Here is a 288,358-nt window from a genome sequence, read left to right as displayed (position 1 = left end):
GATTAAGATAACATAGATAAGCGAGGAATAACAATGGCGTTTACAGGCAAGAATGCGAGGCCTATTAACTCTCCCTCCCAGAAAATCATTAAGGGACGTTTCCCTATAATGTATGGACACTGTTGCAATTTCTATTATTATTTTGAAACAATAATAATAAAAAAATAATAAAATCAAATCGAGCCACATTTGTTAAAATAACACAAGCTCAGGCTTTATTTGTGGAGTTACATCATCGATTCTGCTTAAAGTGAAAAATAATTCCTTTCTTTGCTTAGATGCTCTTCAAGTCTGTTTTAAAATCCGGACATGCTTCAAATGTAACTGAAAAAGAGAGAACTTTCACTGAATTAGAAAAGGGCGAACTCTTCAATAACCTTTAAACGCGCAATTACACTCGACAAAAATCATTTGACTCAGGCGTTCGGGTGTGAAGTTTATTTTCCATCTTATGTTTTCAGTTCTTATGCGATCCCGCGCTGCCAATACAGATCAGAGATCAGACCCTCTGACATCTATACAATGAGCTTAAGTAGCCCAGCTGCTGGGAGTACGATCTTCTATCACGTCTATCAGTGGGCGTTTCCTCCCAGTGTGTTAAATAAGAACCAAAATAAACACCGCTGATCCCTGCTCACTAGACGCACTAACACACACGCACCTAAGGCTACTTTATCTGCAGCTCTCACTCTTTTCCATACAGACTTAATTTTAATGGAGACACTGTATAGGCTTTGTTGTATCCCGGTTCGTTGCATTAAAGCTATGACAGATACCCTGTTAAATCTATAACTCCCAACTTTGACCCAGAACCACCGACACCCGATTAACTTCTAGCAGAGCTGATAACGAGTCTGCGCGTGTCATGTTGCCACAGTGCAACTAGATGCTGTTGGAGGGAGTGACACGATGTCATTAATGATTAAGAGGAGGAGTCCATTTAAAGGTGTGATGTAATTCTCTAATTGGTGGAGGGGTGGGCGTAATTAGATCAGGAGAGAAGTAGCAGTGCCGCCCTCCTCAAGACGCATCTTTCACGAGTGGATCACTTATTTATTTATTTGATTTTTTTTTCGACAAGTTTTTGTTCTGTTTTCTAGAGAAAAACAAGAAATGCACAAGGAAATAACAATGGCTTGTTTTAGATTTCCACATCCGCTTTTGCATTCGTTCCCCCCCCCAAACAACAACTGTAGCTAATATTCAAAATGGCACTTTATATGATTTAATAGAACGCGTCAGATATTTATGGACCTTTATCACTTTATGATTTTTATTTATTCTTATTAATGATCCTTAATTGCAGTTAAATTTTAACGTTTTCTAGGTATTGCTACGGGACTATTTTATCTTGAGCTCTTTAGGCCCCATGAAGTCATTTCCTCATGAAATTGCTGCTTTCTTTCTTACTTTTTTCTTGCTTGGTAATTTTTAATAATAATCTACAATAATCCTGTACTGAACACGAACACATTCATAATACACATTCGCGTTCATCAAACGTAGCAGTTTGCCGTTTACTAAATTTGATATTACATCTGATAAAGCTAAAATAATAACATAGAGAAATAAAGACACTCCGAACTCGTTTTTCCTTTTCTTTTTTTTCTTTTGATGAATTTTGGGTAATCAGTGGTTAAAGTGAAGCTATCCAACTATTTAGACACATAGACAAAAATGGGACACAGTAAAGAGATTAATGTACTTTGTGTCGATCTGACTTGCATAAGTAATTTAAAAAAATGTAGAACTGTCATATTATGTGAACCGAACCACCCACTTAATCTAACAGCCTTGCCATTGGTAGACCACAAATTATTATTATTATTATTATTAGTATTATTATTATTAAACTTACATCCTCATGTTGACCTTCATCAAGACAGTTTATATTCTGCTTTTAGAAAGGTTGAATTTCGTACGGATAGAAAAACAAAAAGAAAAAAAGTGAACGACAGAAAACTGCTTTTAGAAAAAAAAAAGTGAGCTCATACTGTTCAATTAGCATTACTACATAGTCGAAATTTTGTAAAAGTGGCGTGTGCATGATTTCTGTGAAGTCTGCGAAAGTTTCGACTCTTGAGTTCCACTGTGACCTTGGTGTAGCTTTGGGGGCCACCAGCAGAGGAACAGCCGGGACGAACTTCAAGTCCAAAACTCTCAAGGGAAGCTTTCTGACAAACTGACTTAATGCAGAGACAGATCTGGACGTTTTGTTCTATTTTAAAAGAGAGAGAGAGAGAGAGAGAGAGAAACAAGACAAAAGGGGGCTCAGTGTGGCGGGGTAAGAGAACACGTTTGGAAACAATGAGTTGACTGGGGGTCTCAGTAGATTTATTAAAATTAAATAATTTAATATGACAAAGATGTGAAGCAAAGTCTACTTATTTTGGCATTCTGTCTAACTAACTAGGAAGCAAACCTAGAAATGAATTACTCCTTTAAAAAATTATTGATTCCTATGAAATAAAAAAATCTTTATTTGTCTTATTTGTTCTAATGTGAAACAGTCAGAAAAAACAAGCATTGCCCTCAGTATGAAATTCAATGCATCTTATTCTGTATTTACACGTTTTCTCCACCTCTGGCAAGGTGTTAAATGGGAAATTTAAGGACCAATTTATCTTAGATGGGTAATAGCCAATTTAACATCTGGTGACAAGAATTTAATCATCTGTACTCTTAGGTTACAGTGATGATGAAAGGATAGTGTCAACATCTGTGTGTATTACCTTGCATCTTGTGCACTATTGATCCTGGAGAATAAATGCTGCTTTTACGGGAAAATGACACAATGAGTAAATATCCACATATTATCCTGTAAACATTTAAAATCCCTGAGGTGTGATGAGATATTTTAGAATGCTGAATTTAAAAAAAATTGTCCCTTTATGTGCTGTGACCTATTTTGACCAACATGTTTTATTTTTAAGGCCAATTTTCTATCTCAATTTAAATGAGTTAAAACTGCAAAAGGAGGGAACTTTGCATGCAGCAAAGTTTCTTTCTTATATTCTATGGTACTTTAGGTGAATCTGTTGGGAAAGACATTGCAACAGTAGCAACTTGCATTACACCACAAAAGCCATATGTATGTGCACTGAAGCATGCATGCTCTCATCCGTGCATGCAAAAGTTTCTGGGCGTGTTGTGTGCGTGAGCAGGGATGGTGAGCAGACCTCAGGCTTACCTGGAACACACACAGAGAGCCACAATCAGCCTCTCTGGTATCGCTCCTGAAACAGTGTCAGATCTCTGTAAATCACAGCGCCCCACCCACACATAAATCTACTGCAAAAACAACACACCAACACCTATTAGGAGGAGAGAGAAAGGCTGGAGCCGCCCCGCTTTACAATGACTTGCTATAAAACACAATGAGGGTTCACCTGTACTTGCCACCTCCCTTTGAGAAGGAAAACTGTCATTAGCCGAACAAAAAGGACAAACAAGTGTCACTGGAAGCAAACAATGAGGCAGTGAGCGTGAGTCACTTAAGATGAGAAACGGCATCAAAAGGTTTGAGGGAGACACACTGGCGTTCGTGAGGGTCATATCAGTGTCAGTTCAGGAGTTCAAGAATGTTTTCAGGAAGTCTTTGTGTTTTAGATTTAGGACTAAAGCTCAATTAACCTCCTGACTCATGAGTTAAAATTTGGAAAGAAATAACCTTTAATTATAGCATTCAGAGCAGAAAATGAAATGTAAATGCCGCTGAAATACTGTTCCTGTCAGCTTCAAATGCAGTGACTCATCTTTTCATGAAAGAGGGAAATTAAGTTCAAGTTTATATTGATCTTTTCATCCAAGGGAGGCCGTAGTTTGTCAAAAACACATATATATGCACTCACTCAAGTATACGTAATTTTCTATATGTGTGCTATACATCTATTTGCATCTGTTGGATGTGGAAATATTTTTAAATATCAATGCAAAATCTTTCCTAAAAAACAGGAGTTAGGTCCACCTTTTCATCAGTGCCACAGCAGCAGCAGCAGCAGCAGCAGCCTGGAAACGCCCACATACTGTGACCAGCTTAAGAAATGGTCCTCGGCACTGAGGACACACAAGGAGCAGCACAAATGGTCCTGAGTCAGTGAGAGATAAAGAGAACAAAATGAAAAAAAGGGGGGAAGAGGGTACAAAAAGGGAGGGGAGGGCTCTGTATGCCAACTGCTGTGATCCCCTCGTCCCAAGACAGTCCTGCCACTTTAAGAAATGAAGCAATATCATTAATGGAGGCCTCTGAGGGCTGACATCTTGCTCCAATTCACCAGTCCCCCGTCCATCACACTATTACGGTAGGCCCAGCAGTATTAAAATCCAATCACTCCTCTGGCTAGTTTGATTAAGGAGGGCATCTGCACAAAGGAGGGGCTCTGACCCATTGTTGCCTTTGCCAGGGAGTCCCCAGAGGCTGGAACAGGTTTTGGCCACAGACAGGGCACAGTCACAACCCTTTAGACTGATGCAGAGTCAGTCCAAAATGTTGAAATTTTTTGTTTTGTTTTCTCTTAGACTTGTCAGCATGGGCAGAGGCTCATGTCAAACAATGGTCAGACATAGCCTGCAGAAATGACTCATGCTGGATGAAGCGTGTTTATTTGGGAAAAGGAAACTGAATTTTTCAAATTCACTGTGGGTTATGTGAGGCCAACATCCAAGAGTTATATTTAAAAAGAAAATACAGCGCCACACACACTTAGGATATCAAATAATACAGAAAGACAGCTACTTAAAAATGCATATGCTGTTTTTATTTTTATTTATTTATTTATGTTTACATCAACACAGCGGGTCTTTCAAGTGTAAGAATATGGTTGTTTGCAACTTTGATCCAGACTCATATATCTTCATGTCTATTTGATAAGCAGACATTCATGATTCCCAGAGCATAAATCCAACAACTTTCGGGTTTCCTCATTCTTCCACCAGTGACACTGATATTTCACAACAGTGGTTGAATAAATAACTGGGAAACATTTTCTAGTGCTCAGAGGATGTAGTGGCTTTGACTTGGTGATACTGTTATATTACTACGCTATCAGCACACTACACAAGTCAAGTTTTCATTTATTCTGTCAATTATAGCATCATAGCCTTTAGATTTAATGGACTGACACAAAGTCTTTTACAAATATTTAAAGGATGAGTCCCATTAACTTAGGTGATGATGGGATTTTTACTCAAACAACATCACCATGATGTACGCACAACACTTCTAATTCAAATTAATTCTCAAACCACCTCTGTATTCTTAAACACTTCATTCTCATACAGGTGCTAGTACTGTGGACTTATTTGTTACTGTTTTTGTTTTCATTAGAAGTTTCTGGATTCCCTGTCTGCATCATTATATTCAACATCCCTGTTTTTTCTCATTTTGTATTCGAGTGTCTCAGTATTCCAGTACTGGTGAGAACTGTGACATTTAAAAAACTAAATATTGAAAGCATCTTCATAATAAATCATCATCACCAATATAGATGCAGATTCCCAAAATAGAGAAGAAAACACTGTGAATAAAAAGACTGATGTCCTTTCACAAATCTTTTTGACCTTTTTTCCTTGTGTTGTTATTTGTTATGGAAAAGTGATTAATTGTTTTTTTAGTCAGTAAATTGCTATTTTTGTTTATTTATTTATTTATTTTTATACAAGGCCACTGCTGCTCTGCTTGGGGGCCATTCCATCGGTCAGATTGTGTCTGGGAAAAAAGGCAGCATCACAGGTACAGACCCTAGAGCAAATTAAAACCAGAAGGCCAGGGCGAGCCTCTTCGACCACAGTGACATAAATTACTGGGATTTACAAGATTTTTAAAACACTTTTAACAATACTCCCCTTTTAATGTGCTCTCTGTTTAATAATGCACTTTAGGTTTTAAGAGCATTATAAACAAACCAATAATTCACTTTTTTATCATCTGAGGGTGAAGCCCTTCAGGACTGCCTTCTACAGCAGTGTTCAAAGGGTCCACAAACAGATGAAATGAATTGCTGTCGCAAGATGTTTTGGGCAACAGTTGAGACGTAACTGGTGATCACTTTTCTTTCTTGAGGATTAAAGTACACTAGGGTTCATTTTCCCAAGAACTGGGCAACATTTAAAAGGGACACCGATACTGAAACGAATAAACAAAAGTACTTGTAACAGAAGTTACTGGCTTGTGTCATGAGATGGGGCAGGAAGACTCTTCTTCGGTCATGTGCATGGTCCTCTGGATATTCAACATTAAAAGGCGAGGCAAGTTTTTAATGTAAGAAAAGAACCTATCACTGTGCGTCTGTTTAAGTGGTAAAAAAAAGGCAGCAAAGAGCTAGAGAACTATAGATTTACATCCTGCTCCCCCTGTAAAAAACGGCATTTTTTTTAGACTCATGTTAAGTCAACATGGCTCCGTTGTGCTATACACTCATTTAAGTGTGTGTGTGTGTGTGTGTGTCAGTAAGTAAGTGAGATCTGGGAAAGCTCACGGTAGCGTTTGGCTGGACTTTTCAGTGTGCAAAGCCTCACAGGATAAGTTAATGATTCTCCTGACTGCCAAGACATATAAAGAGGACTCAGCAAGGCTTTCATAAATCTTGAAACAATGAAATTCAAAGATTAGTCATCTTTCAGCAAGCAAAGAATGTTATAGTGTGAAAAAAGGATAAACATAGAACAAATGTCTTCCTATGGGAACTGAGACGCTATTGTCATAAATGTAAGCGTAAGCAGTGCAAGACCTAGTCTGTGCTAGAGCGAGGAACTGGAACTGAACGCACACCCACACTGACACACTCACAAAGACTGATGCGCATGTATGCTTTATGGACCTACGCTCTCCCCTTGCACTAACACACATTACCCAACCCACTACCAGCCACCACAAATCACTGGGCCATCTCATATAATCCTACGCCAGGCAGTGCCACAGCATTAAACATCCAAACAAATTGTCCTTCGTCAAGTGCTCGCTGCAGGGGAAGACATAAAGCAAAACCAGATAGCTGGGCAGAACTATGGGCTTGGATCTAGAGCAGTGGCAGTCTCTTCGTAGCTTTAGGAAACAGAACGATAAAGTCTTTGCGACTCTCAGCCTGTCAGCCTACATTAAACTGCTCTTTGCAACTTTTTGTGAAAGAGATTGCAGGGATAACAGAGGCACTGAAGGACCACTCGATAAGACAAATGGGCATATGTGCTCTTCTCTCATCTTATTCCTGCAATGGTTTATCAGAGTCAAATAAAGTAAACTCCTTCAGTTCTTTAGAGTCACAAAACTACAGTTTCACAAATAACTCCTTTTTAGACTAGATTAAAAATAAAACATGCATGTATAAGCGAGCAAATCCTTTGAATGCCTGCTTTCAAGTAGATTTATAGATTTTTATCTGCTCTTGTTCTGTGGCTCTGGAGATGGAGATCCACTAGTGGATTATTATGAATTTTTAATACAGATAGCCATGGTGCCCAGATGGTGACTCCAAAGGATGATTGTAGCTTCTGACTATTCAACTAGCACCAACTTTATTAAAAAAGTATTTCTGGGAGTTGGGTGTTATGTGAAATTGTTACCTGTATTAAATAAAGAACTATGAACAATTTATCTAAGATAGATCTAAATCTACACATATTTAAGCTGGTTGTTGTTAGCTAGTATACTTTATTCACCTTTAACGTTAAGCATCAATAGCTGTACAACATTTGATTCTTCTGATTTTTACTTTATTCATGTTTTTTTTTTTATTTCAACCGTAACTCATAAAGGAAATGGTCATCCCCTTGCTTTATTTGGTAATGTGCTGTTTTTTGCAACAATAACAAGAAGCACAAACAATAACGCACAAAGAACAAAAGAGATACATGTTTGTTCCTAGTGTAGACATCCTGGACATCCTTTACTGGGAGATCTGAGATATGCATTGGTCTAATAGGAGCTGGAAGTGGGCATGGTCAGGTTTCTGATAAGAGTGAGGGCACGGCTGTATCTGGGAGATCTGAGAAATGCCGAAGGCTCTTGTAAAAAGGAAGCTAGACTTAAGCTGCTGAAGAGACTTATCTTTACAGTTTCCTATACCACCTGCTGACAGATCCCAAGACTGTGTAAATTCCTCTGCCCCTTGAAATGACTCCGACCAGACAATGAGACGACACTTTGTGTACTGATGTTTACTATAACACAGAGAACAGAAGAGATTTTACAAGGTATGTGGGACACAAAGACAAACACAAGTTACATGTGTTGCAAATTGTGTTTGAAAATGGACAATCTTTGAAGTAAACTAATGGAGCGTGCTTTATACCCTGTCTGCATATACTCACTCTGTGATTTAGCACAAAACTCCTGCAGGATACATCAGTATATTAAGTAAGTATATTCATTTACTGTATTTATCAGAAGCTTTGCTTTGATGGCTGAGTAGCATGAGTAGATTTTACTTAAAAAATCTCCTCTAAATAGTCATACAGTTTTGTTCAAATTTGTAGATGACAAGAGGATGATTCAATGTGTGAAGAACTCCAGGGTTGGAAACATGGCTCAGTGTTATTGTAAAATGACGGTGTATAAGTCACTCCTGAGATGGCTTTTGTACTATTGGAAAGAGTTATTTACATCCGAGGAGCTGGGGGAATTTATCATCCGGGGATAGTGGCTCCCCTTCAAAGTTTTCCTTTTTATGACGTGCATTATTTCTCGTGCACACACATAAACAAAGCCAGGGCTGCCGGCACTGAATCAGCAGACTGTGTCACCGAGTGGCCTCTGGGTCAGGCCAGCTTTCTTGTGCCGCCAGTGCTTACATTAGCATGTGAAAGGCTAAAGCTGTTCCAAATATTCCCTCTAAACATTTATCCTGCCTGAACCCCGCATGGAAAAATTCCAGGGAGAGGGATGGATGTAGGATGCAACTACTAATTAGCTTTTGTCATGACAAATCAATTAACAAGGTGACAAAATGCATGTTCAACCAATAAACAGAGAAAAAAGGATTCTAACTGACTGAAAAAAATCAGTTACTTACTCTTGGGTTTGATTAGGAAATAAGTTTGCATAGTTGGGATTTAGGAGTTTATATATTTGCATTTTATTTCCATTTTCACATGGGTTTAAAACATGTTCCACATGTCTCTTCCTTCATCAGAAAAGTCCAGCCTGTCTATAGTATGGCAGGCAGGCAGGCACCGGGAGTCTGTGTTTACACTGGAAGTGCCTGGAAATGAATTTCCCCACACTAGTCTCATTTGTCTTATCAATCTGTAAATGTGCTGCCTTGATGATGGAGAGGCACATTTAAAACATTCAAAAAGGTGTTTCTCATATGCTCGAAACTGGCTTCATTCCTCTTTATGCAAAGCAATAAGCACCAAGGAGCAGCTAGAAGTGAAAAAACAACATCCTGTTACTTGGAAGCACCCAATTTTTGCTGCTGCACTGCTGCACATTTTTTAAATTAGCAGAGTGCGTCTGCTGGGGGAGGACCTTGGTGGGGGGTATAAATATTCAAAAGGTACATGTCGTATTCCCAGTCTGCTCATTCTGTTAACTTTTCCACACTGCGAGCTGAATCATCTGTCATTCACCCTAATTTAATCATCAGCCACTCTCATTCAATTATCCAATATAATATGCAAATGAGGTGAACAATGGCCAGCTCATGCTAATTATGTACATCAGAATAATTAAATTGGATAGAAGTGGTGGAGGGGAACTGGACAATCATAAAATGGGGAGCAGATTCTTTAATTAAGGCTGCAAAAATTTTATTAGAATCTGTAATCTGCCCGTAAATTGTTGAATGGTGGCCATGCACAAGGGGGACATTACTCTTATTGGAAAGCGCTCCCTGAAGACTGGTTCACGGAAGCACAGTGGCTCATATCAAGGGCAAATCCATTCTAAAACAGGATTCCTATTTATTATAGCAGTGATCCTGGAATGTGAGCATAAACAACTTCCCTCAAAAGACTGCAAACCGTAAAACTGTTATCATACTAAAAAATTTTTTACAAAGAGAAGCGATGACTATTGTTGGCACTGTGACAAAATAAAGCAAATAAAATGTCAATACAACTTCGTGAGCAAAATGTTCTCTTTTCTTCTTGGTTGTTGCCCCACCTTAATGAACAATCAGAACTCTATTTAAACTGGATCTTCAGTCAGCAATAAGCAGAACTAAATGATGTAAATTGTGCATTCTGTGCCAAGTCAGCAGAGCATGCCTGGCAGCCAGTTAGCACAGAGAAACACCACCACTAATCCTCTCCTCTGCTACTGCATGCATGCAGGCACTGCTGCCTTCCTACAACAGCGCAGCCATGTCCAGCAGCACAACACAAAACAGTTTGCCATGGGACACACAATGGCTCAGTCCGAGGACCAGCAGACAGCGAGCAGCAGGGCTCTGGACGAGGTGCTGAAGCCACTGAAATATTTACAGAGGAGTGTTTTGTTGCTTTTGTGCTGAGTGATTGAAGGGAGCTGTTCAGGCAGTCTGTGTGGTGCTGCTGCTGCTGTCACTGGATTAAATACAGGAAAGGGCAATACATAGATCACTTTTTGTCTTTTAAAATTAAAAATATTTGTATTTCAAAGATTTATCTGTTATTCTGCCTTGAAGAAAAGAGCAGGGGCGTTTGAAGTTTGAAGAAGTTAGAATCCTGCATAATCCATCACCCTCTGTGGCGACAGACAACAACACCTCGGTAACACCGTGGTCTATCCCGCCTGAACCAGACAGTATTTGTTAAACATGTCAGGGTGACAGAACAGCAGCAGGTCAGGAGCTCAGTAGATTAAAGTGGGAGTGAGTTTGAGTGAGGATGTAGAGACATGTAAACTGACACATGACAAAATACACTGCAGTGATAGCTTGTCCACTATCTCCCGCTCTGCCAATATATCCACAGTAGATGTGCACATAGAGAAATACGATTGTTTACACTGCACATCCTCTTTGTAGTGCATAATCTTTATGTTAAACTAACATAAAATACTAGTAGATTCTCTTTTTCAATCAGTGAACTTTTTTCCTTGTTTAGGAAATTTGCAACATTGACAGTGTTAGGTGTGCAAATAGCTTAAAGACAGACATTTTCTGAATATTTTTTTCATTTTGGATCATAAATGCTGCCCTTAAACTTTGTTTCAGTGTTTAGTGACTATGTTGCATATATTCTAGGATAACCAGCTAACAGTCAGTTGACGTGACAATAAGAAATCACAGTTTTGCGTCCCAGTAAACTTCAAAAAATAAATCTTAAATTCATCTTTTTTTTCTACGTTTGGAAGAAATTTAAAGTATATTGCCTGCAAGCACATATTTAGCATCTAATTTTTAAAGTCAGCTGATTTCATTTCGTCACCATTGTCGCTGACTGAGTGAATGCTGTGCTCCTCCTTTTAACATTTTTTCCCCAAACCTTGTGGGGATTAGGTGTGCCTCAGTGTCACTACATATTGAAATAAAGTGTAGTACCTTTAAGATCTTAAATTGAGTTAGTTTAGCCTGCATATTTTTGTAAAACTACTCCAAAAAGCCATCACTACCATCTGAATAAATATTTTCATTCAGATGGCACCGCATTTAGTAATCTCGCATGAGTCATTCCACTCGTGTCTGTCACACAGCTTATTGTCCAGCCAGCTGTACAAACTTGGAAATATTTACTCTTCTCATCGTGACTGGTTCTGTTGTAATAAAGTTAAAGAAACTGTATATATTATAGACAACTGCAATCTGACTTTTGGATTTCTTTAAACCTGAATCACTGACCACACATTCAACCTTTGCGTCACGTCTTTGACTGGCTCTGAGTCTGTGCTGTCTAACAGATTTTTTTTAGGAGGAAATATTTCACAAGTAAGCTCTGAGTTACAGCAGGGGCAAGGGAGGAAATCACATTAGAATAATTCAAAGTAATCACACTGAAACTCTGATATATGGACTCTTTCTCAGCTCTTGTTCCTCCTGTTTGTTTGTTTATGGCTTAGTGCCTGTCTTTCTCAACAGAACAGTTTGCAGATGATCTTAAAAAGCAAACTTATTTATAGACACTTCTCCTAAAACACCCAAGGCAAATAACAGAAAAAATGTGTTCTCTGCCTTCTCATATTACTCAGGTTGCAAGCTTGAAAAACAGCAGGTTTGCTGAGTTTGGCTGACGCAATAAACAACACTATCTCATAGCTCTGTCTTATCCACCCTGAAGATGGATGGGCAGGGGCCAAAGGTCACACTTGTTCATTCTTGCAGAGGAAACATCTTATCCTAATGACAGTTTAGAGGTAAAATGAGAATACTTTTCCCTGAGTACTGGCACATTAGGATGGACTTGTGGCAAACAAGACTTGGTCCCTCACATATGTATTAATATTAAGGCAACAAAAAAGCGATCATTTGGTAGTGATTTAAAGCGATATACTGAAGAAGTCATAGACTGTGTTTTTTGTCCTAAAGTCTGTTAAGTAATGAGAATAAAACGTAGTTTACACATTGGGTAAAGCATAAATATGTAAAGTAAGTAGAATTGAGTGACTCAAGTAGAGTAACATCTCAGTGACGTATTGAAATGTGCTTTCAAATAAATATAAGGTATTTATTATTTTGACAGCAGAAAATCTGCTCATTGTTCTAAACATTTTTCCAAGATACTCCCTTTGTGAGAATATTACTTGTGCAAATCATCAGGGGTGTAACTGACTTACATTCAGCATAAAAAAAACCGTTTGCAGTCTGTCGGCAAAGAAGGAGACGTTAAATGTTGAGGTTTAGCTGTCAAAGTCTACATCCTGAAAAGAAATCACTGTGCTGAGATGAAAGGATGGAAAGCAACAGGCTGGACAAGCGATTACTTGATTTCACCTAATTATCCAAGTTATCTAAACTAATCATGTAATTAGTGTCCAGGTCCAACCCAATAAATGTTAAACTTGTTCACAGCAAGTACACAAACAAACACCAACATGTCTGATCTCTCAGAGTGCTGTGACTTAAACCCCTTTCAGGATTTATAATGAGTCAGCAAACATTTTCATAGCACATTTGCACCACTTTCCACCCTAAATCAGAGAGACAGACTTCCTCCTATAAATACCATGGACAGGTATCTCTTACTCAGTGGCATGCTTAGCACAGGATGGAGACCTGTATGCCAATACCTCCACAGTGTAAGGGACTGATTGTGTGTGGGGTTGCCTGGTCACACTTAATGCTGCACTAAGACATTTGAGTATGGAGCACATCTATTGTACCTCAGCCAATGGTGCTCTGTGGCACTCTTGTCCTCTGAAAACCAAGGCAGGAAAGAGGAAGAGAGAAGAAGCGCTCATTTCCACCTCCTCTGCCTAAAATCAATGCATCTCTTGGACACCACAGGGTCAGGGCTGTCAAATGGCACTAAAGAGACATCATTAGGTCTCCTAGATGCCACGGGGTACTTCTTGACGGACTCTTCTGAGACACTATCAAAGACAAGTGAGCCTCTCTGCAAAAGGTAACGTTTTAAAGATAGATACACACCAGGGTATGAGGACCAAATCTTGGATAAATGCATAGTGAAGTGAAGCCTCTTTTCTCCTTCTCACCCGGCCATGCTGCTGCAAGTAACACAGCTCCAGAATTCCCAGACAATAACTCTCTCATATCCATGACTATAAGTTACATTTACTGGCTACTGTGAAAACTGCTGTTATGATGTGACTGTGGAATGAACAAGGGAACAAGGGGCAGGTTTCTCACACATATTCAGTGACAGGAGCACAGCCGATCAAACAGCTGGCTGTCATTAGAGCATGGCAGCTGGGGCTGACATGGTAGCTGGCAGGAGCAGACAGTGAGGGCCGACGCTGACACAGACAGGAATCAGTAACGTAGATGTAAGATATGTCATACTGCTGGTACAATTTCTTTTGAAGAACTGGAATAAACATCAGGCAAAAAAGAAAAGTGACATTAATCATGTTTATTAGTAACGCACTCTGCAGTGAGTGAGAGGCAGAGTACATCCTGAACAGGCTGCCAGTCCACTGCTTTGCCAAACAACAGACTTAGCATAATATCTCAATGGACTACGACTAAAATGCAAACCATGACCATCAAAATCCAAGGAAATAAGGGGATGTACTTCTATTTCTCCTAAATAAACTTAAAAAACCCTTCCTCACACTTACATTTGTACCTGAATGAAAAATTGGCAACTTTTTCATTCAACCTTTAACTGCTACAATGAAAAAGCAAAACAAAACAAAAAACCCCAAAAATAAAAATAATGAATGATGCAGACAGTAAATGAAAGGCACCTTTTGCTGGATGGCAGTGGAAAGTGACAAAGGAAAATTTGATAGTCGAAGAGGAAATAGAGGAAGTTCTGTGCCAAAACGACTGCTTCTGAAGCAATGCCAGCAAGCTGTAGTGGAAAGAGACAAGACAGATCCTGGAAAAGTGGATATTCTTGGGGAAAACAATTAGACATACATTAAATAAAAATAAACCTTATATCCTATTTCTTCTCTGTTTATTTATTTATTTTACCTTTTTAAAAAAGTATTTATTTTTTGTTCATATGAATTGTCCATCTGGCATATAGCAGCAAAGTACAGAGGAGCAGGGAATGACAAAACATTCTCCAACAATGGGAAAATCCACCAACAAAGGGAAGCTGAAACTCAGTACTCTAACCTTTAGAAAGAGTCCACCATGACAAAGCACTATTGGGATATCACAAATTTGTCTGGCAGTGACAGTTCCAGAGAACTTTCTCTCTCCGCCCACTGTAGGACAAATCACTGGTAATTGGCCTATTACTCTGTCGCCAGGTCTGCTTCTGTAGTCAGGCTCTATGAGCCCTGTGACGAGCCAGTGGAGGGATCTGTCTCACCTTGTCTGAGTGGCTCAGGTATGTCTGCCCCCAAGGGACTGCAGTCCACTTCTCTTAAAGGTATACCCTGCAGAGAGAGCTGTCCATCACCAGACCTCCCAGTGTGTCAGAATACATCAAGTCAGCTCTGCAGGCTGCGCCGCGTTCGATCATTGCTGCTAAGAGCCCCTTTTCAGCTTTCCCCTTCTCCAAGACAATTCCGCTCATTCACATCGTTGTTAGAGCTGTCAGTCACTGCGGACTTTACATGCAGCAGTAATTACAATTTCAAACTACTCACAGTCTCCCTACTCTGTGTGTCACATGTCACGATGGACTTAAGCTTGTTGTTATGACAATCTTTACCTAAAAGGGTTTGCTAAAGCATCTATTGTCAGTTTGTCAGCCTTTGGACATGAAAATTTATTGTGCTTTACCTCAAATTACAGACTTCTCTGTGATCTTTTAAGAGGTAGGTTATGTTAAAATGCACACCTTTATGATGCTATGTCACTCATTTTATGTAATGTGGCTCTAATTTCAAATTTTGAACCTAAAAGATATCTTTTGCATATAATCACAATGGTAATTTGTATATCATTTGTATATATTTACAAATTACTATTGTGGAGTGACATTTACAATAATCATGAAGATTTGAAAGTCTTAAGCATCTTAAAATAACATGTTTATATTTCTCTTGCTTTTAAGCAGAAGGAATATGGCTCTTGCAATCATATCATCATAAACAATGAAAAAACTACATGAAATGTGAATAGCACAAAAGTATTTACAATAACTGATGCTGAAATGTAAACAAGCTGAAATGTTTACAGGCAGCAAGCTGAGAAGAATAATCCTTCAAGCACTGTCATGTAAGACAGTGCTTGAAGGATTTGAGTCATTTACTGACTGACCAGTACTTCACACTTGCTCTCAATTCAGCCGCATTTTGTTTATCCATCCATCCATTCGCTACCGCTTATCCTTTTCAGGGTCGCGGGGGGTGCTGGAGCCAATCCCAGCTGTCATAGGGCGAAAGGCGGGGTACACCCTGGACAGGTCGCCAGTCTGTCGCAGGGCCAACACACAAGGACAGACAACCATTCACACTCACATGCACTCGCACATTCACACCTAGTGGCAATTTGGATTATCCAATTAACCTATCCCCACACACTGCATGTCTTTGGACGGTGGGAGGAAGCCGGAGTACCCGGAGGGAACCCACGCAGACACGGGGAGAACATGCAAACTCCACACAGAAAGACCCCGGCCTGATGGTGGAATTGAACTCAGGACCTTCTTGCTGTGCGGCAACAGTGCTAACCACCGTGCTGCATTTTGTTTATTGTGGATTAAAACCCCTTTTCCTCGGCCTCTCCAACAATGGATGGCTGGCCTTTCCTCATTCCATTAACTCAAGCATAATTTGATCTCTGAATAAATTTTAATGAACACAAATTTCACTGCGAGCAGACAGTTGGTTAATTGTAGCATTTTAAGAGCGACAGTATCTGTGCGTTACCTAATTGTATCTCAGTGACTGGCCATGACCATTTACGCCACAAGGCATCACTAGAAGACTCTGCCAGCACCCAGGGAAAAGTGGGCTCAATTAAAAACTCTTCATAAATATTAAACACTATCTATCAGCAAGTTATTCATATAAATGATGTATCCACTTGTAAGCACAGACGATCAACATCTGAATGTCCTCTGTAAATACAGCTCAGTCATGGAATCCTTGCTCTGTTCTAATTCCAGAGCTGGCCAGTTTTAAACAGGCACCGTGCCAGGCCAGCACTTCGCCATGCTAGCTAACAGAGAGGTGGTAGTACTAATGTTTGGCTCATGTTCATACGGTAAGTGATCGGCTTCGTCAAAGCAGGGAAACCCTGCACAGGGCTGATTCGTCTGTCACCATGATGAAGGAGGCCTGCTGAAAGACAGAGAAAGCTTGGAGGGAAAAATAAGACTGGTGAATTTATTCATAGTTACAATAAAGCATGTAATATTTCACAGCTGAAACTCATAATAATGCAGGCTATCTAACAGTCTACCTGCAAATATGTTAATAACAATTTGCTGGAGTTGTTTCCCCACAAATGTGCAAATGTCAGATTACTAAATATGAAAAAAAAAAATTCTACTAAAAAGCATGAGATGATACTTTGATAAATTAAAAAAAATGGCACCATTTTAAATTTAAATTACTTACATTTTCATTGCATAAAATTTCAAAGCGCATTGTATCTTCTCATAGATGATTAGTCTTGGTGAGAATCCCACAGCATTGTAGCATGAATAATAGCACATGTCTCTATATTATTAATAAGCTCAGGGCTGAAGCTGGTTAGTAGAAGTCACGGTGACAGATGCTTTCTGGTTGGGTGCCAAAAGAAAGGCAAGTGAGAAGTCTCGGAAGTGTTTGCAGCAGGGTATAACAGAGCCCTGCAGGTCATGTTAGCCCTGTTCAGAAAACCACGGCTAAACACTGAGCCAAACTAGGGAAGCTTTACAGAGCCAACCTTCCAATCCCAGAATTAACACTTCAGAAGGACATTATAGTCCGAGCTCAAAGGAAGCTTGTTAGATAGAAAGAATGTAAAGCACAGACAGAAAAGGACAGAAGCACGGAGGAATAAAGAGGAAGAAAACCAGACAGTACAAGTAACAGTGGAAAATAGGGAAGTCATCTTTTAAACTTGATATCAACTGGAGTTTTTGGAACTGTGACACACTTACTGTAAATGTATAGGAGTCTAGTTAACAGAAATAGCGAGTAATGTCAAATGAAGAACTGTGCACCACACTTTGTGATAATTAGGAAATAGGATTAAAAAAAAAGAACATAACAAACTTTTAATAATATGACATCCTATCATGTTCCCTCGATTCTAGCTTAGATATTTTTAATACCTGATGATACATTATAATAATAATTACAATAATAATTATTTTGCATAATAAATCACATAATCTCTAATGCTATCTTTATACAATGTGTAATTTGTGTTTTATAGTTTTATGGTATTTGGAAACACTTCTTAGAATCAACTTGCTGTTAGACTCTCAATTCAGTGGCCTCACAGACCACAAATGCAACAGTCAAAGCCATTTGATTTGGGTGTTTTCTAATATGAGCCATGTGTGTTTCATTCTTTTGAATGATTCTGACAAGTCCACATTGTTTAGTCTGCCTCGTTCCGTTTACATGAAAATGTGACAAATTCAACATCGCTGCCGTCTTTTGATTAAAAGATAGGCTTTAAAAATAACACATTATTGCACCGTGAAACAAATTAAATTACCAGAGAAAACAGAGAATTTCTTATATAACCAATAAGGATTCTTTCAGGGAGGTATTTATGTGAACGCTACTATTGTGTGGCTCTAATTATTTAGCTTGAAAAGCTATAGATGAGCTTTGAGCCGTTGATATTTAATTTTAAGAAATCCACGCAAACAGAGGTGACTCTATCTTGCATTTATACTGTTGCCGGATTCATTTGTAACTCTGAATGCAGTGCTAATTCCTCAGACACTGTATTCAATTATTCATGCCAAGTACATAACTTTTCAATTAACTAATTGCCAGGCTCTGGAGAGCTCTGTGTACATGGTGCCCCGGGCAGGTCATCAGCAGCTATGAAGGCAAATTCTTCACCTGCATCCTTAATACACACCGACTTTAAGAGAAAATAATTTCATAAATATTTAAGAGAACAAAGTGAGCTTTTAAAATTATATACCCACAGAATGAAGTAAAACCTTCATCAGTCAAAGATTTTATAATTTTGCAGACATGCCATTCAACCACCTGCACATCACCTATGTTATCTTTATCTGAAAAAAACAAAAACATAGCCAGAAATATTTAATGTTTTTTTTTTAAAATATGCTATGTATCCTATTTTAATTATAGTAGCATTCAAAGATTTCAATAAGCACCAACGAAATGGGTTGGAGCAGTGATGGGTGAGGAAGTAGCAGACAGCTGTAAGGAAACTGTTTGACTCACTTCCCAAATTCTGCCATGTTCCTCACAATCTAATCTCTCTGACCTGCTGACCTGTCCACAGAGATAAGTAGCAAGAACAAAAGGGGGTTCCCATGACCAAGCGAGCCTGCGGTTCTACATTGACAGCTATGATGGATTTGCATGGATTCTGTAGTTTCTCATCTTCAAAGACTTGCAACACCAGCACATCAAATAAAACCCTTTTTTAAATCTTAATGTTTATGAAACATTACTAATATATCAAAACAAGACACATATAATATCTAAAATCCAAGGGCCAGATAAAAAAAAAGAAGCCAGGGTGGAAGTGGCAAAAACTGCAGTAACTCCCAAGACTTGTAACATTTCAAACTTTACAGCAATAAAAAAGCATGTATAGAGCCTGGTACAGAATATAGTTTTGGACATATGGATAGCTTACCCCATCATAACTGCTCTTCATGGTATTTTATTATTATTATTATTGGATAAGTGAGTTAGGGATGTGGCCTTGCTGACAGACAGGTGTCCAGATATAGGCTGCAGGGTGTGTGCTAGGCCTCATTCATTGCTCTGAGTCTTTAAATAGTACCTCTTTACCTTGTTGATATGCTGTTTGTACTTTATGGATTTTATAGGGTTCTATGGCTAATATTATGAATTACTTTGTGGTACAGGCCATTCCAAAAGTTTGTGCTTCAGTATTTGTAAGTGAAATTCTAGTGTTCAATAATTTGTTAAGTTGCTGATACTAATTAGCTGATATGTGTGTCTGCTCATTTCCCATAGAGTGTTTGAATATAGCTTGCTAACCCAGCTATTTAAAGATCACTAAAAATGTAGCACATTACCCTTTAGTTCATACAAGGCAACTTCTGGCTCAGAAAAATTTAAAAATCAGCTTGGTAGAAAAATGGTCACACAAAATAAGTTGGAAAAAAAAAACAGTGGCTATGTCTAACTTTTGCAAATCCTAATTATAGATAACTTCATTTTGCAGTATATAAATGCTGGAAGTTGTGAAAAGCAGAAACTTTTTTCATCTGTTTTTCTGCAACCATTTAAGATTTCAACATGAGCGAGACCTCACTCGGTACAAAAAAATGTGTCCAACATTTCAACCAGAAATAGAAGTCAAGGGGAGAGGCTGAGATTTGTGATATTTTAAAGCAAGCTCCTGTTTATTCCTTGTCATAAACATCTCAGTGTCCACGATAACTTTCTCCATCTGGTCCTCATTCTCAAACCAATACTCACTGGAATAACAGCAGACATTATAAACCACAAAATATATCAGCCTAAAGAAGCTAGGCACGGAGCTGTGGCCATTCCAGATCGAGCAGATTTGAATATGGTTACAGTACGACTGCTTCCTCCTCCAGGCAGGTAAACAATGTAATAGGAAACTGTCACAACTGATTTGAGGGGCATACAGCCAATGAGGGGGGACGATATGACATGTCTCCTCAGATCACAGCTTTCTGATGGCAATCTGTTTAGCTGGAGAGTGTGTAAAGAGTAGCAGATCATGCGAGGGGAGGGAGAAGTGGAGAATGCAGGCAAGGGCAAAAAAGAGAAATGATGATGGTAGAAGCGTAGAATGGGACCAAGATGACGAGACGAGAAAGAGCATGAGGAGGAAGCAGAGGAAAAAAGAAAGGGGAGGTGACAGGGTGAGTGCTGGATAGTGATAATACTGGCTCCTTTCAGTCCATGCACAGGGGTAAGGTGAGACTCCCTCCAAACTGTGCTTTCTGGGCAGTGGCCCAAACCTGGGGCTGCCTGATTGATTTGCCCAGTAAAAAGCCCACTTGTGCAGCTGTGCCATAGCTGATTTCTCCCAACCAGCCTTATGCAGCTCCCACTGCGGAGAAACCACATTAACCAACATGTAGAAAAGGCTGCTGAGAGCAAATGAAGGTGACAGCACTTTTCTTGACAGCCAGAAGATTTAGAAACAGTTTTTACTACATAAAATACAGTGTAATCAGAATAAATAAGACATGTTTGACCTGCTTCTAGGTATGTAATATGTTGGATCTATTTTATTATTAAATGTATAATGTTACTTAATGAGACAAAGGATAAAATGCAGAAATATTTATTTACCATTGTTTTTATTGCTGTATTAACAGGTACAGTTTAAAGCACAGTGGAAAACAGCTGAGTATAGGGGGATTCTACAGGAAGCTTCTTCTCAGTTTCTGACAGGTGGGCAACGTATTCCCTAGATGTACATCTCTCTAGATGTACTGGTAAATCATAACTTCAACCAAAATTGATCTGATATCCATTATTGTTCCTTGTTGTTCCCTCCTTTGCCACTAATACAAAAACATAAACATGGTTAAAATATGTCTAATGTCAGTTTATACACAATATTAACAATGTCTTCATTTGGCTGAATAATTATCCATGAGTTTTTACATTGAGATCTGTGTGCAGAGATGTGCTCTTCCTGTTCCTGTGTGAATCAAACCTTCCCCGATTAGACATTTAGAGTGGATGGGATAAGGCGGGCCCCAGGTGGCCCCCTCTGTTAAATGGCAGATTAAAGAGTGCACAACTAATTTCTTTAGGCTAATCTTATTAAAGGAAAAACAGCTGTCAACTGTCACCATGTGAATACAAACGGTCTGCAACAAGCTCAGAAGTGCGTCTGCGCCATGTTGGTGGGATGCACATACAAACACTATTTCATGTATGTTTGTTGCCTGCAAATTTTAATATAACACATATTGTTTATTCAAAACCAAGGGCATCCTGAAAGCTGAAACACAATATTGCAACCTCTTTGTCTTCCATTATATTCGCCCCTAATCATAGTTTCTAGACTACGCTAAACTACATCAAGCAATACATACAGCCTTTTTTTCTTTTTTTCTTTTTTAAATCTGTAAATATAGGCAAGGATTAAAACTGGCTCTTTGTAAAGCAGTAACTCATTGTGAAGCTAAGGTATATTTAAACTGTGATTTTACTACACTGCAATTAATCAAAGCTATATTTCCATTGGAAAGAATGAAACCTTTTACAAGATCAGCATCTTTTCATGGTCATCACTCGCTCACATTCACTGTAGTCGGAATTTTGGCCCTGTGCCCTCTGACATGAGCTGACACCAGGTGCTCAGTACCCCAGGGTATTTTGAAGACCCCCCAGTTTAAAGCCTCATCACCTCTGAATCCCCACCCACATAATCCCACCACTCAGATACACACAAACCGACAGGATCCCTTTTTAACACTACGTTTCTTTCAACATTTTGCATAGGACCATTATTATATTCTTTTCATCATTTGAAAAAAAGGTTCGTTTGACTAGCAGTGGCTTATGACACCCAAGTACCGCAGCCCACACACTTCAGCGCTGCACCATCATGGCCTTTTGATTGCTCCACCTCTCTGTAATTGCTGGTGATTAACCCTGGCATGGGAGTCGGCCAGAAAGAGTTCCTCTCCCTTCTCTGCTGACAGTTCTTGTCAGTGGGTTTGAGGGGCAATTTGGCTGCTGACATGCCTTCCCCAGTCTCTTGTTACTGGGGAACTATGCTGTGCTTGACCCAGCACTGCGAGACTATCTGCTGAATTTCTTCCCCTCCTTCTTTCTCTTCTCTGCATTTCTCCTTTTTGCTCTCAGTTTGTTCGTCTCTTTTGTGTCATTACGTCTCTTATCCTTGCTCTAACCTTATTCTTTTTCTTCCACTTTTGCTTCAACGCTCCTTCGATCTCTCTTTCCCTCTTTCTTTTTTATATTTGTCTGTCTTTCTGCTAGAGTTCACATCGGACAACCCGACTCCGTGACTTTAGTGCCTGGGCTGCCTGTGCCTGCCTGCTTGCAGGACTGCAAGGGGGCAACAAACAATGGGCATATTGTTAATCTGTCCGTAAGAAAGCCTTATCTTGTTGTAGACATGGTATTAAATTTCGGAGTGGCCCCATGCGGCCAGGCTGGGGGAGGGACGTGTGAGGGGGGAGAGAGAGAGAGAGATGGGGGGGGGGGGGGACGATGTGAATAATAAGCTGTGTAATCTCTTCACCTACTCCAAACAGCTTAACCCTGTCAGTAGTTGCTGGTCCAGTGGCATTCTGGACCCAGGTTAATATTTACTGTATGCAACCCAAGCATGTATGACAACACTGGTTACAGTTTAATGAGTGAATGTAGACGTTATCCAATAATTCAAGTGTTTTTGTTTTTGATTTTGTCAGGCAGATTGTAAAACTGTTTGTTTGCTTGTATATTACAATACTGTAATTTTGATCCTTTGGGTAACTATCATGATATCATTTCAGCCTCAAAATCCCTAAAAATAATCTACAATAATAAGCAAACAATAAATATTGATATTTTCATTGTGCTGGAATGATCTTAAAATTGTGGGATATTGTCTGTTTAGCTCATCTTTCTTAACTCTGCATAAGATCCAATCCAAATTCCAGAACAGATGCTTTATCTGGGTGAGGGAAAGAGGATTAGAGTAGCTACAAATTACATTTTTTAGTTTGGGGACAGTACCCATTCTTCACTGAAAAATCTTTACTTGTCATTTGTTCACTCACACAATGTCATAAGGAAGACGTAACTATTTAGTTTGAGATGCTTACAATGGTTTCAACATTTTTAAACTAAAAAGACTAAAGATCCCACCTGTGGTGAGGGATCATTCAAGATGAGCTTACTCGGGGGTGTGCACCCAAAGTCCGGATCCCAGAGTTCAAAGTGGACCCCCTGTGATTACAGGAAATAAGAAGGTGGATCAGGAGATCAGAAAAGTGTGGAACACATGCACACATTGCCATCCTTTTTACATCCAGGACCACAGCGCATTGTTGAGTGAGATGAAAACCATGATTATGCTACTTTAACAAGCAAAACAGATGTTGTACAGCAAAGATTTTCCAAGCTGCAGATGAGAAATTAAAAATGACATTACAGCAGTGTTGCAGAGTTATAAATTTGTTATTTATTTCATTAAGTAAATGAAATAAGTAACATCACAAATCAGCAACTATGTCAAGTAATATTGGCGCTACTTGTACCCTCTGTCAGGTGTCTGGCAAACAGCAATGATAAAGTTGATTTTTTGTTTTTTTGAGACAATAAAAAAAAAGCTGACATTAAATTGACACATCCGCTGTGACAAAACACCATTTTTGACTTGTTCTCCTCTTATACCACTGCTGATGAGGAGGTATTGAAGCCTATCATCCGCGAGAATGCTGCACTGAGTACCTGGTACCTGATTATGGTTAAAAAGCCTTTTTCAAAGCCCTCTGTGAAGCAACTGTTGCTACTTGTGAGAAGGCACATTATGAAACAAACACATCAGTAAAATAACAGAAAGCTTAATAATAACAAGCTTGTCTTTATTTGCATGCAATTTCCAGGTATAAGACTGTACTGTGAACTTCCTGTGTGGCATAGTGTAGAGGGAAATTTGCAGGACTTACTTAACCTGTAAGGAATACCAGACTAACCAATTACACTGACTGGCTTGACTATAATTTCACAACTTTCCTCACCATGAAATAAACTGCCTTTATTGATTTGTTATGAACATATGAAAGAGGTTTATGTTTATGACATGCATGCAAAAATGAGAATCTTTTATTGCTTTTATTTCTATCTGATGCAACAAATCGCACAAACTATATATTGTAATAAAAGCATGATAAAGTGTAATTTGCAATTACTGTCTCAGGTGTGAAGTGGCACTCAGTGTTGCTGCAGCGTTTTCTATCAGTGTCTCCCTGGTGATTCGTGGTCTTTTCTGCTGACAGGAGGTTGGTGGAGGTTGGTGGCGAGCCCAGACAGCAGAGACAGAAACACCACTGTCAACTCAAGCTGCTCTCCAGCAGCACCTACTGGAGTATGCATGAACCTACAGACTAAATACAGAGTCTATGTAGAAACACAGCCCTTGCCACCTATTGCACTGTTTTTTCATCTTGTTATTTAGAATATAAGACGTCCTTAAGGCAATCAACTAATGTGTACTGACAGCAAAACTATCTATACCTAAATGTGTTTTCATGTCAGAATCGTGCAGTGACCTGTTGCAAAATCGTTTGGCGTTATTAGTTAAATAAAGACTGAACATTATCACAATTATAAAGGAAAGAGGCGGTGGACACTGTGTGTGTGACCGTGAAACCCTGGTGAGAGACAGTACAATAGGGAGAAGCTGCTGTTCCAGGCTGGAAGGAAGAGGATTATTGTAAAGAGTGGATACTTGAGCTGTATAAACTGTGCTTCATCATGTCTTACCATTCACATGAATAATCACTACGGAACACACAATAAAGCTTTGATACACAACAGAACATAGCAGAAGTGAGAATTTAGCAAATTCAATTTGAAACTGGAAATAAAAATGATAAAAAACATACACAAAAGTACAATGATTATATATGAGTCATGCACATCTTTTTATCATACTAAATGCATGTGGGTAATAAAAAGTCCAAATTTATACAATTAATATCATAGTTTTCCTAAAGTCCAGTCTTTGCTCATCAGTGTATAAATATGGCAAGTAGTTATTATCTCGCTCCCAAATGATTTACAGCAATAATGGGAAGGCCAGTCTGCTGGGTCAGTTCAAGGAAACCTGTGGGGGTGCAACATTACCAAAATAAAAATCAGTCATTGTCCATTTCAGGCTTACAAAGAATCAGGAAGAGAATATTTGTGTGTGTGTGTGTGTGTGTGTGTGTGTGTGTGTGTGTGTGTGTGTGTGTGTGTGCGTGTGTGTGTCTAAGAGGGAAAGACAGACAGACAGAAAAGCAAGCGAGAGGATGGATGGGCACATCCCTAGAAATGGCAAATGCTACTAATGTGTTGTGTGTGAGCTTGTCTTTATTTATTAGGGACGTTTAGGGTCAATGTCTTGGAGACTGTCCATGTACATTACATGCATATTCTGGCTGCAAGTTCAGGAGCTGGTTATTTATGTGGACGAGAGCAGCTGCTTCTCCCTTTGAGAACTACAGTCATCACTCTTTGCAGGGAGAGAGAGGTGTATTTTATTTGCAGTTACTCAAAAAACTGAAGGCTCTCATACAGATGCGCAGTAGCTACTGATACAAAATCTAAGGAACTGCCTCTCATTGTCTTTATAGCTGCAGAATAAGGCTAATGCAACAAGAAAAAAAATCATGATGAGCAATAATAATAAAGAAAATATACATAAAATGTTGTACAGGCCACAGGTTTAATATAAACTGATATGTATTTATATTTTTCCCTGAGTCGGTCTGTATTTTCTGCTGGACTCGTGTTATTTGTTGGATCAGTATAAGTCGATCACAAAACACTCCAAGCTTCAGTAAAGATTTTGAATCAGCTTACTGAACAATGTTCAAGAATCCAACAGAAATAAAAAAAACATGAGAACTATGCTATTCTTTTTCCTTTTTTAGCCTCTATTTTGGACATACTGAGGATGATGACTTTTTGTGCCTATTGCATGTATTCTGTTTGGCAATGATATCTACCTATGAGGTGCATGACTGGAAATTAGAAATCAGAAATTACAAGTCTGGCTTTCTTTACCTTTGTCTGAAATCTGAAACAGAACAGTTGCTTCAAAAGTTACTCTGAATATTAAGTTTTGCTTTCTAAGTGAAGAGAAAGCAACTATAAGCATGATAGGTGCAGCTTAATGAACTCTCAGTTATGTCTGTCTACTCTCAGTCCTGGCACTGAAGACAAAATTCTCCAGGTTGCATCTTTAGAGAATAAGCAGATTAACAAATCCCAGAGGTTCTTTGAAAGGCAGTTGTTGTGATCTAGGTATCTTTTTTGCCTCTGTAGTCTTTTTAGTTAATGACTTGAGTTACTTAAGTGGTGCTGATCAATATGCACCGGAGGTAAACTTGCTGAAGTTACTGTCTGGGCTGCCATCAGCACACTTCACACCAGTAGGAAGTAAAAACACAGGATTAGGAGGGGAGAATGTGTTGATCCAAATGTATCATTCATATGAGTCTGACCTTGGTGACGGAGAACACGTAATAAAGACAGCAGTCTTTGGTGGTGCATTTAGCAAAAAAAGAAAAGTTTGAAGTGAGTGTGAGGGTATGAGAGAGACAGGGAGGCAGACTGAAACATTAACAAAATACGAAGGGAACAGAAAAACAAGTTTTACAAAAACATTAACCAACACTAAATAAAATAAAAGAGCGCACGAATCAAGACAATAAATGACTGAGGATAGTTGTTGTGTGCATGCAAATAGAAAGAAAGAATGAACGATGTTAAAACAATATGTGTGAGAATGATGTGGCTTTTGTGTCCTTCCTGTGGTCCATTACTGTAAAGACAAACCCCGAACGAAACAGATCCCAGTGGACCACCATGGCTGTTGTGGGTTTTTACAGCTTCCTGGTTTGTCTCAGTGTGAATGTGTGTGTGAGTTTCTGTGCTCCAGGTATTGCTCATATTGTGGGGACCTACAGTGGCAATAGGGGGATGTGTCATCCCTACAAAAAAAACAAAACAAAAAAACAACAACCAACAACCAAAAAACAGAAAAACCCCAAACAAATTCCTATTATATAAATATGTAAAGTTTAAAGTTTTTAGGTGAGGGTTTGGTTAAAGTTTGGGTATCTGTTGGGTAAATTAATGTAATTGCATATAAGTTATCATGTGTAAGTGTGTGTGGGTGCCCCTGCTATTTTATATGCACTCATAAACTGGTCAAAATGCATAAAAGTATTTTTTGAGGTCTTAGAAAATTATTTGTAGTCGATGGCAAATACCAAAGATACAAGTATGTGTGTTATTGTTTACCCCAGAGTGTTAGCACCATATCTTTATGAGGAATAGCTAGCAACTAAAGATGGGATCCCTCACTAGCGTCACAGTCCTCTCTGGCTCACACTACTCAACATTAGCGATAAGGCAAGAAGACTAATCTCTCTCACACCACATAAGCACACACAAACACTTCACACATGGGAAAGAAAGGTTCAGGGGAAGCCCACTTTAGATGAGAACCGTACCCACTTGCTTATCTTACACATGCTCTTCACACAAGAAGATTTACAGGAAACTGTTTTCAAGAGCCAAAAAAACACAATAAAGTCAACTAACTTTTGTAACGCTCGACAGCCTATAACTTTGGCTAATGTTTGCAAAATGTGCAGTGTGTCAGCCTTCCTGACACACTGATCAAATTTTAAGTGGTATTCATCCATTTTGGGTAGTCTGCATTTTCTGTTTTGGTTTTAAAAAATGAATTAGTAATTGCTTGGAGAGCTCAAAAGTTCCAAGATTCGATAGAGCAAACTTTCGAGCCATTAATAAGTTTTTCAGTAGCATAAACAGAATCTCTTTATTGTTCTACCTATTGCATTAGGATTCATATATCCCCTTTAAACAACAACCACACCCATATCAAAGTGTTTTCTTGTTTTGCAGCTCAAACCAATACTTTCTCCCTAATGCACACAAAAACCTTACTTCATATTCCACAATCGTGTAGATTATGATATTGATCGCCCTTCTCTGTAAAAGCATTATAAATATAAAGAGCATTTCTCCATTAACGGAGAGTAGGAAGCTGGCTAATGCTAATGAGCCTCAGAGTGGCCATTCCAGTCCATTAAGGGCTCTTAGCGCTGGGAAATGATTGTGTTTTTGTAGGGAGAAAAACTAACACAGTCACGCGGACTCACAACTTACACACAGGGAGGTTAATGATAAATGGTACTAATGGACTTTCTGTACATTTAAGGGGAGAAAAAATAGGAGATTGGAAAATGAGAAAATGTATTTGTTGCTGTAAACTTGAAAGACTCAATTCATTTGAGGATCTAATTTGATTTCTAATGCATGACATGGAAGTGAAGGAGTTTTATGAAGCTCAGGAAAGTTACACTGCTGATGTTACGTCATGGATTTTAAGAAGTTGTAATAAGATTAACTTTGTATGGCAAGGGTGCTTCAGTAGTTACTGATGTAATAATAATGCAAAGTTATATACTAGGATACAAGGGTAAGAACACCTTGAATAATGATGCATACAGTCATGTCATAAAGAAAATTTCCACAGGACTCTAAGCAAGCTAATGAATCTTGGAGTGTACAAGTACACCCAATAAATTTAACTTGAATCATTAGCTTGAACCAGCTTTAGCAGCAATAACTTAAAAAACAAAACATTTTCTCTATTACTTCATCAGTCTCTCACATTGTTGTGAAGGAATTTTGGCCCATTTGCCACATTGCTTCATTTCATTGAGGTTTGTGGGCATTTGTTTTTGCATGGCTCTCTTTAGGTTTCACCACAGCATTTTAAACAGGTAGAGGTCTGGACTTTGACTGGGACAGTGAAACATCTTCATTCTTTCCATTTTGTTGGAGATTTGCTGCTGTGCTTTGGATCATTGTCCTGTTGTATGAGCAAATATCAGCCAAGCTTTAGCTGTTAGATAGATGTTTTCACATTTGACTCTAGAATACTTTGGTATACTTTGGTTTTATGGTTGACCCAATAACAGTAAGGTGTCCAGGTCCTGTGTTTGCAAAACAAGCAAAATCATTACCCCTACACCACAGTGCCTCAAAGTTTGCATGAGGTTTTTGTGGTGGTAAACTGTGTTTGCAGACTGGCCATAATGTGGTACTGTGCATTATGGCTAAACATCTCCCCTTTGGTCATTGTTCCAGAAGTCTTGTGGTTTGTTCAGATACAACTTTTTCTCCTGACAATCCTTCTAAACAAGCTATATGCATTTTTACAACTGTATTGTAATGAACTTAAAAATGTAAAACGTTAACTAAGTTAACTGACTCTGAGGCCTTTAGACTGTGAATGCTCCAGACCTGCAATCTCTAAAACGTATGGTTTTATAGAGGCGCTTAAAAGTGCATTTCTTCTAGATCACATCTTGATTCTTGTAGTGAAAAGGACATATTAAATACAAAGTGTGGATTTTGGGGAGTTTACACAAACATGGCAATAAGGACCCTTATTGTGAAAAGGTCTGGTAAAGGTCAGGACATTAAACAAAGGGCAAACAGTGTGTGCCTGTGCTTTATTCTGAAACCCAGCAGAGGAATGCACATAGGACTGTGTTAAGGATTGGTGGTGGAGGTGCAGTTGGGGTCTGACTAAACGGTCCATCTATTGAAACAACAGGAGACTGAGGGGGTGAGAAAGGGAGAGAAATACAATGAGAAAATAAGAATCAGGGGGAAAAATGGGAAGAAAGATCATCCAGGGGTGAGAGCAAGCATGTGAGAAAAAGAGTTGGAGGTAGTGTGTAGCTGAGTGTGAGAGACACAGGAATAAATGGTGGATGCAGGGAGGAGGAGGGAGGGGCAGTGACTACCTGTCTGGAGAATCAGTGTTCCCTTCCGACCTGTAACGCTACTCCATCTGCATTGTTCAGTGACGGACAGAACAAGACACAGTCAAGAACGGCTAGCCAAGCTGGGGTATCAAATTATTCTAAGGGAGGAAAGATTTACCCTGCACCCCCGCCCCAGCCAGCCCACCCTCATCTACCCACATTATCCTTCCTTCATTTTTCTCCCTCTCTCTTTCTCTCTCCCCCTTCTCTCTCTCTCTCAGTCTCCCCCTTTTTGATCCCTAGCCATTCCTGCTTAATCTCAAAAGGCAACGCATGCGCTTAGCCTCCACCTACACACACAAATGTGCATGGACAAACGCAACAGAAACACATAACATACCAGCACACAATTACACACACGCTGAAACATGCTCACGCACTACAATGCATGTGTGAATGCAGACTCACAGACACACACAAAGGGGTTAGAATGGAGAATGAAAAGTTGAGAAGAAGCAGGTCTGTGTGAGACCAGCAGCAGGGAGGTCTCTTCTAATCCTGGGAGTCCAGAAAGAGAAGGAGCAGAAGGAGGAGGAGGAGAACACGCAAGCAAACTGTCAGAAGGAAGGCGTTAGTCAGCCACCTGGGAGAAAAGAATACATACATAGAATTATTTTTGTAGACTTTAATAAATGAAGGAGGGGATCAGGAAAGTGTCCACAATGAGCCTTCATATTTGATTACCAGGCTCTTATTCTTTGGAGCTGCTTCATTTAAACACAGCTGTTGTTTTTGAGCATTAAATGCTCCTTGCTGATAGGAAGTCTGTAGTAATGAGTTTATTAATAAAAAAAAAATCAATATGTTCCATGAGAAATCATTCAGCTCCAAGGTTTTTGTTTGAGAAGGAGTTTAAAGTGAAAACAAACTCTTTAGCTAACCCTAGAAGTTAGATCATCAGATTGATGCGAATTCATCAAATCTGTGAATGTAATGCTGCAGATGAAACTTTCTTCAGATATGATATGCAGCTTATAACATAATGCCAACCTGACAGATTTTCAGGGTGTCCTATAGCCTTTGTGGAAGACCTGTGTGGAAATGGTGAACCCGCTAAAACTGCTGGAAAAATGTATAATGTGTGAGTTATAAACACCTCTCACTTCAAAGGGCTAAGAGGTAGAAAAAAAGAAAAGAAATATATGCTCAAGGCTTAAAAAATCCAAACTGATAAATTATTCAATTAAATGTTTAGATATAAATGAAGGCATCGAAAACACTGTATGTATCCAAATGAGTATATTTTATCCTTCTTGCTTTAATAAAAATCAGATTTAAAAAAAGTATACATGACACAAAAAATAAAAACGCTTAAAGTTTGTCACATCTAAAGCCAAAATCTCATATATCTCCATGATTTTCTGTGCCAGAGTTTGTTTCGCAACACCTGGACTTTGGCAAAGTTGGCAATGATAAGCAAGCTTTGTCTTAAACGGATCTGAAAGTTCAAAGATGTACAATATAATTTTAACCTGCCCTGCCAACTTCAAACAGACACTATGACAGTCTCACAGTGTGGGTGCTTTGTTTCCGACATATTGCAAGTCCCAACGCGTTACAGATGGAAACATGGCAAACGTTCCCCTCAATTGCATCTGTGCAGCTTCCTGTCTGTAACTTCAGCAAGCCAGCGGTTTCATCATTCTGAAGTCACCAGCAAAATGACATGTTGGCATGCAGCAAAACGCTAAGGTTTCAGCTGGCTGGATTCCACTTATTCTGTCGACTACCGTCTGAATGGTGATTTCCTGACAGGACATGTATCTTTGAGAACAATCATGAAAGTGTTTACTTAACAAAACCCTGTGGACGTGTGTTTCTGTGGGTGATTACCACAACGGCAGACTCATCCCAGCACAGGCGAGGGCAGGAGAAAGACAGGATTCAGAGTTCTTCCATCACGCTCATCAATCAATACTCATCACAAAGTTTGCTGTAAAAGCAACCATCACAATGCCGTACACCGTAGCAAATGAAGCCAGCTTACTCTTCTCAGTCAATTCACTTTAGGTACTGGTGTCACATTATAACACTATCAGCTTTATTTTTAATATCATTAGTGTAATAAACCTTACCATTAAAGAAGACTGTTAGCAAAATAAAGGATTTGCTTTAAAAGGCTGCCACAGAGAAGACCTTATGAATAAATATAATCCTAACTAAGGTGCCACTACATTGCCTTAGAAATGCTTTGGAAATCCCCTTGCTACACACCTGTCTGCTGTTAGAATTCCTGAGGTTTGACAATTTCTGTGACTTTCTTTAGAAACATGCATTAGCTTTTCACTGTAATTGCCTAGCTCTTTTCAGGTTTTTGAAAACACATCTAGGAAAAGATGTCCCTTACTATGGTGGAGAAATAAAGTGTTCTTTTCCCCTTTTTAGACTTCTCAAAAAGACTTGACCCCAGAATGGTTGTGTTGTGAGGTAACATGGTATATCACTGCCTTACGCATATCTTTGTCCTGTCTTCTTCCCCTAACCCCAACCAGTTGTGGCAAAGGCTACCCCTGCTCGAGCCTGGCTCTGCTGGAGGCTTTTCTTGCTGTTAAAAGGGAGTTTTTTGTTCCCACTATTGCTGTTGTCAGTAAATTGAATTGAATTGAATTACAATGCTGCACTACAGGTTTTGACTGTCCAAAAAAGTTTACCATATAAAAGACATTTAAATACACATGTAGGGAAATCAATGGTATAAAGATGTTTTTATGTTTAAAAAGCTGTTCCCAGTAATACTGGTCTGTGTAGCTAGAGTGGCCATTGTGTGGCCATCTGATCAGTTGTAGATTTTAAGAGACATACTGTAGTTTTTAAGGTCATCAAAGCATTGTCCATATACATCTGGTGTTTTCCAGGAGGAATCCTCTAAAATATGCTGTTATCCTCTTATTTAAATGCTTGTCATGTCTCTGTCTTTGCAATGTCAGTTGTCTTTGTTGTACAGTTGTCTTGGTAGTTTATGTGCATTAAGAAAGAGCATGTAATCAGAGGACATATAACCATAGGGCTGGCAAGAAAAACAATATCTCTTTCAATGACAGACAAAGCACAGAGACAGAGACAAAATGTTTCCTTCACTGACCAGCGATTAGATTAGAGGCTCAGTTCTTGAGCAGCAGACCAAAGATAAGCAAGAGAGGTGGACGGGGTGGGATGGGAAGAACGCTGTCCCAAAGGTAAGTGACACAACTCAGCCTGTTGTACCCTATGATTAGCCCTTTGTGTCCAGTCATTTTTGGCTGTAATAAAAACACTAAGGCAGGGCTAATAATTAGAGAACTTATGCCTCGGAAAAGGTGGAACAGGGTCAGCGGATGGTCCAGACAAAGTCTTTGTACTGCCTATTCCTCACCCCCCACTAATTAGTTGGAGGGTAGAGGAGGGTGGAGAAAGAGAAATACAGGGGATGGGAAGAAGTGGGAGAACTCAAAAGGATGGCTGGAGAAAGAAGTGGAAAAGATGACTATTCAGTAAGATCTCGGGCAACAGATGGAGAACAGCTAGGAATGAAGTTGATCAGACAGCAGTGGGAGTGGTGAAAGGGGCCAGGCCTGCTACTGTTACAGTACAAGACACGGGAACACACAGTGTGATGGAAGTTGACACGCCATCACACACATTTTAACATAGCTAAACAAATCCTTAGTCAAGTACCAATGAATGCCCTTAGGTATTCCATTCAGCTGTGCCAGAGTCCTGCTGTTTAATTTACAGTAACATCAATTATAAATGTACTGCAGCGACTACATCAAAATGTTTACAAAAGCTAAATGCTCTGAAAGGTTTATGGATTCATGAAGAATGAATTCAATGTACGAGGTGGGGGGTACTAATTTTAAAGTTGTTGTCATTGTATATAACAGGACATAGACCTTTCACTTTTATTATCCATTCTTTTTTTCAAAATAAAACCTTATCGTGACTATAATCAATATTGCCATAGCAGTGAATTTAAAAAAAAATGTGCACCTAAGAAAGCTATTCCTAAATATGCATATGCAGCAGCCACTGGCTTAATGCTCTTGGTTACTTTTCAGTACTCTCAGGACATATTGTTTACGTCTGTTTTCAGTGAGAAAGTTCCCGAATGTCAGTACAAAGACATTATTTGGAACCAGATACTGAACATAAATGAGCATTTATGAACTAAAGTTGTACATGTTAAACTGCAGAGTTGTAAAAGACTAAAAACCAACCAAATAACAGAAAAAAAAAAAAACAAACAAAAAAGGGGGACTGCTTTTGGTTGACTTGCAAGTAACCAACTTCTTTATTAAACGATGATATTGTTGGTCAGTGTTGTGTATGTAACTTGTCTCTGCTGAAGAATCTAGGAAACTCCTACCGTTTAATATGCACAAATATCACTAACTGATAACCCGTCTGTCATGTGACTTTGGCATACATTTCCTTGCACTGTCTATACCATACCAAACCAATCTCCAATGCCTTTCAAGTAGAAAGTAAATGAAACATGAAAAACATTTTTCTACCTTTTTGCAGATGTAATATTCTTTTGGCTTCTGGAGACCCTCTACTAAACTTGTGTTTTGTCAGAGTGAGGCCATTTTTCTTATCATATTGTTCAATAATAGTCAGGTAGCTGAGGAGCCAGGAAAATCTGCACGGCTGTGTTGAAAGTCAACAAACTTAATGAGAACAGATGAGAGACTTGGCTGACATTCAACATCCAAAAAGATTATCACTGGGTTTATATTCCTTCGCTTTAATGATTATAGGTTCAGGCAGTAAGAGCACCACTGCATAATGCACAGGGAAGTTTTTTTTTTTACTTTGTGCTACTTGAAACATGTTGAGAGTCTGAACTGTGGCTGCCTGAATGGGGTCCTGAGTCGATTTGACAAGGGAAGCCTATAATCATCTGTTTAATAATAGTATTTATAAAATAGAATAAGGGACAAGGGTCAATGCAAACATGCCAGAAGCAATAAATTAACACTTCCTGTTTTTCATGAAGTCATGGTACTGAGGAGTACAAAGCAAATGGCCATAATCTATTAAACCACTGTTTACACCACTATAACTTACATGCCATGAAAGTGACCATGAAGTGTCAAGACAGGCATCTCTTTGCTGCACAAGGGAGGTACGGGAAAGCTCAACAATCATCAAATTAGCCTCTAACCACCCTCCCAGTGGACAAAGCTGCCAGCTGTTGTGCCCAGCAGCCCCCAGCAGCTCCTGGTATCCTGTAAACACTGTCTATCTTGGCTACCTTTTATTTGAAAGGTGTGACAAACAATGGCAGCCCTGCATTGTAAACATGTGAGCTCATGACTGGTTTGAATTGCACAACTGCTGAATTTGTGCTGCAAATTTGAGCAGAGTGGAACCAAAATGCACTTTGACACAAAATAAACCATTACCGGCCACTGAGGGAGCTGCACTTGGAGGGCACGGGCTTTGCCAAACAAGTATATGGGTGGAAGGAGATAGGGGCAGACTGTAGGGATCGTGTCTGCATTTTCTTCTCCCATTGCTTTTAAGCAGAACTGGAGCACAAGATCAGATAATCCAGAAAAAAAATAAACTTGATGTAAAGGTGGCTCCAGGATATAAGAGATGGTAGTTAAGTTTAAAAAAAAAAAAAAAAGACTTACATGAGTTGTCATGAGAAATGTGCACAAAAATGGTCAATGTTTCCTGGAGCATAGATGGTTGATTCAACTTCCTTTCCTGCGCACAACTTGAACTACCACAAGAAGAATGAAAACTGTGATGCCAGATTAGCATCAGCACATCCTTTTTTTGCTCTGTTAGGATTAGAACTTGAAGTGCTGTTCACTTGGTCCCCTGATTGCCAAAGACATGAGTCGGTAGTAGCTCAGAAGTAAACTAATAAAGTTTCAGTCAGCCAAAATGAACAGAAGTAACTAAGGCAGGCACATTTTAACACCACGTCATGGCATCAGCTCAAATATCAAACAATATTCTTATACATATTTGAAACTTAGAATGCAAACTATGTCATTTATATAGAAAAATGCTATAGTAAACTAAGTAAGAATTAATAAATGTACAGTAAATCACGGCAACAGATATCCAAAGACAGTGAGTCTTTAGAAAAAGGAACAGTATTGTTGGTGTCTGTAACAGTGACAGCAGCCAGTTTATTGACTGAAGTTGATATATGATCTGAGTGTTCTGCAGGGGGATACCGTGACCTTTGACTTTGTAGCCCTCCGGCATTGCCCTTGTGCTCAATGGCAGATGTGACTGCAGCAGACTTTTCTGCTGTGTGACAGCTTGTTAGCCCCCTACTCCTCTCCCCACCCCATTCTGCACTCACACTCACAGTTTTAAGCATAAAACCATCACCAGTGCCTGTGCTCTTATTGCAGGTCTTCTTCTTACATTGAACCCACACAACTTCTGCACCCCCCGCCCCAACCTCCATCCCATCCCAGGAGATTAACTAGAAGGTCCAGCTCCTGTGCTCTTAGCAGTGATGGTTACTGTCTACCACCTATGCACTAATCTCCACATACAGGATCAGTCCTAGGCTCTATGACCGAGCTTGATAAAAGGTATCCAAATAAGAATGGTTATGTTTCTAGTAATAAATACAATAGTTATCTACCTTGTCTAGCCTTTTTGACCGAGCACAAAGGGGTGGGAATAAAAATAATAAGGTTTTACATCATGATATTGTTTACTAGCCTGGCTGGTGCTTTGTTCTCTAATTTAATTATCTGTCTTTTCACATGAATGCCAATGACATCTTATATATTTGTTTCTCATTACACTATGGTTCTAATAAAAAATAAGAAATACAGTTTGCACATATAATAGTTGTGTTTTTTCTTTACATTTGTCATTTTAAATACCATCTTTTATCATTCTAGATACTGTAACAAGCCTTTGTATAATCAGCCGTACAATATTGCACTATAGTCTCCACGTGCATATCTTGTGCTACTCTGCTGTGGCTAAGTGGAAAGAAAACAGTCAGTGCTTGCCAGAGAGAGGTGTCACTTGTTCTCAGTATTAGCAGTAGAGTAGATAAGAAAACAGATGGGACAAGGGAGGTCAGAGGGCTATGCTACGGCTGACAGGTTTGTTTATTTGGCCTGTCTCTGATATCCTGCTTTCCCCCTCCACACCCTGAGCTGACTCTGCCTACAGTCTGACCTGGAAGTGACCACGCAGAGATGGATCAAGGCCACTTTTCACCAAGAAAGTCAACACTAACTGCCCCACTCACCACTCAAGCCAACTCAAAACACATGGGGCAAGTGTGGGCCTATTACCCCTTCTCTGACAAGAATAACAATTGACTAATTTGTAGTTGCATAGCTGAGCTAAGTGTAAAAACTGTAGGGGGGATTTTAGCCAAAATAAATATGGCTGACTCCAACAGCAAATACACATATCAAGTTAAATGATGGAAACTGGTTGAAAAAAGTCTCTTGACATTTTGCAACATACTGTTACTATTACATGGATATATGTTACTTAAGAACTTTCTGCAAGGAATAACTGGCTAAATTCCAATATCCAGTGTCTGTGTGAGGTCTGAGGTCCTTATTCCTGAGGTAGGCCAGAAGTGATAACCCTGCCTGGGCACCAAGATAAGACCATTTACCAAGATCCCACTAACACCAAGCCTAAGAGGCTCTGTAGGCAAAAGGAAGATAAACTGGATCCAAATTCCCGAAGACTTCTAGAGTTGACATGACTCATTTCCATTAATGACAGATGGCACTAAACAGATGGCTGAAGTCGGAAAAAATTTATAAAATTTCTAGGGAAACCTTTGAGTCTTATCTTAATACACACTATTTTCCACTAAAGGTTTATTATAAGTATAGTCTCATCTTAGTTACAATCAGATCCATTCCAGACTCATTCAGTGAAATCCCCTCCTTACATTTATTCTCCAATCATCTGTAGTCTTGGTTGTGTATTTAAGAAAATAATCATCAGTCGTCACAGAGTAGTGCAGGAATGACTAACACTCAGCAACTGGAATTTTACTGTGATGTAAGATGAAAATCCCAAAATTGAGTAATCTCAGTGTGTTACCATGGAGTGTATAAGGATTAAAACAAAGACTGTGTTTTGTAGTATAAGCCTTTTTCAAAGTGTACGTTATATGTAGGCAGCATCAAGTGCTGTATAAACACAGGCAAATAATTTTCTAGTCAAACTTGAGCTCTGCTGAAAAGCTGGTGCAACCTTTCTAGAATAAAAATAAAAGGTCAAATGAAGTGTTTAAGACGTGTTTAACATACTATGCCATGCTTAATGTACTCCAAAGAAGGATAACAACTGAGAAAGCTCTTCTTTTCATCTGGCTTAACCTTGTAAATCCATGTTTGAATGATGCCAAGATAACCGGATGGCACAGACAGGGTTTAACTAGCACCTTCAAACGTCCCTCAGTAGATGGGAATGGGATGTAATCCCTCCAGTTCTAAACAGACGAAGGAAAATCAAAAACAATGTAGAGCTAAAAACAACCAAAACATCTGCAGGGCAGCCACACGGAGGCAGAGGGGACAGCAAGAACATGATTTAGCCAGACAGATGGTTTTGCTCCACCACTTTTACTCACATAGCCTACTCTCTCTCTCTCTCTCTCTCTCTCTCTCTCTCTCTCTCACACACACACACACACACACACACACACACACACACACACACACACACACACACACACACACATTAGGGCAGGGCAGGAGTGAGAAGCGGAGCCTGGGAGTGTTATGCTGCAGTCCAACCCACCATTCAGCAAGAGGTGGGAATGTACTGCACAAAACACCAGTTGGTTTACATTTATCAGTCGAGTTGTTCAGTTTACAAAATTACACTCATCATGTTGTGCAATAGAAGTTGAACAAACACCAAATTATATCTGCACTGCACATGTGAAATAAACACATATGACTTCAGAAACATAGAGTTACTTACTTTATTCTGTACAAGTGTCCTCAAGGTCATCATACTCATTGCGACAGTAAGAACATTGCGTTAATAGTCTCCACTTACTAACAAACAAATAGCATGTGCATGCAGGAGGAGATATGTGTGTAAAACATGGGGAAGATCTGAATCTTGATTTCTCTCTCACTCCTTGGTATATGCTCACTGTGAATCAGACCTGCTCAGACAGCCAGCAATGACTCCTGTTTAGACTGGTCCGGCGCCAGCCATCCCCGCACTTCGCCTCAACAGCGACAGGTGAGAGCTTTCGGCTGACTATCATCACACTCACCACTGACAACACCATTGCACATCACAGTCAATCCATCATTCTTGTCATACAACAAACTTGTACTTCTACTGGTGTTAAGGAATTAAGCAGGAATAGTCTCCAGGAATAGTTTCTCCCACTCTAAAGGGTTTTTCTTTGGAAAACAGTGGATGTAGCAAAGGAAAAATTGAGAAAAAAACCCAGCTACACAATAAAGGACAAACATGTAGGAATTCTTATGGTTAATTTTTTAAATGTTATTTTATTTAGAAATATGTGGATTGCAGTCATGAGATGAAAACACCAGAAATACAATTTTTGAATTTAAGAAAAATAATTAGCACATAAACCTGTGTAAAACTGGGCAAGACAGGCACTCTTGTCTCTTTCAACATTTAAGAAAAACGTGTCAGTATATTGTAGTATGCAAGGCAGTTTAAAAGTCAGACCACACAGTGGTCATGAGAACAAAATGAAAGGTGAGGTACAGTATGTCAAAAAGATGAGCAGCTGCAGCCAGTTCAAACACAAGCTTTAAACACGGCTGGCTTAAAAATAGCATCTGTATTGATAGATGAAGTTCATTAGAGACCTGTGTGCATAGCTTGGAGAATTGTTTTGGGTTAGTTATTAATAGTCATGTGATTTCACGTGCATAGATGGTTTAGATTTTCCAGATCTATGGTGGTGCAGTATTGTGTGTAAAAAGAATAAAAGTGACACATAAGTACAGACAAGCACACTGAAACAGAACAAAGATTAGAAATGCATTTATTTCTGGCCCTGGATCAACTGTGTTCTATTTCCGTATGACTAACTTTTTGAGGAGGAAGTGACCGATTAATAAGTGGATTAAAAATATATCAAGAAATCTCACTGCCATAAAATCAGATCAATTTCAATTTAACAACAGAAAACTAAACCCAAGAGTTGGATAATATAGGAATTACTGAGCAGCATTCTGTGTTGTAGCTGCATAGTTTTCTTAGTAACGTTTTTATGTTATTTTCTTAAGACCAGACAACTGAAAAAAGTCTAGAGTTATATAATCCACCTTGTCAATACAGCCTGAAAGTATAAACCAAAGTTTTAGTCTTTAGTCACCCACAGTGACCTTTATAAAGGTGAATATTACACTATTCCTTCATGACAGCTTTACAGTCTTCTAGGTGAAAATGAAGACCAAGTGTGAAGTAATATATTGTAGCTAGTCTGGACTCAGTTAAATGGCTGGTGGTTATAAATATTAGCAATCAGCTGGGGCAAAGAGGGGGAAATATGCAACTTCAAAGCTGAGCTAATAATCAATTAATCAAAGTGTCCCTGCATTCACCCCTTTGTGGGACCGATGCAGACAATCCTCGTCATAAAAAGAGATCAGTGAGGAATTTGGGTTTAAAGGCTGCTTATCAAGCAAGTCAGTAGACATCTGTTTCCAAGGCTTTGTCAGTGCATGCATCCATCGTGTTACATTTTCATAATGTGTAGTCACCCAGTCATGTGTGAGAAACTGTGTAAGTTTTATTTTGTAATGTGACAATTAATATTTTCACTTGGTAACATGTGTGGGGATTTGAATCAGTCTACATGTGAAATGTCACACAGCTATCATAGTGATTCCAGATGACAAACACAGACATTTATTACCATAAGATGATGAAAAAAACAAAACAAATATTTTTAAAATTTCTTTTGCTGATAATAAATTGTTGTAGAAATAAGTGCAGATTGAAGAATCTGCACTTATTTCTATTTTTAGCTTAAAACTGGTCGTTAGTGTTAAAGACAGGATAAAAACAGTAATGTTACAAAGGCACAGCAGTGTTTCATGTACTACAGAAAAAATGAAAATAGTCACAGAATCACCTTTTGTGACATTTGAGTTAACCTGTCTTGCCAAATCCCTGCTTTACATACTTCCTAGGTGTGCAATGTACATGCACAGACTCACATAAAGTTGTGTCTATGATTTCAGACCACCACTAAACTGACTCACAATTATTGTTCTAACCAAAGCTATTATTAATACCTGTGAAATGCAAACTCTTACTGTACTGTATGCCAAAATGGAAACATTATAACTTAGAACATGTGCATACTGTACACTATGTCTAAGCATGACACATACACAAACATGAATGAGACACACAATGTGCACAAACATGAAAACGGACTTTCTATTTCTCTCTCGGTCTCACACACACACACACACACACACACACACACACACACACACACACACACACACACACACACACACACTAACACACACACACTGAATTGTCTGCTGTGACCCACCTCCCTCGCTCCTTCCGCTCCCCATTTACAGCCTCTAAAAGCCTTTTCCATTTAACAGTGGGCCTGGGGCTGTGAGTGACAGGGAACAGAATGGACCTTATGTTGTCACTTTCGCAGCGCTGTGGCCTGCAGGGAGGCCTGGCACAGCGGTCTGCTCCTGGTGGCAAAGTGGGTGGTGGGTGAGAAAGGCTGTGGGGGAGTGGAGGAGGGCAATGCTACACAGACCTGCAAGGGCACAAACAAAAACTTTGCTAGTTTCAAATTTATGTAGAAAGTGTAGCCTGAAGGGAGGCATGGTATGGCTTTCTGTAGTTTTTTTTATATATATGAAAGGAATGAAGGTGCCATTGATTGACATTTGACCAGAATTAAGTGATCGTAATGGGAAACCATTGGTAGCACCTGCAGAGAATTATTGTCCAAACAATATTTGATTGATTCTTGAGTTCAGAGCAACCCCAGTCAGGAAACACGCTGTAGAGTAAAAGCTTTTAGAATGTTTCTCTGCTGCTCGAGAGTTTGACCAGGACATATTCTCACTTTTGAGCTCAAACCATGTCCTGAAGTTGCTTTGAATTCCAAGTACAGTGTTAAATGAGTTAGAGGTTGAACACAGTTTCATTCAGAGGAACATAATATGCTGAAATGTCTCTCAGCCTGACAACTTTTGGATAATTTTACATTTGTTCTTTGTTCCTTCAAACCAGACACTTTCTGTAAAGTATGCCTTTCATTTTTTTGAATCCCAGTTTTTTTTTTTGTTTTTTTTTTAACTTTTGCCATTATTTAACACTCACCACACATCCAGATAAGAAATGTAGAAAAACATATGCACAACTCTACAGTACTACAGTGCTGTTAAGCTTCATGATGACCAGCTTCCTAAAACCCCCAAACTGAATTTTATTGTGAAAAAGAAAAGTTTTCTTAAAAAGTATATCCCTCCATGGAAACTGTGAGGATCAATGAAAAAAAAAAAAACAACAACCCTGGATGAATCATCTCAAAAAGATGCTGGTCAATTGTTTGGCACCCATGTGTGTCTGCCTTGATCTCAATGATATAAATCAGTCATTTAGGGTTTGGTTACAATTTTCTTTTACTATGGGTCCAAGATTGGCTCAACAGTCAGGCATGCAGCGAGAAACGGGACATGTGACATATGACTAGGTGTTGACAGTGAGTGGCAGGTAGACTACCTGTTTCACAGTTCACTTGGAGATTCATTAAGCATTTTGGACAGGATTCTTTGGAAAGAGTCTCTTTGTTGAAATCTGATCTCTGGCCTAAGGGATACTGTAATGTTTTTACATGAATTGCCCCAAACTATGGGTGAAGGCTCTGTTGCAGGCCAGAGGAGCAGAGGAATAGTGAAGCGAAGCGGAAAAGGAAGGAGGTGGATAGGTTTGTGAAGGGTAAGCCCTACATCCCTGTCTCTTTATCTCTCTTCCTCTCTCATGACAAATGGCTCATCCTGCAATTTACTTTCTATTCAAACAGGTTCTCAACTTTTTTTTTTATGTCTCCCCTTCGTCCCCATGTTGTGACAGGCATCTAAATTGATTAAGCTGTGCCCCAGGATCTGACACTACAGCGTGTTGCCTTCTATTTGTTGATTACTATTGATTTTCTTTGATACTTCATTTAAAAATCAATGGTCAGAGCAGAAGAAAAATAGGCACAGTTTACACATACTTTAACATACTATTGTGCAGCAGAGAAGGCCGCAGTTTTGGCAGTCGCTGTGATGGCAGCAGCCAATTACGAGGAAAGCTCTTAACAGGTGAAAGAGAGAGGGCCCCAGATCGATTCTAAGCTTTCTTCTCCAATCACAGAAAGTGGCCATAAATTAAAGCGCATCTGTTTTGTTCTGAAGACAGCCATGAAGCATGGCGGCAACTTTTTATTTATTTATTTTTTATTTCTTGATATCCCTGGCTCTTTATACAACCACCACTGAAATAGTGGCTCTATCCTCCATCATTACATGACAGACAGAAAGGACAAGTGTCAAATAACAGGCAAACAGTGTGCCTACAGCTTGATATATCAGTGAAATTTGACCTGTCCCACCACATTTGAATTTACAATGGCAGCATAAAGTAATTTACAGTAAGTTATGCTATTTCACTCTTGAGATCAGCCACTCTAGCTGTATTACTTCAGAGTCAGTAAGTATGAGGTTTCTGTGTGTTTTCCATAAAGCTCTGGTCTGTAACTCTTCACTTAAGTTCATGGATATATTCAACAGTTACTGTTTTTGTTAGCAACAACAGAAATAGTAGTGGTTGACATAGCATGAGATCCTTTGAGGGCAGTAAAGATGAAATCGACTGACAGATGCATGCAACAAAACTGAAATGCACTCAGTTGTTGGATGCAGTTAAAGCTCACTTAACTTCTAACTTCTTCAGTAACACACAAACACATGCTCATACGAACACACACATACAGATGCACTCTAAATGGCTTTTAACTAGAGCTGCTAAGCTGACCTATGCTAAACAATTAATGTTAATTATTAAGGTTCTTTACTGAAATACAACAGAGGTTATTCTGATCTAATGTGAATTTTAACAGAAATTCTAAGATCTAGATGTATTTTGTATCTAGTATGGGCCAAAGCATACTTGCAAGTTAATTTTTTAGTTTATTTTAGAAACCATTATAGTGATAAACTAAGTAAAATTTGTGCACTTGTGTTGATTATGTATGTTGCTGGAAATTATGCTCTTGATGTCAGAAAACATAATAGTTTTGAAGAAATCTGCCTAGAGCCAAGGGGAACTGGAAAGCCAAGGGGAACTGGAAATTGTCTGCAGATTCACTACTTTGATGCACAGTCAATGATCCACTGCTACTATACAAATATTACAAATGTGTTGGAGATGACTTTAATTGAATTAAACTATGTTTTCAGTGTTTATAGCATCTTCAGTTGTTCAACAGTTCAACTGACTACTAAAGAGGCTCACATCTTATCACTGCTGGTGCTATTTTTTTCACATGTGTAACTCCCACTTTATCTCTCTTTTTTTTCTCCCTGCCCATGGCATTCGATGTCTGTCATTTCTCCTCAAATCCCTTTCTCTCACCTATTCTTCTCTCTCTACCCTTGTGTCACCCCTTTCCCAAACTCAAGCAAGCAGAACGGAGCACGCAGGTCTTCTCCAGTGGACCAGAACACTCTGTTCTCAGAGTTCTCACCTTTCACCCTGGGTGAACGTGAGGCGACACTCAGGCCCCCAAGCCCCGCGGAGACTAGAACACAACACCTACCTGACTAGCTGGGCTGTATGGAGAATCGGCAGTACAGTGAAAGACACAGGCTTGTAGGGAGAAATGAAGTAGAGCTAACAAGTGACCGACATTATAGAAGAGTGTAGGTGATGTACAGACATCAAAAGCTGGTTTTAATGCAAAAGTTTTCTGTTAAAGTCCCGGTTCTAGTGAGATGTTGAGATCTTCAGTCTGGAGACAACATTGCAGAGTGGTATGAATATGCAGTATGTAGTTGTCCTGTTCACCTGCTGTCCAAGAATAGAGTGAAAAAATAAGTTGTCAGAAAGACAGTTAATGGCATATCAGAACTGTGAATCTATGAATGCCTGTTTGCTATATAAAGTGATTGATTGTGTGTGAGTGTTGGGCTGCTGGTTTCACATTGAACCAACATAAGATTTTAGCTAATTACACTCACTGCTAACACTCAAGCAAACTGTGCTAAAGCGTCATACAACACACACTATACATTTTTATCACACTGCCATAATAATTCTAAAAAATCTGTGTGCATGATGGCCTGTTGGCCTGTATACGGTGTGACTGTGCAACTGTGTGCCAGCAGTAGCGACCTTGTCCCTGCCCCCTCCAGCAGGAGTGCCAGATGCTCAGTAATCTGTGTGAAAGGCGATCCACCACTTAATGGGATTGTTTCTGTTGCACCTTAAAGAAGAGGCGAACAGCAGACCAGAGCTGAGCAGTCATCCTCCATAACTGCTGTCCTGGGACCTCAGGTGGACACAGTGGGTGAAGATACACCACAAGAGTGCTGGGGAGAAAGGAGGGGGAGCTTCACACCTCGGAATCATAAAACAGAACTGAGCTCCTCTTCCCTGCAGAGCGCATTGTCTTAAAACAGATGGCTGACATATTGACAAGGCGGAGAGAGATGATATGGTTGCAAGTGTGAAAACCCTCGAACATATGGAGGCCTGATTATCTCAGTTAAATATGTTTTGAGGCTATGTCAAACAGGTGTCTTTTTATGCTAATCAATAGGTAAACTGCTCGTTATAGAAGGCAGCAACAATAACCTGATCTAATTAACACCTCAAGAACTGTTCATATCTTATTGATCATGGCTGGACTAGCAGTTTAGCAAAATGAGCAATTGTCATCAAGGGTCCAGTTTTTAATTAATTTTATTTCTGCAAATTGATTAAGTGATTTGTTACCAATTGCTTTGGTAATTTGTGCTACTAAAAGCACAGCAGCAACCTGATTTGTCCACTGAGTCTCAACAATGAGTTTTGTAGAAGGCACAGTTTGAGTTTTTGAATATAGCTTTGAGCGCCAGTTGTTCTAAAGAAGAAAAATCCAGCTGCTGAAAATTATGATCTCACTTTAGCAACACGCGGGATTATTTGGGCCATATCCAAAATAATCCCGGACGAGCCCCCACTTATGTTACGCCCCACTTAAAAGTGAAGTGTTGACTGGGGTGAGGGGTAACAGAAAGTGAAAGAGAACACATGAACTACTGGAGAATAGATGTCATTAAACATGATTTATTAAGGGCACACCTTTGCTTACAATAAAAGAAAGAAAACCAAAAAATGGGGGAAGTGGCAGGGGTGTGGCAGTTTAGGATGGCAGACTATATGCCGTGGCTGACGAGCTGGAACACACCTCAGCTGTGGCTCATGAGGCAGACCTGCAACACAAGAAAAAGGAGAAAAAAAACTCTTCCACAGAGGGACAGCCACTAGAGGTCAGCGACCGTAACAATGCCACTATTGAATATCATCAGTGCTTTTCAACGTTCTTCACTTTCTTATTTGTGATCGATCAGCGATTCCGCTCTCTGAGCCCAATTCTGCTTCCTGTTAAAAGGGAATTCTTCTTCCCCATCATCACCAAGAAGTTTTGATAGAGATTGTCTAATTGTTTGGGTCCTTGCTCTTCATTTTTCGCTTTTGCTTTTTGGGTAGTTTTAGAAAATCTGAAATTATTATGTATATAGGAAAAACCCACAACTAAATAAGACCCTTAATGGATTAACTATGCTTGTTAAAATGGGACTTACTCATCGAGCTCAATTAAAATGCCAAGAGACTGTCTTTTTAATGTTCAAACTGGGCACATCATGGCAGAAATCCAGGACACTTTGTCCATAATCTGAATACATCAGTGACTTTGGCAAAACACCACTATTTAACACCCTGGAAAAAAGAACAGGTTGGTTTTACGCAGATAAGCTTATCTGGTATTATTTACTAGGTTCTGTTGGGCTGTATCTGGCCTATGTTTATTGTACAATTTAGGTCCACATGTCAAATTTAGGACATATTTAGCAGTTAGGCCTACTACACTTTCTTCACCATGAAGCCCAGTTCTGTGCAAAGTACAATATCTGCATTATACGGTAACCTATTTATGACATCAGACGCGTTAAAAAGCTGTAAATTCCTTTTTATCTCTTACGCACAAAACAGTATCAGTTTTCATCCTGTATTGCCATATAAATATGGGACCAATCAGATCCTTTCCTAATGGTAATTTGTGATCAATAAATTGTGGCTAAAAGGCACAGTTTGAAACCAGTGGGGTCAGCAGGGGCCAAACACCAACTGTTTGCCCCGGGGCTGCCTTATTAATTATTCAGGTCTGGTCATTATATACAAAGTTTATTATTATTCTGCTTAATAGATGTGGGGGTGAAAATGACTTTGATAAACACAATAAAACTTTACTGAAATACATCTTTTAATCATTATTGTCACCAAAGACGCACGGCCTGGGACAGAGACATGAACAGCAAAGAGAAGACAGAGAGAGACCGGATCAAAGAAAAGAGCAGATAGATAAAAAATAGAGAACGAGGCAACATCATATTTATCTGTATGTGAGTAACATGAGAAGTGGTTTCCTTCCTTCCACCTCTGGCAGCAGTAAAACTGTCCGTGTCATAACGCCCAGCGTGTCAAAATGATATGTTTAACCATCTCCTACCTATTATGCAGGACAATAGTTGCTCAGGATGGATTTCCTCCCAGTGTGAAATGACAGATTCTTCTTCTTTCTTGCCGAATGCCCACTCGGCTCACCGCTTCTCTTCAAAAGACCGCGACTATGTGTCACCTGTGTAGAATGCAAAGACACGTTAGATAGAATTTCACAGCAGACCTCTATTCATGCTTATGATTGCTTTGTTTGGTGGAGAGATTTCAGTATCCATAGGGGATGAGAAGGTGGGACCTTTGCTTTATAAATGAGCCGTTGCTTTGTCAACAGAGGAGTGGGGTTATCTCAAGCAGCAGCTGAAAGAGTGATAGAGGGAGATGATTATCTGGGAGACACCGGTATGGCTATTGGGCCATAAGGATACTGTATGCATGGAAGATAAAAGAATAAAGAATTACAACTCAGTAATTCTATCACTTTTCCAGTGCTCCAGTGAGGACGGAATAAATTCAAATCAGAGCTCCAATCAGTTACTAGTTGATAGTTTCTCAACTGAAAATTAATCTGCAGCTATTCTGATAATTAAATTGAAACAAAGTTTGCAAAATGCAACATTTAGAGGGTTCATGCTTCTTTTCATTTCTTTTGACATGTATGCTGCGGACTGAATAATGTGTGGTTTGTGAATGTGGGAATCGGATATGTTGGCTAATTACTTTATGCTAATGACATCCATTACTGACTCATTCATGAGTAGGCAACAGGTCAAGGGGATAAAAACTGCTTGTGAGTATGCTTTAAAACTGTATTGAATTTATTTAATTTTGTCATACATGTTGTGTTCAGACGTTAGTTTTTCCCTTGTTTAAGCCCGTTGTTACTTTTTTTTAACAGTTACTATCCATTAACTACAACCACTGACTTAAATAACACTGCTCTATGTTTACGTCACTATTTTTTCTGTACATTTTGTATAAAAGAGAAAGATATTAACAATTATGTATTTTACTGAAATGTAAAAATTCATCTGAATTTCTTCTTGAATTGTATATCTTGATGAAGAGATCAATTGTGATATGAATGAACAGGAGAGGGAAAATGGAAAACAATAAAGCATTTTAATTTTAGTTAATTTTATTGATTACAAGTTAATTCGGGTTATTTTAAATTAAAATGTTATTTATAAACTAAATATACCAGTTTATGTTTTCTTCACAACTGATAGTTAGAATTTTGAATAAAAGCAACACCAATACAGCAGATCCAGATCAATCCAAATAACTGCAATGAGACCTGTCCACTCTACAGAAGCTATCATTAAGATGCATTTATAATGTTTCAAATGACAAACAAATAACAGGAATATAAACACACATCAGAAGACTGCAGATACTTCAAAGTATTTTTAATGTCTGAATCCTCATTTAAACTTAGTCTTTATTCTGAAAGACAGAAAGAGACACATGCACAGTTGAATGAGTGAAGACCGGGGGGTCACAAGGGAGGGGTTGGGGGCTACAGATCAGGGGTCCTGTTCCTTTTCCAGCCTTTTCAATTAAGCCCCAGCACACTGGTAACAATTTATGAACATGACCTTCCAACTTTCCAGCTCCCACACTCAGCTCTGGGAGCCAACCTCTCCAACCCCCCAACAACATCAAACCAGCCCCCAGTGCACCTCTGACACTCTGACCCACTACACATAGCCCATCTTGACAGGAAAAACCTACTGCTACATGCAAAAGCATATGTGCATTATGTATGTATTCAATGCAGGCGCAAAACCACACACTTGCGCACAAGACTGGGCCCCCTGCGTTCACTTTGAGGGGTCAGTGCTTATTCTTTAGCACAGGCTCAAAGGTGAGTAATAAAAAAATCCAATACAGTAAATGAAGAGGGTCACCGGCATATCAATATATAATACAGAAAAGGGACAGATGACAACCCATAAGCCGATGGAAAGCAATTGAATTCTCTGTTTCTCCCTATCTCGCTATCTCTGGATGCATCAATCTGCAGCTGTTGATAATTAAATTAAGAAGGAGATGTGATTAACAAGTTCTTCAAAAAAGCTGGAATTGCCTGCAATCTGATGCTTGAAGGTCTTGATGGGCTTCCTCGGGTGCAGAAACTATTTGTGACATCTCCACAGTTCAGCCAGCTGTCTTCATTTTAATTAAAAATCTTTCACGGGTATAAGAGTTATGGAAGGTGCAGTGAGGGCTGCTGGCAGCCGCCTGAATGAAATACCACATAACAAATTGTGTGTGTGAATATAGTAAGCAACAGCTACATCAATCGAATGAGACGGAGGATGCGATTTCCCAAAAAGGGGCCATATCCGAGGCAGCCAGTGTCCAGTGATGCTAGACAACTTTATTGAAACTATGAAACTTTATATGATATTATAGGACCTGCTGTCATTAACCTGAGCACATTGCATTACCGATAACTTTACTGCAGCGCTGTTTGACTTTGGCAGGACTATAATAGATGCCTGTTTCATATCTTGACTTTTATTCAACCTGATACATGTAGTCAAATATCTATTAGAAGTATTACCTTAAAAAGCGACTAAGTTTTGGTGCCAGCACTAAAAGCCTGTGAATTTTTATGAAGCTGCATTAAATAAATGTTTCTGATGTTACAGTGTTTTCATGTCTTTCATTCTTCTTTCTTTTTCATGTACTTTGAAGTTGCAAACTTAAATGTTATGAATAGAGAGGCTATGTCGGTCAGAATTTCAGTTAAAATAATTCATTTTAGATATTTATTTTATTCATCATACCTCTCGTTAACATTAGAGGTAATTGTACACGTTTACTTACTTATATTTGATTTTTAACTGTGATTTTTAACCAGAGAGGACATAAGCATAATGAAAACGTGCAAACATAAATCTTGTTTTAAAAAGTTATTTTTTATGCTAAATGGAAAAAAAGACAGAGTACACTCTACTGGGCTTATGAATAAGATGTCAAACAGATACTGGATTATAGGAACAACTTTGCTGTCAAAGTAATAATAATAACAAATACAATTAACACTGCTGGCATAGCAGACACATGACATTGTTCATCACAAAACAAATTAGTTCTGATCTCATTGCTTATTATGTCATGTCTGTGCAAACCAATGAATATAAAAAAGACTACATGCTATAGCTACAATATATTGACTGTGGCAGTAATCCGAGACACCTGTGTTTAATGACTATGTATGTGGGGGCCACATTTGCAAATCATTTTAAATACCAATGAATGAGACATAACTCACTGACCCTATGAGTCTTCTAACAATTACACCTTAAAATGTGTCTCTTCTGCATGAGAATGTAAAAAGGAAGGTCATTTTTTATAGTTGGTTATTATCCGATTTTTATTATGCAAAACAAATTTCACTCTCCACAATTCCACAGTCTGTCATCTTTATTCAAGTTCACTCTCGAAAGACCTCCATCCAACTCGCCACTACTCCTTAATAGACTCGGGTCCTCTCAGTGACACCATAACTCACACACACATCTCTCCTGAAGCTATTGTTCTCTTCGCTATATCACTACAGCAGGACTTCTGCTGCAGGGATAAAGAGTCAAAAGTCTGTCATGTGTAAGTTTACATTTCTGATCGCATAAATTTTTACTTACATTAATACAGTATGTTTCTTCAGTCGTGAATACACTGTCTCAGTTCTGCCTTCATAAAAACAAATATCAGATATCAGAGAGATGCACTAAAAATCAAACAGGCCCCAGCCATAACAGGGTCCAGTGTTGTGCATGTTATTAACCCTTTAATGTCATGACCCTTGCAGGGCAGTGGAAAAGGAAGTAATGAATTAGAGTGGAGCTGGGAAGGCATTAGAGATTAGGTAGTAGAGAGGGCTCAAGTGAGGAGCAACTGCAGGGTCAAGGGTTAGGTATATGCCAAGATTTGTCAAACAATCCCAGCATGTGTCGTAGGTCGAGTTATTGTGCTATTAAGTAAACAGACTGTTGTACCGCAATGCAAGAAAGATTTCAAGTTGTGAAGCTCAGTCTCAAAGTAAGATCAGTAACAGTGAAAAATTAATACATTATTTGCCTGTAAAAATGGAAAAATTTAAAGTCATGTATTATTTGCTGAGGCCAATAAGAAAGATTTGGCAATAAAACTGCCTGACATCTCACAAGTTTATTGCTTTTTATTGTGCCCCAGCATGGCTACTTTTAATCGGGTTTTTGAATTGAACGTTTAATTTTCTTGGTAACTTTTAATTTAATTTCATTTACTTTTTTTCCAGAAAGTGCCAGTGGTTCCTTTCTTTTCCATATTCCATAAGACTAGGCATCCTAATTGTTTTGGGGTTTTTACTTATAATTTATTTTTTTATTGTTATTTTTTAATTTATTTTATTTCTATTACTTTTAATGTAGCAATACTGTAAATAGTATTTTTTTTAAAATTTCATATGCACATCTAACTCTAGCTCAACCTTTGAAAGTAAATTAATGCAGGATTCATTGCTTTGTACAGCTGATCCTTCCCCTTTCGAATGTAAAGAAGCACTCTGAAAACCCTGATGAGGTATAAATTGTGCAATGCTCTGTGAGAAAAGACCTAATTCTCTTTCCCTGCATGCCTGCCATCATAGGTGCCATAAGTAAAGCATCCCAATAAATCTGGTGGTCATCAAAGAAGTTCTGCTTCCAAGACTCGTAACCACAGACTCTGATCTGAGAGACAGAGGGGTCAGTCACCAAGCCTGACTCACACAGAGATCGTCAATAACAAACTCTGATACATCATTTTGTTATTCTTATGGTGAAACATTACACACAGAACAGGCAGACATACTGACGATGTCATAAATGACGACAAGCCCCAGATGTGGGAATCTAAGTAATCTTCAAAGGTCAGTAGATCTTGTTGTTGTGTCTTTCCTGGCGGCAATGACGAGAAGTCATGTTATGTTTTCTGCTCATCATTTGACATATCTGACAGTTATTTACAATGGTGGCGTGGTAAAAGGCAAACCCTGTTTAGGAAAAATGTAAGTACACAAAGCAACAGTGTATAAACTGCTTTGATACGTCTGCGGATGATACAGTTTTTCTCACTGGTGTTTAAGTTAGATACTAAACTGGGAATGGCCTGTTTCTTATAAGAGTTTACATATCGGCACTGCAGCCATCTTTGCCGGGATCAGCTGACTGTGGGGATACAAGCACTTTCTCTTAATATTTCGTAAGGCATGGTATTTATTATAGCTATCCATTTTGTGACATCTAAATGCTATACATAAATAATTATGAAATATGAAAAACTATCAGTTAATGGTATTCAATTTGATCATATATGGACATTTTTATGAAATTTGAACCCTGAAAAATCTTCACTGCCTGATTCATGTCAAATGACACATGCATCCATTCTGCAAGCAAAATGAATCTTGGTGAAGAGCAGCAAGCCATATCCTGAAAATGTCTTTTAAACACAAAGGAAGGAGGAAAAAAGGGGAACGAAAATAGCCAAGCTACAAAAAATTTGTTTTAAACTAGTAAAAATAAACTAAATTCCTGATCTGTTTGTGTTGTTTATACACACCCATCTTCTTTGTCAATAGAGCTCAAAAAGTCTTATACACGGGCCTCTGAAGACAGTAACCTGATCTGTCTTTTGAATATGTTTTTTAAATGAATCTTTTTTCTCTTTAGTGATTTTAAATGAGTAAACGATTAACATCTCATGACAATAGAACTAAAAACGAAGACACAAAAAACATCATATATCACTAAGCAATTATTGAGCTAACCTGCTATTCTTTAAATAATGATAAATAAGTGATTAGTAGTTGCACATGTTAACTTTGCTTTTTTGCTTGTAACGCTGTAAAATTCTGACTAATACGTTTAATAACTGCTAGAATAATCGGTTCATTGTCATTTTACTGGTAAAACTAATGGTCGGCATCACCATGAGAGAAGCATGAATTGTGTAGGTTCTCCCTGAATCCCTGTGAAACCATGCCTAATGTCAATTAAACAGAGTGGCTTAGTGACTATGACCTAAAGATGATCGCTGGTGTCAGCTGCTGGCCAAGGTCACGCCACAGCGTTAACAAGATTTGATCCTCTGTGCACTTTCCTCGCTTCGTTCATTTTATCCTTTCTACTTGTCCTGTCTCCAGTAACAATATTTCACTGTCAGCTTTTGTTGCTCTTGGTTTTTACTATACACACACTTGGACTCTTTTCTGTCCAGTTTATGTCTCCAGTCCAGTCCAGTCTTTGTCTCCCCTCTTGCTCCTCTGTCTACATGATCATTTTAATCAACAAGATGCTGGGTGACATTCATTGTCTCACCCCCCATTTCATTTTGTCCATTTGCAGATAAACGTTCAGCATGTTTTGATTTATGGCTTGCTGTCTCTCTTTTATAAGCATAAACATAAAAGATCATTTATCACCATGGACACTTCATGTTCAATGTAAGTAGTTAAATGATCATTTAAATATGTTCTCAGCAATAATGAGAGAACCTTATATGACAGTAAGCATGCTGAAAGAAATGGAAGAGTAGCATCTAATATCTAATAAGTCTCACAAGTCTCAAATTTCTTGGTAAATGGTAAATAACTGTGTTATTTGAATTTAAATGTTTAATTTTTCCCTTATTAAAACCTTAATTTTTATAGTCGTTATTTACAAGTAGGAAACTGATAAAATTAAAAACTTTAAAGGCTTCACATTACTGACATTTAACTGCACTTTCAGAGAGAAAACAGTAAAATATTAAAACGGCATTTTTGTGCTTCCGTTAAAGCGTTTTTTAAAAAAACCTGTTATAATGAAATGCTTTTTGGCATTTGTTAAAAACTGAATTTTGAAATCCTGTTCAAACATACTTTGAACTTTAACTAGTCTGTATGCATTTGAAATTTATTCTATATTAAACTTGTGATAAATTTAACGGTACTTGACCACCACCTTATGTTTTACTGATTTTTGGCTGTGTGATTTTAAATTGGTTGTAATGGAGCAGAATGCTTATTTCTGAGTGGGTGAATCAGCGGTGACTCTAGCATTTAGATTGTTTTACTTTTTAAAATTTTTGCTGACCTTAGCTCTTGTTATGCCCACAACTTTTACTAAAGACAGCTCAAACATCAAAATAAAGACAAATGTGTTCTCTTGCTCAGAGTTTAACTTCCAAAGCATAGTGACACACAAAACATGGGCAAGTGTCCTTCATCTTTTCCAGTTCTTTCCAAAGTTAAACTTATTATACTTTTTTCTCTATGAGTTTTATTTTCATTCTTTTGGTGGGAAAAAAATGATTTGACTGGCAAATGTCCATTTCAACCATCCATCAGTTCATTGGTTGAACAGGCCCATTATGGCTGTATCCTTGGGGCTGTGTAACATATTAACTGTGTCCTGTTTTTGCACAACAGATCATAACATACTTTCAAAGCAAATCAATAAAGCTCTTACCAATTATATTAGCTATAAATAGCTTTTTAAGATTTAACTAACAGTTCAAAACTACTGTCGTTCACATGCACACATACTGGTGCATATCTCCATCTTCAAACTAAAAGCCTTTACTAGATAACAGAACCTTGATGAGGAGGAAATTCCTAAAATAACTTGATTTTCAAAATACTTATTCCAATAAAAGCCCATACATGTTAAAAGTAGAATAGCATGGGTTAGTGCACCAAAACAAATGGGTTAGTGAAGCACTGTGCAGTAGTAGTGTTTTTTGGTTTTTTTCCAGAATAAAGTCATTCATTAGAGGGAATGACTACATACTTTGAAATGTGCTAGACTGTCAAAATAAAAGCTTCCAGATGGTAAATGCAAGGGGAAACCAGCAGAGCTGGAAAAAAAACGAAACCAAAAACAACAAAAACTGCATTTCCTCTGAATGTCAGGCTGGCAGCAAAAGAAAGTCAGTCCCCACAGATTCCCTTGTTAATTGTAATTTAACAGCACAGAAAATTATGTTTAAAGCCTGGTACAAAAAATTAAAAAAAATTTTCAGGTCTTGTCAGGTCTTGTCCACTACATTCAATTATACCTGTTTTGGAGCTTTTTGAAGTATTTACAATGAATTATCTAACTAATATTGTGCCTTTAACTTTGGTAAAGGCCATCCAAGAAGTCTGCACTTTTGTTTTGGTGAGTGAAATTCTAGTATTTTCTTATTCTGTTACATGTTGCATGATTCGCGTGTCTCTGCATTGCACTGTTCGTGAATGCAGCTTGGTGACCAAGATTCATAGATTAGCTGCTAACATAGTTCTTTTCCTCCATATAGTAGTTTTAAGGAAACTTCTGGCTACAAAATATTAACACTGAAGCTAGAAAATGCAGAGCCCAAAACCAATTGATCACATCTTTTATACTGACTGTGTAAAAGGAGCTCTTAACTCTGTTGGCTTTTAAAAATAAAACATACTTTATCACAAAAAACAACTTACCCTTGTTTACCATGTTATAATATAAAAGCTCTGGCTGGTAACAGAATCATATAAGTGAGTGAGGTCAAGCTATTTAAAAATAATCATAAGAAGAACTGAGAGCCAGTGAAACTCTAAGAATAACAATATCTGTACATATCCAAAGCCGTTTCATTTCTCACTTTGAACACAAGATTTGAAAAGATGAGGCGCACTCATAAAGCCTATAAGATTTTTTCTAAGTAGATATGTGCTACAGTTACTGAGTCATCATCAGAAAATCAATTCATTTTTACCAGACATACAAAAAGCCATACATTCATCTCCGGTAAGTAATGCTTAGCTCATCACTCAGGCTCAGTAAAAATGATTACTCTGCTCAATAAAGACATTTTTATTAAAAGAAAAAAATCCCAATAAAACATGGTTTCAACAAACAAATGGCACAAGGAAAACCACTTAAACACAGGTACACACAACAACACGAACACATTCACTGTGGACTCAATCATGTATGTGACTTGAAATCATCATGTTACATTGAAAACGCACTGCTCAACAGAGGTTCAGACACACAAGGATGTGCACACACAAAGCTCACAATCCAGAGTCTTTTTTGGGGCCTGAAGCAACACAAGTATTATCTTTAACATCATCATTATCATCAGCAGCAGCATTAGAAGCCTCGCCAGGCTTTACAGGTCTGACTCAGATGATGTGATTATCTGCTCCACTGGTCACTGTCTCCTGGCTGGTTAGAACATATTAGCAAGTGGGATGTTTCTGCCTGGCAGAGCCACCACCCTGTGTTTTATATATATGGTTGCACTGGCCCGATGAAACATATTACCCAATGCCTAACCCTACCCACCAGTAAAATCCTGCCCAGGAGGGTCAATACGCCATACTGCTTTGTTTCAGCTGTAAGAAGAGATATGTGCAACAAAGGAGAGGGGAGCAGAGCTTATGTGTGCATGTGTATTATTTTACACTTGCGAGGAACATTTCTGATATAGGGTTAGTGTAAGGGGTTAAAAAGTGGCAGGATTTTCTTTCTGGGTAAAGACGTCATGGGTGATGATTGGATGATTTCATGTCTTTGCTGCAAACACAGATGTGCATCATGCATTCATACATGCAGCATCTACTATGAGGCCCCCTACTATGGACAAAGCAACCAGACCAATATTCTCTCAGTCAGAGAGGCAGTGAGATGAGACAAGGATCAGTCAGACATAATGGCTGAAACCTGTCGGAGCGCCGGGCTGGCCCACCAGAGATTTACTCCCAGACACAGCAGCACTGTACAAGAGCCTTTAGCACACCTGCATGCTTCACTGAAGCCATGACAAGTGTGAATATCTCAGCCCAGGTTCAGTAAAAGTGAATACCCCAGTGGAAACATGATAAAGGTTTCACAGTACTAAGAGTCTAAAATGGATAATCATGATGAAACCACCTGTATAGAACTATATTTGCCCTTTTGGGAATTTCCAGGTGTTTATTTAATTAGACACGAGGCAGATTTTCTACCAAATTTACTGGGAAGGCATGCTATTGAGCAATAAATAGGAAAGATTTTGATTTTGTGTTTCCAGAATGTAAATTAAAATCCACTCTTAGCTTTGTTCAAACCTTTAAGTAAATACTACCACTGATTTCAATACTTCATAGGTATGCCACTGTCAGATTTTTCCTGTGTTTGTTTCAAGAGATTTCAGGTGGAAGACATCAGAAACTTAAAAATTGATGTTTCCACATATGAGCTACTGCGTAGACAGTAATAAATGCAGGCGTGAAATCTATCCAAACATTCCTTGTGAAGATTTAAGCATTATTTTATGAAACTAAAATGAGACTACATGAAATAACTGATAGGTCTACTGGGTGCTTTGTATCCTAACAGCCACCTTAGCCAACTTACTGTGAATGAGCTCTCTGTTAAGTCCTGCAGTAAATTTCTCACCAGTTAATAGCTTCTGGAGGGCTTTCACTTAACCGCTTTCACACTTCTCACTGTGGCTGTTACTTGGCTGCTGCTGATGCCAATGTAGCCATCACCCATCTCTCAGCTGCTTTCCATCTATGGATGCCTACACTGTTAACTTTATGTCAGCGAGGGCGGTACTACCACAGCTCTGTCAACATATTGCCAAGAAACCTGTTGCCTGAGGTAAAAAGTGGACACACTCGTCTTTTTGTCTATTGACGTTCTTTCACACAGCTCTGTGCCTTAAATAAATTGCCTCCAGCCTTTGGTTTGTGTCTACTGCATACCCACATGTAAGACCGTCAGGCAGCATACACAGGCCAACACATACAAGATAATAAAACCCTCTACTGCAGACATCAAACTACCCTGTACTACCGCAGGGATCGAGGAAGTGTTTCACATCAGATGGTATGAATTATTTGCTGGAGTCTCATTTGAGGCTTCTTGACATCTTGGGGTTTTTGAAGGTGAAATATTTATGGGGCCAGTGTTAGCCAGTGCAGATGGGCACCTCAGTGTTCTCTTGTTGTGTTTTTGTGAGGAAATGAAGGTAAACCACAAACAGGGCGTTGGTCCATGTGCTAGATGATTTCTGACTGCTCTCTCATGTGTTATCAGCACTGACTTGTCAGCTATGGTTATGTTAGCTGTCAGATAAGTTTAGATCAGGCTATGAGGAGAAGCCTTTCATGAACACAAATGGTAAGAGATAGGCCATCTCACTGTGCTTCAATCTGCCAAGACTAATATCATCTATGATATGAAAGAAACCTCATCTCTCCAGAATAGAGGCTCAAAGTAGCATAAATAATTTCGACATACAAGCTGAAATTACAGTTAATAATATTATTATAATGCATTTGGCATTTTTTCCAAAGCAATATTAAAATATGTGTATCATGAGAATGGATAAGGTTTGATTTATTGCTTTATTGCAGATAATTTGGCTGAAAGATATCAGTCACTTTACCATACAACAAAGTTAAGTGTATGATAATTTAGTTCTTTTTTTTCATGCATCCTTGTTAAAACAATAACAATTCTAAAGCCAACATAAAATATTTCCATATTTGTTTCTTTGTTAAGAGAAAACTTAAGCATAAAGAACGGTCCCACCGTGTTTCTATCTGGGTACATGTTTCTTTTTAGACAGTGAGTGCAGAGGGTTTTCACCCACCACAGATTTTCATCCAGCCAAGAAGTGCTTCTATGCAGTCCCCCAAAAGTGGCCATCACTGAAAGTGGGTGACATATCTGCCAAATGCTGATTATTGGACAAGTAGGGTGGAATAGGAAAGGAAGTGAAAGTGGAGTTCACTAGGACAGACAAGCGCAAAAAACTTTATAGATCAAAAAAATACAGCATGAAAAGCACAGACAGTGGCTGCAGGGGACACGTTACATTGTTTTTAACACTTATTTTCAGTTCAGCTCATTGCATGTTATAACTTTGCTTTTTGTGGATGGCTGACAGACCATCAACAGTACAAGCAAGAGTGGCCCACAGACTGGTTGCATCACATACTTTCTACATTGCCTCCACGACAACAGAACTCTCTGCAGGTAGATGGGCCTTCCTGAAATTGGCAGCAGACTGCAAACACAAAATCTTGTATAGTAGCATAATTCTTTATAACTCTTCGCTTTCCAGGTGATATCGCATGATGCATAAAAATACTTTTCTGTGTTTGTAATTCAATCAATTTTACCAAGATCCCCAAAACCACTGGCTGAAGTGCAGCCAGTGGTTCTTGACAGCTACACATCCACTGAGACCATTTCTGATGAAATGCCAGTGAATGGACCAGCTGAAGGACCTAATTTAAGGTCATGACTTAAATCAGGTATCAGGACACCAGCTATGTCACATCTTTGACTAATAGCTCTTTATTTTATGCCAGTCAAACTGAGCTATCATTTAAATTTTTGCAGGTCAGTGGTTCAAAAATTGATGAGATACAATGACTGCACTGACGATGAGTATCAAGGCAGCCAGTGCCCAAAACTTTGTAAGACTTTCATAAAGCCTGAAGAACTATACAAGAAAGTCTGACTACTTGTAAGCAAAATATAAAGACTTTAGATTACTTTTGCACAGCACTGTATATTGTATGCTTTTGGTCTTTGGTGCCAAAAGCCACATCTCCTCCTCTTAGAAACTTGGTTGTCTGGTACAGTGGGTCAATGCATTTTCCTGTATTGTATCAATTTACAAGGCCACTAATTTAACATTGTTGCAGTTCATTAGGTTAAAATATACAACTGACCTCAAATTAAAGATGCAGATAAGACCAATAAATAAAGCTAAGTGAGGAGACTTTGCAGCAAATATCTTACTGAAATTTCTGGTTTACTTTAACCCTCTGAGGCTCAAATTAAACTTTTTGTTGCTAATGCACAACCAAGTCCTGCAGTGGTACGTCTGAGTAAAAAAAAACAACTCATAAAACATGTATGTGGGGTAATCAGGTTGTTAGTTTTTAACTGTTGCAAATCGGCAACGCCTGCCTTGAGAGGGTTAAGGAGAAACCTCAGTTGAATATGACTCTGGCATAAGGCTAGCTTGTTGTGCATGTCTATTAACAACAAGTTGTATTTTGTGCATTTATGTCTCAGCTTTCATATATATTAACTTTCAGACCTCTAAACAATGTTTTAGTGAACCATATATAAGTTGTTATGGAGGCAAGCTGTCTGAGCCTCATGCATTTAGTTTTGAAACACTTATCCTGCTGTTGACAGATAAGACTAGAGTTTTTCCATGACAACCCCAGATTCAGACCACCTAACAATAGAATTTTGCTGAGACTTGATTATTTTGAAAATTAAGAATATATAAAAGTGCTTAGGCTGATGCTGATGTCTGTAGAATTGAAAAGATACAATCACTCGCAAAACATTTAATTGAAAACCCAGTTTTGTTAAATGCAAGAGAAAAATGTGTATTTTAATTATTTGAATCAAGTGCAAAATTTTACTTTGTTATAGATACGTAGCAGTGTGTGGTCTTTCATGTCTACTGCAACTCTCTGTATAATTTTACACCATGGATGTAAGCTGGGCAGGAAATAGTCCTTGTTTAACTCCTTTCTTTGAGTAATGAGTGGATATTGTTTGGGTGGCATTCCTGAAATGTGCTGGAGAGTTTCAGAATTGCTGGACTGTCTGTCCTTGTTGCCACCTAATCTGGAGTTATAGCCCACACTGAGAGAAAGAGCTTGACCAGCTTCCTTAGATTAGTATCAATCCCAGAAGGCTATTAAAAAGCCATTTGTCTCAATACAAATGGCAGGCAGTCATATGTGACCCAAGTGTTGCTTGTTTTATTTTAACCCTATAGAGTGTCTGTCTGCCACAACACTGCTTGTGTTACAGCAGAGTTGCTAATTTAAAAAGGCAAAGGGGGCCGTTTTACTGACCTATATTGGATGTGCATGTGGCAAGTCCATGTGAACTCCTCTTGTCTAATTATACGGATGAAGCATAGACTAAATAGGCTAAATTGGGAAACCAGAAAATGAGTAACTGAGTTTGAAATAATAAAGCTGTTCTGTTATGACAAGTCAAACAATTCCCATTAGACCTTAACTGGGTAAAGCTAACCTATATAGAATATATGGATTGTGTGAAGGAACCTTTGATTATCCTAGCCAAACAATGCACGACACAAGAGTCAGCTATGCTACAGTTGGTAGTGTGTATGTTTTCAAAGCTAACTTTAAAGAAAGTAAGCAATTTCCCCCAGTAGATGTTAGGCTACATTTTAAGCATTAAATTAAAGGCATTTTCCAAGATACTCTACACCCTGAATGTTTTTAAAGGTCTTTTTGACATCTGATTGCTACGATTTTTGCCGCATAAGAACACTAATTCTAACAGTCGGATAAATTCACTGCTAGCAAGTGATCATTCTGTATCCTGCCCCCTGCATGCTTATACACAGGTAGCAGTCTTGCCTAAACCAAAGCCGATGCAAAATTTCGGACAAAGTCCCACTATGATTCACCTGACATTTTCCAGAGTGAAGTAGTGTGCTGCAGTTACCTTGGTGAAAAATTTGTTATGTCTGGGGTGGCAAGGTTGCTCATGTAACAAACCAATACCCAGGGATCTTTAAAGCGGTAGAGGAGCAGCGCTGTAGAGAAAGAGAGAGAGACAGATGACAAAAGCAAGAGAAAAGAAAAAAGAGATAAGGATAGAGACAAAAAGAGGGCACGAGTGAGAGTTGTAGAGAGCAGGCAGGTTGGAGTGTGCTGGCAAGGCCCCAGTGGAGCCATCGATCCAGGCTGGCCTTACATCAGAGACAGGAAACCTGAGCTGCATGCTTCATCACCTTCCCCACGGAGTCCTCCCTCACTTCTCTCTTCTCTTCTAAATCTCTCCCCACAACCATCTTCTCTCCTCAGCTCTCCTACACAGCTTACTAGTGAGTACGCAGCTCCATTTTTACAGCCTCTTTTCTCCTCTCGTCTCCTCCCGCCTGATCTAGAGCCTGTCAACTTCTACATGCTTCTGTCAATTCATCATCTACGGTTGAGACTAGCTGCACCAGGCACTAAGTGCACATAGCTATCCATCCACAACCACTCATTCATTATACTCCATGTGTATGCGTGCACTTGTGTCATTCATTGTGCGCACACGCATGCACATCAGTGTGTAAATAATGCACAGCTTGTCTCTCCTGTGTGCTGAAGCTATTCTTTTGAAAGCGGAGGGGTATTATGGGGGCCAGCGCAATGCAACTTGGGGGTAACAAGGTTAGGTTATCGAATTTGTTTAGGCGTCACAGTCTCCTGAGGGAGCAAACCCAATCCCCACACCACCTCAATCTCATCTCTCACCCTGCTCAGTCTAAAATATCTCACCAGCACAGTGCTAAGGGGTCCGCTGAGTGGCAACTTGGGAGTTTGCTTATATATGTTTCATGACACTGTAAGACTCCATTTACCATACAGTTTAAAAGATGTTATCATTTAAACTCTGTAATTAGCCACACCAAATTAAAAGCGGAGTGTTATAGAGTTTCTTAAGTTTCCTTGGTGATTATGGTAACAGTGACTATTGTAGAGCCAAAGTGGCTCTACAGTGTGCGTAAAGCACTTGTTTTCATCCTGTTTTTTTATATCACCAGTGTTCCAAAAACTTTGCTGTAACTAGTAGCCTGCATTGCCGTCACAGTGAAAGCAAAGCTGCTAGTTTAGCAGTTCACCAGTAAAAGTGTGTTAAATACCGTCAGAGTTGCTGAAAATAGGAAATATCAGGATAATTAAAATGATTTCATACACTGAATGTAAAAGAACAGCCACTGAAGTATTTACACTAAATTAAGATTTAGATCAATTTGGATTAAAAAGAAAAACAAGAACAGGTTTATAATGCTTAGAAATATTTATTTACCATTTTACCAAAGCTTCTTTATCAATGAAAGAAAAATATTTGTTGCCAGTGTGTCTCATATGGTGAATGAGACAGTTGTGATTTGGCCACTAGAGGAGAAGCCCACTCTTGCATTAGTCATGCGAGCTTTTTCAACTTAACAGAGCTGTAAGCATATAGCTTCAGTTATTATATATTAGCAATGATAGCTGTGCATTCTGCAAATGAACTCTAAATTTAAATGTCCCACTAAACATCTATCCATTGTTATTCTTGAGTTAAACATCATCTTTCAGGCCACACATTCTACACAGCACACTGTGAGGAACTCTCATCTTTCACAAGGAGACATGAGAATAATGAACAACCCAAACAGGACAAACACACGTTTTCTTATTTCTTATACTGTATTGATCTTTTCTATTGATATCATCCCCTTCCTCTCTCTGTGTATCTTGAAAGACACGCAGACACACATGCACACACATTTTCCATCTTTCCTCACACACCACTCTCCATCAAGGCTATATTTCTTACAGTTTATAGTAGTATTATAGTATAGTATTCCCTCCCTGTAAATTCCCTGCCTTCTTCATCATATTCCCATCCTGTGCAGCCTGTTCATCTGCCGTCCAAATCAATGCTGATGGAATTCCCCGGACGAGACTGTTGGAAATATACCATAAATATACTGTATATACAGTATCTGTCTCAACTAAATGTGATTACATGTATCTCTATAGGGTATCTGCCTAAAATATATATATCTTGGTGAATGTTGCTGACTGAACTTCAAAGAAGGGCTGCCAGGATTGCAGGTGGTAGACTCAAGGAATGAAACACCTTCTATGCAAAAATGTAGAAGTAACAGAGGAGAGCCTTCATGAAACATTACCCCCAGGAAACCAGTCTGGCTGTTATCATGGCTACTCTAAAAGGGCATTAGCCTGTTCTTTTTACATGCATGACTAGTTGGTGCATTTGGCCCCTCCAATGAATTTTTCAACATCACAGGTATGTTCAGCATCCCGATAAAGAAAAAATGCAGACACTAACAGAAACTGAAAGGCACGGTTTTAGATTTTGGGGATCTGAATAATATAAAACCAGAAGAGAGAAGATTCATAAATAGCTCAGAGAAGAAGAGGATATGGCTACATCACGTGTTGATGGCATGTAACAGAAAAATAGCTTTTTTGTTAGTTATGCCATTAATATAAAAAATGTTATTCATTTTAAAGTGACACCTAATGTTTGCTGAATTTGTTTGGGGTTTTTTTCCCCAAATTTATCTGTTCAGCCTGGTCTTAATTAGGGACTTGTGAAATAGTGATGAAACGTGTAAAAAGGGGATTTGTCTATCTGAACAGACATGAATTTAATATGTGTAGTGTCTTGCATTAAACTTGAACAAAATTGTCTGAGAAGAAGCAAGACAACCTAGAAACTGAAGCTTTCATGCTTGTGGACACACCATCTGTTTCTTAACCTAGCAAAGAATCTTTGGTTAAACTAATTTTTAGTCTTTGTTTTTCCTGTGCTCTCGTTTCTCTTCTCTTCCCCTCACCCCCAACTGCTCATGGCAGATGGCTCCCCCTTAATGGTTCTGCTGGAGGTTTCTTCCTGTTAAAAGGTAGTTTTTCCTTTTCCCTGTCGTCTAGTGTTTGATAATAGAGATTGTTTTGATTGTTCGTGTTTTTCTCTCTGATTCATTACCTTTACCACAAGCTGACTGTTGTGATTGCGTGCTGTTTAAATAAACTTGAATTGAACTTGAACTGAACTGAATAGTTTTATGGACTGAATGCCAAATTCTAAATTTTTTAAAAGTGGTCTTGGGCAATAGTTCTTCAGGGTTTCTAAAGTACTCTTTGTACACTCTTTGTACTTGACCATTTTCAAAGTAATGGTTTATCTACAGACCTACAGATCATTCAAGCACAAAAGAAGGATAAACATAACAGACAACTTAGGGAATAACCGATTTTAAACTGAATCTTTAGGGATTTTTTTACTATTCAGTTCAATTCATTTGAATTTTATTTATAGAGACAAGTCACAACAAAAGTTGCCTCAAGACAATTTATATTGTAAAGTAAACAGAGACTGTTAGACTTGGCAGACTGCAAGTAAAAAGTAAAACAAATACTTTTCTTTACTTTAGGCTTTGGACACAGATTAGAATTGTAGGCAGTTTTTTTTCATTGTTTGTTTGAGTCTTTTTATGTTTTCTCTTATCATTGGATTTAATTATTAAAGACACACTTGTCTCTTTGAGAACTAAGAGTTAATGGTGCCATCTTTACTAACATCTTGGTGGGCCTTGCTTTGCCTCTCATGCAGCCACACAGTGAGTAAATGGTAATCATGATCAATATCTATTTCCTGTGGTGTCAAGTTTCAGAATAATGTCCATATTGAACCAATGTTTCAGCAGACTCCAACCACAGTTTTTCTCTCCCAGCCATCCACCGTTTCCGTTGCTGAAGGAGAGAAAATCCCTACAAATCAGATTAAACAAATGATTTTCAGACAAGGCATTGATCATCCATCTTGTTTCACTGGCCTAACTAGGAGATCCTAACAGTGCAGACTGGGCATCTGAGAAGGGAATGTGCCTCTAATAAGGTTTGCGATTCCTGTTTATCCTGCACAGATCAGCAGTGTTAACTTAATCTGTGGAAACTCTTGATCTCACTCCTGCTCTGAGAAATTCCACCCTAAAACTGAACTCAGCTGTTATGCTCTGAGCACAAGTGTTTGATGTGAGAACACAAGTCTTTACAAGCCAGAAACTCTAGCATGTGATCTCAGTAAAACCAGCTTACGTTCATGACATTTCTGTGGACACTAATTTTGGAAAATTTAGGGTAGGTCAGGTCACATTTTCTTGTGTTGCTGAACGCTGTAAATCAAGGGATTCGTGATCTAGCATGATTTTGGGTTTTTAACGGTGGGAAAGAGTTAAATTCACAGACATCTCAAGATCAAAGATCCAAAGGCCATATATCCTGCCCAATATAGATCTTTGCTTTTAAGGGCAGTTAATATTAATAGAAATCTTTGTTGAAATGTATGAATGGCATCTATGATGGTGAGTAGAGCTCTCAGTTACTAACTCACCCCATTGGGAATCTTTGTAATACTGCAAAACAGCTCATGTAAAATGCATTTCTACATCAGTAAACTGAGTTATTACTCTTGGGGGAAACAAAAAGACTAGAACCCATGCTAAGGACTAGTAAGGTAATCAATGTACAGTCTGTGCTGAAAGCACAAATTGGGGGAGGGGATACCTACTTAAAAGCTTGCACTTTTATGTCTTAATCAATTTATGGGTGTACTGGTCATTCTGTTTAAGCCAATAAACTGGTGGATTACTTTGAAATACTGCTTAGTCCATTGACCACCTGTGTTTATGACAGAAGTTACAGAGGTCGTGTGTGTGTGTGTGTGTGTGTGTGTGTGTGTGTGTGTGTGTGTGTGTGTGTGTGTGTGTGTGTGTGTGTGTGTTGCGAGTATGTTTTTGTCTTTTTTTCTAGTTAGTTTAACTCCTAACATGGTGACTGGTACCGAGACTTCAGTGTCTTGTTTGATTGTTTATCACATAATAAAAGAATTGAGGTGAAGAAGCAAAAAGCTGATGTAGTAATTCTACACCTACCAGATAAGAAGGCTGACATACATTTTTAATTATGTGTGAAAATGCCATTTAGCTATTGGAGAAAATAGACACAATCAAATTCAGGTGACACACTAATCCACCATTTTCTGCAAAACTTAGAAGTCCTGTGTTATATAACACTTATCTATAGCTGCTCAAGACTAACTTCTAAAATAATTACAATTTATTGTGACTAACTAACTGTTGTTAGCTGCCATTAACCTCCACGAGTTAGCAGCAGGCACGAAATGTCATGAATGTTTTTCTTTTTTCAAATATCTGTTTGTTTAACCTACATCAGACCCACAGGGTAACAATATAATTTTATGATCACTTGGGTGTATGGAGGCTGTGGACCTGTGAAACCAAGTCAACGCCACCGTTGGAGGAAGCCTAAACTGTTGCTGCATGAGGATTTGTTGTGTTCACCTATGTGGGAATATTTATGTTGATGAGGGTAATAATGAAATAATGATAACTACTGGTATCTTAAATTTCACCAGTCAGAGTTGAGCCACAACCATCTGTTTTAAAAATGCTGCCAAGATGTAACTGAGTTGCCATTTTCCTGCAGTTGAAACTGCCCCATAACCTTATAGGGTTATGTGGATGAAAACTGAGCATTATCTATAAAATTAATGTAAAATAAGGTAAAACATTAATATATTTACCAAGAACTTCATCTTGACTCCATGAAAGATGTGTACTATGGACAATAATTTACAAATATCTTAAACCTTCTCATAAATGTTATTTTATATTTGTTTCAGTGTAGCCATTTTTCTTAAATTTCAGCATTTAAGAAAATCCGCACAGGAGCAGACTGTATATTTTTATTCCAGTGACTCCCTTATAATACCGACTCACTTGTTCCATTTTACAGACAGGTCCAGGGCTCCTTCCACTCTCCTCCTTTCAGTTTCATTTTTCATCCTTCACACTTTCCCTTTTGCATCCTGCACTCCCACTCCTTTTTCGTTTTCTCATGCTCAGGCACACAGGAAGTGTCAGGCCAGGCCAGGTTATTTCAGGCCTAATTGGGAGATTGATGTTCTTCCAGAAACCTGGCACCTTGACATGCCTTTCATCCTCCCTCGTGCACTTCCTCCCAAATGGCAAGAGCCAGACATGTTGACGGCTGACTGAAACACAGACAACTGTCCTTTTTGGGGACTTTGCTCAGTCAATCAAAGGCAGGACTGACATTTGAGTGAGAAATGACGTCACCAGGAGAAAACCACAAGCACCGATGCACTATTTTAAGAAATTACAATTTGTCTTGAACAACTTTATCTTAGACGATTTCATAGCACCATTTATACCTATTACTAAGGCTATAGAAAGACGATAAAATAGGATACACTTTATTTATCTCAGAGTTAGGAAATTCTTGAATGGGCCAGAAGGACTGGGGCATCCATTCCAGCTAATGGGCTTATTTGTGGGGAATGTCGAGATGGGATCAGTAGGAGCAGTAGCTCTATCATGCCCTATCATTAGGCCACGTCGGAGTGGGCTGTAACCTGAAGCTCGTGTCGACCACTTCTACAACACAAGCAACAAGAAGCTGGGGCAGGCAAGGGCCACTGGAGCATGTCCTGACTGGTGCTGTCTGCCTAAATAAGATGTGACTTTGAGAGGTCTGGACCAATTTGAAATGGTTAGTTCACCCAATTACAAAAAACACATTTTGTCACAAAGGGGCCAGTATGACTGACAGTGTGTCTCAATGCCAACACGTTGCCAACCCTTCCAAATTCAGGCTTTAACTGTATGGAAAATTTAATCTGACACCAATTTTATTCTAGAGTTGGCTGGACATGCAGAGGTAAGACAAGTCTCTCCAAAGTTTGGAAAAAAGATTTTTAATGTGTTCCAATAATATTTTTGTTAGAAACAGTGAGACCCTCTGATGCTTTTGAAAGAGAAATATCCAAAAGAAGGACTAGTAGTTGTCATTTGAACCATGTCAGTATGTCCTTGTCAGTGTAGCTGTTGGTTCTTATTTTGAGATATTGATTTGGGCTGTGTGAATCAAATTTAATGTATTATTATTATTGTAATTATTAGAAAATATGCATGTCTTTACCAAAAATATACAAAAAATGTTTCTGACAACCACACCCTTCACATAAAAAATGCTAACAGGCAGAAAAGTGAACCATGAGTGAACCGAAGCTGTCATCAGTTATTTCTGTAACACTCTAACAACTGAGCTTTTGGCTTGGCCTAAAGCTAAAAGGTTTGCTTTGTGTGGGACAGACTACAAAAGTCCATCTGAAGGGTTTCCACCGAGAACACCAGCACCAATGGCCACAGCTAGATGCCCATCCATGGCTAGATGGGCAGCTGAAATTACCAATTAGTTTACCAATTGGCTGCAGCAGATTCGATTGGTTTGTAATTAATTCTAGTTACTGGCCCGTAGAGCAGGACGGATGGCGCCATGCCTTTGTCCTACTGACACACTATCCCACAGAGCTGGGCCTCGGGGGGGAAGCAGCGGACATCAATACAGGGCCCTGCAGCTACTGAGCCCTCCACCTCCTCCTCAACACACACACACATAGACAGACACACACATACAGGGACACAATATACCTTACAGACTCTGCTACGCAAACACACATAGATGGACCCCCTTGCAGCGCACGACTGATTCCGGAGAAGGCGAAACCTCAACCGCCTGAGAAGGTGCTGACGACAAACAAAGACAACAGAAATCTTGTGTTTCGAGACCCTGACCCTATCCATGTGTGTTATTGTGTGTATGTGCTTGCTTGTGTGATTAGGTAGGTAGGTAGTTAGGTAGGTAGGTAGGTAGGTAGGTAGGTAGATAGATAGATAGATAGATAGATAGATAGATAGATAGATAGATAGATAGATAGATAGATAGATAGATAGATAGATAGATAGATAGATAGATAGATAGATAGATAGATAGATAGATAGATAGATAGATAGATAGAGCTGGAATGTGCAGGCGGAGATGAAAAAGAATATCATATTTTCAACATTTTACCAAATTTTTTCTGTTATTTCATCCACAACACTCAAGTAATTTTGCATGTGCAAGCAGGTGTGTGTGAGATTCTGTGTGTATTAGCAAATTGTGGCGTAGCACTGGCCCAGAGCGGAGGTCACATGGCTCACTGATACCTCCCACACTGAAGGTCAAGGCTTCTACACCCAGAAGGAGAGGGGGGAGGTTGAAACAGATCGATGATCCAGATAAAAATACACTGCACCTCAGCTAGTCTGCTTTATAAACACAAAGGCACACACACATCCACAAACATATTCACACACCCCCAACAAATGACTTCAGTGCCACTACAAATGATCCTGGCCTCTTCTTAATGAAAGTGATATCAAAGTGAGACGCCACAGCAGTGACTGGTGGCTTTTAGCATAACGATACAGTAATAGAAGACCATTAAAAGATCATAACAGCTTAAATGATGAGAGGTCTCTGTTGTTGCTCTGGCCTAAACCTCCTGCAATCAAAGCACTGTTTGCACTCAATATAAAGGAGAACAAGTTGAGAGGTAAAGTTACACCTCATAATGATGGTGCATGAACCTCCTCAGAGCATGCAGGTGAACAAAGTCCGACACAGAGCGGAAAGAGCGACTGTGGGGGCCTGGAGAGAGACCAGAGAAAACCAGACAAGACTGTAGCTCATGAAAGACGACAACGCGTGATTTATGTAAGCTGTGAGAGGAGTGGTAATTGGAAGTAAAGCTCCACAATGCTTTTAGTTAATGACAAGTCGACTAGTGAAAGATGTCTGTGCCACCACCGCCCATTATTAAGGATGCTGGTTAACAGAAGAAAAAGGGCCGAACCGGTGAGCACTCATCATGTAATAAATGAAGAGCAATGCTGACAAGGAATAGAGACCTTGGCAGCTACAGTCCCAAACAAAATGCGACCAATCCGACTTTCCTTCTTAATGTCATGCCCAGCATAGAACACTAATGGCCAGCTGGTATTCTTGCTTTGGCTTTTAAAATATGAAAAAATATTGCAAATTTTAGTCTGCTCTCTTCTGGTGCTCTACATAATTGCTGTAAGTCCCAAACTTTTCAAATTTGAAAAATAACCCACAGAATTAAACACAGGAAGCCCCGAATGACTAATAGCTCTCAAGACATCTGTGTAAAGAAATGACCACTTCATCCTAGAAAATGAATGAGCAACACATCTGATCTCACCGCACTCCTCATCATTAGTATGAGCCGCAGAGACAGATGAGTAAAATCACCAAAGAGAGTTAAAATCAATATTGTTACTATCTTTCAGCGTGAGACGACTGCTGGCATGACAGTATTTATTAGTACTATAACTAAAACCTATGTTGTTTATTAGCTCATCTGTACAATCAAAGGAAACAAAATTGTTCTGAATTTGAATTTTAATGAGTTTGCTGCATGAGGTGCTGATGATGAGATGATGGAGAGCTTTCATTTGCAAGACAGTGAGAAGTGCCTCTTGTCCTGTAATGTATGAAGTGACATAAATCAAGACAAGGCAGGAGAGAGCATTTGATAAAAACTAATTAGGCATTCAAGCTCTGGGTTAAAGGGGTCCTGGTGTTATTCAAACAAATTCATTAATCACAATGTGCATGTCAGTAGACAATATACAGACAGAGGCATAACTGAGCTTTAGCTAATTCATTTGCTGATGTTAATAAAATATAGATGAATTGGGTTTTTCTCTGTATCTATGAAGCGCCTTGAGGCGACTTTTGTTGTGATTTGGCGCTATATAAATAAAATTGAATTGAATTGAATTGAATTGAATTAAAACTACAGGCTCATGATATATTAGTTTATATCTTGATAACAATACTAAGCACAGCTTTACATGCAGGCGTGAACAAGGTTTTGTCTACAGACATATAGAGTACTATACAATTACAATTTACAACCACAATTCCAAAAAATTCTGGATGCTGTGTAAAATGTCAATAAAGACAGAAAGCAATGATTTCCAAATCTCATAAACCTGTATTATATTCACAATAGAAATTAAAAAGCATATCCAGTGAATTTTTTTTTTTTATAATTTTAAAGAAAAATATTGACTAACTTTGGGTAACAGGAACATGTTTACCACATCTTCTTTAAGATGTTTATGGACTAAAAATCCATAAATATCTGGGAACTGAAGAGACCAGTGACTGAAATTTTGGGAGACCTGGAGTTTTGTGGTGTGAGGTTTGTGATAGAGGATTTCAAGTGCTAAGCAGTACTCGGTCTTCTTTGTCATTTTTCTTTTTATGATATTCAATTCAATTCAATTCAATTCAATTTTATTTATATAGCGCCAAATCACAACAAAAGTCGCCTCAAGGCGCTTCATAGATAGAGAGAAAAACCCAACAATCATATGACCCCCTATGAGCAAGCACTTTGGCGACAGTGGGAAGGAAAAACTCCCTTTTAACAGGAAGAAACCTCCGGCAGAACCAGGCTCAGGGAGGGGCGGGGCCATCTGCTGCGACCGGTTGGGGTGAGAGAAGAAAGACAGGAAGAGAGACAGAGATTAACAGATATGATTCAATGCAGAGAGGTCTATTAACACATACTGAGTGAGGAAGGTGACTGGAAAGGAAAAACTCAATGCATCATGGGAATCCCCGGCAGCCTACGTCTATTGCAGCATAACTAAGGGAGGATTCAGGGTCACCTGGTCCAGCCCTAACTATATGCTTTAGCAAAAAGGAAAGTTTTAAGCCTAATCTTGAAAGTAGAGATAGTGTCTGTCTCCCGAATCCAAACTGGAAGCTGGTTCCACAGAAGAGGGGCCTGAAAACTGAAGGCTCTTCCTCCCATTCTACTTTTAAATACTATAGGAACAACAAGTAGTTCTGCAGAGCGAGAGCGAAGTGCTCTAATAGGGTGATATGGTACTACAAGGTCATTAAGATAAGATGGGGCCTGATTATTTAAGACCTTGTATGTGAGGAGCAGGATTTTGAATTCAATTCTGGATTTAACAGGAAGCCAATGAAGGGAAGCCAAAACAGGAGAAATATGCCAAATGTTTTCAGTTGGTCAAAGATCTGGACTCAAGGTAGGTCAGTTCAGCAACCATGCTGCTATAATAGATGTAGTATGTTATTTAGCATTGCCTTGCTGAAATATGCAAAGGCTTCCCTGTAAAAAGTTGTCATGTGGATTGGATCTTATGTTGTTTTAATATATAACCATAAGCAGTGACGGTGCCAATCCAGATTTGCAAGCTGTCCATTCCATAGGCACTATTGCAGCCTCCTACCATCAGAATTGCAATCTTTTGACCTGAGTGTTGAAAGCAAGCTGGAGGATGCTGCATTCAGGAATTTATATTTCAGTTCGTCTGACCACAGAACAGTTTTGTCTGTGAAGGTTCTCAGTCATCCAGGTCATCGTAGTCAAAGGAGCTTGCAAAGAAAAGCGTCTGGACTTCTTTAAGTTACTTGAAGACGTTTCACCTCTCATCCGAGAAGCTTCTTCAGTTCTAAGGTCAAATGGTGGAGAGTCCCAGATATAAACCTAGTGGGAGTATCCCCCCACAGAGGGACAAAAGGACCCCCTGATGATCCTCTAATCGCCTGAGCCAAGGTGTGAAAGCGGGTGTGGGTCCCAATCAGCCAGAGTTTCGGGTGTGTTCATTGTGAAACCTGGCCCCACCTTATCATGCGAATTCCTGAGGTCAGATGGCCCAGGATGTGAGTGGGCGTTAAGGCGTCTGGGAAGGGATCTCAAAACTGGATTATAGATGGCAGAGAGTTGGTGTCGTAAACCCCCGCCTCTGTTCAAAGATGGTCGCTCACAGTGGACATAGATGGCTTCTTTCACTCCTCTTTCAAACCATCTGTCCTCTCTGTCCAAAATGTGAACATTGGCATCCTCGAAAGAGTGTCCTTTATCCTTAAGATGCAGATGGACTGCTGAGTCTTGTCCTGTGGAGGTGGCTCTTCTGTGTTGTGCCATGCGCTTGTGAAGTGGCTGTTTGGTCTCTCCAATGTAGAGGTCTGGGCATTTCTCGCTGCACTGTACAGCATACACCACATTGTTAAGTCTGTGTTTTGGCGTTCAATGTGGTGTATGCTGTACAGTGCAGCGAGAAATGCCCAGACCTCTACATTGGAGAGACCAAACAGCCACTTCACAAGCGCATGGCACAACACAGAAGAGCCACCTCCACAGGACAAGACTCAGCAGTCCATCTGCATCTTAAGGATAAAGGACACTCTTTCGAGGATGCCAATGTTCACATTTTGGACAGAGAGGACAGATGGTTTGAAAGAGGAGTGAAAGAAGCCATCTATGTCCACTGTGAGCGACCATCTTTGAACAGAGGCGGGGGTTTACGACACCAACTCTCTGCCATCTATAATCCAGTTTTGAGATCCCTTCCCAGACGCCTTAACGCCCACTCACATCCTGGGCCATCTGACCTCAGGAATTCGCATGATAAGGTGGGGCCAGGTTTCACAATGAACACACCCGAAACTCTGGCTGATTGGGACCCACACCCGCTTTCACACCTTGGCTCAGGCGATTAGAGGATCATCAGGGGGTCCTTTTGTCCCTCTGTGGGGGGATACTCCCACTAGGTTTATATCTGGGACTCTCCACCATTTGACCTTAGAACTGAAGAAGCTTCTCGGATGAGAGGTGAAACGTCTTCAAGTAACTTAAAGAAGTCCAGACGCTTTTCTTTGCAAGCTCCTTTGACTACGATGACCTGGATGACTGAGAACCTTCACAGACAAAACTGTTCTGTGGTCAGACGAACTGAAATATAAATTCCTGAATGCAGCATCCTCCAGCTTGCTTTCAACACTCAGGTCAAAAGATTGCAATTCTGATGGTAGGAGGCTGCAATAGTGCCTATGGAATGGACAGCTTGCAAATCTGGATTGGCTCCTTTGACAGAACAGTTTTCCACTTTCTCTAAGTTCTTTTTAAGTGTGCTTTGCATGATAGACCTTTAACCTGCATTTGTGGATGGCACAGCAAACAATGACTTCTGGAAAGTTACAGAGCCCATGCAATGATTTCTATGACAGAATCATCCCTAATTTTATTCAATTCAATTCAATTTTATTTATATAGCGCCAAATGACAACAAAAGTCGCCTCAAGGCGCTTGTGTGACATATTACAGTGCCACCTGATGGGATGAAGATCCACTGAATTCAAAATGGTCCAATATTTTCCCGGGAAAAGTACATTTTCTCAGTCTAAACATTCAGATTGTTTACTGTTTTCTATTGTTGACAAAATATGGGTTTATGAGATTTGCTAATCATTGCATTCTGTCTTTATTCACATTTTACACAGCTTCACAACTTTTTTGGAATTGTGTTTGTAGAAACCAGGTCACCAGATTGTTCTTAGGTCATGCGTTCGGAAGTACGTGATGATTAACTAATGTTTGGCCAATAAAATGCTTGAACAGAAATGTTTTGTGTAAATGTATTTATACAGTCAATTTCCATGGTTACCAAAAACAGATGACTCTAGCCTCCATCCATTCAGGCCAGAATAAAGCCTTCTAGTTTCAATTGTGTTGTGAAAATTTGTGCAAAAGTGCATTAACTACACTATAATCAATAGCACAATGTGTCATGACAAGAATCAGGCAAAGTAAACGTTAAATACATCACATCGGACAATCGACTTGATGTTGAATAAGATGTCCCCGTTCCACCACGGATGTATCGAAGCCACTCAAGCTTGCGAAACATACTGAGGGAGGACAGAGAAAGGATGTTTAGGGTGCTTGGAGCATGCCCGTGGCAAACCTCCGTCAGATATTGTTTGTGTTTAGTGCTTGGCCCCATGAAGAATTTATGAAGCTCTCTGGAACAGTGGTATCATCGGGACAGGGGAGAATCAGAGCATAGCAAAAACTCCATCTCTGCCTCTCCTGTGCAAAGCTCTTGGCATTTATGAGAGCCATCCATTAGCATCAGCCAGAGGGCCCAAATCTTGCACATGTATGCGGTCAGTGTGGAATGTATATGTTGTGTATGTGCAGAGAGGAGGGACAAAAAAGAGAATGGGATTAACAAATATTACTATAAGTAAGACAAACAAAGGAAGGAGGAGGAGGAAGAAGAAGAACATGCTCAATTGACATATTTTACAGTTTTTTTCTATGACAACTCAGTTAGTCAAGCTGTAAGATGATTGGATAGAATGTTTATTGCATATTAAATTATACGCTCTGGTACGGGCATAGACTCTCGGGCAGCAAGGCCATTAGTACTGGTGGCTTGTTTGAAGCCTTAGGCAATTCCCAAATGCTCAACAGTGAAAGTGCATGTGTATTTTAAGAATCTGTGCAAATGATGTGGCAGGAAATTGAACAATTGCACAAAGATTAAAAAAAAATAAAAACAAAGAGACAGAAGTAAGTCAAGCAGTAGAAAAATTAGCTTGGAGTGGAAGGAACAAAACATGAAGACAATAGACAAAGAGTCTAGCGCAGTAGAAGAAAAACACACACTCATTCGCTCACACAGATGATCTTCTTACACAGCCTTGGCTGTCTGTAGGCTAACCACAATCCTGCTCCCTGCAGTACTGACCGCAAAGCAGTCAACAGAGGCACACTGGGCCTTATCCTGCATGACACGCTGGTCGATAATCATGCACACCACCGCATAGCACAACACCACTGTAACTGCGATACCTGGGCCTGCCTGCCTGCTTGCATAAACAAACACGCCTGGATGGAGCCACACTCCATCACTATTTTGTTGTGAGAAAATAAAGATATATGTATTGAATATTTGACATTTTCCACCCACAGTACATTTTTTGTAGGTAATTTTATTTGAAAAGGGACCATTTACAATATTAACATAAGTGTTGCCATTCAATGCATTGTACCAGAGCTAGCTTAAGCTAAATTGCATCAGTAGTCCTATGCAGAAGATCATAAAAGAACATGCGAGAGAATGGTTTGCAGAAAAAAACACAACAACTCTGAGCCTCTTGAATTTGAGTGTATGGAAAATTAAACAGGACCCAATTTAAACTCCTACTTATTACATTAAAAATAATAAAACATTTATATCTGTAGTACAAAATCTACAGTTTAGAGGTACTTTTAAGTAGTGGTTTCACTGGTACCTCTGCTGAGGCCTTCCACCACCAGTGGTTTCTGTGTGGATTTGTTTCAGTTCTAGTTTGTATGAATGTTTACATCTCAGCAAGATTACACACAAACCACCTGAAGGAATATCATGAATGGAGTAGGCAAAAGATGAAAAAATATGTGGCTCCATACCAGATTAAAACCTAAAACACGGACAAATCTCTCACCACCGCACCTAGAAAAACTGAATGAAAAGCACAAGAAATTTTCCACAACTCAAGTCGGGGTATCTTTTACTTTGATAAGAATGAAATAAAATATAATACAATTACTATAAAAAATGCTACAATCCCAAACAGTAAATGTAAAATGTCTCAATCTTAAAAAAAGTAAAGAGAGAAACAGCAATAATTTGCTGATACGCCACCATTTAGATAAAGACCACAGAAGGATGAAGTTGGGGTTTAAGCATTTAATAATTAATTTTGAAATCTCTTTTCTGTGAGCAGCACAGTCTTCCCTGTCTTCTCCATTTATGGTGGATGAGTAGAAGAGGAAACCTTGCTTTCACTGCTAAAACTGAATGGAAAACAAAAGGAATATGGATGGGCAGATGGCAAGAAATCCTTTATACTACAAACCTAAAAAAAAAACCTCAACAGCCCCACCTGCTGTTCCACATGTGCACTGCCCATAATAATATAACATAACATATAACATGTTGTCATTTTCATGTAACACTGGAGTACAAACAACAATTGAGGACTAAAATAATTTAATTTAATTAAAAATCAGGCTACTATTCAAAAATATTTTTGGAATAATTTTTGGATTCCATAATCACCGAGAGCAGAAATCTAACAAAAAAACTTCAGGTAGTCGAAAATGTATTGGCAGAAGAACCATAGCCATGAAACAAGTGTACGTAAAATGTTAGTGTTTTATTCTTCACAAGATGAAACTGATAGAGCAGCACCCACAACTGAAATAAAAATGCCACAATTTTTATCCACTCTACACTTAACACATAAATCACACAACCATTTCTTATGGCTTCAATCACCTCACAACATCAAGTCATTTTGCATTTATAAAGGTTTATGCTGCTAGCATATAGTTCTCTCATTTAAGTCCTCTGAGATCAGTTTGTTATGTTTGTGTGTGTGTTTGTGTGTATGTGTGTTTTAAAACACCTTTTTGAACTGTACATCTTTAGCTGTGTGTTAAAAATCACTTAGTGCCTTACAATTTTTTCAACAGGTTCTTCTTCTTTTTTTCTTTAATAAAATTAATACTGCTATAATTGGGTTAGGCTGCGTTGGTAAAGATCATTTCATTTCATATATTGAAGCTACAACTTTGAAAACCCTAACTACTAGAAGAGAATGAATGAATAAATGAATGAATGAATGAATGAATGAACGTGGGAGTGAAACCCTAGCACAATGCTGGCTATAAATGTTGACTTTCTGTTTTTTAAAGGGTTATTTAAGGACCGTGTGTATTTTTAGATTAGACAAATTAGTAAAGCTGTGTTAGTTATGTGGCAAAAAGCAGCTGTACTGTAGATGAGACAAACAATAACATTATGCACAACTCTCTGAGTTACCCACATACCACATAACACATTGTCAAAATGCTATAGCTCAACTTAAGAAGATATAATAGCCTAAAAATGTAACTTGGATATTAGACTTGGGTGACAAAACACTTGCTAATTTCCATTCTTTCTGCTGATGGTATCTCAGCTCTTATTGTCTAATCCACTTTTAGTAACCTGAAGATATTCATTAAAACATAGTTCTGGGATTTGCAGTCTTCTAGCAGTACATCCAACTACACTGCAGCTTTTCAGACATTTGTCATCATTTTACTAACAGACTGAATAAACAAAGACACACCTTCGCATAATGGAAGTGTTTCTGCCATTAAAAGAAAAAGAAATACTCAGTTTGAGACAGTAAAATAAAAATTTAAGATGCCTTACTTAACAACAACCTGAAATTTTAAGAGATAACACAATATTTCGAGTTAGACTTGGCTGAAATAAAGTCACGATAAAAAATAAACTATAAGAAATAAAGTTCTTGCAATGAATTCCCCCTTCCCCCAGTGAAGCTAATTTAATTTATTTGAAATGTCGTATTGAAGTAGGACAGCAACTGACAGCATCAGGTTGAATGTACTCAGTCCATGTCAAAGAAAACAAACTTGATACCTTTAATCAGTTTGTCAAATAACAGGGTGCTTTTCACTTTATGGCCCTTTAAACCTTTCGAACAAATGCAAACAAAGGATAAGTGCAGGTATGCACACGCGCACACATGCAGCTATTTTCTTCCACTAAAACGACACAGTCCTACATGCATGCAAACACACATAGCTACACTCTAAAAAACATTTTTTAGTCTCTTTGAACAGCAACAACAAAGCAAAGGTGGGACCTGGTCAAAACAGAGTGGCCACCTGTCTTCACCTCCATCAGACTTTGACTTGCCTTAACTAGGGCAGTGAAGCCAAGCATAATCTCTGTCCTATGTCAGTAGATGAAACCACTTAGCAAATTAGCAGCCTTCTCTTTCTAGATTCACAACACACACGTGGACAGATGTGGATGCATAGTATAAACACATACTGTAAAAGCAAAAGTACAGGAATGTGCGAGTACATACACCTGCATGCACAAACAAGCACCATGGGTTATTAAAAGGTCTGGAGAAACTATAGCACCAGGAACATGTAGAGGCTGGATGAAGAAAAAACGTAAGAGGAATGGAGTGAGAAAGAAGAGGAGAGCATGAGGGAGGTGAGAGAAGAAGGGAGGACGATGACATCGGGAGTGGAGGTGGAAGAACTGAGGCGAGAGGAATGGAGAGGAAACAAAGGCAAACAAAAAGTAGTAAAAAAAACTGGGACTGGGAGGCAGGTGAGAGGGACATGGTGTGTTGTAGCGGAAAAAATGGCCACTGGTAACACCACAGTCCAGTCTGCTGAAGGGACCATGTGGGGGGAAGAAAGGAGAGGAATAAGGTGGAGGGGGAATTGCTTATGGCACGCAACCCTCATGCAAGGGTCAACACCAGTACACATCAGCTTAAATGGACAGCTACATCCATACAAGTCCTCGTGCACCTTTTCTTTTTTACTAATATGGTATCCATGTATAGAAATTCACTCAATCCACTGAAAAACAGATGTCAATGCTAATCAAATATTTTTGCAAACAAACAAACAAACATATGTGCATTTATACATGTGTGCACTTGCTGCGTTCATCTCAGTGTCCAGGGAAGCACACCGGGGAATAAAGAACACACGAGGATCAAATTGATTAAAGCTGGAGTTCTTAGCAGTAATACTGAGGATTAGGACAGCTAATAAATGTTTCATTCAAAGCCAGACATAGATCAAACGTGAGAAAGGTCTCAGCTCACTCTCTGGGGTTGGTGTGACTCTGCTCCTTTTCGCTCCTCTTCCTCCCACTTCTCATTCTCCTCCTTCAGCTGTTAGTTTTCAGCTGTATTATGACAGCCACTACAGATCATCTCACTAGCAACTACAGGCCCTGCCCTTGCGCCTACACATCATTAGCCCTCCATCTGTCAGCTTCCTAACAGGTTCCCACTAATGTGGCCAAGGACTCACTTCATTCCATTCTTAGCCAACAGGCAGAAGAAATTAACTTTCAACTTTACTTTGTCCTGTTCAATCCAAACCTGCTTTTTTTTCTCTGACTTTTACTCCTCTCTCATTTACCTTCTGATTCTGCTTCCTCTTTCATCTTTACATCATCCCCTTCCTCACATTACCTTTGCTTATCCTTTTCCATCTTTCTCTGCACTCCTCATCCACTTTTAACCTTTCTACTGAACAACTCTCACACCCTCCCCCGTTTTCGTTCACTATACCTGTTCTGTATCTGGTGAGATTTAGGGCTGGTGCCAATGGTCAGCCGGGGATTAACAAGATGGAGGATAGAGAATGTGTGAAAACCAGTTAAGTCACACACCACTCTGCCTGTGAGAGGCTAAAATGCACAGAGAGAAGCGCAGATAAGTTACATATATGTCCAAATCCAAGCAACCAGGCAGAAGCAGTTTCTGACATCACTCTCAGCCCGTGCACACTGTTTGGACCACTATTAAGTGCGGAATAGACACACAAAATCAATATAAAATTATTGCAAGTCTTGTTGCAGAATTGATCTAGAAAATCAAAAAATAAAAATGTACTGAAATTTGATACAAAAAATTAATTTTGTGTAGAATGCGCGGTAGGATGTAATGGTTCATGGTAGCGCTGGTGACACTGGTCTTGGCAAATGGGCTGTGTGGCTATGTGTGTAACTCTATCTGTGGAGGGGGAATACAGCAGTGGTTGGGTAATGGAAAGGTCATTTAGCCAATCCCCCAGGTAGGGGGGCTGGTCTGACACGGCTCGTTTGTCACAGTTCAATAACTGCCACTCCGGAGAGTGTGAGGGAGAGAGAGAAAACATGTGAGAGAAGGGTAGGAAGTGTGTGTGTGTGTGTGTGTGTGGGCTTGTGTTCAGCCCCTGGAAGCACAGCTGATTCCCAGGGCTTGTCCCTCCATTTGAGGCCTCAAACGGGGTCACAACGAAGGCCAAGCATGATGGACTCAGACATCATGATGTGAAAACTTGTGAGCCTTGGCCTGGAAGAATTATTTTCGCTCTAACTGGTAGGTGTTTTGGCTTTCCAAGTGGGAAAACTGAATTATTATTCTACTCTTGAACCCAGCAATGGCCACTCTACTGATAGCTAGCTTTAATCTAAAGCATTTGGTAAATAATCAGAATGAAAACCAAAACAGCATTTCCTGAATACAAATTTTCTGTGGTTGGGAACTGATGAAAAAAAAAGTTATTGTAAATACTGACGTAATTTCCTACTATTTTATGTCAATTTATTGGATGCTTTTTTGTTCGTTATCTATGTCAGTATTGGTATCTGATATTCCACCATTTCAAATCTGAAGGAGTACCAGAAATTACTTTGAGAAATAACAAACACTGATTAACTGTTACTCAGTGAGTTGATGGGATTTTAATGCATCATACACTAAATAACCTATTTAAAAACTAACACTAATTGGATAAAGAAAAAAAGAGTAATTATAGAACAAAATGCATATGCAATGCAAATAAAAAAACAATAAAATAAATAAAGCCCCATTATTCTGAGTTAGATGTATTGATTTGCACAGTCCCTTTAGCATGTTGTTCAGTGTGTGACAAAATGATTTTCCAGCTTTGTGAGAGAGTCAAAGATTTTCACACATCTCACTGAGCGACTGGTGAGAGACGCCACAGCCTGTCCTTCTTCTCACTTTGAAAATCAATATTAACCTTCTATGTGTTCATTCACGTGTCTCTGTGGCTTCCCTTAGAGATGCCCGAGGCACAGATTTGTATTCATCTCAACTGGGTTGAGAGATTTGGGATTTTATGTCAGACATACCATACAGATTTAGGAACTGTTGATTCAGGTGGGTTTGATTCCCATAAAGTAGACTTCTTATATTTAGTCAGTATAATATTACAAGCCTTGATGTTTTACAAAGATTTTTGGCTCCCTCTTGTGGTAATCTCTGGAATGTACATGGCAACAACAGTTTCTGGAGCTCTAATGACAGAAGGTTAATATGCTGATGATGACATGTTATTAAAAATAATATTATATAATTTTGCAGCACTTCATAATGTCATCTTGTAAAACAACAGGGTAAATGATGTAAGGAAGAAAAGAGAGAAGCAAAGTAGTCTAACACCACCTTAAAGCACATTTAATTGTATAATATTAATGTCTTAAAATACTGATAAAACGTCACTGCAACATAATTAAAATAAGACAATTGACAATGACAATGATTTACCACTAATGCTACTTGCAACAAGTAAACCATCAACTTTTGGTTACAGTATGTGACACTTAAACATATTGCCTGTCTCTGTGTAAGTGTTGATTACGTCAGCAATGCAACATATAACACATAACACATAACAATGCATAACAATACAAAGACATACTGACACCTTTACCTAGCAGGCACATGTAACTGCTGTGCTCTGACACAACCGTTAGACCAAACATAAAGTGAAAGAGTTGCCGTTTCACAAATGGGCTGAGCTGTCTGTGGTCAGTGACATCACGGGACAAAAGCTCTTCCTCATTCAAAATGACTCACTGACGTTTCAGCCATACAAGGTTGTTGGTAAGCTTTTAAGTTTGGAGAAATGTCCTGTAAGTGAGGTCGGCACTAAGAGTTGTGCTTAGTTCAAGGAGTAAAAAATACAATGGCTCCTTTGATGTTTAAGGATGCTTTCTGGGTAAGTATATTTTTGTGGTATTGTTGTTTACTTGCTTTGTTATAGTTTCTAAACTATAGTATGTATTAATTATGTTGAACAGACTGTTTTAGGAACCCGAGAAACACCACGAGAAACACCACGCTACAGTCAGCTATCGCTTGTTAAAACATTATATATTTTAAACCCTAACTGTCATCTGTAAGTTAAAATTTGCCAAATCAGGTAAACCACAAATGATTATAGTTTATACTAGTATAGACACACAGCAGTATGGGGTGGGAGTGGGGGGGTTAAGGTAAGCTTTACAACTTAAAAAAATACTTAATATGCACAATCATGAACATCATACATGTAAAGACACTGTTGAATCACCACTGCGTGCACTTGAAGCGATCTAGAGGGTTGGTTTACCAAGTGTATTAACTCTACGCTGCCATGCCACATACAAATATCTTTGCAGTACACAAGTGCTAGTTCTGCATTTTACCACAAAATGAGTCTAGAACATGTTGCAACACCTTTTTCAGAAATGCTGTTTATTGCAGCAGTTTTCGTTTTTTGTGTTTCGTCAATGCAGGGGTCTGACTTCACTTGCCACGCTGGGTATGAAGCCGTGACCCAAAGGTTACGAGATGGAAGGCAAATGTGCAAAGATGTGGAAGAGCTATTGAAGATGAGGTTGGATCAGCTTGTATTTGTGCAATCAAAATAAACTTAAAATCATGGGTTCTGTGATTTTAATCATAGCTGCGCTTCTCTTTCCATGATCTTTACTTTACATGACTTCATACATGGAATCAACTTCCAGCTTGATCATAACATTAAGAAAAAAAATAGCTATCTAGTTGTCATTTCACTCATTAAACACCACATGTGGTTAGTCACGTATGAAAGATAGCAGGCCCATGACTCATTTAGGTCACAAGATGTGAGAATTTAGCTATTTCTTTTTTTAATTCTGTGTCTTGAAATATGAAAATATTCTGCATTAACACTCATTTGTGATTGCTATATTAATTGATAATGACAAGTAATTCAAGATAAACCTTAAGATGTCACCAAAATCATCTTTGTGATGTTATGGCCTGAATAGAATGACGTAACATAAAGTCAGTGATCCTTTAGGTAAAAGAGCAACAAGAGTTTAAGTAGCAACAAAATTTCAGGTAAAAATGTTGGTATATGCATGTCAAGGCAAATGTTGGACTGTTATAACAGACTTTATATAAGCTAATTCAGTTTTACAAATAAATACTAAAATATACATTCTGGGTTCTAATGATTTGTCTGCCTATTTATCCCCCACAGGGCACTGGCAGAGGAAAAGTATGGAAAGGAACTGGTGACTATTGCTCGCAAAGGTGGAGGACACATAGAGATAAGGTGAAAAACTTGTTTTGAGGTCAGCATTATGTATTGTATAGACTGCCCAACTAGTACATGAATATAGCAATTTGGACAAAAACTTTTATTTGGAAGGGCTTTGGTAAGGGATGGACATGTTAAGGGTCACTGGCACTGACCAGGAAGACTACATATAAAACTACAGTCAGGGCACATCATCGTCACATTCTTTAAGAGGAAACACATTTGTGCGTGATACAGAAAGTGAGACACAGAAAAAAAGAGACTAAAGTGTAAGTATGTGTGTGTGCATGTGTGTGTGTGTGTGTGTGTGTGTGTGTGTGTGTGTGTGTGTGTGTGTGTGTGGTAAGCCCCTCGCTCAGTGTACAGTAGGTCATAACTTGTCAGTTTCCTGTTCCCTGCTATCTCAGACATCTGTACTGAACTCAATATATTCTAAGAGCCGCAAAAAGGAAACAACGAGCCTCCAATAAAAGAATTATCTAAGTGCAGTAAAACCAAATAATTTTTTTTCTTTTTTCTTTTCTTTTCTTCTTTAAAAAACAAAACAAAAAACAAAAAAAAACTAGGGCACAAAGTCTGCATGTTAAGGTTTGGGTGTCCTCGCGGTCTTGGCAGCTGGTTAAACAATAAAACACAGTGCAGAGTTCTAGCAATGAAATTGTACTCAGCTGCTATTTTGCTTAAAATTTTGCTTTAAAAATGTTAATCTGCCTCTTTGTGAAAGAAACACAAAGTGCAAGCATGGTGAATAATTTTGATTATGAATGTGTGTTGTTTTTCCAGCACTTTGAGGGCATCATTCGAACAACTAAAAACTCGTAAGTCCATGTGCTGTGTAAAGTTACACCCATATATGTGTTTGTATGTCAAATGGTTCACTGTGCCATTTCGATGTTTTTTGTTGCAGAAATTGAGAACATTGGAAACTTTCACATCCAACTATCTGATATATTGAAAGAGGAGGTGAAAAAGATTGAGAGTTTCAGAGAACGTCAGAAAGAGCAGAGGAAGAAGGTATTTGGGAAATGTATGTTGCTTAACAACTGACTTATTAAACAACCCCCCCCAATGGTTAAGGTGCCTTTTAGTATTGCACAAGTCATTAGACTAATATTGTAACTAATGGCTGTTTCCTGTTTGGGAAACACTGTGTTACGTAAGTGTTGACTTAATCCTGCAACCATTTAAATCACTTTACAGACACTGAGTGCAATGCTGTGATAGCAGCTGATAAGGGGAAACCTATAGTTTCAAAAATCAAACGATTCAAGACTTGAGTAAAGAATAATTCAGTCTTTATCAAAGTGACATCAAGACTTTTATCACATTAACAGTAAAAATCCAGGTCTTTTATTCATCAATGAACAATAACTGCAAGTATCAGGTTTGCATTGAAGCAACATATGCAAGTAATTTCAACCTTTTATCTTTAGTTTGAAAGCATCATGGAGAAGGTTCAAAAGAAAAAAGTTTCATTCTTCAAGAAGACCATGGAGGTAGGAGACACTTCCACTGCTATCATTCATCACTAACACATGGAATCAGCGTGATTTAGAAAGAAACATGAAAACTTAACCACATAAAAGTTGTTTAATTTATGTTCGAGCAAGCACAAAAAATAGAAGTCAGATTTTTAAAAAAATAAAAAAAATTTGCATCACTTACAAAAAGTGTTCTTCCTGTTGCTTTGTTGGAAATAGGACTTCTAATTTTTGTTTCCCTTTTTCTTAGTCTAAGAAGAACTATGAGGTGAAGTGCAAAGAGGCCGATGAGGCAGAGCAGGGGGCTGAGAAAACAAATGCTACGTCCAAAAACCCTGAAAAGGTAAAATAAGTGCATGAGCTACCTCGCTAAAAGACAAATGTTTTTATAAGCAACAAAATACAAACTTTTAGATTCCTTGAGAAATGCACCACAAAATGTGCAAATGCCCACTGTCAGTTCTATTTATGAATTACAAGTTTCCAGCTGTCAGCGGTGCAGTCTTTATGATGGGACTTTTCTGCAGTTGTGCAACAGTTTGCAAGGCGGAACTAAAGTGTGTTTGTGTGCTGGTGTGAGATGTTTTCTTTTCTTCTTTTATCTCTTTCAAGACCATTCCCTATACAACCTATTTATATATCAGCCTCTCTGACTGGTGTTAAAATGGTTACATAACTCACTGAACGTGGCTTCCTGTGCACCGATTTCATTCACAGGTACGTCACAAGATAAAGCAATGCAGGCAGGCGGCCAATGATGCTGGTATGCCTTCACATTTTATTTTTAACTTGCATGCATTTTTAGTATATTGCATTCATTGTCCACTTTTTTTTTTTTTGAGAATATTTCATGGAAAAATAAATTAAGAGAGTGGAAAACAGTGCGGCGGTCATGTTTGTGTTCTTTACCAGTGTTTCATTTGTTAACTGTAACTATTAACTATGCTCTATTCTCACAGAGAAGGTGTATTTTAACAACATTGTTCAACTAGAAGCTGTTCGCCAGGACTGGGAGGGGACACACAAAAGTACATGCGAGGTACTGCAGAATATTTTCTCGTTAACTGCTTTCTAATCATGTCTCTATTCAAAATAATGGCTTTTAACCACAGAAATAGCTTCACACCACAACCCCTATAACTGTGAAAACCTTCCTGGCAGCGACCATTTGCGGAAGTACATTTCATCTTGCACTGAGAGAGCCACAAATGGAAAAACATACAACCATGCAGAAACACACTTAATCACACAAAAGTTCTGCTTTTTTTTTCGAACGACAGCTTCTTTGTGTTGACTTTGCTGTCACTAGTGGACACACACACACACACACACATGCACACACACACCTACACACACGCACACACACACACACACACACACACACACACACACACACACACACACACACACACACACGGCACCTCTTGGTGGCGCCCCTGTAAGTAAGAAGAGAAAAAAGAAACTAAAATGTATATGTATATGTTAAGGCAATTCAACCCTATGTCACGGCAAATATCACGTTTTGCTGTGATACTGAGTTGATCATTACCCAACAGGGTATCATTTCAAAATGCGTAACAAACACACAGGTTCACTGTGCCCATTTTGTCTCTCCGAAACGTGAAATTTGCACGCATGCAGAAGTTGCATTACTGCAACCCAGTATCATGGCAAATCTTGTAATAGTACATAGTACAATAATACATTGTTGGTAATAACACAGAATTCATTTGAAAATTATAGGTGTTCCAACAGTTGGAGGGAAATCGCATCAGCATGCTCAGGTGTGCTCTCTGGGACCACTGCAATCATTTCTCCATGCAATGTGTCAAAGATGATGAGGTGAGGTAGTTTTCCCTTTATTTAATATGTAAACAGAATAAAAATGTCAAGAAGAATAAAAATGCAAATTTCTATTCTTAAATCAAGTATAAGTACATTGTCTTGCTGGATAAACCTAAAAAAAAAAAAGTTTTCTTAAAAAACAAAATGAAACAAAGAGCATCTCTTTTAGTGTTACAAAAAAACTGATTTTAAAATTTTATTCCCAAATGTTCTTTTAATGAGAATTTATCAACCAGAATTGTAATAATATTGCAGTTTTCACTCTTTGTCGTTCTTCTGATCACATTTTAGTTCAATGAGGCTTTAATTTTCAAATCTTAAGTGTGCTTAAGTTGCATGTCAGACCACCGCTATGGCCTGCTACTGGATAAACTAATGGATTGCGACTTGAAGCATGTTAGTAGGCTCATGTAGCCTTGACTTCTTCTTGAAAGTTATTACAATCACTTGGCCGATAATTTTATGGGCTCTGTACTTGCCACTTTCTTAACCATTCTAAATATAAATAACTGGCAGACAGAAAAAGTGTCTTCCAGGATTTACGAATCTAAGATTTTGTAAGAGCTGGTGAGCAGCATTGGTTGATTGTATATAAACCCAAATTGGAATCTTTTCATAAACCTAATTAACTATCAATTATGCATAAACCTAAATGAAAAGTGAAAGTAATATAATAGTAATATAAAATGTACTGAATTCCTCCTTTTTAAAACCAGTCTTACGAGGAGGTGAGGAAATTTCTGGAACAGTGTGACATTACCAAAGACAACAACTCTTTCATAGAAATGAAAGGCACCGGATTGAAGCCACCAGGTGAGCTTTCACAATTTGTATTTACTGGAAAGATGGTTGTTTTGTTTCCTTTACTTATAAGTACAAAGTTGAAGTGAGAAAAGTTCCACTACAAAATAACAGGATATAAAGAGTGCAGCTCAGCTTCTTGACTTTCTCTTTCAATTGACAGACAGGCAAAAAGTATCACTTGGCCTCATTTCTCAAATGAGCAGGTTCTTTTTTCTTCTTGCAGAGCCCATAGTGTTTGAAAGCTATTACAAGACGGGGACAGTCAGGGACAACAATGGCCAAGCTCATTTTGCAGGAGGAGAAGAAGACCCCTCAAAGAGGTGAGACAGAATTAAAATCTTCTTCTTCCTAGCAGTTCATATCCCGCGATGCAGGGTCCGATGTTTTGCATGCCTTCCTCCAATTCTCCCTATCCAGGGCGTCTTCTGGTGTAACATTTGCAGCCTTCATATCATTTTTGTTTCGGTCCATCCAGCGCTTTTTTGGTCTTCCTCGTGGCCTGTTGCCACCTAGATCTAATTGCTGGGCTGTCTTTGCATGGAGTTCTTATCGCTACGGGCAACATGGCCGTACCATCAGAGCCTCACCTCTCGCATCTTGTCCGTGATCGGTGAGGCCCCCACTTATATCACTGAGCTTCTGCAACCCTACTCTCCAAACCGGATCCTTAGATTCACTGATAGTGGTCTTCTAACCATTCCACAGACCCATTTGAAAACAAAGGGGGATCGCGCTTTTCAAACCTTGGCTCCAATATTGTGGAACAGTTTACATCCCCCGCTATGCAACATCAACCCTTTAGCTACTTTTAAAACAAAGCTCAAAACACATCTGTTTAGACAGGCATTTAGGTAATATTCATGTGTAGCAAACTGTTTTATTGGATGTGCTATTATACTGTGTTTTACTGTTTCAATTGATATGCTTTTATACCTTTTTTATACCATTTTTATTGTTTCGTTTGATATGCTTTTATTCCAATGTGAAGTACTTTGAAATAACTTCCTGTTTTAAAAAGCGCTATATAAATACATTTTACTTACTTACTTACTAATTCCAGAGGAGACCTCAACAGTATTTATAACATACTATATACTATACTATAGTGTATATAATATACTATATAATATACTTTAGTTCATATAATGTATATAATATACTTTGTACTCTGCAAACTAAACACAAACCATGTCCTGAAAATATTCTCTTTGTTAATCATCATCTTTATCTTCACCGTTTGTTGTTATTTTTTAATGTTAGAAATTTGGACCTTTGCTCGGTGAATTCACAAAAGTAAACATTTGTATCTTAAATATCTCTCTTGATCTAAAGGTGTTCTGATCCCCTGCTTGGAAGTTCTCTGAACATTGGCATGGACAGTCCACTCAGCCCACGATCTACACTGTCATCCATTGGAGAATGTAAGTACTGCAACCGCTCACTCAGTTATATTGCTAAACTGTAGGAAAGACCTAAATCTTCAATATTTTGTTGGTTCTGCTATATTTTATGAATTACATATATAGAGAGTTGGTCTTTCTATTCATATATTGGAGGCTAGAGCAGTCAATTAATTTTAAACATTTCACTATATGAATCAGAGATAAAAATAATATTCTAATATTATATCAAGAAAGTACACTTCAAAAGTAAGAAAGAACTTTAAATTTGCTATAGTGGACTTGATGAGAGGCCAATCTCTTCTCCAATGAGTCACGTATGTGCCAAATGTGTAAAACTGTATAGACTGTTGGTTTTGAACAGTAACACATCACAGGCCCTGTTGGTCTCTTAATGTATTTGCATACATACCACAGAAATGGTGGAAATGTGTCCTTTCACGCATTCATACACAATGGCTGTTGTCATTTACGAACATACTGCACGTGAAACACACTGCAATTATAAAACATGGGGCTAGAAAAAGTATTATATGTAGTCATGGGTCAAACACATAGTTGCGTGAATTTGTTGGTTTGACTTTTTGTGCTATTTAAAGTTGGACTCTATGAGTGGATATGGGTGGCTACCTTTGCCCTTAGTGTGAGAAGCTGCACTTTGAAACTCTTTGTTGTACTTTTGTTGGTCACATTTGTTTAATCTCCTAAGACCCGAACTCTTTCATTGCATGCATTTTTAGTTTCTCTTTGATATTTGGACCCGATGAATGTAAAAACAAAGAATTACCAGATTTTTATTTATTTATTTTTTTTACCTGATTTTTGTTTCTGAGAAAAATTAGAGCCACATATGAGGATATTCGTCTAAAATTTCAATAGAACAGTGGCAGTATAATATCCTCGTATGTGGATATCAGGCCCTTGTAGAGCAAAATTTACTATTTTCGTCTAAACAACCTAAAATGTGATGTCCACATATGTGGATGCCAGGTCCTAGGAGGTTAAAATACATAACAGATTAATAAATCCATTTATTTATTTATTTTTATATTTTGTGTTTGCAATTTCTGACATTTAATTCTGCTTTAGTTCAGCTTTCAGATGACGGATATGCACCCCTTCCATGCATTCACCAAGAAGTGCCACTGTCCACGGGTCCACCTGATGAAATCTTCTATGTTGTGCTTTATCAATACACTGCAAAGGTGATTTGCATGATTATCTGAAAACCTACAGCAAGAAAGTGAACATTGAGCAAGATGATCGAGAAAGAAAAGAAGAAAGTAGACGATATTAGCGGTACTGTATTTAAGGGATATTTGCCTGTAATTAAGATGTGCTTTCTTTACATCGACTGATCAGGAAGAAGATGAGCTATCTGTGAGCCGAGGAGATGTAGTTCGAGTGCTGGACCAAGAACAAAATGGGTGGTGGACGGTGGAGAGGAATGGGTTTAGTGGACTGGTGCCAGGAAACTATCTAGGCAAAATTTAAACATGTACGCAAATATAGTAATTTTCTTTATATCTCTGGAGAAATTCAATTTATTTATAGTAATTTCATGAAAAAGAACCGTAAATCCAATTCTTACTTGCCTGCCCCTGTACCTTAAAACAGTGGTTCACAAAATGTGGGCGGGCTATTTCACTGATAATATGTAACTTTATTTAAGTAAAATGCTATGTGCATCATTTTTTATCGTTAATATAATTAATCAAATTAAATACTGTGGGGGGTGGGGGGGGTTTATAGCTTATGATATAGAGCATGCAAAAAAAAAAAAAAACTTTGAGAACCACTGCCTTACAATGAGTTTTATCATAAAATGCAATAATTTATGTTATTGGTATCTGATTTTTGCCCCCAGAATGACTGGTTTTGGGGGACAAACACACTGTGATTGTGTAAACAAAATTGTGCCCCCACAACATGCGTGGTATACACAGAACAACAGTTGCAAATACAAGAAAGTAGACACAAAGAATGTCAACACATCAAAACAGATGTCTCATATGCTTAAAAACTTGCACGCTTGCAAAGACACACACCAAAGCGAACACATGCCACACACAATACAGCCTACAAACACACACATTTTTGCCAGGCTTTTTTCCCCCAAGTGCTCTTACAATACTGGCTAACATGAAAAACTAACCAAAAACCTGAACTAAAAAGGATAATTTAGTAAGCAGTAGACTACCTAAGCAATTAATGCAAGTTAAAGGAAATGCATTCACCAGCTTATATCAGCCTCATTGTTTAAACTGGTTTGGATAATCAGTATAGCTATACTGTTTATCTCATCTTTAGTTCCTATACTTGTAATATATGACCAAAGAATGGTTAGCCATCTACTTTAGAAAGCCAATGAAGAATTTTAAAATTCCCTTCATTCAGTCAAGTTACCATGTTTTCAACATGAATCTGTATGTTACTAATAGTAGCAAACTAGTACTGCACCAGTACATTCTAAGCACTGTAACATCACATACTTTTTTCATTAAAATTTGAACTTAAATGACTTGTGATAAGATGAATCATCTTATTCATCTCAAATGACAAGAAAACAGAATGAGTACCACATGTAAACCACCAGTGACTGCTAAGTTTAACAGCATTAAGCAGCCACATATATATAGCGGAAATGTATATGCTTCTGGCTGTCAATCCTTCTTTGTTTAGAAATGCAGTTTCTGACTAAACTATGACAGTCTTTTAAATCATCCATTTATTTGGTGCACATGTGAGCTGGTGAAAATAGAGGGCTGTATTTCTAATTATGTGAAAAGGAAGGTTTTCATAGAACTCTATGCTGTCCTTAACAACTGAGTACAAATTATGATTCACTACCTTGTAGAATCACCTTTAGCAGCAATAACATGAAGTAATCATTTTCATACTTCATCCGTTTCTCGCGCTGTTGTTGAAGACTTTTGCCCCACTCATCGTTACAACATTGCTTCAGTTCATTTAGGTTTGAGAGCATTTGCTCACACACAGCTCTCTTAAGGTCCGGCCACAGCATTTCAGTCATGTTGAGGTCTGGACTTTGCAACATATTTTCTATTTCAGCCATCTTGCTTATGTGTTTGGGATCATTATCCTATTGCATAGCCTAGTTTTGTCCAAGATTTTGCTGTCGGACAGATGGCCTCACTCTTGACTCTGGTGTTCTTTGAAATACAAAGGCTGCAAAATGAGCCCAAATTATCAGCCCTCCAAAACCATGTTTAACAGTGGTATGGGGTGTTTGCGCTGATGCGCAGTTGGCTTCCAATAAATGTGCCCCTTTGCATTATGACTAGGCATCTCTCTTTGGTCTTGTTCTGGAGGTCTTTTGGTTTGCTCAAATACAACTTTGCAAACCTAAACTATTATTCCATCTTCTCCCTACAATTCTTCCAAACAAGCCATACTCGTTCAGGAATTGTACTGTCAGGAACTTAGATATAACACCCTAAATGAGGAATGTAGCTCTTGGCCTTTTGCAATTTCTCGGGAATTTACTACTGGGAAGTAGATGTGGTCTTGTAGCGTTAACATAACAAAATGCTCCAAATTAGTAATCTGCCAAAACTTCTTCTTTTACAGAGGTGGTCACACTTGCTGATGATCAGTTGCATTTGATTTGCAGCACCAGGCTGATAATTACCCACTTAATTCCCATAGAAGACATAACTGTGTAATGTGTTTTTCACAGGACTGCATAAAATCCTGCAAAAACGTTCCTTTTCATATGACTGTAGTAATCATCATTTATATCTGCTCTACATAAAAAAAATTTCTGTAAACCTTCCACAGACCATCGGCTACAAAAGTAGCACATACAGATGAACAAACTACTAGAATAAACTATTTTTATGCTTGTCAAGTGACGGCACATTTAATGTTTAATATATTTCCATGCGCCTGATGATATAGCCAACCACTGCTTGTTTAAGTACTTCGTGTCGGTTTGGTTTTTTTTTGGTAGCATATTTACTGTCACGTGAAAAAAAAAATTAAAAGAATCCAGTTGAGGTGTATGAGTTTATTTGTCTCCTTTTATCGCTTATATTTTTCTGTGGAACTTGCTAAATATGGGATCAACTTAACAGCTTAAAAATATTAAAAGGGTACACGCTTTCACTACAAGGTACAAAGAATGTGTATTTTTTTAAAAATCAGGTTTATACTTAACAAATCAAACTAAACAAGTAAATGTGTGACTGTAACAGATTAAATCTACATATATAAATCTTTAGGTAACACTGATAATACTCCTACTGATGGCACTGGAGACCAAATAGTTAATTCACAATTTATATCTTAGCAATGCCTTGTTAGTGAAGCCTGATTTGGAAATTTACAATCGGAATATTTGTGAACATAAACAACTCTTTCACCAAACATGGCTTTGAGAATGAGATGCTGCTCCAACACCTAAAAAAACCAAACATTCATTATTCTTATTCTGCAAATCTTAAAAACTAGACTGCATTCATGGAACAGCTAAGATTAAAACGTCAGATCTGTACTATGCTAAAAAGATTTGTCTGGTCAAACCAAGGCCTTGGTAACAGAGTACATGTTATTTTTAACACAGCTTATGCATTTGGACAACCATCTCCAGAGTTCCAGCCATGGTGCAAAATAGCACGCCAAGAAAAAGCTTTCATACAACACGACCAGTCTTATTTTCACATTTAAGCTTCTCGTCATCCTTATTGGGCATATACACAAATTTTATGAAGCCACAATTTAAAGAAAAAAATTGCACATCAATAATCAGAAATCAATTAGCCATATACAACTTTGGCTTTTGCAAATATTTCAGTATTTGTAACAAAAGGATAAACATTTAAAAGTAACAGGAACTTGGAAAGCATGTCAATAAATAAATGGTTTTCCCTTGAAGCCCCCACCCAAAACGTCAGTGTTCGCTACTTTATCATGAATTGTGCAAGGTGTGCTTGAGCTTATATAACTATAGCTGATAACTAGTGTGAACATGTCCTGTGACGCTCCTGTTGATTTTCTTAGTGTTTTGTTGGCCGGCTGCATTCTTCACGCATAGCTGTTGGTTGTGACCAGCAGCTCATACGCTGGGTCGTGGCTCCTCCTGCACAGCACCACGCAAGCACAGAGCATGCCCAGCATCTGCAGGCAGACAGCACAGGGATCTAAACTGTGAAGTCAATTTTTTCCCTTCAGCAACCTCCATGTAAATTTCATTAAACAGCACAACTCAACAGTTTAAAATTTTAACAGGAATATTGGGACACACTATAGAACATACTCTGTAATGTATAAGAACTATACTTGTATTTATCACTATATGCACTCTGGCTGTAAAGTTGGATGTTATGCTGACAACAACCACAGCATAGATGCTTTGTTAAACATAGATGCTTTGTTAAACATAGAGTCTTTGACCACATTTACTTTGTCTCAATTAGGTCAGAGCTACTTTCAGTTCACTTGTTACCAAGACAACTGCAGTTTCAATAATACACCCTACTCACCTGAGTCTATTGCAAGACTCTTTAAATATAGTTCTGATTATATGCTTTAGCTGAGTGATGATGCGGCATATAAATATGTAAAATCTCACTCTAACTATCTGCAAGACAAAATATAGGTGTCAACATTTTAAGACCCTTTGTGTTTGCAGCTTATATTCCTTACCTGTATAGATGCAAAAGTCAACGCAGCCCATATGACATACATCATAATCTCCTTTAATTTCTTCACAACAAGAGCTTCACATCCCTAAAGACGAAAAATAAAAAAGTTTTCCAGCTATAAACATACTTGTAACGTGCTGGAAAATACTTACAGTCTCTGGAAACGATTTAATTACAGACGCCAAACTAGTGGTGTGTACCTCTTGGTAAAGATCTGCTGGTCGAGTGAGCGTGCCTGTACAGTTGCTGATGTTGGGCTGACAGCAACTGACGGGGACGCTGTTGTTCTTGGATTCTTTAAACCAGTGGGTGTTCTTCCAGTCAGAGTAGTTGTGAATGCCACAGCAGTGAAGCTAGGACAAACGGTGGATGAAAATGTTTAATTACAATTTTAAAATTCATCATCTAATATATGACTACCAGGAAAGCATAAAAAGTAACGTAATTAAAAACTGCACGCACTCACTTTTTCCAGTTTTAGATGACAAAATCATTTGTCACAATAGAAGTTTTTTTTCTCACCTGCCTCTGCACATAATCAATCGCCCGGCTAGGAGCATCAGTGTTGGTGCCGCTGTATTCATTGTAAACTTTTTGAATGGAGTGATTCACCTCATCTTCTACCTATAAAAACAAAGAAAACAAAAAATAACACAACTGTCACTATTCACCACTCATTGCTCACTCAAAGTAATTTGCTGACTTAGTCTTATAACATTGTCAAAAAACTAATTATAGAAGCACTTTAACCCAAACAGATTAAGGATAAATGAGAGCGGCTAAATTAATTACATTTATTCTTCACAGCAGAAGGAGCTGTTTTACACACAGTAATAAACCATTTATTTGTAAATTACATAAAAACTCCCTTGTTCACAAGGGGTTGCCACAGTGGGTAATTTATCCTGAAACAGGAGACAAATTAAGATTTAGCAGCAGCATTACATTGTCGCCTTTAACAGAAGAGAACGCGACCAGCAAAACAGTGTTTACCTTTGCTCTGTATATGTAGCCGAGCACCACCACCACACACTCCGTTACAAATACCAGCAGGAGTATGGCAGCAAACTGAAAAACAGGGACAGAAAGCTGATGGTAAAATTGATCTAAAATTAAAGAAAATATTGAACGTAAGACATTTCCTCTCTGTCTTAAAGCCTATATTAAAACTCTTAAATCAATAGGCAGTTGGCCACTGAATGCATTAGTAATTAATAATAATAATAATAATAATTGTCCCCATTTATAAAAAGTGTCTTTTCTAATGTAATTTCAATGCAATGTGAGGTTTTATCAATCAAAATTGCCAAAACAAGTGAAAATGTCAAATTATTGGGATTTTATTTTTAAAATCCCTCCCTGCATTTTTACCACATTTTAAGTATTTTCTTCCACTACTGCAATTTAATTCATTAAATTCCCATTAAAACCCATATTGCATTATTATTGCTTTAGCAAAGCCATGTATGTACATTCCCAGCAAGAGTCGGTTGTCAGCATCCCCCAGTAGTAACTTAAAAAGGGAGTTTCTTCACCAACTTTCAACAAAGCAAAAAGTTCTCAAAATGTGCAACAAACTGTTCTCACTAAAGACATAAACTTCTTTCAGCACTTGAGGCAAAAACACAACCAGGCTATGAAGGTAATATAAAGGCTATGAGATACTAGCAGCTGCTGATGTCTGACTGAAATGTAAACAAACGACTCCCCCAAGCGCAGCATTTGCAAGTTATGCTCAACACCACCATTAGTGATGGTCGAAAGGAAGGGCTTTAAAATGCTAGTTAAGAAGCTCAAACCAATATACAGCATCCCAGGTAGAAATGAGGTTTTAGTGCCAATATTGTGAAAATGCCCTTCCTTTACTTACAATATTAATGGTGCTGCCTGCAAACTGCAAGCATGAAAAACACCATTCAGTATTTTTTACTTTATCATCAGAAATATTGATATTGCAAATTTTCTTGATATATATCACCCACCTTCCTTGGCACTTTTTAACGTGTTTCCTACAGATTCCTACCATAGGCATAAAACCACTTTTTTTTTGGCATACTCACCGTTGCCAAGCCACAGGAGCTTTCACGTATTGTTGCGCAGCAGCCAATCAAACCGATGATGAAGAGAAGAGTTCCGACAGCTATGATTACAACAGCTGGAATCAACGTGTACACATCTTCAAAGAAGTGGTCATAGTCATCATATGTGATAAACACATAAGCTCCTATGTAGCATAAAATTCCAGCTGCAGCCTGCAGAGAGAAACAGGAAAAAAATAACCTGCTTTTCCAATGCTTCAATTTATGTGAGTGCAAATCATTTAATAACACATTTTCGGTCTAAAAGAATTTAACTGACACTTCTTGCAGTTGCACCACCTGACTTAAGCCATCTTTGCAACTTTTGTAATTATTTTCAATTCAGAGAGGCTTTTACTTAATCGTCTGTGTTAACGTTTTCATTTGGTAGCAAAAGCATACACTTCTTCCCTATTATTAGTTTTTTGATTTCATAATTAAACTATAGTTTTTGTATGGTTGTACCACCCTGACATTTGAGAACATGCAAACCATTGAACAATTATTTTAATGAGCCGAACAGCTTTAAAATGATTGTTATATCAGATTTTGAATGTATAATAATTTAAACCCCAGCTTTAAAAGTGTTCTTAGTCTTCTCTTTTTTCACTACTTTTATTTAACCAAGAGAGTCCTGGACAAGATAGCAGCCTTATAAACTCAAAACATTTTTTCAAAATGCTACAAACACAACATTATATATAAGATCTACAACATGATATCCAATAGAGAAATATTCCTTATGCTGCTTTTATACTCACATACAAATATAGGCATGTTTACCAAAACGGAAAAATTGTAAATCATATATATTTTTTGAATAAACTCAAAATATAAATATATTATTTATTTATCAAATAAAAACCTACAAGTAATTCATTTAATAAATGATTTTAAATAGAAATCATGAACTTCGACACAAAAACATGACATTTCAATCATCCACATGTGCTATAACGACATCATAGCTTCACATGAATAATGGTAATTCAGGCTCACAGACAAAGCACGCATAAACAGTGTGGACTGGGCCTCACGTCTCTATATTATTCAGTCATCCTGCTTGATCGTGTATTTTGAATTTTGCTCATCTATACATGCTTTAATTTAGCTCTGCTGTTCTTTTAATATACTAGCATGATGCAGCTCAAACAGCGCTGGAGGTTAACTCAGCTGCTGCTGCATAACGTCATAGCTATAAGTTGTGGGCGGCAGCTAAAGAACACGCTACAGCTACAGCTACTGCTAACCAGTCAAATGGGTTTCCAGTTAACGTCCGTGCATCTTACAGTGAATACTAACGTCAGAGTGAGTCTGTACACATAATTACCGCCACACAATGCATCTGTTTTATCGCCTAACTGCAGCGCATCTCTGGCGCAGTTTGCTAACAGTCTCCATCCTTGGCCTTACCAGGATGCTGCACATTGTTCAAGCATCTGCCGTTTCCTTACCCAAAATATTAGATTGAGGAAAACCAAGACGGTTTTAGATGACGTAATCCCACACTGGCCCATCGTATCGAGAGAGCTTAAATGGAAAGACTTAGTATATATGTATATTTAAAAAATAAAATACTGATGCACCTGCACCTTTGCTGTTAAAATAATAAAATGGCTTCGTCCTGCCCCACTGTGCAGATTCTTCTAGGTTTGACCAATAAAATAGCCGCAAGGAAGCGCTGCTCGGTCACGTGCTCTGGTGACGTCACCATTCAAAACAAACAAACTGGGGGTAATGCTGGGACGTTTGTCTACAACATTGTACTACATTTGAGCTAATGATCTGTGAGTCTGTAAATCTATCGTGCGGTATTATTTGAAACAGCATCTATTTTATAAAGTTCTGACACAGCACCAGAGTTAAAGTGAGTTTGAACAGTCTTTTAGAAGTAACTCAACAAGTTTGATATTTAGAATTTGCATGTGGGGTGTTTCTTTCTTCTCCCTACATGCTGCTCTCCACAGCTGCAAGCTTCCCTCATGCCAACTACCAGCTGTGCTACTCCTATTTTACTGCAGCATTCCAATATTGTAGGCAGGAGATTTATGAGAAACATAAACTGGCATGAATAGACTAATGCATGTATGTATTTTTTAATTTTATTTAATGTCTTATTAACTTGATGACTGCACTCATTAAACAGTTTTTCTTTATCTATGTCCTTTGAGTTTGTTAACAAAGCTAGCAAAGTAAAATAGCTTCATGGTGTCAAGCTCAACCCTGTCTTTAAACTATACTTTATTTGGCTTAATCTCATGTCTATGACAACAGAACTTACCTTATCACTTAACTCATTAATGACTGAAAACTTTGGGAGTCTTTTTTTAAAACATGTTAGCACCGATATACAATGAAACTACCTAACATGAACTGAGACTGAATGCCTTGTTTTTTATTTTGACCTATCAGATTATATTATAAAACTCAAGTGTGAACAGATTAACATTTGGTATTTTGCTGTTTGTAATCTCTTAAATATACAGCTTAGACAATAGCAAACACACTGAAACTTCCTAAAATCAAAAACACTTAAGTGGGTGAAACTGAAATGGTCACAACTAGTATTTAGGCATCATTATAGACCAGAATTTGTCCTTTAAAACTCATGTTGAAAAGCTTGTGTCCAAACTGAACCTTTGCAAACAGAACTGAAATTGAAAATTAAGTTTATTTTATACAAATAAATAAATTCCTCCAGGTGAGGAATTTTTATTAGATTATGATGATCTCGTTATGAATGCACCTGGCCTAGCACCTGTACCTAAAGAGGTTAGATAACGTCTACCATTGTGCTTTACATGTTATTACTGGTTGATGAAATTGTGTGTGCTGCTGCTGAGTCTGTCCGCAGACTTCCCTTTGGTTGTTTTTTCATATATAAATCTCAGCTTGGGCTCTTTCCTTCTTATTTGTCTGTTTTTATGTGTAAAACCTGCTGCCAGTATGCCCTATCCTCTCATAATATTTTACAAGTGTTTATCTCTAGAGTCAGAACAGAATTAGAAAAAATGCTTTTAGATGCCCTGCACTTTTTCTTTGAATAATCTACACAAGGACCTGAAATTGTCAGAACTGGTTACGATGTGGGAGTAGTAGTAGTAGAGAATAGTTCTCTTGTGACTGCTTTTGATCCAAGTATTGTAACAATCTGCTGTTGCATATGATTCAGGTTCAACTGTGTTCACTCGCCTGTATCGAATGTCAGTTTTATATGTTTATTTACTTACATATAGACTCTCATAAAGACAAATATTGATTTACGTGTTTTTTGTTTTATTTTTTATACTTTCATCAGCACCTTCCTTTGAACCTCTTAAAAATCCAACAGGGAAATTCCACACTGAGATGTCAGTGATGTGTAATGAGTGGTTTTATGCCAGAGGGTGGCAGTGTATCATTGCTAGTTTTACAAAGGCACACAAGTTGTGAGACAGAGATTTATCAAGAATGAGCAGTTGGCAAGAACAGCCTACAACCATATAATAATCTGTTTTTCAACTCCATGAATTTTTTAGGCATTCAGTATCAGGCTTGAATAAATAATAACAAGCACAGCGTGCCCACACAGTCCCCTGGCAAAAATAAACAAATGTAAGAAACACATGTCACCTATGAGGCTCGCATGTTTCTTAAGAGTGCAAGATGGATTACACAGGAGAAAATTAGATGCAACACTCTATCAGTAATGACCTAAAGTGGTGCCCAAAGCCATGGCTTTATTGCAAGAACACTGGATAAATTCGTCTCTGTGAGCTTTTGGTGTTCAAACTAACAACAATGGAATTTACAAATTTCACTAGCAGAGATTGCCTGTTTTGACACAACATATATTGACTATGTGAATTATGCATCAGGTTTGCCTGTGGCAATCACTTAATTCATGATTAAAATAGCACAATATAAAATATAGAAAGAAAAGAAAAGAAAAGACAAAAAATGGAATACCAAATGTTCCAATGGCAGAAGCATACATAACTGTAACTTTGGGCCATATTCTTAAAACTAATTACCCCTCAGTAAAATCATGAAATTCTATATTTTTATCTACATATGTGCAAATTTTATTTATGGGTGGCACGGTGGCACATTGGTTAGCACTCAGGACCTCACGGCAAGAAGGTCCTGTGTTCAATTCCGCCACCAGGCTAAGGTCTTTCTGCTTGGAGCTTGCATGTTCCCCCGTGTTGGTGTGGGTTTTCTCCGGGTACTCCAGCTTCCTCCCACAGTCCAGGGACATACAGTTAGTGGGGTTAGATTAATTGGTAACTCTAAATTACCCATAGGGGTGAATGTGAGTGCAAATGGTTGTCTGTCTCTATGTCTTAGCCCTGCGACAGACTGGCGACCTGTCCAGGGTGTACCCTGCCTCTCGCCCTAAAACAGATAGGATAAGCTCCAGCCACCCTGTGACCATGAAAATGATAAGTGGAAGAGAATGGGAGGTACAAATTTAAAAAGAGGACCACACTGGGACTTGAAATTGACTTGAGATGCAGACTAAGTTGCTTAGTGGGGATGTTTTTTTGGACAAAGCTTTAATAACAGAATGATTTCATAGTTTTGCATTATTAGGTTTGGTTTAAGTAATTTCCTGTTTTATTCAGTAATGACTGGTCCTTGTGCATTTCTATTGTTTGCACTTCCTCTAGATGTTAATTTTCCCTCCTTGGTGTTTCGATGTGGTCAAGTAGTCAAATTTGCTCCAGTGTGAAATGTCCAAGAAGTATGTATGTGGCAGTCATAACACAATCTGGTCAAAATCTCTAACTACTAAGGAAATGTGCTTCCTTTAGCATAAGATATACTGGACCATTCTATATGAAAGAAAGAGAGATAAGGTCAGAACTCATAAATATAAAATAATCAACAAAAATAACAAGTGATGGACCACTCTTGTTCTTCTTCTTGTTTCAGTTGGTCCCTCTTGCATCGCCACAGCAGATCTGTCAACATATCCATATCCCTAGCATCCTCTTCTGTCACACCAATGCTCTTGATGTCCTTGTTTGCTACATCCATACACCTTTTCTGTGTTCTTCCTCTTGTCTTCCTGCCTGGCAGCTGCATTTTCAACACTCTTTGCCAGTATATCCACCATACCTCCTCTGCACGTCTCAAAAATGCTCAACTTGACCTGCTCCTGACAGTGTGTTTTCCATTTGATGCCATAAACTTGTGACACAGTTCAAATTATCTCCAAGAAAGTTCTGGCCTACTCCTACTGATACATCTCTGTATCTTTCTGACACAAGCTTTTTCTGACACATTGGCTCAGAGATCCTTCTCTATCACTCTCTAGTTCTATCCCATCTATAATCAGATAAATCAGCATTCTTTCCTCAGTTAAATGAGCAATGGAACAAGTGCAAAGTAAACAGAGAATAGAGGAACAGTGTTTCTCACTTTCCTAGTAGTAAATAAGCACATGCTCAGATTTTATTAAAACATCACCTTTCTCAATAGTTAAACATGCAACATGTTTGGACTTTACTAGTTATTTTACAACTACATCAAACTGCAACAGTCACTTGCCTCACATTTAAAACAAATAAATAAATAAAATAAATAAGAAAAATACCAAAATTCTCATAACAATCAAATGCTTGTACATTTTGCATATCTATGTGATGACTACAAAGTTCCAGGACACATGTTCCCACTTTTAAAGGAACGAGAATGTTTTTTTTTATCGATTTTCCTTTTGTCATTTTTAAAAGCATGTTTTAGTGCTTTTCATTCTCCTTTAAATTATTGTGCAGGCTTATTTTCCTGTAAAAATTGTGGCCAATTTTCTAGCCTACTAACCCAGTTGGACACAGCATCCTGTACCTGAACATTCCAGGATCTAAAAGCTGTTGTTTACTGGACAAAGACTTAATTATAAATGTGTGTGCTCCAGATTCTAATGTGAAATACAAAAATCGGAAGTTACAAACTTAAGGGTCAATTTTGATAACCCAGTTTCTAACAATAATAGACAAAATGTTAACAACCTACAGCAGTCTAGAATTTACCACTCAATAGAATATGGCACAGTTACAATTGTAGCCAGGTAACAACACTTTGTTATTTGCAGTACTGTGATTTGTGGTTGAATTGTGCATGTCAGTGGGACTCCCACACTACTAAGAAGCAGACACATCTCCACATGTAACTTTAGCAAGGAAGGAGCTCTATCCAGAAGTAAAGTAATTCATTTTCAACTCCTTTTTATCTATAGTGACCCTTCCGTGGAGTTAATTGTAAATGAAAATGTATTAGAATTAATTATTCATTCATCTGTTTATTGGAATAGCATTTCAGCAGTTTCTGAAATACTCAGACCACCCTGTCCAGCATCAACAATCACGCTATATTCAAAATCACTTAGATTTCCTTGTGTTTTGCTAAACACTCGTTACTCTTTTTTTTTTTAATGAAGAGAATTGATTAACTGCAAAATAATTCAGTGTTGATTTGGTGTCATGAAAAGAGGGTTTTGAGAGCGTGAGCAAAAGTTTTGAGGATTATGATTTTCTGATCAGCACTAGACATGAAGCAGCCATTGAGACAGAGAATCATTAGGTTGTAGGCATTTTCGTGAATTACATGTTTATCTGAGTTTGGCACTAGTTCTTTTTTCGTGTAACAAACTCAGTGAGCCAAGTGCCCAACAAAAGAAAATTATGGATTTTTCTTTTTCAAGAAAGCTTCCCACTTTGCACAGGGCTCAAAATAGTTAAAATATCTGGTTCTTACCCATCTTCAAATGTACATATTCAGCAGAAACTGGCAATAACTATCATGGATACAGAATTATGTTTTTTATGTTGTGTTTTTGCATGACTATGGTTTTAAAAGTTTTGAACAAATGGTGTATCATAGGTAATAGGGTTCATATCGTACTGATATCGAGATAACAGTTCTTGACTCTCTCAAAAACATTGCCAGAAAGGTGTATTAGAGCTTATAAAGACTTCCTCTACTCACACCTCTCACCACGTTGGATTTGATGCACAATCCACACCTTGAAATGACACAAAGCAGACAAGGCATTGTGGGAGAGATATTGAAATAGCCTATCCATTTCAAATACAACAGAATAGCTCAAGGCAAAGAAGTTGCATGGGCCATCTCACTGCGCTCCACCAATATTGATCGAGAGAACAGATCATCCCTTTATGCAAAGGACAAAAAAAGTACAAAGATTATATTGATTTCATGTCAAAATATTCAGGAAACTAAGAAGTGTGATTTATGTAAGCTTCCTACATTTATATTTATATAAGTGTTATTTTTGTAAGGAAAAAAAAGGTTGACGCAAATGTTAATGAAAGGTGTATAAATAAGACCTTTATCCATATCTGTAATACTGTGTTTTAGGCCACAAGTGTTACCAAAGTATGAATTAAACTCATCTCAATGAAGGGTGCCCAGACATTATAGCATTATCAATCTGCATCTTTTCTGTGTTGCTCATTCTTGTGCAAGTGGACACCAGCGGTGTATATATAATAAAATCAGTGTTTAGGTTCACTAATGCATTGTTTGGGAGGGGCTTTTGCAATCAGAAAGAACAAATCGATCTATAATTTATCACACATCAAAGTCAAAGCAGTGCAAATCATTATTTTTATTTAATACAAATAACTAAACAAATGACAAGAACATGTAAAATAGATCCATCAAAATAACTGGAAAAAAAGATGTATTGCAAATGAGCAAGCCAGTTACAGTAAATTACAATCATGATGAGCATGAGACTGTACACGATTCTTATTTATTTTAACTCATAAGCCCAGGTGACCTTCGATCCATGTTAATGCGTGCCAGGTTTCTATCCTTTACATCACTTTCTGGTTCGGATGTAGTTTTCTAAAATCTTCATCAACAAGTCCGCCTCCTGAAAGAGAGAGCATGACATTGCGAGTTAGTATATTATAACGCAGAAATAGCCTTTTGACATCTTATATCAAAAACGTAGGAAAGTTTTCTCGCCTGATTTTTCGAACGACTTTCTTGTGTATCCATCTGCGCTTGCAGCGCCACCCGCAGAAACTCTTGGAAAAGCTCCCCGAGCGCACTCTGCTCTGCAGGAAGGGTGACTTCCAGCGCATCGGCACCTTGGTCCTCATTTGAAGGCAGCATAGGAGTATCCACGACACTCTTCTTGCCCATGAAATGTCCTTCCAAATCGAAGAAACACACATTAATTATTGCTTAAACTAAGCGAAAATTGGAAGACATAAGACATAATAACTTTTCAAAAAAACATAACACAATAAAAATGTTTTTTAAAAAAAGAAAAAAGAAAATAAAAACAAGGAAACATGCTATCTATTAAAATACATACAAAGATGAGATGGAACCCAACATAAATACGAGCCATGTGTCTACAGTGTAACTTCAGATATTCTTACCTGTAGCCCAAAGATTGCCTCTTGGATTCACTTTGATTTTTGCAACTTTATTCCTGAGCTCAGTCAGGTCGAAACTCACTGCAGCGGTGAAAGAAAATAAAACAAGATATGTAAACAAGCCACACTGGCAGACATTATTCAGTGTAAACCCTCTCATTTCAGCGTGGACTAGTGAAGTGTCCTCCAGCGCGCAAATTTCCAAGTGTCTCCTGTTGGTTGTAGATTGCTCCGATGTATCCAGCTTTTATATGCTCTCCTGACCGGGGTGGGCTCTTTGTATGATGCGTATATTTTTCAGTCAGCTTGCTGCATAAATTGAAATGAAGACAGTTGAGTCATTCTCAAGGTTTTGTTGGTCTGCGCGTCGGGCTGTGCGTATTTCACGCGCCACGCGGTTATTCTTACTCAGAGCAGACAGGAACCTTTGCTGAAAAATACTCCTCTGACCTACCAAGCTATGAACAGCAACATACCGGTACACATATGTGTGCTGATTAACTGAAATGAAATTCTGTATTTGGAATTGTTTTCAGAAGTTCCGGAAAATGAAAAAGGTATATGCGTGGATGCATATGGCATTTCTTTTAAGAGAATTCAATCAAATGCGTCATCATGACCTTTCAGTTTATTTTTAATCTGTATGATTCTATATAGCATCGCAGTAGACTATATTTTAACTATTAGTATAAAAGTGTCATAGGTGAGCAAAAACTAATGATTTTTTAAATGTTGTACACTGTTGGTGCAAATTGCTGGTTAGAGCCACAAAATTACACAGGGGGTAGCTAATGCTTTCCTCTCCAGCACATATAATCACACATATAATCATTTCCTGCTAAGGTCCCTACACCCCTTCTCTCTCCCATGGCCATGCCTAGCCCCTTACAATGAGCAACATGACATTTGGCCAGTTGCAACATGCCACTGTGATCACCGTCAGTCCTCCGTGGACAAGAGAACCTGCTGATTCTCACTGCTAATTTAGAGCTGAAAAGACAGATGGCCTCTCTGTCACTTCAGGGTGCTAAAGTTGCAAGTATAGTGAAAGAGCTGCAGTTTTAAATCTTGCTCTTTTATAACCTTTCACATTAGCACACAATCTTGTGATTTCATAAATTGTGCACAGCTGAATGTCAGTTTAATTAGGAAACCACCTCACCATCAAGACAAACCTATGTTCACAGATTAAATGGTAAGAGACAGCCACTGCTGCCTTACGATATGTGAGCATCTAAGGGTCAAAATAATAGATTTAGACACGAAAGTCTACAATTATCTTCATGGATTGACTAATGCTTTGGGTTACTTGGATTTGCTTTGTTCATTGAAGGCCAAACCAAAATTAATTAACAAAGCTTGGTTCAAAAATCAGGGTTTGAGAAAATACTTCTTTAACACTAACTCATATGAAAGTTTAGTGTCTGAAGTCAAGACTGCGTCATATTTATGCAATATTGGTTTATAAATATACATGGCTTCAAATGGAAGTGGCAATCCACACCTAACAAGGTCGTCTCTCAGGTCAAAGGAAAACTGCAAATGCAATCAATTTCAATCCGAGTTCAGGTGCCTTAACACAATTTCAAGTGGATCCATAGTAAAATTATAGTTTACACCTCCCACTATATGATTACATATTAAAGCTGGATATCCAAGATTTGATTGCAAGTGTGCTGATGTCATCAACAACCATTTCTGCAGTCATTAAAGCTCAGCCCATAGAAATAAAACACTGGACCCCACTCCACTGACCTTTAAATAGAAATTTACCAAACAAGCCATTACACCATTTAATTTGCAACAAAATGTGCAAGCAGCAAATTATCTCTGGCACAGCTCACCTGAATTAAACTGTGGTCAGCTCCAGTTTCTCTCTCACACACACACAAGAATCAGATGGTGAATTTATGGGGGGTGGGGACACACAAACAAACCCCAAAACCAGAAAGAACTAATTTAATTATTTACCATCAAAACTCTAACTTTCTTTACCAATTCCACATGAAGAAATACATGAATTCTACAGCATTACTAACAATGCTTGAAACGTTTAATGACAACCAGCAACAGAAATACAAAAACTCATTTTTCAAATATTTGAAGAACTCCAAACAAATAGCAAATAAACTGTATAATTTCTTTTTTACGAGAAGGTATAAGATGTTTGACATTGATTTCAACAGGCAGAGGAAAAAAGACATCGGACACAGAGTAAAATAATTCATAGTGGATGGTAACCAGATTTCATATTTAATTTTCATTCATATTCAGTTTTCATAAAATACTTCACATATTGGTCACATAAGACAATGAATTTAACAGGAAAGAAACGACTGAATTAGTCATTAAGAACGCCGTTTCACTTTCCAAAGATTACAAATAAAGAGCGACTACATGCTAGTTTTAGCCTAATTCCCTCACAAAAATATTTTTAAAGCTTGGATATTTCAAATGTAAACACCCTATCCACATTTCTACAAAATGTTCAAACAAATGGTACAAAAAGCCAGTTGGGTTTGACAAAGTCTAACTTAATTCTGTTCTGAAAGGCATGACTGAGGTTTCCTGGACGTAGTTTATCCTTCTCAAGTGCTGAAGCTTGGGCACCTCACTCCCGATGGACCAACACAAATAGACCCAGCATGAAGAGCACAGCGTACTGCAGAATTATAGCAGAGGAAGAAGAAATCAGAACACATTCTACATTTTTAAGCCTAAAAACCAGAGATTGTTTGCAGCCAACATACTTTAAACTTGGGGTAATCATTCATGAGGATGGTGACAATTCCAATGTATGGCACAAACCTGGAAATGATTAAAAAGAAAATGCTGTTAAATGTTATTGACACATACTGTAACACAATGTAATCCACATAAACAAAACGTCTAAAACTTCCTTCAATGAATTTTAGAATGAGCAATGTAAGTATGAATGTTACACTGGATTTAAAATGCTGTTTTAAGCACTTACATTTACTTGTTGTAGCTATTAAGTGCATAAGCTTCAAAGTCAACAGAATAAACTTCTATATTCAAGCGAGTGGCCTGTTATTCAGTATCAAGACCAACCTAACATTAAAGCTTCCTTAGATGCATTTGTTTTTTAAACCTACATGGACTGTTTTCCTGCTTGTACTGTTCTGGACTGCTCGCTATGTAGTATGTGTGTGTAAACTATGCATATTCTTGTTCTTCTGGCTAAATTTAGATAAGGAAATGTGTTAATTAGCTGTCACACAACAGTTTCCTTTTGGATCTTGGCTTTAACCTGGTTCACAAACAGAGAAACACCTAAACTTTTCATTCGTTTCCATGTCCAGCAAGAAGTTTTTCAATATTCCAGGATAAGCAGAAAAAATGCAGCTTCGCAATGGGACTTCACCAACCAATAGTGGCTGTTATATTAGTTACATATATTTATAAATATACAGTCTAAGTGTGGAACACCCAATCATCGCAATATAACACAAAGTTGGTGAAAAGCAAACGATACTGATGTCATATGAAGCATAAACCCTTGTGAATTCATTTATCCTGCTTTGATCCAAATGAACGCGACAACAGTTGCACTCGAGAGCCAATAACAAAGCAGGCCACAAAAACATTTAAAGGTTATGGCCACAGTACATTGCTTTCTCCTTATGGTGTTTTTATGCTCACCGTGCACCCCCATCATGGGTAGTCACATACCGATTTTGATCTCACATCACAATGCCTGTGGCACTTCTGCCAAACATGCACCTCGATTTTGTAACCTGGCACATTGTGCCACAGCTGCTGCAGCAGGATTTAGACAACAAGTCTACCACAGTGTTGATTTCCACTGCTACTTTAATTGATATTCCACTACAGAAGCTCAGAGATGCACAGATATACAGAGGGAGATGTTGATTTTGTTGATAAAATGCTGTGCAAGTGTTTCCTTCCAGTTTTGACTTCCTCTCTTCCTATATCAGCGCTTATGTGGCGCTATTGTCTGAGGGGCAACACCTATCATTCAGGGTAATACTGCAACAGCTTCCCGTGCCTTAATGGCAGGCATAAATAAAAGCAACTGTGTGACAATATCGCAGCAGCAAGCAAAGCAACCACTGTGAAGGGTATATCTTAATGCCTTATCCATCGAGGCTGATTTCTTTCTAGTTCTGATTTTTTGCTTGTGTCCTTCTCACTACTGGTAGCATAAGATGGTACACGCAGCTCCTTTAGGCTGTACAGGTAAACCATCTCTTAGCACATCCATATGCATACCATGCAGGAGCAAAAACCTTACAAGAAGGTTTACTGTGTCTTCAACTACAGTCGCAAGCATTATGTAACTTCAATGGAATTCTCTAAGAATATGGCTTCCCAGGCTATCGCTGAGCCTCTAGAACTGGTCATGCTGGATGATGTTGCAGAGAGTATAACATCACCACAACTCTGGACTCTTTCACATCTACACATGTTTATTTTGAACCTGCTCTCACCTGTGACAAGACTAGAGCATCAGTCGACATAGCGTTTTCAGTGGGAGAAATGTGAAATGAAAAGTCATTGTGCAATGTACTGTTTCTAAAGTTGGGGAAACCTGCAGTCAACTGAGGCTGAAAAAGTCACTTGGACGAGTGACGAAAAGTTTCTCCCACTGAAAACGCTACGTCCAGATGAACAGAATCAACCTTTTGAGATACATTTTATTGGCGCTATCTGTATCAAATATGTTTTAGGACATCTGTCCTCCTATGCATTTTTTCCAACCAAAATACTTACCCCCTAGCTCGTCCCACCACATCTTTTTTCTCCAGCCAGTGTTGACCCTGCTTGTACAGCCCTCTGTCATCAACTGCGTTGTTGTCCCCTTTGGTCAAGAACTTAATGTCTCCATTTTCCCTGTGAACAAAGTATCAGCATGATTTTCAGACCACAGCGTCACTAAATACCCATTTCAATACTGTGTAAGGATGAGGATTCATGTGTGTAATATAACAGAGGCTTCCTAGAACATTAAATACAAAACTGGTGACAAATCAAAGGAAATCCAACAAAGTGCAGCAAGGTGTTAGATCACCACATGCTACATTAATAACTTAACTTTCTGCTGCTCTTGAGTGCCCCATCCTTTTCACCACATCAGTCAAAATATAATAAAATTCCAGTTTAACAGATGGGAATGGGAATGAAAAAGCCAACCTAACAAAACAACACTCATAAAATACACATTCATACTTTTCATGAATCTTTAGTACTCTGTGTACTATTGGGATCTCTCTGCCTTCTATCCTGAAGACAACAATCTCTCCAACTCTGATTGGATCCTCTACCCGGTTGGTCAGAAACAAGAGGTCTCCTCTGTGGAAAGCTGGCTCCATACTTCCACTGAAATACAAAAGATGCCCATATTAGTAAAGCTGGCAACATTTAATTTCCTTTTTTTAAGTTTGGAATAAGCATTAATGCCTACTTTAAAAATGACAGTTTTATGCTACATAGCTTATATAAGGTTAAAAATAAATCAAGACACTAGCTAAGAAATTTGTAATTGGGTTATAAAACAAGTTTACCTATGCCAATATGAATCTTACTTACACAGGGTCATAAAGTAATCTGAATCACAGTCATTACCAGCTTTGGCAAATAATGGCGTACATAAAGTGGTAAACATGCCCCTCGCTCAGTCTTTTGAAACCTGTTGCTGCTATCAGATTTAAGTAAACAGTTAAAATTCTAACTTTCAGCATCTTGATTTTCCAATTAATATACGCTTTACATGATTTGCAAATCATCACATCCTGTTTGAAATTAACATTTTACACAGCTTCACAACAATGAAACAGTTCATTTGATTCATAAAGACTATGTTGTTAACCCCCAAAACTATACAAAACGTCATATAAGAAAGAGCTAATAAAAGTATACAGGAAAACTGAGCTTTGCATCCTAATAGGATAAGGCAGTATTGAGTGTACAGTAAAGCATGGAGAGAGTGGGGGGGGAATGACACATGGTGCATCTGAACTCAGTCTGCTGCACATAATTGGACAACCATGTGAGCTCAAACGCATTAAAATGTAAAGAAGAAATGTGCCTTTTGAAGAATGTGTAACTCTCCTAATATGTACTTCAAAAATCATAACGTTACCCACTTCTAAGGTATAAAGCTTAATATCCTTGGAGAATATCATTGTTTCTTATCTGCAAGAAAGTCCAATCACCACCATATGGAACATGGTTCTTTACTACACAGAGGAATTTCCTCCAGTTTACACAAACATAAATTATCAGCAGATATTAAAACGGCACAAGATTTAAAGTAACAACAAAAACACCGAACTCACCTGAGAACAACAACAATAGGACTCTCACTGCCAGTGACAACCATGAGTCCCTTCCAGATCATCAGCGCAGAGGAAACAATCATACCAAAATTCAGCACCTGATAGTAGAGCTGCAAACAAAACGAGGGAAAAAACGAATTATTTCAAAATACAAGTCTGCATACTTAACAAGTATAAACTAGCCCAACTTACTGAACACGGCAACATTGCTGTGCGTTTGTGAATTCAGTTGTGATTCATTTTTAGCACATTCGGCATTTGACTTTTGCTAGCGGTGCTATGACAGTAATGTTAAACCAGGAAACCAGCTAGCTACACCAAAGTCACCTATTTTTAATTTTTTTTACACGTGGTTAAAATAGGCCCTTTGTAATGCATTAGAGAGGACGAGCTTTAAAATATAAATGCGCATGAAACAAAACACTTTTGATGGCGCAGAGAGGTTGCAACGGTAAAAACGGGGTCGGCGGCTAGTCATCATTAGCTATGAGCTCACTTGCCATACAAAGAGGTGGCCGTGAACTAACGGTCTGGTACCTACCTGCCGCTTATTCATGCGACGAACATCGTCGAGAAAGTCTAACGATAACATCTTTGCAAAACTAGGGTGTAGAAAAAGTCATAAATCACATTAAAACGTTTACAGTGACGACCATATGGATGCACGGTCGGGCAGTAAAACTTGCATCCGAAACTTCCGGGTGCGCTCCACCGGAAGTCCCGCCCGCGCAACAGTGCTGTGTTGAGGTGTCAGTTCAGGATACGAGACGCGAGCAGAGGGGGGTTTCCAAAAAAGGACACCACACTGTCTGCAAGCGTGCAGCTGGCTGCTGTGTTTTCTGTTGGAGTTTACTGTAGAATTTAAGTTATGTCCTGAAAATGAAAACAATGAACATGGACACTATATTGAAAAACGACAAAAAAGGACACATCCATTTTCCATTCTCTTTTTTAATTCAAAATGAAATATATACACAACAAATATATACATAGATATATATTATTTAAAAAAATAAAAAAAAAATAAAAAATAAAAGTCTAGGAAATATATAAATATATTTGCACACTTTGTCCAATAGAAAATTCTAAAGTAAGGCTCACTTTTGGGGGGAATGGGTGTTGGTTAACTGTGTGGCAGAGCTTTGGTGCTTTTTTCACAAACAGCCCACATTTTGACAGATTTCACCTTGCGTTAACCAAAGGAATTTTAAACATCTTCTGTGGGAGAAAAAAAAAACAATAATCAGAACACATCACACTTTATAAACCATGTCTGTGAAGGTTCTCAGTCATCCAGTTCATCGTAGTCTAAGGAGCTTGGAAAGAAAAGCGCCTGGCCTTCTTTAAGTTGCTTGAAGACGTTTCACCTCTCATCTGACAAGCTTCTTCAGTTCATTTTTTAAACCACTTCCTTATGTTGCACACACACATTCACACACCCACATTTCTTAATTATTGAATTCAATATTACTATGGGGTTGTATTTCTAGTGTTTGACACGGGCCCCTTAGGCCCAGCATCGGGTTGGATGAGTTTGGTGTGGGAGAATGTGACTGGCCCGCTCAGAGCCCCAACCTCAAACCCTGAACGCTTTTGTGATAAACTAGAAGGGAAATTGCATGTCAGGTATTCTTGTCCAACATCAGTGTGTGACCTCACAAAAGCTCTCCTTAGATAGGAAGACATTCCCACAAACACACTTCAAAATCTTGCAGAAAGGCGTCCCAAGAGACTGGAAGCTGTTGTAGGTGCAAAAAAGGGTAAAAATTTAGAAAGGGCTCTCAGAAAAGCTCCTTTAGTAGGTGTAATATGCAGGTGGCTCAATACTTTGGCTGATATAGTGTATGGCAGTACTGAATGTTAATAATCATTTTCAGTGTCCTGCCTTAGAAGATTTGTGCAGGTTAATTATTTCTTTGGAGTAAGATTGATTTTCAATATTCACTGGCGTGTGTTCTCTGCTTCCTCTTTCACCAAATCCTGGCTTATTTCTAGACCCCAATTGCTCTGCTTACATTATCAGTTAAGTACTAACTTTGGCTGATATTTGGTTTGTGGACAGGTAGTCCTCATTGAGTTTATGGGATCTTTTTTTAGTAGCAATTTCCTGTTACTCATTTGATTTGAAAACCAGCACAATTGGCTCATCAGTGCAAAATCACTACAGAGTTGTGATGTCCTAACCTTCCAGATTGCATCACAGTCCCTGAGCCATTACTTTCACATTACTGAGTGCAGCTTTAAATGTTCACAGTGCAAACAGCAGCCATCCTGTTTCCACTTGTGATCCAGATGAAGTAAAGCTTGTAAACTGTGATGTACTTATTGTGACTGGGATAGTGTCATTATCTAAACAGCCAACCATAAAATAATCACTTAAACTAATAATTTATGACATTAATTGCTACCTTAAAGGTGGCTAAAGTTTATTCTGCAAATTAAACAGCAAATGTAATTGCATTGACTTTCCACTGCAACTTTAAATAATGCGTCTCCTAATTAAAAGTGCAATAATGTAACAAAAATGACCAGTAATTATTAACCATTTTCTTCTATCATAGACTACATCTAATTTCCTAGAGGAAGTGCGTTTGACTGAGCAAGTGATAACATAATTAGTGGACACACACGTGAAACCCACAAATATTGCTTGGTTGTTGACTTAGTCTGTGGACATGATCAGTAGAATATATGTCACGTGTGTTTGAGCAACAATTAAAAAGCCATTTAATTGTGTTTTTGGTTCCCAATTTGTTCCAAAGTCCATTTTAAATTCTGCTTTTTTCCAAATAAGGTTATGTATATTTGGATATGTGTTTGAGTAACACTATTGGATTTATGTGACACATTGTCATCTGATATGTATGCACATTAGTGACAGGGCTGATGTCATGCAACTGTGGGGGCCTAAATCTACAATAAAATGTAAGCTTTAAAAAAAAAAAAAAAAAAAGCAAATATAGTATGGTTAGTGCCTATAATGCACAACCTCCAAATGCAGGAAATGCAGCTGTCCAGTTCGCACACACCACAGAATTTAGTTATTCATTAATGTCTGTTTGGCTTCACAATTGGTAACCTCTACAGTAACTGCTTTTGTTTATTCCTTAAAGACCAATGCGACTTAAATTCTGTGTGAATTTATATTTTTGTAAAAGCACAAATTATCAAAACAGACTACTAGACTGAATTTGTTTGTCATGTCTTTACGCTCTGTTACAATAGTTAAATTGTAGTCTTGTAACAACTAAAGGTTGACATTATGATGCAGAGAATGCTGTTGTTCCTGTGTGTTGTTTATTGGTGTTAAAGCAGTCTTCCTCCTTTGAATAAAGGACAGCTTTAATAAGGTGATGGGTTGTTCTCTCCAAGTCATACTAAATATAGCAGGGGTGCTGATTGGCATTGTGAAAATTACATTTAGCTGATTTACTGAAGCCGTTCACCTGCATTCTACGATGAACACGAATATCCCTACAAAACTTTTACATGATATCCCAGGGATGTTGTAGACATACCCTTTAACTCCCTGTTGTCAAAACAGGTTGCTGTCTGCTTTATGTATCATCACTGCTTTCTTGTCTCCAACATACAGTATGTAGACAACATTGATTTTATTTAGATTTAGCCTTTAAGCTCTCCTGTGAGAGAAAATAACCCGAGATATGTATCAGAACTGTTTTGTTTCATAGTCAGAAAAAGCTTCCTGTGATATGGTAGAATAACTCACCACTGGCAGTCAACTTAGCGATGCCACTGAGACCACTGGCAGCCTGCGCCTTTTGGAGAACTGGAGATAAAACTTTTTTCAAATGCCAGCTAGTCTGTGGCATTTAGGAATGTGTGATCCTTTTCATATAATCTACCTAAATGGTCACACCCATGATGAACCAGCAATGGTAATTGAGGTCAGTCAGCCACAACAATGTGAGTCAAATAGTCAGCTCTGTAAGAGAGCGCGGTCTCTCTGTTTCTGCTTATATCCTGTTTTTCTATTTTAAACCTGTTTTGAACCTTGCACAGCCTGTAAAGAGCATTTTTATTCTTTCACAGGTTTCTGCCAGTGTTCTCTGCTGAAAGTATCGAATGCAAATAAGCTCCTTTGTGATCATCATGTTTTATATATTGCCACATAATAAGCCAGAGTGTGAAAATCAACGCTGCAAATGTGTTTAATGTGCTAAGGGTCTGGGTGCTGAGTGTGAGATCTTGACATTAACTCAACATTACGTCCTATTAAGTGAAATGGAACTTCCTTTGGCTTAAATGTGCCAGTAAAATTTCTACAGTTTGTGACTAATAATTCCCTCATTTACTGTGTCATGTCATGAGTATTAATGCTTAGTTCACGGCTAGTGATCGAGCTCCTTATTGCATTTTATCAGAGCTACTCAGTGCACCATGAAGAGCAGTGTCAGTGCATCTTTTCTCTGTAATTTTCTCACCTCACCCATACTTTTTTTTATTAATGTCTTGTAAGAAACAGTTGGATCATATCATTAGTGCATATCATTTTCTGACACTGAACAAAGGTACAGAGGTATAGAGCATTGTCAGAATGAAGATGATGTTAATTAAATTCTTAAGCAACATTAATTTTAAATACATTTTTTTTCATTAGGTGTCAGTTTTGTGGTAGAAATATGATTATTTAAAATATTTAAAAAATGCTAACTCTCTCAAGTAGCATAAAAATGTACTCGGTAGTTTTAAGCCCAAACAAATGTGACATTAACACTAAGAGACACTTCTCATTTTGGCCCACTACAGCCAAATATTCACCTAAAAATTAGTCAAGTTTAAAAGAGACATACTTTAGATGTCCAGTTAAAACAGACAGAGTTTAATGTCAATGTGAAAGTGTTTTTTCTCTCTCTTAGTTTTTGTCAAGAGCACAGTGATTGAACTAACAGTAGGTGGCAGGAGTGTTGTGTCTTCCTCATCTTGTTACCACGCCTCAGTCACACTTCATCCATGGTAAATTAATATAGTAATGAATGAAGCAGACCATCTTCAGTGTCATGTGGACACATGCTAGCTATTTATTAATCTGTATAGCTCATGGGCCAGTCGGTTATTTTTTTTTTTTCTATTTGACATTAAATAAAGATTTGCTCTTATTGTTAAGATTGTTTGTTTTTCCCAAGCTTGCTGGAAAGTCTCTTATTGCCATTATCCATGCTTATGTATAGTTACCTGTTTTTATGAGGCTATCAAAGACCTTTTTTGTTCATTTCCATGATATAAAGATATATCAGCTAGCCACCTGTAAATTACCTATGAATTAGTTACATACTGTAGTTGAATAGGCTTCAAGGAAGTATATTTTACTTGTGTCAAGTGAAAATATATTTCAAAGCTGCACTTAATTGCAATCTATTATATTGTTTATTAAAATTGTAATGAAAAGGTTTCTTTTACAGGCAAATTTGTAATGCAGTACATTCATGGTAGCGTGTAGGAAGTATGAAATGTACAACATAAAGCATCAGGTATTCACACCAATGTCTGTCATCTCTCCCCTCTGGTGACAACCTCTAACCCTCTTGTGCTACTAGACAACATAAGAGGTGACACTAAGTAACACTTTTTTGCATAAATTTAGCTTTCCAGCACTGTTCACACTTATGAGCGAGGCCACCACTTACATCAGCAATGACTCACAAAATCAAATATGATTAGTGTGATGAAGGTAGCCTTTCACGTAGTAAACACACACTGCTTGTGTGATCCTATCAAAGATATTACAGAATGTAATTTCATTTGCCCCTCGGCAGTAGTGTTATTAAACATGCAATGGCCAAATTTGAACACTATCCTGTTTCACAGGAGCCACAGCATTTGATTATAACACAAAATCATAGACATTACAACACATTTAATGTCAGCACACACTCTTTTCACATTTATGCACAGTTTTGCCACCAAGTGTTGTTTATGTTGGATTTTGTACCATCAGTTAGATGATTTACTCATTCCAAGATGTGCTGTACACTGATGCTCCACTAACGGGGCGACCGTGGCTCAGGGGGTTGGGAAGCGTATTTGTAACTAGAAGGTCGCCGGTTCGATCCCTGGGCTCTCTGTCCTGGTCGTTGTGTCGTTGGGCAAGACACTTTACCCTACCGCCTACTGGTGTTGGCCAGAGGGGCCGATGGCGTGATATGGCAGCCTCGCTTCTGTCAGTCTGCCCCAGGGCAGCTGTGGCTACAACTGTAGCTTGCCTCCACCAGTGTGTGAATGCGAGAGTGAATGAATAGTGGCATTGTAAAGCGCTATATAAATCCAATCCATTATTATTAATGTGACTGGAAAGACAAGACAAATATATTATTTCATACATTTTCTGCTGAAGGTAGAAAAAATAAAGCTAAAGCATTTTGAATTTTAAAAACTGTTAAAAGCTGTTCTCATGCTGTAATTAGAAACTGCATGTTTTGATGAGATTTCATAGAGTCTGCATTAATAACAAGGGTCACTGAGATACAATCTTACTAATCTTTCTAGATAAAATACATATATGATAATGAGTGAAAGCTGATGTCTGAGACAGAGTGGCATGGCTTTTATTAGTCAGCCCACTCCATAATAGGCACATTTGTAAGAGAGACACTCCAAATTTAAAAGGTACATTTTGGACTAAGACAGAGTCTCAGAACATACAAGATCATATCTTTTATTGTGCAGCCAGTTGCATTCAAATGTGCAATTTCTAAAAATGCAGTGCAAATTACAGTAGCAAGTAAACATGTCAGGTTATAATATAAAAGCACAGCACCGTTAGCCACTGTACAACAGTGTCACGTGAACAGCTGCATTTGGCTTGATACATTCCTGAAAGAGAAAACTGGCTGGTTACTCTCAGCCTTTAAAACCTGCATTGCGTGATTGGCTTAATGCATATCCTGTTTCAAATATCTTTTATTAGAAGCAAGTATCACAGTTGTTACAAATTAATAGATCTTATGCCCCCTTTTTCTCTAAACAAAACAAGACAAAACAGACAAAAGAAAAACAAACAAAAAAAACCACCCACTATGAGCCCTGATCCCCCGACTGCCAAAAATTTATATTTTCCCAAGATATGCAGGTAAAGGTCGCCAAATTAGTTCAAAATCTTTCACATTGCCATTCATGGTATATCTTATTTTTTCAAGGTGAAGAGTATTTGTAAGCTCTGCAAGCCACATCTTTAACACAGGAACCTCTTTGCCTTTCCAAAGCTGCAGGATCAGTTTCTTTGCGATGATCAGTGCATATGACATAAACCTTTTTTGAGAATGTTGTAAACTGTAAGTGTGACCTCCCTGTGTTAGATCAGGTGGATCGGCTTAATGCATATCCTGCTTCCATTTTTCTTCTTGACTTCATATATATGACCACAAAAGAGTAAAGTTGAGAATTACACATAGACAACATAGAACACAATTCCACTTAAGTCCAAAGTGTCTGACATTCATATAGGATGAATACACTGACCTGTGAGAGGCATCCACAATCAGTAACCTATGGTATTTGATGAATAGAACAAAAGTTCAATGCATTTCTTTACAGAACAGCTTTAGCCCTAGGATTTGCTATACTAGATAAATGCCTAAGTCCACATTAAATAGCAAGGAATGATGGCTGTTAATAGTAAAAAGTTATATCATTAATAAACATCTTTTCCTGTCTCTGTAAGATTTATACTTTCTAATAAGGTACCAGCAGGCTTCTATCATTCCACAAGCTCTTCCTGGGCTTGCTGTGAATATATCCAACATCTCACGTCTCATTAAGAGATATTTATTCTATGCCATTTTCATTGTTTTGGGAGCATCAGCAGCTTTCTGTTTTGTTGCCATCTTGCTTCCTTCTTGCTCAGTCTTCCTCGACAGTCTAGGGCTACCAGCAGCTTTCCTCCCAGTCTGTGGGCTGGAGGAGCCTGCAGCCATCTTGCGCTGAAGCAAGGGACTCCTGGAGCTCTTTGGCTTTGCTGGTGTCAGCAAAGAGTCCATAACTTTCAGTGACCGCAGGCCAAGCAGACCACAAAAGTAGTTACACTTGTGCTGAGAGACAAACTGTTCAAAAACTTTGGGATTCGCTTCGCTAGATAAACCTTGATGCCTGTAGCAATGCAAAACAGAGAGCAAAGCTAAATGTAACAGACATGATTCCTATAAATGTAAATTACCTGTAAAATGAGGTGTTCGCAGTATAATTTGCAGAAACGACGCAATTCAAATAATACTGACCCTGTTGATTTGACTGAAATTCCAACACCGGTGATCTTAGTGTCAACACCTGCAAAATGACACCCCAAAATTACTTGTTCGTGTAACATAGTCATATTGAAAGATGTACAATTTAAATACCCTCTGCAGTTTTAGAAATGTGAAAGACAACATGCACATTTTCCAAACCTCATAACCTGAAAGTATCTGGAATACTGTTGCTACTCTTTCAATTTAAATGTTAAAACTGAAATATCCTTTCATTATTGCAAGCACAATTTTAGCATATGAGGTCATGTATGTAAGTAATATTTTCTTCAACCAGTTTGAGCTTCATTTGCTCACTGGACCTTTATTATACTGGAGAATTTAACACAAACTTGTTAAATGTGAATCTTGTGATGTGGGGTAAGGTGGGACATAAGTAGAGAAGGTGGCCTCTGGTAATTTTCTGTGCCAAACCACAGACATATTCCAAATTATAGCAAGTACAGGAAAAACACAAACTTATTACTTATTAAATATTACTCTGGCTTCATGTGTGACCATACCTTCAAGTCGAGTGAATAGCAGATTTCCATTGGTCCACTGAAAGATCCAATGCTGCAGGGTACAGCACTTCTGCTCCACCTCAGAGCCAGTCCTCATGTCTATTCTGCCAGTATAGTCCAGGTCAGAGAATTTCTGATACACTCCTGTGAGATCTGTCTCCACTGTGGCGTATGGTACAGCGTTTGCTGGTCGGTACATCAAATAGACTGGAATCACCCTGTTTAACAAAGATTGTCAGGGTGTAGGAGATGCTTAATGGTCCCTGTTGTATAGATAGATATACAAAATTATTATAACTTTTTCAAGAAAAAATAGAGTGTACTCACTCAAGAGAGGGACCAAAGTTTTCTATAACTCTTGTCTCTGCAGCAAAGATTTTACAGTATTCCCGAGCCAAGTTCTGAATTTTACATTCCTGTATGTAGAACATTGGAGAATAGCCAATAAACATCAGCTCCACCTACACCATTTATTCAGTCTTTACTGGATTAGTGCCATAGTAATCCTATTAAGGTGGCAGAATTGACACCTGATCCACTTTAATATGGGAATTGCTGTTTATCGAATGACATATTTATGAAGGCATGAATAAATTATGACATTAGCCCGTTCTTATATACCTGCTTCATGATGTCCAGGTTTGTATCTATAAGACAGCTGTCCTCTTTGCCTCCATAAGCGATGGGGTTGCATACTTTAATGATACATGTGTTACCAGACTCAAACACAGGCTCCAGACCGTAGATGACTTTTGCCCTCCAGACTTTATGAGAACAGCCTTCTCCAATATGAGATTCCTTCATCATTATGCGACCAAAGAATTTGTTGCCCCAGACACCAGAATCAGCCACTCCCTTGCTGAATATTAGGGGTGTCATTTCGATTTCCTCCCCAACTGTATTCACAAGTTTTTAACGGTGATAGTCAGAAAAGAAAAGCACAGGAAAAAAAAAACTGTCATCTTAAGATGTGAAACGTCATCTTACCCCCAAGGTCCTCACGTATGGACAGTCCAGTCAAGACTGCAAAATAATAAGAGAGAATACAGAAAAGTAATCATGTTGCAGTCAGGGAATGAAAGGAAAAAATTAAGTATCTAGTATTCCAAAGTTATTTTAAAACAGTACATACTATCTGCACTGAGCAGAATGTCTGTGGAGTCTGTCCCGTAGTCATTTGTGATTGAGCATCCGTAAACACCGGCATCTTTGGAAGACGCCTGAACAATGGCAAGATTGACCTGGGCTTCATCCCCTGCTCTTGAAGACATACAAATAAGAAATAATATAAAAATGTTTAAGAAGACCTAAACTTACAGTACATATTGAAAGAATGTAACATATTTCCAAAAAGATCACTCTGAGAACTTACTTTCTTTTAACCTGAGTAATCTCCACCTCATTTTTGTACCATTTAATAGTCGAGTCACTGAGAACGTTGAAAAACTGGCACCACAGTTTCAAGTGTCCAGAGGCATCTGCAAAAGTTTCAGCCCTAATCTTACGGATAACTTGAGGAGCTGGAGAGAAATAAAATTAAACAAACAGACACATTTTTCCATAAGTGCCCAGTTTTATAAGTTTTCCTATACAAATTACATAGCAAAGGTCTGTTATAGATACTATAAGAACCAGCCTGTATACAGAAAATGAATTCATGAAAAGGAGAAACTTCTGGTTTTGTTAGATTCTAATGAGGAGGTTGTGAATCACGTCTCTCTGATGACCTGCAGCATGGATTGCTGCCTTTCACGGTGTCTTGTCTGATATGGCCAGAAAAGATGCAATAGTGGCTTTTCAAAAGTAGTAAAATACAAAAGTACTAAAACATTTCCTTTGTCTCACATGAGTGAATTCTGATAAAGCATGAGACCTTCAGGGCTTTCTTTACCTTTGAATGGGTTACGCTTGTCCTTCTCTTCAGGTTTCCTTTCAGTTTGAATCTCCTCAGCAGGCAGCTGGCTGGGTGTTTCTGATGCCATCTTCTTTCTGCTCAAGATGGGTGAACGCCTTTCTAGTAGAGAGGTTTGTTCACCTGTGGGCTGAAGTGCAGATGACCGTCGCAAATCGCTTGGAGATACAGAGAGGGCCACAGCAGTTGTGGAAAGCTTGCTGCTCTGCGTAGATGCTTCCCTTTTCAGAGTCTGGTTATCAGTTGCTGATGTGACCTCTGTGGTCTCTTCGGGTTTGGCCTTGGGTGTTAGGATTTTGCGGCGAGCCCCAGAGGCCAGCTCTTGTGGAGTAGCAGAAGGGATGGGAGAAACACAGTTTCTTTTCTTCAATGATGGGCTAGGTTCTGCAGTTTGATTGGCTGTGGAGTCTGACGGTAAACCTTCCTTAACCTCCTTGAGAATAAGTGGAAGATCATTCCCTTGAGTGTTAGACCCAGTTTCAGAGGGAAACCTTTCATTACTTTGCAAAGAACTTGTATTTGTGTACTGCTCTTCCATTTTGCACTGATCAGAAACTGTTGTCAAATCCCTTTCATTTGTGCTGCTGAGCTTAATTTCTGGAGTTAACTTTTGTGTGAATTGCACGTCTTTGCCTTGAACATGTTCATCTTTGGTACGCTCCGAATTTATTATATTTGCCTCTTGAATACTTTGCTTCTTATTTGTCACTGTAAGTGGAGACTCAGGTTCCTGACTGGCAGTTCCAGATAGATTTGAAAGTGTACTGATCAGTTTGACTTCAGAAGTTAAAGAGGGAAAATTTAGTTTGGGTGTTGTTTGTTGAGAAACAACAACAGAACAATTTTCTGGCTGAACTAGAATTGAAGGTTGGATTTCCTTGCCAATATCCATGGCACCTCCATTATATTTTTCAACACTTCCGTGAAGTCCTGCCATGACTTTATTTGTTCCACTGTCTATAACAGAGATGGGTGGCATCAAAAGAGCCTGAAGAGGCTGTGATGTGGCACTTTGAGTCTTAGATTGCTCGTAGTCTGTTTTATGAAGTTGATGATAAACATCCATAAGTGTTGCCTTTATGGTTGTGGGGGGTGATTCGTCAACGCCTTTCTTATTTTCTCTTTTAGGCATGAACTTTTTCACCTCCAGCTTTGTGTTATCTTGTACTAATTCCTGGCGTGCCCTTGCTGTTATACTCTGATTTTGTAATAAGTTAGAATGGGGTGGTATGTCAGATACTGGATTAGCCAATGTTGATTCAAGAGCTTTTATTTGTGATCTTAAAAGTTCAGCAATAGAAATTATTTTTGTTTCAGGTTTTGAAATTTCTTGAAAACCTTTGATGTGTTCTACTGAGGTTGTGTTCTCTGCGGTTTTTGTTAATCGTGAGGGAGAGGTGTCATTTATATCTTCCATCAAATGTTTTAAGTCTAAACTAGATTTCTTTACCACTTTTGATATGTGCTCTTTCTGCCCAGTTTCATTGCAAGGTGCATCCACAAGGATTCCTCCAGTGTATTTGTTCCTTGCATCTTTGCTCTCTTCTGTTTTAGTTTGTTCAGTCACATTTACAGCAGCAGTTTCAGTTTCCATCTCAACTATCTTCTCATTTGGATTGTCACTCTCTACCAACAACTTAGTGAGCTCTGCCTTCTCATCATGTTGTATTTCTGTCCCTTCAACAGCTTTTATAGTTGTGTTAACTTGACTCTCCAGGATACTGAGCGAAATATTACACCCTAAAGCGTTCTCGCCACTGACAGGGCTTTTGAGGGGTGACTTCTGTACTTTTGTGGAAAGAACTTCATTTGATGCCTTGGAATGATCCCATGCGTCCTGTGTCATTGTGTCAATGGCTGTTTTAAAACCACTATGCAAAAGAGGGGTCTGGATGTCATCTGCCATGGTCGGCCTTTCTATTGCAGTCTTTTGTTGTCGCGAGCTGACCATACACTGGTCTGGTGGTAGCTCAAGGCTGACAGGTGCATCATTCCTGTTCATCTTTGTGGGATCTTGTGTAACCTTGGGACATAATACAAGCACAGATTTTCCAAGCTGTAAATACATATTCCCTTATCCCTGGCTATGCTGGTCATGGATAAACACATGCAATTTTTATCAACAGCAACTGTGTAACCAGCAACAAACAGGGAAAGGAATGAGAAGACCTTAGGACAAAGAGAAATTTATGAACTGGAGAAAAGTTTAAGTGTGTTAATCTGCTCCATTGCCAACGCCAAACAAGAGTTGAGTTTTAGTTGATTCTTGAATTGATACATAGGTTAAGAAATATTGCTCATCATTCAGTAGACAACTTGCCAATATACTGGAAAAGCTCAAAGAAGTGTGATTTCAATTAAGCATAATTAATAAAAGAAAACATAAATATGGTATAAAAGCATGTTTGTTGAGAGTCAGTTATTAAAGTCTGCTAGTGAACTGAACCATGGATGACATAAGCCATAATATGACCCAATATAGTCTAGGATATTAAGCAATACTGTGCCTCAAAAAGCAGCCTTTAGTCTACACAATCAAGAGAATTACTCTATATTTCTGCTTCTTTCTCTTATCCTCTTTGCAAGTCTGGTATGGGAAGGCCTGTTTAAAATGAAGGTTGCTATCCTGCACGCAAGACTGGCCTCAAAGGAATGCAAATTATTTTAAGTGCCGCTCCAGCCATTCAGTGTTTTGTCTCAGTCATAGGTGCCGTCAGTATTCAGCTATGCAGTAGAGGTTGATGTGATTGCGTAAGCAGTATAAAGACTGACAATCAGTGATAACTTTGTTTCCCAGCCAATAATTTATTTTTTTAATGCAGTTAATTAAAATTAAAAATTTTGTTCCTATCACAAATACTTTCATTCAATTGCAAGGAATGATAAAACTTTTAGAGGATGACACTTTTTTGTTTTCTAGAAAAGGATCTGGGATGTGATAACTGATCCAACTCTGCATCATTTTAAGCTGCAGCTGACAGTGAAATATTGACAGGAAACAGCTAACCAAAATCCATTTGCCAGGATAGTCGGCTTACCGAATAACATATATATCAGCTATTTGATCTGTGCAAAAACATTTTACAAATCTTGCTTTACCCATTCGCAGTCTTTCTGCTAAGTTAGACTAACTGAGAGAAGCTTCATATTAATTTACAGACATGAGAGTTGTGTCGATCCCTCAATAAACCAAAGTGTAGGCTTCTTCAAAGTCATTACTTTAACTTTCTGGTAGTCTGCTTATTTCTTGTAATAATGTTTCAAAGAATGAAAAAATTGTTTATATTTAAAAATTTATAAAATCTCACTTTCAGACCTTTAAACTTAAAACAAAATCAGACCCACTACATCAGTATATCTACTGCAACTGTCAACATGTGCGTCATTTAATTCTTGTGACCCAGTGGGGGATACTTGTAAAAGCTGTAAATAGATTTTGGATGCCTGTGTTAGTGATGGGACTGATTTTGGCAGCACAAAGCACTCATGAGCTCATGTGAAAAGGTTCCCTCACCTCACTTGGCGTGGGTAGTTGAGACGCAGGCCCCTTTCTTTGGCTGTGGCTTGTTTCCTTCTCAGACAGCTGGTGTCCAGCCGGTTCACATGGATGCTGAAATAAAGCAGTCCTGCTGTCACAAGGTGTATCCACTGACTCACTGTGTTCGTGGACTAGAGATCCATCAGCTGAAGGCTTTGTCTTTACATCGCCATCCATGATTGTTGCGTGAATGTCCTCTTTTAATTTGGTTGGGAGTGTTGATCTAACACTTGACAGTGGCTGTGTTGAGGAAATGTAAGGTATTTGCTGTTGTCTTTTCAAACTTTCTTCCGTACCATTACATCCAATTTCCTGCTCATGTTTTGCAGCATTTTCACCTTCAGTTTTTGACCCAGGATGGTGTGAAGAAGCAAAAGCAACAGGGGACAGTGGCACAGTGAGTTGCTCTTTCTTTGAAGCCACTGTTACCTCTGTACATATCTTTTCATCCTGTGACGGCCTTTGAGGAAACACTGCCACCTCTGATGCAGATTTCTGATCTTCTTTTATCATGTTTGTCACTTCTGAATGTGTAATTGATGAACTAGAAATATTCTCTACTTCCATAATCTCATCTGAATTCCTCTGCATCTGGACTGACTCTTTACAGGTCAGAGCTGCAGAGACCGAGGGCTCATCTTTCAGCTTTCTCTCCTCAGACACTCTCTCTGCTAGACCATCTGCTTTTCCAGCTTTTGCACTGTTGGAAATTTTAATCTTTTTCTTGATAAAGGGAGCTTTCGTTTGGTGTGTCGTAAAAATCTTCTGGGTAGCGTCATATAAACATTTCTCAGCCTTACTGCCATTATTATTAACAGGCTCTCCTTTAGATAAACTAGACATTGTGCCATTAGGGATTGGGACTGGCTTTTCTTTAACCTCCTCCCCAGGGGCCCCTTGTAACCTGGGCTTTGTCTCTAGAACAACAGCTTGATGGTTCTCCTCGTTACCATCATCCTCCATTGAGCTTGGTGTGCTAAGAAAAGCCTCCATTGTCGAGCGGCGTTTCCTCTGTGTACGATCGGGACTCATGGTTCGTGGTGGCTCCTGGTTTTCTTTGCCTTCTGCTTCCCTGCGTCTGCTCTCAGCCTTCTGTTTGACCTTGGCAAAGTAACGCTGGTGGATTTTGAACTCGTTCATCTCACCAACCTCCAGAACACCAGAGCAGGAAACAATACCTTTACTGTTGATGGCTGAGGCCTGGTATATAGCTGCATCCTCCACAGTGCACCTGGAAATTAATCAATATCACATCAAGCAGCAGTTATCGGAAAGGAAAAACATTTTAGATGGCAAAGCTATTATTTGAATTTTCCTTATATCTCCTTTATGGATATCATCAAACAGCATTTTCAAGTATACATACTTGTAAATATGCAGGGAATGATTTTGTCCATTGTGGAATATTTCATATTTAGGAAGTCCACAGTATCTATCCAACTGCATGTCGTCTTTATACCACGTAACCTGAGGGGCCGGGTATCCTAAAAAACAAAACAAACAAACAAAACTGCAATCATTTGTAAATAGATACTGGAATACCATAGGTCAACAATATAATTTAAACTGAGACATTTTAATATTCCATAACATGTATTAGCTTATTTTGATTTTGATGGCAGAAATATGTCTCAGAAAGTTGGGACAGGGTCATGTTTACTACTGTGTAGTATCTTGTTTCACAATACGCAAAATGTTTTCAATTAATGAAAAGTCTGGACTGCAGGCAGACCAATTCAGCACCTGGAGTCTTCTACTACAAGGCCATGCTGTGTTAGATACAGTGTGCAGTTTAGTACTGTCTTGCTGAGATAAACTGAAAAAGATAGAGTCTGAAGGCTGTATATACCTTTCAGCATGCTGACTTCCCAGATGTGCAAGCTGCCAATTGTTGATTTTTGGAAGTGAGATCATACATCTGGATCATGCAAAGCTGCTTCATGGCCTAAAGATCACAGGAATCCAGTATTGATGTTCAGCCTAGTCCCTTGTGTAAAGATATTTTTCAGATTCTCAGAATCCTTTGATAATATTATGTATTGCAGATAATGAAATTTTTACAGACCTAACAATTTTATGTTGATGAGAATCAGTCTGAAATTGTGCTACAATTTGTGGATACTGTTTTTTGCAGATTGGTGAAGCTCTGCCCAATCTTTGCTGCCAACAAACTGCCTCTCTACTATTCTCCTTTTTATACCCAGTCATGTTTTTGACCGCTTGCGAGTTAACCTAATTAGTTTCTTCTCTTTTGTTGCCCCTGTTCCAACTTTTCAAAGATGTTTCTCTGCCATCAAAATCAAAACGAGTCATTCAACCACCCATCCATTTTTTTTTTTGCTTTTCCTTGTCAGGGTCACGGTGGGGCTGGAGCCCATCCTAGCCACCAGAGGGAGAGAGGTGGGGTATACTCTGGACAGGTCGCCAGCCTCACGCAGGGATAGCAGAAAAACTAATACACATTAAGATTTTTCATTAAACTGTAAAATGTCTCAATTTAAACAATTACTGTGTTTTCTATTTTTAATGTGAATAAAACATGGGTTTATGCAATTTGGAAATCATTGCATTTTCTTTTTAACTTAAATTTGACAGTTTTACAACTTTGTCTGTGTTCAAAAGGTGTATCTTTGTATTATTCTTGTCTTTGACCTTCTTTAAAAAAAAATGCAGCATAAGCACAAAAACGTACAGTGCATTGTTTTTTTTAGATTATTATTTTTGTTTCTTTGTGCTATATTTCAGTTCAGTTGCTCAGATGTATGTAGTAGGCAATGCTTACCTCTAACCACACAGGAAAACTTCACGTTTGAATTTTCGGACACAGCTTTTGACTTCAGGGTAGCTTCAAAGGACGGCTGTGTTTCTTCAGTTAAATGAGCAATCACACTGCAGAGTGTGCTCCTTACAAGAAAATGGAGTTGGTCAGTCATGGTACTTATTTGGATTCATATGTCTTTTATCATTTAAAAAACCTTGTTTATTGGAGTTTTTTATCTGTATATATTGGCTTGATTGTTTGTTAGTTTTTTCGTATCATTTAAAAGAAAGTCCCAAGTCAAAATATATGTAAAATGATGAATGTAAGAACTGAAATCAAAGGCCAAAACACTTGTGAGTTTTGGAGGCAAATACAATTAACTTGTTTTTTTTTTTTGTTTGTTTGTTTTTTAAATAAAATGTTTCTTTGATCTTTCACTACAGTATTCAGTATAAAAAGCTTTACATTTAGCCCATATTTACATTCATTGCATGAAAAATGTGATCGTCCAAAGATATGAATGAAATGATAAAGGCTTGAGTATTAGATCAGTGTACAGTTAGGTGAGAACATTACGCTTCACTGAATATTACTCATGATTAATAAACAAGGCACTAAATATTATACAGTTGGTACTATTATTGTTTTGAAGCAAACACTAAACAAGATATTGTGAATATATCTACATTTAGCAAAAAAAATACAGATGGAGAACAGAAAATTAGATTCAGTAATGATTCAGTAACTAAAATCAGGAACACAAATCACTGGTAATTCTTGATTTTAGCTTTGGTAATACACTAGATATGCTAAGTAAAGGACATGATCAGTGGTCTCTGCAAAGTTCAGCTGAGGCTGAGGCTGACAGAGTGAAAGTTCCCCTAAAGCAACAATGCAAGATAACTGGCAGATAATGTTACTCGGTTTGTCCTGCGTCAGTAGTTTAAAGAAGAACAGCAGTTTAATCAAATATTACACAAGATTAATTAAAAAGGGGACCTAAAGAGCAACAGCTACTTGTGCTATAAACAAATCTTCCCATGCAGACTCTGTCGTGTATGCTTGATGTGAAAAGGGGCCAATGGTGCATAGCTGAGATTGTGCTCTTAATAAGCAGTTTATTTAAACTCTGCCGTCCATGGCAACAACAAACAAAAAAAACACCATGCAACACATGCTCATCCCAGGTTAGGTAAAACCCTGAATTATAGATATATTATAGAATAAATACATGCTGGGATCATACATACTGCATGTTCCCAGCAGAGATGGTTCAAGTGGAGGGACAGCACCCTGAGTTAGTCTGGATTATGTACCTGTTTTCTGGCCTCACATTAGAGAGGTAGCTGCAGCCACCAAGGCGGCCGCTTCCACTGACATCTTCCCCATTGGAAGACCGCCCATTCCCATTAGACGAGCGTCTTGTTGTCCTCCATGAAGTCATTTTCCACCAGATATTGTTTTGTTGCCAAGAGAAGAGTTTAAACTTTAAAACAATAAAGTTGTAAAACATTAAAAACAAATGTTGTATATTAAAAACACAATTAATCAGCACAAGAGATGCTAGGTTAAGATATACTTTACATCTTCTATATGTGCTTATCCAGTAGCTACATAAACAACATTCAGCAGTCTATTTTACACAGTTAACTCACCATACACAAGTTTCATTCCTTCCTTTGACAGACACCCCACAGCAATGGCTTAAGGCACTGCAATTTCCAATCAAACATGAGCATGCGTAGGTTCCTGGACTATTTATAGTTGGCCTGCAAATAGGCACAAGAGCACATCACACTTTCCAAAACTCATCTTTGTAGCTGTTTTATAAAGAGGGGGGGGGGGACTCTAATGGATCCACCAAATATATATCTTAAGTAGAGAAATAAATGTAAAAAAAATCAAGAAGATTCTTTAAAAAAAAAACAAAAGAAAAATAAAACTAAAACTTTTTTCATGTCCAGATCTGTTAGTTCACCAGATACCAGGAAAAGAATTTAAAGAAACACGGTTAAGTCTTTTTTTCTCATTCTGTTATTAGTGATTTACAGTTTCCCAAAGACAAAAAAGATTTTCTCTTTGGGTATCCTCTGTCCAACGTTTTAGCTGTGTTTACAGGCTGTGGTAAAGAATCATTTGAGCTTGTCAGTCAAAAGGATGACGCCTTTAGTTTTGAATGCATTAATATGAGCAGCACATTCTTACGGTCACGTAGTTTCCTATTTAAAAAGTGTGGCGTTAGGAAACTCTCGAGTATAAGTAGAACATAGCAAAAACAGCTTGAAGTCAGCATGCAACAGCATTTAGCCCAGTATTTCCCAGAATCACCTCTTGTAAAACCATTTATATATATATATATGTTTATTCAAGACAGTGACGTTTGCGAAGTTCTCAGACATGTATTGTTCAGTGGCTGACAATTGCATTGTGTCCCCAGAGGAAAAGCCGTAGGAATAGAACAGCCTTATATAGGCAGATCCCACTGACTCCCAAAGAGATATGGGCTCTAATCTTCATACAAGGATGCACAGACACATCTACACACACTTTGTTGCACACACACAAACAGAGAGAGAGGGAGAAAGAGAGAGAGAGAGAGCATTTATCAACAAGTTCATTTAATTTTTATTTATTTAGTCAGACTAATGTGATTTTATTCTCCAGGGATTCAAGACTGATTCAAATACTTGGCTCAGTCTGAAAACAAAATGCTGGGACAATCTCAATATTAAGCAGAAATTAAATTAACTTGCAAGGCTGATAACCGGATGCCAAAGTGACCTTAATAAAGGTTTTATTTGTCACCTATATAGACTTCTTCCATGATAAACACACTCCAAACCCCCAAACTTGTCTTTGAACTGACTGGCACCGATACTACTACAATGAGTTACAGCTTCCCGAGTGTGTTCGTCCAAGTTCAAAGGTATCAAACTGCATTATCTCTCGGGTTACTACGTATGCTCATCATATTACACATGCCTGCATGACTTCCTTTCATCTATTTGCATTTTTCTGTTCAATCCATTCGTCATATTCTTTTGTAGCTCCCTGCCAGGGCCATGACGCAGTGATTTGATTTAACAACCTAGATTAAATTAAGAATTAAATTTTAAAAGAACATTTTTAAATGGAATATGTTAAGACTCTTGGAACCAATGGAAAATGGAAGCAATGGAAATTGAACACACAGTTGGGCAATTCATTATGGATTCCGTTAGTTATAGCATACCGCACACACACACACACACACACACACACACACACACACACACTGGTGACTGACATGTATAGGCTGCAGGATCTTGTATTTGGCTGTACGTCAGTCGGCTGTAGAGAGGCTGTATAACACAGTTGCGTGTTGTGGATATTCTCCATTGGGGTGTATACAGAGTGATGAAAGCACATCAGGGCAGTGAAACAGAACAGAAACCAGAAGACTCTGTCATGTGACTGTGTTTGAACATGTATCCCCTTAAGCCTGCAGGAAACCTGCTGATGGAAGAGGAATTTCCAATATATAATAACTGGAAATAAAAAAGAAACATATATTTATGCTTCTGGTCAAGTGGAGAAAAATCTTAAGTACACCAGTTTATCTGCCTGCAAAATTACAATCCATATAAAAAATAAAGACCTGGTTAGATACCAGCTAAAACATCAATAACCATTCCAAAGTTTTCTCAGAAGTTTGTTTTCCTTACTATTTGGAACATCCCAGGAATGTTATGCCCTGTCCCATGTTAAGGTCTTAATCTCTCTCCAAATCTCAGTGCACGTGAGGTCTGTAGTGGAGTGCATAATTTTAGCATTGCATGTCTATTGCCTCATGTTTTGCCATTTATAGCTCTTCACAAAATCCTGTAGTGGCTTAGTGGTGCAGATTTATAGGGGGGCTACTAATGATGCTCTCTGAAATCACTACCTCTGGCTTTGTTTATACCATTATCTCTTTTGCAAAGATAATTGTGCTTCTATTAGAAATAAAAGGGGGGTACTGTGGGGCAAATGTAAATTGTTATAATCAGTCATTAGAACCTGTGTGGTAATGGACATCCCACGACAATAGGACCATTGTCATTCAGGATGTGTACAGAGGGGTGTGTGCGTTCATGGTGACAAACAGAGCAAAAAAACTGAAGCAGATTGGACACCCATCAGCTCTTCAGTTTCACTGTGGCATTTATTTACCACCTCTATGGACTTCTAATAAATAGTGACCTTTCAGCACGTGTTCATGAACCTTTTACTCACAGCTTCCTCTTGTCCTTCAATGTTTCTCCAATTATAATGTCATTGGTACAACAAAAGAGATAATTAGATTTTTCTTTAAAAAAAAAAATTAGCTTCACTATTCTTCCTCAGCTTAGTCTTACTTGGCCACCAAAGAACGTTACCCTTTGGTCTTTAACACATAGTTATAACTGTTTATGTACTTTTTTTTGCAATTTAAGAGTTATAACATTTGTTTATGAATAGATGGTCTGCAGTTTGTCATGTAAAACCATATTGGTACTTTGTATTGATCAACAGAAATGTATGTCTGTTATTTGTCTGCTTTGAAGCCTATAAACAGACGGGCATGTTCACTGGTGTTGTGGTAATCCTCATAAAATGGTGATGTAAACTTACACTGACCCACTTGACCTACCGTGCATTAGCTTGTATTGAGAGCTTTGGTAATCAAGTGTTAGATTGAACTCATATTATTTTGTAATGTAACCTAAAGAAGAACAGTTTTTGAACCTTGGAGAGCCCCTGTCCTATTATTATGGCCATAAAGGTTTGTTGCATAAAGTGGGAATTAACTCTTTCATGTTGCTGCCTGTGGAGCAGCCTCCTGAGATAAATCACTACTATTTCAGCTACATGAAACACCAGCTGCATGGGAACACACTGTTCTAATTCAGCTGGGATGTTACAGTTACCAAATCCAAGATGGTTTGAGTGGTGAGGTGACGACGTGGACCCATGGGGAGAGGGGTACACCCACGGACAAACAGGAGGAGCCAGCTATTCTTGGAATTTTGATTGCAAATTAATTATTCTTTTTGGGATTAAGGCTAAACATTTTCATAATATCAGAAAATGTTGGAATGCATGCAGGTACATTGTTGAATAGGTGATTTCAGTTCACCCAGGCTTGCTGAGCTCTGCTATGAAAGTTTACCGGAAGAGTGACCCAATGCCAAATGTACCCCAAAACACCCTTGTGCATTAATGCACAGTCAGAGAGCAGATTGTTTTGATGTTTGACAGGTCTCTGTGGAAACTGAGCTTGGCTTTGTATGGCCGTCTGGCCTGCTACTGAGCCTGTGACATCATCCTCTGGTTATTCACACCAGTGTCAGCTCCAAGGAAGCAGAAACAGGAGAAGACTTGAGCTCCAAGAACAGCTGTGTGCCCCAAACACACTTACTTACATCTTTGCCTTTATGTAGCACAGCCCTGTTCATACTGACTTTGACCAATTGTGCACTGACACAATTAGTAATTGATTAAAAGGCCTTAGGTAATACTGCATCTCAAGCATAATCCTGATAAGAAAAAAACTGATGCTCATTGCTACATTTAGAAAAAAAAAAGGAAAGCAAAGTTTTAGGACTAAGGAAGCTGGAAAAATGAATTCCTTATAGAAAGCAGACAAATGACATTGTAGCTAGAATCAAATTAAATAAAACTGAATTTGATTGTTTTTATTTTTAATATTCATTGAGATTAATTGAGATTCAATATTATTCACCAAAAATATTAACAGATCACTTCTACTTTCTGTTTCTTTTCTGCAAAGAGTTAACATATAAAAGGTCAGATGCTCTGTGCTGACCACAGATACTCTAAAAATTTATTTATTTTTTTCTCATTTTTATGACAGTTAAATTAACTCAATTACAAATGTTCCAAAACGCATAACAGATTAAATCTTTAAATAACTTTTAAGAATATACTTGGGGGAATATTCTCTGTATACATGTACTTGAGTTGAGTTTTTCTTCAGGTATTGCAGCGCCATCTAGTGGGAATAGCAGTACACAGACCTAGCAGTTTTAGGACCCACACATTTTATTAGTTAAGACACAATATTAATTTTCATTTTGACATTTTATTAAAGAGCAACAATTTTGAACGATATGGAAATGACATAAAACTTTGCAAGCTGATAACATGAGCTGAAAAGATCATTTCACCTGTAAACAGTTGTCTTAGTTTTGAATATATGAGACAGCTGTACGATTGGACACAATCCTCTGTGTAGTCACGTCCAAGTTCTAAGGGTAAGATTTTTTTATTTTAATGGCAGCAGACAGAAGACAGAAGTGTATGCTTACTATTAATATAACAAGAATCTTATTTGACAGTGATACAATCTGACTCATAAACAAATCATGTGTAAATTGTGTCAGTTTGTTTGCAAATGTCAACAAACTGACACAATACAATTGATGTCTGATGTCAATCAAACTCAGATGTTGGATTATCTTACCCAAGATTTAAAACTTTAAATTTTCCACTTTTCTTGATTTTCTATTTTTTTTAGAACCATTCTTTCATTGTCCATAATTAATGTACTATTTTCTGATGTGCTCCTTGAATTGTATGGTGGGCGAACTGACCGAACCATTAAAGTTAATGCATATCTACCATATTTACTGTCTGCATTATTTTTTTTTTTACTTAAGTCTATTTTTACACCCTTCTAACATGGAGACATTCAGACCTGCTTATTTTTTTTCCTATGTAACATAATAACAATTTGACACTTTAGCCAAGGTGAGGTTATTAACCTTTAGAAAACATGACCTAATCTCTGTGCAGTCTCTCACCTGACCTTTTTTAAATCCAAGAGGGACTTTTAAACACTGACATAAATACAACATAAAAAGTAACAATAATAATGATATAAAAAAAATAACCAATGAAAATCCCAATAAAAACACAATATAGCAAACTGTGGACTGAGATAAAACTAAAGTACTGGAAAGATACCAAAACGTGAACATGATTTCTAATTACTTTACTTTTGCTTTCTTCTTGATCATTTCAATGATGGATGGAGCCTTCCGCTTTACACCTTGGAGGAAAACAAAGAAATAAAAACAAAAGAAGAAACAGAATTTAGTTGAAGCATGACTAATATAAAAGGACATAATGCTCTTGTATGTTTCTTGCAGTACCTTTGCTTTTGCTAGGTGACTCTGGGGATCTCTTGGCATAAGCAAGTTTCATCCTCTGAATATTTTTCTTGCTGATCACTTCGTGCTGTACAATGGGATGTGGGTAGTCTTTACCCACAATACATCCTGCTGCCTGCTGGATACTGCGTGGAGCTTTCCAAGGTTCATAGATATATTCTGCTGGGAACTTCTTCAGAAGAGGGAGGTACTTCCTGTAAACATAGGAGAAATGCTAAATCACTTGAAACGATACATGTAATGAATGTGAATTGTTTAGGTAATACGTTTGGCTGATAGATCTTACCTGATGTAGTCTCCATTTTTGTCTGTCTTCTTCCCGAAGGCCACTGGAGAGTAAACCCTAAAATACTGGTGGAAGAAGGTGCTCGCTGATAGCCACTGCCAATTTCCAGCATTCAAAGCCCAGTCGCCATCTAATAAAAGCTGCTCAAACACCTTCATGAGCAGTGAGAAAATGTTAAGGGTACCATACTGATTTAGCATATGTACTGCTGGACTCATGATAGAAAAAAAAACACAAGTGCTGTGTATAGCTAATAATAATTACTATTAGTAGCAGTAGTATTATAATATTTGTGAAATATATAGCTGCAGCCTTTGCGAGCTGACCTTCTGCCCTTCTTCCCAGCTGATCCAGAGGTCTCCCCTAGTAAGGAAACAAGCAACAGCATGTCTGGCCAGGTGGTGGATCCAGCCCTCTTGCCTGAGCTGAGTCATGATAGCATCAATGAAGGGGTAACCAGTCCGAGCCTTTAAAGAGAGTGCGAAATAACAATGAATCATCTATGACACAGAAAATTAGATTACTCCACATTTAACAGCAATTGCATAAGTACATCAACATGAAAACTCCTCTTCTCGCACCATCAATTTTCTCTAGAGACACTTCATTCAAGGACTCAATCTCAATACCTCTCTCCAAGCAGCTAGATAATCAGGGTTTGTGTCCCAGTCCACCTGAGTACACACGCTGTTACCCTCCATCTTGTTAAAGTTAGGAATGCCCAAACTGGCTGTGTAGAAGAACTCTCTCCAGAGTAACTGGCCATGCAGAGAAACTGGAGGATCTGAGTGTTTATTCTGCAAAAATCACACAAGTCAAAGACAAAGATTACTGCAAATACAAGCACATTGCACGTACAGTCTCTCACCACAGGAATCACACAAGGAAAGTATTTGGAGTGGCAATGATTAATTCAGTTTCTTTCCTGTTGAAATGTATTAAACAATACTACAGCATAATTTTCCTTACCATTATTAACTACAATATCTGTATGTAAAGTGCATCACTCACCCCTCTATACACCTCTGTGAGTCTCCACCAGAAGGTTCTGACTGATAAGCATCCAAAGGTGACATAGGGACTGAGAACAGTTGTACTGGGGCTCAAAGAGTTTGGAGAAGTCTGTGGCTTCTCAAAGCTGCACACCCATTTCTGAAAGGCATACACAGAAATGTTTCAGAGAATGTAGGCATGTCTTTTGTTACAATCCTGCAAATAACAGGATGTAGATGTGAATCTAATTTACCGTTCTTTTCATATGTTCATCTAGTCTCCTGAGAGCCTCCTGTTCTCCTCCTGGAAACAGATCCTCTCCAAGAGGAGCAGTGTCCAGGCCGAGCTCCTCCAGTGTAGGAATCCCATATTCCTTCTCGTGGTTTTCTGAGGATGGTGTCTTTACATCTTTGACAGTGGGGATAGATTTAATCTAATCACTTCTAAATGTTGACATTTGCTTTTTAGATAAATGTCCATACATCATTGCAAATAACTGTGTCTGACAATTCAGTAACACTAGTCTGTTTTTCTGGTATTGTGATACCTTTCATATCGTCCATGGTTGGAGCAGGGATTGGTCTCTTAGGGGGACCAATAGTCTTCGCTATTGCTTGCAACTTGGTATAGGTAAGTGGGGGTTTTCCATTATTTTCCTCAATTATTCTATTAAGACAAAAAAACAAACAAACAAACACACAGTCAAGAAATGACAACACAAGTAACACAGAAAAAAAATCCACCTGTCTGAAAATGCTCAGCAAGATTTTTACCTATCAATATTATAAAGAGTGTGTGAGACTTTGTAGATGACTTCAACTCCACGTTCTTTGGCCAGTGACGTCACTTTGCTGTCGCGCTGCAGGCTGTAGGGCTCCGTGTCATACTCATAGGTCAGCCTGGTTACTTTCCACTTGGTGAATAACTTGGGGAGCACATCTTCTGGCTTCCCTCTCACAACAAACAGCCTAAGTAGATTAAACATACCATAACATGACAATATAGGTTGATGGCAGCTGTCTGACTTTTTAAAAAGTGTTTAATGTTGCTGAGTGTCGACTGTGTCTCTACCTAGAGTTGAGCTTCCTGAGGCTTCCGTCAAGGTCCTTCAGCGCTCCAATGAGGAACCTCCAGCGGTTGATACCCACACACGCGTTGTTGTGGAGGTAAGGGTCCAGTATGAACACAGGGTACAGCTGCTTACAGTCCTTGAGAGCAGCCATCAAAGCTGGGTTGTCATGCAACCTGAGTCCCTTGCGGAACCAGTGAATACACGTGTGAGCCATACCTGCAAACACGTGAATCACAAACATAAGGCACCAAAACATCAAGTTAATGATCTTCAGTGAGCTTGTGTCAACGCGTCACATAAACTAAAATTTTTAAAGGAACTGATGCTGTAGGTTAACATCCATTCCTCCTCTCCACCTCATAAATTTCGGTTAATGGAGAGCACATCCTTACACAGACACAGAAGCCTCAGAAATGTAAACGACTAAGAGTTAAGATCTTTAAAACTACGGTAAATACAGCACAAATCTTAAACCAAACAAAACAACATTACGTTTCACGAAACAACTTGAAAGGAATGCATGATGATTCCTTGGAAGTTCTGAGCATCCGCTTAAATTTACACTTCAGCGGCAGAACCTGCAGAAACCTCTAAACTGCAACTAACATGCAATGCAATAAATCAACGGTATGATAACTGCAGCATATGATAACATTCAAACATTTCAAGCCAAAAAAAGCAAAACTTTACCTTCTTGGGGCTTTTCAACTTTGCGCGATTCAGATCAACTGCTGTAGAAAAATTCAGTGTTTGGTAACAATCACATTCAGAGTGTTACAAAACAGGAAGACGTGTTTCGTCTGCAGCAAGGGCAGCCAACCAGAGGAGGCTTAGCAAAACCACACGTGGTGCGGCTGTAGCAGTTTGTCGGTTTATCCACCAGGTGGTAACGTCGTGCAGACAATAACCGAAGTTATGCTCTTATAATGTCACACTAACTCCATTTGCTGCCGATAATTATTAAAAGTTGTGCAATGTATGTGTGTATATTGCTTATTTAAATCATATATCTGAAGCTTACCTCAATCACTAACAATAGCACCAATTTGACAAAGTTCCGGGGAGGGTTTACTAAAGACACCTCGTTTTTGCCTCTCTAAACCCATCAGCTCATCGTAGCTCGCCGTGATCGTATAGTGGTTAGTACTCTGCGTTGTGGCCGCAGCAACCCCGGTTCGAATCCGGGTCACGGCATTGTGAAACAATGTCACGGCAGATGAGTTTCTTTTCGACTATGTAAGAAAAATATGTGGCTTCGTGATTATTTTTTAAAATTCCTTCCGTAAATGTGTGCAACATGAAACAGGTCTAAAATACGTGGTAGTTCACTCGTTTCCTACCACTGGGAGTATTTTGGAAACCGTATCCAGCCACAATACAAAGGACTAGGGCCCTGTTTCCCCCATTGCTCCATCGTAATTACCATTAAGCACCCCCAGAGAGAGACGTGGTTGAAGAAATTGGAGTTTTCTGTTTGGTCCAAACTCATCCAGCCGAGATCTTTCTCTGTACTATAAGCTGATCAGTTGTAGGATAATAAATACCGCCTGTCCTACGCTGCTCATGAGCAAGGCATGCCAATCAAAGAATTATGTTGAGTCGCACACGGGCATAAAAGTAGGGAAATAATGCGAACAGAAAATAACTAAATAACTTGTCATTTAAAAATAGCCTGGCAGAAGCACAGATACATAAATATTCTACTTTCTGATAAACAAAGTGCATTTGAGTTTAACAGCTTCGTCATCTATAAACAATGCGTCTCTCTGACTACATAATTAAAGACTGGAAACCAACCTGTGGAGGTGAAGCGGATTGAATGCTAAAATATGCTGTTGCCTTCAAGTTCTGTCGGAAATATCCATTTTAACACACACAACAATAAATTAACTGGAAAATTTGGCACGTGAGGTGTGACGTTGAGCGTAAGTATGTTTCGGGAATGTTCAGCTGACGCATTTCTTCTTTTATTGCGTTAGTTATTTGTTTATCATCTTGAAGCAACTTCTAAAAGAGGACAAAGCACCTGCCTGTTGTTTTACTTGTGAAGCTGTGTTATTATTCCATGTGGATTTAGTCACGACTTGCGGGAGCCTATCGGAATTTCGACTTCTGTTTTTAACTCTGCGAAGGCAGCATCAGTTCCCGCTCTGTTGGCTGAGAGATTCGCCATTCATCAACCAGCCCGCCCAGCACCATTGAGAGCGGCATGGCAACGGCGGAGACGGGGGGAGAAGGTGTGGTGAGGGGGTGACAGTTTAACCGGACCAGAGAGGAGCAGCAGCAGCAGTTACAGCAGTGTTCCCACTTCTCATTGACTGGAGAAACGCAGCACCCCGCTCAGTCCGCGCTCACACACTAATAAAACGATGCACCACCGCCGCCTGTCTGCACACGCGCTGCCGCTGACCAGGTGTTGGAGCAAAGACCAGGGACGCCGTTAACGCTTCAGAACATAAACTTGTATGTATGTGCTGTGTGCACCTCTCTGTGGTCCCGTTCGCAGACGATCGAGAAGATGCTGAGCCGACTAATGAGCAGCAGCATCAGGAGTCTGGACAGGGAATGCAATTGCACCGTGAGGCTGCTGGACGACTCGGAGTACACCTGCACGATCCAGGTCAGTGGAGACCAACATTTCCTGTTTCTCAAATCACCTTGTTGCGGAGGACGTGCTTTTGACACGTAACAGGGTGGCGATCAGGTAAAGTGACGTTTTCACCGCTCGCCCGTCACATTCAATGTGATGCTTGCAGGAAACATTCAGATTAATAGAGGTGTCATCTACCGCAGGTCCAATCATCTTCACATTACACCTGATTGTATGTTTTATGGTGCAGCCTGTCATTGTGGAGCTGCGGATGTTAGGCTTTCGTCAGAGAGATACCTGTGTGGACATGCCATGATGAGCGCATGTGGTTCGTGCATTGCGTAGCAAATATCAAGGATGGCCAGATGACTCTATATGCCAACAGAAGGAAAACACTAATGTTAAATAAATACAAAATAAAATATCAGCACCAGCTGTTGTTCTTGACAGCTCTTTGCATGCATTGATTAGAATGCATTATAAAACTAATCTGGATAATCTGATCTTGAACGATTTCAGTGGAGGAGTCAGTCAGGATTTCTAGATTCTTTAGCTACATCAGCCAGTCTGGTTTTATCATAGAATGACAGAATGTTAGATGTTTATATACTAATTATGTTTATAGTTAGTGTAACCAACTCAGGTGTCATAGTCCCAAAGGTGGTTGACCTTCAGACTGACCTCATGTTTGGCTGGTAAACTGCACTTGTGATGAGAGGGATGTACATACATTTTTGCATTTGTGGTTGTTGTTTTGAGCCATTTAGAAAGTCTTTTATATCTGAGTCAGCTTTAACACAGAAATATTCTTTTCCAAATCTATAATGAGTATCATATTTACATTTTCAAAGAGTTCTGCAGCACAAACCTTAACGATCTAAAAATTGTTTGAGTTTTTAAAAATGTGAACATAAATGACAAATACATTGCTCCAAAAATTATTTCTCAGAAAATCTTATCTTGTAGAAAAGGTAAAAAACAGAGGCCAGTTTCTTTCTATTGTGTACTTTTGCGTCATTAACTGACATTGTAAGTAAAATAAAAATCACATTTTCCTTTAGTCTGAGTTACTTTAAATAAAATAAATTGGCACGAATAAAGGCAAAACATGATTGCAGTCAATAAGTGCACAGTTTGTTTATAATGAGTGAATGCAGGAATAAGAGTAAGTGATTAATGTGCACTACCTCCTCTGTAAATCAAGTGTGTGTGTGTTTGTGTCTTTTGTGTTGCTGCATCATTATAAAGTATGATTTGTGCTTCGTCTAACCTGGTCTTTGATTTGCTGGAGGTGCGTTTGATGCCTCTTACTGGAAGAGATTCCAGCGGTGCTGAATTAGAGATGACAGCAGAGAAAGGCTATCAACACCTGCTCATTTCTACGATCTGACAGCAAAGGCAAAGCAAGGCTTTCAGCATGTAACAACTTAAAGTGGCAGTGCTCAGGGGACAGATAAAATGGGGATTTTGTCAGTGTCAGGTCTTTTCCTATCTGTAAAAAAAATCAGCATTATCAACAAGTTGGGAGAAACATGAATGTTTTTCATTCAAATTATTCTGTTTTTTTAGTGTAGCATGTTGGTGAGTACTCGTTTAGATGACTTTGAGGCTGTCCTCATAGCTCAATACACATTACTGTTGAGAGAAAATGATGTGCTTTGTAGATGAATTGACTTTTGACCAGCTTGCCAATTTACCTGAGTGAGTTTTAACATTACTGTTTAACAAGCAAAACACCATGTACCATTTGTGGGGAGGACATGGTGTCCTTGTGCTTTCTCTTAGTTTCAGCCTGTACTTTTTCCCCTTTGACTTCTAAGCAGCTCCCTCCCCTGAGCGTGATTCAAAGTGTTTGGCTGTCAAGATATGCTGATCCCATCCTTTAAGCAACTGAAACCACACAGCATGGACAGAATGCCTAATTTCTAGTGGAGCTTGTATTGAGAAGGATTAGCGCTCTTTTGGCGTATGTCATTATTTCCAGCATGGGAAATAATGACATACGCCATTATTTCACACTATGGGGCCCTTGATGAAACACAACTGGTCTAAATGGAGACATAAATAGGATCATCGGCTTAATCAATCGTCTATTATTTACAACAACAATGCCATTTATTTGCTGACATCCGAATGGGTGAATGCAGTATTTAGGAAACTCTATTTTATGTTTTACACAAAGCATCTCTAAAGCTAAATAGACACTGGTGTTCACTTCATTTTGCATCGAAGTAAAGGACATTACAGTGTCCTTAGTGCAGGATGACATAATTGTGGGCTCAGGGAAATTGAGAGTGGATGGTAGCTGTCCTTTCCTGGCCCACCTTACAGAGGTGGCCCAGAATAAAGGGTCCTTGTGGGGCCCAGTGGTCACATTCTCCATTTAGCTCAATTAGCCTACACCTTTAACAGCTGCTGTTAGAGTGAAATCACATCTTTTGGGAACAATGGGAGATACAACCTCCATAATTGGGAGAATTTCTCAATGTGAAGACAAGCTAAAGTGGAGTAGGAGAAGGTGAAGGTGTCCTGTTGTTTTAACATGGACTTCTAACTTTGACTGTCAGTTGGCCAGGCCTGCCTGCAGTATAATCAGACTGAAGAACGGGGAGAACCATGTTCACTCATCTGTCCTGTTCTGACAAGACTGTCCTTCACAATATTCACAGACGTCTTACATCCACAGATGTTTAAGCCTCAGCTCATGACTGAGCAGTTTATGCAGGGAAAAATTAGGAAGGTAAATGGTTGCTGTAATGAAAAGGTGGAAGGTGGTGCTAAAAACCCCAAATTTTAAAGAATATCAAGTTCAGTAACCACAGGATCAGGACTGGGGCCACCTGTTGCTTATGAACCCCATCAGGAAAACTTTGAGATAGTTTTGAAAAAGCAAAATTTCAGCATTTAAAGGTAGCAATGGCCATGCAGAAGGAGTAACCTAATGGACATATAGAGCTGTGCAGTTAATTGGATTTTATGTTCATTTACATTGTGTAATAAATCCAGTGTTCCCCTTTTCATTACAGCTGAGACTTACTTTAAAGGCTAAAAGGTCAAATTCACTTCTCCACAGGCTGCTTAAGATTTACTTTAGATTTAGCCAAGATAGAAAGACATTGGTTCAGCTGAATTCAGCTGTTTAGAAACACTGTGCTCAGAGTGACTATAGCTACACTACCAGTCAAAAGTTTGGGCACACCTCCTTTAATGGTTTTTCTGTTTACCTTGTAGATTCTCACTGAAGGCATCAAAACTATGAATGAACACATAGAATTATGTAGTAAAGAAAAAAATGTGAAATAACTCTAAACATGTTTTATATTTTAGATTCTTCAAAATAGCCACCCTTTTCTCTGATTACTGCACAGTCTTGGCATTTTTTCGATGAGCTTCATGAGGTTGTCACCTGAAATGGTTTTCCAACAACCTTGAAGGTGTTCCCAGAGATCCTGAGCACTTGTTGGCCCTTTTGCCTTCGCTCTGCGCTCCATCTCATCCCAAACCATCTCCATTGGGTTTAGGCCATGTGACTGTGGAGACCAGGCCATCTGGTGCAGCGCTCCATCATGTTCCTTCTTGGTCAAAGAGCCCTTACACAGCCTGGAGGTCAATGTCCTAAAACTAAATGCAAACCCAATGGGATGGCATATCACTGCAGGATGCTGTGATAGCCATGTTGGTTCAGTGTGCCTTCAGTTTTGGAGAAATCCCCAACAATGTCACCAGCAAAGCATCCCCACACCATCACATCATTCCTTGTGTTTCAGGGCTCAAACAAATCTCTTCTGCTTATTGCTTTTCCTTAGTAGTAGTTTTTTTAATCAGCTATTTGACCATAAAGGCCTGATTCATGCAGTCTCCTCTGAACAGTTGATCTAGAGACGTGTCTGCTACTGGAACTCTATGTGGCATTTATCTGGGCTCTCTAACACTTGATGGCTTTGCAACTGCACTTGGGGACACAAGTTTTTGCAAGTTCTTAAAGTAATGATAGACTGTTGTTTCTCTTTACCTAGCTGATTGGTTCTTGCCATAATATGAATTCTAACTAATAGGGCTGTCAGCTGTGTACCAACCTGACTTCTGCACGGCACAACTGGTGGTCTCAAAACTGGCAAGGCACACCTGTGAAGAGGAAACCATTCCAGGTGACTACATCATGAAGCTCATTGCGAGATGGCCAAAGGTTTGCAGTGCTGCCAACAAAGCAAAGAGTGGCTACTTTGAAGAGTCTAAAATATAAAACATGTTTTGAGTTATTTCACACTTTGTTTGCTACATATTCCATATGAGTTCATTCATAGTTTTGATGCCCTCAGTATGTATTGTCACAACCTGGCTCAAAGGATGTGACAAGGAAAAGGGAGACCACACCACTGGCTGTCACAGTATCTACAATGTAAATAGTCATGAAAATAAAGAAAAACCATTAAATAACAAGGTGTGTCCAAACTTTTGAATGGCAGTATATATGGAGAGGTATAGCTTGTATAACCCGGGAAAGCTTTTGTATTACTGGAACCAGTCCTTTTATTCTTAGTGATCTTTGGCCAAATATAAATCGACTGGATTTATGATTTTATACACTTTACCAGGTTCTGTTGCTGTTTCCTTTAGGGGTTGCCACAATGAACCATCTGCCTTCATCTCATCCTATCCCTGGCATCCTCCTCTATCTCACCAATCCTCTGGATGTCCTCCGTCATTGCATCCATTAATCTTCTCTGAGGTCTTCCTTTTTTCCTCATGCCTGGAAGCTCCATATTCAACATCCTTTGTCCCCTATCTCTCCTCTGCACATGTCCAAACCATCTCAGCCTCGCCTTTCTAATTTTTGCTCCAAACTGCTCAACCTGAATTATCCCACTAACGTTCTCATTTTTAATCTTGTCCATCCTGGTCACTCTCAATGAAACCCTTAACGTCTTCGACTGTTCCACCACCAGCTGTGCCTTCCATGTTTTATTAGTGCCATTATCTCACAGCTATACTCTCACTACCATCTTGTGAACCTTTAGCCTCTCTGGTACCTGCGCCTTACTGCAGATCACAATGTTGCAAACATCATAGTCCACGGGGCCCCTGCCTAATCTCATCTGTCCACTTCTCAGTGTTATGGTCCTTGGGTCTCGGACGCAGGTTTTTGAGTTCTTTTAAGGTTTAGTTTTCATTTGTGTTTAAGCATATGTTATATTTGAGTTTGTTTCTTATTTAGAGTTTTTCCTTTAATTTAGTTCTTCTTATTACAAGACTTTCAAGTCTTGTTTTCTTATGTTTTGTATAGAGTCTTTATCGTTTATTATTTATTTTATTGATTATAGACTCTTCATCATTATTATTGTTATTAGAGTTGTCTGTTCTTGCTCACTAATGAATTTCTGTTTATTGTTAATTGATTATTCATATTTGATTCCTTGTTTTCCTTGATTCCTGCTCCCTCTGTGTTCCTCATGTCCTGTGGTTGTCTTAGTCGCTGTGTTTGTGCTCATATTTTGGTAGCTTCCTATTTTATTTTGGTAGTCCTTTGTGTCCTCTTGTGCTCTGTATTTAGTTTTATTTCCCCCTTTTCTTGTTATCTTGATTTCTGTTCGCCTTGTTTTCTCCAGCAATATTTGCTCTTTCTGATTACCTCATCTTTCTAGTTACAAATGTAAGTCTACATATTTGTGTTATTGTGTAGCATTGTTTCCCTGCCTTCCTCTTTCCCTGTTTGTTCTTGTTCTTTGTATTTTTGTTACTTGGACTCTGTTTTAGATTTATATTATTTTTCAACCTAATAAATGACTCATCATTTAGTTTTTTGAATCCCACCTTTGCATCCTGCATTCTGGACCCTCGCTCCTTCTGAAAATCACATTCTTGATGATTCGCATGTTTGATTTGGTAGTGATTTTACGCCGGATGTCATTCCTAACACAACCTTTCTCATTTATCTAGGCTCGAGCACTAGAAGTACACTCACTTGTGGCCCCCTGTGGTTGAGTTTACCCACAAACACATTGATGTTGGCATGCTACCATGCAAGGCATTGCCTTAACCAAAGGGAGCAATTTGGGGTACTTAACGTAAGACCGCTCGTGAAGAGGAGGAGCATAGATCGAATCACCAATCTGCAATAAGCAGATGCCCTCTACCTGCTGAGTCACCCTATCCCAATCAATAAGAGGATGAATAGTTTCTTCATTCAGTATTACAAAAAATAATAATAGTATTTTATCCAGACCATTCAACAGTACAGGCGTGATTGTCCAAATCAATAAAATGATAGGACAGGGATTTAATCTTTAAAACCTTATTATTTTTGTCCTAGAATATATTGACAGTGCTACTCTGGTTTGGATTCAGCCTTAGCTCATGAGTATCTGTGTCGGCTTCTTTACTCTTCTGAATTAATCACTGTAATTAAAGAGGTGTACAAATACAGGGATTATTTGGATCTACGTGTTGTTTGGCAGTTATGCCCTGCATGCCTTTGAATTATGTAGTCAAGGAGTGTGGTTAAACAGCCACGGTCTAGCACTAGTAATAAGCAGTGTCTCAACACAGAACAGCAGAATAAATTCTCCAATGGCTCACAAACCAGTGAGTTACATTTCATGAGATTATTCTATGAAAATACAAGCTATGTAATTCACTCAAAGCTCAATATAACATACAGTTGAGCAAATATCATCCAGCAGTCAGGCAGTTAATATTTGGAGTTAAATACTGCGGGCCATTAGCTCTAACTTAATATTCCTGTGAACCAGAATATGTATATATTAGTGATTGAAAGCTAGGTGAATGATAGAAATGCAGTGATGCATTTCTATCATACCTTATCACTGTGATTAAGTGACTCAGTCACCTGGCACCAACTCAAGCCCTGGATAAGTCACTAATGAAATTAGGATTGCTGTAATGCAGCCAAATGCGCAACTTGGAAGAAGCTTGTCTTGTTTGGATTGTGAATGCATTATTGAAATAGGCTTCCGTCATCTCCAAAGTGGTCTCTGTGCACTTGTATTGTTTTCCACTTGGTGTACTCTGCTAGATTTTAAGTAGATGTTGTAATATTGTGTTTGAATACATGCAAGGGCCTCTACTGATTATGGTGTCTACATCAAGGTTCCACACTAAAATAATGAACATAAGAAAAATAGCAAATTACGAATTTTTGAGTATCTCACAAGAGACCAGAAGGCACCGGGGCATTAAAAAATATCAATTTGGTGTTAAAAGATTGTTCTATAGTAAAACTGGCAAGTTTATAAATGGTCTTCATACACTGAACTACAGCAGGTATTGATTCACTCTTGATAAATATTATACTTTGGCTCCCAGATGGTTTGGGTTTCAGGTTGTTTTCAGTTTGTACCTTGAGGACAAACAATAGTCAAAGCACTTAGGCTGTGCTAAAATTTCATTTGTATTCTTCGGTTAATCCAATTCATGGTCGTGGTGGGGCTGGAATCTATCCCAGCTGTCATAGATTGAGAGGTTGGGTACACCCTGGACAGGTCGCCAATCTATCACAGGGATAACACAAGGAGACAAGACAACCACTCATCCTCACATTCACACCTACAGGCAATTTAGAATTACCAGTTAAACTAACAAGGATTTTTTGGGGTTTGGGAGCCTGAGTACCTGGAAATAATCCACACAGTCGCAGGGAGCGCGAGCAAACTACACATAGAAACGTCCCAGCTGACCAGTGGATTCAAATCCAGGACTTTCTTGCTGTGAGACAACAGTGCTAATGCCATTGTGCATATTACTACTTCTGCTAGTAAAAATATTGATATTTCATGGCACTCCGTCAAGATATTTCACCAAAAAGCACAGACATAAACCTCCTGGTGGCCCTTGTGGAAGAGCTAGGGGATCACGTAATGATTCATTATCTGAATGTCTGTGCACAATGTCATAGCAGTCAAACTAGTAGGTACTAAAATACGTTGTTCAGAAAAAATGTGGTGCAAGTTTTTTTTGTTTCTTTTTAAAAAAATGCCATTCTTATTGCTTCATATTCTTGTTCATTTCAGGGGTTGTAATTTAGATTCCAGTTACTGATGAATATAATAGTAATCATGGGTTTTGCCCTAATTGAACAGCCCTGGACAAATCTGACCAAATTTCTGGGACTTCATTGATTCAATAGACAACTAACCAGCCTTCAATTTGGACTGTGCATTCTGTAAATGTTTGCGCATCAGATCAGCTGGTGCAAGCACAGATGCTGTCACTCCTGTCAAAATGTCTTTAATCAGAGCTTTCAGTCTCAGCTCTGTTGGATCTGCCAGCTGGAGATAACAGAACTGTCTTTGAATTTGGAAGCTCCCAGATGTTAAAAAAGAGCTAAATGAGGTGTTCAGCCTTTATTTTTGGACAACTTGACAATGAAAAACTGTTGATAGCTTTGTTCTCTCATCACAGTTCGTGGCGCTTCACGTAGCACCTTCATAGGTGCTAAAAGAAAAGCCCAGTATGTAGGTCTCCTTTGATGAGTGTTTGGGATATACTATTGAACATATAGTTACAGAATATGCAGATATAATTTCAACTGATGGCCAAAAAAGCACAAGCATAACATTCAGGGAAAGAATTTGGCCTCCTAAGTAGATTTATTTCTAACCTGTAAAGGCTTAATATAGAATAAAAGTAGGATGTGCTTTAAACAGAGCTCTTGCTTATCTGCCTCGCTTCCAGCTATGTGCCACCCTGCTGACATGTCTTTCTGATGAGAAGGCAAACTGCTAAATAACATGTTAATCCATAATGTGCAGAATTGATGGGATGAGCCTTCAAGGCTTTGGTGTGCTTTTATCCTGGGACTTTGGGTGTTGGCAATGACACTAATGTGTAGGACTCCAGTGAAGTCAGGGCAACTCTGATTAAGAGGCTGATTCATTGTCTTAGTCAGATATAACCCATAATCCATAGTAGATTGTATGCCATTATGTATTGTATGCCACAACTGTTCAGCAGCTCACATAAACTTTTAACCACTGATGTACTGTTCAACAGTTAATTGAAAAGTGGATATTCTCTGTGTACACTAGTACCAGCAGGTAACTGAAGCTTAATGTGTCTGTGAAGGTTCTCAGTCATCCAGGTCATCGTAGTCAAAGGAGCTTGCAAAGAAAAGCGTCTGGACTTCTTGAAGTTACTTGAAGACGTTTCACCTCTCATCCGAGAAGCTTCTTCAGTTCTAAGATCAAATGGTGGAGAGTCCCAGATATAAACCTAGTGGGAGTATCCCCCCACAGAGGGACAAAAGGACCCCCTGATGATCCTCTAATCGCCTGAGCCAAGGTGTGAAACTGGGTGTGGGTCCCAATCAGCCAGAGTTTCGGGTGTGTTCATTGTGAAACCTGGCCCCACCTTATCATGCGAATTCCTGAGGTCAGATGGCCCAGGATGTGAGTGGGCGTTAAGGCGTCTGGGAAGGGATCTCAAAACTGGATTATAGATGGCAGAGAGTTGGTGTCGTAAACCCCGGCCTCTGTTCAAAGATGGTCGCTCACAGTGGACATAGATGGCTTCTTTTACTCCTCTTTCAAACCATCTGTCCTCTCTGTCCAAAATGTGAACATTGGCATCCTCGAAAGAGTGTCCTTTATCCTTAAGATGCAGATGGACTGCTGAGTCTTGTCCTGTGGAGGTGGCTCTTCTGTGTTGTGCCATGCGCTTGTGAAGTGGCTGTTTGGTCTCTCCAATGTAGAGGTCTGGGCATTCCTCGCTGCACTGTACAGCATACACCACATTGTTAAGTCTGTGTTTTGGCGTTTTGTCTTTCGGGTGAACCAGTTTTTGTCTGAGCGTGTTGCTGGGTCTGAAATGCACCGGGATGTCATGCTTGGAGAAAACTCTCCTAAGTTTTTCTGATACACCGGCTACATAGGGGATGACAATGTTGTTGCGTCTGTCCTTCTTATCCTCCCTCGTTGGTGTCTGGTCTTCTTTTCTGTGCCTCTTTGCTGACTTTAAGAACGCCCATTTAGGATAGCCGCACGTTTTGAGTGCTTCCTTTACATGTGTGTGTTCCTTCTTTTTTCCTTCAGGCTTAGAGGGAACATGTTCTGCCCGGTGGTGTAGGGTCCTGATTACTCCAAGTTTGTGTTCCAAAGGGTGATGGGAGTCAAAGAGGAGGCACTGGTCCGTGTGTGTGGGCTTCCGGTAAACTTCGATGTTGAGTTTGCCGTTCTCTTCAATGTGCACAGCGCAGTCCAGGAAAGGCAAACAGTTGTCCTTTGTGTCTTCCCTGGTGAACTTGATGTTTTTATCCACAGCGTTAATGTGCGCAGTGAAGGATTCCACTTCTTGTGTCTTGATTTTGACCCAGGTGTCGTCCACATATCTGTACCAGTGGCTGGGTACTCTTCCTTTGAAAGAGCCAAGAGCCTTCCTTTCCACTTCCTCCATGTAAAGGTTGGCTACAATAGGTGACACGGGGGAGCCCATGGCACAGCCATGTTTTTGTCTGTAAAAGCCTTCGTTGTATTTGAAATATGTAGTGGTGAGGCAGAGGTCTAACAGTGTGCAAATCTGATCGGGTGTGAAGTTGGTCCTGTCCTCCAAGGAGCTGTCTTCTTGTAGTCGTTTTCTGACAGTCTCCACGGCCTCCGTGGTGGGTATGCAAGTGAAGAGAGAGACTACATCAAAGGACACCATGGTTTCATCTGGATCCAGGGTAAGTTTCTGGGCCTTGTCAGTGAAGTCGGTGGAGTTCTTGATGTGGTGTGGGGTGTTCCCCACAAGAGGAGCAAGGATGGTAGCAAGGTGTTTAGCAATGTTATAAGTGGCTGAGTTTATGCTACTGACTATGGGTCTGGGTGGGACAGCTTCCTTGTGGATTTTAGGAAGTCCGTAGATGCAGGGTATGGCATCCCCTGGGTAAAGGCGGTGATATGTAAGGCGGTCAATAATTTTGTCCTTTTCAAAGTCTTGAAGGCAAGCTATAACTTTCTTTTTGTAGCTGCTTGTGGGGTCTCGCTTTAAGGCTTCGTAGGTATTGTTGTCACTGAGGAGAGTAGTGATCTTTGTATGGTAATCTGTAGTGTTTAGGACCACGGTGCATCTTCCCTTATCAGCTGGTAAAACAGTGATGTTGTGGTCTTTGCTCAGGGAAGCGACGGCCTTCTTTTCCTGTATTGTGAGGTTGGATGGAGGGACTTTGGCACTGGAGAGCGTGGCTGAGACTTTCATCCTGATTTGCTCTGCTTCTGTCTGTGATAATTTATTAATCCGTATGGCAGATTCTGTGGCTGTGATGAGGTCCACTATGGGCAACTGTTGTGGAGAAATGGCAAAATTGAGTCCTTTGGCTAATACTCTCTTTTCAGGTTCAGTGAGAATCCTGTCTGAAAAGTTCTTAACCCATTTCTCCTGACTGACTTCAGGTGTGTTTTCTTCTCTGGGTTGTGTAGGTTCAAGATGAGGAGTGTGTGTTTTTGAAAGCAAGGTGTGAAATTTCCTGCGTTGTCTTGAAGCTTAATGTAATTGCTTTTATTAAGAATTAGAGAAGAGAATTTAGTATGCGAAAATTAATCATAAAGTGAATCGCACAGAGACAGATCTTTTACATCCAAAACTGAGACTCCTAAAAAACATTTTGTAGCTCTTGTTGGCTCTCAGGTTGCTTTTCATGGAGCTCATCCCACACTGGCTAACCAGTATTTGTATAAGGTGTGATCAAAAAGTGACTGTGACTATAAAAATGAAACATTATACCTGATTTAAATTTTCTTGCTATCCCCTTCAGTTTAGTCTCCTTTAGCAGCTATACACTGCTCTCAATCGGCCATGTTTGAGTCGTTCCCTGGAAGTTCTGTTCTGACCTTGAATGTGATAACAGCCATACTGAGATCCAGTGAAGTTTTTAGTTTTTCTAGGCATAGTTTGGGGTCTTCTTGATTGCATCTCATATTTTAACACTGACGCTGGCACTAAGTTGCTCAAGTAGTAAAAGGAGCATTTTCCAGTACACATAAAGCATTTGTCTTTGTTATGCCATTTGACTTGTTGTATAAAAGCATATGAAAAGAGCCTTATAGTAAAACAAATCTTACTTTCAATGCTCTAACACTCTTTTTTCTTTGTCCTCTGTTTCTTTATCAGTCTTGTTCTGTCAGCCCCGTTTGAAGTATCTTTCATCTCGCCTCTTTTTTTGTTCTTTGTCTCTTGCCTGCCCCCTAAATTCTGTAAAATCCCCTCTTTGTTCTGTCTCACTTTCATTCCCCACTTCTTCTCTATGCCTGTCCTCTCTCAGCCCGTAGCACTGCAGCTGAGCAGATTAATGAGCTTGGCCTGAGTGAACCTGACACCAGTAAACATCGCAGCAAAGACATTCTATACATGACACAGCAGATAGGACGGTAGAGGCACTTAACTCAAGACTAGAAATTACAGCCATTGTTTCATACATGGAGGACCCTGTGTTTTATCTACACTAGCAGCGTGATTCTAGAAATGGCCACTTATTTGGTTCTTTAACTCACATTGAACTCTTAGGGTAGACTGATGTTAAATTTTGTGCAAGATTCAATGTTTACAAGTTACCTTTTTGACCACAGTGGGAACATCTGGATGTCCATACCTTGGTTCTTGACCAAATTCCAGCAAAACTGTTGACATCCCTGTGAGGGTTGGGTAATTGAGCCAGTACAGTGTCCATTGGCAGAGTTCACGATAGGATGACTTTTACTTATTTTACTTTTTTGTGACGAGGAGGTCAGTATGTAGCCTACTGTTAAAGCACTATGTTGGAGCTCTATTCTAGATAAACTATCTGCCTGTTGCTAGAAGTGTGCCTGGTTGTGGGAAAGTTGTGTTGCACACATGTCAGCAAATATATTGACAATTAGTGGTGGTTATACTGATGGTAAGCTGAAGGTTTTAAGAATTAAAACAGTTTCTCTTTCAGACAATACTAGCATGCTACAGTATGACAGCAAACTGAAGCACAGTAGCATTGTGCTCAAGCCTAATAGTGCATTCCAAAGGTTGGAATTGGAACACCTGCTAAAGTCAAATTTCCAAATGGTAAAGCTAAAGTAGAGCTACCAAACCCAGCTTAATCCAAAATGCTGTTGTGTATTTGTGACAGGTTGAATAACATACATACATGGATCACTGCTCTGTCCACAAATGTGCTGTAGTGGTGTTTTTAAGTGCCAAAAACAAGCATTGTATTGCTCGAGATACATTAATGGATCTACCCTGCTAAGAGGGACAATAAACTGTATTTTTCATTGCATTACTGACTTTACTGCTGGAACTGCACCTCGAGGTCCAACTTGCACAATAAATGAAATGCACCATCTGTACAGTGTCATGGAGTCAGTAACATGGCCTGGCATATCAGCGTTATTTTAATGTCTAGCATTCGTACATAACAGACAGCAGTTGTTGTTTTTTTTATCCACATACCTATCACACTCAGAATGCCAGAAAATGAAATACAATATATTTATTCTCTGCTTCTTTTTCACGGTGGTGATTTATGTCTCTCAGGGAGCTCGCGTGTCTTTTGCTGATGCCTTTGAAGCATGCAGGAATAAAAATATGAGAAAAGGTGTAGAGAGCCGTTCACTGTTGGGAGGCAGTAAATATGAGTGTTTCTGAAGCCTGCTGACACAACCGAGGTGTGCTTAATTCTCAATAAAACATAAGAGAATGCCAATGTGATTGTAGGTCAATACAATATTGACTCAAGGTGAGATTCATCAGTTTAATTATAATAGTTACGCTTGGCGTTAGAAATGATCTGCATAGTATAGTGTGAATAGAAGACACCCATGTTGCTAATTTTAATTATGCAGCTGAAACATAATCAAGTAATTTTCCTGTCGTATTTGGGAGGCATCAAAAAGATTATGGTATAATGTGGGGAACTGAGTAACAGACAGACTGTAACCACCCAAACCAAATCACCCCTCTGCATGTAAAGAAGCAGTTGTAGCTCAGGGATTATGTACTACGATTCCCATGAGACTGCAAACACCCTCAAGGTGATGGTCTGGAAATGGATGTTTCTCACTTTTGCAATTTCCTCTGTCTGTCTCTTTGTAACACCAATTTGCACATTACTCAATTAGTGGATTCTCCATCTGCAGCGTTTGGCTGCAGCTACAATCAGGTGTTAGCGGTACTGTATCCCACATCTTCACAAAGAAGAAAAAGGAGAATGAATGAAAAAAATAAGCAGAATGGATGTGTATTAGCCTTTCAACACTAGTTGATATCAGAAGCACAAAGAAATCTTCTCACCCTGGCACAGGCTTTACAGCAGGGAAATCTTTAAGACTTTACAGAAATGAGAGAGCAGTCTCTTGTTCTCGCCACAGTCTTCTCTGGTGCTCTTATTCCCCTTTTGTCTTTCCTTTTATGTCAAACTTGAAAGGGGAGACAAAGCTTGTTTTGGAAATGCAGGGGCTTGCTGTGGAGTTGAGAATGTTGCTTGAAAGGGCGAGCTGAGGCAAAGTGGCAATTCTGCACACGCTGATGTTGGCCTCACTGATGTCGGAAATCGTTCCGTTGCGATTTTTGCTCAGACATGGGTCAAATGTTTTATTCATGACTCAGTTCCCTATTTAATCATTATACTGATGATGTTCTCATCGAGGTGCTCTTAATTGCAAGTGTGAGTATTAGTGTGTGTTTTCTTTGCCTGTGTTTCTGATGTGTAATTGTGTGTGTCACTGCTGAACAGTTTATTTGCATATCTGATTTTCTTGTTTTCAATGTTTGTGTGAATTTCCGCGTTAATGAGAGATGGCACAAAAGATTTTGCTGGTGTCCACTGGTGAAGGGTGCCTCATAAATAAAAGGCATAGAGCTTTAATTACACATTGATGCTGACATCCTGTTGGGGGACTGCTGGCTTTGCAGATTGCAGACAACAGTATCCTCTGTTTGTGTGTCTGTGTTTGTGTTTGCATGTGTGCATCCAAGTGCTTCTGAATGGAGGTTTTGGACTGGACAAAGGAGAATGGAGACATAGCACCATAAGGATCATTATAATGACTTTGGGATTCTCACTTGGGTAGCACTCTGTGCGTGCTAATTACTTTGTTGCAGAGACAAAATGAAAATGCTAAATGATTAGCGATGCTTCAAGAAACAGCCGAGATCACTCAAAGCGGTAAAGGATTGATTTTAGGCCTGTCAGTTAAATCATTTTTCCTTTAAGTGAACACTATGTATATGTTGCATTTTGCATCTCTGTGGGCTGAGATGCCCGTTGCAGGTGCACCAACGAGTAATAAGGCTGTACATATCCATGCAAGTTAGTTAACTAAGAGTCCCTCGGTCTGTGAGGTAATTATTGAGTGTGTGCTGTGGTTTGTGGTGCATGTGTTTGTATTGTAGCTGACTTGTTTGTTGTCTCTTGGGAATATGCGCTTGTCTGTGCCATACTGTGAGATGATGGTGTGCTCTTCTTCTCTTCTTTGTCAATTCACAGGACCAGTTTAAGGGTAGAGGTGGAAGCCACACAGTATTCAGTGCAATCTGATCATGTATGAAAAGAAAATCTCAAATATGCATGTTGCATCGCTGAGCATACAAGAACATAATGATGCGAGCAAATAAAATATAACGTGTCAATATTTTATTAGTTAAGGTATAAGAGTCAGCATGCAACAAGTATTCATACACTTATTTACAATATTTGCTTTTTTAAAAATTTGTGGCCTGATAAAAATTGAGACAGATACATTTTTAACCTCCTAGGACCTGGCGTCTACATATGTGGACATCACATTTTGGGTTGTCTAGACCAAAATACTAAATTTTGCTCTACAAGGGCCTGATATCCACTTACGAGGACATTATACAGCCACTGTTCTATCGAAATTTAAAACAAATGTCCTCTTATGTGGATCTCATTTTTCTCAGAAACAAAAATCTGGTAAAAAAAAAAAAAAAATCAGGTAATTCTGTTTTTTTTTTTACATTCATCAGGTCCCAATCAGCCCAAATAGCAAAGAGAAATTGAAAATGCATGCCATGAAAGAGTTCGGGTCTTAGGAGGTTAATGCATTTTATGATGTATAACAATACTGTGCACAACATTTCAACTAAAATAACCTTCATGGATGTACACAGAACTGCAAGACTGTGGTATGCCATTTATTATATTTATTTGTAATAATTATTTATAATACCTTTCAATGTGAAAATTAAGAAAACGTGGCCATATATGTGTTTCTCAGTATGTAAGGTACTGTGGACAGTATATGTTCTGAGACTGCAGTTGTTCCACCTGGCATTTCAGCAAACGTCTAGCAGGGATCTAGCTTCTAGTTTGTGTTGTTATCTTGAAATGCACATTACCATTTTTTTCTTTTTCTTATTGGCAGCCAGCAGTGATGTTGTGAAATCATCTGTGTTCCATCAGCTAAATTGTTTGCAGTGGCTGCAATATAACAAAGCTGAATACACTATTGTAGTGTACCTGTAGTTGTATTAGGAGTCTACTAACATGTCAGTCTATAATCCTTAAAACAGAATATAATGCTAACGTGTATACCAGTCACCCAATCACCATGCTAGTGGTTTTTTAAATGGCTTCTTCTTGTTTTTTAACAAAATACTCAAAGGCTTTTATTTTGAAGCAGCTAAATAATGTGCAGATTTAATTACAGATAGTAGCATGCTTTTTTTCATTAAACCAAACATTAAGCAAAACCAAGTTAATGCTGTGAACCATTGGGCTGGACAGAGAGGCACACAATGCTAAAAAAAAGCGTCTTTCTCTGGTGGGGAAAATATTTTTTTTTTTTTCATTGTTTTAAAAAGATAATTCGGCATGCTTTCTTTTTTTCAGAATCACAAAAGTCACATTCGACTTTTAGTCACAGTTATGCAAATGTCAGTGGACATGTCTTCTAGGAAAATAGAAGTAAAGAGCAGAAGTTAAACAAATCACTTCAGTCCTTCAGATGGCTGGATTGAGATTTTCAAGAGATCAGCTGGGAAAAGAGCAAAACTCTGGCTGTGGTTTGCACTGATATAAACTGTATCTAGGCTTATGAATCTTTTACAAGGCTTTGGAAGAGAAATGCTGCTCCCATGGTCCCATGGCATTTATTAACTCTGAATTTAGATATTTCTGCAATATAAAATGGGTTTATTGTTTTCAGTTCTGTTGTTGTTTGCATACAGATAGAGGGTTTTTTGCCCATTAATAAAATCAGCCCTCTGATCAGATCATTTTCCCTCAACATCATATAATTTAGTGAGCTCAGTAACTTCAAAATGCATTATGTCACTGTAAATCTTTAATAGCTTACTAAAACACATTAATAAATCTTTAAAATTGTGATTAATGTAATTCAGTAAATAAATAAATCTACACCAGTGCACTTTCAAGTATAAATCCTGCTCTAGTGTAAATCCTAGACTTCACACTCTGACTGCTTACTTGTGGTTCCTAGGCTATTTAAAAGAAGAATGGGAGGCAGACCCTTCAGCTTCCAGGACCCTGTTCTGTGGAACCAGCTCCTAGTTTGGATTAGAGAGACAGACACTCTCTATAAAATTGGCCTTCAAACTTTCCCTTTTGATCAGGATCAGGTGACCCAGAACCCTCCCTTAGTTATGCTGCAATAAGCCTAGGCCGCTGGGGGCTTCCTCTGATGCACTGAGCATTTCTTCTTCACTCACCTCTTTTCTCTCTCTGTGTGTTTATACAACAGTCTGCATTCAATCATTAATCATTATTAAAGTTTCTCTCTCTTTCACAGTGTGTCTTTTATTCCGTCTTCCTCTCCAACCAGTCACAACACATGGCTGCCCCTTCCTGAACCTGGTTAATCCAGAGGTTTCTTCCTGTTAAAAAGGAGTTTTTCCGTCCCACTGTTACCAAGTGCTTGGTAATCAGGGGTCGTCTGATGGTTGGGGTTTTCTCTGTATTATTGTGTCTAAACACGCAGCCTCAATATAGTTTACTTAGAATAACAGCCAGAGGCCGGGGGACTGAGCGCTAGATTGATTGTGCTCACGGACTCCAATAAAATCCAGAATTATTAATTTTTTTTTCTCGTTTGTTTAAATATTTAAGGTATTGATCAGTTCTCAAATTTGTTGAGACAAAGTAAGATAAATTACTGCATGAAGTAACCATTATTTAGGTCTTGCCACTGTTTTCATTTTATGTGGGTCTGTTTAATCTTAGCACCCATTTTTTTCTTTTAAATCTTTTATATCAATCAGTATATTATAGAATACTAAATTAATACAATACATTTCTAAGGAAACAGCATATTCTGATCTCACATTGATACCAGTGTCATGTGTTAGGTCAAAACTCTACAATTCATTAATTATCATTACGAAGGACAAAGCCATTTACTTCCCTCCTCTTCACATCATCCAGAGCCGTCTGGATCCCCCTCTTCATACGCTACGGCGCCTCTCTTTTTAGCTCATCTGCGGTCTATTTTTAAACTCTTGCTATAGTGGAGAGAGTCTGTGTGCATGGAATATTAAGCGCTCCCCCTGTTCTTACACACTCTTGCTCTTCCCCTCTCTAACTGTGGGTAACTGTAGTCATCATCGGCTCACTTCTATGCAAAGAACAGGCCACACTTCAGTCAAGTGTCAGTCAAAGAACTCTCGCTTTTTCCTCCTGGCTCTGTTGCTTTTCTTCTTTTGCTCTTCTCTGCACACAGAAATAGACAATCTATCTATTTTGTTTCATCTTCCTTTCATCACCTTTCTAGTATTCCTTTTTATCTCTTTGCGGAACTTAGTTTTTTCAACACCTTCTGGCACAGTAAGCAGTATAAACAGTGAGCAGAATGGCTAACTGACTATTTTGTAATCTTATGACGTCTTGGCGAGCGGCTGTTCTGATGCACAGGGCAGCTCAGCGTTGCCTTCCACTTAGTGTGCGTGTGTTTCTTAAAACTACAAGAGGGAAGATTCAGCAAAGGTTTGTCTGCACTGTGAGAGCTTTCTTCACCTCTCTCTGAGTGAGGTAGACAGCATGAGAGTGACTCACTGAGAGGGTTTGATCTCCTCTACATATAGCTTCTGGCATTTTATATGCTGCTATGCTAAAACTGAATTGGTGTTTTGGATGTTTACAGACCCAACACTTGCATTGCTAGTGGAATGGTTTGTGAATTCCAGTAGGGATGCACCAGTATATTGGGAAATCAGCTGATATCGGTCTTATTGTTTGATATCATTCTTCCTGCAAATAAGATAATAAGATTTGCTGATAGTTATTTGTGGTGTCACAACAAAAAAGAGGAACCAAATACAAAAAGTAAAAAATTTACTGCACATTTTTATTTTAAACATTGTGATCCATATTGGCCCTGTATTTCAGAATCAGAATTTCTCTAGCATCAAGGGATTGAGGCTTTTGTGTGTGTGTGTAATTTCTAAAATAGTTGACATACACTAAAATACAGATGCAAAGTAGGGAAAGTTAAGGATATTATGTTACATAAAAGTTCTCGATTTAGTATCATTCCAGAAGCAACTCCTCATACTCATGTCACACAGAGTCAAATGTGATCGATGGCAACAGTTTCCTTCATTCATCAGTGCCAAACACACAGCACTCATTTTCTTTTGGATGTGACTGTAGTATACAATAAAGATCATTTGTCAGTGTGCACATATTTGCATAAAGAATAAGTGACAGACACACATACACAGCAAAAATAAACACACACACACCTTCTGTCATTAGCACCACTGCTGGCAGTGAATCTATTTCAGACACATTTTTCATCAGTTACTGCTGCTCCAATGGTCACAGTATGAAATATGGATTTGAATGTCCACTGCAAATGTAATTGCTTAGATTGGCTTCCAGCCCTGATGAGAAGAGTTTCAAGTTGCCCATCAAAACAGATAAGAAATGGGGAATGTGAACTTATGTTTGTGGATATATTTCCCCCTTGAAAGGCACTTGGAGAATCGAAGACATTTAGGATTTGGATTTTTAGGGTCAGAGTTTTGTGTAAATAGCATCAAAAATATGAAATCACGGCTCCATTCGGCCTTATATCAATTGCTTAAGCTGCTGGTGGTGATATATTAGTGGGCAGGATATTTTCTTGGCACATTTTGGCCCCCTTAGTACTGACAGAGCATCATTTAAATGCCATGGACTACCGGAGGATTGTTGCTAATCTTTTTGACCACAGTGCACCCATCTTCTGATAGCTGCTTAAAACAGGATAACGTGACATGTCACAAAGCTCAGATCATCTCAAACATGACAGCGAGTGCACTATACTCAAATGGCTTTCACAGTCACCAGATCTCTACCCAATAGAGTGGAATCTGGAATCTGATTGGAATCTGACAGAATGGGAGATTCACATCATGGATGTGCAGCCAACAAATCTGCAGCTACTGTGTGATGCTATCATGTCAAAAATGGACCAAAATCATTGAAGAATGCAATTATAATGTCATTATGTAGCTAGGTACATAGTGACATTATGTACCTAGTTACTTCCAAATGTTGTTCTTGGGCGACAGAAATGCTCCTAATCCAGATTTTAAATTATTCATTATGTCCCTCAGTCAAGGCAAGAAATGATTTAACTTTCAAAATTTACAGCTGGAGAAGTTAGCTCTTCAGATGAAATGATGTCCAAAAGCTCCTGAAGACATTATGATATGCTGCTTTACAATGTTTTCCATTTCCACTTTTCAGTTACACTTTTGTGTGGATTTAAAGAATGAAGCCATTAATCACAAGATGATGATCATCTAAACAGACGTCTACTTAAATTCCCGGGCCCTGTTTCAGGCCTCAGAAATCATGACTCCCTTTGCGTGTTTAGTAACAAACCCCAGTCTTTAATCAAAGATGTGATATAAAGCTATAGTCCTGTTTTCTTTGTTTTCTATTGTTTTTATTTTCTCGCTGTCCGACTGTCCATATTTTTAAACTCTTTATTTTCCAGTCATTGCAGGGACCCTGTACCTCATCTAAATCAAGAGAACAACGAGCTTCTCAGTCTCAATCAGTGGTGTGTTAGGTTTGTGCTCTGAGTTCAGGTTAAAATTTTTTGCTTCATATGGTTTATGGGATGAAAAACAGAAGAGACTTTCTTTACCGCTCCCCCTTAACACAATTGCACACAGATGTTTGATTGAAAGACTTAGTTCCTCTCTATTCGCTGTGGATTTGGGCTATCCTGATTCAGCCGTTTTGACACCAAAGCATATTGTAACAAGGTTTCGGTGACTTGGCATAAAAGCCCAACCGTTTTCCAGTAAAGTCTTTTTCCTATTCATGTTTCTTTTGAAGCAAGTGGAAAAACCTTTAAATCTAAAAATCTTTAAAATCTTATCCTGCATAGATTAATAATTGAGCTCCAATGACTCTGAATGTGCGGCCGTGCATCGTCTCATCACAGCAGCACTGTGTCCCAGCCAGCCAGCCAGCCTAGTGACTTTCCACCGCCCTTGAATTTTTGGAGATGCTGGGGAACCACTGGTCTCCATGGCAACAAGATTATTACATCACTACTCTCCAGCTGCTGTCGTCAGGCTGGTGTTTGGCCAAGCTCTGCGGCAGCCCGGTAGTGACTCCACACACTCATCACATACACTCACTGCTGTGCATGTCAAAACCCTCACTGTGAATTCTTCCAACTGTAAGAGGAGGTCCATATGTCCACAAATATCACGATTTTGGTGTGAGACTTTTAGCTGTGATTAGCATAAGTTAAAATGGATTTGTTTTATCTTATGAGTAAGGTTTACAAAAGTTTGTTAATCCATTTTTAATGTTTTTGGGACATTTTACAGACAAAAAAGTGTTGGTTAGTCTAGAAAATTATTTGATAGAGACAAAAATAGGTAATTTCATCTCTTCTTGAGGTTATATATAATCAACATTCCTATGAGAAAAAATAGTAGTATGAATTAATAAAATAAATACAATAAATATATGTATACATCTAAAAGGATGTGTAGTTTTATATTTTACCATAATTACAAAGGATCCAACCAACATCAAATGACTATAAATTGGAGATGTTATTCCTCAGTGCTTCTGAGACTTCTAGGCTGTCTTTACCCCAGTTTGGCTTTCGCCTCGGGGAAGGTTAGTTCCTAAAACATTTGGCACTATTTAAATGGGGTTAACAGTTTGTGTTAGCCCAGTTTTCAGTCAGCTTGGTCCCTGTGGGTGCCTGTGATAGATGGCCACATGAAAGTAACGTGCCTACAGTTGGCTGTAATGTGCAAATGCAGAGGATGGGGTTATGATTGGTACAAAGTATTCAAGGCTTCAGGCTTGTCATCTGTGTAGCTTCAACAATCCTGTCTCCCTTTCCTTAACCCCTGTACCTGCCAGCCAGGTTTTCTCTGGTGGAAGTGCATGAAGGCAGAATAATCTACTATGTCCCTCAGCTACATCATTCATCAAGTTGTCATTACTGTTGCAGACTGGACAGCATATCCCAGAAGAGCATGTGTACTTTCAGCTTTAGCAGAGGTCAAAGTGACCTTGCTGCCTGACTGAACTCTTCAGTCTGACTTTGGTCCCTTGGCTATTGAACATTTATGTGCATGCAGCTTGCTGCATGCTCTAGGGTCTCACTAAGAGGAGGGAGTGATGGATGGATGAGACAAGTATCAGGTGAGTTGTAACTGGAATAAGAGTAGAGATGACAGAGGGAAACAGGGTCGAGGAGTGTGTGAAAAATCATAGTCAAATGGGTCTCTGTGGCTGTGGATCATAATAAGTTTAAAAACACTGTCCACTTGGCATTTCAAGGGAAAAGTCTTCTTATGTAGTTTTGGTAAAATTTAGAACAAATCTAAAATGAGAACACATCTCTGCAGAACGGTCATGAAAGGTACAAATGAAAATATATACATCTTCAAGAGAGGTGAACAATCTCCTGAATCAAAGGTAGGGTCCAAGCTGATGTGCCTAGAGAAGATGACAAAGAAGAAAAGATAGAAAAAGCTAAAGTGAATTTAAAAAGACCCATTAATTGATGTATTTGTTGGTAAGCCTTTTCCCTGTTGAGCTGCTTCTCTATCCTTCAGCATATTTCCATCCGAGAAGGCTTATGGATAGCTTTTTACTTCAAACCACAGATCCGATAAAGCTTTTAAATGTTTTCCTCCTTTGCTTTGATTTCATGCAGTGTGGACTAATAAGTCTGAGAAGTTAAGATTATAGTATAGATTATAGATTTGAAGATATATAGTAAACTCTTCTTGCCGAGAAGAAATGGAAACTTGTTAAAGAAATGTTACTGCCAACAAATTATGGGTTGACAGTGCTTTCATTTTGAAATCTTGCTACAGTATCTTGCAAATATATCCATCCTTCCATTTAAACGTACCGGGAGAGGGTATGCAGAAATCACGCAGACACAGAGCAAACCATTCACCTCTTTGTTTTTTTCCCCCCAGTAGTTAAATAAATATAAATAGTAATATTAATATTTTAACTCATTTTAAGTGAAGGGATTTAAATTTGGCTACTCTCCAGATCAGTATAATCTCTTCTCATCAGCAGTCATTTACAAATCATTCCATAAAAGTACCGTTATATCCCGCTGAATTTGTGCCTCCGCAATGCAAGGTGAATCTCTTCCAATGTTTCAAAATCTTCAACTTCACCTTTTCAGGAAGTGGCCAAAGTCACAAGGAGAGATAACTGGTAAGCAGTCCTGGTTGTGAGCAATTAAGTTGTGCTGTGGTAGCTAAAAAAAAAATACAACTATTCTTTATTTAACTCTTACATTTAACAAATTAACTCTTTTAATGTTCAGTTTTCAGTTTTGTGCTATCTTGCTGGCATTATATTCTCCACCAGAGGCATCAGGATATTTCAGTAGAACACTGAATTTAAATCAGGCAAGGTTTGTGATTTGTATATACAGACGAGTAAATAAGCAACAGTTTGTTGTTAACTATGTCTAACTACCTAAAAGCTGATGATAAACTACATTATTTACAAAATCAAACATGAAAACGTCTTTCGGACAGCTGTGGTTCACGAGGCAGAGCGGGTCATCTACCGAATGGAAGGTTAGTGGCTCGATCCCCAGTTCCTCTCCACTGAAGCGTTGCCAAACTACCGTGGTTTGAGATACTGATACTAATTACCTCCGATGTGTGTGTGTGATAACTAGAATGCACTTAGGGGAGACTAAAGTGTTGTGTGAGTGGGTCTGTGAATGAGGCTTGTAATATAAAGTGCTTTGAGTGCTCATTTAGTCTAGAAAAGGGCTATATAAGTACCAGTTCATTTATCTTGCTGTTTTTACCTTTCTTTCCTCATTACTTCTGGATTTAAAATGCAATTTTATTTATGCAATTTTATTATTCTTTACTCTTCATCATTCACACTCGGATCCATTGAATCAAAAACTTAGCTCTATATTATATTCAGTTGACCCATTACTTAGTTCTTTTATATCTATGGAAGGGTGAAAGCACTATTTTGTTTGTTTTTTAACTATATCATTGCCATTAGTGCACTGGTGAAGTGGTTGCCACTCAATATTCAGATGTGAAAAATCAATGAAAACAGGATTCAGCTGCTGTGTTACTCATACATGTTAAATAAGTAGTTTCAACAGCCAACACTAAACTGGGAGACATTATATTTAATCTGTTCCTTAAAACATATCACATTCAAGTATTGAGATACAGAGTTAAGAAAATCCACTAGCTTGATATTAAGAAATTCAGTTTTTATATCAGTGGTTCTCACTTCTGTAGAGTTACATGGTGTTAATTAAGGAAGTTGTTAATTCAATTAATGAAATGTCACCAATTTGACATCAATTTAGAAAGACGTTTATCTTAAAAATGATAAATGAGCAGTTATGCCAGAATCTAGAATGAGTACATAAATTAACACATACTCAGATTTGCTAATTGAGTGTATTAATGAATATTCACACTAGGGTGGTTCATTTGGGATGAGAGGGGAAGATTGGATAATGGAAAAAAGAGTAAACATGTGAACAATCTTTGTATGTTTGCATTAATCTGACAAAAATCAAGAGACTTTGCACAAAGAAAGTAACTTAGATGGGTGAATTTAATATTCTGTTTATACACTAAAATGGATAAATCATAAAACCTATTCCTGGTTCCCCGAATAACTGGAAAACCCTTGAAACTATAGTTGTTCATTAAGACTATCTAGGTTTTTGTGTAATTTCTGTTAAGCATTTCTGTTAAGATTCTGTTCACATTGTTGTTAGTTGGCATGAAAAAGTGTCATCTGCATGTGATGACTTAACGAAACTTATTTAAGCCTTGCACATCTTTTTTATCTTCGCTGAGCTCTCCTCTGTTCTGTATAAGGGTGGCTCAGCTGTTGGTAATTAGTCACTTCTGACGTTGCAGAAACGCCTGACCTCAGTCTTACCTGGATACTTGGATGGATCGCTAATTTACTCTGGTGGGGATAAACCACTATGAAAGTGCCTGTCATGAATTCCCGCTCTTGCTGTAGATGACTGTACTTGTTTAGCTGTTGATTAATCAGCAACATTATTCTCATCCAAGGGCAAAACTTTCACTGGGGATTGGACACCAGGAATGTCCCACTCATTGCTATTTACATTCCTTCACTTTTAAACCTTGACTTCAATCTAGTGACATAAATGTTGTTTTTAAAAATACATATATTTGTTCTTCATGAGTCATCCAAATAAATAAATAAATAAATAATTATATAAGTAATCTATACAGGCATTCTTATTTTACAATGTGATAACCATAATTTTCAGCAATGAGTGTTATTGGGATATAAAATTTCAGACCAGATAGAAACTAAACAAAACTACTTGCATGGATGAAAATGCAATCCATTCGTAATAAAGTGTAATAAATAATATTTTCTCCAAAGAAACATCAGGAGTGATAATCACAAATAAATCTCTAAAGGTCAAGTGCTGATTTATTCAAATACATCATTACTATTGGAATAATATGGGGGACATCCTGCAGAGGTGTACCTCTTCTTCTACCTCTTAATTTTCGTATTGTCTTATATTATTTTATGTAAAGCACTTTGTGACTGTCTGTAAAAATCTCTAAAAAAATGTTGTTTCCTTGTTTGGTTACTTCGGTTGGCTTTTCATTAGCCATGGTAATTGATAAGAATGTAATGTGATTGGAATTGTAATTCCATTATTGATATTGCTTATCGATTTGATTCCTTAATGATTCATTTACTGATTCTCATTGGGTTTTCACTGGCTCCACTTTGATAGTCATCACCATCTCAAATGTTTGTGCATGTTGGAGGCATTCATTGTTGGGGTCACTACTCCAAGTAGTGTAATTAAACATATAACACTAAACACTTTATTTAAAAATAATGCAAAATGTTACTTAATTGCTCTCAGGAGAAGGTAAGTAGGTTGTTACACTACTCGTCACATTAGTTTCGAGTTTCTCCATAAATGACCTGAAATGCATGGTCTCATAATTACCATTTATCAATATAAACCTGAGGCTACACTCCCGCACACCAACACAAATCCCTTTCCTAACAAGGACACAGACGTACGAGCACAAAGCCAACAGCACAAAGCAAAGATGAAAACCAGCAGAAACAGACTTCAAAGTGATCGCCACAGTGATCCTACTTTAGAAACATAAACAGGTAGAAACAGAGGCTGCAGCCTGACTGCTCATCCCTTTGTTACCTGTTGAAGTTCAGGGTCTGGCTGCTGGGTCAGCATTCACTTAGCTTTATCATCACTCTCAGTCTGTGCAGGGGTTTGCACGCAGTTTGCACGTCACCATCTTGCTCTTGTCCTTTTTTGTAGGAAAAATAAAAGTAATGTCCATATCCTCACTGTAAACAGCAACACTATTTTCCTCCTCCAGCACACAAAATGAAATCAGCTGAGTGTAGTGCAAGTGCAAGTGGAGCCGATAAGCGGAATCGATAGGCAAGCAGACTAACAATTTCAAGGAACCAAACCTCTTTGATACAACTGGTCTCAAGTCCCATCCCTACTTAAGATGCTTGAAACATTTCATTTAATGTAATTATGGAGATTTTGGAGTGTTTAAGTGTTTCTGTGATTGTTCAGGGGATAAGAGGTCCAAAACACAGGACAAAAGGATGGGTAATAATCCAAAATCCACATCCTTAATGCAGGCTGGGTCATTAATAAGTTAAGTAGCATAGCAAACAGTTGAGTCAAAAGGAAGGTAAAAGGTCTCGCATATAGAAACAACAAAGAGCAAACATCCACACGGAAAATTTAGACAGAGATGAGTAATTCCAATTAAGAAATGAAGCGCAATGAAATGCAGGGAAAGCTTGCCTACTTACAGGGACTAGGAGGAAATGGGGGAATACATATGTATATACTGGGAATATTTTAAACTAAAATGATTTTGTAATACTGTTTAATTTTTTTTTAACCCACCAAACAGTACGACTGGTTTGATATTTTTCACGTCAGCAGCCAAGGCCATACTTGTTTGCTGTGTATTAGGACAATCTGTATGCCATTCATGCTGTCTCTCCCTTCCATGGCCAGCCTTGCTAACATCATTTAGAATGCATCTAAAAGTCAATTACAAACTCAGAGGATCAATAATTGCTCTGTTCTTTACAGCGAACGGGGTCTAATAACCAAGGCCTCAAAGCCCAATTTTCTCTAAATTAGTCTATGTTTGGTTGAACAGCCTGACTTCTAAATCTAGTGGGCTACTTTACTCCAAACATCACATCATTTGTTAACTTTACATTCCTTCAATATCCAAAATTGGGACAATGATGGATGATTAGTAACCACAGCTATTACTAAGAAACACAGTAGCCTTGCTTGAAAGATCTGACAATATTTTACTGCACCCAGTTATCAAGATGCATGTGCTTGGCAGTTTATTTTTGCATACATTAACTGTTCTCCATCAGATGAAAGAGCAGTGTGCATGCAGACATTGACGCTATGGACGTGTGGCTTAAATAGGGCTTCTTTAAGTGTCAGTCATCCTTCCTAATGCAGTGCTTCAGAGAAATGAGGCCCGCTATATTGGCAAGAGTTGGCAGCACGTGATCGCAGAGAGCTTAGCAGTCAGCCTCCCTTTCCTCCTCAGTGCACAGCTAGAGTGACACAATTGTCTGAGGTACTGGAGCTTTTAATTGAAAAACTTGTACTGGAAGTATCTTTCCTAAATGAAGTGTCATCTCAGTGGGATTTTCACTCTTACTCCTCAGCACTGGAATGAAGAGAGAGAAATCATTTTAAGCTATTTTTAAATATCCAGCAGGGTAGAAAGATGTTTATTTTTTACATGGCCTCTAAGAGAGGAGTGTATGTTTATATACTGTGGGACCAATTACTTTTCATTGCAGTGCCCTTGCTCTGTACTAGGGATGCACCGATACCGATACTGGTATCGGGTATCGGGGCCGATACTGTAAAATGTGTGTGTACTCATACTCGTAAAAGTTAACCGATACCATGAACCGATACTAACTTATTTCTTTAATCAGAGGGTGGCTTGTCATTTCTGTTGTAGTTTTTTAGATTGGCCACTAGGGGAACATCCTGCGCTAAACAGGCACAGGGTTAGGCGAGTGAGACTGGTGGCTCCAGATAAAAAAGAGAAACTGGAGGCTGCTGTAGCAAGGCTAAACAAAATGTCAGCAGTGTGGACCGGAACAGCCAACTTTAACTCAGGTTTTGGAAAAGCGATGAAAAATGTCAAGAGAAAATCCACGGGCAGTTAAAATAACAGAGGCTCTGACTCATTTTATCGCTCTGGATGACCAGCCAATGCCGGTCGTGGAAAATCAGGGAGATAATGGTGCCAAAACTTTCTGAAGAGGTAAAGACAAGCAGTGTGTGCGCAATGTCAGTCCTTGGTTTAACGGCACAGTGCACTGATGATCCACGGGCAGATGAGGAGTTTGTTCGTCAATGCCAAATACTTTCGTTATTTTGTTTGTTTGTTTACATTATGGACACTCTGCAATAATTTAAAAGTTTATCTTATTCTCAAACCTAATTTGTATTTATTTTATTCCAAACAGAAGTGTTTATTTATTATTCTGAAAGCTCGAGACAGTGCCAATACTTCAGTGATATTTTGTTAAATTACAATGTGGAGACTCTGCAATAATTTAACAGAAGTGCATATTTTTCACTTGAAATTTTTTTGTGGTCATTTTTATTAAGATTTTATTTTTTATTGGCAGAGAATAAAATAAAACCTGTCTTCCAATTCATTGCATTTGTGTGTGTGTGTGTGTGGTAGAAGTATCGGTTTTTGTACTCTCTGTCGGCAAGTACTCAGATCCAAGTATCGGTATCGTATCGGTTTGAAAAAATTGGTATCGTTGCATCCCTACTCTGTACTAAAAGGAAGACTAGAAATGAATCAGCCCATTGAGGCGTGTGAAATAATGAAAAATTAAATGACATACTTTAGGAAGCAACCGTGATATACTACTATGTACACAGCTATCGTTAGCTGTCTGCCCATAATTTTAAGCCCAACTAAGAGTCAGCTATAACAGAATATTCATCTTTCACCTAATATTGTTGATAATGGACTTTATTAGAATTCATTTAGAGTCTCATTTCTGTCCATTTGATGAATATAATTTCAACATTTACTGTGTTTTTTGCTTTAAGTTATTAGCTTCTTAGGGAGGATAGAGGTTTTTAGCAGTCAGTTGCTCGCGCACTGCCTTTGTCTGTTTAGTGCTAAGCAGGGAGTATCATACAACAGGTAGTATACAAACTGTTCAAACTGTACTTATATATTATTAAGCGCTGGTTCTCATCCAAATCAGACCGTAAGTGGTCTCAAGAAGGGATCAAAACGTGAAAGTGGCAAAAAAGAAAAAAATAATGACGATTTTAAGGAATCTTATTGACAGGCCATTACAAGTAGAGATGAGCTCAGTTTAAATGTTTGTAAGCTAAAATGTCATCCAGCTCATTTTCCATCTACATAAAAAGACAAATACTGAAGAGAAGGGACTGTTTACTCTCTCGTTGCATTGGATGCTTGGTTGGCAGAGGTTGCCTGTCCTGTGCAGCTTGCCCATTTACAGTAGCCTACAAGAGGAAGCTAGCATTGAATGCTGGGTTTAGCTGGGCATGTGCCTTCACTAGAGGCTTTTCTCACACTAGGATAACAGACAGTGTGAAATGTGAAATGAGCCAGCTTTGCCCTGTATGTACTTTTTTTGCTTTAAATAAAATATTAAGTGAAGTCTGACCTGAAGAAACAAAATGACCTCCTGTCTTAAGTTGAATTTGAGCCCTGCAGGTTTAAAAAGGTAAATTTAGGTTAAAAGACAAAAAAAAAAAAAATACATCAGTAATAATGTCAAGAGGTCAGGGGCTAAGCTGTAGCAACATGAAAGCAAGGAACAACATAAACTGTCAAACAGGTGAAAAGCATCACAGTAATTTTCTGGTTATGTGAAGGCATCCTCTTCTTGACCTGTCTGTCTTGTTGGACAATAACGTCGGGCCCAGACTTAAACAATCTCAGTCACGGCACAATCTGTTTCCCTTTTACGACTGTCTGATTTTTGTGTGAGGAGCGTGTTGCGGAGCTCGGGGCAGTGTGACAGGAATAAGAACGACTCCTGCTTGTCCTCTCAGGGGCTCGGTGAATATCTGCAGCTATGCAGCTAATTGTCTCTGCCGCTTTGCGTCGGCATTCTGAATAATGCTGCAGCAGTGTTGTTCCTATCACAGGCTGCTGTTTGCCTCTGGCAGTGATGAAAGGAAGGGCCAGCTTTACCTGTGAGGATTTAATGAGCATGTAATATAATAACAATAATTACTTTTAAGAATTGAAACATTACCTTCCTCTTCAAGTGTTTTGTTTAAATTTTATTTCTGAGAATAAAAACATTATAGCCTCATAAACCCTCAAAAAGCACAACTGCAGGAGTCAGAGACTTTCTTGTTGCCTTCCTTTAACCCTTGGAATTTTTCACAAGTGTCATTGTGTGCTCATGAGGATCGATGGGTCTGTGTGTGTATGTGTGGGCATCCCAGTTCCAGAGGGATCTCATGCTCCACTGTCATTAATGAGACAAGATTTATTCTAATTATCACTGCACCCTTGTTCAGCCCCAGAGTCTAGCATGGTGACTGGAGTAAAATAAATGTGTCCACCTCAATCCATCTCAGACCTCTCTGCAGCACACTTTGGTTCTTTTTTTAACCACAAGGGCAAATATTTATGTTAAATTAAAATCACATTTCCACTGTGCCTTGTGTTGCAAAAAATTCAGTGGAATTTTGGACTGGGCTGGCACGCTGTCAGTTCACTTCAGCAGACAAGCAATCAACCCGACTTTTCAGCCAACATAATTGTTATGCACATATTTTTAAAAAATGTTAGGAAAAACCTTTTTGTACCTTTTAATCAGTCTCTCCGACTGTCTTGTAGCATTTTAATTTGAAAGGGAAAAAGCATGCACTGTCGTGAATGTATGTATGCTGTATCAGGACACTTTTTCCTGTCATATTTGAAACTGTTATCATGTGAAACTAATCTGGAGCTGACTTTTGCTACTATACAGCAGCAGACTATTGTTTAGTTTTACCCCCCAGCACTATATGGACCTCATATCACATGCATGCATTCACAATTGGTATAGCTGACAGGTGTAATACTGTAGGCTAGCCTTTTGTAATTTGTCTGTTCATTGCCTGGACTTGGCTGAGCATTAGTGAATGTGTTTCCTTTCCAAATATGTTTATTTATAGCTTGCACACTTGCTGTATTGCAGCTGAGCTGCATTTTAATGATTCAGCAAAATTCTCTTTCTGGCTTTTTTTTTTTTTTTTTTTGCAGCCCTCTTGATATTTACAGGCCTCTGTGATGGGCTTCCAACGTTATCTTTGAAGTTGTTGTTTACATGGACCCCAGGAGACCCCAGGCAGAACAAAAAGGTGGAGGGGGATTAATCAATAGTTTTGGTAAAGGAAGGGGCAAGGAGGGTAATGTCTGCGCCCCCAAAACCTCAAAATTCCTACTCTTCCCTCAGGCAGAGATGATCCTGGTTTAATGAACAGAATTAGTTGAAAAAAAACCCCAAAACTTAATGTAACAGAAATATTGCCTTAAAGGAATAATAATTTTGGGAAATAGACATATTGGCTTTGTTGACAAGTCCAGTACTTCTTTAATGTCTGTACATAAAAATTAAGCTGGAGCCAGGATTTGTAAGCTTTGATTAAAACGGAGACTGAAAATACTGAGAATAAAACTGGCATGGGTATGGACAAATGGGTATGGACAAGGAGGAATCCTTGATAAAATAAATTCTAGCGTCTAGAATTAGTAGCAACATGAAGCATTACTATAGCTTTTCATGCATATGGTACATTTCTATGTCTGAATAGAAGAAGATTATTCTATTTTTCACCAAGCAGCATAATTACACTCAGGATCAGATTTAAGTCACTGATGTTTCTCTGTAAGAAACTTAGTGAGTTTTAAAACTTATGCAAATTTTCTATTTCACTAAGCCTGACATGGTGAGTGCTCCTCAAAGGTCCTTCACTAATGGAATCCAGCAGTCTGAATATATTGACATGATGTGACTAGACTTTCATGTAGTTGTATGAGTTGGTGTGCAGTAACTCTTGTCATCAAAGATATTTAAATCTGACGCTGCAGATTTAATGTGACAGGGAGCTGGAGGATGAACATATGGAAGCCCGTTTCCGCCACTAAATAAAAACAAAAAAGCTAGTATCCATAACTCGAAATTTCGACTTATTAACTCGAAATTTCGAGAAAAGTAACTCGAAATTTCGAGAAAAGTAACTCGAAATTTCGAGAAATATAACTCAAAATTTCAAGTTACTTTTCTCAAAATTTCGAGTTAGCTCTGCCAATCAAAAATATACGTGAATGAGGTCGCTTTCTTGTTACCCGGAAGCATATGGCGCAGAGGAACGCGCTCTCAAAAATGGATCCCAACAAATTGGCGCTTTCGCGAGTACGTTTGCTGATAGTAACACTATGTGATTCAGCTAATAACACAGGGATTTCATCATTTGTGAAGCCAGGCTGAAAACACTCAGCAATCTGTGCATTCACGACTGGATGTAATACCGGTAGCTTAGCTGTAGCATTTGTAGCTGAGGGCTTCAGCTTCCGGGTAACAAGGAAATGACGTCATTTACATAGATTACTGATTGGCAGCGCTAACTCGAAATTTCGAGTTACTTTTCTCAAAATTTTGAGTTAATAAATCGAAATTTCGAGTTAATATGTCGAAATTTCGAGAAAGTAACTCGAAATTTTGAGAAAATAACTCGGAATTTCGAGAAAATAACTCGAAATTTTGAGTTATGGATCCTTTTTTTTTTTTTAGTGGCGGAAACGGGCTTCCATATGAATAGATCAGCAAAGAAAGGAAATAAAAGACTGCAGAATTTGTGTCTAGGCAATGGTGCAAATATGGGATATAAATGTGCTTGTATACTCCGTTCATATCAATAACTGGTGATGCTACCATTCAAAAAATAGCAGTGTCTCTATCTGCACCTGCTAACACTTAGACTATATGGCCATTAGTGTGATAGGTTTCTCATATTGATGCTAAAGGATGTAATTCTATCACAAGGTTTTGGATAAAAGACAGCTGGCTGTGTCACTGTTGGGTTGATTTGCTTTACTAGGAAAAGCTCCAAAATTTTACCTCAAGCTCTCTCAAGTAAATAGAGTGCTATTTTCTCTCCAGTCTTCTTTAGAGCATGCCAGAAAAACGCAATATGCTTTTTCATCCTACAGTGGTCTTCATGCACTCACCCTACTTTCTGGTTTTCTTCTTTAATTTAAGTCCTTTTTTAAAAAAAAGGACAGAGTTGTAACATTGCTCCTTTATTTGCTGTTTAATTAAAGAATGAAAAAAGTAAAACTTATACACATTTTATCTGAAAATAAATCTCTAAAAGCAGAGTTTTAAAGGTTAGACAACATGATAAAAGAAAGTTTTTTGGGGTTTTTTGTCCTGCAGGTTGGACATGAGAGGTTTTTTGAGGGACCTTGTCCCCCTTTGTCTTTGTTGGTTTTCAGCTTTAAATCAGAGTTTCTCAAAATCTCTTCCCCTTTCCAAATAACTTAAGATACTAAAAGCAAATGTTGGAATAACCAGATTTCCAGTAGGAAGATGATTTTCTTAAATACAATCACTCCGAAGATGCCACCTGTTGTTTAACATTTTTGCTGTTTACACTGAAGCAGCAGCTCCCTCTACACATTAATCATGCTGTTTTCGAATGTAAAACCTTCCTTTTCTTATCTGCTTGAGGCTGATCAGTGGCGTTTGATCAAGTTGTCCAGCTCACCCTGGTACACAGGAGCCTGTGTGTTTGTGTAAGAGATTTAATATCACAATGCAATAGGGCGATTGCCCCTTTTGTAAATGTGGAGAAATCGTGGGAGAAAAATTATAAGGTAAACCAGACAGCAGATTTATATATAAAATGCAGTGTAGGCTCTCAAACTGGAATAATATGAAATAAGTGTATGTAAAGATATGTTAATGAAATGTTTAGATTTTATTATTCTTATTTAGGGATGAAACACACCACAAACCTAAGTGATGATATTGGGGACCACCATATGATTATATTAAGTCTCTGAAAGAGTCCAAGTGCCTTTATGTGAGTGTGTGTGTGTGTGTGTGTGTGTGTGTGTGTGTGTGTGTGCGTGTTCCTGTCTAGCTATCTTTGTGAGGCCCGAAATCTGCATTCTACTATACTTGTGAGGACCAACAGTCACTTGTGAGGACACACACACAGGTCCTCACAAATTTGAAGGCCTTTTTGAGGCTCCGTGTGGTTTTGATGTCAGGGTTACAATTAGGCTATGATTAGGTTTAGGGTAAGGGTTAGGCATTCATTTTAAATGGTTAGGGTTAGGGTAAGGCTCTAGGGAAACCACTATGTCAATGAAGGTCCTCACTAAGATAGCTGAACGGGCTTGTGTGTGTGTGTGTGTGTGTGTGTGTGACAGAAAGAGGACAAAAAATCTATCTGAAAGCAAAACAAACTACCTGTGAAAAACATTCTAACTAGGTTTTTAATATTGTAATAAACATAAATTTGTCTTCCAAAAGCAGTCTGAACTTGTTTCTCCATGATTTATTGCCACATCTGTGGATTTATTTTCTTTTGTGGATTTAGGCACACACTTGTTTTTCCCCATTCACTTTGCACTGGGTTTTAAAATTGTGCCAGTATATAGAACTTTAAATTTATGTAACACCACCAAGGCATAAAATTTCATTTGAACATGGTGATGGTCTGGTTGCTTCTCTAATTTGTCTATTTGTTCTACTTTTAGGCTGCAGCAGATGGGTGGAGATCAATTTGAGTCACCTGGGGCCAGTATTTCTTCTATGTTGGGAGGGACTCTTGCTTTCATATTTTATGGTTCACATAGGTCACTAAAACAACCTCATAATTCACACAAATGTGTTTATACAAAAAAAAATAAATGCAGATATAAAATACTATAATTTCACTCTGTTTCACAATAGACCTGCAGGTTTATTGCTCTGAGTCACAAAATAAACTTTTAACATATTTTCAGGCGAGAAAGTAGCTGTGTAAACATCAAATATCTGCTCGGTTTATCAAGATATCGCATATTTGCAAAAGTGCTTCGACGTTTTCGGAGACGTCTGTTACCCACCAGCTCGATAGCTAGCCGGGAGCCCGAGGGTCACTGAAGCCGCCGAGAATGGCACAACTCCTGGCACATCATTTTCAGATCACCACGGACTTTCGCTACTCGGGTTAAACGTAATATATAAGTCACTTAGACAACCTAAAAATGTTATTGTTGGGCTTCTTTTAGTGTTTTGTTTGTTCGTGAGTAAATCGGTTTGGCTGAGATTAAAGTTATTAGATTAGATTAGATAAAATAAAACTTTATTAATCCCCCAGGTGGATTCCTCCTTGGTTTTTACACAGCTGACTAAACGTCAAACAGAAAACTGATTAAACAGAAGTATGAGACGGTCGAGAATTTACGCCAGTGTCCTGTTATATTTTAGATAGCAAGGAGCAGACGGCTGAGTTTATTAAACTCCTCCGAGACAGCGGTGACGCTAATCAGAAGGCTAGACCGTCCAATTTCCCCAGCCATTTACTTCCGGCCTACCCGACCTTCTGAGGACCCGGCCCACGTAGACCGCGAAGGCCGGGTCCTCACCAATAGAAACAATGAGGAAGACCAGGAAACTTACATTAAAACTATATGCAGAGAACCCCTACAGAGTACGTATAGGAGCAAAAAGAAAACAAACGTCAACAAAGTAAACTAGTGACTAAAACAATGAAAACAGGAAGCTGTAAAATCCAAGAACTCCAAATAAATACAGTCAAAAAGACCGTGGGACTCTGACATATGCATTGGTTCTTTGTGGGCGGTTAATCACTGCTCATGTGCTGAGGATGAGATGAAAACAGCAGGCAGCTATAAATGCCCACAGATTAAAACACTGAAAAATATAATATTGTAAAATTGTGTATGAAATAAAAACATTTTTATTAGAGTATTCAGAATTGTAAAGACAAAAAAGTAATATGAGTGAGATTTTAGGAATAAGAGAATTTTCTGTAAGGTACTGGGTAAACAGGAATTACTGGTCATGAATACAAAATATGTCCCTGTGATTTATGTTGTATGTAAATAAAGATAAAGCTGGTGGTGAGATATAGATGGTCAGCAAGGTGGCTGTTTTTTGTCCGTGGGCAAGTACCATGTGGGCATTAAGATTGTTTTTTGAAAAGCAGTTTCTACACAATATAAATATATATATATATATATATATATATATATATATATATATATATATATATATATATATATATATATATATATGGAAGTAAGTGCTCACGGAGATTCAGATCAGAAAGACTAAACATCAGTTTAGTGTGCTCTGCACGCTGGGGACAGTTAAAAAAATTATGTCTGTAATTTTGTTTATTCTTTTTTTTCCTTTTTTTAAAATTAGAAACTGGAAAAATTAAAGCATGTTAATTTCAGCATAACATAACACTTAAAGTAAACTGTCTAGAGTTATGAATATTAAGATGGATGTTAACCTTGGTTGTGGTTTACTGAGATTAGATTACATTCAATAGACACTTCACATTCCCAGGGGACATTCACAAATTCCAGCACATCCTCCCTTCTTTGCTTAATGTATATAAAGTAAAGGTCCCTTGGTTTTTCTCAGGTTTTCCACTTGTCTTTATCAGCACATAAGTTAGTAGAAGAATGAAGCCGCTTTAGTGCTTCTCTGGCGCAGTTTTCCATTCTAAACCTTTCTGGCAGCATCATGAGTGTTATGACGGTCCACTGATGGCCACTTTGTCCCCAAAGGGAAAATAAACAACTCATTCAACGCACAAGCGTGCTCATTGTACATTCTGAGGAGCAGGGGGAAAGCTAATAAAAAATCTTTTGTGTGAAGGATGCATTAGCATGACTTTGTCTGAGTGAGGTCTTTGTGTGTATTCGTGTGTATACACACACCATCTGGTGCATTTGATGAACGAAGATAATGATAGCGTATGGGAATGTGTGCGTGTCTGCATGTGTAGCATGGTTTTAGGAAAGCCAATTCCAAGTGGCTGGTGTCTGTGAGCCCTAAATCACCCAGTGTCCTTCCGAATCCTTGTCTAGATGCAAGCACAGCAGATGCAGGGCGCCTGCTTCCATCATGGACCGTGATCACTAATACATTTGACCTGCTGACTGTTCGGTCAGGGCAACAGTATTGGCTGTTAGCACTTTTTACAGAACGACTTCTCTGATACCATAGATAGAACACTGTCTATGGTATCAGAGCTCAAAGCATTTTGTTGCAGTCCTGCCCTTAGGCATTACAGTGAAGCTGCTTTTACAGGAAGAAATATTTCAAAAAATATATGAAGTTATGTCTTGAGGTCTTATTAAATATTTGTACTGAATATTGTTTTTCTCAGTGTCACAAAGTTTTTCTTTTCTTATTGTTTTAATTGGGTTTTGCTGCCCTTTCCTCTCACTAATTTGACCACAATCTAATCCTATGACTCTTATAACTTAACGTTGTGCAGTGAGCCAAATAATCACTCAGCCAAGTAATAACATCTGATTATTAGAAGTCCTCCTTGAGTTATTCTGTTAAATGAGCTGCCGTTACAGTGCCTAGGAAACTGAATAATTATTGGGCAAAGTGACTTCTGGGCATTTACTGCAGTTACCTGAACAAGTATTTTTTTTCTGCCACTTTGCAGAAACAATCTAGGAGCCATGTCCACAATAGTGTGGTTTAAACTCCTCCTACTATATACAGTGCAGAAGAAGTTGTTTGTACAGGGATATGTCAACCTTTCACAAATGCTCCACAGGGAAAAACTCACCAGATACATGACATTTGTGCTGCTGCTTTACACCACCATTACATAACAAGTGTCACAGAAGGTAAACACTGCTTGATGCTAATCGAGTAGACGTTGAACACAGACAATCGTTGCGCTCCTATCATCTGTAGAAAATTCCACAGCTTTTTGTCACTTACAATTTGTTATTTTACAAAAGTGAGAAGTGGGTTATGACAGCAAGTAATATGTCCAAAAGTATCCTGCATACACGTCTATTTTTAAAAATAATAAGTGTCAGCTTAACAATGTTTTAGTTCTCTCCTAATTGATCTGTTTTTCACACAGTAGCTATAGTTTTGCTTTATTTAACTGTTTTTATAATCTGTGCTCTTTGGTCTGCAGTTCCTCTTGGTTAGAGACTTGTAAGAGAACTGCTTAAAAATTGCTGAGCTCAAAGCCGTTGTAGCAGTAACACATTTTTCACTATCCTACAAGTATGGGTCAAGTTTGTGCTGCCTGATTGGCTTAAAATTGATTTGAACATTGTGTGAAGGTTTAGCTTAATGAAAATTAAAGGTTTTCTGCATTGTAAGGGTTTTTAACACTTTTTTAAAAGCCTGACTTCTCCCTTTTTCTCTGGCTTTGCTGTATACTCTCAGCTAAGTCCTTAAACTGTTTAACAATCAATGAAAGCCAGTATCTTTTTGCCTTGCCATGTTCTCAGGTGACAAAGTGATTAGTATCCTGATTTAAAATGTGCAAAATAGCCATGATAGCAACATGGTAGTGGTAGTATGCCTGAGTCAGTTAGTTAGTCCTTCTCTATATGCTATACTGCTTTTTTTCAGGCAACCTTAGGAAGGGATAATGAGTCCACATATATAATCCTGTTATGTTTGCACCAAACCAAACTTACAATGCCATAGGGGATACCACAGATGGCAGAAGAATGTGATGGTGAAAAGGTACAAATACTCTATAAAAGACATAGAAGCACATTCAAGGCAGAAAAGGGCAAGAGCAAGTCCAAAAAAGGAAAAATAACCTTCATGGCTCAAATTTTCACCTATTTATTGAACCCCCCCCCAAAAGAAAAAAACAAACAAACAAAAAACCAACATGATTACTCCTCATCAGAGAAAACTTTGGGTGCCTATGCAGCTTCTATAGCTGATCCTTGTAACTTTTTAATAGACTGCAGTAAACATTTAATCTACCATCTTCCTCACAGGCAGTTTATACTTGTTGTCATCATCTCTGTGCAGCAGAAGGCGCCAATAGAGACATTATTACTGTTGGTGCACGGTGGGTGTTTGTATTTTGACTGGTCAATTTGCATTTTCTGTAAGTGCAGAAGACTACGCAGAAGCACAAGTCTGCATCGGCAGGGTACATTAATGCAGGAGGACTGATGGCACAGATGCCAATTGCTGGAACAGGTGGAAAACATGGGACGCACTACAGAAAACTGCTGAAAACCATCTGTGCTTGCTTTGTTTCCTGTTTTGACATTTTTGGTTCCTGTTCCAGCTGTGAAGCTTTTTTTTTTTTTTTTTTTTTTTTTTGCAACAACACCCAAAGTTTAGAAGAAAAGTGGAGCAAGCAAAGATATAAATTATTATGCCGCTGTGTATTCTGAATGTTTATCAGCAAATGAGTTGAACTGAGAAGGTGAACATGGTAAATAAAATGCATACTTTATCATTGCACTTGTTATCAAAGTTAATTTTATTAAAGCCATCCATTTTCTAAAATAGCTTTAGAGTCATTAATTAAAAAACATGCATGTGTGGGGAGGAGGCTAGAACCGTCTCTGGCACGAGGAGATCATGCAAACTCCATAAAGAAACCGCTCAGCAGATTTGAACCCAGGACCTTCTTTTTGTGAGACAACAGGACTTACCATTACACCAGCCGTGATAAAACAGCAACATATTTAACTGACAATTGTTCTAGTATAACATTGCTTCTTTAACAGTAATGCAAGGGTTTTAAATTAAATGTAGGTATTGCCTGATATTCCTCCACAACTTGCACCCCTAAACAGACATGCACACATTATTTGGGGTAGTAATTGTAAAATGTAATTAATTTCTCTACCATTATTTCAGAAGCAAGCAAAGGGAAAGCCAGACACCCAGTTTTCTTGCAGGTGAAATGGAGCTGGATGTTAATGGATGTTAATCTGCATCTAAATTTGTAAGACTAATACAAAAAAGACAAAGATGTATACACTTAGCTTGGTTCTGCTGTAGTTTAAATTCAACAGTAAACACCATTTAGCAGCTATTATAGGTTAAAGCTAGATTTTTAAACACCATTATATAAGACTCCAAGACTAAAGAAAACCTCAGTCTGATAAATTAAAGTGTGAAGCATATTACATTACTATTTGAAGAAAGTCTCTTGTGATCACAAGCAGTGTTCCAGATTTTTGGCACAGTTTAGCGAATCTAATTTAGAGTATCCCTTCATTTTTTTAAAAAGACTAAATTCAGAGAGACAGTAATAGCTTAATATGAGACAAATTACCTGTTAGTAATGTCTTGAGGCCAGAGTTACCTCCAGTGATTTGTTTGGGCACAAAATATTATTGTATTGTCAAGCCAAAATTCAAAGATGGCCACTCAAATTAAATTGTATTTTTAGGCTTATATTGAACAACCGTAGCCACAGGGATGTTCTTGATCTGTCATCTGTCCATGTGGCCCACCCTCTTCTCAATATCTCAGAAACACCTTTAGGGGATTTCTCTGTGATATCTAAAACATAAAGGACAAGCTTCAAAGGTTAGATATCATATGAGCTGTGTATGTATGCATTACACTTCTAAAAATGTCCACTGAGACCCCAGTTACCAGATGGTTGTTAGTGTATCTTTTACCCATATATAATGAAAGAATGAATTTCTTCATTCTCTCTCTCTTTTTGTAAGACATATCAGTCATAATCTAACAAGTAAAGAAAGGAAGTTTAGGCAGAAATAACTCTCAGATATAGCTGACTGTGTGTCACAGAGAGCAATAACTGGAATGTGATCCATTTAATTTATCCAGCCTTACATTTGCCCTCTGTGATCTTCAGTATCAAGATCATGAGCTATACAGTGAGCAATTCATGTATCTAAAATGACCAGGAAATTTAAGAACCTTCTGATCGCCTTTTTGATGTGCACGTGAAAGAAAGTACATGTACAGCAATCATGTAGCAATAAAATGTCTTTCTTTAACTTTATATGTCACATTTTTCATTCATATTTATAACGAATGCAGCTAGATATAATAGAATATATATTTGTTCTATGTGTGTTTTTAAACTAAACTTTGACTGTGAACCTACAGTAAAAATGCTGACAGGGCGTACACTGCTGCAGAGCTTGTTAAATGCCAGACACGGCTGCAGCTCTTTCAGCAGTGATTCAGCAGCTGTGCTTCCACTTGACTTTAAAATGTTTCCCTGGTCTCGTACTTGTAGTTGCATGGACATAGAATAACACTATAATCAAGTTTTGATATAAATCCTCAGTGAAAAATTTGAAAGTGTAGCAACTACAAGGAAAGTTATACAGAATTTTAATGAAGACTTTTTAGGGACTCTGCTCAGTGTTAAAGGCAAAGGCTGTAAAGTCTGTGCAATGAAAAGTCTGATGCTATTTAAGAATTTTAAATGTTTCTTAAATGACTGATAATCAGAGGGTGGTAAAATGGCATTTAGGTATTAATGGGGACTGTGCATTGGGAAAAAGTTACAAACATGTATTTTGATTGTATGGAGAATGCAAATTAGCTGCAGCTTTCTTCATAATGATATATTGTCTTGTAATTAATGGGTTAATTATTAGCATTTTGAGACAAAAATAAGCTACCAGTTTGCTACTATAGTTGTTGCTGATAGGTTGAGGGCATTTAATGTTAAAACAGTGCAGAAACTACAGTCTCAAATCCTATAGAGCATACTGTATGTAAAGCATTTCTGCCACACTGCAAATTACTGTGTATATAGCAGAGCTGAACTGTTGCCAGCTACAAAGCCCAGGGGTTAGCCGTGAACATGAATATTATTTTGAAATGCGGCCTATTTCAAGAAGGTTGGCCGCTGTTTATGGTACACGTCACCATGTTTTGTTTGCCTATCTGGTCTGAAATATGGAATATTGAAAATATAAGATTGGACACTTGTAATTAAACTTTTTAACTTTCAGCCAAAGTTTTGAGATTGTGTCATGCTTTATTGTGAGAGCAGTGCTCAGTGCTTTGAATCAGAGGTTAAAGGAAGGACGAAAAAACAGGTGCTCTGTGGTTTGGCTTGTTTTCATCTCGTGCACATCACAAGATTTTTCTAAGAGAAAAGACAGAGAGACTGCTCAGCTGGGGCTACAAGACATCTGTGAAGGTTGTCTTTCTTTTTGTACTGGCTTCCCTCTATTTATTTCTTTTCCTTTTTATATCATCCACTATCCTGCGTTTTCCACATAGCCTTTTATCTCTCTGTCCAAAACTCTCTCTCCCCCTCTTCCGTCTTCCACTAACAGCATATTTAAGCAGAACACGAACACTGAGTATGGTTGTCCTAATAATTCTCATGGGTTTCCTGATCTCAGGGACACTTCTCCACTGTGACATCTCTTTAATGAAGGCCCCAGGAGCTCGAACCTCTACCCAAACAAGAAAGGATTTATAAGACCAAGCCGAGGAGTGATTGCGAACAGTCCCAGCATTGTTCAGTCCCACTGGGCCACTTCAAGGGCAATAAAGATGGCAGCCTGCTGACAGTGAACATCTTTTTAAGAGGATCACTGTCTTTTTTGCCTTGCAGCTGACGGTTGTTTTAGGGGCATATGAGTGAGAAAATAAAAGATGTGTATTAAACTGTAGTCAAGCAATGTCATAGCATGTTAGTGTCTCACAGCTTGACACTACATTGTATATCAATTTTTGCTTAAGCATGTCTTTGTGAAATTTTGTGCAACTTTACCAAAGTTACATCACCCTCCATTATATTGCTAGTTATTCTGTTTTTCTGATGAATAAAACACCCACTAAAATCTTTGCATGGGTTGGTCGTCCGCGCCATCATCATAATGAACTTGAAAGGGTGGTGTTTATTCTAAACCTTAAACGAATCCATTCATTCAGAGCCCTGCTCTATTCAACCACATTGTTAAGAATAAGAAAAGGTGACTAATATTCTGAACAATCATGCTGTGCCCATCAATTTGGAATGGCAGGCTGGTCTATTTTATAATGGTCAACTCTGGGTTGCCAAGGAAAAGAGGCCAGTCAAATCATCATATTCACTGCCATAGCTGTTGTCACAGTGTGGCACCATAGTTAACAGCCACTCTTTTGCTTCCTTACACCCTTCATTAGCAGAATTTTAAATTCAGTGATTGTTTCTTGCTGAATTATACCTTGTGACTCACAGCTTTGCCTACAAAATGTTTATGCTTATCAAAAACCAGACACTGCATCATGGTCACTGCCGTGTCTTTTTTTGCTTGTTTCCGTTAAACACTGGCTTGTGTGTCTGTGTTTGTTTTGCTTCCTCTCGTTGGGTTTATTTTTCTCACTTTTTCGATTGTCACCTCTGCCCTCATTAATATCACCTCTAGTGTGCTCCTCTTGTGTAGTTACTCTGTGTGTTGCCTTGTCAGTTGTCAGTTTGTCTTTTCAGCTGTTTATCTTTCCTGTAATTCCCCGCATAACCTCCTCCTGCTTTTGTTAGTTTTGGATTTTTTCTGTGGATTTTTCTTTGTTGGTTTTTATTCAGACTTATCTGTTCTTTCCTGAATCACCAACCACCTTTTGTGTGTGTGTGTGTGTGTGTGTGCGTGTATCCTTTTATTTGGTTGTCCATTTGAAAAAAAGACTATATACTGATCAGGCATAACAGTATGACCACTGACAGGTGAAGCAAATGACACTGATTATCTTTTCATTATGGCACCTGTTAGTGAGTGAGACATATTAGGGAGCAAGTGAACATTTTGTCCTCAAAGTTGATTCGTTAGAAGCAAGAAAAATGGGCTAGCTTAAGGATTTCACCGAGTTTCACAAGAGCTAAATTGTGATGGTTTGATGACTGTGTCGGAGCATTTCCCAAAGTGCAGCACTCTGTAGGCATTACTATCCATCAAAAGTGGTCCTAGGAAGGAACACTGGTGAACCCGTGACAGGTTCTTGGGCAGCCAAGGGTCATTTATGCACGTAGGGAGAAATAGCTATTGTAGCTCGTCTGTTGGAAAAGTTCATGCGCGTTCTGATAGAAAGCTGTCAGAATGCACAGTGCATTGTTGCGTTTGGGGCTGTATACCTGCAGACAGGGTGCCTATGCTGACTCGTGTTCACCACCGAAAGCACCAATGGTTGGCATATGTGCATCAGAACTGGCCCACGGAGCTATTGAAGCAGGTGGCCTAGTCTGATGAATCATGTTTTCTTTTCTATCATGTGGATGGCCTGGTGTCACTTACCTGAGGAACAGCTGGCAACAAGGTTGCATTATGGGAGGAATGTAAGCTGGCGGGCAGTGTGATGCTTCGGGTAATATTCTGCTGGGAAACCTTGGGTTCTCCCATACGTGTGGATGTTGTTTTGACACACTGCAGACCCTTTCATCAAAACAGTACTCACTGATGGCTGTGCCCTCTTTGTGCTCTGCCGCAAAGAAAGAGGAATGGTTCAAGAATGGTTTGAATTCTCCAACAATGACTTTGAGATGTTGACTTGACCTCCAAATTCTCTAGATCTGGACAAAAAAGTCCAATCCATGGAATCCCTATCTGGAAATTTAAAGGATAACTTATTTATATCTTGGTGTAAGGTACCACAGTACATCTTAAGGGGTCTAGTGTAGTCCATGCCCCAATAGCTGTTTGGGCAGCAAAACCAAAGAAACGGGCACTTACATAACATTAGGTAGGTGGTGATAATGTTATCCCTATGGTTTATGCACACATTGTTAATATGTTTTCAACGTTTTAATGCTTTGATCATGAGAGTTTATACTGTGAATCACCCATATTTTTTTCATGAAAAAAGCCATATTTCACGAATCCTGTTCTAAAAGCTAAGATTTAATTGAAATGTTCAGCTCAAAATGAGTCACTTTACTCATGTCAAAAAGTCCCTCTCCTAACATGACTTCATACTCACTGTGTTTTTCTTGTGTTGAACTGAGATTAAATCTGAGGACGAGAAATATATTCTAAGCAATTTAAAGTAGTGTCACTGTGCTGTGCAGCAAGAATGAATCACCAGTAAATTAATGGCTGTAGAGGAAAATAAAGACCCAGTCTCATGCAATTTGGTGGAAAATACATGGAAATGAGAGAGCCTTATCCACAAGAAGTGGTGTGAGTCATCCCCATAGAAATGCCATTGAGTACGGTTTTATTCAGTGTGTCTACTTTCTTTTTTCCAGTGTCAGCACGGGTCTGCATAGCCTTGTGCTTTTAGTTGAGCTCTACTGAATTCAGAGACGAATTCCATGCTTTTTTTTAATCATGCTGCTGTGAAAGAAAGTGGTGTTTTGAGTCTTGAGTTTGGATCCATTGAGTTCTGATACAAATCCTTAGCTATACTTTTAGATTCTGCACTTTCAAAGAGGCTATTCGTGCAAGATGTCAGGGATAAATAAATACTGTTCTTTAATACTGCTCTCACATGCGTCCATGAATTATGCAGCTAGAGCAAACAGCTGGGTGACTACAGCTGTTATGGAGACAGCCTATTTATTTAAGTAATGTAAGATATACTGAGCAAACATACAGAGAAGCTTAATGAAACCTAGTATAAACTACAGTGCACATCATCACCAGGTTATTTAAATGTATAGTAGTACTATTACATCACCATGGTGCTTTTGTCTGTTGTCTGTTTATTTAAAGTAACTCAAAATATGTTCAGAATATACATGAGTCACTTTCTTTCTTTCTGCAAAAGCCATTGCAATATAGCTGATTTATTTATTCCATGAGATTGCCAGTGAAGGCATGTTGAGTGTAAATCTTCTTACCAAACAGCCGCTGACTGACAGGAGCATCCACTACAGTCTTTCGCTCTGTAGAATATGGAAAGTACACATTACCATATCATAAGATTATACTAAGCCATTTACAGGCTTGCAGCTTTAGGGACAGCTTCTTAAAGAACAGCAAAAATCAGCGTAAAGATCATGCAGTGGAGCTTTGAGATATGCTAAATATTAACTTTGTTGTTGAGCTTCAAAGAAGTAGGCAACGTTTGAGACCACCGTGAACCATACTTCCATTTAATCGTCTGCTAACCTAAAGCTGAGAGCTGTGTGGCGTTGCAAAACTGAAACAAAACTTTGTCAAGCACCACTTTTACCAGACGCTATTATAAGCAGTAATTTTTTCAAAACTATTCCCACAGTTGTTGCAATTTCCATCCTCTAGCTTAAAATGACACCATTATTTATTGATGTGGTGTTTCCCAAGCTGATATGGAACCCATCTCAATAATTAATCTAATGCAAGGCCTGGCCATGCTGAGAGAGCAGCGTGCTGCTGCTGTTGATGCTCCCACTAAAGGAGCACAGTGATCATTTGGCCCCAGTCTGGGTTATTTCCATCTCCCCGTTTATCACTTTTATTATAGCTGTGATGAAACATGGCGCGTGCCTTCATAAAGCACTTACGGGCCTCTGCTTGTTTAATACATTCCTCTCCCTGTGGCAGGCCTGCACTAATCTAATTTACCCAGAAGTCACTGTGGCTAATATCACAGTGCACACATGCCCATGCTACTACTCTTATCACAACGCATCTCATAAGAACCCCGATACATACATGAACATGTACATATGTAAGTAAAATGCTACGATTCTTATTACTCATAAGTTTACTGCTATTACCACAAACAATTCATTCAGCTTTCCCAGATTTATATGAGTTTGAGCTGAGCCTAAAACGGGTTAGTGTACTTTAGCCAAACTTAATCCCACTCCTCCAGGACTCACCATGGAAGAATTAGGATGTGCAGTTTTTGAGGTCAGCTGCTTGTATTTGAAATCTTATTGTTTCAGATGTTAGCCAGCATTCATGAGCCTTGTGAAGGTTAAAACTCTTGCATGTGGTCAAATTTAGTCATGCACTTCATTTAACCTCATTCATTGAAGTATAGGCTAAATTTTATTTCAGTTATTTTATAATAATTAAAACTATCAAACCCATTTGTGTAATGACACTGTGATGAAACCAGTAAGAACTAGTTTATCATCGCTATAAAATAAAAATTGTAACCATGACATTCACAGACAAAACATACCAAAGATCAAATGGCTCAGCGCTGTGGTCTTTCTACCCTATGTTCCTGCTGTACATCTTCAACTATACATCCTAAAGGATGCTGTCATAAGCTTTAGTAAGTGCACAAAGACTGGATTAGCAAATTCCCATAACTGCTTGAGTGTCTTCCCAAGAGCAAAGAGCTAATCCATCGCTCCTCAAAGGCACTGAATGTGAGTCTTGAATCTGAAGCCTGTCTCGATCCAGCTAAAGTTTTCTCTGGGAGGACTGATAAATGGAGCATACTCAGTGGACTTCTTTCTAAAAAGCGGGAAAGGCAATTCTCACCTGTAAGAACAGTGTGCATAGAGTCTTCTCCTCAATTTTTGAGTTATATAAGAGGCAAAAGAAAATCCTTTTTCTGATCCTCATCCTTTCTAGAACTCAAAAGTTGATTTCTGTGACCATAAAAACTGGTTTTGGTCTACAGATATCTGTCTGCTTTTTTGTGATTTATCACAAGTCTTGAATGTTCCCCTTGGCTCACATAAAATCCATATTCATGAGATGGTTGTTAAGATTATTTGATCTCTTACATTAAATTATACCTGAGGTTGCAGGCACTCTCAAATACACCTGAGCAAGCACACATGCAAGTGTTGGGGAACAGAACCTCTAGGCCATTCATTTATCCTGATCAGGGAAGACCAGTGAAATCAAATGCCAAAGCTTAATGATTTTTTCAGTGAATTTAATGTAAGCTGACAGGATAATATTAGCCCGAGCTACTTTATCGGTACAAGAATACACACTGCCATAAGATTTGTAATAAGTGCTGTTTGTGCACTGTGATAATTAATTAATTAAATGATTAATAATATATACTCATATATGTACTCATTTTAACTGATCATACACTGTACATCACAGTATAAAGAAAACATAGTTAAGGCCTAAACCTTTAGAAAGTAGAGTTATTCTAGGAAAGTGGTTTTAATGAATATGTGTGATTAGTTTTTATGCTTTTTTTGTCTGTAAATTTGCTATAAAGCAAATTTAATTCTAACAGTCTAACCCCAGGGTTCTCAATGTGCAACCTGTGGGCTAGTGCTGGCCCTTTCTAGTATTAAACTTTACTCATGTACTTAATAAGAAAAGAGTGGACTATTAATCTATAGTTTTTATCAATATCATACCATTATATAGGAACAGAGCAAAAGAAAGGGGGATTCTCTTCAATTCGATATCTAACAGACTGAACCTTTAAATGCTGAAATATACAGCTGTTGTAAAGAAATATAACAAAAAAACATTACAGTTACAACAATTACCAACAGAAATCATCACCCTCTGAGCAGATATATGACAAACACTACAATAAAAGCAAAGTCGGTGGAGCAGTCGGTTATATGATGGCTCCCTTAATTGGCACTCAAAACGTTGAGAACTCCTGATCTCAACCCAAAATACACTTGCATGAGAGACATCAACTGGACAATAATAGAGAAGATATTTCAGAGTGGCTGCTGACAGAGGATGTTGTAAAATTACCGTAGCATTTTACTTCAGCCACATTTAGATACTTGACTTGCACAAATGGTAAATGGCCTGTATTTGTATAGCGCTTTACTAGTCCCTAAGGACCCCAAAGCGCTTTACACAACCAGTCACCCATTCACACACACATTCACACACTGGTGATGGCAAGCTACATTGTAGCCACAGCCACCCTGGGGCGCACTGACAGAGGTGAGGCTGCCGGACACTGGCGCCACCGGGCCCTCTGACCACCACCAGTAGGCAACGGGTGAAGTGTCTTGCCCAATGACACAATGACCGAGACTGTCCAAGCACGATTGCCCCACAAAGGCATGCGAGCAGTCTGGTTGCTATTTTAGCTACAGGAAATAAATATATTCATGTCATTTCAGCCACTTAAGAAAAGTATGAAGTGTGTTAGCAACTGTATGTCAGTGAAAGAGGGTTAGATTAAACAAATTAATATGTCTAATTCTTTGCAGTTGATATGGCAGTAATGATATTTACTCTGTGTGATGTGTAATGTTATGTGGCATTACCAATTAAGAGAACTTAATAACTCTGTTTTTAAAGCCCAATTACTATAAACTTCATGAGTGTTAAATCTTAAAAAAGAGGATGCATAACAGACTTTGTTACCAAGGCCTTTTTTCAGTCCTTATGTTGAATATAAAACAAAAAACAATCTCACTACAAAGCCTGTTGTATAAGGTCTTAAATGTGTGTCTGTTTATCTTAATAGCAGGTTATTATATTTCAAAGTTTCATGATGTTTTGACTATAAAAGGGTTTTAATCCAAATATAGCGCAGATCCAATTATTTCCTCCACAGCAGTAAAACCAAAGGGAGAGAAAGCAGTGAGAGAAGCAATTCCCACAATGAAATCACATGACCACAAACCACATAACAGAGCTGCAGTTTATCTACTCAAAAACAATAAAACTGTGCTTTAACTAGAAACATATAGCATTTCCTCCCTGTAGCCAACAGTGTATTGCTGCTTAACTCTGAGTTTAAGGATGTTGAAGAACACTTAACTTCAGATCAATAATGTTTCAGTCTTTGTCTCCCAGTGGAGCAAGTGAAACCTTACTGAAGTTCAGTGAATCTTATTAGTATGGAACACAACACCATCCATACATTACAAGTGTTTGGTCAGCTGCCTATGGGCAGTTTTATTCTGGTGCTTTATCCTACATAGTTTAGTCAAAGCAAATAATGAGCACAGGACAAAGTTACAGTGTGCTTTGATTTCAGTAATACAAACTGCATCACAGTGCAGAGTCAGGTAAATTACTAGGGACAACAGGATTATATCATAATGCACAACAGGAAAATCAAGGTCAGAAGTTCTTTACTTAGTCAAACCACTTAAAATGTGCTGTAAGAGACACTGAAACCATTGTAGAACATGTATGTGTTTACCTCTGCTGCAGCTATAAAAAGCACGTCTGCTTGCTTACCCAAGTGAGGAAATATTTTCTCAGAAGACTAGTAATCTTGATGAATGGCTTTTGCAATTATCTTTCATTCCTCTTCATTTATATTCTAAAGTGTTGGACAGAGACAAATCATCCTGCGTCTTCTTTTGTTGTTTCATAACTTCTATGGATATTGACCATCAGTTACTCACTCACACACACAGGGAAACACAGGCAGACACACACAAACATTAAGATATGGCATATACTAACACTCGAGTGCACATATTAGCATAGCATAGTGATTAAGTGGGATTGCATAGTTTACACTACAGAGCTAAGCAGATGGAGCGAGTGGGAGGTACAGGCTCTGAAAATGCTGTGGATTTAGAGGTTTCACAGGTGTATCACCATCCATTATAACAGTGAATGTGCGTGTGTATGCGTGTTTGTGCATGTGTGTGTGTGTGCATGTGTGTGTGAGAGAGAGAGAGAGAGAGAGCAAGAGGGATGCGCCTTTCTATTTTTGCTCCTGGGCTGGTCAGCAGGCTTGTCCTGGTGAGTCTGGGTGTCTGTCATGACAATGACATACAGACACACTGACAGAGGAGATGGAGGGTCAGCCTGGTGCATCCTGGGAAAGGTCTAGTAAGTGCACATCTTGACACAACTAAACATGATTCATGTTAGGTTGTGCTTTGGTGTTTGCTAAAGAATGGATCAAATACTTGATTAAAAACACTTATTAATTGCATGCTTCTACTAAGTTATTTCTTGTGGCAGATTTTTCATTATAGATTCATTTCGTAAAGACTGTTCTGAATTAACTGACAAATTAGTTGTAATTTTGCCTTCGCCACAGTGGATTTTAAATCAGACAATCAAGATGTGATTGAAGTCCAGAATTTCAGCTTTAATTCAAGGGCTTTACAAAAGCATTGCATTAAGTGTTTAGGAATCGCAATAATTCTTATACATAATCACCCATTTTCAAATAAACTAGCATATGTTTACATGTAAGGAATGTTTTTAATACTTGATGAAAATCCTTTGCAGTAGTTGACTGGCTGTCTAGTGTCCATGGACACCAAATGTTGTTTTCTCCTTTGAAGTGCTCTGCAGCTACCTTCAGTTGTCGCTTGTTTGTGGTTACCTGCCTTCAGTTTTGTCTTCAGTAACTGAATAGCATGCTTTCCTTTTGTTGAAATCAAGGGACTGACTTGCCCGTTGAAGAACATCCCATTTGTTTGCCTTGAAAAAGTCTCGGGTTGCTTTTACAGTGTGCTTTGCACCATTATACATTTCCACTGTGAAGAGCTGGTTCCTTCTTCTCCGTCCTTCCTCTTCCTATCATGTTAATACAAGTTAATCTTGGTTTCATTTGTACAAAGAACCTGTGGCGGTTTTGTTAGGTGTTTTCTGGTAATGTGGGCTTCCGGTTCATGACTGTAACCAGTGGTTTGCACCTTGTCTCTTGCCTCTGTATTCACATTCATACAGACTTGGCTGTAAACTTTAACAATGATACATCTACGAAGATATTCTTGACTTGGCTAAATATTACGAAGTTATTTTTGTTAACCAATGAAAAATTTTTGTAATCATCCAATTTAGATGTCTACTGCGGACTTTAAAGATTTTTAGTGTTGCTGGGCGGCCAGTGCATGCTCTCTTTTTAAGAACATACTAGATTACTGATATGTCCATTCCCAATGACCTAATGATAGCTGATAATAGCTCTATCGTGATTAGCACACTAAGGAGCCACAAATTCAGACTTTGGAGGAATATAAGATGTAACAAAAATAAGCTGTTTAATTAAGATGATTTAAATAACACCATGAGAGGAAAAGTGCACGTGTGCACACACACACAAAAACAAACAAACCTCTACAACAGCCATACAAGGGAACAAGGGAATTTGCTGAGACAGAGACTGTTGGAACAGTCCTATTTAAACACATGAGAGTAATTAGAAGAAGTGGACACAACAGGGTAACAAGACTCAGACAATAACAATCAAAGACAATGACACATGAGGAAGTAAAGCTAAACATAAGACACTAGAGACAAGTAACAATACTAGATAGGAAGAAACTAACAAATACAGACGCCAGACACACATGCGCACAGTCATTTAACATTCAGGGAAACTAGAAAAAAATGAACCAAAACACAAGCAATCTGGTAAAGCATGCGAAAAGCTAATAGAAGCTAGGTTTCAATTAAACAATAACTAAAAATAATAATCCTAACAAAAATCCTCAACTAAGGGCTAAACCTGAAAAATATAAATAAAAAGCTTAAAATAACCGACCTAAAGGCCATAATAGCCTCCTTACCTTGTATCAACATCTCTTTGGACCTCATATTGAGAGTTCTAGTGAACATCTACCGAATGTCTATGTCATCTATGCTCAACCCTTAGAATCATCTTTAGATTTCTTTATCTGCTTAATTTGTCATGAAATAAGGAGAGAACAGGCCACACTGGTCATTTAGCATTCAGCATGTGATGTAGCTTCACTGGCACAAAGAGGAGAATGATGTTGTCAGCAAGGCTTCATGTTCAGACAGAAACCAAGGCAAATTTGTTAAAGTGGAACACCACACGAAACAGAGTAAATAAAATAAATTGATTAGATCCAAGTTTGCTGGGCCAGTACAAGTAGGCACATAAACTCTTTACAATAGCTGAAAATGTTAAAACAACACTGAAAAATTCATGTGTATCCTAGAGATATATACCATGAAACTGCTGTGTTCATATCTGTTGCTTTACACTAGTGAAAAGTGAATTCGCTCAGTCTGATAGTCTGATGGAGACAGTTAGGTTCTTAAAGAAGAGCACTTTTCATCAATTTAAGTTAAAAAAAAAAACCTCATTAAGGTTTTGGAATAATAATACATGCACCACCGCTGACATGTGTTACCTGAGGGGTTTGTTCAAAAATCTGATCTGATACTGAGTGATATGAAAGTGTGGACAGGATTCATCATAGATTCACACATTGTCCGACATGATATGTCTCAGCAGGCCTGAGCATAGATTGTGGTTCACACATGAACCAGTCCTTCAGTGCAGTTATTCTCCTATCCCCTATTGATTGTGGTGTTGGATAGAGACATATTAATCAGAGTCATCTAGCCTTCTTTGTTTTCCGTCGTCTCCCTGCATTCTTGTCCTCTCTCTTAATTTGATCTCACTTTCTGTTTGGTTTTGCCTTTCCCTTCACTTTCTCCCGTTCTCACATATCTGCCTATGACTTTCCCTGACTCTGCAGTTTTGTGTCACTTATGTGAACACTGTGTCTTCTGAAGGGCAGAGTCAGATATTTTATAGTGTCCTTTACAACAAAGACAAAATATATCCTATATGTACAGTACAGTGTACAAGGGGCAAAAAAAAAATCACTTGTACATCCAATCCATGGTGATACGCCTCAAAGGAGACATTTTAAGACATACTGCAATAAATCTCCATTATTATATAGTGAGGATATCAAGGGAGAGGTATAACAGTGAGTGTCTGCAAACAGAAAACACGGTGGAGACTCTGTCAAAGCCTGCATTTCTTGTCAACCTTGTCAAAATTGATTAAATTATAAATGCAGAAAAGTACCATCAGACTTTGATCCTACTGTTAACTGGAAAGTGTTTCAATGGCAAAGAGTTCAATTTTTAAGGATATCAGTGTTCCCAAATACACTGCCAATGCAGTAAAAGCATAACTGGTAGGGAAGGGAATTGATAAGAATTTAGAAATTCCGATCCCATTATCGATATCACTTATCGATTCTCATTGGGTTCTTATTGGCTACACTTTGAGAGTCACTACCATCGCTAAGCAGCATATCAAAGACATTACATTTGTGCAAATTAATTGCATGCTGTTTGGTCAAATGTTTGTGCATGTTGGAGGTCTTTTGCCTGTTGGGGTAATTACTAAAAAAGTAATGTATTACATATATTACACAGAACACTTTCCTAAAAGTAATGCAGAACATTACTTAACTACTCGCAGGAGAAATGAATTTGTTACGCTACTCATTACATCTGTTGTTACATGAAACACGTTGTCTACATACCCATATGGAAAAGATATATATAAATCTTATAAAGTTTGTATCTGTCTTGTGTGAAACTTGTATGAAAAGCATACAAGAGTAAAAACTGATATACGATCCTTTGAAAAATGATATAAATGAAACTTGTATGTTTTGGATACTTACTAAAACAATATATGAAAGTAATGAGAAAGTGGCCACTTTCATGAGTAAATCATATAAGCCTTATATGATTCACTATATGAAGTAGGCCACATCTTATGCAAGTCTTTTATAAGTTTTTGCTATTTCTTTTCCATATGGGTATGCTACAGTCCCACACACCAACACACATCCCTATTCTAATGAAGACGCATATATAATCTTTCTCCTACTATTTAAGTATGAATACAAAGCAAAGATAAAAACCAGTATAAAGAAACATGGAAACATTGTTACCTGTTGAAGTTCAGGGTCTGGTTGCTGGGCGTGGGTCTGCATTCACTCAGTTTTAACACAGTCTGGGTTCTGGGCTAGCTTAGGGTTAGCATGCTGTATATGCTACTACTTGCAAAGAGCCAAAGTTGTGTTAGAAGTAGGGGTGCCACGATTAGTCGACTAGTCACGATTACGTCGACTATCAAAATCGTCGACGACTGATTTAATAGTCGATGCGTCGTTTGAAGCTTTGTAAAAGATCACAAAAGACGCAGGAATAAGTAGTAGGATTTAAGAGTGTAATAACGGACTGAAACAGAAGATAGCAGCACTGCATGTACAAGGATGCCAGCTGCCGTTAAACCCCGAAGAAGAAGCTCTGTCCCAGAATTCATAGCGCGACCCAGCTCAGTTTCCAACAATGGCGGCAGCTAGTTAGTTTTAATGTTACTCTTATTATTCTTTCTGGGTCACAAAATAAACGTTTAACATATTTTCAGGCGAGAATGTAACTGTGTAAACCTCAAATATCTTCTCAGTTTATCAAGACACCACATATTTTCAAAAGCGCTCCGACGTTTTCGGAGACTTCTGTTACCCACTAGCACGATAGCTAGCCGGGGGCAAGGCTCACTAGAGCCCGTGAGAACACCGGACTCCCGGCAAATCGTTTTCAAACCCACCGCCGTCTTTCGCTACTCAGGTTAAACATATATAAGTCACTTAGATAACTTACAAATGTTATTGTTTGGCTTTTTTTTAGTATTTTATTTGTTCCTGAGTAAATCGGTTTGGCTGATATTAAAGTTATAGTTTTTACACAGCTGAATAAACGTCAAGCAGACAACTGATTATCAAAAGTGTGAGATGCTCGAGAATTTACTCCGGTGTCCTGTTATATTTTGGATAGCAAGGAGTTTATTAAACTTCACCGAAACAATCTGCAAATTTCATTAAAATTTAATAAACTATCATCTTGTCTTTATTTTTAGTTAGCACATACCTTAAACACTTAAAGCTGTAAGCTAATGATAGTTATATAAGAGCAGATGCATGCTGGTGCAATAAGCTGTACGTTTTACAATGGATGCATGATCTGATTAGTCGACTAATCGCAAAAATAATCGGTGACTAGTCGACTATCAAAATAATCGTTTGTGGCAGCCCTAGTTAGAAGTATAATGCAGTTGTGTCTGTTCTGGATGCAGTTTGCACTTTACCATTGTGCTCTCACCCTTTTGTGCAATAAAAATAAAAATAATGTTTATATCCACGTTGTAGATGTCACCACTATTTTTCTCCTCCAGCACACACACTGAAGTCAGCTGATTGTAGTACTTGTGCCGGAGCTGTGAGTGGAATTGAAAGGCAAGCAGGCTAACAATTCCAAGGAATTGAACTGCTGGGAGCCGGTTGTCTAAAAGTACTGGTTCTTGATTCCCACCCCTAATACCGGAATATAAAAATACACAACGGAACATTATCAGTCATAGACTGGCCTCCTAAGAGCTTGAATTTCAACATCATTGAATCACTGTGGGATCATCTTGACATAGAATGAAACAAAAGGCAGCAATAGCCAAAGAAGAACTTTGAATGTCCTTCGAGACGTCCTGTAGACCAGCGGTCCCCAACCTTTTTTGCGCCACGGACCGGTTTATGCCCGACAATATTTTCACGGACCGGCCTTTAAGGTGTCGCGGATAAATACAACAAAATAAAACTAGTAAAAACCGAAAAAAAGAAGATTTATTCATAACACACGTGAAAAGACCCAGAAAAACCGAGTTAACAATAAAAACGATAACAAAATAACGCTGAAAACCAATAAAAACCCTGAAAACCATACATTTCACACCTGAGCCTCAACTCTCACGGACCGGTAGCGGCAACAGCAAGACACAGCAGACTTCACTGAGAAGTCAAAAATTAATCAAGCATAACGTTCAACCACTAAATTAATTTACCTCTTTAAAATGCAAGTAAATTACTGCAATTTTGGTGTTTTAAAAACCCCGATCTGCTTCACTATTTGTTCTGCTTTTTTAAAACAGAAAATTTAAAAATAAATGGATAATAACAATGATTTTAGCATTAAAAATATCATATTGATTGTGCATACTGATGTAACCATTACAGCAACATAAAAAAAATATTTTGATAATTACTAACACTGTTAGTTTAGAGCAGCTCTGATATAAACCTTACACTAGGTGGTGGTCTAATAAATGTTCACAATTCGTTTGCATTTTTCAGTGCATGACCACACCTATGGCTCCTAGCTGACTGAAGTCCATTCATTCAACATAGGAGAAGTGTATGTGAAATGCATGTGTATGTCACGAAAACCCCTTTGCCTTTTTAAATCAGTTAAGGTAACTGTTCCCTTTTCTTTCTCAACATCACTTTTGGTCTATACTACAAGCCCAAGAGGGGTGAAATATTGCAGTGTTGTCCATCACAGATGATTTTTGTTAGCACTGTTATAACACGCCAAATTACTTCTCACGGTTCATTTTGCATTCAGTGGGAGCTATGCGTCTTAATGATGTAGTTAAATCTAAATAAAGACTTCACTAAAATAGATTTTCAATGAGTCACATTGGGTACATGCAACTTTTTGTAAAGCCATATTTACTCTGAGTTAAACTGCTAGTTCCAAAAGTGAATAACGTTCACTGTCACATCTGATATATATATATATATCTGTGTGTGTGTGTGTGTGTGTGTGTGTGTGTGTGTGTGTTACAGTATCCTGGGGCTCCCCCATATCACACCTGGCTCAGCGTGTCTACCATTCACTTAAGACTTATTCCTCCATGCAGTGACCTGAGTTTGATTCATCCTCTGGCCCTTTGCTTCACTTCATCTCCCCATCTATCTCTCCCCCTTTCCAGTCCATCTTCACTATTTTGGTCAAGTACAGGCCCACAGAAACAAAAAGAAATCTAAAAAAATAGTCATAAATTTAGATTTTTTGGCTGCATTGCCTGACAAGGCCTATAACTTCTTTCCAGTCTGCAGTGAACCTACTCACCGTCTTGCTGCTTTTTCGGGTCTTTTTCTGCTGCAGTAATGTTTCAGAGCGTTCACAGATGGCTGCTGCCTCCATATGAATATTTGATAGCCTTCATATATCTCCCTTGAGGGTAGTAAAATATTAAAACATTTTCTGGTGGCCGTTTTGACTTTTCAGAGGCTCAAAAAGAAAAGAAAAAAAAAGATGGACTTCCTGATGAGACAGAAATAAATCAGCTCGATGTGGCACTATTATTATGTCTTTAAATGTCCTCTTCATTTTATAATGCATGATGCTGTTTGCTGCTCTGTCTGTAATGTGGAGTCTAGATTTTGATTCCAAGTGTTTGTGTGCACAGTAAACAACATTGATCTGCTTGGGGTTCATTAACTGTGTCCCAGTATGCAACTACTGTGAGGGAGGATGGAGACTGTGGAGTCATGTTTTTCCCCTACCCTTCTGACTTTAATATCCCTCAGTAATGGGCACATTGGTTGAATCTTCTCATACGATCTCATGTCATGTCTCTTTCAGCGGGACGCCAAAGGACAGTACTTGTTTGACCTCATCTGCCACCATCTTAACCTGCTGGAGAAAGACTACTTTGGCATCAGATATGTTGACCCAGACAAGCAGAGAGTAAGTATGAATCTTCTTCACAACCAGCAGTGCACATAAGTGGTCGGCAGGTGCGCATGCGCTGTCAAAATAAAAGTGCAGCAGATAAGAAGTTGCAACGCGCGTTTGTGTACATAAGATTTTCTGGAGGAGGACAGACATTTGTTTAGAACTCTTAAAGATGTCGAAGAAGCAAGCTCCTTTAAGCAATTGCTTTGGTGTTCCTCCACCTCCAAAGAAATGTCAGAAGGAGTCCGAATCACAAAAGAAGCGCGTATTCTTGGAAAAGTGTTTGCAGGAGGTGAGCTGGCTTCAAACAAATGATGAACGCACAGAGATGTGGTGCAGAATGTGCCGTAAAAATCGTATGTACGCAAACGCGCGTTGCAACTTCTTATCTGGTGCGCGTTTTTTATTTTGACAGCGCATGCGCATCTGCGGACCACTTATATGCACCCCTGTTCATAACAAACCCACCAAATAGAAAAATAAAACAAAACAAATTTTAAAAATTTCCCTCCGTCACTAAAACCCAACCTTTTAATATTTATATTTCCCAACAATAATTATCTCTTGTTAAGTTTCTTATCTTACATTATTTGAAGTTTTGTTCACCTTTTAGATCATTTGTGAGCACACGTTAGCTGGGTCCTTGTCCTCAAAAATCCATTTTATGCCTCAAAAAGGTTATACAGCATTGAGATTCATTTGCTACGCTGGATTTAAAGGATAACCGTATTCAAATGTAAATCTTAAAAGCGCTGAAGAAAATAATGGGAAGCTGATGCAAGGATAAGAAAGCATTTGGGTCTATTTAAGGATTCTGAACAGATGGGTAGATCTACAGATTAATAATAAAAGCTGGCAAAAAGCCAACCTCTTTGACTGAAGTGAATATGAATTAAAGGAAAAAATGATACAGTGATAGGTAGATTTGCAGAGCTTGAACTGAGGACTCCTTAATTATTCAACCTTTAACTGTAAATAAGATTACAAATTCTTTAAAAGGTCTAAAAAGCTTTGTTCTTTTTACACTCTCAAAGGTCACTTCAGTATTTTACTTCAGTGGTGATATTTTTACATTTTTCAGCCTCCACCAGTAATCCAACAACCACCCATTTGGATGGCGGTTACTTTACAGCCTCTAAATACACAAAGTCATAAGCGAAACATATGCTATTTAATGCTAAGAATGCGCAATCCAGTAGGCTCCGAGATAGTGGATGATTCAGAAATAAACCTGGAATAACGATGCTTTGTTGTACATCATTTCACATCACCATTCCCATCATGTATGACTGCATTTGCTAGTCATACATGATAAGACTTTCTGCTGGATCTTTGTGTAAATCTTTCAACTCTAGCTCAACGCAATGAAAAGATAGGATACCTTGAGGGCTATTCAGCATTGCGTTTTACACATGCATTATTTACCAGGTTGATATCTCAAGGAGGCAGATCTTGTAGAGAACAAAAATCTTCAAAAAAAATTGCCCCAGAAAACTAACCGACCTTGCCTCAGCCAATTGCCCTTTCTTTATAGCATCTTTGGCTACCCTGTGTTGACTTCCGTGCCCCATTGTCAAACTGTGATTATCTCACTGATTAAAACCACTAATGAATCTTGATGGTTGGTGCTCAAAATAAACAGAAAAGCAGCACTCTCCTGATTATCTTCTAAATGTCTTTCTTTTCTCTGCATGGTGACTGTGTTGGAGGGAGTCTAAATAAACAGAAGGCGAGGCGATGGGAGTGTGCCTTCCAGCTATAGATTTTAAGTCATCATGCTCAGCTGCTGAGTAATCAGATCCCAGACTGACAGTTTGGCAGATATTGAATCAGTGTTCAAAGTGCAGGTCTTTACTTCTCTTTCTCTTCCGTACAGCACTGGTTGGAGTTTACAAAGTCAATTGCCAAACAAATGAAATGTAAGTATTTAGTTTGAGATCCCTGATGAGTTTGTTGATACTGTTTTTGGTTTATTCCTTTTCCAAGATGTCCAGAGTTGATTAGAGTAAAACCCCTGAAAGAAATATATCTCCTGTTTGTAGCCCAGCCTCCATTCACCATGTGTTTGCGTGTCAAGTTTTACCCACCTGACCCCGCTGCCCTGAAAGAGGAAATCACCAGGTAAGACATTAAGATAGCTTAGTGGGCTCCACATGGGAAAAGGTGGGGTTAATTTATATCATGTTCTTCTTCTATGGGAGACCTTTTGAAGTTTAAAATATGATAATTGTATGTCTTATACCTGAATTTGCTTAGAGCTAATTTTCATCTGTAGATCACAGCTGAACCTTTTGCACAGTAATCGAGCGAATACAAACAAAATGACACATTGCAGAGGTGCACACAGTAATAAAACATGCCATCAACAAATGATATTTGACTGTAAGGTGTCAGTTTTTACAACTGCCTGCCACTAACTGAGCTCTGAGGATGATGGTGGCAGAGCTCACATCTCTTCACAGTCATGTTTTGCATTTCTACATGACTTAAATGCCTTTATTACAACCAGCAAGTATGCTAATGTCACACTGTCTGCAGCCATTTGTATTGACTACTGGAAAAACTAGAAAAAATAAATAGTAACAAACGTAAAAAATTAAAATAAAAACCAGATGTGCAAGAAAAAAGGGGGTTTTAATGCATACCAAGAAAACTGAGCGACTCATTTTCACTTGCAAATGTCCTTCTATCAGGTCACGGGGATCTGTCACTTGCAATTTCTGAATAGGGTCAAGATGTCTGCCATTACACTGAAATGGGACTGCCAATCATGACGCTCATAGAAAAGAGAGAAAAAACAAATTACAGACACACAATGAAAAAAAAACAGGGCATTAGAAAATACTGAAGGGCAAACTTGAGTTCCTTTTGTTGTGCTTCAAGTTAGCTGACATCATTATTATTATTATTATTATTATTTTTATTATTATTATTATATGTGTGTGGAATATTCCTTTTTAACACAACTTAAAGCAGGAAATGTGTATAGATGTCTACCCTTTTGCTTCTTACACTCAACAATCTAAGAAATGCTGACACAGATCAAATTTAAATGGCAGATATAAAATAATAAAAGTCTCCACAGCAAAGAGAGACTTTTATTTAACCAAAAAGGGGTGGGGAAGATATCTTTTTCTTCTGCCCTTACTTATCTCATAAAATCCAATCAGATAATGCCTTTTTATGCTTCTGTAGCTGGCTTTTACAAAATGGAAGAATGAATAATACCACTGCAACTTAAACGAGATCATTAGGAAATCCTATTTGATTTTAAATAAGGAATCCTTTTCAGTAAATTGTTATTCGCTTAAGGAAAAAAAACCCTGGAAAGTATAATAGCAATTTTAATGGGAACGTTGAAAATGGGTTTCAACTTGGCCTCTTTATTAATGAGCCAAAATGACCCTATAAATTATCTAAAGTCCAGTATTAAAATGGGCAAGTGGTTATGAAGGGGCAGAAACCCACGCTTTTCAATTTGTAAGAGTACTCCGAGTTCAGCACAGTGGCCTGTGTGCAGAGAGGATTTGAGTGTTTCCTTTTGTGCAAGCTGTGGTGTCATGAAGCTCTGTGCCACTACTGTACGGCGTGCAGCATCTGTGACAGCTGAACAAACTGCTGTGAGGAGTGAGCCGGAGAGCTTCCAAGTGCACAGATCCCTGTAAGTCACATCCCTCGACTGGTTGCCACGCAATGAAATCTCTTATTCACAATCCAGCTCATTTTGATAGACCAGCGCGCCGGCAAGGCAGAGCCCCTCCATCCTCATCCATCTGTTCCGACTAGAGGCTTTTACAGACAAATGAATGCATAGCGGATAAGCAAAAATATATCTAAATAATACCAGTTATTTCACAGCAATCCCGCTTTTGTGTATTGTAAAAGAAACTTGGGTACCATGCAAGATTTTGTGAGCGATGAGGTGGCAAAGGCAGTAGAAATTACATAAAAATGAACCTTGTATGAAACTTGCACACATTGAAGACAACAAGTAATAACCTCAGTAATGTAAAATGCTCAATAACCACACTTTTTCCCAGCAATGCTTAATACTTCTATGCTATTTATTGCTTTGCTGCTTGGAGAGAAGCAGAATCACAGCCGTATGAAATGAATTTAGGGTGAGCAAAATGACAGACAGGAATTTTTGGATGTTGTAGAAGAGACCAGAAGATGAAGTTGTACCCAGAGGGTTTGTCCATGAAACTGCAATCATATTTTAAATCAATCTCAATTCTCAAAATGATTATGTATAAGCTCGAAACTCCAGCGACAGACTGGTCCAGACCTGTCCAGGGTGTGCTCTGTCTCACACCCTCTTCAGGCTCTTCATGAACATGTAGAGAAGCTGGGAAAGCCTGAAGCAGCAGAGGATGGATGGATGGATGGATGCTTGTGCTCTGTGTGAAATTAGAATAAATTTTCACCTTCTTAAATGCATGACCAGTCCATTTTAGAAGCCTGGACATAAGATGATGACTCATTTTTCTCATAAATTGTGTTATAAGTGAATTAAAAAATGGGCTACAAAAAGGCCCGAGTGTTTTAATAAGGTTTCAAAAGTTACATTTATGTATTTTACATTTTACTGTGTAGCGCTACAAGGTTGCTTATTCGTAGTAAACACAGACATACAATCTCAAGTCGCCTTAAAACACTCGTGTCATAATCTGTCATCATGTCTTTCACTCTAAACACTTTATAGAAGTCAGCCTCAGCTCTTATTTGGTACTCTCAGAATTTCATCTTCTAACAGTGACTTCCCATATACTACATACGCAGCCTCAAAAGGCACTTTAATTTTAAATTGTAAACATCTAGACGTCCTATGAGTAATGACCCAAATCAGTTTCTCTGTGTTCCACTCCACAGATATCTTGTCTTCCTGCAGGTTAAGAGGGATCTCTACCACGGCCGCCTCCTGTGCAAGACATCAGATGCAGCTTTGCTGGCTGCCTATATATTACAAGGTATGACAAATAACCTTTTTGTGAGACGAGTATGTTTAATCAAACGGTAAACATATATTTCACTGTGTGGATGTGTGCAAACGTGTGAGCAGAATGTGTTTAAAAGCTGAAAACTCATAGAGTTCATACTGTTGTTTGCAAAGGGAATCGGAGTTTGTTGTTTTTATGCTAAACTGAAAATGCTATTTTTGAAATAACAGTATGAAAAGCAACTTAGATAAACTCAATGTAAAAAAAAAAAAATCATCAGTTTAATTTAAGATGTTTACATGCTTTGAAACCAAATCTGAGAGTTCTGACAAAAAGATTTCCTGGTTCCTCTGGGTGTTAGACTCTTCAACATGCAGAGGGGTGAGGTGCATTAAGAAACAGTTTCCCTGTCACACACACTACCAAACATCTCTGCTGCCAGGATTCTGTCTCTCAGACATTCCCTGAATCTAAATGTCCTCTGTGTCTCTTTATGTTCCTACAGTAAATAATACAAACCACAGTGTGCCTTAGAACGCAGGCATTAACAAAATTGTGCATTTCACACTAAAATAATGTAGACGAATAAACAGAATAACAGGCCAGAAAAGAAATGTAATTTTTTTGGGTGAACTGTGTCTTTCAATTATTTAGCAATAATCACTTGAGAGGGAGAATAACAGTTTGAATAAGAAACAGCAGCCTTGAGTGGCTGCAATACAAATGTGGTTTCAACCACACCAGTCTTAAGAAATATTGTATTCTTATACACCAGATAAAGAGAGTTCATCTGTGGGGGCTTAAAAACATTGCATATATATAATATACACTTAATGAAATGTATACAGTTTATTTGTGAGTTGGAAAACATCTCAGCAGTTACGACAATTACAACTCTGATACTATCACATGGGCAAAAAACGTCCCCAATCTTTTGCAGCTAGCACTGTAATTAAATTAGCTGTCATTAGCCTGGTTACAGTTAGCAACATTTATCATAGCGCCTATTTTTATGGTGGATCTACTTTTCTTAACCTAACCAAACCAAACACAACAACAGCTCAGATGAAACTGAGAAACTTTGCAGATTTACATGCTTTTTAAATATTTTCAGTCACAGTGTCTTTTATGCTCTTTTTATTAAGTCTGTCTTCTTTTTTCGGTGGGGGTGGGATGGCTCTGTGAAGGCTGTGAAGCCAGGAATGAGAGCTATTCCACCAGGATTTTCCACCACTGAGTCACACTTTTCACCATCTGAGGTGACATGTAATCGCCAATAGGGACACCATTTCTCTGAAAGGACCTATAATTGGCCAGGGTCCCCCTTTACTGTATAGAAGAGTCATATTCTCCAAGACTTGAAAGAAGTAACCAAGAGGAAGAGCAAAGTATTCTCATCTCAAATCACTCGTTTTACAGTGTGCTTAAATTTTGTTATTGCCCAATTATGCTAAATAATTACTACCTATGTTAATTTGAAGTAAATTACAATAGCTGTCTCGTGCTGCACATCAATCCTTTAGACACAAATAACACATTTGAAGGTTTCAACTCTGATAAATTCCACTAAACTGATATTTACATATTACATTATGTTGATCTTTGCTTGAATGTCAAAGTTTTGATTCAGAATAAAGATTCATGTATTCGTGAGCAGATGTTTTAACCTTGAAAAGTTATAATCGAAGTTTAATCTTTTTACTATTATTAGTTTAAAGAAATGTCTTTCAGTATCATGCACCCCAGCACAAACTCTTTTCTGTCAAGGCCAACCACATAAATGAGAAAGTCAAACATTGTCACTGGTAGCTGAACACAACATAAACTGAAATAATTCTGAGTAAAAGGAAAGACCTTTTAATGTCAAAATTGGCAAAGTGAAAATATTTTTCACTGTTTTCTATGTGACATTTTCGTGCTCAAAGATATGCTGGGCAGCAGGACGGAGATAATATTCTCTTAATACTGAGAACACACTGTCTCTCTGTGCATGATTATTCAACTTGTACAATTTATCTTTAAACTGAGCTAATAAGAACAACCCCTGTATGATGAACATAATTTAGTCCAGTTGTTTGTTTGAAAGTTCAAGCAATAGCATTTAGCTACGATTTCTTTATCCCATAATTGGTTGAAGGGTCTTACATCACAAAAAAGTGACTCATGGGCCAGCTGGTAGCACATACACCATCTAATTTATTACCTCAGCAGTCCCAGTTCCAACTCTGGCCTTTTGCTGTATGTCATCGTTTCACACTTAGCTTTACCTATCAATTAAAGGCAAGGCAAAAAGCCAAACATAAAATCGTTTAAAAAAGTCATCCTTTTCTTTTATTTCTTTCTTTTTAATTTTCCAGCTGAAATTGGTGACTATGACCCTGGGAAACATCCAGAGGGCTACAGCTCCAAGTTTCAGTTCTTCCCGAAGCACTCAGAGAAGTTGGAGCGGCGGATTGCTGAGATCCACAAAACTGAGCTAATGTAAGGTGGCATCTGTCCAGATCCCTGCATACCTGTGTAGTCTCCTTCAGTTTTATCAGAGGCAAGGTGCAGGCATCACAAGAGCATAGCTGACTTGGAGCACCTATGCAATCAACTATTCTATATAATATATAGCTTCTTATTTAACTTACATGAGTGCGGATGCTTTTAGATCAACATACATTGGAATTCTCATTTAGGATATTAAGACAAGATAGGCAAGCATAATTTCTTATATATTGTAAAAAGTTCTGAACTTTTAATTATGTAGCAGGTATTGTGAATTAAAAGCAGTGATGTAGAGGTTGTTGATGTTTTTTCTGTCATATGGTACAAAACCTTTAAAGAATGTTTAAAAAAACACGAATACATTTTTTTTTTACTGTGCTGGTAGTTTGTTTTAAGATTTTGGAAAAATTGTAGTTCTTCTGTGGATTTAGACTGACTGGATAATTTAAGACCAGCTCAGTGATGTTGAGACTAGGAGTACATTGTACAATGTTCTGTACAATGTTGGAAGATGAACCTTGCAGATAGTATTCCTGGGCAAAAGAGGATTTAATCAAATAAACAGCTCCACAGTAACTTATACTTGCTGTATATACAATGTACAAAACCCAGGAGGATGCTGGCACTGGGTATAGATTCAATCCTATACTGCCCTCTGTTGCTCATTTCCTTTCCATAATTAAGTACATTCCCTGGAGTTAAGTGTCAAAGGTTGTCCCTAAAACATTTTGCATAAGAATAACAGTGTAATTTGCTAAGATACAAGAAACTTGAGTGTGGCAAAGGGATAATGACATTAATTCAGTTTATTTCAGACTGCCTGAGCAAAAACAAGGAGCTACAGTATGTTCTCCAGCCGAGCTAATGTGACTCATACACTAGTTTCATCAAGGATTATTAATAGAAGAAAATGTAGACAGCAGATTGATTTATAATCCTTTCATTCCTGTGGTCAGTACAACAGCTGTTAGAACATTATAGTCACTGCTTTAAAGTTTGACCTGCAGGGCTAAAAACTGAAGTAAGCTTTTGTTTGATTCTTTACACACAGTGAACCGATTTAATTATGTATCCTTGATCTGCACAGTTTACACCCTGGCAGCTATAGACATTTAAAAGAGTAAGTAGATGGTTAGAGACTTTTTCTTTAGGAAAATTAAAGCATCCAAACCTTTCTGATGCTACACATTATCAAGTCTGATAATGTGTAGCATCAGAAAATCAGAAAAAATAAATTTGTCTTTGCAAAATCTTATTGGCAAAGATTGATGTTTTACAGTCAATGTGAGTTAGTTATAATATTAGTTATACAAGCAATATGAGTTTGTTTGTTGTTGGGGTTTTTTCTTTTTTTTTGGGGGGGGGGTATTAATCAGCCTGCTATGTGCTTTTTTTATGCCAAGGGTTTAAATTTATTAAAGTTATTTGTATAACTGTTTTAGGTTACTTATTAGAAATGAACATAATCTTCACATAAGTCTGTCTCCGTGAATTAAGAGCTGTGACAGAACCCAGTATGTTGACTTTATTTATTTAACTTTTTTCTCAGAGGTCAGACTCCTGAAACATCAGAGCTCAACTTTCTTCAGAAGGCTCAGATGTTGGAGACCTATGGGGTCGACCCACATCCATGCAAGGTTATCATTAAGATTTACAGTAAAGTGAACCCTAACATGAATGACTGAATGTCATTGTGATTTAAAATGTTAACTCAAATCCACGTTTTTACAAAAAACACGGATGTGCTGTCAGGATGTGTCTGGGAACCCGGCTTTTTTGGCTTTCACCCCTTTTGGATTCACTGTGCTGCAAGGAAACAGGAGGGTTCACTTCCTCAAATGGTGAGTAGAGATGAAGAGTTGAAACTTCACTTGATAATCATATTCATATCAAAGGTCTGTACTAGCAAGACAGTGACTTTATTTTAAATATAATCTCCCCATCAGTTGCAGAAAAAGCTCACATATGAATTAAGCATCAAAAGACTTTAACATTTAAACTTATTTTAAACTTTTATGCCCATGAATATATCAGCTACATTCCACTTCAAAATGACCTCAGTGCTTTAAATAAAAAAAAAGAACAAATAAAATCCTAAACTTAATACAATTTCACGCATTGTTGGAAAAAAACACACAAAGTACAGTACAATTTTTAAAATATTGTGAAATGTGATGCAAGAGGGTCCAAAGGAAAATAAAAGTAACCAGTGATCCATACAAGAAGATAACAGTAACCTTTGTAAGACCGCAGAGAAAGCTACGAGGTTTTCACAGCATCTGACTTGTTTTGTTGTTTCCAAATCAGCGTTTGAGCTCTTGCAGGTTATTCTTGTAATTTTCTGTTTGTAATCAATGTGTTTAGACTTTTCAGCACAGAAATGAATCACTGTTAGCCCTGTTAATTCACCTACAGCTCTTAATATTTCACAGCCTTTTTTAGTTTATGTCTCTCTTTTCTTTTGCTCACTTTCTCCCCTATTCTTTCTGGTCTGATTTCTTTGTTACTCTGTTTGGTCCGTCTTCTTTATTTTAACCTCAGGGAGGAGGTGACCAAACTTAAGTTTGAAGCAAAGACGTTCCATATATATGCAAATCAGAAGGAGGTATGTGTATTCATTATTAAAACTCTGCCTATTCTACCCTGTGGAGCTCAGGAAGTTAAATGAGTGCGGCCGTGTTTTATGCATGGAGACTCTGCCACTGGGGAGCCACTGTACTATATTCTTAATGCGGAAATAAACGAGGAAGGATTTGACAAAAATGTGTGCTACCCATAGGTTTTAGCAGACAAAAGAGTAAAATAAAGACACTGTGTTAGAGGCGGTTGATGTTTAGATTAGAGGGATTATTTCTTTTGGGTTTTCTTTGGCTGATTGGTTACAGTGCCCTTTAAATATATCTGTATAGACACCTTCTCATATTCTAAAACTCAATGTAGGCTTTGGTTTGAATGAGAATGTAAAGCCTTTAGATAAAAAAGAATGTTGCTTTCATCACAAATATGAGTTAATATAGTGGACTGGTTTCAGGATAAGAAGATCATACTGACTTACTTTGCACCTACACCAGAGGCCTGCAAGCATCTTTGGAAGTGTGGAGTGGAGAATCAGGCCTTCTACAAGTGAGTAAAATTACATACAAAAACTGAATAGATATCTTTTCATTTAAGCTTATGACTGTATTTATGGTTTTTCACTCACAGGCTGGAGAAGTCAAGCCAAGTCCGCACTGTGTCCAGTAGTAACCTCTTCTTCAAGGGTAGTCGCTTTAGATACAGGTATCAACAGAACAATATGTTTATTGCAAAGCATGATATGGGAATACTAAGTACAATTGGGAGTTTTCAGTGCTTGCTGTAGTGGTCACGTTTCTCTGTTTTTTAGTGGAAAGGTTGCAAAAGAAGTAATGGAACAAAGTGCTAAAATTAAGAGAGACCCCCCGGAGATCCACAGGTAACAATCATAACAATCATGCATTGATTAAATTATGTAACAAATTGCTTAAGCTCTGAATGCACTGTCACATGTGTTTGTTTGGGGCTTTATGCATGCATGTGTTTTCTCACAGGGCTGGTATGGTGCCTAGTAGGAGCTGTCCATCCATCACTCATGGCCCTCGTCTAACGAGTGTGCCAAGGACCCGACGAAGAGCTGTGCACATTTCCATTATGGAAGGTAAACCGCACAAACACAAGAGCAAAGTGTAGCTGAAGCTCTCACTGTGTTGGTGGAAGTCATGGGAGTCAGTCCTCAAACTGCCAAACAATATATGTATTTGCAAGTGTGCAAAAAGATGGCTGTTTAACCAATAATTTTACCTAGTATATGCCCATACTGTAGCATTGTTTGGTCAGTGATGTTAGTCCATTAGTGGATGGTTACTATTAACATGCTGACATCATAATATATCATGCATAATGAAAATTTTGTGGATATAAATTATTTGCTATTGTTACTTTATGAAATACAAGTGCTTTTATTGGGCTTTATAAGTGCACAAATACTGCACATGGATCATTTTAGACTGTTGGTTGCTAGGTAACATGATGGCGTCACAATATCTATAGGTAAGTGATGGCTGTGATGGTAGAGCGGGTTTTCTACAAACTGGAAGGTCCACTGTTGTTGTCCCCGGCTCCTCCATACTGAACCCTGATGAATCCATTGAGAGTGAGAGAGTGCTTGTGAAAGTTAGATAAAACACTAAGACATAGATAAAGGCACTGTATGAATGTTCATGTGACTGGGTAAACGAGACTTCTAGTAGAAGGTGGCATGATTGCTCACACTGAAGAGAAAGGCGCTATAAAAGTATTCTTCTTCTGGCTGCTCACTTTAGAGGGCATCTGCCTCTATTTCACCCTATCCACAGGTCGTCGTCTGTCACACCAGCCCTCTGCACGTCCTCCCTGACTATATCCATGAATCTTTTCTGTGGTGTTCCTCTTCTCCTGCCAGACAGCTCCATTTTCAACACCCTTTGTCCAATATATCCACTAGATCTCCTCTCTTAAACAAAGTACCTGCACATCCAAACCATCTCAGCCTTGCCTAACTTTGAATCGAAGCCGCTTGATCTCAGCTGTCCCTCTGGTATACTAATTTCTAATCTTGTCCATTCTCTTTGTTCCCAACAAAGAAACTTCAGTTCTGCCACATCCAGCTCTGCCTCCTGTCTTTTTTGTTAGTGCTACCATCTCCAAACCACACATCATAGCAGATATCAGTACCATCTTGTAAGCCTTCCCATTTACTTTTGCTGTTAGGGGTGATTTGTGTGAAGGCACACAAATCACCCCCTAACACTCGTCTCCACCCACTCGACCATACCTGCATTCTCTTCTTCACTTGTCTTGTGCACTGTCTGTTGCTTTGGATGGTTAATCCAAGGTGCACTATAAATCTATCCCATAAGAACCATCAGAGTTCTAAGAGGAACCTGTGTGCCATATTTGGTTGCTCAAATCCTGATAATACAGGAGGTATTAAATATGTTGCTATAGCTCAGATAGTTTTAGTTCATTTCTTGTCCTTTAGTTTACTAATATAAACACTTTATCCACTGTGCTTTTTTTCTTGTTTAAACATATAAACTCTTCCCAGTTAGGCCAGGTCTTACTGTAGCTACCTAAACTTCTTAGCTAAATTGCTGATTTCCATTAAATCTTGGGCCCTGGTGTTGAGGCATTACACTTACCTCAAAATATAGATTTTTATTATCTTTTAAAAAATAATTTTATTGGTTAATTTAGAGATATCACAGTCTGTCTTATAGTATGCCCTGGGGTATCAGTCCCCCAGGGCACACAAGAAATCACTGTCTTAATCCTGTGATTTGATCTGGGTTGCACAGCAATGGCACAGCATTTTTTTTGAGGTTCCTTATAATACTATCAGACATAGCTGTGAATACCTGCATGGAGAAAGAGCGCAATCTAAGTGCTTTTCCATGTTAACAGCCTACCTACTTGCAAATGTCAGTCGCTTTCTCTGTATTTTTGTGAGATCTCACTCTTTCTCTAATGGGTGTGCTTTACTGAAAAGTGCACACACTGCAGTGCCCATCAGCAACTGGCCTCAGGTATTATTTTGACATGAGAAAGTCATCCTGTCAGTTTATAAAGGGCACTTACCATCCTGCCTTTCCTCCAACAGGCTATTAACCTTTTGCCAATGCTGCCACTGAGAGTAAGTTTACTCTTTGCCGATCGGCCTCAGTCACACTAATAAACTTACAACATAGCCTGTCTGCAAAAAAGAAAAGCAAATAGAAAAAAATGCATTTTATCAAACCAGCCTTAGTTCTTGTCCTGGACTCTGACATTGCACCCCAGTGTATCAGCAGGGAAGCAAACCCCCTGTGTTTTGTCGTGTTGCTATATTTGTACTGGTATTTCAACTGGCAATGATATCTCAGCCTGAAAAAAGCTCCTGCTGTCAGGGACCATGCTGTGTGTGTCACAGCCGACAGCAGGAGGGGAGGTCGAGGTGAACTGTGGCACAAGGGGACCACATTCCTGGGCCTTGTCTTTCACTCTGAATGTCTTTCTATTTATCTACCGCTGTCAGCCCGCCTAACAGCATGTGGGAGCTTACTGCATAGAAGGGAGTAGTGCTGCTTAGCTAGACCAGTCGCAGTTGGAGACAAAGACAGACAGCAGACAGGCAGAGTACAAAGAGGCAGTTTTAAGATTTAGAAAGCGAAAGGATAGCAGTTGAAAACGTGTAGAAACTCAATTAGAAATAGTGCTTTTGCTGTTGCGTAATCATGGTGAAGTGTTTGATCCGCATCAAGACCAAGGTGAATGTTCATCTGCGTATGATCAACCATTGTTATCGGGATGTGAAGGTGCGTGTGCTGTCTTTGGGACCCAGGCTTTTGGGCAAGGCTCTGGGAGTCCTTCCCCTTTTCCCCGCTCTACCGGGGGGATCTTCAAACTCAGGCTCTGGACCTGGGTTGAGACAGGAGTCCAGGGCTCCTTCCAGGCTAGCTGTTCCACTCCAGTTACATGGCTGCAGCCCAGCAGGCAATCGTGCAGGTAAAAATCAGGCTGGTTTTGTTGGATTGTGATATTTTGTGATAGATTTCCTGATTTTTAAAAGTGATTTTTTGTGGTTATATTTCAAAAAATGACAGCATTAAGTGACTGTGTAAGATATTGCTAAAATCTAATGTGATAGATAGAAAGTTTGCACTGTGATGAACCTCCGAACCTCCAAAAAGCAGCTATGAGAATATGAGAACTGAGTAAGTTCCTAGAAGACATCGGTTTTATGTTGCATGCTTACTTTGGGGTTACAGTTGCCATTTGTATTTCCTTGGACATAGATTACATTTCCTTAGACATAGATTACATGATGTGAAGGCTAATTTTCTTCTGCATAAGTTGTGAAAAGCTAGCCATTAAAAAGAAATCCAGCTTCCCTTATGACTATATTAGCATAAGAGATGTCAGCACAGTGTTAAAGAAAGCACAAATGTACCAGAATATTCTGGCAGCTCAGCAAGCCAAGCTCCAGAGGCTTGTGGAAACTTTGCTTCAGAACTAATTAATAAGGAACAAATGAACGTAATTTCCCTTTAGACCTCCTCTTTTATGTGCTATAAGGGACAGTTTCTTTATATCCACTTTTATAACTATAACTTTCAGACATAATAAGCATGTCTTTTCCAGGCATCTACTAGTTATGTGGATATTCATGAGCAACTATTAATTGCTGCATACCTATAAAAACTGTCTATCCAATGCAATGGCACCTACATGTGTGGACTCATAAAGGTAAAGCTGTTATTTCCAATATTACCAGATCAGCCTGCAAAAACAACAGTCCTCCATTCTAGGTATTTTAATACCGCCTGCTTTCAGAAGAGAAAAGCAATACAAAATGATGACTTAACAGTCAAGTAGGTTTGCAATCTACAGTCTATTTTATGGGGTAGTGGTTCACACATGAAAGATCCATAGTTCAAGACCAGAGGGAGACACAAATCCTACTGTACTCTAAGTGCTGTTTTCCAGGCTGGATAAATAGGAGGATTGCATCTGGAACGGTGTCTCGCACAAAATCTGTGCCAAATAAAACATGTGGATCCATCTACATCCACGCATTGGGGACAGACAACCTCTCTATGTTTAAGATTAGGGTTAAAGCTTTCCTTTTATAATATTGTTTAATTTAGTTAGGGCTGGATTAGGTGACCCTTAATCCTTCTTTAGTTATGCTGCAATGAGCCTATTAGAAGAGTATTTCTTCTCCCTTAGTTCTTCACTCTTCTCCACTCATCTGTTTTCATTCTCTTTGTGCTTTCACACAATCTCCGCATTTAATCATTAGTTTTTATTAGTCTTTGGTTCTCTTCCACAGTGTCACTTTTGTCCTGTCTCCCTCCCTTCACGCCCCAACCAGTCACAGCAGATGGCTGCCCCTCCCAGAGCCTGTTCTGCCAGAGGTTTCTTTCTGTTAAATGGGAGTTTTTCCTTCCCACTGTCACCAACTGCTTGCTCATAGGGGGTTGTCTGATTATGGGGGGGGTCTTCTCTGTATTAATGAGAGTCTTTAGTGCTTTTTAGATGAAACTTCGTTATTGTCCTGGATCCCACATCTAAGAAAAAATCCCTTTTTTAAGTGGTGCAAGGAGCACCTAACTTCCTTCAGGTTATGGAATCTTATGAACTCCTGTCTTTCCCTGCTGTTTGTGTCAGGTTTGGAGTCCCTTCGAGACAGTGCTCACTCCACACCGGTGCGCTCAGTTTCGCATGGCGACTCCTTCATGCCTTCAAGGAGCCAGACGGTGGATGGCAGTGAGGCAAGCACGTCAGCAGTCATCTCAGATGAGAACTACAGCCCCTCTGACAGCGTGCTGCCTACACCCGTGGCAGAACATGGAATGGAGATGCCTTTGGCTCGTCACCTCAATGGTGCCCCCTGCAGCATTGACGAGGAGGAGTCAGAGGCAGGGACATCGAAAGAGGGGCAGGCCACAGAATTTGGGCACAGCAGGAGAGAACAACGTATGGTCAAGAGGAGGCCCGCAACATCTAGCGAGGTAGAGGAGCTCAACAAGTTTATCCTGAGCGTGTTGCGTCTCTTCCTGGTTACCATTGGACTTCTGTTCGCCCTGCTGCTGCTTCTCATCATGCTGACAGAGTCGGACCTGGACATTGCCTTCTTAAGAGACATCCGCAAGACACCTGAATTCCAGCAGTTCCACTTTGAATACTTCTGCCCTCTGCGGCGCTGGTTCGCCTGTAAGTTACGATGGATGGGAGGTTTCCTTGTTAGTGAGGCAAAGTGAAAACAGACCAAATGACTCAACAAAGGCCTGCGCTCATGGAAATTGGATACAGATAACAGACAGGTCAGAAGAGAAGGCAAGAGGAGAGAAATGGATGGCTCTGTTCCTGATTTCAACTAAGCTTCTCCCAGGAATAATCCTGTCACAAGCCACGTACTGTCCCCTGAAGAGCCTTGTTTATTACGTTTGACCATCACTATGAGGAAAGGAAATGTTACTTTAGAAATTCAGGTCATCAAGGTATTTTATTTTTTCACAAAATCGCAGGAGCTGGGTTTAATTTGAACACTGTATCAAGTATGCCTGAGTTCTCTTCTTCAACCACAGATAATAGTTGCCTTTATTTTTTTATTAATTTATATGTTGTATCATCACTGTAATACAAAACGATCTGAGGTGTTGGGGTGCAACTGAGAGTTTAAGACATTTAAAAGATTTAAAAATGGAGGGCAGACTATATCATCAGTTTTTATATCAAATCAACAATATTCATGGTGATTAAATGTTATTATGGCTGCTGTTTTCAGGTGGTGGGCTTAGAGAAAGCGTGAAATTGACGAATAAGCATTACTGAATGTAGATGAGTCCTGAGTCAAACGTGTTTGCAAATATTATAGTTTTATACGATTCTTAGGCAGATGCAAATAGACGTTACACATTTCTCCAGATGTACTTTACAATCCCAGATCTGGAACATTCAATTTAAAAACACTGCTAAACGACTAGTTGTAGTAGCTTTGTGACACGGGTGTGTGATGGTGCTGCCCTGACAGAAGACTTTATTAGCGGCCAAACATCTGCTGACAGTTTTTGTCCAGACACTAGGAAACTGTTAAAGTTTCATCATCCAATGACTAGAAATTAAGCCTTTTTAAGGATATAAATAAGTAATGGAGTTAATAGGTTTACTGTTTAAGAAATAGCAGCCAAATAACTCTAATAACTACAATGAACTTCTGTGCGTGAGGAACAGTTGTCACTTTGCTGTAGTTACTTTTACAGTAGTTATAAAGGTGATGGGACTATGTGAGCTAGCGCTATAATGGTAGTCAAGTGTCTGGTCAGTTCTTTGACTACTGCAATCTGTAGGAGTAGTTCATCTTGATGTGCAATACTGTTAATATAAAAAAGCAGATCCTTTCTATCAAGGGAAATTTGACTTTGTTTTACCTTTGTAAAGTGCATAATATTAGTGCAATTTTCCAACAGTAAATAGTTAAGAGTTTGTTTTTAGTTGAAGACCCATGTTGAGTGACTGTCATTCACCTTTGTTTAGCTCTGCTGTGTTAAAAAAAGTTATGCATTTATGTGTAATGGCTGAATATATTTAAATCATTTTTGTACCATCTTGTTAACGCACCGACAGTTCCTCACAGTGACTTTTAATGTACTTGAAGCTGTTTTTCGTTTGTTTTTGTTACAGTGGATCTATGGTTTTCAGCCCTGCACTCACAAATGAGCCTAAGATAAGTCATGTTTATGTCGTTCTGCAACCTTCATCAACACCAACCAAAGAAACCTCTGTTGTCCCATACTTCTGTCAGTTTGTGTCAACAGATGGCAAAATAGTCTGCTGTCCTTCTCCGGCCTTATTTCTTGTATTTCACAGGTTAGCCTACAGTGTGTCTTTACAGCCCAGAGCAACAGAATCAATTCAAACTATGAGGTCAGTTTTCACTCTAAAAGTATTTGCCCTTTCAACAAGCCTACAAGTGCTTAGGATGCTGTGTGTATACAAGGAGCAATCAAAAGATTTTGTGGCTCTGCCCATAAAAAAGCAAAAAATCATACCTGGTATTAGCTTGGCTTAGGTCACATGTTGCACACATCTGAACGTCTTTCAGTGCTGTTGACATTTTGAGAATGCTCCCTGGAAGTGGTGTCTGACCACTTGCACTTACCTGTGGGCAATGTCATCATGGACCTCAAACTCACGCAGAGAGCTAAGATGAACTTTCTGTTTTCACCCAACCATCATGTTGACTTTCATCACTGGAGACGAGAATCGCAACTCAAAGACCAAACAGTCAGCAGTGTTCAAACCTGCAGGCGCCACAACAGTCCAGGAGCTGACCAGTCTATTTTTCATGAAGTTACACACTGAATAATTCCCCCAGGGTCGACACCGGGTTGTCCCTTAATGCCCTGAAGCTTTAAAGGGAGCACATTTGAAGCAAACCACCTCAGCTGTGGCAACAGCCAGAGATCCATGCATGCCTTCCCAATTTGTCTCCCTGAAAAGTTCCTAGATTCCAAAAATGAAATTCAACTTCAAGGGTTAATACTTTCAGACCCTGCAAATGGGTTTAGCAACAAGCCAAATTTTTTTTTAGAGTTTTTGCCCCTAATAAAATATCTCTGTGGAGCTGCAAAACATATTCAGACCTTATAATGAACATGACACAGCCTGTTAGCTATGGATTATCAACATTAGTAACTGATACAACATGCAGTAGGGATTTATATGAATATAAATATATCAAATAAATATATGTAACCTTGTATTTTTAACATTAATACCATGTTTTTATTGTATTAAAAACGTTTAGAAATTTGTTAACAAGAAATAAAAATTTTAAAAAACTACTTGCATGTAAAAGCCTAGAGTCCAACCTCTGTTTGGGCAAATTATTCAAACTGAAAAAAGTCTATTTTAATTATTAGTTTGAATTTGAATTATTATTTTGATAATTGGCAATGAAAGAAAACAAACCCTAAAAACATAGCCATTGCTCATTTTCATTTCAAAGTATTTTTGTCATAACCACACGCAGCTCCGCAGCTGCAAGCTGGAGTCCCGTAGAAGATAAAATGCACAATCACAAATGTGCAATTGATAAATTAATGCTTTAAAGCAGAGATGTCAAATTTACATTGTGGGTCACATTAAAGCCCATGCTTATTTTAAGCAGACCAGTGAAACTCCCCTTTCTGTCAGTGTAAAGAAGTTTACCTTAACCCCTAATCCCTGAGATATCTCAATATCAGCAGAAAGTGAAATTTCAACAATGTGTTTCAGTTTTTCTGCATGATAAAGAAATGCTGCTGTAAGAAATGAAAGAAATCTGTCAATATGACTCTTTGGACTTAAATTGTAAGAAATAAATGCATGAAATTACATCTCACCGCCCAAACTTAATGTAATTATCAAACAAAGTGACCTAATTTCTATCAGGTATGGTTTATACACTGTTTTTTTGTTTTTTTTTGGCAGAGTTGCAGAATTTTTGGATCGCACCCGGTATGGTACAACATGCTGAATAGACATATGTCATACAAAAAAAAAAAAAATTAAGCATGAATTATGTATGCAAAAAAAGAAGGCTAATACAGGCAAGTGACTACTTAGAGGATTTCAGTTTTGCAGGTTCCTGTAGGTGATTTAGAAAGTTGATGTGTTCAAATCTTATTCAAAGTTAACACAAACATGATTGCTTTGAGAGTTGCTGTAGTGTTCAATGTGGAGCTTTAAATGCTGGTTTTATTTTTGTACCCAGAGCGAAAAAAACAGAAGTATTAGCACCAGTGTTTTCCCCTTTTGGTACAAAGTTCAGAGAACAACATAAACATCTAATGAAATATTTATATTTTAATTTAAAAAAACAAAAACACAAAAATAGATTTTGGGGTTGTTTTCAGACTTGACTTATTTAACCTCCTAGGACCCAGCGTCCACATATGTGGACATGACATTTTGGGTTGTGTAGACCAAAATACTAAATTTTCCTCTACAAGGGTCTGATATCAACATACGAGGACACGATACTGCCACTGTTCTAGCGAAATTTAAAGTGAATGTCCTAATATGTGGACCTCATTTTTCTCAGAAACAGAAATGAGGTAAAAAATAAAAATAAAAAAAAAAGCACGTAGTTCTTTGTTTTTACATTCATCGGGTCCCAATCAGCCCAAATAGCAAAGCGAAATTAAACATGCGAAAGATGAAAGAGTTCGGGTCTTAGGAGGTTAATTTAAATGGTGTTCTATGGTTTATGATTGATGCGAGGCAATTGTGTATTGAAAAATACGGCTAGTAAAGGAGAACATTTAGCTTTTTACTCACCTTTATGTCGAAAAATCTACAACTAAAGCAATCTGAGCAATAAATATGTCAGATGTAATAACCGTAAACTACAAAATGTTTGTCTCAGTCACACAAACTGTTTTAAATCCCCTCAAAAGGTGAAACGGTTTGCAGATGTATGCGTGTACCAGCAGTGGTAGAGACCGCTCTCTGCGATACAGAAACTTCTCCAAAATATCCAAAAAATCTTTTCATGTAAATCGTGTTTGGTTGTCTAATCTTAGACTAATTTTTGACTGAGTTTATAAATGTATCACATACAGGTTTACTTGGCAGAAACAACTTAACACCTGGCGGCACGGTCAAGATTTCCGATGGAAGAAAACAGGTATATTTTTAAATAATTTAAACAGCATTAGTAGCATTTTTAACTGCCTGAACCTTTCCTTGTGCAATGTAGTTCACTGGCGCGGTGACCAAGGGGTAACACTCAGTTCCACTAATAAGCAACTCTTGTTTTCAGTTTAATGAATGATGTAAACAAGGCCTCAGACATGGCCTTACTGTAAGCTTCCTTCCTGTACCATGGCCCTGCACATGGAAATGTCTCTGTAAGCATGTGTCCTGCATTTATTACCTCCAAACAAGACTGCTTATTTCCAATCACTGAAGGAGGACTCGTGTAATCTATTTATGAATAAATATCATCTATTCTTGACAACTGGCAGCTAGTCTGGCTACAAGTTCAATTCTGAAGTCACAGAAGCAGTAAATAAAAGCATTTAAGGTGAAATTCAGTGAACAGTGCAACCCAGATCAGCACCATGTGGAGTTTTTCATTGCATCCCTGCTTGAAAACAGTAAAGTGTGGTCAATCCACTCTCACTCACACACACCTCTTATTTTACCAGCTTCAGATGATAATGATGCTGTCACTACTGGTGAGATTCACAGCATTCACATGTACAGTATTTTGTAATAAAATGTCTATTTATTATGCTTACTTTACAAATGAGAAAACAAATGAAATTAACACATAACAGGCATTTCCAAAAGCACTTTCACTGACAGACAGAGAGACCCAGTGCAGAAATGACATTTACATCACATAAACCTTACATAAAATAATAAACCATTAATTTTTCGAATTGGACTCTTATTTATGTTAAAGAAAATCCAAATAAACTCCAAATATCAAAATGAACCAGTCTACACACTGACCTACTGTAACTTGTGGCAATATATGACATTAAGTTTCTCTGTCACTAGTTGTGTCAAAACTGGCTGTGATCGTGGAAATGTACCTGTCAACAACAATAGATGAACAGTTGGTTAGTCGTTACCTTGCCAAATAAACATGACAAACATGAAGCTGTCAGAGTAAAAGGTTTCAGAGGAGAAAATGGATATTTGAAGACACTAAAAACAGTCAGGAGGCACTAATAGGACGCAGGTCTACATGTGCCAGAGAGCAGCCACACAAGCTTTAAACTGAGCTTGTATGACTACCCTCTGAATACTGCCCATGGAAAAGAAAAACAATTAAGGTCTTGCAGCACCCTGCTGTGTGCATGCTTCTTTGCAAGTCTGACAGTTTTAAGAAACACTGAGTAGAATAAGTGAAAGAAGAAAAAAAAAGGCAGCCATATGAGGAAAATGTGTCTGACATCCACCAAGGACACAATTGCAAACACAGGAGTGGTTTCAAAACAGGCGTATCCTGGAGTTAAGGCTTCATGTCATTTGAGAAGTTGAGCTCATTCAGTCTTCATGAAACTGAAGCATTGACTTACAGTAGGTTGGAGAAAAGAATACATTTGTTTCCTACACTTTACTGAATAAGATTAATGCAAAGATTTAGTGAGACAATCATGTGGCGGACATCCAGTGTGCAGTATAATGTCTGGATGGGGAAACAAATTAACAGTAAAACTGAGAAGAGCCAAGCTGCTTTAAACTGACAACAGCAACTTAAAACAACACATTAAACAGTGCAACACAGCATGTTGAGTCAAAGTGGATACAACAGTAGAGGACGACATCCAGTTCCATTCCAAATTTCAGTTTGGCATGAAAGTTTCAACTGGAACAAATCTAAATATTATAAGGTGTAAAATGAGAGGAAGCACAAGATAATCCCTTTTTTTTTTTTTTAAATCTAATGTAGCTATAAATGTGTATTTTGTGAGCAGTGAGGAAGAAAATTCTGCTTCTTGGCTAATGATCCTGCATTGCCTCACTGCAACATGTCTAAGAATATGACTCACAATTTGATAGGACTCATTTCACTGCTTCAGGTGTGTTACTTTGCTTTAGTATAAGAATAGTAATGTATTTAAAGCTCTAGTGAGATACAGAATGAAGATGCTATATTGGAAGACTTGTCTAGTTAGAAGTTGATAGGCTCAAAATCCAGATTGTTACCAAACTGTGTTCCTGCTACCTTGCTGAACCCAACCAAGACCGGCTGATCAGACATTTTTTTGGTCTTCAATTTAGTCAGAAAAGACGTGAAGGCGTCCCGACGCATTTCCACCCAGCAAGGCATTCCTTGTAGGATGGAAAGCAGTGACAGAGAGGACTGTGCTGAGATTCTCGCTGTCCATGAAGGAATGTTGGAGTTGACCGCTTTCATGGAACACCTGCACCCTCCTAGGCTTCATCATGCTCCCCACCACGAAGCAGTCTTCCTGTTTGGGGTCCCACACAGCTGATAGTTTGGTCAGCCAGCGACCTGTTTGCATGTCATGTCTGCCAATTTAGATTGAGAAGGCATGTTGAAGGTACACAGTTATTAACACAGAGATGACTTAAAAGAACAGGAAAAGTTTAAAGTTCAATTTAGTGGATGTACCTGATGGTTGTCAGCAAGGGAGATTTAGTAGTCAGTGTAGATGTGTCATATATCCTGTTAAAATAAAGAAAGAAAGAAAGAAAAAAGGACATTGTGTTGGAACTGAAAGAATTAAGCATATACAGCATGTCAGTGATCCATCAGCTTCACCTTATATTGTTATCCATACAGGAAGTAAGAACCCTGTTTCCAGTACAAGGGGAGAAATAAGCACTGGATATGCTTAAAGAGTGGCCATGCAGCTGGGACACTGCCTGGCTTTTGGTCTTCTTCAGGTTTCGACTGTCATAAATACTAACTACCCTGCCAAAAAAAAAAAAAAAAAAACCACACACAAAAATAAAAATAAAAAAAGCATACACTTAAAATTTAAAGACAGATTCACATAAAATAGAGACGTGTAAACATTATAAAAATATAAAAATTAAAAAAGCCCATACTTGCTTTCAGCCACCACAAAGTACTGCTTCTGTAAAGGGTGGACGTTAACACAACGCAATGTCTTGGGGTCCAGTGTGTGGAGGGATTCATGGGAGTTTCTGCAGATGAAATAACATACTTATGAAAATTTTTGAGTGCAACATTAAAGTTGTTTAAAAGAAAAGAAAATGTACTACTTTCATTACTTTAAGACTATGTCATTATCTCACCCTGGGGTGCGCCTGTCAACAATAGCAACCTCTCCATACCAGTTCCCAACCACTAGTGTCGAACAGTCATGTGACATGAAGTCAAACGTTTTCAGGCCATCTTCAATATCATACACCTAGAAAATGGACAACCTTTTTTATTCGTGGATCACAACGTAACCAGATTGAACTAAACGAATGAAGGTATCTTACATCATCAAAAACAGCCTTCTCTACGTCCATGCAGCGAAGGGATCCATCGTAGCTAAGGCTCAGCAGTTGTGTGGGATGAGACTTGGAGAATGCCATGCAGCCCACTGGACGGGTGTGGGGCTCAAAGAGCAGGACACCATCATCACCCCAGTCACCACCCTAGAAGAGCATACACATGCAGTAAATCAGTGGTTGGAATTCATTTAAATTAAATAAAGAGCAAAAAACAACAAGCAATAAGCAAAAAACAAACCTGAATTCAAACATGAAGCAGGCCAATTAGCCTGAGGAGAACACTTGTGAATTTTTGCAGCCTGACATGAAGCTTTACTGTTGAGACACTTTCTGCCATCTAGTGGTCAAGAACTAATACATAGTTAAGGCAAAAAACTCACCAACTTCCAGAGTCCCACTTTCCCCCACTTGTCGCCCGCAGCCAGCAACAGGCTGCTGGTGCAGGGGTGGAATGTTGCAGAGAAGATGCGATCCTTCACCACTTTGGCCACTTTGTCCTCATTTACCTTCATATTCTTCAGAGACGAACGGTACCTGTGTTCAGACATCAGTGCACTTGTTTGTTCATCTGTTTCTCAGGTTCTTCCAAAACATCTGACCCTCAGTACATCAAAAGAGTCACTTTTTGTAAATTGTGCAGTAATCTTACATCCAAATAAAAATATTAAATCTTACCCTTTTAGGTCAAGCTGTATCTTTTTATCTTCTTTTACATCCTGTGAAAAGAAAAGCAATTTCGTGACTTCCTAATTGAATAAGAACAGTTACTACACATAAGAAATTTGTTAGGAATTTTGTTCTTATGCTTGTGGCTAATATGGGCAGTATAAAGTATTCACATTTAAGTAGGAAAGAAGGGGGGGGAACATGTTAAACTGAGTGAGCATTGTAAATAAATATTGTATAGAAAAAAAGTGAAAATATCATAGAAAGCTGACTCTTACCTCAGAGCAGAGCTCAAGAAGTTGTGGAGGCAGCTTGCTTCCTTCTTCCATATTCACTGGATCCATGGGCAAAGGGCCAGAGGGCTTCTTTGCTGGTGAAGACTTGAAAGCAAGTAAACAACTATAATGAGTAACATACCCAGAGAGGAAGAACGAGAAGAAAAAAGCTAAAGAGACTTAAGATGCAGCAGTGGAGCTGTGTGAACTGACACATTACAGATGCATTATTAGACTATATGTTGGCACCTGTTCATAAATAAGTGTCCCTCTCGGTTCAGGAGGAAGCTCCAGGATCTCGGCTTCTTTTTTTTGGAGTCGCAGTGATTTGCGAGGTGGCACGACTTCTTTTACAGCAGCATGTGCCCTGCAATCAAAGAAATTTAACATTACAGGAGCCCCAAAAAGATATGTTTCCTATTTTAACATGACACAGGGTCAGGATGAATTCAAACTGTTTTTCCAAACATAAAACTTTCATAAAAGTTACTTTTTTCTTGTACCTAAGGACGTTGAGTTGACAAGTCTAGTCTTATTTCCTGAGCTTCACAAAGTTCAGTCTCAAAAACAAATACAAAGTATATTATAGGAGCACTGTGATGTTCCACAGAATACATGGGAGGGGAAAAACCATGTTGTTCTCATAATTTCTGCACCACTGGTTTTCCACAGTATCACGATGCCTGATTATTCCAACTGTACCGTGTGAGACCTCTCTGTGATGGCTTTGGTCGAGTCAGCTGCTTGAACTCCTCAGTGGCCTTTAAACAAAAGAAAACAATAATTGATACTCTGATAATCCAGACAAATGACAGAATCACAGATATGGTCCTTTCCATAAGGATTTATTTCTCACTCATAGTCTACCTGGGTTAATTACAAGAGTAAATATGGCTTGTAGCTGGTCTAAATATCTACTGTTGCTGGTCGAATTTAAACTTTATGTTGATGGTGCTGATAGTGATAGGTTTAGGTCCATGAAAGATTTGCAATGCAGATGATAAAGGGCAGATTTAGTCAATAATATACCTGGAATAAGTTGATAGAAGACAGAAAAGCTTGGTTCTGTCTGATGTTCTCCAGGCGCTCCAGTTCATAGGCAGAAAGTCTCCCATACCCTTCCTGTTACACAAAGATACAGCACTGACACACTGCAAGAAAATTGCCGATTTCAAGCCATTAGAAGTTCCTTAAACTACCATGAGCTGGATGACTGAGAACCTGCACAGACACCTTTCTGTCAGTCACAAAGTCGAATTCAAACTGTGCAAAGTTTCCGTACTCACAGGTGCATGCTCCACGTCACTGTTTTCAGCATCCTCCTCATCTTTTGGTTGCTTATTCTGACTACCATTTTCAGCGACAGCTTTTGTTTTCTATCAAGAAATTACGACAGAATTAACAAATCGTCAAGTTTTAAAATGACTGTTCGACCCCATCACTGTGAACGAGCTCTCACCCTTTTTTTCTTGGGAGTTTCATGTTCGGGAGAGTACTGGAGGCGCTTAGGTGCAAGACCGTTTCTAGATGATCGTCGCACTGTCGCCTCGAGATTCTCAGGGGTCATTTCCTGCAAGGTGTCCCTCGTTAACAATTTAGTCAGAGACATTAAGGCACTCATTCAACTTTCTCACCGAAGATTTAGCGAACTCACAACACACCTCCACTTAAAACTGTGCTTCTTGATGCTAATGCTATGAGGTCGCTGCCTAAAACAGGGAGGATAAGTTTAAAAACAGGAAACCACATTAAAACAAAACTACTGTACCTTCACAAGCACAACAGCTTCGCGCTTTGCTCGGAGAGTCGCCATTTTGGTTCATTTACAACGACAGGTACGAGTATTTGTTTGAGAGAAGCGAGACGCGAGCACCTAACAAGTGACAACTATTACGGTCATGATAATTACAAGGGGGGCGCAATTGGCGCCACATGCTGCAAATGTTTTGTAACTGGTCCTCCCCTTCTGTTGTGAAACAGAATCCTGGCACCTGATTGGTTTATATTTTTACGTCACGAGAAGAAAGGTTTAGGTCCCTCCCGCCAACAACCAAGCTGGCCTCAGCTTCTGCTGGGATGATGTCGCCATCTTATGGCAGGATAGGGGAATAGCAGTGAGAGGAAAGTCATGGTTATTTATTCACAAATTGGTTAACGTTTAACAAACAAACTGCCAACGTTTGTCAGTGGATAAAACAGAAAACCTATATATATGAGAGAAACACACATTACATTAACTTTTTTTTTTATTTGCAAAGTATACAGAAATAGTTTAAATAGATAATCAAAAACCTAAAATATGATTAATTGTCCTGATTTTGGGCCTCATAAGATTCTCAACAAATGTTCTATAATCAACAATGGTGCATAAAAATAAATGCTGCTGTAAAATCAACATGTAATCTTTATTTGTTTAGTTTGGCATGTAATTTGCAAAGGCCTGCCTTTGGCCCCAGGGTCTTGAGTTGAAATATGTGGCCTGTATTGTTTCCATGGAGCACTATAGGTCATGTTAGAAAAATCTGTTTTTCACTAATGCAGTTATTAAAGTATGATATACCATACTATGATTATTAATCAGTAATTAATCTATGTATGCACCCACTGTAGCCTCTTGACAGACATTAGTGATGAGGTTTTACACACAAGCACTGCTTAGACCATGTTGAAACACACTATTTAAAATGAATTTTGTAAACATTGCAAGATCATTTGGAAAAACATACATAGCCACACAGTTATGTTTTTTAAAAAAATTTTAGGCTAGTGGAAAAACAGAAAAATAGTTCTGTACTACACTTACCTATGCATTTTTATAATGCACATGCACATAGCTACACTGAAACGTCTTCATCTATTATTGTGAGAGAGACTGAATGGGGAAAGGGTGTTTTAATGTAATAAACCTGTGCAAACATGATGATACATACTAGTCAAGATGCAGTATAGCTAAGTGCACAAGAATGTAGTTAGAAAGAAGTACTGTATATCTGTATTAATGTAAAGCATATGCTTCCTTACCCAAAAATATAATTATTAAAATGAGTTTGTGTCTTAAAGTAATGACTGAATTTTTCTTTCCTTGCATTTGACTCAAAAGTTTAATGTCTCAGTTTTAATAAAAACATAATAAGGTGTTTAGAAATTAAACTTCCAGAAAACATGTTAGAAACCCTAAGTTGAGATCAGGCCTTTAGGCTGAATAAAATACATTTCGATACACACATGCTCAAGAGTTTCCACTTTGTTGCCCTTTTATTCAGATGCTTAAGGTAGCGGGTAAGAAGAGCAGGCAGCCAGTCCACACCTGTTTTCTCCACGCTCGATCAAAAAATATCTGATGAAATAAAAAGGAGAGATATCAGCAATTCTTGCAAGCTGTTACAAGTCATAAAGCTCGGATACACACAGACTATATTTACCCATCCTTTCCCCAGGCTGTGCCCCAAGAGTTCTTCACAATCCAATACGGCATGTTGTTCTTCTCAGTGCCATACCCCACCGCCAGGACTGCATGATTCACTTTGTCTGTTGTGTTCTTACACTGGGTGCTAAATAGACAAAACTAGATCAATAGAGCACATGTCTTTTGAAGGTTGAGTGGGCAGATTGTCTCTTTCAATATTATATTACATCCTACATTTGCAAAATATGTGGTGTAGCTGACTTATATGCATAAAATATAAAATATTTTAATCTTTTCAAGCTACTACTATAACAGTCATCATAGAGACACTTCTTTATACACAGTCCCCCATTTGTAGTTTTCAGAGGCTTAAAAACAATTGTTTTATACTTCTTTGCAAAGGATTTTATCCAAATAGTAAAAATATGTTGTTTGTCTGTCTAAATTAGTGTATAAGTAACAGAAACAAAGTGGGGCTAGTATATTCTGGTCTGCTCTTAAAATCCCAGACCAGCTCTACTTCTTGAATAGTAGTATATGCATAAGCGCTTGTTGAGTTATCAAGGTCCTGATCTCACCTGGAGTAAACACCTTCTTTGTAGTGCTTAAAATCAGCTGTAACGTCAAAGCCAAAGGTGACAGGATTGAGCCGGGCCACTGCATCGACCATGGCCTTTTCATCATACTGTGAATGGGCATACACAAATTATAACATATACCTGAGTAGGTCGATGTATGAGGAGTTCCCTATTTACTATAAAACAGTTGCTTTTTTTAATAGTAAAAATTAAACTTCCAGAAAACATGCTTCAGACAAACTGCTTCAGATTATTTAAAACAGTTACTCTATTTCCCCCAATGGGTAACAACAAAGACACATTTTACTGTATTGATCTGTTATTTTGTTAACCAGCATATGCAAAGGCACATTTATTGTACAATTTCATCCACAGTGCAATTTTATTTGTTCACACACTCACACTTGTTATATTGACAACATCTCGGACAAACGCAGCTGCAAGTGAAGGCTCAAAATGGCATTTTCCCTCCTAAAACAGGAAAGATAAAACTTTTTTTATTGTATATTTTATCATATGTAAAATATAAATAAATAAAGATTTTACTCTCAAAAATAATACAAAGGCTTTGTAGGGATAATCCTCCTCTCTCATGAGACCTTTGCTGTATTTGATGTACTCGAATGCCTGACTGGGGAGCCCACTGAAATAAACCACACAGCCTTTGATTGGTTGAAATTCTATACTTACATTATTATGCTGTTTCTATAACATAAAATGTCTCACATGTTATAGTTACAGGCCAGACAAACATGATTCCTACCCAAAGCATCCATAGTTGCTAAAATTTCTGGAACAGTCCAGCAGCTGCTGCTCAGACTAAAACAGAGATAAATAAAGAGCATTCATCATATATACTCAGAAACAGTGGATACTTTTCTTCTGCCAGCTATATTTGTGTATAATACTAAACTCTTACCAATTGTATTAGTTTCCCAGTAGCAATAGCATTCACTGACTCCAGACAGCCAGTGGTGGAGAAGGTCCAACAGCTGCCACAAAAACCCTAAAGATACAAACACGACAAAACTCAAACAACTGATAATGCAGTTATGTTAAAGAGGCACTTCACAAATATTTAAATGCTTACCATGATAATTTTTGGTGCTGTAAAATGTAAATGAAAACAGAAGGAACCATCTGTAAATCAAACTCTCTATTTGGAATATTTAATAATATCATATATTATAGAATATATTCTCTCAGAGGTTGTGACTGAGGTATGTTGTTTAAAAAAATTTGCACATGTAGAAAACATATATCTTTATTTGTTTCTCACTTATCACTTTAGTCATGAAATGTGTCCCATCACATGTTTCTCATAGAATATAACTGTAAAAATGAAAGTCAAAAAAGGGTAAATATTATAACTTACATGGAGAAACATAAGAGTGGCCACTTTTATAAGTAAATGCAAAGTTGTTTATGTTGAAGAAAAAAGAAATGTCGAATTCTTTTTCCTCTCCTTTCATTACATAAAAAAATCTGACACTGTGTATTTGTTTGGAAAGGTGCTACATGTTTAAGGTTTAGCAAAATATTTCTGGAGCTTAAACACAAGACATAATGTTTTTAGTAAAGCATGGTTTGTGCTTAAATGCAACTCAAAGAAAGCATGATAAAATACAGGCTTTGTACAACTTTGTAAATACAGGGAGTGCAGAATTATTAGGCAAGTTGTATTTTTGAGGAATAATTTTATTATTGAACAACAACCATGTTCTCAATGAACCCAAAAAAACTCATTAATATAAAAGCTGAATGTTTTTGGAAGTAGTTTTTAGTTTGTTTTTAGTTTTAGCTATTTTAGGGGGATATCTGTGTGTGCAGGTGACTATTACTGTGCATAATTATTAGGCAACTTAACAAAAAACAAATATATACCCATTTCAATGATTTATTTTTACCAGTGAAACCAATATAACATCTCCACATTCACAAATATACATTTCTGACATTCAAAAACAAAAGAAAAACAAATCAGCGACCAATATAGCCACCTTTCTTTGCAAGGACACTCAAAAGCCTGCCATCCATGGATTCTGTCAGTGTTTTGATCTGTTCACCATCAACATTGCGTGCAGCAGCAACCACAGCCTCCCAGACACTGTTCAGAGAGGTGTACTGTTTTCCCTCCTTGTAAATCTCACATTTGATGATGGACCACAGGTTCTCAATGGGGTTCAGATCAGGTGAACAAGGAGGCCATGTCATTAGTTTTTCTTCTTTTATACCCTTTCTTGCCAGCCACGCTGTGGAGTACTTGGACGCGTGTGATGGAGCATTGTCCTGCATGAAAATCATGTTTTTCTTGAAGGATGCAGACTTCTTCCTGTACCACTGCTTGAAGAAGGTGTCTTCCAGAAACTGGCAGTAGGACTGGGATGAGCTTGACTCCATCCTCAACCCGAAAAGGCCCCACAAGCTCATCTTTGATGATACCAGCCCAAACCAGTACTCCACCTCCATCTTGCTGGCGTCTGAGTCGGACTGGAGCTCTCTGCCCTTTACCAATCCAGCCACGGGCCCATCCATCTGGCCCATCAAGACTCACTCTCATTTCATCAGTCCATAAAACCTTAGAAAAATCAGTCTTGAGATATTTCTTGGCCCAGTCTTGACGTTTCAGCTTGTGTGTCTTGTTCAGTGGTGGTCGTCTTTCAGCCTTTCTTACCTTGGCCATGTCTCTGAGTATTGCACACCTTGTGCTTTTGGGCACTCCAGTGATGTTGCAGCTCTGAAATATGGCCAAACTGGTGGCAAGTGGCATCTTGGCAGCTGCACGCTTGACTTTTCTCAGTTCATGGGCAGTTATTTTGCGCCTTGGTTTTTCCACACGCTTCTTGCGACCCTGTTGACTATTTTGAATGAAACGCTTGATTGTTCGATGATCACGCTTCAGAAGCTTTGCAATTTTGAGGCTGCTGCATCCCTCTGCAAGATATCTCACTATTTTTGACTTTTCTGAGCCTGTCAAGTCCTTCTTTTGACCCATTTTGCCAAAGGAAAGGAAGTTGCCTAATTATTATGCACACCTGATATAGGGTGTTGATGTCATTAGACCACACCCCTTCTCATTACAGAGATGCACATCACCTAATATGTTTAATTGGTAGTAGGCTTTCGAGCCTATACAGCTTGGAGTAAGACAACATGCATGAAGAGGATGATGTGGACAAAATACTCATTTGCCTAATAATTCTGCACTCCCTGTATTGTACTTTGCACAATATTTCTTTAACAAAAGGAGAATATGGCTATAAAGGCTTTAAGAGCTATAGAACGTATGAGGATACCTGGTTCTTCACAGGAGTCACAAAGTCACCCTTCATCCTCCAGTCTACAAACTCAGGATAAGGACCCGACCTTTTGACATGACTGCCTTTAGTGACTGAGCAAGTCTAAAAGATGCGAAAATCAAAAGATTTTAAAGGAAATAAAAGACAAACTCCAACACTCTGTACAAAAGCACCTGTTGTGTGAAGTGTTATAAAATTAGGTAATTTACCGAAGGTTGCGTGAAAAGGTAGAATTTCTTGAATTCCTCAAATGTCATGTCTGAGAATTGGTTCAGGCCCACTAGATTAAAAAATGAAGAGCAGGGTGAGAACTGGATGATAATTTTTATAACATTCTATAGCAGTAAATGTTTTTTATTTATTTGTTCTTCATTCTTTGAGGAACATTTGCAGCATTTTGTTGAATCTATGGCAACAAGAACTAATGTTGTTCTGAAGGCCAAAGGGGATCCAACCTGGTACTAGTAAAGTGTACCCAATAAAATATCCAGTGAGTGTATATTGCATATTTTAAGGCAGAAATTGGAGCAGAACTATACTGTACTTGTGAAGGAGTGATTCCCAGCATTGTGCTGATCAACTGTCCTCTTATTTTGAGTGAACACATGGAGTCTGTGGTGATATTCCTCAGTGCCATAAACTTTGTTGTGCTGCACAAAACCCCCACATAAAAACAGACATAATGAAACAAAGGAAAGAAAATTTTAATTATGTTTAACTATATACAAAAAAACAAAATCGTCAGAATATAAAGGTCAAAATCTCATTAGTTTAAAAATGCACATACCTCTGAAATCCACTGCTTGAAAGCATATTCTTCTAATGGGAAAGAAAATGTTTTAGTGGTTTAAGTAACACTTAAAATGGACCTGTTATGCTTTTCTTGATTTCTAGTAACAGACAAAGGCTGTTGGAAATATTAACATCAGAGGCGTATGTACAAGTAACCCTTATGAGCCAAAAGCTTAGGCTTTATCCTCATCCTCATCTCAACACTCTTCTAATCTTACATGAACATCATTCAAATCATTAGCATCATTGGATCTGTATGATCTCTGTGTTAGCGAGAGCAGAAATCCCTAATATGATCATCTCAGGCAAATATCTCTGGCCCCACCCAGCTGCTGTTTAAAAAAAATCCCCTGTGTAAAGCAGCAGGTTTTAGAGGATCAACTACTTACTGGGCTACACTGAGGACCAGCAGGAAAACTACAATCTGAATCATGCACAACTACCCAAGTAGAATTAAAATCAGGGAAATCTGGTTACCAAGTACTATGCCTAAGTACAAATTTTAAGCACGTTATCCATTCCTCATGAGCACATCCGCAAACTGTCATTTTCATTCAACAGCTGTAATTTCACATAAATTGAGCACAAAACATTTAGAGTGCTCATATGAAATATGCTTTCACAAACCTTTTAGCAAAATGGAAAATAGTATTAGCTTCATCTCTTCAGTGAAAAGTAGCAAAATTAAACTTATCCCACAAAAAATGGAGACGTTGGTTTCTGCATGACTGCTTTTACAGTATGTTACTGAACATTTTGTTAACAGGATCCAAGGACATGAACACTTCTTTCACCCTTTTCTCTGCCTTTTCAATTTCAAGCAACTGAATTTCAATTCTAGCAACTGCTGCTGCTGAAAGAAATGTAAAGTTTTAAAATAAACAACAATAAACTGCTGAGAACCTGGCAAACACTTACCTTTGACTGAAATTAAAGGTGATAAATGGACAAAGTTAAAAATGGCAGTAATAAACCACACAACAGTCAGAGCCATACTCTCCACAGCAGATTACAGCAAGCTTTAAGGGCATCACATGACTTGACTTCTTTTTATGACTGCTTAAGAGCCCCTACTACTGAAACCCCCCTTTGAATTTCCCCCAGCAAAGCAACAGTCGTAAAGGTTATGGTCCAGTGCACCCAGTTCAGAACATAGTGTTAAAACAAACAGTGCAGCCTGTGAGACACTTCTCCCCCTGAGAAAGAATAGATTTATTAACAAGAGGTAATCAGGAAAGAATACACTTTTATACAAAACTGGAAATACTACTCAAGCTTTTGAAATAGACTGAAAGATAATTCTCATATCACTGGGTATTGCTCACTGCAAACATTTGATGTGCCTGTTAGAGAGTAAAGATTCATGTGCAAGGGTGGGGTTTAAATACAGTACACATACGGTTCTAGGTATAGATTCCATTTGAACACGTCAAAGTGGTACATGCCTGCCACTTAAGCTTTAGATGTTTTTCTATACAAAGCCTGTAAAAAATACATATAAATATTTCAAGAAGAAGCACAATATTACTACTGTATAGTTCCTGCTAACACATTGGAATAGACAGGATACAGAATGTGTTACACTTATAAGTTGTTTTCAACATTTGTTTTAAAGTATCATACACAGAAAAGTTATTACAGAGTTGAACGATCATAAGGATAACACATTTCGAGGGATATGTTTTTTTTTTTTTTTAACACATTGCACGTTAGGAAATGCATCAGACTGCCTGTACACAGTACTGTACACAGTAAATATTTCTGCTTTATCGGCAAATCGTAGAACAAAATAGTTTACATACTTTTGTGGAATATAATCCATTTCATGATTAAGGCAAAACCATAATGCACTGGCCAAAGAGGATTAACCATAACAACTATGCTATCACTGTCTGAGTGTAAAAGCTGGGAATTTAACTTCCTGAAGTGGCTCAATCTTGGTTACATCTGCTACATACATTGCCCGGTGCTTATACTGTATATACATCATGTTGCCCACCAGGGGAATTATGTGATAGTAAGCAAAGCATAAAAACCCATCTCTCCAAACAAAGAAACAAACAAGCTTATCAGCGAATCGGCAGGTGTCAGGTTGACTCAAGCACTTTCAAATCTCTTGTTACTCTGCGGCTACATAAAAACATCAGAGCACATGATTCAGCTTCAGCCGCTGCAGCGGTCTCACTTTTCCTCCCTCTCTAAGGTGGGACAAGATGGACTGAAAGAGGAAAAATGTTATCCAGATTTGATAGTCTGATGGTTTTAATCATTAAGATTTTCATAAAATCAAATCCCATTTTTGATATTATTACTTGCCTGAATTTTGTTGCAGTAGCATTTTAATATATTTACATTCAGCAAGTCCCTCGCGATGATTGCAAATATTGTTATCAGCCTTGTTCAGTTCAAATCAAACAATAAAATCCTCAAGAATCACACAGATTTATATGGAAACTTGTTTAAAAATAACTCCAGTTGTGTTCGGTTCTCTCTTGATTTGGGGGAGTTAACCTTTATGTGGTAAATGTGAACGTTTCTTGCGAATGAGAACCATTTGGTGCTGCACGTTCCCTTTAGGATATGGCTAAACGAATTTAAAAAATAACTTAATGTTAACATGATATTTAAGACAATAAATAACATATAAATACTCTGTAACTATAGAAATAAACCTCTCTGGACTTACACTCAGTCTCTAATAACGAATATACACGAGTCCGTGGGGAGCATATACTAAAAGGGCACTGCCTACTCTGTCTAATACAAATAATAGTAAATATACATTTTGATATATTGTTTATGTACACTCAATATGAAAGCAGAGTGAGAGAGATCATCTTCATGATGACGTTTTGGGCTCGATTCTCAGGGATGCTTCATACAGGCTCTCCTCATCCAGCACATTACTGCGGTCGAGCAAGTACTTTGTCACCTAAAAAAAAACATAACCAGGAAGACACAGAGAGAGCGGGTTATTCACAGTTTATTCAAGGTTTCCTTTTCTTAGGCTACACATTTAAAGCAGGAAATGTTGTGTGAGAGCGAGTTCTTTTAAAACAATAGCTGCACTGGTCAGAAAGAACGCTGGTTACTGTGGCACAAATCCAGGCTATAGTCACTTTCTATTATAAATGTTGCATTCTTAGGATGCACTAAAATGTGTCTGCAAGTGTACAGGTTTCACTAGTTTTCATCGTTTTTATCTTATTTTCAGTTGAAAGGCACGTGTAAGATGGCCAAATCAGCGGAAAGCTCAGAAACAGATCGGACTCATCATGATAGTAGATGGTACGCACAGTTGCCCACAGAGCAAGAAGATGACTGCTGATTGAACAGTTTGGAAAAACATGCAGTCATGAGGCTCTGTCTGAATGGGTGTAGTAATGATTACACAGAACATTGGCTGGAACATCAGCTCGTTGAAAGGAAGAAAGTTTCTAGTTTTGATAAGTTTTTTTCAACTTGACGCATTAGTTAAAAGGCAAAAAAATTAAATAAGGCCAAAGGAAAACATTCTGACTACGAATAAACTTCGGCTAATCCGAAAGTTGCAGAATTTCAGCGAAGCTGCTCATAGATCATTGCCTGAAAGTCCAGTTTTTTTCTTTCTTGCACTCATGTTTCTCTAAAACTAGCTGGATCTTGAGACAATAGTGATCCTTCAACTTGATTTCCATATCAGTCAAGAAGTAATAAAAAACTTGTTGCACAACTTGTTTCCACTCAGCGTTCTCCCTCAGACTCCTCATGAAGTTACAGCAATACTCTCAGTTGACAGTCTCACCTTAGGGCATGACTTCACACTGCACAACCATGTGAATAAAAAAAAAAGGTCTCATCACCAGTGATGGTTCTCCACACAAAATTTGGGTTAGACTGAAACAGGACTTCCAGGAAACGATCTAAAAACAGCAGCAGAGCTAAAGGCACAGAAGCATGGTACGAAGAAAATGGTCTGGCAACAGCCAGTTCCTAGAACTTTTTGAGCACGCCTCATAGAGCAATACTTGACAAATCCAGACAAGAAATAGAAAGCTGCAAAACAATGAAAATGAACAGTAACTTCACCTTTGGTTGATAATCAATCTTGTAAGCTGTTTGCTGAAATTGTCGTATCTCTCTGATAATGTGAGATATCTGCAGAAAATGACAGAAAATCACATAAAAGTCAAACGTGTCCACCCATGAAGAATATATAGATGAAGAAATGCTACACTTATTGCATGGATCACACGCATGTGAAAAACACCTTACACAACAGCACAAGGTTAAAGTTAGATGTTCTGTACCATTCTCATCTTGGAGAAGTTGACAAGGTTGTCTTCAGTGTAGTTGGGTGTTCCCTCCTCAATGAAGGCCAAGTCAGTCAGGTACATTCCCAGGTAGGGGACACATGGGGGGTCACAGCTGAAGACACCAGGCAGGTCAGAGAGCCAGTTAACACAAAAAGTTTTAAAAAAAAGTAAAAAGTTGGTTTACTTACTTCTTCAGAGCTTCTCTCAGGTTTTTGAATCTGCCTTCTGATGACACCAGCTTCTGTAACTTGTCAATCACAGTCTTTGTCTAGAACATAGATCAGGGGAAAAATGTTACTGTCACAACCTCTAAATTTAATTGGAATCTTTATTAACTGAAGAAGACAATGACAGGATTGTTTGAAATTACCATTAGTAGACTCTCTTAGAGCATCCTGACTTTCATTCATTTTGTTCAACTTAAAAAAAAGTCCTTGTTTCATCAAGGCAACATCCTGAAGCTGCTAGAAATGCTGATTGCATTCATGAACTGTGTACATGTTAAGTAGCTCTCTATCTATCTCTGACTAATTAGGACGTTTTATTTTATTTATGGTAAATGGCCTGTGTCAGCTTGGTCGAGCGACCATGACGAAGACATCCAACGTAAGAACCAAAGAGTCAAGATGACCTTTCAGGAGTATATTTATGCAAACTGTCATTCAACACACCTTCCACATCACCATCCTACAGCCTTTTTGACCGAATGGAACAGACAGATTTAAATAACCTCACAGAATATTCCACTAATTTGACTGAACCATTCTGCTTTTACACTCAGGACTCTAGAAGATACCACTAGTTTAAAACATTTACAACTCGCCCCACATAAAAATCCCCCACCAATAATCAAATTATGATAAATAAATGAATAAATAAATTCCCATGCCCTATACTCGTGCCTTACTCTCCTTCTCCAACCAATAATTGTTATTCCCAGGGCACAATTTTCCCCCCTCACAACACCGGAACCAGGAAGCAGCAGACTTGTGACGTTCTAGCTGACGACTATCATTTATGCTCGCTAACATGCATATTATTTAACCAACAGAATTTGTGTGCCTGTGTACTTCAATGTACTATAAGCATGACAATTGGAAATATAACAAGAGAAAATGTCAATTAAAATATTTATTCTATGATGGTAATCACAGCTTTTTTCTTACCTTTTTCTGTGTAAGTACTTTTTATCTAACAGTCATACACATTCATACTCTGATGGATGCATGGGAGAGCAACTTGGGGTTAATATCTTGCCCAAGGATATTTGGTACGCCGACCAATAATCAAATTATGAATAAATAAATGAATAAATAAGCAACCAGGGATCGTACCACCAACCTTCCAATTAATAGATGACCTGCTCACCCTCCAGAGGCACACCAATTATGAAAGATCATATGAAAAATTTCTAATACCTGCTTGGAAACTTTGAGCCAGGTCTTCTTGAGGCGAAAGATGGAGCTGCGATTGAGAGACGATGTGATCTCCAGCACAGCATTGTAGTTGTGGAGGCAGCGGCAGATGTCGGCCACTGCCACCCATTTCTCAATCACGGCCACCCGCATATTGACATCATCCCATTGCAGGATCTCTGTGGCAATCTTGTTACTGATCTAGCAAGAAAAGAAACAAATACACATTGATAATATCTACAAATGTTCCGTATCTTGCCCTAAGACATCTATCTAAATATCTTTAGATTAATACTTACATCGTTAAAATGCTTGGTAGTTGTCATTATGTATGGAGTTCTCTCATTCTTGTCGTTCTTCATCCAGCCCTGACCGAAGAACTCCCTGTACAAAACAAAATGTTTACACAGAATGAACAAACACGTCACGGGAAAAATATTTCAACATTTCACGTGTGTCCTTCTCTCTATCCTCCCCCTCTAACCTCTACAATTTTTATCTGTTTACCTTTGTTTGTGTTCTTGTATACACACCTGAGTGTGTTACTGTATGTGCGTGCACTGTATGTCTGTGTACTTACTCATATGGGATGGCCTTGAAGACCAGGTGGTCCAGCAGTGTGAGTTGCTCAGCTATCTCCAAGGCTGAATGGCTCTCAAATGGTTCAGTCTTAGAGTCCTCCATGGCCTGACCACAACAACAAGCAGAAAAAAGTATTACCACAACTAAAGCAAAGAAAAAGAAGGGTTTTATTCTGAAAAGGCTTTTTTTGTGGTCTTTTCTCACCATTTGTGTGATCTCTTCGAGGGTGACCTGGTTGTCTCCAGGATCCTCCTGGGTTAGAGTTCTACACCAAAGAAGACATAACTGTTATATGATCTTTGATACATGTTTTTTTCCAAACAATTCTATAACATTGATATAAAAACCCCACTTAAGGAGCTATTAATTTCTCGTTTTTATTCCTTTTTAGTTTGGCTTCATAATATTTTGCACAAATACTTTATAGGGACAGGTGTTTTAGATAGCTCCTGTTTCGTGATGTTGCACCCATTTAAAAGTCTAGTCTGTGTTTCACAGAGGAACAGATAATACTTCTGGGGCTGATGCTCAGTAAAAAAAAGTTGAAAATTTAGGCCGAGTTCTGGGCTGATGGATTGTATCTCCGGTTCCTGTTGTTACTACATAAAACGAGTTTTTGTCTTGACAAATCCACTTGCAGAAAGCTTTTTTTTCTCCACTGGGTGCTCACAAACAGTTGTGTCACACATGACTGTAAGAGCAATCAAGCAATGATAACGGAAAACCAACCTGATAATGTTGGCAGCTGCCTTTCTTTCCTGTGTAAGCAGCTCTGGGTCATGCATCACCTCCTCCAGGAAGCCAATTACTCGCATCTTCAACTCTGTGTTCAGCTCAAAGTCCTGAGGATCCACAAATAAACAACGACAGTGTCATTACTGAAGTGTTATGAGCTTTTTTGTTGTTTTTTTTTTCCTGTGAGGGCACAGAAAGACAGAACCAAACAAGAAAAAGAAAAAAGAAAGAAAAGGGGACTGCACCTGCGAATGTTTGGAGACCCAGTGACGCAGCACATTCAGGACTCGGTTTGTGGCAGCTCTTCTGATAACAAACTCTTTGTCCCCATTTCTCTGGTCTGTAGGGAAACCTGGAACCAGGTTTAACAAAGTAACATAAAAAGTGAACTCCTAAAGCACAAACTTGTGTTATATACCATCAATATCTTATGATCTTTCTTTTAAAATCACCAGGGAGCTCCTATTATTGTCTGACTTGTCTGGGTGCACCCTAGTGAGGAAGACACTACCTTGATTATACTGATTAACTGATCTCTGTTAAATCTAAACAATATCTAAACACAAGCATGGATTTATAATCCAGTATGGCTAGATTACTAGATTAGAGACTGTTTCGATGAGTAGGCTCCAGCAGATCATCAGCAGAGAACAAAGGAAGCTTCCAGGTAGCCAACAGGCGTCTCTAGGAGTAAACAGAGGTAGTAGCTCTGTAACTGACCTGTGCTGGCAAGGGACATACGACGATACTTCTCCTTGGTTGGTGTGCCTTCATTGGCACCAGCGGTAGCAATGGCAAAGGCTGAGGCAGCAGAAAGAGCACTCCTGTTGTTGTCCAGCTCCCGGCAAGATGACACCACCATGCCATTGTTGAAGGAAAACAGAGAAAACTCTGCAGACAAGAACGCAAATGAATTTAATTTGAAATCATACTTAGACCAATATTGACATAAAAGAGTTGAAGGGCACCTCCTCTGGAAGACAACCATTACAAAAACACTTTCGGTTTACCTTTCTGAGCTTCTTAAAGATTAGGCTGAAAGGTAATTTGTTTATGCTGTACACACAGTACCGCATGTGCATAATCAAACTAAGTTGTTGACCATCGGAGGGCAACAGAGAGCTAAAACAGACGCAGCACAATGCATCATGCAGCTTGTTGCAGTTACATTGTACACTCCACTGTGTCTGCCTCTCTGCCTCCTTCCTTCACTCCCTCCCTTCCTCCCTGCCCTCCCCCATTCAGCCGGGGGCGGTATAGAAGAACACGCACATCGTTGCCAAGGTACAAGGTTTCCTTCCACCTACTCACACGAGGCACTGGCTTCCCTTGTATCCAGCACCGTGGGAAGAGAACACACTGGGAATGAATTGCGCCTGACTACCTATGGGGTGGATGCTCCTTCTCTGTGTTCTACGGGGAGGGCCACGAGGCTGTGGGTGGTTTTTACCAAGACCTTATTTGGCAATTTCTACGCTTATCATTTCCAGAAAAAAAAAGTTTGATATAAATCCGCTGTGGCTATATTTATTTACCTGCTCGTCTCATCTCCGCCTTTAAACACGTCTCACACAACTTGACTGTGCTGGGTGGTAAAAATATTTCATGCTGACTTTGATTGATTCTGACTTCACATTTTTAAACATTGACAAACCCAAACTATGAAATGGGAAGCAATAATGAAAGCTATTTTAACATTTTGTAACATTTCAACAGTTTCATATCGGTGACACAAGCCAAGAAGAAGCAAAGTTAAGCATTTCATAAGCATTAAAGAAATTATTTTACACACATTTTTTTACTGACAGATGAGGAGATTAATTCCACTCTCGTATTCTCTCTACAAAAAATTTTGAAGCTACAGCCTGTGACTTTTAGTTCATCGCAGAATGAGTACAGGCATAGAAACAACAAAAACCTGCCTAAGTGTTGTTTCAAAATTCATGAATTGATAACATCTTCTCACGTTGTTGTGTTTGGCTATTTCTTGGCAGGCATGTAACTCTTTTTTGCAAAGATTACAAAAAGAAGATTAATGTTAATTTTACGCACTGTCTCAGCTAAGCCAACCAGCTTCTGGCTATAGCTTTGTTTTTCTTCTGATGAAAATAGAAGAGTCATAACTTTTACATGTTAGAAATGAAGTGCATTTCCATTTTTAGCCCTCCCGACTCTTAAAAAGTCAGGAAATATAACATCTAATCTGAAACCTGGTCTGTATTACTTCTATTATGTCTCTAGTGCAATTACACTAGGCAAATCCTCCTTTGATTCCATTTTTGTACATTTTATGGAGGATGAAGCATATGAACAGTAGGCCTGTGGATTTTTTTTCTACTGACATTATGCATTATTATTGATTTTATTTTATCCCTTTTTTTGCCAAGACACTCCACTGTCAGTAACACTATCCAGTAAACTGCTCAAATTTGCCAGCTCGTACAATCTTGCCAGCTCATTTGTCTTTTTAACTGGTGGGCGTGAATATAAAAGTAGATCACCAGACACTCTTCAACAAGCCTCGGACATGCAAGCTTAAACAGCTTCAGCAAGATTTGCAACACAATTAAATTACTCTACCAGAGTTTTTTGCCTTGACGTTCTTGGGCGTTGATGGGGACTTAGGAGAAGACATTTCTGCTTCTGCGTCGTCACTCTGACTTGGGTCTTCATCGCACTCCTCTCTTACAGACAGATCTGAACAGAGAGAGTAACTCACCATTGAGAAAAAAAAGCAACATAGAAGAAGACTGCTAGAAATTTACAGTCATAGGAGGCAGTTCACCCCAAAATAGACTTTGTTTAGGCTGGAGTTTATTAGGAGATACTGCTCATACAGATGTTTGCACTCTCTTAAATATAATGGGACCAGTTGCATCTTTTTTTTGTGGTGCCCTAAGTGCCAAAAGAACATCAACAATTGACTAAAAATAAATACAAAAATGAATCACAGGTGATATGGGGTAAACTGTCCCTTTAAGTTTTACAAAACTTGGCTGATCTTTTACTGTTATGTCACAAAGGATAAGGTTTTAAATAGGCTTTTTTTATTATTATTATTTCTACAATACTCCCTGGGACAGAGGCTCTGACCTTGCTTGTTGGCGACAGACTCTTCAGCTTTGCCTTCGGCTTTGGATTCTCCCTCATCTGGGATTTTGCTGGCCATGGTGCTAGAGATGTAGAGCTTGTTGATTTCAAGGGTGGTCTTACTGAAGGGTGACATGGTGGAGTGCATGCTTGCATAGCCATTGGGAGAACAGCTGAGTGCAGCCAAGTCCAGGGCTTTGCCACCCGTGATGATGGGGATGTTGAGTGAAAGTTTGCGGCGGCGGTTGGGAGAGGATGACTTGGTGATGGAGAGTGGAGGAGGAGAGGAGAACTTGCGGCTGGCACGTGGCGATGTGGGTGGCTCGCCGTAGAGGAGTTTACTGTTCTGACTGCTGGCAAAGAAAAGCTCCAAAGAGCTACAGGAGAGGAAAGGGTGAAAGAGAAGAGAAAAAGGCACGTGTGAAAAATGAGGGGTAAAAAGAACATTTTTCACTGCTAAAGAGTAACTTTTTTGAATTTGTGGAGGGGAAAATTCCCACAATGTGACTAGGAACTATAGGAAAGAGGAGAAATGTTAATAAGGGGGGAATGCATGGTGCACTCCGTGTCTGTACACAGAAGCAGTAAGGGAACGCGTTAACCAGAAGAGTCTTTGGGAGCTCCTGACTCTTTTATTTAAGCTACATTGTTTAAGACAGCATCCTCCTTGCACTGAGAGCCACCCCCTCTGAAGGCCTATAAATAGCATGTCAAGTGACAGTGTGGGAGGCACGGGTGCTGCCAACAGCAACCAGCCCAGGGGAGGCCCACAGAGGCATGGAGAGAGAGAGAAACGAGGAGCCAGATAGTGGGGAAAGTTGGAGAAAGAGATAGAGGTACACCGCAAAAAAAAAAAAAATAGCAGTGGCAAAAACAGAGATACAGAGAGGGAGGGGGCGAGTCGAGCAACATAGTGGATATGGATTCCACCACAGCAAAGGCTGGTGGCTGAGAGTGGGCGAATGGGAAGCCTCCAGCCCTGTATGGTGTTAGCTGCAGCCATGTTGTGTCTCCTTGCCTAAAATTACAAGAAACATAAAAACAGTAATTTAAAGAGATGAGCAAGGAGCATAGATTGGAATGATGAAGGCTGGGAGCACTAAGACAGGAGAGGGGCAGAAGTACAGAAACAGGAGGCAGGAAGAAAATAAAGGCAAAGTGGAGATTCAAGAGAGGAAAGCAAGTAAAGCAGGATAGAAGAAAAACAAGAGGAGATATTTAAGTAAGAGATTAGAGAGGAGTGTGACAAAAAGGAAGAAGGACGAGGAGAGTAGGGTCTGGGTGCAAAACACCACCATCAATATTTAATACCGTAGAGCCGCTGCAGATGATGGGAGAAAGGGAGAGAGGGAGGGAGAAGACGAGGAGAGAACGAGAGGGTGGGGTCCTGCAGCAGAGTAAAGGGTTGCTATGGTGACAGCGCAGCGAAGAGAGGGATGGTCAGACTTCTGGAAAGAAAGATAAAAGTGAGAAAATGTGAAAAAAGGGCAGGAGAAAGAAGAGGAGGAGTCAGGAGGAGGTGGGTGGACGCAGGACTCAATTAACTGTGATGGCGGTCAAAAGAAGTCTTGGTGTGACCTCTTGCTTGCCTCCTCCCCAGTCCCTTCTCACCTGGGCAGGATATGATGGGCGACTTACAGGCACTCCATGTGAGAGAGTAATTCTGACACTGGGGAAGTCCCGTCCCTTCACTGCACCATTACTGCACTGTTACTGCATTCTCGCGAAAAAAAAAATGTCTGGAAATGTCGAACTTTGTTCATTTTTTGCATTTGTGACAGGGATCGCCCTTGCAGTGAGGTTCTCCTAAGGGTTTAATGTAAAAAGCCCTTTTACCCTGATAAGTAAGCTGCCCACTTAAATGCTAACAGTGAATGTGGAGAAACAAGAACATAGACACAACTCATGTGAATGTCTTACTTAGAAACAACCTATTCACAGTTTCTGCTACACAAAAGTCGAATTAATCAAACCAGTAAAATAAAGTAAACTATTTAGTGTTTTGGTGAGACCCACACCCGTTTTCGCACCTTGGCTCATGTGATTAGGTAGAGGATCATCAGGGTGTCCTTTGTCCCTCTTTGGGGGGGACACTCCCACTGGGTTTAAATCTGGGACTCTCCACCATTTGACTCTTAGAACTGAAGAAGCTTCTCGGATGAGAGGTGAAACATCTTCAAGCAACTTAAAGAAGTCCAGACGCTTTTCTTTCCAAGCTCCTTAGACTACCATGACCTGGATGACTGAGAGCCTTCACAGACAACACTTTTCAACTTTGTTTCAGTCTATTTTAAATGTGCTTTGGCTCTGAGAAGACGACAGAATTTATGGATCATGTTCACATATCGCTTATTTTTTGCCTAACAGAGCTTTAACCTGCATTTATGGCTGGCATGGTGAATTGTGTTCACTGAAACTTCTTGAGCATGACAGAATTACACCTGTTTTCAGTGTAGTGTCTCCTGAGATCGTAGGTATCCAATATGGATTTCCAGCCTCATCCCTTTCACACAGCAATTTCTGCAGATTCGCTGAATCTTTTGATGATAGTATGTACTGCAGATCATGAGATACGCAAAGTCAAGCTGCCTTAAAGAGGCAAAATGTTCATCCAGCTGTTGTTAAAAGGAGAAGGGATGCTGCACAGTGATAAAGATGGCCAGTGACCCCGTTTTTTGAGAGGTATTACTCCTATCAAATTCAAAATGAACCATTGTTTATCATGAAATATTTAAATATCTCAGTTTAAACATCTGATATGTTTTCTATGTTCTACTCTGACTAAAATATGTTTGGAATTGGGGTTGTACTTCAGTGCAAATTAAGAAATATCGGAAATGCAACTTGGTATAAAAAGGTTGGCATTAAAAGCTTAAAACTGATGAAATAAGGTTTTGGCCAGCAACTAAAATGCAGTTAGTGTGAAAATGTTTATACCAGGGAGCTAATAAAATCCCTCATTAAACCTCCTGAAATCATTTCACTTACCGTGCAGGGATGGCACTGATGGGCTTCTTGTAGATGGTAATGAGCTTGTCCAGTACTACATCAGCGCTGGTGAAGACACGGTAAGAGTGGAGGAAAGTGTTCAGGAAGTCGATGGAGAGGAAGCGCAGGTCGGTCAGCCTCTCCAACAAGCGCTCCACACTGGCATAGCGGATCTGCAGCACCTTGCAGGAGTTCATCATCTTGCTGAAGCGAATGTCGACATCATCACAGTACAAACTGGTGTCTGACCTGTATTGGATTAAAAGTGAGGTTAATAAAGTTATATAGAGATGTAGCTCCAGTTAGTGGCCATGAATTCTTGGTCTATATCTTCTTTCAGTTCGTGCATTAAGTTTATTATTTCTCATGTTTGGCTCTGTGTTCTTCTTGATCTGTGATAGGTAGTTGACTATAAGGTTGTTTCCTGTTTTTCTGTGAGTTTGTTTTCTCTGGTGTCACGTTCTGGGTTTTACTTCCTCTCTGTCTGAATGTCTTAATTGCTTTTTACCATGTCTCATTCCTCTATTTCCGATTCCCAATTAGTCTCCAGTGTATAAATAGTGTGACTGTCTTTGTCCAGTTGTCTGCTGTATTCCATGTTTTCCTCCCATGAGTTTTCTGCGTTCCTCATCTCTGTTCCTGCGTTTGCAGCCTGTGAATGTTAGATTTTTGCTCATCTTTAGGTGGCGTTTCTGGACTGATTATCAGCTTTATAAACAAAGCTCACTTTTTTATACTCACCATTTTTAGTCACGTTTGAAGTCAGTTTTCTACTGTGTGAATATTAACACAGAAGCCCTATACATTTTTAGGGCTAATGTTAGCATTAGGCTACATTATGAGCCTGTAAGTATGAGCATGTGCAAACTATGTGCATGTGCAAACATCTGAGATTTTTATGCAGCCTTTTGAACATACTTTGTATGTGCTTTACTATTGCTACAGTGTGTCCAAGTCTCACTTGATCATCTGTGGCACAGTGACTTTGCTGTTTTCCTCAAAGGCATTCATCATCAGGCCATTGCAGCGGATGTTGTCAATGCACTGTAAGGCAGAAAGCACAGTGAGCATAACAGTGCAAGAAGATGAGCATGTTTATAAACATATGAATGCTCCAGGCTCCAACATTTATCAGATCATGTGTGTAGCTTCAGTAAGTTTGGTCTCTTTGCGTGATTCATGCTCCGTATGTCCCCTGACAAAGTCTCTGGAGGCTACTCGTGTAGCCAGGTAATGTATAACAGACATCCAGTTCAAGACTTCCTATTCTTTGCACTGATCACTGCACTGGTATTCTCTCTATTTACTTTCCACACACAAACTGTTTACTTGCACTTGATCAAAGTATGTCAAAATTTTATTGGCCAATACATCTTCAATTACAGAAGCTTAAAACAGCAACTAAAATCTTGCCCATTCCCAATCGAATTTGTATATTGAGATTATTTATCATTCGATTACCACTTCGTTACAAGATGACTGACAAAATCTGTAGATTTACAGAGTTTGAGAAGTGTTTTTTTAAAGCTGCAGCAACAAAAAAACGTGAAATCAAATGTCTTAACATAAGCGGCGAGACATACCTGACTGATATCACTTGTCCACGCTGACTTCTCCAGTCGGGAAGAAGCCACAAGGATCACGGTGTAAGGCTGGACGTCTTTGGGTTCCACCATCAATTTAAAGTCCAGGTGTTCTGTGTCCTGACCACTGCGCTCCCCTTTGGCTGAAAGGCAAAAATAAAATAAAATTAAAATTCTAAATAGGAAAGAAAACAATATGCTGCACTTTAGAATAGATCAGCTACTGTTTTATTTATTTTTGTTTCAGTTTGTTCACATTATTTTTCTGCATACGTTATGCTTATATTTTATATTGATTTTATATTCCTAAATCTTTCCACAGTAAAGTCAATAATTAACCTTGTAATACAGCAACGCGGCGGTAATGTTTTATTTTGCAAATACTGAGCAAAGCACAATAATGGAATAATCTTTGCTTTATTCATTGGGGTTATTACCTTGATTTGGAACAAATATCAGTCAATCAACAATTGTGAGTAATTGTTTTGGCTAACTTTAATAGCAGTAAATTAAAAAAAAAATTTCTGACACCTCAAGTAATGTGGGGGTGAAGAGGAAACGGTGGAAATCATGCAAAAACACTTTCTGTAGAGATAATGTGTTTTATATGCAGAGCATTTAATCCAGCCACACCCCACAAACACCACATTCTGGTTTGTAACTGTGAAAATTTAGTTGGTAAAGTGGAAAACATTCTTCGTCCGCTTTTAGGGTGATTCACTAACTGTTACAGCCCCCCGTTTGTTAGATTGTTACGCCTGTATGATGATGCCAAATAGAAAAGTGGTATCACTTCATTTTTCAAGCTCTTCATACAGTAAACACTCTGCAGCTTCTAGATGCATGTATTTATTGAGGAAACATTTGAATCCACTACACATAATAACTCACACTCATCATCAGTCCCCTCCGGCTCCTCAATCAGAGTGCAGTCTATGAGAGACACCACTCCATTCTGTAAGAGGCATGAAAGGTCACAGGGTCACATTCACCATGCTGCCAGCTAACAGATCATCATCAAGCCCATCCTTTAAGGATAAAATACTTAACAGTATAACATTGATTATACATTTATAAACAAAATAGGTGAAGTGTTTTATAACTGCACCCTACACTCATGTAGAGTGAATTTTTACTGTTTTTCTACTACTTGGCCTACTTTAGGTCAATCCTGCCGTACTTTAGTGATGTGAAGTTTTCCTCCGGAGCCTCGGGTGCAGATGATAAGATGTTTGGAGAAGAGGAAACACTGTCTCTCTCCTTCCTTCTTCAGAGACAAAGAGCCAAGCCGGCCTCGTGTGATCTTCCCTTTCTCGCTCATTGGCACCTGGATCAGAGAACCTATGAACACAAACACGCGTACAAGAAAAACATATAAGCAAATATTGAATTTGCTCTCTTTTCCTTCATAATCTGAAAACTGGCCATACAAGAAGAAAAAATAAACTACATAATTTAAATTTAAAAAGAAAATCCAAAAAAAAAAACCAATGTCCATACATTTTGGTGCAAAAAATGTATTATAGGCGTTATTTGTGTCATCATTTCATCAAGGATTTCATTAGCACCCTAAACTAATAAAAGAAACACCCATGCTTGAATACACCAGCAACTTTTACACTTAGTGAAGATTTATTTTTTTTTTTTTGCACGATAAAAACTCAGTTTCAAGTTTGCTTTTATTTGTTGACCATAACTGCAAACCTTGTCATATAAGAACAACACAAGAAAACGTTTTCTTTACCTTGTCTAACAAAGGTCTGGCTGGTATCAAGAAGCACTTCACAACCTTCCACAATCATTCGTTCAATGGCTAGATTCTTCCTGATGTTCTCCGTCTCGCTTACCTCATCATGCATGATTCTGAAAGGACAACAAATACTAATGATTTCAGGTACTTCTCAATTAAAGCCATATGTTTTTTCTTATTGTTTCTATAGAGTTCATCAACTCTTATAGTGAATTTGCTGAGAACAGTGACCACAAAATCAATTAAAACTGTTAGAAATGATAGACACTGTGTCTGTGTCTGACTGTGTTATATTTTTGGTACTTTGCGTCGATTGGATGAGTCACTGGCTATTATAGCTCTGTTTTCTGTATCCTTATGCCAAGTACAAGATATATTAAAATACAGGTACTAATTCAGGGTTACTAGTTTCTGATTTACATCAGACAAAGATCCCACTGAGTATGTTTGTGTTGTCGAGCTACATAGATGGTTCTACCTGGAAAGCTCCTCCAGTTTTGATTTGGCATAGTCCAGACTGTTTCTCTCCACATGCTCATGGGGAGTGTGAGCAAGCAACTCATGAAGAGTCAGGATGTAACGAGGAATCTGAAAGAGATGTGCTTTAAATGAGTTTGACTGAAAATGTTTTATTTTGTGTTACATGTATCTTTTCAGTCCAAATTTAAAACATTACTGCATTTTAAACTATTTCACCACAGTGTGTTGCAGCACTAATGCCTCGTGTATTTTATGTGAATTTTAACTTTAGCATATAGCGAATATATATGCATCACTGAATCATAATATGTGTAGTAATGTGTAATAGTGAAGTCATCCACATTGTAATTTTACCTGAAACATGGGGTAAGTGAGGAAGGTCTCCAGCGTCCTCTCCTCACAGTCAGGCTTGGCCTCGTACTGCTTCAGCAGCTTGTCGAAGTCACGGTTCTGTTTGCAGTGAGCCAAAATCTGCAAGCTGTACTGGTGGTTCCTCACAAACTCTTGGTAGATGTTTAGCATTGGCAGTAAAATGTCAAACAGGTCAGCTAAAAAAAAGAGACAAAAAATTCCATAAACCATAAAAATCTGAAGAATCAGTGCAGACACAAAGTACCATTGAAGGAGAAGTCATGTGCTCGGTATTTGTATATGTTCAAAAAATGTTTTTTATACTCTCACCCTCAGTCGCCTACCCGACAGACAATAAATCATTATTATTTTTTGCAAGGAAGGAAGGGAGTTGTACCTGCGTAGATTCATTATTTTTAGTTGAATTCATATCTTTATGGTATGATTTCAACTATGTGTGTAAAACTGACAGTGCATCTCAATGATGAAAACACTTTCATTGTGTTGTGTTGTAAGAAATCTCTGTTGTATGTGAAAAAATGTATACATTTAACCAAATGAAATTATTTTTCTTAGTTGCAATTTAGAAAAATTAACTTATTATTCTGTGCCTCTTACCTAGCACCAGTGTTGGCCAGCTGGCTATCCTGGCCTTCAGGCCCTGGTAGAAGATCTGATGGAGGAACATGATGGTCTCACTAATGAAACAAATAAGCAAAATGGCAGTCATGAGCTATTGTTTCTCCTTCTGCTGTCCATAAATGTTGGCAGCTCCCGCCATGCCGAGTCACACCACTCTCACAAACAGTATGACCACCAGCCACCTGTTAAGGAAGATGCTGCTGACATCATCGTGGGTGATGGGCGGTTTCTTGGAGCTGGCGGCCATTCGGAGTGGCCGCAGGAAGTTGTTGACCAGGATGTGGAGTTGCTGGACGTATTCGGCTTCGGCTTCCAGCATGCTGAACACCACCTGGTTCCTCTTTCTCATGCTTTCAGCGTGGGGCGAGCGAATGTAGTCTTGGATGATAGTTTTCCACTTCCTGCGGCAAATCCATCCTCGCAGGAAACTTTGGACCTGTGACAAAATCATTAAGCAAACATTGAAAAAAAACCATAATTTTTTATAATTTTGGAGATTTGAGTTTTAATGGATTTCCATGACTTCCGTGGATTTTTTTTATAGGGTTTTCTCTGTATTATTATAGTCTTTATCCTATAATATAAAGCACCTTGAGTTATGCAGTGAATCAAATGAATGTCGTGTTTCTGCTCATAGCTGTTACACTGACGACACTATCAGCACAAAAAATAGACAGAAAAGTGGATCTAATAATTTGCCGTTAAAGAAGCTTAAACGTTTTTTTGTGATTAAAAGCCAGATAAATAATTTTATATTTAGTAGAGACCAAAAGGTGCCAAAAACTGTACCGAACTTACAAAATGCTAAAATATTTGATGCTTAGTCTTCCATTAAGACACAAAGTAATGTTCTTATAATTTACACATATATCTATATATATCTTTATATCTATATATAGTTTATATCTTGTAAGTGCTGCCCCAAACTGAGCAAACATGAGTCAAGGCAAGTTTAGACATGTCCATTTATTAGGTAAGTTCAAATTAAATAATGCCTCAGTCAAAGGCGTTGCTTTCCACCAGGAAAGGCAGGGAACTACGCCAGTGGCAATGTGCAAAGTCTGCACTGACAGTAGGAGAGACCTGACCCCCCTCAGAGTACCCCACCTGACTCGACTCACTTCTGTCGAAAGTGGTATGCATATTGTGTTTTTTAAACATACAACGAAAAACATTCAAAGTGTAAGAGGGGTGAAAAAAGAAGAAAAAATAGAAATATCAGCAGATAATAACAGTTAAATATAATCTTAATTTACTAAACATTACTAGGCTAGCCTTAGCTGTGTGAGAGAAATACTTGAGAATAGAATAGAATAGAATAGAATAGAATAGAATAGAATAGAATAGAATGTACAATATGGTCACTTCAACTAGCATCACTAGCTAGCAGACCATCCTACTGTGTCCACTTCTGCTGGCTTGAGATCAGATTATTTACGGTGCTGAATGCTGGTGGGAGGGGCCCACATTGAATTATTGCACTGGTTCACATCTATAGACTGGTAAGTGAGGTAGAATGTTTATTCCCCAACAGGGTGGTAAATGTTTGCTTGAGGCTGGAGGTGAAATCAGTTGCAAACAGAGTGGAGCACCAAATAAATCTTTATGATTGATTTGGTTCCTAGCAGATTTGTGCAGTTACACATAGTTTACATGGAAGATGCCAACTTGCCCACAAACACGTCCCATCTGTTCACCAAGTGGCGCTGAAACTCTGAAAAGTGTACTGTAAACCAGAAATGCAGAACATTTAAAAGTTATGCCTTACAATGCAACCAACATATATTACATGATGGAACTATTACTTTGAAGGTGAACAATGTCCATCTTGAGTTTGCATCACAAGTTTCACGGTTTCTCTACCACTTAGGAAATAGTTGGCAAATATTACCAGACAAGTCAACATTTTCTATGCAAACTATGTTCAACTGACTATTAGTCATCATCTTTTCCAGCTGTACAGTAACTAACATGTCAAAGCTTTCCAAGCTCTCCAGCCTTAATTCAGATCAGGCAGCTCCTCAGTAGAACTGAGGACAAAAGAAGCTAATGACTGCAGTGATCTAGCGTGATCAAGTGTGAGCTTCCCTGAATTTATTAGGATTAAAAAAAAACAAACTGCAGGTACCCAAAGATGTCAAAAATCTGTTTCAGAAATGAACAACCCTAATGGAACAGATCATCGGTGCTTTACCTTTAGCATCTTTGCATTAATTTAGGTTTTCTTGATTAAAAAAAGGTAAGTCAGGCTTTACCCTTTAAAACTGTGCAATACTGATACAGATCACCTTTTTGATCTTCTTGATCTCTGTATCATCCTCACTGGGGGGCACCTCTGGATTTGACTGGATCTTCTCGTTGTCCTTCAGAAGTCCAGCAATCTGAAATTCATCATAACCAGTACAGGACTCAGTAAGAGGAATATAATATGTGTCCAGATAAACTCTCCTCATGATCATCTCTTATTCCGAAATATGTTTCACTATGGTTGTTAATATCTCAGTTCATGTTCTTGAATTACTTTTTGTCCAGCTATCCATTAGCTGGCTCAAAGAAATTATAAACACAGAAACTGCACCAGACACATCAAAATACCAGTTTTGTATTTCATTCAAATCTGTTGCATTTGCTTCCATTATACGCAGCATGTGAATACAAAACTTCTGATAAAAGACTGAAATTAAACAAAATAACACAAACACCATTACTAGAACACTCTTTAGCTGTGAAAAGTGAGATAGTAGATCATGTTTTTCAGCCACAGACTCCAGTATCATGTGCAACAAAAGCCGATTCATGCATATTGAAAACATTTGGTTCAGCTGAAGCTAGCCATTAGCACATTAAAGAGAGGTGCATTTGATTTAGTTTAGACTGAATAATTAGGATACAAAACACTCAACAGCATTACAGAGTCTCTAACAAGGACATCCCAGGGGCACTGCAAGCTACAAAGCTCATCATGAACTCAGAACATTGTGGTTTGGAATCTGGGTCATGACCTTTGTCCTGTGACCACATTCTCACTTTATCCTCTCAGCCTGCCTGTTTTTGATCGCTTCTCTCCGTATGCTATCCAGTAAACACACATCACACATATACAGGTACTGTGTTACTAGCATGAAATTACAAGGCAAGTTACCTCTGATTTCAGTCGCTCTATCTCGATTTCCCCATCCTCTATCTGTTGTCGAAGTTGCTTGGCAACCGTTTTCTCCGTCTCCACTATTTGGAGTAGATGAAGATACTTCTGCATGAGGGTCTCATGCTCTGTAGCCAGGTTCCTGTAACTATACAGACACACACGCAAAGACCTCATTAACGCATGTTTCAGGGACTCTCCATAGCTTTATCAAAGCAAAGACAGACCTCTGATCAGCATATGTTTGGAACACGGACCTTAAATCCTCAGAAAGTGCAGGATTTACTTACACAACCAGGTCTTTAAATACTTGATGGGATAGCACTCCATATGTTGGATGCTTTTGTGTGAGCAATAATTAAACTGATCACATGCATGTTATTTAAGGCCTAAAATCAATACAGTCAATTATGTTCAGCTTGCCTAAACCTGGCCTTGAAAATGTCCTGTCAAAAGAAATGTTTGGCAGGTGTTTTAGTTAAATTTTACTCAGTTTAGATGTTTTCTGGCATGCCCCACTTGCAAACCTCTAAAACGTCCCATATACCACAGTTTTTGTCTCGTTTTAATGCAATAAAGGTTGGTAAACTCTTTTATATTTTCTCCAAAAGTAAATAAATAAATTCCATATTTTCCCCTCTTTTCTCTTGACTAAACTTTCAGGGGCCTGCGCTACAATTCGAAAAACACAAATTTAACTAACTTTAACAATGCAGATTGTTAACCATAAATAAAGAGTAATTCAGAAATACTCAAGCCACATGGCATTTACATGCCAGGAACAGCTGAATTTAATTGAGATACCTTAATACAAGTCTTATTTACTTGCTAGCTATTACAGTGTTACAGTAAGTGCTGCTGCCTTGATGGTGCACTAATCAATTTAATCTTCAATGACTCTAATCAGTCGACCATTTGTCACTGAATTGCAAACTGTTGACATTTAGAGTGATGGTATTGTTTTGCTTTCATTAACCTTCTTTGTGCCCTCATCATAAGTGGCCATTTCACTCATTAGACATGTGAGGACTCCATAAATCAAGAATCAATATTAATAACCACTTTGTTTTTATTGATTTACTTAATACTTTAAATTGGTGTCGTAAATTATCAGTAAAACTGGTAAAGTGGCACTCACAGTTCCCTAGGAAATGTTTATTCAAAGGTCCAATCATCTAGAAGGAGATAAGTAACATACATGCATACATGTGTTACTCTCATAATAGTATGACCGCTGTGTTGTTTTAACATTATAAATTAACAAGCAATCATACAACAATACAAACCCAAAAGGGTCCAAATGACAGTTTGCGGCACACTGAGTCATAGCACTTGCATTTTCCATCAGATATACAGAGAAAAATCTATTCTATTCCCACTTAATAGAATAAAAAACAAGCAGCAACCCATGTTAAAAATGTAGGTAACACCATAATTCCTGCAAAAAAAAACAACCCAAAATCTAGTTGAGACTGACTCCAAATGCAAATCGGTTTCTGTAGATTTCCAAGTTAAAAGCCTATCTTTGATGCAAAAAGTTTACAGCCCAACAGCCTCCACTTGTTACTAATAGCTAGTGATAAGTGGAGACACTTTTTCATGTTCAGTATTAGTAGTAAGCAGGCCCATGTTCGAGTCAACATGATTTTCACTAACTGAAATTGTCATTTATTTATTCATCACAGTGAATTACACCTGATAGCTAGCCAGCCCTTACTAAAGCTGATGATTAGCTGCAGATGGGACAGTTATTTTCAACATTATGTAAAGTAGCTGTAATTTCAACTTTGTCAAATCTTATTTAAAAGTATTTTTTGTTTTGTTTTTTTTGTGTCCCGTTTGGATCTTTAGCCATCAGAATTGTTGTCTTAAGGCCAAGAAAGATGCCAAGCGGATTTATTTTACCAAGTGGATCATCATGGCCTTGCCATATTGGTCCATTTGATTGACCTTTATTATAATTATGAATTTATTTTATTTTCGGTTGCTACAAACGGGACAGACATGACTGGGGGATAGGACAGGGAGAAAGAATGAAAGAAAGAGAGGGAGAGAAAGAAAACCAGAGGGGAGAAGAGACGGTGAGAAAGGGGGGAAGAAAGAAAGAAAAACAAACAAAACACCTGGATCACCTGTATGGAGAAAAAAAAACAGAAGAGAAAGCAAACAAAAAAAAGAGCAACATAATAAAAAACAGCACCATCACAATAAACTAGCTAGCAGTAGATAACAGTAGATACTAAATATTAAACGATATTGTGCAGCACGCAAGATAGACAGCGCACAATGTGCTTTGAGGCAGCAGCCAAGAAAGGTGTAGTCCGCGTCTGTGAACACCCGTGTGTACACCTGTGTGCATACCTGTGTGGATCAGCATGCTTGTATTCCAAAGGTTTCTCCATGTAACGATCTGCTAGGGAGTGTGGGGAGCCATAGCCCCGTCCACCAGGGTATGAAGCAGGTATGGAGGAGATCCAGGCCCCAGATATCCAGAGGCCCCAGAGTACAAGGACCCGAGGAGGACCACCAAAAGGGGGGGAACCGTGCCACCCTCCTGGGAAGAGCTGAGTAGAGCCCCAAACGAGAGGTCACCCAGCAGCTACGGAGCAGAGGCCAGAGGGGGTTGCAGTGGCGTGCCCGCGGGCTCTGCCGGCAGCCAGCTGTGCCAGAGAGGACCGAGCTTCAGGCCCAGAGGCCAGAGGCCTGAGGGCACCCCACCCCCCGGAAGGGGCCCAGCCGGGCCACAGGCGCCAGGCCCCGCCAATCGGCCACCAGGAGTGAGCCGGTACATACATGAGCGCCCAGCCCCAGATGACAAGGACCACCAACACACCAACGTCTGAGGGCATCAGCCACCGGCAGGGAGTGTGGTGAGGGGAGATAGGCCTCCGTACTTTGGAGGGCCTGAGATGTACCCAGAGAGGTTGAGTCTAAGACCCAACCTGACATATAGACACAGACGAACAGGCGCACACAGACACAAACGTGCATTCCCACCCCATATGCACAACCAAATACTCGGCACTCACCCAACGTGTAGACAGACACAAATAGACACTGCACAGACAGTCGCACTCCCCAAACATACTCTATATCCCAGGTCCAGGTACCCCCGCCCCCAGAGGGGCAAGCCGCACCTAGACCCAGGAGATGTAACCCTTCTCTCTGGGGTGGAGGCAAGCGGACCACCTCCTTATCTTATTTAAAAGTTAAGAAAAATTGCCCAACTTTGGCCCAAATTAAGTTTTTGCTTTAATTTTTAACACTTATTTTTGTACCACTGTCAGTTTTCCCACGGATTTCAAATCAGGATTCTTTCTATTTTATTTACTTTATTTATTTAACCCTTATTTAACTAAAAAGTCTGTTGAGATTAAAAAATATTGTTTTCAATGTAGACCTGGCCAAGAAACCACGCTGTAATGGAAAAAACAGCATTCAGCTTTTACTTAATCTAGTTATTTCAACCAGAGGCTCTCCTACTGCCATGTGTCTTTCTTATGTCTCTACTATGTACCCTCTGAGCATGCCAAAATAATAATAATAATAATAATAATGATAATAATAGTATAAAAAAAAACAACATACTTTGGACTCTGTAACACACATCAAGCTTACAGGTACACACAGGGAAATATCGTGACTAATGACTGTTGTTAGGATCCTAACCAATCTGCTGGTACACTTTACAAATATCAGTAGTTAACATACTTGACCATTTTTATGTACAGACGCAAACACTATCAGTTTCCACTTGTCAAGTTGTAAATTCAAGAATTACATGGTAATCTATAGTGGACCTGACTTTATAGATGGTATAAAAGACTGACTGAGCCAAAATGATGTTGCACATTCATTAAGGAGTTCATTTTGTGAATCCTTGAGCTGGCTGTTTTTCATCATCTTCGTCAGGTAAGCTCACACTAAAGCATATAATGCTTTAACCACCCTGACTCTAAAAGGGATCTTAGTTTGCTAAATTGTGGTTATGGTGCAAACATTTTCAATTGATTAAGAACAAAGGGATGTTTTCCTAGATGTCTCTACAAGTTGAATTCATTTTGCAGATACAGAAGTGACCCACTGTTTGCCATTTAAAGGATACAGCTTTTTATGCTTTTTTTAATACACTCTCTATATAAGTTCCAACCTAAATTTTCACATCTTTATTGACTGTAGATGTTACAAGCACAGTTCTCATCAAGATCTCCACCCCTCCGAACATCCTTGTCTAAACAGCTGTAGGTAAAAGGTCATGTGTGAGAGCTACCTGGCCTGCGTGATGGCAGCCACCCACTCATCACAGTCCTTGACGTCCTCTGTGCGCAGCTCCAAAGCCTTCTGGTTGTCATGATTGAACGTGACAGTGAAATAATACTGGGAAAACAAAAGCATAGTGAGTGAGTCAGATATTTGTTCAGCATATAATAACCAGGATATCTGTTATTGTGCTATAAAATGTATGTTGCTACCCTTTAATCACTAGTAATCAGCAGCCACTTCCACTGATCTGTATTTTACTTAAAGGTGTATTTATACACGCATACATGCGCTGTATGTGTGAATGAGTGAGAGAGAGAGAGATCCTGGGGGAAAAGTCTTGAGAGATTCATTATAAAGCCTTTGTGCCTTCTGTCTGTAACCTGGCAACTCACCTCTGAATTGGCGGAAGCCTCTTGACTGACGCCATGTTTTGTTTTGTTTTGTTTTGTTCGAGTGGTTTGGCTGCATTTTAGCGACACAACCACCCCTGGGTCCTCACCCCTTTTTTACACTCTCACCAATTATCATAAGGTTGAGTTATGGTAATTATGGCAAATGCAGTTCAATTGTTTTCTAATAGGCTTACTGGATAAAATCCTCAAATCACCAGAGTGGTGGTCACCGCACTACTAGTACAGCTAACCTATTTGTAGTAGAAACACATCAAATTATATAACACTGATGCATTGTAAATAGACCCCCACAAATCCAATATATTGGATTTTTTTCATTTATCCTTCCCAAATGCCAAGAGCAATTCATTTGTGAATGAGAGTAATGTTCCTTATTTTCTGATGAGCAGCAGAACGGGCCTTTGTCAGTAATGTGCTTCCCATCTCTCACATCCTGTGAGCTGTTGTGTTAAACCTTTTAGGTGGCTATATTTAAATCCAAGTCATTACAGGGTTGTTGTTTTTTTGCCAAAGATACAGTATCTGTTGGTAAGTGAGACAGCACAAGCAGTAAGTAAGTCCTTGTTAAAATAATGTGTGAACAAAGAAACTAAATTCCATCTGGAATACAGAAAAATAAGACAATGTTATATTTATGTAAGATTAATGTTAAAGGCGTGTTTTAATCACAAAAATACAGAATGACTTCTTTTTTATGTTTTTATTCAGCTACTCATTCAAATAAATAAATCATAGCAAGAATAGCCAGTATCAAAAACACAGTCTAGATGGGTGATGAATTAAAGGAAAAACCCAAACTGTTGACCCCAAAAACAAAGAGATCTGGTGGGTGGTTCAGTTATGCATTGCAAGCAGTATTTTTGGTGGCATGGCTTGGTCCCCTTAGATGGAAAGGTTATTCAAAATCAATATGAACTAGTTCTGGGTGTCCCTTTGATAGACTGGCAGCCTGTCCAGGTTATATTCCACCTTTCACCTTATGAGGCTGCGGTAGGCTCCAACTCAACCCTAAGTTGGATAGACAGTCAAAAGTGAGGATGAATGGATGGAAGATGGCTAGCTCAGGATAATCACCTTCCTCCTATGATAAAATATTTCTATTCTTATGTTAGTGGTGTTCTTCAGGATGGTATTGCCCCCATACACAGGGTACGTTGGGGGGTTAAATGATGTTTTAACCCTCCGACTTTAGTCGTTACAGTATACATTTCTGTCACAAAGACCACAGATTCTATTTCAGTTTATATAATTGGCCAATTCACACTGATATTGTCCACTGAATACTGCCAGGTGGATTATCACGATTACTGTAAACTGGCCAAAGCCATGCTGTTTATATATAGATGATTTAATGTGTGACCTATATTTTCAGATTACATCATAAAGTCAATGAAGTGAGTATACACAGAGACTGATGGTACACCATTGCTGATTACTCTTAACAACAAAGGAAAACATATAGCCCATCCAGCATTTGCACTCGCCACTACCTAAGAAAACTCACCTCCCATTTCTTATAATTTGCTGTACTTGCTAAATGGAGTACAATGCCAAAGCATGTTGTTGCACATTTTGTTGGCCCTTTCAAATGTACTTTTTCAGATGCAAATAGGGGTTGCCATAGTAACTGTGGGCTTAAACGTAACTCGCCTTCTAAATGGGGAATAAGAACATTTAAAAAGTAGAACACTCCAAAGAACACAATGAGAACAGAGAGCCAGACGGAGAGGGAGGCAGAGAAAGATCTTCTGCCTTTTTGAGGAGTGAGGGCTATAAAAAGCGCTGTAGCCCAGCAAGGTGGCAGTTGGCTTGGCATCTATTCGCTGTATTGTCCCTCTCCCTGTCACACACAGATAAGATCCAGTGCTCTCCTGGCCATTTCTCCTGCAGCTCTGACACACACTCGGTGACATACAGTACATGCATACACACCACTGAAATCTGGAATCTGCTGTAATCCTTACATGAACCAGTTTCCACGTCAGGATTGTACAGCACCATTGTCTGTGACCACCTCTGCAGTCTGCTGGTTGACTTAGGTGTCATTTTATGTTTTTCCCGAGTGAGGATGGTGAAAAAGAAATCTGTGTGCCAACAGACACCTTGAGAATCGATCAGTCTCCCTGTCCGCATTTCACCTTTTCTGTGCAGTCTCTCAGTTTATGGATCAATACAGGCGTATACAGGAGTACACCGAGAGGCAAATATAGACTTAGTGGCATGCACACAGAATGAGCCCTGCAAGATTTATACATGTGGACACATAAAGACATGACTGATTGGAAACTACAAAGTGTGCTATTCACACTGAGAGAAGACCACGTATTTGTGTGAATAATTTTCAAAATTTATATGCATATAGTTTTGCTAAACTAAGAAAAGAAGCCATTTAGAAAAAAACTGAAAGAACATGTTCCTGACACATATTATGCAAAGGGACATGTGTGGAACAGAAGACTGTGTTATGCTAAGTGAAGGCTTTCAAATTCATTTAATTCATTGTTGAAATAAATTCACTGGAGCAGTCTGCATGAACAGCTGTCATCGGAGATGTCACTCAGTACATATTGCACCCCTAGAATAGAGCATTTCTCTTCTCCTGATACGGTTTTAAGGGAACCGACAGCAAGCAGTAAACAAAGTTGAATAGTTCACGAAACGAAAGCAAACAACAAGTCCTCAAAAGTAGGTTAGTTGTCTCTATCTTTTAAACAACAAATGACCAATATTGAATTTTCTTGCTGACCCCCTCTTCCCACAGCTGTGCAATCCTCACAATTAAACGGCATAATATAACTATATCTATCTATCTATCTATCTATCTATCTATCTATATATATATATATATATATATATATATATATATATATATATATATATATATACACATATCTATAGATATAGATATATATCTATAGATATAGATATATAATCTTCGTAGTATCCCCTACAATCCTGGCTCCTCTGCCTGCAGACAGCAGACAGCAGAGGGCAAGAGCGTTTGAGGAACATATGACAGCTGAGTTCAGCACCATGGACAGCAAACTGGGTACAGCTGTACTTGGAGCAGAAACTGTGGATTTCACAGATAATGGATTTACCCTGTTCCCATCCTTTATTTATTCTTCTTAGAGGCTATACAGTAAAATACAATTACTGCAACAGAGGGCTGTGATCCCAGTCTAACACAATATCAGACAATGTTTTTTTTGGAGAGATTGTGAATAATTTAACAGATTTTTACTGTGGATGGGAAAAATTGTATGGCACACGTGCAAATATAACCAAGCAATTCCATAATTGATTTATCAGTGTTTTGGATCAGATCCTCTGTTTGTTTGTTTATTTTTTGTGATTGTTGGGGGAGGGTTATCTAAGGAAAGAAGACCTCTGAGGCATCATTTAGCAACATTTTGGTGACAATATAGTGAAGCTTAGCATTTGCCACAAAATAGCCACATGGAATTTAAGATTTGGATATTTAGGACGTGAAGATTTTCTTTTATGAAAGTTCAGTATAGGTTTACCTCAGTTGCCTTTTCTTCCTCTCCAGTTTATTATTACAGATTTTTATTGAACTTGGAAAAACACAAATCTTTTTACAGACATGTTAACTGGTTTCCACTTTTTTCCGTCTAACACTTTAGGTTTTTATCTCCTAACCTTGAACACCAAAATCGCCACCTCCACAATAACTATCTTCAAAACTATCAAAAACTACTTCCTGGAAAGTTTTTTTGTCCAAATATACAATAAATTAAAAGTGGAACGCATCCACAAGACCAAAAGTTCAGACTTTCTAGAATTTTTTGCTTTAGTTCTTTTTTCTTTTTTTTTAATTCCAGTTCAAAATCACATCCAGAATCTGTTTTATTCATAAACAAAGAATATGATTACTGAACAAATAAAATGGCCTATCATTTTGACTTTTACCTTCAGTTCTTCATCCCCTCTGCTGCAGGGAAAGCAGAAGAGACTGCAGCTGGCAGAGCTGATTTCAGAAGGTGACTGCAGTCATAGCTCACAGCAGCTTGACCACTTCTCTGGCTCAAATGCGTTTATACACAGTGTTTATTTTTATATTTTTATACAGCACCAGTTTGCCTCAAAACACCAAAGCACTTCCAACATGGGAAACTACGCTCTCACTAAAATTATTTCTGAATGTGTTTCAGGCATAAAAACCCCCACTGTAAACTGTTTTTTTGTTTTTATCCCTCACACATATTAATCCATTGCACTAAACGCCAGGGGAATTAAAAAAGAATAGGGGGATGCACTGAGAAAGAAAAGCATGGCTGGGACATCGTTTGGTTGTCATTCATGGCTGTCGTTAACAACCCATGATAATGAGAGAGCTATCAAATGAGCCAAGCCGCTATAAACCGGGGAGACACAGTTGCCAAGGTAGGATGCTATTAATATCAAGACAAGGAATTAAATCAATACGTCAAAACAACAAGGAAGGGGCAGCTCTCCTCCGCAAGATGGCAACCTACAAAGTTTGGATGCAGTTTAAGTTTACTCCTTATATGTGCTGCATTCCCGGAACATTTGGGGTGTCTAAAAATACAGCGTCTTGCATCCCAATGTGATGCAACAGATGAACAGAAAAGAGGAGGCTAAGATAATGTGCAAAGTTTGCAGAGATTTGCGTGAATTCTGCTAACTTTGTTTGCTGTTAGCGTTGTATTTTTCGTGCATTTAACCTCGGAGGAAGGCTGTGGGGCTATTTTGGTTCATAATCGAGAAAATCAATCGGTTAGGATGACGCCATTACGTAACTCTAAAACGTCAAGTCAACTGTAATGCAAAAGCATCTCTGGGAAATTGTTTGCGTGATGAATAGGCGATATCTTCTGGTGAAAAGTGTCTACACGATACCTCCTGTTATAAATGTGGCTGTAACGCAGAGCCCAGCTGATCAAAGGGATTTTAAGGGGGGAAAACAGTAGGAGGGGACCGCTCAGTGTATCCGTTCAGTGAGACTGACTGCCTTGACAGTGTCAGTCAGACTTAAGGGAGCTCCCCGTGCGATCAATATCTTACCTGCTTCTCTAAGCATTCCTTCGCTGAGAGAGACGGTTTCGGTGACGGTGCCCGGTCACAAACACATCCCTCCAACAGGTACAGTCCGGAGGGGCGTGAGCTCGAGTCGTTTTCGAAATAAAAAAGCATATTCTGCAACAAAGCGAACCACTTTGAATGCCATTTTGTGTTGTCTGAGCTTTTTTTACTCAAGCAACCTCGCCTCGTCCCGTCTTTCTTCGCCAAAAGAGCCAGATAGGTGATGTGGCCATCATTGAGTCTGATCCCTTTCTGCATTTTGGCTGAGAATCCGAAAGGATCTGCGGGGATGCCTGCGGATTCTTACATGTTCTCCTTCTCAGCACCTCCGAAACACAGTCAGACTTGGTGGGCAGCAGCCCACTCCAGTGTGGCCATCCACACTTGCTGCACTGATTTTTGCAACAGCCAAAGGAAAAGAGAAAGAGACGATGCGCGTGAAGAGTCAGTCACACACTCGGCTGCAAAAACCTATCCACGCTGCAAGCCTAGGCTACTACCGTAGCCCCGACGCCTTCTCAGAAAAGCCTTCCTCATGAGCGCAATCGCTCATGATGAGGACTGAAGTGTCCGCGTGCAGTCTACCGAGCGCGTGCGCGCGCGCACACACACACACACACTCAGCACCCTGCTCTCGCAGGGAGAACGCGCAGTCACCTGACCGGTCCCCGGAGCTGCAAATTTCAGCGCCTTGGACAGAAACTCCGAGGATAAACACAGACAGAGAAAGACGGGATTCACGTTGAGAATCCCAAAGCTTATCGGGAGGCTTTTCAGGAATGAAAACACGCACGCACACACGCGCGTTTACGTGCACACCTAATATCACACGCGACCAATGCAGTGAGAGCGTCTTTCTGTGTGTGCACTGAAACTCACAAGCACGAGAAAGTCCGGAAGGAACACTTGATCCCCCGCTGAATATCCAGTTGCTTAGCCAATTCAAAGCATTTTCGTAGTAGAATCAGTGTAATGCAATAACGTAATACTGCAATATTGCAATATTTATTATTATTCCAAGAAGACTGGCTTGCACTGTTAATAACACAGAATGCACAGAACCACAGGCGAGAAAACAAAGCTGTTTTAAACAACATGAGCAATGCAAGTGGTCTGGAAAAAGTTGTAAGGATGCTTAAACATCCATGACATCCACCTGTCATAGGTTAAAGGGTGGGCCACACTCTGGACAGGTCACCTGTCAATCACAGGGATAATGTAATGAGACAGAAATCACACACATGGACAGCTGCAGCGTCATTGTTTAACTTAAGAAGCATGTCTTTGGATAGCAGAAACCCATGCAGGCACAGGAGAACATGCAACAAGAATTTTCATTCATCCTCTACCACTTGATGTGGAGGATTTATAAGCATAGTGCTCATGTCAGGGAATATTCAATCAGGTGTTGCGTTTAAGTCCAGGTGTAAGGGATTTGCACTTTATGAACATATCTGTTTCCCCTAAAAGAAAATACACTGCACTTTTATTCCAAGTAATATAAGCTGTGAAAAGAGGGATACTGATTTTGCTCTAACCTTCTCAGCTACTTACCTAACTGCATGGCAAAGAAAGCAATTTATATATTGTTTTTATTACAAAAACAGAAAAATATAACTGTTACGTGTATCTGTCTGTCTGTTCCCCATCTTCCAAGTTGAAAAGAGAAAAAAATGAAAGTGTTGTGAGAGCACAGTTTCTCTGGCTTTGCCCACATTCACATTCCTGCTTAAGTGTTTAAAAAGTTCAGAATCCACGATGTCAGCAAGCCGGGCAGCTGCTGATGGTGAAGAGCCTCACAATAACCATATCATTTGCGCCAGTGTCTTAACAATTTCAGTACAGCCTCTGCTCTTCCTGAATTTATTCCCACAGGTAAAATTGAAGCCAGATTTGCTGAGGGCTTGCACTGCCATTTCCATATCACTGCAAATTCACATAAATTGTTTTGTTTTGGGGGTTTTTCCATCTTTTGAAATAACATGAAACCTTTGTCCTTGGCTTGCTTCATCTTGTTCTGCCCCCTTTTATAAAACACTGAGTTAACAAAAGCCTCTCAACACTGTCCACTGCTGGTGCATTTACATATCTAAGAGAGCAAGAGAGATACTCATTAGGGTTGGCCCATAATTAATCCTGGATTAACATATTGGGGCGAGGACACACACAATGGTTTATTTCATCACAGGGTGTCTGACAGTGGGATCACAGTGCAGTGTCTATGTGGGATCATTAAAAGGATCCAGGGAGGTAACAGGGGATAATTGAGTGAGATTCTGCTGCTCTTGTTGCTGCTGTTTCTATTGAACAGGAAAGAGGACACTCCACTTTTCTCAAGCATTTCATTTCTTTATCTTTTTGGTAACAGGTGCAGTGAAGATTGGCAGCAATGTGGAAAGAGAGAGATCCAGTAGTAAGGAATGAGATGAGCTGCAATTCAACCCCATGCAGCCATTAGCAGACTAAGCCTGCTAGGACGCCCCAGGCTCAGCTCTGTTGCCGAGCTTCTTCCGTCCCATAATCAGCCTCTCAGACAGGAGTGGTAATGAGGTGGTGATTCTCCTCCGCGACTGGGACTGATAGTAAAGATTATTTTTATCACTTCCGATAATAGATGGGTTAAAATGGAAAGGGATGTAAAACACTAGAAAGACTGAGGTGATGAGTTAAAGTCTTAAATGGGATTTAGACCAACATAACTCTATCCAGTCGAAAAGCATTTTTCAAAAAGGAGACATCCACAGGTGGAGACATATTGTGCAACAGGATTTTTTGAGACATCGTTTCTGGGTTTCTGGGTTGATGGTGAAAAAGACAAGTCAGATGTGTTCATTATCAGAGATGGGATAAAAATGGGGTTAATGAAAAGTGCAGATAATGAAACAGGAGCTGCATGATTATGTCTTTTTTGGTCACTGGTGCAGAAAAACTGAGAATTGTATAACTCTGATATATAAATAATCCCTTTGAGGGATTTTTAAGGGGGAGGGGGCGATAGAATCAAACATTTGACAGACCAATATTAGCATTCATTTAGTTGTTGTGATTCTGTTCACCTAACTTCTGTACCTTCCCTTGTTTAAGCTCTTTTTTTGTCTCCACCAGCATCCTATTGTTTTTGCTGGTTTTGCTGTGGGATAAATGTGCCACTTGCACGACATCCTTTATTCTGTTACTGACTGAATGTCCACTGTATGTTTTTCTCAAAGGTTATGCAGGATTTTCTCAATTTTGTATAACTGGTTTAGCCTTTTTATGTAACCAATACATTTTATATACAGTATGAGTATCTCACAAAAGTAAGTGCACCCCTCACATTTTTGTAAATATTTTTATATATGTTTTCATGGGACAACATTGAAGATATGACACTTTGATACAATATAAAGTAGTCAGTGTACAGATTGTATAACAGTGTAAATTTGCTGTCACCTCTAAATAACTCAACACACAGCCATTATTGCCTAAACAGCTGGCAACAAAAGGGAGTACACCCCTAAGTGAAAATGTCCAAATTGTGCCCAATTAGCCATTTTCCCTTCCTGATGTCATGTGACTTGTTAGTGTTACAAGGTCTCAGGTGCAAATACGGAACAGGTGGTTTGAATTTGGTGTTATTGCTCTCACCCTCTCTCATACTGGTCACTGGAAGTTTCCCATGGCACATCATGGAAAAGAATTCTCTGAGGATCTGAAAAAAAGAAGTATTGCTCTACATAAGGATGGCCCTAGGCTATAAGTATAATGCCAACACCCTGAAACTGAGCTGCAGCACAGTGGTCAAGACCATAGGGCAGACTAACAGGACAGATTAGAAACAAACCTCGCTATGGTCGACCAAAGAAGTTGAGTACACATGCTCAATGTCATATCCAGAGGTTGTCTTTTGAAAGTAGGTGTATGAGTGCTGCCAGCATTGCTGCAAAGGTTGAAAGTGTGGAGGGTCAGCCTGTCAGTGCTCAGACCATACGCCACACACTGGATTAAATGGATGTCATCCCAGAAGGAAGCCTATTCTAAAGATCATGCACAAGAAAGCCCGCAAACAGTTTGCCGAAGACAAGCAGACTAAGGACATGGATTACCTGTGGTCTGATGAGACCAAGATAAACTTGTTTGGTTCAGATGGTGTTATGGTGCGTGGCGGCAACCAGGTGTGGAGTACCAAGAGTGTCTTGCCTACAGTCAAGCATGGTGGTGGGATGTCATTGTTTGTGGCTGCATGAGTGCAGGGGAGCTACAGTTAATTGAGGGAACCTGAATGCCAACATGTACTGTGACATACTCAAGCAGAGCATGATCCCCTCCCTTCAGAAACTGGGCCACAGGACAGTATTCCAACATTACAACAACCCCAAACACACCTCCAAAAATACCAGTGCCTTGCTAAATAAACTGAGGGTAAAGGTACTTGACTGGCCAAGCATGTCTGCAGACTTAAACCCTATTGAGCATCTGCAGGGCATCCTCAAATGGAAGGTGGAAGAGCGCAAGGTCTCCAACATCCACCAGCTCCATGATATCATCATGGAGAAGTGGAAAAGGATTGCAGTGGCACCCTGTGAAGCTCTAGTGAACTCCATGCCCAACAGAGTTAAGGCAGTGTTGGAAAAAAAACACGGTGACCACACAAAATATTGACATTTTGGGCACAGTTTGGACATTTTCACTTGGGGGTGTGCTCACTTTTGTTCAGCAGTTTAGACATTAATGGCTGTATGTTGAGTTATTTTCAGGTGACAGCAAATTTACACTGTTATGCAATCTGTACACTAACTACTTTACATTGTATCAAAGTGTCATATCTTTAATGTTGTCCCATGAAAAGATATAATAAAATATTTACAAAAATATGAGGGGTGCACTTACATTTGTGAGATAATGTATATAAGGAAAGGCCAGGTGGTGGGCCTTTCTGTGTGAAGTTTGCATGTCCTCCCCATGTCTGCTTGGGTTCTCTCTGGGTACTCAGCCTTCCTCCCACAGTCCAAAGACATGCGCTTAGTTGGGTTGGGTTAACTGGTGATTCTAAATTGAAATAACCTTTCAGCAGGCCTTGCCCTACAGTAGCTGGGATATGCTCCAGCTCCCCTCGTCACCCTAAATTGGATAAGCGGAAAAGAATGGACGGATAATGCAAAGCCATACTTAATTGTGATGCACCAATAATTCGATTGATTAAGATCTTTCGTTGATCCAAGTAGGAAAACACTTTTTCCAGATTTATTGTGGTGGTTAACGTGTACAGTGACGGGAGAATTACCCTAGCACATTTTTGAAAGGTGGGGGAAAAGACAAGCATACTGAACGTAAAAGGCTCTGACCAGGCTCAGAACAAGGATATTTTTGTTGTGAGGTTACAATGGTAACTTCAAAAGGGCTGTTCTGCCATAAGAATGAAATGAGGCAGTTTTCTGCTTAGAAAAGAAAAGTTAAATCTAGGAACTACCGTTTTGTGTGTTTAATTGTCAGGGTTTGAAATATGGTGAGTTACAAGAATAATCTATTATACTGTTATTATATATAAAAATAGTTACTCAATATGTTCTTTGATAGCAGCTTGTGTTTGCCATGATGTTTCAGTAAGCTTGTGCAATCTCACAACATTTATTTCCAGTCAGAGTCGAACCTTGGCTCAAGCTCCCTGAACCACTACTTCACCATTCAAGCCCTCTGAATCCTGACATTGTTATCTTGGAACATACCTGTGCCATCAGGGAAGGAAAGAAATCCATTGATGGAAAAACCTGGGTAGTCAGTATTTTGAGGTAGTCAACTGACCTAATTTTTTTGGGCACATAATGTTGCTCAACCTTGACCAAAGCCCAGATCATAACACTGTTTTTATAGGCTTGTAGGCACTAGGGATGATGGGTGCATCACTTCATCCACCTCTCTTCTTACCCTAATGCACCCATCACCATGGAACAGTGAAAAACAAGACTTATCAGACCACATGACTCTTTCCGAATTGATCCATTGATCCAGAGTCCGATCATTACGCTCCCTAGCAAACTGAAACCTCTTTTTCTGATTAGCCTCCCTGATAAGTGATTTTCTTAAGATTACACACTTGTTTAGTCCCAATCATTTGAGATGTCTTTTCACTGTGCATGTGGAAATGCTTTGACTTTAACTATTAAACATAGCCGTGAGTTCTACTGACCATTTGTTTTCTTAATCAGTAAAATAACGCCACAGAAAATGATTATTTTACACTTTTTAGGGTAAATTGAAGACATTTGCATTATATGCCATTCTTCTGACACTACATCAAAGGTTTGCCTTCACCTTCCACAGTGTTTGTATCAGTGACACTGTTGCCTCTTTGGTGGCAGATTGGTCGGTGTCGGCAGGTCTCTGACTCTGGGATCTGGCTCCATCTCTACGTGCTCTGCTGTGTGCCAGATACTGCATGCAGGGTCACCACCTGGCTGCACCATCCTCAAGCCAAACAGCACTCAGACTAACAGGGAGAATGAGCTCACACAGAAACAAACAACCACCTACAAAATCAGGAAATATGTCATTTTTTTGAGAATTCATCTCATTGTTATTGTTTAAATTTTTTGTTGGTTCTTGAGCATTGTAGTTTGAGGTTAATTAGTTAATGAACACATACAAGAGCATCTTTTTTTCTTCAGTGCAAAAAAAAGAAAGAAAAAGAATAAGCTTAAGAAATTTTGTTACACCCCAAAGTTAATGTTACCTTTCTTTTTTGCTCAACTGTTTTACACAATGAGTCATGATGTCTGATGCCACACTGCGTAACAGTACTGAGAAAAGACTTCACAGAAATGGGACAAAGATGTGAGTCAGAACAAGAATAATTTGAAACAAAGAGCAAATCTGAATATTTGGATCTGTCATTTTGCCCACAAGGTTTTAACTGACAGAAACTTGGACTGAGACTTTTTGACCAGCAGACAGACACCTGAAAATACTGCGGAGCTCCGAAACACTGTCAGCACAGCTGATAGCATAATGCCCAATGTGGTGTAAACTAACAAACAAACAAACAAACAAACAAACAAACAAACAGACAGACAGACAGACAGACAGACAAAAGAAAACATCTTTGCTTGGTGCAGGTACACCAAGATCATTTAAATCTGAAATCCTAGAAAATAGAGCCAAACCAGGAAGAAACAAACCAAACCTTAATAATTTTATCTTTTAACAAATGTCAAAAACAACCAGTCCTAAAAGACAGCCCTCAGTATGGTCTGTCTTCTCTCTTCCACCCTCATCCACCCTCTGCAAACCTGCACAGTGTGACCCTGCCAGAAAGGCATCTGGGTCTCAGTCTAACAGGTGTCATTCACAGAAGCTCCGCATGCTGCAGCGCAGAATGGCTGGCCCAAAGATAAATGCTAATGTCATGCAAATGCCATATAGCACATCTGAAGGTGAGGCATATTAATGAAAGGCAATCAGCCCGAAGAGTGCACCGTCCTTGACAAGAAAGCTTCCACATCCTCAAATGTTACTGAAGGTCAACAGACAGATCATCACTGGAGACACTGCCGCGGCTTGAGGCAGCATCTGCCATGGCACGTTGCTGCAAGGACACATGCATAGGGCTCTCGTGTGCTACTGAACATGCACGCATTTGTGCACTTGCCCTTCCAGACACCATCACCCACATAGATGCACAAACACATAGTCCTGGCAGTGGGATGGAGGATTCTGACTCATGAAGGAATGTGCTCATTATTAAAATATAGTCAGCGTTGAAACATCTTTAGCTGATTATATTTTGGACCAGATAAAATATGTGGTAGAACATTTTTTTCCGGAGTTTCAATGCTTTCTTGTGAAGACCTTGTTTGTTAGTTAACCAGTTAAGAAGATACTTAGAGAAATGGCATTTAAGCTCCACAGCTCCAACAGTGTGTAAAACACAGAGTTAGAGCACAAGGTCAAGTGCAGGGCACTGAAGCACGGTGATGCATAACAGCATGTGGAAGTGGGTGCTTATTCAGTTCAGCACACGTGTCCGTTTGGGTCAAAATATCTAGCTGCTTAATGTCCTTCTGCTCCAAAACACATCAAAGTTCCTAAATAACTGCCATCGGAATTCTTATATTATAATAACTATTTGTATATGACAGAGGTCGTTTATAAAAATGATTAATAAGCTCCTTTTTTGAATTATAACCTTGCCACATATAAGTGCTTCTTATACATAGCACTGTAAACCTGTCATGGTCCTAGGTCGCTGACCCAGTGTTTTATATTTTGAATTATTATATAGACTTTGAATTCATTATTTATCATTTCTAGTCTCTTGGTTTCTGTTCCTGTGATCCGTGCTCCATCTTCCCTCTGTCTCCTCAGGCAGTCGTGTCTCTTTTTCTCAGTGTCTAGTCTGCATCTTTGTTACTGTCTTGTGTTTCCTGTTTTACTTTGATGGTCCCATGTCCTGTGTAAGTGTATCTAGTTTTGCTTCCCCTTGTCTCATTATGTCTAATTAGTCCCAGCTGTGTTTCCCTCCTGTTTCCCATTCCCGCATTACTCCCTTGTGTATTTAAGCCCTGTGTTTTCCCTTGCCCTTTGTTGTGTTGTACCACACCCTCTCAGTGCTGTGTTTTTGCTGTGCTGCAGGTTTTCTTTGTTCTTAGTCTACTGTTTCCCATTACCTTGTTTTCTAGTTTCATGTTCAAGTTTTGGTTTGGTTTTCTCTATTTTTTTTTTTTTTTTTTTTTATGGAATGTTTTCTCAGTGCAATAAAGCTGCCTTCCTCAGTTCATCCCTCTGCATCTCATTAGTCCTGCATTTGGGTCCTACTTCCTGCCTGCCACACAGCATCAAACTGTGACAAAACCACCAAAAAGTTGGCCTACCATGTTGTTTTTCTAGAGCTAACACATATGGATCAGAGGGTAGAGTGCTAAGCTAGCTTTTTAGCTAACACTAACAATCTTGGTCATCTGCATCTGTACTCTACATGAAACTAAAGCATAAACACACATGTGCTAATTAGTAGAGATGGCACGATACCACTTTTTTATGTCCGATACCGATATCATAAATTTGGATATCTGCCGATACCGATATGAATCCGATATAGTGTATTTTTTAATCAATAAAACGTTTTTTTAATATCTTGCTGCATTTTGTATAAGTTTACACTCAAGTTTAAATAAATAACAACACTAAAGCTATTCTGTTATACCTGTATGTAAAAAATACACTGCGCCCAAAATATTTCATAGTTCAGCAAAACCAATCAATCTAATAAACTTAAACCTACTCCATCCCCCCTATTCTGGTATTTTAAAGAGTACTTAGCAGAAATATTAAGCAACCTAACTAATAGGGTTGCAAACTCCCAGCAAAAAAAAATAGGGAACCACCCTCCACCTCATGATGCTTAATCGATGTAGTCAAATTTAATTTGATGCAGGGGGAAAAATGCACAGAAATAAATTATTTTTCAAGAAATAATTAAATAGATTCAACATCTTTCTTCAACAGAATTGCAGACTGCACAGATGGTATCTTCCCAAAGGAAAAAGTAGTATAGCTTACTAGGGTATATTAGACTTAACAGTTACTATATACAGTAATGGACTACTATATACTTTACATCAGATTAAAACTTTGGGTGTAAGATTCAGATAATTATTTATTAAAAGCTAGACATTTTAAATGAGAATAAGAAAGAAAAGTATGTCTTTGTGCCCCCTTTTCCCTGTTCATGCCCTATCGGCCCCCCTGGCTAAACTTTGCTAGATCCGCCCCTGCACAGTTACCAGCTACGTAGAAAAAGATCCTGGTGTAGAAAGTAATATTAAATAAATTCTAACAACAGCTTATCAAGCTTAATAGTGCTGCTGTTGTTCAACCGCTGGTTTCCTCTTTCTGGTGAGAAGTGGGCCAAAAACTAAGAAGAGAGACGGACTCGCGACAGAAAAGCCGATCAGCTGATCATTAAGCAGTTTCAGGATTGAAGTAGCAGCAGGAGAGAGAGAGAGAGAGAGAGAGAAGCAGTCGCTCCATATATCGGTTGTTAAGCTTAACGCTAAAATGCTTTACAAACATTCAGAGATGAACTTACACACTTGCTTTACTTCTCTCTGGGATAACTTCCTCGGAGATGAAATGCTGGTTTGGTAGCAAGCTACAAATACACACAGCCGCTCTATCACGTGATGCATACTGCTGCGACGTGCTACGGTTATGAGCTGAGTTACGCCGTGTAGCAAGTTTTGTGAGGTGCTTTTTTGATATTTAATGGATCGGATTACATTTTTTATTTCTCGCCGATATCCGATCCAGGAATTTGGGTCAGTATCAGACCGATACCGATACGTAATATCGGATCGGTCCATCTCTACTAATTAGTACTTATGTAACAGAGTCATAAATCACATTGTTATAATTACACAAAATGTGTCCTAAACCCCCAAACTGCTCCTTTTATACCTGACTTTTAGGACCTCCAAGCCTGTAGTTGTGTTCATTATCAGTTAGAGCCCCTCCTCATTCTTTTCTTCTTCTTCTTTGGTGCAATACTATAAATACAGTGTACCCCTTTTGCCTCTCCCCTTTTTCCACAATTCCCCTGTGGGAGAGGTGGGTGTCATTTCTTTCCAACACCTTAAAACACACATAATTCATATTTAGCCACCCTGATGTTTATGATTGCGATTTTAGTTCAGTTATTGTCATTATTAAGCCTGTTTTTGTAAGATGTTATAAGTGTGTAGTATGTGTGTATCATAAATGTGTTTTAGGCGCCATAAATGCTAGCATGAATATATACCCTTGCTAGCTTGGGAGCTGTGGTGGGTTGAGCTAACCCTCTTCCCCACTGTTTGTATTTGGTCGTAGGAGCTGGAGTGGGCAAATTATTTACTTGGAGGTCTTTCTTTCTTTTACCTTTTTTATCAGGTACGTCGGATTTCATGTTGTTGTTTTTGTTTTATCTTATGTCAAATATGTTACGTGTAAATGCATATTTTATGTTTAATGTAAAAATAAATGCCACCCTTTTTCCACAATTCCCCTGTGGGAGAGGAGCTGGAGTGGGCAAATTATTTACTTGGAGGTCTTTCTTTCTTTTACCTTTTTTATCAGACACAACGCAGAATCACACCGGTTACACTTGGTGCCGCTGACCCGTCACATCGCCAATCCGCGATCTACTCCTCCTCCTTCTGCTGCCGCTGTTTTCCCGCCTCCTCTCTGCAGCTGTGTGCCAGAATCCTGTGCCCTGCGCTTTGACTCACAGGTTTTTATATCGAGTGTGTGATCGATGCCCCGCAATTTGGCTTGCAGGCATCTCTGTCACGTGTGAACTTAAAGGGCAAATACGTAGGTGATCATTTCTGTCACTGTTTCATATTGTTTCCTCAAATTATACAGGCACGGATTGTAATTTTTTTTTTTTTTCTATTGATATTGGCTTTTACAGCCTGTTTTAACTGAGAGGAGAAAACAACATTTTATTTTATTTTCTATGGTGTTTTGATTCCTTGATGTTTTTTTTCTTCTCCCCACATTTCATTGTTTTGTGAAGTTTTGCATAATTGTGTGTGGGGGTTAGGCTCGTTTTTTTTTGCTGTTAAACAGTGATATCTCACTTGGGCCAACATGTTAAGTGAGGAAACTGTGGATAGCGCTTTGCCTGATCTGTTCTCTGCAGGGAGTAATATGACCTTTGGTTTGGGGAGGGGTCATCAGATTGCTCCAAAATGTTTTGGGAGGGGTAGGCCAGTAGTCCCGGGTATTGGTGCCCGCACTGTAGACCAGTCAGTGATGCACACACCATTAACGCCAGCAGCTAGCTCCACACCAGCTGCTTGCGAACGCCAAACACACACCCAGGCTGTCACTAGTGACATGTTGAGCAGCTTGATTACTGACTTAGCAAAGCAAATTGGGGAAAATATCACGTCCTCTCTTAACTCTATGCACCAGCCAGCCCCCACCCAGCCACAGTCTCCCCAGAATGTGCCCTCGAGCTGCAATGACCAGTCCCAGCTGAAGGTTGTTGTTCAGTCAGACACCAAAGCTCCACCATACTTCAAGGGTGACAACACAGATCTATTTCCCATCAGTGAATGGGAGGACATGATGAGATGTTATCTGCACAGAATCAGCTGTGACACAGATGAAGAAATGTTTGCCATATTAATGTCTAGACTGACTGGCAAAGCCAGAGATGTGGTCAAGGTGTCACTTCGTTGCCGCCCTGAGATGAATCGGAATGATCTTATTACTGCTGTGTTTGACATACTGAGGTCTAACTTCAGCGACTTGACATATTCCAGCCTGCCCATGAAAGACTTCTACAGTACTGTGCCACGTCCAGGTGAGAACGCCATGGATTACTGGATCCGGTTGAACAAGTCTATTGACGCTGCTGATGAGTGTCTCCGCAGGCGCGGCAAGCTGGTAGAGGACCCCAGTAGTGAGGTTGTTTCGATGTTCATTAATCACTGTCCTGACCACAGTCTTACGTTGTCTTTTCAACTGAAGGCCCCTGAGGAGTGGACTGCAGCTGAGGTTCAGAGCCGTCTGGACAACTATGTGAGGAAAATGAGACAGTCTAGTGTTTTGTCTCATAATACAGCAAGTCTGTCCATCCCACATCAGAGCCCTGTTGCTGTTAACAGCCAGCCCCACTCCAGCGGTGCTCAAGCAGTCCCAGTAACACATGAGCCAGCCTCGTATCCTATGCCCTCTGTTCCCTCTGCAGCCACATGTCAGCCTCTCTCTTCTGATGGCATGGTAAGTGTGCAGCAGCCCTCTGCTTGTCCTCCTTTAACTCTACATGTCATGCCCCCATCTTTGCCAGTTTCCGGCCCTTCTCCAGCTGAGCCAGGTGTTCAACAGATGGTAGCACTGTTTGACAAGGTTCTGTCCATGTGCACTGCATCACTAGCCACTGGTCCTAGGTGCCCACAACCCACAGGTCATTCCCATGGGCACCGCAATGCTCATCGTGCTTCGTGCAGAGTGTGTGGCTCACATGAACACACAACCCATGTGCATTGTAGGCTGTACAAGCTATGCCACAGCTGCTTTGACCCTGGACACATGAGGCGTGAATGCCCACAGTTGCACCAGAAACCAAGCATTTCAGTCCCTCCTCCCACCAATGCTGCTTTAAACTAGCCAGCCCATGTGACGAGAGGGGTAGCATGGGCAGTGTTGATGAAACCCTCAGAAATGCAACAGACCCAGAAGCCATATATGTTAACTGCTGTAGTAGCCTCTCTGATGAGAAGACTGTTATTATGGGTTCACAAAGAGTTGGCAAGGCTAGTGAGTTGTTTTACACTCCAGTGTCGGTCAGTGGCCGGTGTTCCCTGACAGGCATGCTTGATTCAGGCAGTATGTCATGCACACTAAGTGAAGAGGCTGATAGCAAGCTAAGAGCCGCTGGTGTTGCTCTGATTCAGCAGCATGCCCCTGAAAATGTGGTGCTGGTTGGCTGCGGTGGCCTTCTCACACAACCGAAATGCATCTATGATTTGGACATTGAAGTATATGGGACTAGGTTTCTTGTGCCAACATTTGTGGTTCCTGGGCAAAAAGATGAACTCATCGTGGGGAGCAATGTGATCCGGCCCATCATTCAGAAGATGAAGGCTGATACAAAGTACTGGGAGCTTATTAACTCCAATTACACGGGCACTGATTGTGAAGACTTCCTGCAGTTGCTGAGCTGTATCTCACGGTGGTCTGCTCCTGTGTTGCCAGATAAAGTAGGTACAGTCAGGTTGCGGAAGAGTGTCACTCTCCTGCCACAAAAAGAATATGTAGTTTGGGGAAAGCTGCCACCTTCTGCCCTTGTGTCTCCAGGAAGTACTGTCGTTGTGGAACCCACGTCAGCCCGTTCCACTCCAAAGAACATAATGGTGGGGCGCATTATAACACCCATGTGGGGAGATCGTTGGGTCCCTATGAAAGTCCTTAACCCAACAGAGAGCCCTGTGACACTTCGTCGCAATGCTAAGATTGCGGATGTCTTTCCTTGTATTGCTGTGGAGGACCTGCCCATCACTCAAGGTCTCTGCGAGACTCTGACTGACCAGCATACCAGTTTTCCCCCCTCATCAGACTCTGTGCCTGACTCTGCACAGCTACTCAAAGACACTGGGTTGGCTGACATTGATATTGAGGGCTGTGAAGTGTCAGATGGGTGGAAGAGGAAATTGGTGGAGCTTGTGTTGACTTACCAAGATGTGTTCTCTAGAGACAAACTGGACTGTGGTGAGGTGAAAGACTTTGTCCATCGTATCCACCTCACTGACGACCGCCCTTTCAGGCTTCCCTATCGCAGAGTACCCCCGGCTCACTATCATAAGTTGCGAGAGGTGCTGTCAGACATGGAGATGAAAGGCATCATCAGTAAGTCCACCAGCGAATACGCCTCGCCACTGGTAATGGTTTGGAAGAAGTCAGGTGACTTGAGGATATGCACTGACTTCCGCTGGCTCAATGCCAAAACCGTTAAGGATGCTCACCCACTGCCCCATCAGGCTGACTGTCTTGCTGCCCTTGGTGGGAATGCTTTCTTCAGCACCATGGACCTCACATCCGGGTTCTACAACGTTCCCCTCCATGAGTCTGACAGACGGTACACGGCTTTCACTACACCTCTTGGCCTGTATGAGTACAACAGACTTCCCCAGGGTCTATGCAACAGCCCAGCATCTTTCATGCGGATGATGCTCAGCATCTTTGGTGACTTGAACTTTTCCACCCTCCTGTGTTATCTTGATGACCTGCTGGTGTTTGCGCCTTCAGAAGAGGAGGCCCTAAAACGTCTTGAGATTGTTTTCTCTCGCCTGAGGACCAGCAATCTGAAGCTGGCGCAGAAAAAATGTCACTTTCTCAGACGCTCTGTGAGGTTTTTGGGTCATGTCGTGGATGCTGGTGGTGTCTCGGTTGATCAGGATAAAGTGAGGGTTATCGCCAATTTTCAGAAGACTGACCTTATGGATGGTGACGGTTGCACCCCTTCTCAGAGGAAAGTGAGATCCTTCCTTGGCATGGTGATGTTTTACCAGCATTTCATTCCAGGGTGCTCTCGTATTGCGAAGCCACTCTTTGCTCTAACTGCCGGTCAGAAGAGGACTAAAGGCTGCCATGGGAGTCGGAAACCTGGAACTTTTCGCAAGCTCACCCCTCAAGACTGGACTCCTGCTTGCGAGAAGGCATTTGAGGGACTCAAAGGTGCACTCCTCAGCTGTGCGGTGTTGGCACATCCTGATTTTGAGAGGCCATTCATCCTTTCAACTGACGCTTCCATGGATGGGCTGGGTGCTGTCTTATCCCAGGTGCCAGCTGGTGAGGAGAGAGCAAGACCTATAGCCTTTGCTACTAAGTCTCTCAGCCGCAGTCAGGCCAAATACCCAGCACACCGGCTTGAATTTTTGGCTCTGAAGTGGGCTGTGTGCGATAAGTTCAGCCACTGGCTCAAGGGTCATCGGTTCACTGTCTGGACTGATAACAATCCTCTCACATACATTCTGACTAAGCCAAAGCTGGATGCCTGTGAACAGCGTTGGGTCTCTAAGCTTGCACCATACTGCTTTGAGATCAAATATGTTCCTGGAAAGCTGAACATCGTGGCAGACACCCTGAGCAGGGAACCGTTTGTGAGGCCGTTGGCCCAGCGCCTCCTGTCGGAGCCCTACTTTGAGCTGCTAGAGCAAGTCAGTGATGTGAAAGATGCCAGTGTCCAAGATGCCTTCCGTTTGACCTGTCAACCTCAATCGATACGCAGTGCTCCACCCTCTGCTGTGCTTGATGTGTCTCTGTCAACTGATGACGTGTCTTCTCTCATGTCTTCCCTCTGTGAGTGGGAGTCTGCTTCTCGCCAGCGTGCAACATCCCTCGCTGGTCACCTAACCTCCATTAGTCCACCTGACTGTGATGTTACTCATGCGCTGTCCCGTGCTGATCTCCTGTCTCATCAAACAGGGGATCCTGTGATCTCCAGAGTAGCCCGCTATGTTGAGCGTAAGCGCAGACCCTCCAGACGTGAGCGCTGTCATGAGAACCAACATACGTTGCGGCTCCTGAAACAATGGGATAAGCTCACATTCCTCGATGGTGTCCTCTACAGAGTTGTGAGGGACCCACTGACCAAACACAAGAGATTCCAGTTTGTGGTACCTGACTCCCTAAAACAAGTGGTGCTGTCTGGCATACACGACAATGCTGGTCATCAAGGTCAACCTCGCACACTCTCCTTGGCTCGTCAGCGTTTCTTCTGGTATGATATGGAGAAGGATGTGCGCGATCATGTGAGAAATTGCCGCAGGTGTGTTCTCAGCAAGACCCCAGAGCCAGCAGCTAGGGCCCCGTTGGAAAGCATTAAGACCTGTGCTCCACTGGAACTTGTGTGCATTGACTTCTGGTCAGCTGAGGACAGCAACAACAAGTCTGTGGATGTCCTTGTGATTACTGACCACTTCACAAAATTAGCACATGCATTCCAATGCCAGGATCAGACAGCTAAGAGAGTTGCTAAAAAGCTCTGGGATGGATTCTTCTGTGTGTATGGCTTCCCTCAGCGCATTCACTCTGACCAGGGAGCTAGTTTTGAGAGTGAGCTGCTCGCAGAGCTTCTGGTTTTGGGTGGCGTTGCCAAATCTCACACTTCACCATACCACCCCATGGGTAATGGTACCACGGAGAGATTTAATCGCACCCTTGGAAACATGTTACGGTCCCTCCCCCCCAGATCTAAGCAGAAATGGCCGCAGATGATACAGTCCATGACGTTTGTGTATAACTGTACAGCACACGAGACCACCGGCTTTGCACCTTTCTACCTGATGTTTGGGAGGGTCCCGAGGTTGCCAATTGACCTCATGTTTCGGGATGTCCTTCGTGATGACACCATTTGTGACTATGATACCTATGTCAAGTCACTGATGGATGACCTGCGCTCTGCCATGCTCCAAGCCCAGGAGCACAGCACGATGGAGCAGAGACACCAGTCTGACCAGTACAACAGAAAGGTGAAGGGTCTGCCTCTTTCACTAGGGGACCAGGTGTTGTTGGCAAACAAGGGAGTCAGAGGAAAAAGGAAGCTCTCTGACAAATGGGAACCTGTTGTGTACACAGTAGTCGACTTGGATCCTGCTCTTCACATCTGCCGTATCAGAGACAAAGAAGGTCATGAGCGTGTGGTGCATCGCAACCTGCTACTTCAAGTTAACTTTTTGCCCTTGGACACAACATTGAATGACGATGCTGCACATCCTGCTGTGAGCGTTGTCAGTGACCCCCTTGAGTCTGACCTGGATGGGTCCATGACGTCTCTTGGGGACACAGGAGCTGTACCCCCTGCTACGTGTACTGTGGATTCTGTCTCCAGCATTGGCGAGTGTGATGACCGCACACTATCATGGATCCATCAGCACTCCGCTGCTGACCCGGTCGAAGATGGCGTTCATGAGGCCCCTCCCATAACGGGTGTTCCTGATCTTGGTGGGCTGGCTGGTGATGGAGCCTCCCCAGGCTCCCCTGCTGCTTTCCCGTCCCACAGTTTTCATTCTCTTGAACCCGAAAATGTGGACGTGGATCAAGGACTCACCACACGTTTTGGTAGAATCATTAAACCAGTTCGTCGCTTGATTGAATCAATGGCTCAACTTGAAACACTCCTTGGCGTTGAACCTGTTCAAGCAGCGGTTATCGATGTGTGAATTTGTTTATTTCTGTATGTTTTTCATTGCTATTGTTTTTGGAAAAGAATAATACAAGCACAGAGTTCATTGTATTTTGTCAGTCTGTGCAGTCTGATAGTGACGCCCATAGATATTATGGCCTGTTTTGTGTGGTGTAAATGGCACCTCATTTTGTCTATAGTGTGTCCTGGGATCTTGCTAGGCGCCGAGCGGGTCTCAGGTCTCTTATCCTCCTTGGAGGAAGCTATGTTGCTGATCTAATTCATTGTATATGTGATGTGAATTTGTTTGAGGCCACTGTATCTGTTATTGTGGGTTTATACTTTTTTTTGGTGTACTCTTTAGGATTTTGTGTAATTCTTGGGGGGTGAATGTAACAGAGTCATAAATCACATTGTTATAATTACACAAAATGTGTCCTAAACCCCCAAACTGCTCCTTTTATACCTGACTTTTAGGACCTCCAAGCCTGTAGTTGTGTTCATTATCAGTTAGAGCCCCTCCTCATTCTTTTCTTCTTCTTCTTTGGTGCAATACTATAAATACAGTGTACCCCTTTTGCCTCTCCCCTTTTTCCACAATTCCCCTGTGGGAGAGGTGGGTGTCATTTCTTTCCAACACCTTAAAACACACATAATTCATATTTAGCCACCCTGATGTTTATGATTGCGATTTTAGTTCAGTTATTGTCATTATTAAGCCTGTTTTTGTAAGATGTTATAAGTGTGTAGTATGTGTGTATCATAAATGTGTTTTAGGCGCCATAAATGCTAGCATGAATATATACCCTTGCTAGCTTGGGAGCTGTGGTGGGTTGAGCTAACCCTCTTCCCCACTGTTTGTATTTGGTCGTAGGAGCTGGAGTGGGCAAATTATTTACTTGGAGGTCTTTCTTTCTTTTACCTTTTTTATCAGGTACGTCGGATTTCATGTTGTTGTTTTTGTTTTATCTTATGTCAAATATGTTACGTGTAAATGCATATTTTATGTTTAATGTAAAAATAAATGCCAGCCCTTTTTCCACAATTCCCCTGTGGGAGAGGAGCTGGAGTGGGCAAATTATTTACTTGGAGGTCTTTCTTTCTTTTACCTTTTTTATCAGACACAACGCAGAATCACACCGGTTACACTTAGTAACTAACTCATTAAACATTTGCTTACCAAAACTGAAGCACAAACCTCTTGAATAGTCAGAACAACAAATCAAATCATATTATTCAGATAATTACATTAAAAAGAGACCAACAGGTAGTTGGTCAAGTTCAATACTTTCAGTTAGCCAGGGGAGGCCTAGGAGACACCAAATGATTACAACTGCTGCGTATTGACACCTGTCAATCAAAGTACCTACCCTCAACTCAAGTATGTGGTGGATGAATATTAAAAATGTTCACTCTCCACAGAGTTGCCAGAACAGGGGAAACAATCCACAAAGGTCAAAATCGTTCATTGTACCAGGCTGCAAACATATTTTTTAAAGTAAAGTTGGACATTTTAACATGGGCGCCTATGGAGCTTTATTCTTCAGTGACAAGTGGCAAGCTTAATTCTGGAGCTTGTAATCACTTGTGATTAATTCCACAACTACACAACTGAGAAGGTAATTGAAGCACCACCAGAAAATAAAACTGTAAATAAAATGAAATTATCAAATAAGAACACAACATAGTAGAGTGTGCATAATACTTACCTACAGCAAACCTACAGTCATGTGAAAAATTAAGTAAACCCCATGATTCACATGAGATTTTACAGGAGTGCATACAGTCATATGAAAATTTTCTTTTCACATAAATGTTCTGGGTGCATACACAGGACGCTACAATATTAATAGACAGGTACAAAATATAGATTATATTATATCCCTTATTGGAGGTGACTTAATCAACAAAAACTGTTCAAGATAATAAACAAATATTCTGTTTCATTGAGTAAAACAGAATTAGCACTTGTTAGAACCTTTGGGGGGAAAAAATACACAACTGGATGTATTTGGTTGTACAGTGAGAGTTTTCTTGTGTTTTAGCTTTTTTTGGCTTTAGAAAAATCACTGTACATTTCCAGCACTGCAACAGTAAACAGAGTACACCAAGAAAGAGACCAGATTTGTATGTTTTTTTTAATAGGTGAGGGGAAACACAACTCTAGAAAAATGATAACACATCCTCACTGCTTAAAGTGTTAATAAGTAAACAAACAAGCTGGTACTATGGTAGTCTTCAAGTTTAGATGTCTGCAAAAGTTATTTTACATTTTTTGAAGTACACCTGCTTAAAAATACTAGTTTCTTTCAGTTTTCTGATATAAAATTACTGACTGTACTTTGACATTCATCCATACCGTAATAATGTTCTGTGTTGAGGTGGTGTAATGCTTTGCACATACTGTAAACTAAACCAAATGACAGTGTCTGACAGGGCAAAAGTGTTAGTGATAATTAAAAATAACTCAAAGGTAGATTGAATCAATGCCCCATCGCACTGATGCAGCAGGGCAGTGATGATAAAAAGATGAACAAACAAAAAGTTGTCACTGAAGCAAATGTACAAAGCTGCACACAGGTGCAAGCACACACATACCCACAGCGAGCTAAACACTCAAACACACATATTCCAGCAGAAAGTGTCATCAACCGTTCAACCTCTCTTCTGTCTTGTTCCTTTTATAGAAGCTGTTTGGTGAAGAGGCCCAAAATTCGATCATGCATTTTCTCTTGACTGAAGCCCTCCATATTTAGAGAGTCTATTTGTGGCAATGTCTCTCCACAGTTGCCTTTGCCATGCCCCGAGGAGAGAGAGCGAGAGAAATAGAGGAAGGGGGGGGGGGACTAATAAACCTCCAAGAGTATGCCTCGCTTAGTTTCAAAACTGCTGCAGAACAGCCTCTCACTGCCCGCAGTGCACAACAGAGCACGAACATACTGATACACTGAAATAGGCACAGTACTGAGGGTCGACACAACTCGAAGAATACACAGTCCGACCTGTGCAGTTTGTTTTATATCCCTCCTCGCCATAGCCTGGGGTTGAACATCAATAGCTCTGAGTTTTACCTGAGTGATCATGCTCTAGAAAACAACAGCAAGCATAAATGGTGATTAAAATCTTCAAAAGATTTTTTAAATCATCTATTAAACCTTTTCTGTTCAATAATAGACAGGACTTTGGAGCGGTCGTTAAACTAGTTGTTTTAAACAATGCATGAGGTAACTAATATGGATCTATAATTAGATTACTTTTGAGGGCATGCTGGAATTAATGTTTCATATCACTCTCTTCCTTTAGGCTCTTTTTTTATTGTGAGACTGAATTTTACAAGCTATTTAAAGCATCGTATGTTATTCACTCTGTTCATTGAGTAGAGGAAGAACTCTGAACCTCCAATTCTTCTAATATCATAGAGTGAGTTTGCTGTTAGTGAAGTAGTTGATCTGGTGAAGAAAACAGGCCATTTGTGTCACATCAGAGACTAAAAGAAGGCCTCAAAACACACATCATCAGTTCTGCAGGTTAGAGCCATGGCCTTAAAATGTACTTAAAACTAAGCTGTGGTTTGTCCTGAACTCACCTATTGTTTTGTGATTCACCATCTTACCACTAGAGGTCACTACTTTCTGCCACATAACACAAGTTATATAAATTACACTATAAAGTCAAGTGGGGTTATAGGCAACAGTGATATTTAGAGATGTCTCTATATTACATATTTTGTGTTAAATATTACAATTTTAAAAATGGCCCAAAGTGTGTAATCTGATGTTGGTCTTGCTCACATAAGTATGAATCAAATATAATCAATACCTGCTTTTACATATTTGCATAATCACTGTATTAAACTGTGTAACAAATTAAGAGTTCATTAAAAAATCTGGTTATGCATCATAAAATTATATATTTCAACACAGCAGTGATTTAATCTGCTTTCAAGCTTCATGGACATCACAAGGAAAGAAAAGGATAAGTATTAAGATAACAGGCCAGAAAGTGTGGTGATTTTTATTTTTAAATTACTGTTATTTATTTATTTATTTATTTTACAAATAAGTACCTAAAATAATACTTACTTAGAACTTGAATGATTTTATCAGCAGTTGGCAACATAATTGTCAACAAAGCAGGTGAACTATGGGAACTATGAATTCATTTTTTTACTGTCTTAGCTTTGATAGTCACTAAGAAACAGTAAGACACAAGCAGTCTGCAATAAATAAACTGTTTATTATTGATTAAGGCATATCAGCAGTAGTAATTGCAATGTTATCACTGACACAGTCACACAACTAGGAAGTTGTCTGTTGTACCTGAAGACAACACAGCAGTGTCTATGTGTTTCTAATACACTGAAACACTAACTTAAGGTTTTCTGTTTACTTTACACACTAGCACACTGAATAAAGTGCAGCAGTGCAGCTTGTCAGCCAGCTAAAGAAAATAGCCTGTTGAATCAAGTATGTTTTATTTATGAAGCCACAAATTCTAATTCATTTGTCAAAGAGCATGTGAACATAACTTTTATACAAAGGTTTAAAACCTCAGGAAGACTCACAGACCCTCCGTCGTCCCACTGAGACCAGGAGAGTGGAGTACAAGAGGCAGACAAGGACAGCCTACAACAAAGAGAACAAGAGACACGAGGTGCTGAGAGGAAAAGAAGCAGAAAACCGATTCAAGGCAGGGAAGTGAAAATAGTGAAGTGAGTGGAATTTTGTTTGTGCTCATTTTTATAAAGACAGAAAATAAATAGTCTTTTCAGTTTTGCCATCCAAGTGACTCAATCTCTCCTCGATAAAACACTATAATATAAATTTATTGCATTTGGATTTTAATTTCTGACTCTTTTTTTTAAATAGTTTGATCCGAGACATATCTGTAAATACTGCGTTCAGTGCCTGTGCAAAAAGCTACCATAGTTTACTTTTTTTTTTTTAAGTAAATTGTTGAGTTTATTGTAAGATAAAAAGCTGGGATTTTTAGAATTCAAGTAATGTGACTGAGAGTCCCTGTAATGAGGACAGAAACAGACAAAATTCAGTAAATGAAATATGTTTCTGGAAATAACACTAAATGTACTTATAGTGGAAAGTCATTTATGATATATGTGCTACTCTTATACAATGAACTAAAATAAAATTGAAAAAAAAAAATTTTTTTCAAACCATAGATGCTTTTCTCTAAAAATGCTAGGCTGTGTAGTATTTTGCCTGTTATGACTGTTTTCACTGTAATACCCTACAATGTCAGATTAGGTCCAATGCGCCCTCTAGCGTTTAGACCGTGACAGTGAATGTATAGAGACACGTTAGATATCAGTTCGCTGGGTTTGCCATTTCAATTGCCTGGTCCTGATGCGTGCTGGCAGCCCTCCATGATCACATTTCACCCTCCAGTGAACAGCAGGGGTGTAGCACAGCACAACAACAGAAGCAGCTCTGGAAGCTCCACACTGTTGTTTCTCATCTCTTCAGGTCCCGATGAGGTTGGCCAGTTCCGCTCGTCAGTAGAGCCACTACTGTGGTGTTTGTTGCTATGAGTTTTATGGTATTAGTTTTAATAACGTGTTCACGGGATGACCAGAAAATGAGATTAATAGTTTGAAGATGATATCGTTTCATGGAGTTGCTTGTTAATTTGTTAATTTTGAATTTTAGGTTTTCTAACAACTCTGCAGAAACAGATTACATGAAACTGTAACACAAAAAACACATTATAATGAGTATGTACTGTATAAATAGGTATTGCATATGTGGGCAAATCAAGGAAAATGCAGTGCATATGTTCACTTACCGGATATTAGGTACATCTTGATAGTACTTGACTCCCTTTTGCCTTCAGACCTGCCTTAATTCTGATGTTGACTAGATAGATAGATAGATAGATAGATAGATAGATAGATAGATAGATAGATAGATAGATAGATAGATCTCCATAGAAAGA

General features: G+C 38.9%; 10 protein-coding genes and 1 non-coding gene across 16 annotated transcripts; 3 read left to right on the top strand and 8 right to left on the bottom strand.

Moving 5' to 3' along the window:
- Window positions 1–83,714: 83,714 nt before the first annotated feature.
- On the top strand, window positions 83,715–92,459 carry LOC146393519 (proline-serine-threonine phosphatase-interacting protein 1-like). Of its 2 annotated transcripts, XM_084930301.1 has the most exons (15): window positions 83,715–83,849; window positions 84,409–84,509; window positions 85,140–85,214; window positions 85,983–86,017; window positions 86,107–86,213; window positions 86,633–86,695; window positions 86,931–87,023; window positions 87,398–87,443; window positions 87,640–87,719; window positions 88,424–88,522; window positions 89,242–89,338; window positions 89,553–89,649; window positions 90,662–90,750; window positions 91,819–91,934; window positions 92,092–92,459. In XM_084930301.1, the coding sequence occupies exons 1-15, from the start codon at window positions 83,817–83,819 to the stop codon at window positions 92,221–92,223; spliced, it is 1,263 nt and encodes a 420-aa protein (XP_084786427.1). In that variant the 5' UTR covers window positions 83,715–83,816; the 3' UTR covers window positions 92,224–92,459. The 2 variants fall into 2 exon arrangements, with proteins under 2 accessions (XP_084786427.1, XP_084786418.1); XM_084930292.1 differs by lacking the exon at window positions 83,715–83,849 and having other exon boundaries at window positions 84,151–84,509.
- Window positions 92,460–94,744: 2,285 nt separating this feature from the next.
- LOC146393518 (tetraspanin-3-like) lies at window positions 94,745–100,115 on the bottom strand. Its single transcript, XM_084930315.1, has 7 exons — window positions 99,928–100,115; window positions 98,456–98,647; window positions 97,389–97,463; window positions 96,918–97,019; window positions 96,596–96,748; window positions 96,397–96,480; window positions 94,745–95,868 (listed from the first exon to the last, which is right to left on the bottom strand). Exons 1-7 carry the CDS (start codon window positions 99,988–99,990, stop codon window positions 95,776–95,778), a joined length of 762 nt encoding a protein of 253 aa, XP_084786441.1. The 5' UTR covers window positions 99,991–100,115; the 3' UTR covers window positions 94,745–95,775.
- Window positions 100,116–106,070: 5,955 nt separating this feature from the next.
- Window positions 106,071–107,253, bottom strand: nmbb (neuromedin Bb). The gene is made up of 3 exons (XM_084930280.1): window positions 106,876–107,253; window positions 106,454–106,641; window positions 106,071–106,358 (listed from the first exon to the last, which is right to left on the bottom strand). The coding sequence occupies exons 1-3, from the start codon at window positions 107,030–107,032 to the stop codon at window positions 106,305–106,307; spliced, it is 399 nt and encodes a 132-aa protein (XP_084786406.1). The 5' UTR covers window positions 107,033–107,253; the 3' UTR covers window positions 106,071–106,304.
- Window positions 107,254–108,903: 1,650 nt separating this feature from the next.
- Window positions 108,904–113,918, bottom strand: sec11a (SEC11 homolog A, signal peptidase complex subunit). Its single transcript, XM_084930267.1, has 6 exons — window positions 113,734–113,918; window positions 113,193–113,302; window positions 112,084–112,233; window positions 111,628–111,747; window positions 109,623–109,680; window positions 108,904–109,534 (listed from the first exon to the last, which is right to left on the bottom strand). The coding sequence occupies exons 1-6, from the start codon at window positions 113,782–113,784 to the stop codon at window positions 109,484–109,486; spliced, it is 540 nt and encodes a 179-aa protein (XP_084786393.1). The 5' UTR covers window positions 113,785–113,918; the 3' UTR covers window positions 108,904–109,483.
- Window positions 113,919–119,745: 5,827 nt separating this feature from the next.
- On the bottom strand, window positions 119,746–131,887 carry alpk3b (alpha-kinase 3b). Its single transcript, XM_084930257.1, has 14 exons — window positions 131,823–131,887; window positions 131,484–131,653; window positions 130,189–130,310; window positions 128,773–128,890; window positions 127,383–128,637; window positions 123,848–125,891; window positions 123,329–123,476; window positions 123,089–123,216; window positions 122,944–122,979; window positions 122,578–122,852; window positions 122,284–122,372; window positions 121,957–122,174; window positions 121,427–121,475; window positions 119,746–121,298 (listed from the first exon to the last, which is right to left on the bottom strand). Exons 1-14 carry the CDS (start codon window positions 131,823–131,825, stop codon window positions 120,983–120,985), a joined length of 4,971 nt encoding a protein of 1,656 aa, XP_084786383.1. The 5' UTR covers window positions 131,826–131,887; the 3' UTR covers window positions 119,746–120,982.
- A 4,367-nt stretch (window positions 131,888–136,254) lies between these two features.
- cry5 (cryptochrome circadian regulator 5) lies at window positions 136,255–140,803 on the bottom strand. 2 transcript variants are annotated; one of them, XM_084930232.1, is made up of 11 exons: window positions 140,402–140,803; window positions 139,711–139,927; window positions 139,413–139,607; window positions 139,187–139,305; window positions 138,893–139,047; window positions 138,658–138,798; window positions 138,276–138,443; window positions 137,973–138,113; window positions 137,647–137,798; window positions 137,343–137,554; window positions 136,255–137,239 (listed from the first exon to the last, which is right to left on the bottom strand). In XM_084930232.1, exons 2-11 carry the CDS (start codon window positions 139,923–139,925, stop codon window positions 137,178–137,180), a joined length of 1,560 nt encoding a protein of 519 aa, XP_084786358.1. In that variant the 5' UTR covers window positions 139,926–139,927; window positions 140,402–140,803; the 3' UTR covers window positions 136,255–137,177. The 2 variants fall into 2 exon arrangements, with proteins under 2 accessions (XP_084786358.1, XP_084786349.1); XM_084930223.1 differs by lacking the exon at window positions 140,402–140,803 and having other exon boundaries at window positions 139,711–139,982.
- A 30-nt stretch (window positions 140,804–140,833) lies between these two features.
- trnah-gug (transfer RNA histidin (anticodon GUG)) lies at window positions 140,834–140,905 on the top strand. Its single transcript has one exon. It is a non-coding gene; the product is annotated as a tRNA-His (tRNA).
- Window positions 140,906–141,645: 740 nt separating this feature from the next.
- frmd5b (FERM domain containing 5b) lies at window positions 141,646–221,964 on the top strand. 3 transcript variants are annotated; one of them, XR_014800432.1, is made up of 15 exons: window positions 141,646–142,331; window positions 200,895–200,999; window positions 202,864–202,906; window positions 203,030–203,108; window positions 205,860–205,957; window positions 208,285–208,408; window positions 209,967–210,054; window positions 210,170–210,258; window positions 210,959–211,022; window positions 211,449–211,540; window positions 211,622–211,696; window positions 211,803–211,871; window positions 211,987–212,093; window positions 216,623–217,455; window positions 218,639–221,964. XR_014800432.1 is itself a non-coding variant. In XM_084930179.1 (14 exons), the coding sequence occupies exons 1-14, from the start codon at window positions 142,230–142,232 to the stop codon at window positions 217,213–217,215; spliced, it is 1,728 nt and encodes a 575-aa protein (XP_084786305.1). In that variant the 5' UTR covers window positions 141,646–142,229; the 3' UTR covers window positions 217,216–221,964. The 3 variants fall into 3 exon arrangements, 1 of the variants encoding a protein (XP_084786305.1); XR_014800433.1 differs by having other exon boundaries at window positions 216,623–218,881; window positions 221,563–221,964; XM_084930179.1 differs by having other exon boundaries at window positions 216,623–221,964.
- A 244-nt stretch (window positions 221,965–222,208) lies between these two features.
- wdr76 (WD repeat domain 76) lies at window positions 222,209–227,905 on the bottom strand. 2 transcript variants are annotated; one of them, XM_084930200.1, is made up of 15 exons: window positions 227,660–227,905; window positions 227,351–227,461; window positions 227,178–227,267; window positions 226,921–227,013; window positions 226,594–226,652; window positions 226,141–226,258; window positions 225,895–225,996; window positions 225,626–225,666; window positions 225,331–225,484; window positions 224,936–225,094; window positions 224,744–224,859; window positions 224,534–224,632; window positions 224,244–224,396; window positions 224,094–224,147; window positions 222,209–223,990 (listed from the first exon to the last, which is right to left on the bottom strand). In XM_084930200.1, the coding sequence occupies exons 1-15, from the start codon at window positions 227,702–227,704 to the stop codon at window positions 223,735–223,737; spliced, it is 1,650 nt and encodes a 549-aa protein (XP_084786326.1). In that variant the 5' UTR covers window positions 227,705–227,905; the 3' UTR covers window positions 222,209–223,734. The 2 variants fall into 2 exon arrangements, with proteins under 2 accessions (XP_084786326.1, XP_084786337.1); XM_084930211.1 differs by lacking the exon at window positions 224,244–224,396.
- Window positions 227,906–228,113: 208 nt separating this feature from the next.
- On the bottom strand, window positions 228,114–235,039 carry LOC146393510 (pro-cathepsin H-like). Its single transcript, XM_084930245.1, has 12 exons — window positions 234,885–235,039; window positions 233,962–233,993; window positions 233,719–233,824; window positions 233,384–233,454; window positions 233,172–233,276; window positions 230,795–230,881; window positions 230,639–230,694; window positions 230,437–230,518; window positions 230,278–230,346; window positions 229,876–229,982; window positions 229,314–229,442; window positions 228,114–229,228 (listed from the first exon to the last, which is right to left on the bottom strand). Exons 1-12 carry the CDS (start codon window positions 234,958–234,960, stop codon window positions 229,159–229,161), a joined length of 990 nt encoding a protein of 329 aa, XP_084786371.1. The 5' UTR covers window positions 234,961–235,039; the 3' UTR covers window positions 228,114–229,158.
- A 115-nt stretch (window positions 235,040–235,154) lies between these two features.
- Window positions 235,155–265,524, bottom strand: LOC146393509 (ras-specific guanine nucleotide-releasing factor 1-like). The gene is made up of 27 exons (XM_084930167.1): window positions 264,745–265,524; window positions 259,290–259,396; window positions 255,020–255,167; window positions 254,166–254,258; window positions 252,060–252,313; window positions 251,854–251,933; window positions 251,239–251,432; window positions 250,883–250,992; window positions 250,399–250,517; window positions 249,835–249,995; window positions 249,546–249,609; window positions 248,655–248,797; window positions 248,033–248,115; window positions 247,072–247,320; window positions 244,087–244,460; window positions 243,574–243,690; window positions 241,714–241,884; window positions 241,239–241,345; window positions 240,988–241,100; window positions 240,463–240,523; window positions 240,257–240,363; window positions 239,976–240,060; window positions 239,680–239,877; window positions 238,450–238,529; window positions 238,256–238,373; window positions 238,035–238,103; window positions 235,155–236,898 (listed from the first exon to the last, which is right to left on the bottom strand). The coding sequence occupies exons 1-27, from the start codon at window positions 265,018–265,020 to the stop codon at window positions 236,806–236,808; spliced, it is 3,774 nt and encodes a 1,257-aa protein (XP_084786293.1). The 5' UTR covers window positions 265,021–265,524; the 3' UTR covers window positions 235,155–236,805.
- Window positions 265,525–288,358: the final 22,834 nt, after the last annotated feature.

This window comes from Perissodus microlepis, chromosome 1 (genome assembly GCF_051167445.1).
Source record: "Perissodus microlepis isolate ML-2025 ecotype Zambia chromosome 1, ASM5116744v1, whole genome shotgun sequence".
In the NCBI taxonomy this organism is placed as follows: domain Eukaryota; kingdom Metazoa; phylum Chordata; class Actinopteri; order Cichliformes; family Cichlidae; genus Perissodus; species Perissodus microlepis.
The sequence above is the reverse complement of the archived record's forward strand: the minus strand, read 5'-3'. Positions and strand labels throughout refer to the sequence as shown.

Coding starts and splice junctions, on each gene's coding strand:
- LOC146393519 (XM_084930292.1), top strand. CDS start 84,325: ATGAGTCTAGAACATGTTGCAACACCTTTTTCAGAAATGCTGTTTATT. Junction 84,510..85,139: donor GAAGAGCTATTGAAGATGAG/GTTGGATCAGCT, acceptor TATCCCCCACAG/GGCACTGGCAGAGGAAAAGT. Junction 87,720..88,423: donor CACACAAAAGTACATGCGAG/GTACTGCAGAAT, acceptor TGAAAATTATAG/GTGTTCCAACAGTTGGAGGG.
- cry5 (XM_084930223.1), bottom strand. CDS start 139,967: ATGTTTTGGTGCCTTATGTTTGTGATTCACGTGTTTGCAGGTATGGCT. Junction 139,306..139,412: donor ACTCTTTATAATATTGATAG/GTAAAAATCTTG, acceptor TTGTCTTAATAG/AATAATTGAGGAAAATAATG. Junction 137,799..137,972: donor GCTGGGAAGAAGGGCAGAAG/GTCAGCTCGCAA, acceptor CTGCTCATGAAG/GTGTTTGAGCAGCTTTTATT.
- wdr76 (XM_084930200.1), bottom strand. CDS start 227,704: ATGGCGACTCTCCGAGCAAAGCGCGAAGCTGTTGTGCTTGTGAAG. Junction 227,014..227,177: donor GTGACGTGGAGCATGCACCT/GTGAGTACGGAA, acceptor TTTGTGTAACAG/GAAGGGTATGGGAGACTTTC. Junction 224,397..224,533: donor TTTGTGGTGGCTGAAAGCAA/GTATGGGCTTTT, acceptor TTTTTTTGGCAG/GGTAGTTAGTATTTATGACA.
- LOC146393518 (XM_084930315.1), bottom strand. CDS start 99,990: ATGGGCCAGTGTGGGATTACGTCATCTAAAACCGTCTTGGTTTTCCTC. Junction 98,648..99,927: donor TCCTCAATCTAATATTTTGG/GTAAGGAAACGG, acceptor TTCTCTCTGCAG/GCTGCAGCTGGAATTTTATG. Junction 97,464..98,455: donor GCTCCTGTGGCTTGGCAACG/GTGAGTATGCCA, acceptor CCTGTTTTTCAG/TTTGCTGCCATACTCCTGCT.
- LOC146393510 (XM_084930245.1), bottom strand. CDS start 234,960: ATGGCTCTGACTGTTGTGTGGTTTATTACTGCCATTTTTAACTTTGTC. Junction 233,455..233,718: donor TGGGAATCACTCCTTCACAA/GTACAGTATAGT, acceptor TTTTTAATCTAG/TGGGCCTGAACCAATTCTCA. Junction 233,277..233,383: donor ACCTTTTCACGCAACCTTCG/GTAAATTACCTA, acceptor CGCATCTTTTAG/ACTTGCTCAGTCACTAAAGG.
- LOC146393509 (XM_084930167.1), bottom strand. CDS start 265,020: ATGCAGAAAGGGATCAGACTCAATGATGGCCACATCACCTATCTGGCT. Junction 244,461..247,071: donor ATCAGTGCCATCCCTGCACG/GTAAGTGAAATG, acceptor CCTCTCCTGTAG/CTCTTTGGAGCTTTTCTTTG. Junction 238,530..239,679: donor GGCTCAAAGTTTCCAAGCAG/GTATTAGAAATT, acceptor TCTATGTTCTAG/ACAAAGACTGTGATTGACAA.
- alpk3b (XM_084930257.1), bottom strand. Junction 122,853..122,943: donor CATACGTGAGGACCTTGGGG/GTAAGATGACGT, acceptor TTGTGAATACAG/TTGGGGAGGAAATCGAAATG. Junction 121,476..121,956: donor GCTATTCACTCGACTTGAAG/GTATGGTCACAC, acceptor GTCATTTTGCAG/GTGTTGACACTAAGATCACC.
- sec11a (XM_084930267.1), bottom strand. CDS start 113,784: ATGTTATCGTTAGACTTTCTCGACGATGTTCGTCGCATGAATAAGCGG. Junction 113,303..113,733: donor GTCGCATGAATAAGCGGCAG/GTAGGTACCAGA, acceptor TTTTGTTTGCAG/CTCTACTATCAGGTGCTGAA. Junction 109,535..109,622: donor ATGATTACCCCAAGTTTAAA/GTATGTTGGCTG, acceptor ATAATTCTGCAG/TACGCTGTGCTCTTCATGCT.
- nmbb (XM_084930280.1), bottom strand. CDS start 107,032: ATGAGAGGGTTTACACTGAATAATGTCTGCCAGTGTGGCTTGTTTACA. Junction 106,642..106,875: donor AGGCAATCTTTGGGCTACAG/GTAAGAATATCT, acceptor TCGATTTGGAAG/GACATTTCATGGGCAAGAAG. Junction 106,359..106,453: donor AAAGTCGTTCGAAAAATCAG/GCGAGAAAACTT, acceptor TCTCTCTTTCAG/GAGGCGGACTTGTTGATGAA.
- frmd5b (XM_084930179.1), top strand. CDS start 142,230: ATGCTGAGCCGACTAATGAGCAGCAGCATCAGGAGTCTGGACAGGGAA. Junction 203,109..205,859: donor CTGAAAGAGGAAATCACCAG/GTAAGACATTAA, acceptor TCCACTCCACAG/ATATCTTGTCTTCCTGCAGG. Junction 210,055..210,169: donor TCGACCCACATCCATGCAAG/GTTATCATTAAG, acceptor ATGTGCTGTCAG/GATGTGTCTGGGAACCCGGC.